The sequence below is a fragment of the Tenrec ecaudatus genome, chromosome 2, assembly GCF_050624435.1.
Source record: "Tenrec ecaudatus isolate mTenEca1 chromosome 2, mTenEca1.hap1, whole genome shotgun sequence".
Lineage (NCBI taxonomy): Eukaryota > Metazoa > Chordata > Mammalia > Afrosoricida > Tenrecidae > Tenrec > Tenrec ecaudatus.
In genome coordinates, this window is record NC_134531.1 from 232,163,339 (window position 1) to 232,451,696 (window position 288,358).

The 288,358-nt window shown below is 40.6% G+C and overlaps 3 protein-coding genes, 1 non-coding gene and 3 pseudogenes across 12 annotated transcripts; 2 read left to right on the plus strand and 5 right to left on the minus strand.

Annotated features, from left to right (window-relative positions):
* The first annotated feature begins 17,880 nt into the window (after positions 1-17,880).
* Positions 17,881-18,762, plus strand: LOC142439794 (ferritin heavy chain pseudogene; annotated as a pseudogene).
* A 29,908-nt stretch (positions 18,763-48,670) lies between these two features.
* LOC142441607 (small nucleolar RNA SNORA54) lies at positions 48,671-48,796 on the minus strand. Its single transcript, XR_012782973.1, has one exon. It is a non-coding gene; the product is annotated as a small nucleolar RNA SNORA54 (small nucleolar RNA).
* A 7,888-nt stretch (positions 48,797-56,684) lies between these two features.
* Positions 56,685-102,128, minus strand: GABPA (GA binding protein transcription factor subunit alpha). Of its 3 annotated transcripts, none has more exons than XM_075542405.1 (10): positions 101,997-102,128; positions 90,813-90,915; positions 89,471-89,615; positions 87,902-87,986; positions 85,552-85,797; positions 78,833-79,027; positions 69,738-69,791; positions 65,225-65,362; positions 64,816-65,008; positions 56,686-60,137 (listed from the first exon to the last, which is right to left on the minus strand). In XM_075542405.1, exons 2-10 carry the CDS (start codon positions 90,887-90,889, stop codon positions 59,909-59,911), a joined length of 1,362 nt encoding a protein of 453 aa, XP_075398520.1. In that variant the 5' UTR covers positions 90,890-90,915; positions 101,997-102,128; the 3' UTR covers positions 56,686-59,908. The 3 variants fall into 3 exon arrangements, with proteins under 3 accessions (XP_075398521.1, XP_075398520.1, XP_075398519.1); XM_075542404.1 differs by lacking the exon at positions 101,997-102,128 and adding an exon at positions 101,490-101,779; XM_075542406.1 differs by lacking the exon at positions 101,997-102,128 and having other exon boundaries at positions 56,685-60,137; positions 90,813-90,913.
* On the minus strand, positions 91,435-94,402 carry LOC142441387 (large ribosomal subunit protein eL32-like; annotated as a pseudogene).
* ATP5PF (ATP synthase peripheral stalk subunit F6) lies at positions 101,404-107,367 on the plus strand. Of its 6 annotated transcripts, none has more exons than XM_075542409.1 (5): positions 101,471-101,580; positions 101,678-102,078; positions 104,333-104,504; positions 106,580-106,704; positions 107,248-107,367. In XM_075542409.1, the coding sequence occupies exons 3-5, from the start codon at positions 104,344-104,346 to the stop codon at positions 107,283-107,285; spliced, it is 324 nt and encodes a 107-aa protein (XP_075398524.1). In that variant the 5' UTR covers positions 101,471-101,580; positions 101,678-102,078; positions 104,333-104,343; the 3' UTR covers positions 107,286-107,367. The 6 variants fall into 6 exon arrangements, with proteins under 6 accessions (XP_075398527.1, XP_075398524.1, XP_075398525.1 ...); XM_075542410.1 differs by having other exon boundaries at positions 101,562-101,580; positions 102,037-102,078; XM_075542412.1 differs by lacking the exon at positions 101,678-102,078 and having other exon boundaries at positions 101,404-101,580.
* A 14,621-nt stretch (positions 107,368-121,988) lies between these two features.
* On the minus strand, positions 121,989-207,923 carry JAM2 (junctional adhesion molecule 2). 2 transcript variants are annotated; one of them, XM_075542414.1, is made up of 10 exons: positions 207,609-207,923; positions 160,206-160,271; positions 143,510-143,617; positions 142,019-142,171; positions 139,275-139,477; positions 132,751-132,850; positions 131,440-131,547; positions 129,647-129,662; positions 128,182-128,221; positions 121,989-123,710 (listed from the first exon to the last, which is right to left on the minus strand). In XM_075542414.1, exons 1-10 carry the CDS (start codon positions 207,673-207,675, stop codon positions 123,678-123,680), a joined length of 894 nt encoding a protein of 297 aa, XP_075398529.1. In that variant the 5' UTR covers positions 207,676-207,923; the 3' UTR covers positions 121,989-123,677. The 2 variants fall into 2 exon arrangements, with proteins under 2 accessions (XP_075398529.1, XP_075398528.1); XM_075542413.1 differs by lacking the exons at positions 121,989-123,710; positions 128,182-128,221; positions 129,647-129,662 and adding an exon at positions 129,695-131,310.
* A 57,100-nt stretch (positions 207,924-265,023) lies between these two features.
* Positions 265,024-265,947, minus strand: LOC142440551 (glutamate-rich protein 1 pseudogene; annotated as a pseudogene).
* Positions 265,948-288,358: the final 22,411 nt, after the last annotated feature.

Genomic DNA, 288,358 nt, shown 5'->3' on the forward strand with positions numbered 1-288,358 from the left:
CTTGAATTTAGTCAAGTTCGACTTGTGTCCCAGCATATGGTGTATTTTCGAATGTGTGCCATGCAGGCTTGAAAATAATGTGAATTTATTTGCATGTGGATGGAAAGCTCTGAAAATATCTATCAAGTCAAGTCATCTAAATGTGCTATTTAGATCTGTAGCCTCCTTGTTGAGTTCCCTTCCCAATGATCTGTCTTTTTCAGAGAGTGGTGTACTAAAGTCACCGACAATAATTGTAGAGACTGGCATCTCTTTTTTCATCTTTTGGAGTGTTTCATTTATGAATTTTGCAGGTATCTCGTTAGGTGCATATATGTTTATTATGCTCACTGGTTCTTGGTTTATTGTTCCCTTTAGCATTATGTAATGCCCCTCCTTGTCTCTTGTTATGGCCTGTATATTGAGGTCAATTTGGTCAGATATTAAGAGCAATACCCCTGCTTTTTTTTAATTACCATTTGCTTGGTATATTTTTCTCCAGCCTTTAATTCTCAACCTGTTTTTTTCTGTAAGTTTGAGATGAGTGTCCTGGAGACAGCAGATCGCTGTGTTATGTTTCCTGAATCAGTCTGTTAGCCTCTGCCTTTTAATGCCTGCATTCAGGCCATTGATATTCAGTGTTATTATATCCATCTGTGGACTCTGTGATGTCATCTTGTAACATTTGTTTTGGATATTTTCCAATCTACTTATCTTATCCGCTTGTTTTGTGTGTGTGGTTTATGTTTGCCTTCTTTCCACTATTGAGTTGATGCTATCCTGGAGGCTGTTTCCTCTTTGTCTCCCTATGGGTGGAGTTGTTCTATGTGATGGTTTCTTATTTGCCCTTGGTGGATGTTGATCTTCTGTCCATACTGTATCGGCAAGGATCTTTTGTAGGGCTGGGTTTCTTTATATGTATTGTTTGAGGTTGTCCCTGCCTGGAAAGACTCTTACTTCTCCATCTATCTTAATAGATAATTTGGCTGGGTAAAGTATTCTTGGATTTGCTTTATTTTCCTTCAATTTTTGGAATATGTTACTCGATTCCCTCCTCTTTTTCATCGTTTCCGCTGATAGATCTGAACATACTCATATTGGGTTACGTTTGTATGTGACTGTTTGCTTTTCCCTAGCTGCTTTTATGATCTTCTCCTTTCCCTCATAGTTGGATAATTTGACAATTGTCTTGGTGACTTCTTCTTAGGGTTCAATCTGGCTGGTATTCTTTCAGCCTCTTGAATGGCTGCCTGTTTTTCATTTATTAAGCTGGGGAACTTTTCCTCTAAGAATTCCTTCGCTATTTTCGCTGTTGACTTCTTTGTTGCGTCTTGTTCCGGTAGTTCAATTATTCTAATATTGTTTCTTTTCATAGCGTCAGACATGGCTCTCAGGTTTTCTTCAGCTTCTTGATTGTCTCTTTTGACGGCTTTTTCCTATTTCCTGAGGTCTGTTTGGTTATCCTCTAGGGCACTGGTGCAATTCTCTGCCTCCTCAAGCCTATTGACAAGGTCTGTCAATTAGCCCTGGATTTTGTTATTTCATTCCTTAATTCTTGTATTTCCCTTTGATGCGTTGCCTTCATCTCCTCTATCATTTCTTCTTTTTCTTCATTGCTTCCCTCATATCTTTTATGACTTCAAGCAGCATTTTGAAATTTTCTTTTTTTGTGACAGGTCAATATCTGCTTCTTCTGTGCCCATCATTAGATTCATGGTTTCTTCCGGCATTGTCTTCTGTTTCTCCTGCTTTTTCGTTGAAGCTGTTAGAACTGGTTGCTATTTACATGTATTTTTAAAGGAGTCTGGAGCCATCCTCTTGAGTCGAAGGGCCCTGGGCTCTCTCGGGGGATTAGTATGAGTACTTCTATGAACTACCTGCCGGTAGCTGTACTAAGGTGTCAGGCTTTCACTATATCTTCCTGTGGTTCCACTCTTATCCTAGCCGACCATTATTACATTACTTGGTGTGTGTCTTAGATATTCCTTTCATGTGACACTGCTTGGGTTGTTGTGGGCCCACGAGGGTATTTCTTCCCTGGCCAATCTCTAAGTAGGCTTCACAGTTCTTGGAGCACCTTGGCTGGCCTGTGGTGTTTTTCTCTGCAACTATAGTACTGAGGAGGGTGTGCGAGTATACCCTCCTTGGTGTAGAGCTCTGTAGCTGGCAGGGGAATTACCGTAGACAGAGAGGTCGCCTAGGAGATTGGGTGGATGTTCCTGTAGTAGCATGGAGCCCCACAAGTGATGGTCAGGGGTTTCTCCCAGTCAGTTGTAGGTCTTTGGGATTTAGGCTGGGGATACCCCCAATTTTTGTAGGGGAGAACACCTGCTACTTGGTGTGTGGAAGAGGACCAGCATGAATTCTCCAGCTGCTTTCCAAGCCAATAAATGCGGCAGGGGCACCCCAGTTGAGCCTTCAGAGTTGCCCTAGGCAGAGGGGAGTGGCTTAGAGACTGCTAGTGCCTTGAGACAGGAAAGAGAGTGAAAGGAGAGTAAAAAAAGAGAAAAAGGAAGAAACAGACTGGATCAGTAATGCCAAGGAAACTGACACCCACTCTCACACACACAACTAAAGTGGACATAGTAAACAAAAGTGAAAACATGAAAAAAATAAAAGAATAGAAAATAACTAAAAAGGAGAACTAAGTCTGCTGAGGCTGTGGTAGGAAATAGAGAAGAGCTAGAAGAAGAGGAGAAAAGAAAAAACGTGAAAGAAGAACACAAAGAAAGCGAAAAAGAGAAGAGAAAAGGAAGGAGAAGGAGAGAGAATTTTAACAATAAAGAAATAGCTGATCCTGTGCTGTGCTGTGTGTAGCACTGACTCGTCCTGTGTGCTGCCCACTGGGAGGATGGTGTTGCCCTAGGCGGAGTGTAGGGGTCTGGGAACCAGCAGTGGCATGTGAAAGGAATGAGAGGGTGCAGAGAGAATCATACAAGCAGAGAGAGAAGCAAAGAGAAAAAAGACAGAAAGAGGAAAGAAAGAAAAAGAAAATAAAGAGAAAGAAGGGGTTAACATCCCAACTGTGTTCACTAATATTGGCTGTGATGGTAAAGAGGGAGGAGAGAGAGGAGGAAATAAAGAATAAATAGATAGGTGATCCATGGTTGCTTAAATGTGGGGCCAGAAGGGTTTAGACCCTGCCCCACAATGGCAGGTTGGTGTGCCCTTTTAATGCCGAGACCCAGTGGTGCTGGGCAGAATTTCTCTAATTGACGAGATTGCCTTAGAGGTCTAATGGAGGTTTCCTCGGCAGCACAGCGCAGTGTAGATTTTTGTCTCAGCTGCCTGTGTGGTGTACAGCATTCCCTCGGAGGGCAGGCTGGAGTCCTTCCTGCTATTTGGGTTGATTTGCCCTAAGCGGAGGGTAGTGACCTGGAACCAGTAGTGGCATATGATAAGACAGAGGGGAGAGAAGAGGAGAAAGATGGGAAAAGAAAAAAAAAGAGGGAAAAAAAGAAATAGAGAAAAAAAACCAACACGAACCTGAGCTTGTTGAGACTGACTGTGATGGGAAAGATAGAAGGGCTAGTGAACAGAGTATAAATAGAGTAGTAGGTACAGAGAAAATTGAGACTTGATCACCTGTCCATGAAGCTGGAGGAGTTCCAACTCTTCCTCAAGGTAGCGGGATGGTGTTCCCATTTCATGGAGGGTTCCACAGATGCTGTGTGGGATTACTTCAAAGGAAAGATTGCACCCGTGGCCAGGCATCAGTTGAGTGCTGGAGTTCGCTGGTGTACCTACTTTCTGTAGTACACCTACATCACTTCAGCAGAGATGGGGACAGGCAGGGCCTCCCCTGCTATTGTAGAATCACTGAGAGGGAAGCTGGGCTTATTGTCCTATCTAGGGTGCTGGTGCTTACTAGATCAGAGGATTTTATTTATTTTTATCCCCCTGTCCAGCTAGAATAAAATCAAATGAAATTGTCTCCCAAAATCTCTGTGCGGCAGCTCCATGCTGTTTAAAGCTGACCCTTGCTACAGCAGGTCTTTGCTATGCAAAAAGCCAATAGGCCCTGTAGCTGAGTTCTGGCATTCCTTAGCTAGGTTTCTTTTTATCCTAATTTACGTTAAGGTTCTCCCTCCTATGTGCTCCTTGGAGCTGAGCAACCAGAGTTGGGTTTGAGTTTTAAACCAATAATAAAATTTTCACCATTTTTATATTATGCTTGTGATGTGCTCCAGTTTGGGGGCAGTCAGGCTGACCCCCAGAGGGGGAGATCCAGCTTTTCAGGGGAGTTATTTCCTTCTCAGCCAATTGGAACTGTAAGGTCTCTCTCTCCGGGCTAGATTCCAACCTCCGTCCTTGGCTCCACACGAGATAGAATTCACCCCAAAGCCTGGCTCGTGATTCGAGTTTAATGAGAGTTAGAAGAGGTTTTGTTAGGCAGCTTAGCCTAGGGAATTGGGAAGTCCATTTACTTATGCCCAGGAGAGCCAGCATAGCACAAAGCTAGATTTTCCCGCCGGTGGGCACGGATGGGCGTTACTCCTGGAGCAGCCCACCTGGGCCAGGTGATTGCAATTCAGCCAATGGGATCGACCTGGGGTCATTCGCCACGCCTCCCCCGGGAAACCTTGAAAAGGCAGGAAGCTGGAGGGAGAGGGGGCTTGGCTTGGCTGGTCTGGTCGTCTTCCTGGGAGGCGAGACCCTTGCTTGACCCAGAGCAGTCTCTGCCAGGCCGCATGGTCAAAGGAATCCTATGGGTGCCGCATAAAATCTGAAGCTTCCTTTAACTCTCATTAAATTCACTTGGATCACAAGCCCGGCTTCGGCGTGAAATCTTTCTTGTGCGGAGTCAAGGACTGAGGTTGGAGTTTAGGCCGTAAAGAGAGACCTTACAGTTTCAGATTTTACGCCCGACCATGCAGCCTGGCAGAGACTGCTCAGGGTCATGCAAAGATCTCTCTCCCAAGTTTTCCTCCAAAAAAGACCCCCTCTCCCTCTCAGTTCCTGCCTTTTCAATGATTCCCGGGGGAGGCATGGTGAACAACCCCAGGTTGATCCCATTGGCTGAATTGCAATCACCTGGCCCAGGTGGGCTGCTCCAGGTGTAATGCCCATCCGAGCCCACCGGCGGGAAAATCCAGCTTTGTCCTTTGCTGGCTCTCCTGGGCATGCGTCAATGGATGTCCCAATCCCTAGGCTAAGCTACCTAACAGAACTAAATTGACTCCCTGCACTCTGACTATCCGCGTATCTTTTCCCACATCGCGATCTACCTGGGGTAAATATCTGCTTTTTCTTCTACTCTAAATTATGGATGGCTACCCGCCACCATCACTCCCCGGGCTGTGAGCTCAAGGCAACCAATCGCGTGAAGATCTCCAGCATGGGGTTCCCCTCATGTCTGGGATTCTGTCTCCTCTCTGGCATTGCCTGGAGAAATCGCCGCTCCCAGCAAGGGCACAGCGGCGCTGCTGCGGGCTCATCAAAGCTAGAGTGCTTTGGAGCATTCTTGGTTTGCTTTGTGAGTGGAAATCCCACACAAAATGGGGTTCAGGAGAGACCCTGGTGCCCTAGTTCTAATTTCAGGACGCCACCTCCCCATTTCCTTTGCCTTACCTCCCAATTTACTGGTCTGACAGGAGATGCTCTGGACGGGTGAGTCCTATCGGGTCACCATTTTCCCCAACTCGTATATGCTATCATTAAATCATCATTCGATACTAAGTATTCTGTAATATTCTTGTGAGAATTCTTTAGAGTGAATTTTCAGGTATACAGCCATAAGGGTTTTTTTTAATGGTTCTATCATTCATTTCTAATTTAACTAAATTTGATGAGAGCACATGATCTGTGTGTCTTTACTATTTGCTGAGATTTGAGCCCCTTCCACCAGCTGCCCTCAACGTCAACTTCTTGCATAACTACACAACTCTTTATTTTTCCTATAAGCTGAAGACAGCTGGATTTTGTTTCTTTATCCTATTTGACACTTTATGGCATTTTTGAAAGGTGTTAAATTTTAATCTATTTACCTTCGAAGTGGTTATTCATATAGCTAAAATTGTTTCAACTTTATTATTTTATTCCTTATTATTATTTTTCTTTTTTCTACTGGCTACCCTTTTAATTTTATTTTAAATATTTTCTTTCCTCCCTTTTCATTTTCACATTATTTAAAATAATACTTTTTTTCTATATTCAAGATTGCTTTCACCAAAATCGTTTATCTATTTTTATATTATGATTAGTTTGCATATCTCAGAACGTTATAGACTCTATTTCTTTTCCTGCTGAAGCATATTCTTTCTTTTCTACTCAGGAGGTATAGATACTAAACTCTTAGTCTAGATGTTTCTCATTCTCGGAGTATGAAAGTCAAGGCTAATGATAATTTGCCTTGTGGGTATCTAGGGTCTCATTTTATTCTGTGCATCTATCTTGGTGAATGAGATTCTTCAGTCATTCTTATGTAGTAATATACATTTCTCTCTGGCAATGTTTTCTTAGAAAATTTATTATACCATATCTCATCTGGGGTTATTTTTATTCCTCTTCCTGGTTCTTGGATCATTCTTTTCATTGGAAAGCTTATGCTTCACTTCAATTCAGGAAAACTTCAGCTACTTTTCTCTCCAACTGTTGCTTCTCCACCATTCCCTCTATTTTCTTTTTTCTAGATCTCCCATTAGGGATGTAAGGAGTCCTTTCAATTTAACCAAATATTAAGGACAGTCTTTCGATTTAATAATTTCATCTTTCATGATTTTCAGTTTATCCCATTTCTGAAGATATATTTATGACTACATTTTTATTTGTTTTCCCTAATTCGTTATTTATGTTTGCCCATTCTTAATTCATTTATGCCTTTTTTGCTTTATCTTTTTCCTCTCTCTTACTTTTTGTGGAGGAACTGTTTTCCTTGATTTTCTTTATTGGCCTCTAAAATGATTAATTTTGAAGTCTGCTTTTGAGATATCCTACTCTTTTTAGTTGATCTGAGCTCCATTTGCCATATGATCATTTGGCAAGTTGTCGCTCCTGGAAGCAGATTGCTTCATGGACTCCTGATATTTGGTTTGCAGATGCTTTTTGCACATCAGCTTTGTGGCTGTTACAGTCTCCTCACTCTCAGTGACTTGGACATATCATCCACCTGCTGTCTGGGTTGTCAGTGAAGATGTCACTTGGAGGTGCTCCTGGGCATATCACGGTTCCACTCGTGGAGCCACTGGATGACTCTTCGTTCCTGGTCATGAGTGTGCGTCCCACCCTGCTCTTTCTGTCCTCGGTGTCACATCATAGGAGACCAACCTGCCCACAGCGGTCAGTAGCAGACATTCTGAATTGCATTTCAGGAGCAGTGGAACCGTAGCAGTCTTTGCTTTAAAAGTAGGCAAGCAAGTCTCCTTCTTTGGGGAAGCAATTTATCCCGCCAAATCCAAACTATCTGCCTCACTCCCATGTCACATGTCTGTGTTGTTGGCCCATTCACTACTCTGCTCAATTCCTGGTTTTGCTCTCCACCAAGGTTTGATTTAGTTTGAGAATAGCTAAGATGGATTGACCCAGTGGCTGCACCAATGAGCGCAGGGTGTGAGCATGGCGCAGGACAGGGCCGTTTTGCATTCTGTGTACACAGGGTCAATATGTGTTGGGTGTGACTGGATGGCACCGAACAACACCAATATATACTTTTTATTTATCCCTTTAGTTTTTTTGTCTGCCAGCCCCATGTGTCTGAAGTACACTAATACCCCAGGAATGAATTTAGGATCCACATGACTGAGTATTCTATATTAATTGATGACCATAGGGCTAGAAGGAAAATTACAGTTTGTCTTTTTTTAGTTACAGTTTTATGGTTGAAATATTTTCTTGTAGTTTGCATAGGTGTTAATTAATATATATCTATGATGATTATGTTCTAGCATAAATATGAAGTTATTACAACCCTGTGCTCTATGTCAAATAGTTGATATTTTACATGACTCTTTTTAGAAATAACCTACTAAGTGTATTATTTCTTATGACTTTTTCCTTAGAAAATCTGGGTCTTTCCCACCCTGAATTTGTTCTAGGTGCAAGTATTTCTTGTATGTGCCATGACAAAATTTTCTTTCCTAGCTTTTTAATTATTGATGATGGTCTTTTCTTTCTTATTCATTATCTGTATTTTTATTTTTAAGTTGTTATTATTTTATCCTTACCACTTTTTTTGTTTTTTATTTTTTCTGTTGGGTTTTGCAGTTTTGAAGCACAGATGGAGTATATGCATGGAGATAATAACTGATGCAAGGGTTTATAGGGGATGTCTTTGTGGGGAGGGGGCGTTAAGGAGGGGGAGGAGATATCAGGAGCAAACAATATATTTGGGAAGAGGAAGAGAGCGCTAGAACAGATTGTGATTACATAATGTATTTAGAAGCGATTTAGCCATGGGGGTGTAGGGAGAAGAAAATGTTCTAAAATTGATTGTAGTAATGATTGTACTATTGTTGATCATATGATTGAACTATTGAATTATATGATATGTGAATTATGTGCCAATAAAACTGTCTAGAAAATAAAAACTGTGTCTTTTACCAAGTTTAATATCTAGACATTTCATCTTTTTGCTTTCTCAAGAATACCAGGAACTGGGTAAAGTTAAAACTTCAAATGGAGAATAAATTTTCCAAACTAGTGATGACAGGTGCACCCCAAAAATAGAAGATCCGAAGTCACAGATGGATTTTGTCTTTCTGAGTTTTCCCTACCTAGATGATTGTATTCCCGAGTGTTTCTGGGAGAGGGAAAGGACTTTCATTTTTGCCTACATTTCACATAGGTGGACACAAGGTTCTGTCACAAGGAGCATTTTTTCTAAAAACACAATTTTAGTTTTATGCTGTTTTTAAAAAACTATGGGCATGATGCCTTGACATGTTCTTGAAGAAAATTCATGCCAAAATGGAATCTTTTCCTGAAGTATGAATTTTTCTTCTTTCTGTAACATGGTTTAGTTTTGCTGCCTTTGTCTCTTGCACTCTTTCCTGTGCCTTCTTTCATAATCTTATGTATTTTTATGTGATATTTAATGAAACATATTTTTTGAAATAGTAGCGCACGAGAAAATTACTTAGTAATGTGAAACACAAAGTCTTACATTTGAGGACTTTTCAGATTGGAGCTCCTCATAATGATTTCTAAATTATTTGCATTTCAACAATGGCATTGGTGTATGGGTTTAATCTAACAACACTGCACAAGTTTCTAGGCAAATAACAGAGATCAGAAGTGTTGAATAAGATCATTGAGTAGCTGTTTCTCCCAACTTTCAAAGGTTATTATCACCTTAAATTATTGCATGTTCTCCTAATTGGGATATATATGAAAGAGACCAGGTGGTAAAGTGGTTTACAAGTTGGGCTGATAACCATAAGATCAGTAGTTTGAATCCACTAGTCGCTCTGATAAAGAAAGATGAAGTTTTCTGCTCCTATAAATATTTGCAGGATCTGAAATTTCTGAAATATTTACAGACTCATCACGATGAGTCTGAAATCAACTAAATATCAGTAGGTTTTATCTCTCTCTCTCTCTCTCTCTCTCTCTCTCTATATATATATATATATATATATATATATATATGTGTGTGTGTGTGTGTGTGTGTGTGTGTGTGTGTATGTGCAGAGAGAGACTTGGCTCTCTGGCACTCAACAGCTAAGCACTCAGCTCTTAACTCAAAGGTCAGTGGTTTGAACTCATCAGCCAGAGTCATTCCAATCCACTTTAAAGAAGAAAGATGCAGCAGCCTGATTTTGTAAAGATTACAGCTTTACAACACTATAGAGTTGTTCTGCTCAATTCTATAGGGTCACTATGAATTAGAATCCAGTCAACAGCATTGGATCTTCATATAAACAGCATAGTATTAGTTATAGAACTTGAATCTTAAAAGATACACTACAAATTGTAAGTAAGATGGAGTTGGAATAGGGAAATTAATCCAGAGTCCTTCTGCCTTAACCAGCAGCCCGTCCAGTCACAGAACAAAGATGTATTCCCAGTCCTTCCTGAGGGTTACATTTTGTGCCGACCTATAATACCCCTTGCTTTTGTGACTCATTTTTACACCAACACATTATTCACTGCAAAGTGCTAATAATAAATGTAATGATGAATATGTTAAAAATCACAACAGCTTCAGGGTTCAAATACTCTTGAAACCCATTTTAGAGATGAAGAAAATGAGACTTGGAGATTAACAGAATCCAGAGATCAAAGAGCAGGGGAACACTGGAGAGATGACTCCAGACTTTGTGACCTTAACCCTGCTTTTTCCAGAAGAAAACCAAGCCTCCAAACTCAAAGGTGATTCCTTGGACCATATCCATGTGAAAACAGCATTAAAATGGTTATAAATGCATATTGGCTGTATAATTATGCTCATATTATATTAGGATATAGGGGTACAAAAGGCAGATGTAGACCCTCCCTTCATGAGATTTTCATTAAGTTATTTGCACTAGGTCTTATCTGGACCCGGATACATGCTTTAGTCTAATCAGATCTGTAAAGTGGAATTGGAGTCACAATAGTAGGGGAGAGGAAGCATTAAAGAACTAGAGGAAAGTTGTATGTTATATCAGTGCTATATTACACATGACTGGCTCGTCTCTTCTTATGTCCTTTCTGTACGGGGATGTCCAATTGTCTACAGATGGGTTTTGGGTCTCCACTCTTCCCTCCCCCTCATTCACATCGATATGATTTTTTGTTCTGGGTCTTTTATCCATGTTACCTGATCCCACTGACACCTTGTGATTACATAGTCGGGTGTGCTTCATCCATGTGGACTTTGTTGCTTCTCAGCTAGATGACTGTTTGCTTATCTTCAAGCCTTTAAGACCCCAGATGCTATAGCTTTTGATAGCCAGGTACCATCAGCTTTCTGCACCACATTTGCTTATGCACCCACTTTGTCTTCAGTGATCATGTCGGGAAGCTAAGCATCACGGAATGCCAGGTTTTTAGAACAAAGTGTTCTTGTGTTGACAGAGTACTTGAGTAGAGGCTCAATGTCCATCTGCTACCTTAATACTAAACCTGTAAATAGATGTACTTAGATCTATTTCCCCATCATCATATATAAATACATTTACATATGTACATGCCTGTATTTAAATCTCTGTAAATGCCCTTTGCCTCCTAGTTCTTTCCTCTATTTCCTTTTACTTTCCTCTTGTCCTACTATCATGTTCAGCCTTCATTCAATTTCAGTAATTCCTCTCGGTTACATTACCCTTGATCAAGCCCAACCAGGCATCCTTGTCATCGATTTTAGATCTTGTTGTTCCCTTGTCCCTGGATTTGTTGACACTCCCTTGTTCCCCCCACCTCCTCCTGTTCCCCAGGAACTGTCAATCACACTGTTTTCTCCTCCAGATTGTTTATCCTGACTAACCTATCTAGATAGACATACAGAGATAAAAACATGCGCGCGCGCACACACACACAAAGACAGAGCAAAACCAAACAACGGGTATAGATAAAAGCTGGAAATAGGGAATCCAGGAAATATAAACCCCTAAGGACCAATAATGAAAGTAGTGATACCAAGAGGATAAGGGGAACATGGAAGGAGAAAGGGGGAACCAATTACAATGAGCTACATATAACCCCTCCAAGGGGATGGGCAAAGGAAAAGGGGTTGAAGGGAGACATCAGTCAGTGTAAGACCATTAAAAATAATAATAATTTATAAATCATAAAGGGTTCAAGAGGGAGGGCGGGAGGGGGAAATGTGGAACTAATACCAAGGGATCAAGTAGAAAGAAAATGTTTTGAAAATGATGATAGCAAAAAATCTACAAATGTGCTTGACACAATGGATGTATTATGGATAATGATAAGAGCTGTACGAGTCCCCAATAAATTGATTTTTAAAAGGTATTTGCTCTATTACCAAATTTAGAGTGATTTTTGAAAACAGTTTTTAATAATTTTTCACATGTAAAATATACAGGTTGATACACTTTGATGTATCTATACACTTTTGTGTTCCTTGGGTGGCTTAGACAGTTAATCACTCAAACACTAACCAAAGGATTGGCTGATCAAGCCCACTCAGAGCTACCTCAGAAGACAGGCCTAGTGGCATGGAACTCCTACTCTGCACACACCCTGCTGGTTGCTGTGAGTCAAAATCAGCTCAAGTACAACTGGCAACATCATGCTCTCTGAAACCATCACACCACTCATGAGAACGAACAGACCTATCGCCTGCAACACTCCCCTCTCTCCCGCCCTCCTCCTGGGGCAGCCACTGATCCTTCTCTCACTGGAGGTTAATTTACTATTTTTTTTGAAGAATTTTCCATAAGTCCAATTATATAGTACATTTTCTTTGGATTATTTCACTATGCATAATTATTTTTAGATTCATGCATATTGTTGGGTCTTTTTGTTATTCAATAGCACCACACTGTATAACTGCTCATAATTACTTAGCCATTCACCTTTTGATGGGCATTTAGGTTGTTTTTGTCGATGAGTTGGAATCAACTCACTAGCAGGGGGTTTGGTTTGGGGTGTTTTGTTGGCTATTCCAAATAATACTTCTGTGAATATTACGTACAAACATTCACATGAATGTATGTTGTTATGAGTTGGAATCAATTCAACGGCAGTGAGTTTTGTTGGGGTTTTTGTTTTATTTCTTTTAGGTAAATAGCCAGAAGAAAAATGACTGCATCATGTGGTAGATATGTGCTCAATTTAATTAATTAATCATTTTATCTGGGCTCTTACATGTATTATAACAATCCATTCATCCATTATATCAAGCAGGCATGGACAATTACTGGCATCAACAATTTCTAAACATCATCTTTCTTCTTGAGCCCCTGATATCAGCTTCTCTATTGTTCCCTCCCTTCCCCATCCTGCCACTGCCACAAATCATTAATATATTATGTATTATTATTATTTAAGCATGTTTTCTACTGCCCTTCACCTACTATCCTGGTATTCATTCCCCTCCAGGGAGGGGGGCATTAATTTATTTTAGGGATACATATGGAAGTCAACTAAATAGGAGGGGGAAAGAAAGGGGAGAAAAAGACATCAGTAGCAGGGGAATAGGGCACTAAACCACCCAAGGAGAGGGTATTGTATTTCTATCTCCACATGGGGGAGAGAGAGAGAGACAGAGAGAGAGAGAGAGAGAGAGAGAGAGAGAGAGAGAGAGAGAGAGAGAGAGAGAACTCCCCCCTGGTGCACCAAGACCTGAATGCAACATATCAGCATGAAGCAGCAAACCAATAGAGAAACCTATGGGGTCAGCCCCAAGCCAAGCTACATGGACACACACACACACACACACACACACACACCAAAGAATGCGCCACAGAGGACAGCACTAAAGTTACTACAGCTCAGGTAGAGGGGCGCATCTTATCGGAGCACACAGGAGCAAATGAAGAGGGAAGGAGAGAGAAAGAGAGAATAGAACACATCCTGGCCCACCAAGTCCCAAGGATGATATTCCGGCTTGGAGTAGCCAATGCACGGAGAGGATCATAGGGCCAGCCCACCAAAAGACATGATGTCCTTCACTGACCCATAGTACTACAGGGACAACCCTAGAAACACAGTGTGGGAATTGTGTCCCATCTCACCCCACCACACCAGGGTTAAACACTAAGAACATGCAGCAGAGCAGCAAGGGGAGCAGAGTAGTGAAGTCACCAAGGAATACCAAAAATAGACTTTGGGGCCAGGGCATAGCAGCCCGTCAGACTTGACTGGAAAACACTCATAAAGGTCAGCAAACAGACCTGGAACTATTTATAGGCTTTCCTTGTTTGTTGTTTTTGTTGCTGTTGTTTTGTTTTGCTGTGTTTTGGTTATGTGCTTATTATTGTTTTTGCATGTCTATATAGATAAGATAGACGGGATAAACAATGTGGAGGAGAAAACAAAGGGACTGACAGTTACTGGGGTACATGGGAGAGGAGGAGGCGGGGGGAGGGAAAGTAGGGGGTGCCAACAAACCCAGGGACAAAGGAGCAACAAATGATCTAAAATCAATGGCAAGAAGGGCATAGGATGCCCGATGGGGTTTGATCAAGTGCAATGTATCTGAAAGAAATTACTGAAAGCTAAATGAAGGTTGAACATGATAGTGGGACAAGAGGAAAATAACAGCAAATGCAGGAAAGAACTAGGAGTCAATGGACATTTATAGAGGTCTAAGAATAGGCATGTACATATGCAAATATATTTATACATGATGATGAGGAAGTAGATTTATGTACATACATTTATAGGTTTAGTATTAAGGTAGCAAATGGACATTGGGCCTCTATCAAGTACTCCCTCAACACAAGAACACTTTGTTTTAATAACCTGGCATTCCGTGATGCTCAGCTTCCCAACATGATCCCTGAAGACAAAATGGGTGCATAAGGAAATGTGGTGCAGAAAGCTGATGGTGCCTGGTTATCAAAAGATATAGCATCTGGGTTTTTAAAGGCTTGAAGATAAGCAAACGACCATCTAGCTAAGAAGCAACAAGGCCCACATGGAAGTAGCACACAAACCTGTGTGACCATGAGGTGTCGATAGGATCAGATATCAGGCATCAAAAAACAAAAAATCATACCACTGTGAATGAGGGGGATGTACACTGGTACAGAAAAGAGCTGGAAACACAGGGAATGCAGGACAGATACAACCCCTCAGGACCAATAATGAAAGTAGCGATACCAGGAGGGTAAGGGTAAGGTGGGGGGAGAAAGGAGAAATTGATCACAATGATCTACATATAACCCCCTCCCTGTGGGGACAGACAACAGAAAAGTGGGTGAAGGGAGACATCAGTCAGTGTATGTCATGAAAAGGTAATAATAATTTATAAATTATCAAGAGCTTGTGCTGGAGAGAGGGTGGGAGAGGGAGGGAAAAAATGAGTAGCTGCTACCAAGAGCTCAAGTAAGAAAATGTTTTGGAAATTATGAAGGTAACAAATGTACAAATGTGCTCGACACAATGAATGGATGTATGGATTGTCATAAGAGTTGTATGAGCCCCAATAAAATGATTTTTTAAATGTATAGGCATGTACATATGTGTATGTATTTATATGCAATGGTAGGGAAATAGATCTATATAATATATTTATATGTTAAGTATTAAGGTAGCAGATGGACATTGGGCCTCTACTCAAGTACTGCTTCCAGTGCAAGAACACTCTGTTCTAATAACCTGGCATTCCATGATGCTTAGCTTCCCAACAGGATCACTGACGATAAAGTGGGTGTGTAAGTAAATGTACTGAAGAAAGCTTATGTTGCCTCGCTATCAAAAGATACAACATCTGGCATCTTAAAGGCTAGAAGATAAGCAAGCAGCTATCTAGCTGAGAAGTAACAAAGCCCACATGGGAGAAGCACGCAAGCCTGTGTGATCATGAGGTATCCATGGGATCAGGTATCAGGCATCAAAGACCCACAACAAAGGATCGTATCAGAAAGGCTACAAGGAAGAGACGAGCCAGTCAGGGGACAGTACATCACGATGAAACATACAACTTTTCTCTCATTCTTTTTTTTTTAAATCTTTTTATTGGGGCTCATAAAGCTCTTATCACAATCTGTACATACATCAGTTGAGCAAAGCACCCTTATACATTCGTTGCACTCATCACTGTCATAATTCACCTTCCACTTGGGTTCCTGGAATCAGCTCGGTTTCCCTTTTTTCCCCCCATCCCCCTCCCTCCCTGATCCCACCCCTGGTCCCTTGATAGTTTATAAATAATTATTATATCTTATCTTACACTCCCCGGCGTCTCCCCTCACCCGCCTCCCCATTGCCCATCTCCCAGAGAGGAGGTTACACATAGATCTCCGAGATCAGTTCTCCCTTTCTACATGCCCTTCCCTCCTGGTGTCGCCATTCCCACCGCGGGTGTTGAGGGGGTCGTCCGTCCTAGATTCCTTGTGCCTCCAGATCCCCACTGCACCGCTGTACATCCTCTGGTACAACCAGGTCCGCAAGGCAAGGTAGAATTGGGGTCATGATGACTGGGAGGGGAGGAAGCGTTCAGGAACTAGAGGAAGGTTTTGAGTTTCATTGTTGCTACACTGAACCCTGAGTGGCCCATCTTCTCCTCACTACCCCTCTGGAAGGGGTGTCCAGTTAATGCTTCCTCTCCCCCACTACCGTGACCGCAATTCTACCTTACAAATGTGGCTAGACCAGAACATGTACACAGGTACAGATAAGAACTGGAAACACAAGGAATCTAGGACAGATAAACCCCTCAGGACCAATTATGAGAGTAACGATACCAGAAGGGTAGGGGGATGTTGGGGGAGAAAGGGGGAACTGATCGCAACAATCAACATATAACCCCCTCCCAGGAAGACAAACAACAGAAAAGTAAATGAAGGGAGGCAGCAGTCAGTATAAGATATGAAAAAATTTTTATAAATTATCAAGGTTTCATGAGGGAGTAAAAGGAGGCAGGAAAATGAGCTGATACCAAGGGCTCAAGTAGAAAGAATATATTTTGAAAATGATGATGGCAACATATGTACAAATGTGCTTGACACAATAGATATATGTATGGATTGTGATAAGAGCTTTACACAATAAAATGATTTAATAAATAAAAACTGTTTTAAAGTGGTTGCACTATTTTACTTCCCCACCAGCAGTGTGTGAGAATTTCCGTTGCTCCACGTCATTGCCAATACTTGATATATGGTTAATCTTTATTATTCTTGCACCTAAAATGCTGTTAGGTGCCATTGAGTTGGTACCAACCCACAGCAAAACTCTTTTGTTCGTTTCTTATTGTGGCACATTATCATGGTTTTATCATATATTTCTGTTGTGTCTAATGATGTTGAGCATCTTTTCTTTTCTGTTTTTAATCATTTTGTTGGGGGATCCTACAGCTCTCATCACATTCCATACATCAATTGTATCAAGTATATTTTTACATATGTTGTCATCATCATTTCCAAAACATTTTCTACTTAAGCCCTTGGAATCAGCTCCTCTTTTCCCCCCTCTCCCCGCCCCTCCCACCCTTGTGAATCCTTGATCAATTATATATAGTTATTCTTATTTCATATCTTACACTGTCCATTGTCTCCCTTCAACCACATTTCTGTTATTTTTCCCTTTCTGAGGTGGGGTGGAGCTTTATATCCAACTTTGTGGGTTCTCCCTTTTTTCCCCTTCCCCCTCCCTGACCATCCCCCCTACTCTCATTATATCACTGCCCCCTGATGGTTTTATCTGTCCTGAATTCCATGTGTGGAGAGCTCTTATCTGTACCAATGTGTGTTCTCCGGGCTAGCCAGATTTGTAAGATAGAAGTGGGTCATGGTAGTGGGGGGGGGGGGGGGCGGGCGGGGGGAGGAAGCATTCAGGAACTAGAGGAATCATGTGTGTTTCATCAATGCTATACTGCACCTTGGTTGAATCATCCCTTCCTTATAACCCTTCTGTGGGGAGATATCTAATTGCCTATAGGTGGACTTTGAGTGTCAACTTCAAACCTCCTCGTTTGCATCAATATAGTTGTTTGTTTGGGCTCTTTTGATACCTGATACCTGATCCAGTCGACACCTCATGGTGACACAGCTGGTGTGCTTCTTCCAAGTGGGCTTTGTTGCTTCCCTGTTGGATGGCTATTTGTTTAACTTCCAGCCTTTAAGACCCAGATGCTATCTATATCTTTCAATAGCTGGACACCATCAGCTTTCTTCACCACATTTGCTCATGCACCCATTTTATCTTCAGCAATCGTGTTGGGAAGGTGAGCATCAAAGAATGCCAGATTCGCCAGACGTTCTCCTCAGAGCCTCTGCGGTGTCCTGCTTCAACAGTGCTTGAACGGAACCCGGCGCTCGCCAGCCTCCCCCGCCCACCGGCCGCCCAGCACCTCCTCTCCGCCGCACTCTTGACGCCCCCAGGCCTCCACCGCCGCCATGACCGCGTCTCCCTCGCAGGTGCGCCAGAACTACAACCAGGACTCGGAGGCCGCCATCAACCGCCAGATCAACCTGGAGCTCTACGCCTCCTACGTCTACCTGTCCATGTCTTACTACTTTGACCGGGATGACGTGGCTCTGAAGAACTTTGCCAAATACTTTCTGCACCAGTCTCACGAGGAGAGAGAGCACGCCGAGAAACTGATGAAGCTGCAGAACCAACGAGGGGGCCGGATCTTCCTCCAGGATATCAAGAAACCAGATCGTGAAGACTGGTATAGCGGGCTCAAGGCCATGGAGTGTGCCCTGCACCTGGAAAAGAACGTCAACCAGTCTCTGCTGGATCTGCACCAACTGGCCACGGAAAAGAACGACCCCCATCTCTGTGACTTCATCGAGACACATTACCTGGATGAGCAGGTGAAATCCATCAAACAGCTGGGCGACTACGTCACCAACCTGCGCAAGATGGGGGCCCCAGATTCCGGCCTGGCCGAGTATCTCTTTGACAAGCATACCCTGGGAGACAGTGATGGAGAGAGCTAAACGGCAGCCCGGCTTTCCCCAAGTCACCAAGGCAGCGCATGCATGTTGGGTAGACCTGTCCCTTTTCTAGAAATTGTACCCAGGCATCCACCTCCATTCTTCCATTTGTACCTTTCCTTCAGATAAAGTCTAAAGTCATTTGATACCCAGCTGTTGTCTCAGAGATCTTGGCGGGGAGGAGCCAGAGAGCCGCCCTGGGCCCAGGCGGTCAAATTTTTTAAGCGCCCCAGTTCCACTGCAAAATCCTACTTAATAAAATGGAGCTTGCGCAAAAAAAAAAACAAAAGAATGCCAGATTATTAGAACAGTGTCCTGTGTTAAGGGAGACCTTGAATAGAGGTCCAAAGTCCATCTGCTATCTTAATACTTAGTGTATCAATATATGTACCTTGGTCTCTAATCCTTTCATTATAAATTAGTATATTTACATATATACATGCCTGTAGCTATAACTCTAAAATAGTTTTGCCTCCCATTTCTTTCATTTCCTTTCATCTTCCTCCTATCCCACTATCATGCTCACCTCCATTTAGCTCTCAGTGGTTCCTCCCGGATATATTGTACTTTATTAAGCCCTATCAGGCATTCTACACCTTCCTCGCCATCAATTTTAGATCTTTGTTGTTCCCTTATCCCTGAAGTTGAGCATCTTTTCATGTACAGCACTTATTTGCCAAAGTCAGGATACCCTTTGAAGTCCTTTTAAACATTAAGACGTTGTATTAATGATATAATTGTCACTGTAAAGGTATATACAATTTAGGCAGTGGGTGGAAAGAAATCACAGGTGAACTATTTCACAGAATTTGACCTTGAAGGACATATTATATTTGGTCGTGTGGAGACTTCAGAAGATCAAAACCCCAAAACTTATTGCGAGTCAGTCAGTCCCAGCTTATAGCAACCCTATTGGGTAAACTATAACTGCTCCATGGGATTTCTGACAGCGTAAATTTTGATGGCAGCAGGCACCCCCATTTCTCCCCTGTGGAGTGGCCGGTAGGTTTGAATTATCAACCTTGCTTGAGTAGTTTAACACTTAACCCACTGCATCACCAGGCCTCATTCTGAAGGACTGAGTGTGGGGTAAATACAAGGGTTTAGCTATCAACATGAATGAAAAAAAGTCTCTCAGAGATAGAAGTCAATGAGGAGCATCCAAGAAACCAAAGTTAGTTAGCAAATGCACCCTTCAACTAGGTCCAAGGTATCATGTGGCAGCTCCCAAGAGCCTTCCTGAAAAGGCAACAAACAGGCCTCATGATGGCATCACATATACCAGGAATATAGAATGCAAAGTGGATTACCATAGCCCTCCACTACCTAGACACAACATAAATTCTTGGAGCATTATATTGAGAGAGAGAGAGAGAGAGAGAGAGAACAATGTGGTTTTGTCCTTTCTTCCATTGTTCTTTCATTCTGATGTCTGGAACCCTACTGTGTAAGGAGCCTAATTGCCTGAAAGCTTTGCAGGGTAGACACTTCACACAAAACCTTCATTCTGCCTCCAAATCAAATGGTTTTCTATATTGCTTGTTGCGGTGGTTAGTAGCCATCAAGTCTGCAGCACCTCATGGTGACCTTCTCTAGCAGGATGAAATGCTGTCAAGTCCTATTCCAACTTCATGATCATTAGTATGCATATGTCTGTTGTTGTAGGCATTCCGAGTGCATTCCACCTAGAAAGCTCACCCTCCACAATGACGCTGAATAAGAATAATATTCTATTATGATCCATAAGGTTTTCATTGACTAATTTTTGGAAGTAGATCCCTAAGCCTTCCATCCTAGTCTGTCTGAGTCTGGAAGCTCCATTGAAACCTGCCCACTATGGGTGACTGTGCTGGTCTTTGTAATATCAATAGCATCACAGCAAGATACAAGCCACCACAGTGTGGCCAACCCACAGACAAGTAGTTTTAAGACCCTACTATTTGGAGTGTCCCTATGTCAGGCAGCTAAACCAGGTAATGTAATAACATTGTATGTCATCTTTTCTAAAGCTACCTTATCTAGTCTAGGTTCACATTATCTTTAAAAGAAAATTTAAATCCATCTGTTATTAACCTAAGTAGTTTGTGTAAGCCTCCAGTCATGCTGAACTTTCACTTTTTATGCTATTTCCAGCATTTCTCTCTGTCCTTGCTTTTGTATGCCTTTTTCACCTGACCTTTAAAAACTGTAAATTTACTATTACCCAACCCTATTTTGGAATGGATGAAATGTGACTGTTTAGAGATCTTAAAGAATTTCATATTCAAGGAACCCAGAGTACTTGTATGCTTTGCCTGAGACTTGACCACGTCTGATCAGAGCCATCCAAATGGGTGTGTATTAGAATGATTCCATATATTTTTGAGGAAGAAGAAGGATGTACAATTTACAAAGTAAAGAGTTTACATTCTCACAAGTAGATATTGAATTTTGAAGACATGAACTTTATTTTTTAATAGTAGTATTTTTGAGTTACAGAAGAATTATGAAGAAAAGCACTAAGAATTCCCATTTAACCCACAACAAGCTGTTTTATTATTAACATCACCATCAAAGAGCCAACGTTGATGAAGTATTATCAACTAAGGTCTTTGGGTGAGGCAAATCATTTGTGCTCCAGGATAACACTCAAGTTTGGAATTTCAAACTCACTCCAAATTTCCTTCAATGACTGGTGGATTCAAACCTCAAAACTTTGAGGCAGTAACTGGCCATTCAACAACACCAAGTCTCCTTATTAACTAAAGCCCATTGATGAGTCAGGTGTCCTTACTTTCATGTAATGTCTTTTGTTGTTGTTTCAAGATGACATTCAGGATACCACATGTCTTCCTTGGCACCTCTCAACCATAACAGTCTTTAGACGGTCCTTGTTTTTAGTGACCTTGAGGGTTTTGAGGCTGACGCAATAGCCACATATTGTGCAGATAGTCCCTGAATAGAAATTTGCATGGTATTTTTCTCATTAGTCTCTGGTTATATCTTTTGGGAGGAAGAATGGGGGTAAAGTGCTATTCTGGTCACATCTTATCAGTGGTACACTAAATCACTGACTATGTAGCTGAGGCCATGTTTGTCGGGTTTCTGAATTTAGACTTCTAGAGTCCTAAACTGTGAGAAAATATATTTCTGTTGTTAAAGCCATCCATTATGGTATTTCTGCAGCACTACAAAACTATGACACTATTCTAGAGCTAGAGCCCTAGAGCTGCTTCTCTAAGAAAACCTGATTACTTTTATTGAAAGTGTTATTAGAAACCAAGATCTGAGTGCAAAGTGTGTTCAATGCTATTGAAGTATCATTACTTCTAGGCTTCCTCAGTTGACAGAATAAGGAAATGTATGTATGTGTGTATGTATACTAACTTAGGTACGCAGATATCTATAGTTATTTCTATATGTAACTATTTATAGCTGCATGTGCCATTTACATAATCTGTCAACTTGAGAAAGGGGTGGAGTCTAGCCTGTCAATCAGGTTGAAGCTGGATGACCTCATTTGGAAGCACAAAGGAGATAAATAGCTCACTGGAGGCCAGAAACTCACTCTCCCTAGTGAGACATTCCTGATGACAAGCCTGATGGAGCTACACTGATGTAACCACTGATGCAGCCAGAGCCCTGGAGCTGGAGGAGCCACACGGAGACTTGTACCAGCACTGAGATGCTTTCACCTCCACTGGATACACAAGATCTTCCACTCACTGACCTGTGATCTTCCTGCATTCAGCATCATTGCATGTGTTGCACGAGCCTGAAGAGGAATTTATAGATTGGTATTGGACATATGGCCTAATATTGGACTTATGGACTTGATCTGAACTGGGCATGGATGTTTTCTTACTATACAATTATTCTGCATCTAAAGTTCTTTCTTATACACATATGAGTGTCTAGGAATTTGTTTCTCTAGTCTACCTGGACTAACGCACTACATTAAACTAAGCATCAGTTCATACCGATCTCTTCAACTCTAATCCCTTTTACCACATACATAATTCCAACCTCCATCCTTGCTTATCTATAAACTCCTACTCCAACACCCATTTGTTTACTTAATTTTCAATTCCAATAAGCATGTGTAACCAAAACAGCAAACTTTTGAGCTTATTTTTACTTATGGCAACCCTTTTTCATAGGTTTCCAATGGCAGTGATGGTTCCTAAGTAGAAGCCGAAACCTTCTTCCAAGATGTCATTGGGTAGACTCTAGTCACTAACTGTAGGTAGCCTAATGCTTAAAATATTTGTGCCTTTTGGTTGTTACAGGAAACTCAATACTGGAATAGAATGCTTATGTCCTGTTTCTTTTGTCTCTAGATTTACACACTCCATTTATTTACAAATTACTTAGGCCAGCACCTTCCCCCTACTGTAATACACATAGTCAGAATATACTGTCTGAAGATAATATATTCTACATTTCATTCTGGGATACCTTGACTTCCTATGGATTTTTAAATTTGTTTATTTTAGGTTTACTCCTTATGCTGTGTGAATGTTGACAGATGCACACTGCCAGGGAGCCAGAATTATAACATAAGATGGAATACTGTGGACATTTTACAATAGTCCCTGTTTTTCACCTACTCAGCCCTTTGTCTCCACTTCCAAATCCCTATTGTTGTTGTTAGGTTCATCGTGTCAGTTCCAACCCATAGCAACCCTATGCACAACAGAATAAAACACTGCCCGTCCTGCATCATCCTCACAATTGCCCCTGTGCTTGAGCCCATTGTTGCAGCCACTCTGTCCCTCCATCCCAGTGAGGGCCTTCCTCTTTATCACTACCCTGTCATTTTACTAAGCATGATGTTTTTCTCCAAGGACTGCTCTCTCCTGATAACACGTCCAAAGTATGTGAGATGAAGTCTTGCCATCCTTACCTCTCAAAGCGGTTCTCAGCCTGTGGGTTCCGACCCCTTTCACAGGGTTGCCTGGTTCATAACAGTAGCAAAATTACAGTTATGGAGTAGCAACAAAAATAATGTTATGGTTGGGGGTCATCGCAACATGAGGAAGTGTATTGAAGGGTCACAGCATTCGGAAGGTTGAGACCCACTGCTCTAAGGAGCATTTTGGCTGTATTCCTTCCGAGACAAAATCCCTGGTAGTCACCAATTTCCAAGATAGAATCCCTGGTAACTATCCAATCGCTGGTAACCACCAGTTTGTTCTGTTTGTTTGTTTTTAGCATCACTGTAGTTTTCCTTTCAGAACATCAAATAATGTGCTTCATTTTTAGAAATTCTGAATGAAGTTGCTAGAATCATTTGTGTATAAGGGTTTGTGAGAACTGAAGTTTTCAAACCAGTTGAGTAAATGCCTACGTGCTCAGTTGCTAGATTGTATGACAAGGTTATGTTAAGCTTTCTAGGAAACTGTCAAACTGCTTTCCAAAGTGACTGTACAATTTTGCATTCCCTACAGCAATGAATGACAGTTCCTATCAATCTGAACTCTTGCTGGCAATTGGTATTGTCAGCTATTGTTAGTTGTTTTTAGTTGTTGTTGTTTTTCAGTTTAGCTACTCTAATTGTTGTGCTTTGTTCTCTTAACTTACAATTCTCTAATGACATTTGATGTTGAGTATCATTTCATATGTTTCTTTGCCAACTGTTTATCTGCTTTGATGAGGTATTTATACAGATCAGTTGTTCATGCTTTAAATGGATTGTTTAATTTCTCACTGCTGAGTTTTAAGAGTTCTATGTATATTTTAAATATAAGCTCTTTATCATATATGTTTCACAATACTTTCTTCCAGGCTGTGATTTCTTTTTTAATTCTTCAACAATGTCCTTTATAGAACCGACTTTTAAAATTTTAATAAACCCAATTTATCATTTTTGTGGATTATACGTTTGTATTTGTATCAAAAAGCTCATCACCAAATTAAGTCTCCTAGATTTTCTTTTAGATAAAAGGTTCTGTTAGGTTTCTCTCTCCGGGACTAGATTTCAACCTCAGTCCTTGGCTCCACGCGAGAAAGATTTCACGCCAAAGCCGGGCTCGTGATCCAAGTGAATTTAATGAAAGTTCAAAGGAGCATCAGGTTTTACGCGGCACCCATAGGATTCCTTTGACCATGTGGCCTGGCAGAGACTGCCCCAGGTCACGCAAGGATCTCTCTCCTCCCACGAAGACGACCAGACCGCACCAGCAAGCCAAGACAAGGACCCCTCTCCCTCTCAGTTCCTGCCTTTTCACGGATTCCCGGGGGAGGCGTGGTGAATGACCCCAGGTCGATCCCATTGGCTGAGTTGCAGTCACCTGGCCCAGGTGGGCTGCTCCAGGTGTAATGCCCATCTGGGCCCACCTGCGGGAAAATCCAGCTTTTGTCCTTTGCTGGCTCTCCTGGGCATGCGTCAATGGACTTCCCAATTCCCTAGGCTAAGCTACCTAACAGTTCTGGTAAAGTTTTCTTCCTGGGAGATTAAGCTTTTGCTGTGGTGAATGCTCTGAGTAGGTTTCACAACAGTTCCTGTTTCTCTAAGAAACTCTGCTAGTGTAAGAGTGAAGTGTCTGACTGCTAACTAACGGGAGAAAAACCTAGTGAGGTGCTCCCATGGAGGATACAGCCTCGGAAACCCTAGGAGCAGTTCTCAGTCACATGGGATCACTGTGACTGCACCCCCGATGTGACGGCACCTAACAATGATGGTTCCTCCCTCCACCTACCAGAATCAACGAAGGGCCTTTCTTAGCCCTTCACTAAAAGAACCCAATGGAGATAAAACCTATGAAAGTGTGGAAATGCCGTTCAGGCTGGGACCTCAGGCATTTTTAATTCTCAGGTTAATCCCTTTCAGAATCCAGGCATTCATCACCAGTTATGCATTCCTTTCGGTTCACTTCTTCAACAGCTTCTGCTCCAGGTCATTGGAATTGGGATGTCCATTTGCCCCGAGACCCCAGTGCCCTGCTGTGTCAAATGAAGGTGTTCATTTTCGGCATATTCAGCGTTTCCTTGCTGCAATCACAGCTTGGACACCTTCCACACTTTTTGCATATCAGAGCTGAAACCTGAAGCCCCCAGATCCTTAGTATGAATGATTGCACCCGCTCGAGCTCCAGAAGTGAATGCTTTGAAAGTGGCATCAGATGCCCATCAATGGGTTCTCCCTTGTGCAGGTAAAAGTACTTTCACCTTACCGTGTCTAGAGATGAGCAGAAACACATTACATCAGCACACACTGTTTTGTTGTACATGAACTGGACAAGAACAACTCAGATTCTGGTAAAAAGCAAACAGTTTATTGGAAAGGGATAGGAAAGAAAGGGAGACCTGTGCAGGGATCAGTTCTCCGAGCAGAGAATGGCCCCATTGGCTTACAGACTTAGATTTTTATGGGGTGGGGTAGACAGAGGGGCTTTGCAGCTGTGTGAGCAAGCAGGAACAGAAGCAGAACCTGTGGTTAGCTTTAACATTCTTGAAATTTTTCTGGGATGGGGTGGGCGCCCTGCTTCTTGGACCTTATCACAGCTGTCAATCTCTGATAAATGACAGGTGGGGGAGGCTTTGGGGAATTTCCACAGCTTGGTTACAAAATGGAAGCTGCTACAAAATGGTTTCATGTAGACTAACTATAGCATTTTGAGGCTAGGAGTTTTACGCTATCCGTTATTTATTTATTTACGTGATCGTCACATTTTGACTGTTGTCCCACTCAAAACTGGAGTTATTCCTTTTGTCCTCTTTGCCTTCTTCCAAGCCAGGCCTGATGACCAGTCCTGAGAAAGCGTTCCTACAGATGTTGGCAGTTCTAGGAGCCATGTAGTATGTTTATGTGTCTTGTTGAACTTATTCCTACCGTGATATTAAACCATAATGTTTCATCTCTTATTTCATTTTCTAGGAAATTGGAGACTTAAAATTCCTTGTTTCATTTAAAACAAAAGTGTGGAATATTAGAGATGAAGAATCAGGGCTGTACAAAATTTAAGAAGGCATGCCATGTAACCTCATTGATCAAAATTAGTGTATTATAATACATTAAAACTTAATACAAAGACTCTAAGATGAACAGAATGTGCATGTTTTTTTTAAAATAAAAGCAGGATAGGTCTATTATCTTGTCTGAAGGTTGCAAGTCCTTCACACATGACCCAAACATGGAGCCAGCTCTTCTTTTGTTCACAGAACATCTAAGACAGGTTGCAGTCTCTACTTGAGGTTCAAAGGGGACAGAAAGTAGCTTCAGTGCAATACATGGGTAGCTTTATTTCAGTTGTCAAGCAATAGTGGTAGCCCTTGAGCTCGTCTCCCAACACTATGTCCCATCCTACTGTCAGAAGATGGTCACAGCAGACAGGGGCTCCATCTTCTTTCTCCCTGTCACCCCAACCTGTGGACTGCACTATTAAGCCCTAATTTCCTCCTTTAGAATGCAGTTCTCTCAGGGATAATAGATGGTGAGCCTATCCCCTTCCTGCCATAAAAATCTTTCCTATAGGTGTGGGAAACAGCTAATGGTGAAATCTATTTCCCTTGAGGCAATCAGTCACCAGACTGATGTCTCGCCCCACAACTGAGGTGGGCCTGCTCCCTGCAGCTGGGGACAATGGAGTACTTCTCCCTGAGGCTTGTGACCATTAGCTTGGTTTCTGTAGATGGGATTTATACCCTACTGATAATGGTTTCTATGGAGATCCAGAGAACAGATCAAACCGGCTCGGTGACATCCAAAGTTAGGCTGCCATCCTGAATCGAGGATCCGCCCATCTTGTCACATGGATACCCCCAATTCCTCCTCTTCCTGTTGCGTGTATAGCCCTAGATTGTCCCCCTCTCATTGCTGTATAACCTGTGACGTATGTCTTTACCTGTAATTAGTGGGCTTGCACTGCCCCCAAATATATACAGGCCTGGGTTAGCAATAAAGAGCCCTCTCTCTCGGCTCCTCTCTTGACCTCTCGTCATTGCTCCCTCTCTTCCCCTGTTCCCTTTTCCCTGTCCTCCTTCCCTCCCCCCTCTCTCCACGTGGACCACCAAGTGGGGCTGAGGTGAGCATACTGCCATGTAATGTGTCTGACTCCATTATTTCAATATCTCTTTTATCTCTCATGCTCTTGATGACTTTAATATAATATTTATATATCTCAACTATACAATTGTGCCTATCGAACCCGTGATTAGTGGTGGGGGACAAGCCCGCCCTCCAAACACATATAGGTCTTTGGCCATGCCCTCAGTAGGAAATCGCACCAGAGTGCATTAATATCATAAAACATTTCTCCTAGTATGGGTGGTTCTGTTTTAAAGGACTAGCTAGGCCAGATTGAATTCCTCCTGGAGAGTCTAGTTCCCTCTTCATGCGAGATGAAGATCTGGCTTCATAACAGTTCTAGATCTCATAGAATGTCTGGAAATTAGTTCCCAATCACTTACGAACAAGTTCTCCAGAAGCAGCAGAAACAACACAACACACACATCTCCATAAAATATAATAGCAGATCATGTCATTGTTGTTGTTATTAGGCACCGTTGAGTTAGCTACAACCCATAGCAACCCTGTGCACAACAGAACGGAGCACTGCCAGGTCCAGAGCCATCCTCACCACTGCTCCTATGCCTGTACCATTGTGGCGGCTCTGGTGTCAATCCATCTCATGGAGGGCCTCCCTCTTTTTTGGATGCACTTTTGCTAAACTTCCACTTTACCAAGCATGATGTCCTTCCTCAGGGAATCTTTCTTTTGACAATAGTCCAAAGTACACAATATGAAGTACTGCCATCCTTGCTTCTAGGAACACTCTAGCCATACTTACTCCAAGACAGATTTGTCTTACCTTCTAGCAGTCCGTGGTACTCTCCGCATTCTCCTCCAGCAACACAATTCAAATGCATCAATTCTTCTTCGGTCTTCCTTATTCAATGTCCAACTTTCACATGCATATGAGGCCATCGAGAATGTCATGGCTTGGGTCAGGTCAAGCAAGACAGCAGATCATATGTGGATTGGGAATTCAAACAGGAAAATACAATACATGCTCTACAACTGACACGTCACCTTAACTACTCTATTTCACCACTATTTTCCTGCTTCTTTTTTTACATAGAACCTCCTACTTCTTTAGGAGCTCTTCCAACTTAAAGTGTCTGCTGAGTATATTCATAACCCAATCATCCTACTTAAAGTGTCTGCTTAGTATGTTCATAACCCAATTATCCAACTTAAAGTGTCTGCTTCGTATGTTCATAACCCAATCATCCTACTTAAAGTGTCTGCCTCGTATGTTCATAACCCAATCATCTTACTTAAAGTGTCTGCTTAGTATGTTCATAACCCAATCATGTCTGCTTAGTATGTTCATAACCCAATCATCCTACTTAAAGTGTCTGCTTCGTATATTCATAACCCAACCAGCCTGTCAGGTGACACTCCTAGAGCAGAAACCTCCAGACCTACCAAATGTTCATTTCATGCAGCATTTCCACCGATCTGATTAAGATATCCCAATCCTGGAACCAAGTTTTAGCTAGGGCACCATGTTTTCATTGCAGTTTGGCAGATTAACACTCATCATAATAAAGATTCATCTGAAAAATAAGCACAAATTTGTGAGATGTTTATAAAGCCAACTGACCTTAAAGAATACCATTCCATTGCTTGAGTAGAGCCTAATTATCTCCTTCTCCTGTTACTAAATTACTTTACCAAATTTTGTTTATATCATATATTGTTTTATTAATTCCTGATTGGGTCAAATAAAAAGTTGGAAACCCTGTGTTATTCATTTGTGTCTTGTTGTTGCTTTATAATTTCTTTGTTTTTCCAACTCCACTTTTTTAATACTTTCTTATCCTTCCATGACATTCCCAAATCTGGCTAATATTATCTCATTTTATTATCGGTTAATTTTGTCTTGCAAACTGGATTAACAGAGTTCTCATGCACTTCTCTGTAACTCCTAGTACAAAAAACACATTTAACCAATATTTGCTGAAAACTGGGGATATGGGTGTGGGGATCCCAAAAAGGCCCCTGGGAAATTTCTAGATTAAAAAGGTGGTACTACATGTTTCTTCCCAATAAAAAGATTTTAAAGAGAAAGGAAGTGCTGCTCCAAGCGCCCAGGAAGCTGACCCTGACTTCGTTTTGACACTAAAACCAACTGTCAGAATGACAATCCATTGTTAGAGTATATGCTTCACGCGGACTATTTTTCTTTTGAGTGTCACATCTGTGAACAGAAATTGAGGTTTCGTCTCTCATTTTTTCCATTCTCCAATGATGCTTTGGTGCAACTTTCCCCTTCTTGGTGAGATTTCGCTTCATTTCCCAGTCAATGGGTCCCATGCACAGTCATCACGCCATTGTCAGTGGTGGGTGGCTTTTCTGTAACGCTGCGCAAGCCTCTGTGGTACTTCCAGATGGAGACAGACTAGCAGAAAGGTCTGATGACCTATGTCCAGAGTCAGCCAATGGAAACCCTATAAATCACAACCGTCGGATATACAAGCAATCATGGGGATGGCATACCACCCGGTAGTGTGTCCTCCAGTTGTGCCAGCGTGGCCAGAGCTGGGGATTCTACTTAGCAGCAGGGAGCATCGATATTTCACCCTTGTCATTATTCTTGTGCCAAAGACCTAGGAAATGTTCATCTTTGCCTCCTTCATGGGATGAAGTTGCCTCTCGGATACATCCTTCCAGGAACCAATTGTGTCACCTTTAAAAAGACACTGTGCCTTTGAAACTACATTGCTTCAGGAACTGTGGCTGAAAGCACCCATGAGAGCATTAAGGAACTCATTCCCCATCTTTATCATCTCCTGCTCTTTCTATCTTTATCTCAGGTTTGAGTACCTTCCCATAAAATCCTGCTTCTGACTTCTTTCTGCCTTGAGACTGTGCATGGTCATTAGAGAGCCCCATGCAGCTGGTGTTCTCCAGCAGAACTCCAAGTACACCTTTGTCCTCTCTGCAGCTCATTGTCATTGTTCACTGATTTGAAACAGCGATGCATCTCAAACAAAAGATCCTGCTGCCATTGAGTCAATTCTGACTCATAGTGACCCCGTGTAGGATTTCCCAGTCTCTACACTTTTTATCAGAGTGAAGAGCCTCATTTTTCTCCTGCAATGTGGTTGGTGGGTTCAGTACCTACTTCACTCAGCTTCCCTTGAATTTTCTCCAACTTTGCAGAGGTACAGGCACACAGTCAGAACCTGCATTTCAGTGAATTGGACAATGAAATAATTGCAAGCGGCCTTGAATGAGATACCTTGACTTTAGGTGGCTAAGGTGACAGACCTGGTTTCTAGAAAGTACCTGAGAGGCAACTTCATCCTATGAAGGATGCAAAGTTGAAAATATGTGGGACACCTTGTCTATCATGTGTGCCACATATTGTGTTTAAGTAGGAATACACGTACATACAGTGTCTTCTTTAGAACAAGGTAAGATGCAAATCATTGTTATTATCTTAACTGGAAAAAAATCACCTTTCACATGAAGTGCAGTAACAGAAAGCTGATGGAATAGTGTAACGTGAGCTCCTCCTGGAAAATTGTGCCCACATGGTGGCAGGTTTCATAACAGAAAACATTTGTGTAACCACAATTTGAGCTCTTTCTACTTGTGAATAACATCACAATATGCTCTGTGGGGAGTGGTAGGGACTACATCTGTTTGCCTGTCTGCACAGCTGAACAATATCTAAAATCAGGTCTGTTTTTCCCATTTCAGAAAAGTCCTCAGTAAATTCATATCAGTAATTAGTGTTTAGTTATGTAAATTTTTCTGTCCTGTCATTTAAACTAACTCTAGAGACACAAGAGTCCCTAAACAGCTGCTAAGACTCAAGGACATATTATTTACTTCAGAGGTAAAAGGTGCCCAGGCAGCCATTTTTATGCTTTGATTCCAACTTCTGTTAATTTTATGACACTATAAACCATCGCCACTCTTTTTATGAATAACGTCCTTGCTAGGGCTGTCTTCTCTTGTTTGTCCTGATTTTCTGCAGAAAAGACTGGACGTTACACCACGCCACAGCCAATAATTCAGCTTTCCTGGATCTATTTACTTCTCTCTGAAAAGCACAGAGGCAAGACTCAATGCAGCAAAAGCCGCCACGGCGATTTATCACCGTCGTCCGCAATGGGGGAAGATTTACCTCTTCTGTCATTTCAAAGAACAGCAATTTCAGCCGCTTCCAAACTCATTATGCTTTGGGGGTTTTGTGCTGATTCATAAGGTCTGATAATACACTCACTAGCCGATCTGATTCCAGGTTTTGGAATCTGATGTTTTTCCCCTGCTCCTCATCCCCTCCCTAATCTCAACCCCAAATCTGTTTTCTTTCATACAGACGCATGATTATCGGATCTCCTGTGCCACCCCCACTGTCTGGTGCCAGACACTAGAGATACCATCGCCATAGTGACATCCACCGGAAAACGTTGGAATTGGAATCTCAGGCTTCACAGAAGACCCCCAAATTCCTATTTTTCTTTATTACTTAGAAGTACCAGTCCCATAAGCTAGGTGTAAGTACCACAAAATAACCCCCAACTGGATTTGATTGAAAACAATTCTTAAAAGATGAGCATAAATATTAAAAGTATTTAGGAAGTGCACATGGCTATTACCATGAGTAAAGATTTGCCCATAAATCCTTTATCCTTTATAAATCCCCAGTTTATTTATCTTTGGGACTTGAAAAATTGCATATAAACTTAGAGATATATAGAAACACACACATCACATATGCATAAAAATAACACAAATCAGGACAATTTACTCTGGCAACGAGGAAGAGTTGGTCAACGTTGACATCAAACCCCCTTAGTGGAAGGTTGTGGATCATCTGGGTTATCACTGGAAATAGGGGTGGTGTTTCTAGTCCAAAGCTAGACTATCTGTATAGTCCTTTTCCTTTTTCTTCACATACTCATGGTAACATCTTTACTGCTTGCCAAAGCTGCTTTTGGGATTCAGCAAAACAATCAGGGATTTGGCCATCTAAGCAATTAAAGTACCTAATATCATTTAGAAAGCAAAATCTATATACATGTATATGGAACAGTAATCATAAAATTGTATATCTGTGAGTAAACTTTTGAGAATGGTAATGTCAATGTGCTAGTCCGGGTAGACTAGAGAAACAAATTCATAGACACTCACAAGTGTCTAAGAAAGAGCTTTATATCCAAGAGCAATTGAATATCGAAAAATTGTCCCAGCCCAGTCCAGATCAAGTTCATAAATCCGATATTAGTCCATATGCTCAATACCAATCTATAAAGACCTCTTTAGACACACACAACACATGCAATGATGCTGAATGAAGAAAGATCATAGGCCAGTGGGTGGGAAGTCTTGTTGATCAGAGGTGTAAGAATCTCAGTGCTGGCAGGAGTTTCCATGTGGCTTCTTAAGTTCTGAGGCACTGGTTACCATCAGCCTGTCTCCATGTGGCTTATCCACAAGAATGTCTCCCAGGAACTGAGCATGTGTGCCCCCCTCCAACAACCTGTTTATCTCCTTAGCACCTCCAAATGTGGTCATCAAACTCCAACCCAATTGACAGGCTAAATTCCACCCTTTCACTCTTCTTTCTTTCTTTCTCTCTTTTTATTAAAAGATAACTTTATTGGGGGCTCTTACAACTCTTGTTACAACAATGATTGCATCAGGCATGTTTGTACATATGTTGCTGTCATTCATTCTTAGATATTTACTTTCTATTGAGCCCTTGGTATCAGCTCCTCATTTCCCCCCTACCCCCCATCCTCATACCCCCTTGGTAGGTTATAAATTATTATTATTTTCATAACTTACACTGACCGCTGTCTCCCTTCCCCCGTGTTTTCTCTTGTTTCTCTCCCTAGAGAGGGGTGTATGGTTATGTGTCAATCATTGCAATCGGTTCCCACTTTCTCCCTCCTCTCCCCTTTATTCCTACCCTCTGGTATCACTATTCCCATTCCTGTTCCTGGATTCCATGCGTTGTGAGCTCCCCGCTCTCTTTTCTATACCTGCGTACATGCTCCAGTCTAGTCTGAATTGAGAAGCAGCACTGGGGTCATGATAGTGGGGGGTGAGAAGCCTCAAGGAACCAGAGGAATATAGTGTGTTTCACTGATGCTTTACCTGTGCCCTGGTTGACTCATCCCTTCCCTGTGGCCTCTTTGTTGGGGGATTGTTCCATTGTCTACAGATGGGCTTTGGGTCTCTGCTCCACCCACCCTCATTCTCAATCATATGATTTTGTTGTTTGTTATGTGTCTTCTGATGCCTATTACCTGGTCCCGATGACTCCTCATGATCGCACTGATGGTGTGCTTCTTCCAGGTGGTCTTGTTGCTTCTCTGCTAGATGGCTGCTTGTTTAACTTCAAGCCTTTAAGACCCCAGATGTATATCTTTTAATAGCCAGGCACCATCCATATTCTTCACCACATTTGCTTATGCACCCATTTTGTCTTTAGCAATCGTGTCGGGAGGGTGAGCATCTCAGATTGCCGATTTGTTAGAACAAAGTGTTCTTCTATTAAGGGAGGGTATGAGCAGAGGCCCGAAGTCATCCACTACCACAGTGTATCGCCATATAAATATGTATACATAGGCCAATACCTCTATTTTTGTGAATAAATATATTTAAATATGGACACATCTATGTTTATACCTCTATCCATTGCTTTGTTTCCTAGGTCCTTCCTCTGTTTCCTTTTACCTTCCTCCTACCCTACCCTCACTTCCCCCCTATTTCCACCTCTTAGAACTTTCTCTTAGCTAGTTTGCTGTTGCTCTGATGCCTTCAGGATCTCTAGCTCCTCCGTATTGTTGACTCTAATTCCCTAGTTGTTCCCCTGTCTATGGCACTGCCTGCTCACTGCACCCTTCCCCCTCAACCGTCAAGTCCCCTGGGACCATTGGTCCCATTGCATTCTCCTAGGGCTTGCTTCCCATGCCTATCTTACATAAGTAGGCAAACCAACTATGACATAGACCAAACAAAAAGAAAAACAAAAGATTTAAAAAAGAAAAGGAGAGAAAGGAGAAAAAGGAAAGAAAAGATCTTTTAAAATGGAGAAAAATATATACATAATTTCCTGTTTGTTTGCTGACCCCCATGACTATCTCCCCAATGGTTATGGGGGCTGGGGCTTCGTAACTTTGCTTTGCTTCTATTGCTGATCTGTTATGTTCCCTTCTTGGTTCGTCTCACTGTGGAGGGTTCAGACCACAAAACCTTCCCGCTGTGTGTCCCCAGAATTATCCTCTGTTGTCGCAGTCTGCTCCAATCAGGGGATACCATGGCATGAGCTGTTGTAGGCCCCACAGTCTCTGTGTCCCAGCTGCTCCCTGTAGGGACATTGTCCTCTGGGCCTGGTGTGCCAGCATGGGGTCCAGACAGACTGTCCCTCTCTCTTCTTCCTTCCTGGTCTGCTTCAGTGTGGCATGGTATGCTGACCCCACTCCTTCACTCTGAATCCTCTCAAATGGAAAACACATTATGTAACTACCACAGTCACTACATTGTATGTAGTATATATTAGTAATGATAAGATATACAAAAATAAAAGGACTGTCATAATTGCAGTTCATAACTCAAATTCATCATGTAAGTTAGGGACGACCTCTGTATCTTCTGTGTGAGTTTTTAAAGTAGAATTTCATTGTCTACTAGGTAGAGGGTTTTCCTTTCACACCATCAACTCTGCATTCAACAGCTCAACCTCATAATTTTTTATTCCTATATTGGAAGACCAGTGCTCTGGTGGCGTAGTAGTTAAGCAGTGGATTGCGATTTTCCTGGTTGGCAGTTTGAAGCCACCTGCAACTCTGCGGAAGAAAGATGGGCTTTCTCCTCAGTAAACAGTTACAGTCTCAGAAAGCAAAAGTGGCAGTTATACCGTCTTACAGATCACTCCATGGCAGTAAGTTTAAAAAAAATGAACGTGGAAAGACTTTGGCAATAAAGATATGAGAGTGACATTCACAAAGTCGGCCCTCCCATTGTTTAAAAGTAGATTTATAATCCACCAATCTTATATATTAATAGGCTGTCAGTAAATTGACAAGAAATAATATTGGATAAATGTTGAAATAATTCATTTATTAGGCAAACATGTTTTGAAAGTAGATTATGTGTAAGACCTTGGTAATGCGAAAGAGCTACAAACATGACTAAATCTTGGGTGATACTTACTGGGAATTTGCAGTCCCATTGGATTAAACCCATTTAGAGTGATAATTAGATAAAAATCACAAAAAATAGACTGTGCTAATCACAAAAGAATGTTAAAAGAATTCAGAGAAAGAAAAACAGGTTCCAGCTGAGTTCATTTTTGGGGAAAAAATGGGCAAGATTTTCTTATGGACGCATGCACACATTATGCAATGCTGTTTTTCAAATAATGCAATAGTCTTTGTTCTGGAAGTAGAACCACATTTAAGCTGTATTAGGCAAAACCAGGTAAGTTTTAGTCTCTAGTCTGTGGCTACTTATCTGTAAATAGCAAGAGGACAGGTGGAAAAATAAACTTTGGTATTTCTGTCCTTGCAGGTGGTTCTTCACAAAGCTTTGGGGAATGCCCTCATGGTGTGCACCTACCCGTGCTCAGCTATGGAGTCCCGGGCGCCCTCTGCAGAATGTAAGAGCTCTGTGTAGCTCTCATCTCTGGTACTCTCCAAGCTGTCGGTGGCTGGGGCTTCTGGGGCTCCCAGGTCTGTGTCCTCTAGTCTGGCGTCCACCATTCTCTGCTTGAGTTCCTTCTGTCTGCACTGCTGCTGGAATTTCATTCCAGGCATAAAGCTGGGACAATTGTGTGATTTACTTTGTTTGGTTTCACCGCATTCTCAGGAATAACTTGCCCTGTGCTGGCCAAACTTCAATGTCCGAGAAATGTTCCTTCATGTGCTTACCTGGTTTTTGGTTGTTTCAGGAAAGTGGGCAAGTCCTTGTTCTTTAATCTTGATCCTAAGTGGAAGTGAGACTACAGCAATATATGTATTTTTTTACAGTGGAAAATATGTAATATGAGGATAAGTCTCAAAAGTATTGCTTCTCGGTTCGTACACACTTGGGTTTATGCCAAGTGAACTTTGTTAGGCACATCTCTGTTATCAGTGAGTGGCTGCAGAGAAGTTTTCTCAGTACTGCTCTTGTTTAGTGTTTCTGGGAGGCCTTAAAAATGAAAAATCAAAACAGCGGTTAGTTCAACTCAAGGCCCAAAGGTCAGCTCCGAAGGTTGTGGGACATTTGTGAGGGCTTCCAAAGTGATTTTCTAAAGAGCACAGCACAATGGTAGGAGGAAGTTTTAAGAAAACCCAATGCTGCTTTGGTGAGGAAAAAGCCAGGGAGTTTGTGCTGAGGGTTTGTGTTTCGGTGACAACATGAGGGGAGGGGCGAGGGCTATGCTAGGAGAGTCCAGCAGCCCTGAGCTTGCCCCCTTGGGCCTCTTTTTGTTACACAAATTTCCAGAACATTTCAAAGGAACACCATTTGAATCTTTTGAGAATGACCAAACTCCCATTTTGATGCAGTGTAAATCAGAGGGCACAGAATCCTTCAGGAAGAGTTAGCGAGACAAACACCTTCAGGAATAAGGCCTGGATGGCAGATATGTTAAGAAACATTAGCTTCAGATTTTGATATATTTGTTTCGTAAAGGCTTGTGGGTTTTTCCCAATATCTCCTGACTTACCCTTGTGTGCACATTCTAAATATCAATAATAATTTTACTACCTAGATTCGCCAAAAGAAGTCCTGCCAGTGCAACAGTTAAGGGGTCAGCTTCTAACTGTAAGACTGGAGGTTCAAACCCACCTCTCAGCTCTTCAAAAGAATCAAAACCAAACTCACTGACAGGAGTTAATTTTGACTCGTAGCGACGCCACCGAAAAGAGTGGAACTTCCCTTGTGGATTCCCAAGGCTGTAATTCTTCTCTTCTTCCTTCCTTCCTTTCTTTCTTTTTTCCTTTTCTTTAATCAATCATTTTGTTGGGAGCACTTACAGATACAACAATCCACAAGTCAGTTCAATCAAGTATAATTTTACAATTGCTCCCACCATCAGTTCCAAACAAAACATTTTCTTTCTCCTTGAACTCTTTGATATCAACTCCACTTTATTACCTTTCCTTCCCCACCCTACTGGCCAGGAACCCTTAAATGCACAATAGTAAGGGGAGTAAATATGAAAGAACTAGAGGATAATTATGTGTTGCGTCAGTGCTATACCACTCCCTAGATTTATCATCCCTTCCATGGGGCCTTGCTGTGAGGGACTGTCCAATTATCTTATAGGTGGGTTTTAGGTCTCCATTTTGTCCACACTCCTTCATATCAATTTGATTGCTTGTTTGGGCACTGCTGATACCTCTCCCCACTGACCCCTCATAATCACACAGGCTGGTGTGCTTTTTCAATGTGGGTTTTGTTGCTTCCCTGCTGGATGGCCAGTTGTTTAACTTCATGCCTTTAAGACCCAAGATGCTAAATCTTATAATAGCCGGGCACCATCAGCTTTCTTCACCACATATGCGTATGCACACATTTTCCATGACTGCAATTCTTTATGGAAGAGAAAAGCCTCTTCTTTCTCTCATGGAGCCACTGATGGTTCTGAACCACTGACTCTGTGGTTAACAATCCAGTTTGTAACTTTTTTGCTGCCAGGGTTACTATCTCTTGAAAGAAAATATCTGGCAATTACAACTAGAGAGTCCCATGGGTCAGTTATACTCTGTCCCAGGGGATAACTATTAGTTGGTGTGTTAGACAGGATTCTCTAGAGAGACAAAACCAGATTGCTAATAATTTTATATATATTTATAAAGTTAGATAGATAGATAACACAAACAAAATAAATAGTTAAATTATAAAGCAGTACAAATGGTTCAGTGCAACTCACTCCCGTGATACAGTTGTGAGACACTGGCAGTCCTTCAAGTCTGAGGGCCACAAGGTAGTCCTCTGTAGAGCAATTCAGGCTATCTGGGCACCAGCAGCAAACAGCATGGCAGGTGCCAACAGTCAGCCAGACGACAGGGTCTGACAGTCCCCAGCTCAAAAGGTGTAAATTCCAATTGTGTGGCAAAGCAGATCTTGAAGGAGCCTCAAATTACAGCGACATAGTCCACGGGTTAGGTGTCCCACAGGTAGCATAGCTTGCAAATTGAGGCACAGAAAAAGCAAGGCAGCTGCACACTGGTCCGATGATCAAAGAGCGAGAGACAAGAAAGGTGAGGCTTGCTGAGCCATTTATCTCTCCACCCTTCAATTAATGCCACATGTGTTTATCGGCCAGGTTGGCACAATAAACTATCTCAGTTCGCATTGAACTCAATGGTACCTAACAGAGATAATGAAAGTTAGTATTTTTGTGAATTATTTTTATTCTTTAGAAGTCCTACTCAGATATCTCAAAAAGCTCCACTGGTTGAAGCTTTCATAGTATGCATTTTTCTTACTAGGCAAGCATTGAGCAACTCACTCTGAGTTAGTGCACTCAGTGGCGCTGGCTGGGAAGGTTCTCTTTGGTCACGATGAATTTTTTCAAGAAAGCAGTTTCACTCAAATCTCATTTTTTTTGTGATGGCTGATTTAAGAGAATAACATGCAGCTGTGAAATTTTATTTTTTGCCCAGGAAAGATGCCACTGAAACTTTTGTGATGTTGAACACAGCTTACAAGGACAGCGCTATGGGGAAAACTCAAGTGTTTTCTCATTTCAAATAAGGTGAAATGTCAATTGATTACAAACATTCTTCTGGGTGTCCAACAACTTCCAGAATGGATGATAATGTTGACAAAATCTGTGCACTTGTGCTCCAAGACCGACGATGACAGACCATGGGCAGGATGGGGAAGTTAACTGGACCGTCTTGCAGCTCGGTTCAGTGAATTTTAATGGAAGATTAGGAAATGAGAAGGTCACTGTGATAATTGTGCCTCGGGTTCTGACCAACCAGAAAAAAGGGCATAGAGTGGAAAGACCCCTGCTTTGAAAGAACAGCTCCGAAGCAACCAGACTTTCCCCCCAAGATCATTACTGGTGACGAGAGAAGGTGATATTTTTATGACCCCAAAAGTAAACATCAATCAAGCCAGTGAAAAATGCCATCATCACCTCACCCCCCAAAATTTCATCAAATAAAATCAAAGATCAAGACAATACTCACTTGTTTTTGTTTTTGATGTGAGGGGGATAGTGCATTTGGAGTTTGTTCCACCAGGTCAGATGGTTAATAAATTTTCTATTTCGAGGTCTTGAAAAGATAGTGTAACAGTGTGTGCCAAAGAAGGCCTGATTTGTGGCAGACAGAGGAATGGTTTTGCCAGCATGACAATGCACCTGCTCACGCAGCCATCTCAGTGCACCAGGTTTTGATTAAAAAGAAAAAAGAAAAGAAAAAAAGCATGCCTCTCTTACCGCACACAATTTACTTACCTTACGTCACTCCATACAACTTCTTTTTGTTTCCATGAATACAAAGTGACATGAAAGGACAGCGTTTTGACACCATAAAATAGGTGGAAAAAAACCAAAAACCGAGGGAGGTGCTGTCAGCCATCCAAACAGAGTTTGAAAAATGTTTCCAAGAATGGAATCACAGATTTGACAAATTCATTAAGTGTAATGGAGAGTACTATGAAGGTGATAAGGTTGTTTTGTAAAAATAATTTAAATACATAGCTTTGAAAAAATGCCCTTTGGGGGTTGTGTAGGGACATGCATGCACAAGCACTTAACTGCCACCTAGCAGGTTTGCTACTCATTAATTTTTAGGTAAATTTCCTAAATCTAAACCTGGGTGTACCAGAAGTTCAAGCATTTGGTTATTTGTCTCCAAAAGAATGTGTTGGTATGAGAGGCATAGGAATAGACGTAGGGGGTACAGAACTCTTGGTTGTCGTCCACATTGCACCAGTTCTGACTCCCAGTGGCCCCATATGGCAGAGGAGACTGCACCATAAGGTTCCCTGGCCTACACTATTTACAGAAATAGAGAGGCCCTTTCTCCTACAGAATGGCTGTTTGGATTTGAAACACTTAACCTTTTGGTCAGTGGCCCAGTAACCAAGCGGCCCAGCTGCCCACTAGCTATCGTGGCCAGGGCTCTTTATGGGTACTTTGTTGACATGCAAAACAACAAGAAACGAATCCGTTGCCATCAGGTCAATTCAGTCTCATCTGTGTCAGAGTAGAATTGTGCTCCATGAGCCTTCCTAGGCTGTGACCCTTCAGAAGCAATTTGCTAGGTCTTTCTTCTGAAGGTTAAACTTTAGGCTAGTAAGCAAGTACTTAACCAGGTACACCGCCCAAGGTCTCCTATTATAGCAATTCTAACAGTTTTAAATTCCCCATTTGGTATTTATATTGCTGGAAGATTATTCAGCTCAGACCTCACGTATACATTGTTTAGGTTTCTTCTCCCTTAGCTTCAAGACAATGCCCTTCCGCCCCCACCCTGTCCCCCCCCCAACATTTACTGAGTCCATCGTGACTCACAGTGCCCCTATAGGACGGAGAACTGCCCTTCTGAACTACTGAGACTGTAAATCTCTACAGGAACAGAAAGCCTCATCTTTCTTCTGAGAAAATGTCGATGGTTTCGAACCGCAGACCTTGATAATTAACAGCTGAAACTGTAATCCCCTATGCCAAACCACCTCATGGCCCAGTGCAGAAAATGCCGCTTTTCTTACTGCCTGCCTTCAAGTCTCCTCGCTGAGTCAGATTGACTTGATGGCACTGAGCTTGGTTTTGTTTGCTGCTTATTTGTTTGTTTGAAGGCGTTCCTTTGCACACCTGATAGGAAAATCCTCGAGAGTAAAAGGGCTACCAAGTAGGCCCTTTTAAGATGCATACAGCTTCAAAGTTATCTGTCAGTCTAGATAGCTATTCAAATATATACACCCAGAGTCCCAGGGTGGTGCCAATGGATAAGCCCCGAGCTACTAACCAAAAGGTTGGCTGTTTAAATCCACTCTGAAACTTCTAAAAAGGAAGTTCTATCAGCTGCTTCTGTCATTGAAAACCATATGGTGCTCTTTGACACACATGGGGGACCAGGACAGAATCAACTTGACAGCCAGCGGATTGAATACATACATACAGGTATACATACGAGGCACACGATGCACATTGGTGGCACAGTGGTTACGTGCTTAATTGTGACAGAAAGGTTAGTTGTTCAATCCCACCAGCTGCTCTGGAAGAGAAAGAGGTGGCAAGTTTACTTTCATAAAGATTATGGAAACCGTATGCCAAAAGGGCATCCTGCTGGATAGAGGGGCATCGAAAAAGAGGAAGACCTTTGACAGGATGGACTCACATAGAGGCTGTAAGTTTGGGCCCAAACAATGATTATCAGGTGGTGCAGGACTGGGAGGTGTACATAGGGTTGTACAGCTCTACTATGTCTGACACATGACTAGGAAGACACCTCATGGCAATGGCCTTGATTGGTTTTGTTTTTAAGATGCAAGACTCCCTTGTGGAGCTGTGAGCTAGGCATTAGGATGCTAACCACAAACCTCAAACCCACAAGCTGCTCTCCTGGAGAAAGCTGAGGCTCCTGACTTCCCTAAAGGTGTGTAGTTTGAGTGACACAGGGTTTGAGCTTCCCTACTAATCAAGAGGTGGGTGGTTCGAATGCCTCCAGCAGTGCTATGGCAGAAAGGCCTAATAAACGCGTGTAAAAGTATTATCATTGTGTATCCTATGGAGTTCAGTTCTCCTTGGACATAGATGCGATCAACGAGGGGTATAATCAACTCAACAGCAAAAAATTTTTTTATTTACTTTTTTGTTTTTTTTCCAACATAGACAAAACTTTGCTAGCATTTCCTCATCAAATTCCATCAGATTCTTAGTGTAAAACATTCAAAGCAGTACATACTAAAATATCTGAGAGAAATGAACAGATTTAAACTTTGTGTCTATAATTCAGACATCATCTTCAGAGCCCACATGGCTGCCACAGGACGAACTAGGAAGAAAAAAGAGTGTGAGTGTGTGTGTGTGTGTGTTCCAAAGGGCACCACATCTCTGCATTTGGCCAATTGTAGTTATATATTTTAGTCCCCATTTCAGAAATTTATAAAACATCTACACCAGAAAAAATAGTCACTCATGATCCAGAAGATCTGAGTAGCACAGTCAACTACTGTGACCTAATGAAGGGCTATAGGCTACAAGGGCTACTGTGACCTAATGAAGGGCTATAGGCTATGAGGGCTACTGTGACATAATGAAGAGCTATAGGCTACAAGGGCTACTGTGACCTAATGAAGGGCTATAGGCTACGAGGGCTACTGTGTCCTAATAAGGGCTATAGGCTACGAGGGCTACTGTGACCTAATGAAGGGCTATAGGCTATAAGGGCTACTGTGACCTAATGAAGGGCTATAGGCTACAAGGGCTACTGTGACCTAATGAAGGGCTATAGGCTATGACGGTTACTGTGACCTAATGAAGGGCTATAGGCACTACAGTCAATACCAGCAGGATGCACAAATTCTTCAAGTGCCCTGGCAGTGCTCACCAAGGTAACGTGGGCCATCAAACAAAACTACATACATTTCAGAAGAAAGACATGGAGAATGTACCCTCCACAGCAGAACCAAATTAGAAATCAATAAAAATAAGATAACTTGAAACACTTCACGTATTTTAAATTAAACAGCACTTTGACAGAATCTGATGGGGCAAAAGAGGAAATCATGAAGAAAGAGGGTCTATTTGAATTAAAATGAAAATATACATTCTAAACTATGTGTGATGCAGCTGAAGCAGTCCTTACTGTACAAGCAGAAAATGGGAAGAGAGTGTATACCGATGAATCCTTTATTCTCATATATTAAGAAGCCTGGCAGGCAGAGTTTCTGGGGTAGGAGAGGCCTTCACCCTTGTAAGACGGAGGTGAGTCCCAATCACATTTTCATGATTAATATTGTTCTCCACTATATCTTCCCATAATAGTGCTACCTTAAAGTTTCCTCTTACAAGCACAAGAATGATTGTTATGCTTTAACTTTAGAGACAGGCGTGTGCTATTGCTCTCCAGGCTAAGAAGACAGCCACTCCCCCTGACCTGCCCAGGGCCTTGGTGTTAGGTTACTCCTATGTACTCAGGGACCTTTAGGATTAGGGTACAGCCCACTTTGTTACCTATGTGGTTACCTACCTGTAATTAGGGTAACCCTGACCCTGAGTGTATATAAGCCTTGGTTGGATATATATTCTTTCTCTGAGAGGACCTGACTCCTGAAGTCATGGCAGTCCTGGAGGTGAGCATGTGCATACTTTATCTTGTCTGATGTCTCTTTAATTTTACCCCTAATTTACACAACTGCCCCCTTGGTACCCTACAGTTTAGGAGAATTATGTTGCTTTATTTAGAGTCATTTATTTTTTACTTTTTGTTGCTAATTGGGTGAAGGCTTACAGAGGAAATCAGTTTGACATTTAACAATTGACACATTTTGGTTCATCTCATTGATTGTAAGTCCCACATGTAAGAGCCCTCATCCCCCCTCCTCCCTGTGCTCCAGGTTCATTTTTCCTTCTTTCCATAACCTTCAGGGCTTTGTCCTTGGGCAGATAGATGCTGCCTTTTGGATCTCGAATGGGTGATGACTCTAAGGCACGTGTTCCTCCTCGTGGTATCGTTCACCTCCTCGTGGAATTGTCTATAATTTGGTTGAAAATTCAGTCAACGGGTTCGGTCCCAGACCTGACCAGTCGTTAAGGACCAGTGTCTTGAGGATTCACCAGTCTCTATCAGATCACACAGCCTACGTTTGCTTTGGGTTCTTTATTGATTTTTCATTTCATTCCAGTGTTTGTCTTTCCCAGGCAGGATCTTCTACTGTGATCCCTTTAGGAGCTATCTGCACTAGTCGCTGGGCATCGCCTACTTCTTCTGGTTCTGGAGTCGTGCAGGCTGAGGCTCAAGTAGTCCATTTGCCCTTCAGCTCATTGTGTCTATGCATCTCTCATTAGACTTTAAATGTTTATTTTTAAAAAGAAGACATATAAAATCTATCATGTAAGCTTTCATTAGAGGAGCCAGAAAAATGTAAGCATTAAACACAAAGAAGTATAAGAAAGGCAATATTAAAGATAAGAGCAGAAATCAACAAATTAGGGAAAAACCTAGAAATTTTACCAAGTCAAATACGGGTTCTTTAAAATACTATTAAATTTATAATTTCTCAGCAAGACAAATCATGGCAAAATTAATAATAAATGCACATATAGATCCCATAGACATTAAAAGGTTAATAAATTTTTTATTCTAGAAAATTTGACAACTTTGATGAAATAGCAAATTTCTTGGGGATTAAAAACATAAAGCTATGAAAACCTACCCAAGATAATATACAAACTTTTTATAGCTCTATATTTATCAAAGAACTTGAGTTTATTATTTTTAAATGTCTTCTCACAAAGAAAATTTCAGTCTTGTTGTCATTGATAAATTTCACTCAAATGATATTTATTTCATAGAAAAATTTTCAGAAAGAAGGAAACAGCTTCTAACTTATTGAGATAGTTAAGGTTTATTGTGCCAACCTGGCCAATAAACACATGTGGGATTAATTGAAGGGCAGAGCGATAAAAGGCCTCACTTTTCTAGTACTTGGGTCTCTTTCTCTCTGATGGTCGGACCAGGGTGCAGCTGCCTTAGTCAGTCCCATTTCAGCTGGCAAGGCTCACTTCCTGTGAAATATGTCTGAGGAGAAGCCACATGGCTCGATTCAGCCCTGGCTGCTGGAGAAGCTGTATTGAAACCCCTGTCAGTGCTGAGATATTTACACATTCAGATTTGACTTTCCTCCTGCAGTCGGCGTCATTGAGTGTGTTTTATGACACTGAGGAGGACTTGTAAATTGGTGTAGGACATATGGGCCAATGTTGGATTTATTAGCTTGGACAGCACTGGGGTGGGATGCTTTCTTAATGTACACTTACCCTATATATAAAACTATTTCTTATATACATATTATTTTCTGTGGATTTGTTTCTCTAATGTACCCAGACTAACACACTCATAGCCAGTGCTATGGATTAAGCGTTGGGCTGCCTACCACAAGCTCAGTAGTTCAAACTCACCAACTCCTCCGTGGGAGAAAGATGAAGCTGTCTGCTCCTATACAGATTTAGTCTTGGAAATCCTGTGGAGCAGCTCTGCTTTGTCCAATCGTGTCACTATGAGTCAGACTCAGTGGCAGTTGGTTTGGTATTGCATTTAGATTCTTCATAAACAGACAAAAAATCATCAAATCACTACTAAACTAAACCCCATAATATACACAAATGATTACACATTAGGAGTAAATAGGGTTAATTCTGAGAACGCAATGTTGGTTCAGCATTTAAAACTCAATCAGTTGAATTGAGTATAAAGTATAAATGTATTAAAAGTTGTTGTGGAAATCCAGGTGAGCCAGTGGTAGAGATGGGGAAGAAGGGATAGGTTTGTTGTATGTATTGGAGATAGAATATTTACTGATACCTGGGATAGAAGGATGGATTAAGTCAATGAAAGTAATTGTTCTGTTTGTGGGATACTGCTGACATTAGCAGTGCTTAGATAAAAGTTTTCTATTACTCAATGCTTATAGAGATAGAAAGTGTGGAGGGGAAGACATTATTCTTGGATTCTGGGAGAGGTCCTGGCTGTATATTTAGATCTGTGAGTCACATAGATGGTTTGCAAAGATGTACTCCTCCAATGTCAGCTCTGAACCCATGAGTGGTGCAAACAGGTAACCAAAAAGTTAGCAGTTCGAGTCCACCCACAGTCATCTCCGAAGAACTTCTAGTGAGCTTTCACAAAAACCAGTTACTAAAAACACCATGGTGCCCAGTTTTATTATGACACGAATGGGGTCACTATGAGTTGACGTGACTCAATGACAACTGGTTAAAGTGGGAGGAAGGAAGAGAACCCAGAACTGAGGAAGTAAAGATTAATAAAGTGAGAAGATCAGAAGAGTATTGTTTCAAAACGTGTGCTCAAGAAGAACGTCTTGTCAACTCAGACAATAAAATATGATAAGGTTTTTAAGAAGTGGAAGGCCAACGGAAAACCAGAGAACAAACATTCCATTGAGAGTCAACAGCAGAAGAACTCTAACTCCTGTTCATGCTCTGCCCCAAAGAGAAACTAATCTTTTTGCTACCAGCTTGTGTGTGAGTATGCATGCCTAGGTGCACACATTGTGTGAAGCTTTACAGAGTAGACCATTGGTGTTACATTCAACAATTTAGCAATTAGCATTTAAAGAATGGAAAAAATATAAAAAGTAGTTTCAGGTAACCAATATTTCTTATAATTCTGCTTTTTGCATCAGAAGTCAAGATTGTCATAGCACAACATGAACTCCTTCAGATTTTGGAATACTAGTGACTTGGGAGCCCCGGCAGCCCAGCGGGCTATGCTTTGGTTATGCCTCCGAGACATATGCAAGATCAGCTATTCAAAACCCCCAGCAGCTTCCTTGGAGAAAGATGAGGTTTGCTATTCCCATCAAAGGCTACAATCTCAGAAGCCCACAGAGGCAGGTCTACCCTGTTCCATAGGGTCACGTGGACTTGGACTCCATTCAATGGCAGAGTTGTTGTTGTGTGTGCATGTGAGAATGATGAGTCTTTGGCTTGCTCACCTTGGACCACACTAGAAAAGACCACTTGAAAGAAAAGAATATCATATTCCGTGTAGTAGGGGCACAGTGGAAATGGGGTAACTCTAAAGAGATGGAATGCCAAAATAAGCTCACAACGATTATACTAATGATCGTGCACTTGCGTCAGGACTGGGCAATGTAGTGTGTTGTTAAACATCAGGTTATTACATAAGATGCCGCTGATTTTCACAGCATCTATGAGTCAGAATTCATTCTGCGGCAGTGAGTTTGGGTATTTTTGGAATAATCCCTTAGTAAATTGTGATATCATTGACCTTCAGAAAGAGTATATCCAGCCTCCAAAACATAATTTGATTTATTCTCCATGGATCCTGCTTGTTGTTTCAAGTTCAACTATTTCTCATTTGAAATAAAGCATAAAAAATCCTTCTGTTTCAAAGGTATTCCCATGACTTGAACCAAATAGTCACAGGAAATATTGCTACCTTCAAACATCAGTGGAAGCAGAGAAAACCATCTTACTTTCTCGTCACAAGAGCACACTTACACTCATTCCCTGCCATCAAGTTGACTCCCATTCAGAGGTAAGTGGCATTATTTATTTCTTAATAGGGATAAAGAGAGCTCATGTTTAACACAACACATAGGTGAGAAAACATTTAGAATCCTAAATAAATATGAAGGCGGTTTGTGTGTGTGTGTGTGTGTGTGTGTGTGTTTGCTCCAACAGCAGGAAAGCCTCTCATGAATAATTTTCATGGAACAGCCAAGCCCTGAACCTACCCAGGTGAATGATTTCACTTCTGAAAGCTTTCTGGCTTCCTATTTGCTAAATTCTTCAGAAGCGTACTGCTTGCAAATATTTCAATTGATTCACTTCAGTGCAGAGCCTTTGACAAGAACTCTTCATGAGAATTCTGCCTGGTAGCTGTTTTTTCTCCACTGCCTCCCTCCTAAATTTATGGAACAAGAAAAATTAATACAAATTTTGAGGCTCTGAATAATATTTTAGCTGGAGGATAGTCTTGACGTTTCTAAACCTCTGCACCAAAAGCCCTGACTTTAAAAATAAACTACTACAGATGATCTGATCCTTTTAATTTTTTCAGATCCAAATCATCGGGATAACACTCCGAAGAATGGGAATTCCAGAGCACTAAGTCACGCTCATGCAAAACCTGTACACAGGCCAAGAGGAAGTTGTTCGAACAGAACCAAGAGAAGCTGCGGGTTAGAATCAGGAAAGGTGAGTGTTTCTTTTCACCACACTTAGTCTATATGCTCAGCAAGTAATCCAAGAAGCTGCACTATGAAGAAGCTGTCATCAGCATTGAAGGGAGAATCATTAACAACCAGCCATATGAAGATAACACAACCTACCTGGCTGACAGCAATAAGGGCCAGAAGCACTCAGACCGATAAGCAATGCCATGATAAACTGAGAACATATTGAAGTTATCAAGGATTTTATTTTACTTGCATCCACAGTCAACGCCCATAAAAGCAGCAGTCAAAAAAACCAAATGGTGCAGTGCATTGGTCCAATCTGCTGCAAAAGACTTTTTAAAAGTTTTTTTCCCCTTGTCTTCCAAATATAAAATCAGACAGACAAGTTTTGTCAGTCTTATATTATTCTGGGAATTTCTGTAGCACTGGAATGGAACCCATCAGCAGTAAATCTGATAACAGGTCATGAACAGTGCATTGTTTAAAGTTTTAAAAGACAATATGTCACACTTTGAAAAATTGGGTGTGCCTGACCATGGTATTGTCAGTTTCTTCAAATACATGCTAAAGCTAAATAATGAATAAGGAAGAATGAAGAATTGGTGTCTTTGAATTATGGTGCTGATGAAGAACATTCAAAGTGCTATGGATGTACAGAAAAATGAACAGGTCTATGTTGGAGGAATTACAACCAGATGTTTCTTAGAAGCAACCAGCAAGGCTTTGTGTCACATAATTTGGACATGTTATTGAGAAAGACCAGGGCAATATACTCAGCAAAATGAGGAAGACAGTCAGGGGATGGATGGGCACCATGGCTGCAGCAATGGGCTCAAACACAGTAACAATTGAGAGGATGGCCCACTACTGGGCAGTATTTTATTTTACTGAACACAGAGGGGCTCTATGAGCTAAAACAGACCCAATGGCACCTACTGCCGCAACATTTCTCTTTAGGAAACAATACATGAGCACAGAATACTTGCTATCAAGTTATTCCCAGTTTGATTCTAAAAGGCATCTAAAATCAAATATATGGCAGAGACTTAAGTTTTAAAATGGGTTTGTTTGTACAACGAGGAACCACCTTACATCAACAATGGCATTCAAGTTTGAAAAACAAAAACAGAAAATAACACATGCTGAAGAGGGTATCGAGATACTGGAACCCTCTCACACTGCTGGTGGGATTGTAAATATGCACAACTATTGTGGAAAGCAATATGGTGTTGCTTTAAACTGCCGGGAACAGAAATTCAACGAGATACAGCAATTCTGCTGCTGTGTATATACCCTACAGAAGCAAGTCATCTGACACACAGACATATGCACATCCATGTTCACTGCAGTACTGTCCACAAAAGCAAGATGGAACCAACCTAAATGCTCATCAGTAGAAACACGTGTAAAGAAATTCTGGTGCCTACACAACAAAATACTATGCAGCCCTAAAAAATCAATGGTGAAACCAGGAAGCACCTCATGGCATGCATGGACCTGGAGAACATTATGCTGAGAGAAGCTAACCAGTCACAAAGCGGCAATATTCTAAGAGGCCACTGATATATTGGAGAAAAATAAATACTCATACCCAAGGACATAGATTTTGGAGATTGCCAATGGGGAAAACCAGGGAGGATCACACAATGGGCCAGACCGTGTTGACAGTGTTAACTCAGGCAGATTAGAAAATAATAGTGCGTAAGAGGGAGAAGAGAAATCAAGGAGCAGGAAAACTATTGGAGAGTTGGATTAGCAGCTTTACCTGTTGAATAAAAGGTTGAGTATCTCAAATGTAATCCACCTGATTTCCAATAAGAAATCGTCTAAAAAACAAAAGAGAGAACCAAAGACAGGATAGGAAACACTTGAATAGGTAGGATGGGTGTTTTTACATGAAAAATATTTCATTGAAGGAAATGAAACAGAGTTATCAACCGTTATATGTAAAACCAAAGACCCATTCTTTAAACCTTCACCCAATTCACAATAAAACGTTAAAAATATTGATTCATAATAAAATAAATTAAAAAGTGGGTTTGTATGTCTATATCTTTTGTCATTTAATTTTCCTAGTAGTGTTTTTATTAACCCTATTTGGACATAATTTATAAAATCCCATTGTAAGTGTACATTGAGATGTGTTTGGAAAATCTATCCACTCATGTAATCATCAACAAAACATAACATAGGACATGTCAATTATTAATTCCTTTTGTTCATTCCAGAAAATAACCCTCCAGTCCTAGTCCTTTGTGACCACTAACCCACATTTGGTTCTTAAAGATTAAATGTACTTTCTATACTTGTATCAAGGAGCTCTGGCATGCAATGGTAAGCAAAAGGTCAGGGGTTCAAACCCACCGAAGAAAGATCAAGTGATATGCTTCCATAAAGATTATAGCCTTGGAAACTCTATGGTGCAGTTTTACTCCATCCTTCCTAAGAGTTGGCATCAACTTAACAGCACATGACCACAGCAGAGTTTCCTATAAACAGAGTTACCCTTAATGTTTTGGTTTAGGGATCTGGCTTCTTTTGTTCAGAACATAATTAGAAAAGTCTCCTATGTTGTGTGTCTGTTTTTGCTCCTTTTTATTGTTGACTGGTATTTCCATGTGCATTTACTTAGTCATCTGACTTATGGACATTTGGGTTGTTTACAGGTGTGGTAGTTACATAATCTCATGGCAATTTGTGTATTTTTAAGTGAAGGGGTGGAGTTTAACCTGTCGATCAGGTCACAAGGTAACACCCACCAGGCGGTTTCTGGGAACTCCTTTTTCTTCTGGGACAAGGATCACACTCTCTCTCTGCTTCACATTCCTGTTAACAAGCCACATGGAGTTATGCTGATGCAGCCGGAGCCCTGGAGCTGGAGGAGCCAAATGGAGACCCTGCCAGCACTGAGATGCTTTTACTGACACTGGATCCTCTTTCCACCCACCGGCCTCATTCAGCATCATTGCATGTGTTGGTGAGTATGACGAGGAACTTATAGACTATTATCAGACCTGATAGGCTAATATTGGACTTATGGACTTGATCTGACCTGGGCTGGGAGGTTTTCTTAATAAACTACTTTTTGATATAAAGTTCACTCTGGCACACAAATGAGTGTCCCTGGATTTGTTTCTCTTGTCAACCTGGACTAACCCAACAGGTTTGGGACAATATAAAGTTGGTATAATTGTGCAAATTATCAAATGAACATGTTTTATTTCTTTTAAACACTTATGATTCGAATTGGTGTGTTGTAAAGGAAGTATACATCTGTTAGCAACAACTGGCAAAATTTTGTGAAGCTTTTGTGTCATTTTATGTTTCCACCAGCAGTATGTGTCTCATTGCCTCCACATCATCAGCATTGTCTTTTAACTTTGTTTTAATGGGCACTGGGAAAACTTTGTTCTGTTATACATATGATCAACATGAATTAGAGCCACAAATGACAACAATGGGTTTTTAGTAGCCTTGAATTGTAATTTTTATGTAATTATAATTTTGATGTTTCTCTGATAACTATTTTGAGTAACTTTTCATTATTGGCCATTTATATACCATTTTTTGTGAAGTGTCTCTTAAAAATCTTTTGATCATATATAGTTGAATTAGCTTATTAAGATTTCTTTGTATTTTTTCCAAACAATTCCTGTTAGATATATGTATTTAGAATATTTCTCCATCTGTGATTTGACTTCACTATCTTAAAAACCTACAACAAAGCAGGTTGATACACAGATGGAGTCCAATTTACTTTTTCCCCTTTGGTTTTGCTGTTTGCCTAGTCTGAGATCTTTACATGTGTCAGTCATGGAAATCTTGTTTGGAAGGTAGAAACTGTAACGCACCCATCAGTCATCGAGGAAGCGCGTGGCTGCTAACAGATGGGAGATTTGAATCCAGCAACCACTCCAAGGCAGAAAGATGTGGCTATCTGTTTCTCAGGGTTATTGTTTGGTGCTACTTAGTTCTGACTTTTAATCAAACACTTCCCAGGTGTGCTTCATCCTCACCAATGTTGGCTGAGCCCATTGCTGCAAGCCACTGGGTCAATCTATCTTGCCGAGGTCTTCCTCTTTTTCACTGACACTCTACCAAACATAAAGTCCTTCTCCAGGACTGGTCCCTTCGGATAACACGCCTCTCACTCTCCGTGCTGCTGAGCAGCATTCTAGCTCTACATCCTCCAGATGTGCTTTCAGCTGGCAGTCCATGTTCAGAACTCTCTGCTAACATCCATTAGTTCTTTAGTCTTCCTTAGCTATTGGTGGAGCTTTTGCAAGCATGAGGCAAATGAAAATACCATGGCCTGGCAAGGTGTGTCTTAGTCTTCAAAGTGACATATTTGAACACTTTAAAGATATATTTTTTGCAGATTTCCTGTAATCTTAATGCTCAAACAAGATTATTTGTTGACTGCTGATCCCATGAATGTTGATTATGGCTCCAAGAAAAATGAAATGCTTCTCACCTTCAGTATTTTCTCTACTTATCATGATGTTGACAAGTTCAGTTGCGGGTTTGTATTGTGGCATAATCCATTCTGTAAAGACTGACAAGATTATAAACCTTAGGAGACAATTCTTCATCACTGATTTGAGGGCAATGGGTTTTGAGTCGGAATCAACTTGATAGCACCTACAACGATCCATTTCAAATTTTACATGTGACGGAAGGATTGAGGTTCATATACAAGTGTTTACACTTTTGTTAGATTGTTTTACCCTTTCATCTTGTTGGAAAACCACTGGCCATACATAGGTAGGTCTATTAAGTTTGGTGTGTTCTTATCCCAATACTACCTTTGGGGACTGGCAGCTCTAGGTCAGGTGCAGGATCTTCGGTGCGTGCACTAGAAAGGGCAAGGACAAGTTATCCTCGCCTTCTCCCAACTCTCACAGAAGAAAAACCAAAGCATGCTTCAAAAACTCTGTGGACAAATGGAGTTAAAAAGATCATAGATTTCCCCACACCTTTTGAAGCTCCCCCTTAGGTTACATATTTATCATAGGTGATCTTTTTATCAGGTTAAGGAAGTTTACTTCTGATACTATTATAAATGTTGGTTTTTCTCACATATCAAATCAAGAATTACAGGGATCATTTAAATTCTTATAGTAAGAATTTTTCTTACAAATTAGAAAATTAAAAAGTAGTCCACTTCAGATAGTTTGAAAAGCAATGTTTTAGTTATTAGTAAAAAGCTTCTTTAACATGTTGACTTGAACACATACACAGTGTCTTGGGAGAAGACCTCGCCTGTTTGTTAATAAAGTGAGATGTAGCTAGTATTATGTTTTCCAAGAAATTATTTTTACAGATAGCCTTCGTAGCAGTAGAACACTCCACCAACTGGAAGGTCTCAGCCGTTCATACCCAACTCAGCCCTCCAAAATTATGGCTGAAAAATTTTCAGCTTTGGAAACTGCGTATTGGGCACTTACCCTTTTGTGATGGGTCCCCTGCTCAGTAGGATCACGCTCAAGGCAACTGGGGTGGTTTGCTGATTTCACACAAGATACAATGTTTACTTATAAACAGTTCACACAATGCATTCTTTACTTACCTTGATGGATGAAGTGGTTTTTTTCTGTCCCCCTAATTCTATACTCTGGACCAGGGGTCCTCAAACTTTTAAAACAGGGGCCAGGTCACTGTCACTCAGAACATTTGGAGGGCTGGATTATAGTTTTTTAAAAAACTATGAACAAATTCCTATGCACATATCTTATTCTGAAGTAAAAAACAGAACTGGGTAAAAACACCAGTTAAATGTCCTCGGCGGGCCGGCATGTGGCCCCTGGGGGCCGTAGTTTGAGGACCCCTGCTAGTCTGGACTGTGATATTCACCCAAAGTGGACCAGTAATTTAAAGAAAAGGCTGAAAGGCTTTACTAAATCTTAGTTTTACAGTAACTAGCTTTTAAAAAACTTTGTTGTGAATTGTTAGATATCAATATCATTTTCTCTTCAATATTTACTATCTTTTTTTAAAAAACAATTTATTAGGGGCTCATACAGCTCTTATCACAGTCCATACATATATCAATTGTATAAAGCACATCTGTACATTCTTTGCCCTAATCATTTTTTTTCTCTTTTCTTTTTTTTTACATTAGGGACTCATACAACTCTTATCACAATCCATACATATACATACATCAATTGTATAAAGCACATCCATACATTCCCTGCCCCAATCATTCTCAAAGCATTTGCTCTCCACTTAAGCCCTTTGCATTAGGTCCTTTTTTTTCCCCTCCCTCCACTCACCCCCCTCCCTCATGTGCCCTTGGTAATTTATACATCGTTATTTTGTCATATCTTGCCCTATCCGGAGTCTCCCTTCCTTTCTCTGCTGTCCCTCTCCCAGGGAAGAGGTCACATGTGGATCCTTGTAATCAGTTCCCCCTTTCCAACCCACTCAACCTACACTCTCCCAGCATCGCCCCTCACACCCTTGGTCCTGAAGGTATCATCCACCCTGGATTCCCTGTGCCTCCAGCCCTCATATGTACCAGTGTACAGCCTCTGCCCTATCCAGCCCTGCAAGGTAGAATTCCGATCATGGTAGTTGGGGGGAGGAAGCATCCAGGATCTGGGGGAAAGCTGTGTACTTCATTGGTACTATCTCGCACCCTAATTAACCCATCTCCTCTCCTAAATCCCTCTGAGGGGATCTCCATTGGCCGACACTTGGGCCTTGGGTCTCCACTCTGCACTTCCCCCTTCATTTAATATGGTACATATATATATACACACATATTTTTACATATACACATATACACACACACACATATAATACATACACACACACACACACATATATATACATACACACACATACCTTTTTTTTTTGCATGATGCCTTATACCTGGTCCCTTGGCACCTCATGATCACACTGGCCGGTGTGCTTCTTCCATGTGGGCTTTATTGCTTCTGAGCTAGATGACGGCTTGTTCACCTTCAAGCCTTTAAGACCCCAGACACTATCTCTTTTGATAGCCGGGCACCATCAGCTTTCTTCGCCACATTTGCTTATGCACCCATTTGTCTTCAGCGATCCTATCATGGAGGTGTGCAGTCAATGATATGATTTTTTGTTCTTTGATGCCTGGTAACTGATCCCTTCGGGACCACTCAGTCACACAGGCTGGTGTGATCTTCCATGTGGACTTTGTTGCTTCTGAGCTAGATGGCCGCTTGTTTATTTTCAAGCCATTAAGACCCCAGACACTATCTCTTTTGATAGCCGGGCACCATCAGCTTTCTTCACCACATTTACTTGTTCACCCCCTTTGGCTCCAGCAGTTGTGTCGGGAGAGTGAGCATCATAGAGTTCCAATTTAATAAAAGAAAGTATTCATGCATTGAGGGAGTGTTTGAGTAGAGGCCCAAGGTCCTTCCGCCACCTTAATACTTAACCTATAAATACAGACACATGGATCTATTTCCCCAACCTCCTATATATATTTGCATGTACATGTCTTTGTCTAGACCTCCATAAATGCCCCTTGACTCCTAGCTCTTTCCTCCCTCTCCCTTGACTTTCCTCCTGCCCTACTACCATGCTTCGTCGCCACCTGGGCTAGAGTATACCTCTTCTCTAAGCAACCTTACCCTTGATCATTCCCCACCAGGCCTGCCACTCCCCCCTCTCTACCATTTTGGGTCCCATGTTTTTCCCTTGTCCCTGTGTTTGTTAACACCACTTCCTTACCCCCACTACCCCAAGTCCCCCCGGAACTGTCAGTCCCGTTGTTTTTCCTCCAGATAGTTCATCCAGCCTGTCCTATTCAGACAGACTTGTGGAGACACTAAGATGCACGAAAACAAGACAGAGGAAAACAAAGCAACAGTATACAACCAGACAACAAAACAACAAAAACAATATCATTTTCTCTTCAATATTTACTATCTTAACCATATCACTTACCACTATTCAAAAATAAAATCTGGCTTTGTGGATTTTATTTCTCTTAAAAAGACTAAACTTTACCACCTGACTGTACTTCAGTGAAACCTGTAAGTGCCACTGGTTCTGACTCACACTCATCTCTATTTACAACAAACACTATCCAGTTCTGAATCATCCTCACAATCGTCACGTTTGATTCCGTTACTGTGGCCAGTGTCAACTCATCTCATTAGGCTCATTTATTTGCTGACCCCATAGTTTGCCAGCATAATGTCCTTTTCCAGACAAGTCCCTCCTGATAACATGCCCAAAGTACATGATGACTCACTATCAGATCTGGATTCTAAAATTTTTCACTCAAACTGGTTAGCGTGTAGGAAACAAAAACAAACAAAAAGATTCACATGTCACAGAAACAATGTATAATAGCTTTATTTTTCTCATTTTACTATTTTGACATTTTATGCACAAATATTTTTATCTGAGTAAAAATAGAAAATAACTGTTTTATGTAAAATTACAAAAAAATTTTTTAACCACAAAGAAATACATAATTATTATTGTGACAGCATAAGTGTCTTTATTTAAAGAGTAAAAATGTATGCAAAAGTTCTTTTCCCTTTTACAAAAAACTGAGAATATTTTCCTCCTGGCAGCAAGTGAAATATCATTGAAATATCAGTTATTTTTTATACCTTCTAGATATGAAGACATTAATTTACTCATAGGTTTGGCTTTGCAATTATGAATTTTAAAACATTTTGTGCTACTTCAAATATATACGAGCTATATTTTAAAGGCAGTAACATAAAGTAATGAATATGAATATCAGCAAGACTACCCCAAAGAGTTTGGAGGCATATAACCCTTTAAAGAAATATGTTGCTTCAGTTTTCCTCTTAAAGGATAAAAACAACCATCTTTAACTGACAGTGTGATACATAAATGAATGTGGCCAGTTGATTCTTGAAAAGATAACTAACTACCCACAGCGGTTCTGCCAAGTTTGCTTGATTTTATGAGTCGAACACAGCTTCAAGCTTTCGGCTAGAGATATATAAAAGTTGGCTCAATGAAAACTTCACACAGAAAGCAAGTTTTAAAATATAAGTAAACATTTCATTATTCTTGTACACATAAAGTACAAAAAGGTGAGACTGATAATTTGATCTTTCTTCTTTTGTATATATTTGTAAATTCTCCTGTTGTGAACAATGTTCATAAAAACGTAACAAAAATGATCAACAAGAATTATACTTTGTTCTTTATCACATGAAAATCGTTTAACTTTCTGACAGTTATAACCTGAACAAGAGCAAAGGAAATAGCTGATATATGTTGGAACTAGAATGCAACACAAATTTCTTAACTCAACTGGGAACTCAATCTCCCAAGTCATGGTATATAAAATGATAGTGAGAGAAACAATGAAGAAAGAAGACAGCAATTATCATGTACGAAACTGTCTCTTTTCAAATTACAAGCAAGAACTAAAATCTGCCCATGGGGGAAGAGGGTTTATGATGAGTGCTAGTGCTCTTAAGAAAGGTTTACGAGGAATGCCCGAAGGAGAAAACAAATAGCTCAGTTAGAGGTCTCGAAAGCAATATGGGAATTCCTTGTATTTAAAAAGGAAAAAATTAATTGAGGTGTAATCCTGGCTAAAACAATATAATGTCTACCTCAAAGCATTCTAAAATCTAAGGAAAGGTCAATCTTCTTACCCTCTTGATAATATATCAGAACAGCACTTTTTTTTTAACCATCAGCGACTTACTTGTCAACTACTTAAGCCACAAGAAGACAATGTAAAATCTTTTTACTCAGATGTTACTTGAAGCTTTAGCTTCTATATATTATTTCATACTGCTATCCTGCTCAGGTATTCTTTCAATATTGTAACAAAGTTTTAAGATTACCAGTCTATTTTATTTTTAACGAGACAAAAACAGAAATGACAACGTTTACTTTTTTAAGGTTAAATCTACTACAGAGTCTTAAAGACCTCTATGCAATAATATAAACTACTATATGTTATAGGCCTCTAGCAGAGTGTTTGAAATTATGATCAAAGATTACCAGAGAGATCACAGATTCCTTGACTCTTTGTTCCCAAGATATGTGCCTTGTGGTTCCTTCCCAGCTGCTCATCAGTACTGGTAACAGACACTGCTTACCAGGCACCGCACCCATACTAGCTTGGTTCTTTTGCTTTTCAGTCAAAAGTATTAACTGGCCTTTTATAGTTGCTTTAGGAAGGATTTATGGGAAATAATATGTGGAAAGTAAATAAAGCAACATTTAAGAATGAATCTTTTGCTGTCAAAGGACTGAAAAGCTATGTACTTGTCTCTCATATCATGATTCATGCACACCTTAAATAACAAAAAGGAAAGGAAGATAGACACCTATCTAGTCACTTTTGATTAGTGTTAGCGAATGTTAAGTAAAGATATCTATACACACGTGAACTAAATTTTAATGAATTACTTAATATTTTTCCTTTTGAATGCCTAACGCCTTCTGTATATATGGGCAATGATAAATGTATAGATATTTGTATACACACATATAATACTCAAAAGGAAGATAATTAAATAAAGGGCAAATTCCAAAGCAGAAAAAGAATGCCTCATGTACTGAAGGCAATTTTTCCTTAAGACGATTTCAAAGTAACTTACTACTAATAGTTTGAAAGGCAAAGTACTGGTGACTGATTTAAAGTCTTCATTCCATCAGAAATACAATGAATACATAGACTACCTTGCATAATAAATCAGCACTTCAAGGTAATAAAAGGAAACAAAGAAAGAAAGCCATACCAAACCAAACTTTTCTTTTCCGGCTGAGGTATACTTTTTCAGTTTTTTAAATCTCTGACAGGGAAAACAGAGATCACTTCAGACTTTTTTTTTTTTTTTTGTAAAGCTGGTTTATTAGAATTAAATGCCTCTCAAAATAATTTAACTTCTTGGCCGCACATTATGTATAATCTATACAGCAAATCCGTAGAGTTGGCTTGAGTTAAGCCATATTTAAATCTGGATCTCTTTCTTTAGCACTGCTCTCTGACAGCGGATTTTTATTGTCTTTGCTTGCAAATATATAAATTACTTTAATAACTTGATACTCTTAGTTTAGTGATCTATTAATATCATTATAATTTTATTTGATATGAGTATTTCAGCTCTGCTTGATTAGCTGGAACAGGCACACATGCTTTAGTTAAGAGAAATTCCATGTTCTGGTTCCACGTAAAGGTGCGTCCAGAGCAGCAGAGAGGGGAAACAGCTATGTTTTAAAGAATAGTATGCCAGACTGTTTCCTGGAGATACTTAGGCTACTTTCATCTTCAAATGCTACTGGTTATTTTGGTAAGGTTAGATATTAATACTGACCAGTTTAGCTTTCCTGACTTAACAAACTATCCCACAATGAATATGTTGCCTTCATGTTGGAAACATTGTGGAGATTCTTTAACATACATATATTCTAAAATATATGCTCAAAGTAAAAAGATCCAAATTCACAAGAGTATGAAATATTTATAAAAAAACATGCATCAGATTTTACAGTCTAGAAATAAGATTCAAATTCAGTAATAAAGGTTAAGAGCAATATTTGCTCTAATTATTTAAGAAAAACTGCAGACTCCAGAAGGATCTGAGACTCAATTATCCTTTTCTGTCTGCAGCGATGCTGTAGCCAGGGTCACTGCTGTGACTGGCTGGGCGATTCCGTGAAGATGCATTTTGGCAAGTTTCTTCTGTTCACATTCAGTGACCAAACGGTTCAACTCTGCTGCACTGTATCCAATAAGAGTCTTTAAGTCACAAACAAATTTGTATACAAATCTCTTGCCTTGAACTTTACAAATCATGTCCCCATCATAATAATACCTTTAAAAAGAGAAAAACACATCTTACAAATAGAGAACTCATACATCTTAAAATATTTCATAGACTTTTCCATAAGTATTACTTCCCTTATGAACTATTACAATAGCAATTAATGTTGATGTTATATAAAAATTACTTAACATTAACTATGTGTAATGTCCAAACATTACTGAAAACTGAGTACAGAACTCTACAGTACTGTATGATACAAATGAACTTCCACAGCGTATTTTATCATTATGCTAAAATACTGATTTTAAAATAAAATTATTAAGCATGACAAAGCCAAAACAAAATTTTTTTAAAACCTGGTTCAGATCTGCAAAAGAGAGGGTCAGGAGTCATGCTAATGAGCAAAATTCAAAACTTAGCAGTAGTAGCTTCACAGTGTTGTGACCACAGGTTAAGGCAGATGTTCTGTATGGTTTCATTCCTCAACTATGAAGTGAGAAAATAGTACTTACACTCACAGAATGGAGGCCTAAATAGAACCGTCCTATTTAATGCCTGCACATAGCTCTCTACAGAGCACAAGCTATATTAATTTATGAATCTATGAAGAAAAAGTTCACATATATACAGTCAATGGACTTATTGGTATTGCCTACTTCTTTACTGTCTTGTACAAACTTCTATATGATGCGGTCATATTTATTATCAATATGTAAAAACTTTCGGGGTGTTCTTCGGACCCAATAGGAAGTCACAAAATTTTAAGTGAAAGGGTTAAAAGAGGACAAGAATAAAGAAAAACAGGAAACCAGTTATTATAAGGAAAAAACTTCTACAATTTAAATAGGCGTATTTGAGGAAATCTGCTGCCACTTACTATGAAGCAAGGAGGAAGAAATCTAAGTCTTCTGTAGACTTGGGTGGGGAGAGGGCAGAGAACCAATTGTACTACCCAATGGCACCTACTTGAAAAAGAGCTGTTCCCTAGCAACTGGTAAACGTGCTGTGGTGGCACGCACTGCCAAGGCACGCCTCATCAGGAGTCAACCATGAGGGAACCGTCCTAATTACAGGACAGCAAATACGATCAGTGGTTAGCTTTTCGTAGTAGATAGAAAACTGGATTTCAGCCCACATCAATTGCTTGTCTTCCCATTTAAAATGTAAGCATTCAAATCTCTTAGGAAATTTTCTATGAAATGTATAAGACTGTAACAGATATTTGGGGGAAATGACAATTTAAAAGTAGTTTTATATATCTAGGAGAAGAATAGAACTGATATATCGTTGTATTTCTTGATGTAATATTTTATGAAAAATACACATATTAATTTCATCTTCAATCTAGTAAGTGTAACAAACTGTACAAAACAGCACGTTGTTGTTTCCTTCTTCAAATGAATAAAAGTACAAAAGTATGTAATATATGTACTTTCATGAATACGGTTTCTTCCCGTTTTTCTATCCTTAAATTTGTATACATATTTAAAACCTTTTAAAATTGTGAAATCCTTTTAAAATTGTGAAATATAACATACAAAGGGAAAGGACACAAAACTGAAGAGCTGAGTGATTTACTACAAAGTGAGTCCCTGCACGAACCATCACTTGGGTCAAGAAACAGGACCCGATATTTACCCCTTGTACCAACTCCTGATCTTTTATCTCATCCTTCCCTATAAGAAAGCTGGAAGTTAGCTACACAGTAATTTCCTTGTTTCTTTTTGTATCTTTACCAACTAAACATGTATTGTGAAAGCTGCAATTTTGCTTTTTTTTTTTTGTTATATGAAAATCTTTTAGGTTTCATTGAATGGTTTGGGAGAATTTTATTACTTTTAACAATAGTGCTGCTTCCTAAGTATAAAACATTCAACACATCTTTAATAAATATACAATTTATTAGTCTATTACTCATAGCTATTTTGGTGGTTTCTAGTTATTACAATGCTGATGTAAGTAGATGTATGGAAATATGCATATCTCTCTATGATATAATCTTAGAAGACAACCTGGTTGTAGTATATGTATACTCCATGTCCTTGCCAACGCTTGGTACTGATAATCTTTTTAGCTTTACACATTTTGAGAAAGAGGGGCTGCTATGTCATTTTACTCAGTTTTAAATATAGTGCAATTGATGGATAATTTTTAAAACATGGCTATAGTTTTGTTTTATATGTCTCCTCACCAGCAAAGTCATGAAGAATGCCTTAAGTGTTTTCCTCTTTTACGTTTTACATCGAAGGCCACAAGCTCATAGAAATGAAGTTACTCTTTCTGCTTATAGTCAATTATTCCAGTATCACTACTTGAAAGACCATTACTTGTTTTCTCCTCATTGTCATGTCTTTAAACAAAGTGCTCAAATAATCTTGGTTCTATTTGGGCTATTTTGTTTTGGGGACTGTTTGCCCTTTGGGAAATGCCACCAAGTGTTGTTATAGTAAGATTCTGTAGAACACCATAAATAGTCAACCATTTAAGATCAAAAGGGGAGTATTTACCCAGAGCAATGTTCAGAGGGCTTAGAAGAGAAAGGAGTGTAGACAGGAATGACTGAGAGGAGGTGGGAGAAGTAAGTGATGGTACAAGGTACGATCACAATGAATGAGTGAAAACAAAATTCTGATGTTCTTTTATCTAATTCGAAATAAAAAGTTCAAAATAAAAAAGGAATTAACAAGACTAAAAGTTCTCTGAAAGGGTGAATAAAATTAACCCCAAAATATAAAGAAAAAAAATAGAAAACAAAAATACCCAAAAGATCCTATAAAGCAAATCCTCCTATTTTGCTAACTTTTGGACAGCCTCTAAGAACAACTTACTGTCAGCGAGTCCATTCCGACTCAGCAACCCTCGGAGACAAAGTAGAACTGCACTCCTTGGGCTTTTAAGCCGTGAAGTATCCTAACTCTTGTGAGACTTACATTCCCAAACTTTAGCATTATCTTCTCAGATTCTATGATAAACTTATGATTTTAAAGGTCACTGAATAGAACTTTGAATTAAGATGGGAAAAACAGACACCTTAATTATTAATATTAATAATTTATCTGTAATTTTTTGGAAATTTATATATTCACATACCAACTGTGAAAAAAGACAAGTTTTATTCTGCTTATATGGCAAGAACCCTTTAAAAACTGGCAAAGTTAAAAGTGATTAAGTGACAAATGCATTGAAAACTAAGTATCTTAAAGGGCTTAAGTGGAGAGCAAATGCCTTGAGAATGATTGGGGCAGGGAATGTATGGATGTGCTTTATACAATTGATGTATGTACATGTATGGATGGTGATAAGAGTTGTATGAGTCCCTAATAAAATGTAAAAAAAGCAAAGAGGAGAAAAAAAATGATTAGGGCAAAGACTGTACAGATGTGCTTTATACAATTGATGTATGTATATGTATGAACTGTGATAAGAGTTGTATGAGCCCCTAATAAATTGTTTAAAAAAAAAAAGAAAACTAAGTATCTTAATTGTGAATTCTGAGGATGAAAGAAAAGATAATCAAGGAAATGGATCATGGCATACAGCATTTAGTCATAACCCTATTCAAAATTATATCACGATATCAGAAAAATGAAAGTAAAATGTCTGTGTGTTGATGTGAGTAATGAACAAAATTCTATTCTCTTTTAGTAATGAAAGCCATAGGCAATACCCAAGTGTGAAACATGAAGTAGCAACATCAGTACCTTACTGCGCCCTGATTGACTCATCCCCCCTTCCCTGTGATGCTTCTGTGAGGGGAAGTCCCATGGTCGACAGACGGGCTTTGGGTCTCTGCTCTGCTTCCCCCACCCCCGACTCAGTCTCAACAATTAAAAAAAAAAGCCAAATTTTAGGTTGTTTGCACACACATGGTCACTAACTATACACTTGGAGGTCAACTGCTTGAAAGTTATCTGCCTGAAGGTTCCCAGCTTTCTGAGGCAATCAGACCCTATTGTCTGTCCCTCCCCTAAGTAGGGCCCACTCCCTTCTGTTAAGAATCACAGAATGTTCCCCTGGAGAAGAGCTCAAAGACAATTCAGAAGACCAAGATTAGGCTTCCATCTTGACTCTAAAGCCCGCCCATCTTGTTATATGTACCTTTCTGCCTCAGGTATGCCTCTAGTGAAACCCCTTCCTAATGCTTGCATACCTCTAGCTTGTCCCTCTCATGTTATGTGTATACCTTTATATAACCCCTTCCTGTTAGGTACGTGCTTACCGTGGCTTGCATGCCCAAGATTATAAAAACTGCTGAGATTAGATTACAGCTTCTCTGCTCAGACCTGCTTCTGAGGTCATGACTGAGAGGTAAGCCCCTGCATACTTTCTATTGCCTGAAGTCTCTTTAATTTACCCCTGAATGACACAAGCTTCTGTTAGATCCATTCAGTTGTGACGAGGCTAGTCCCTGACACAGAGTGACCCCACTAAGAGTAGAACGGCCCCTGTGGGGTTCCCAAGATTGTCAATCTTTACAGGAGAAGAGAGCCTCATCTTTCTCCCACACAGCAGCTGGAAGGTTTCAAATTGCTGGCCTTGTAAGTAGGTGCCCAACATAACTGGTATGAAAACTCAAACAATTTTTAATACCTCAAAAAAATGCAAAAGTCAAAAAGAAACAAGTTAAATTTTAAGCTCAGTTTCTTACATTAAGAACTCCTACACCCGCAATTGGAAGCCGATCTCTAGAAAGCCTTGTCATTAAAAAAAGGAATGAATTGCTTACCTTAATGCACGACTGAGTTTTTCATAGTTCATTGTAGGTTTATTTTTCCGCTGTCCCCATTTTTGTGCAACCAGTTCAGGTTGATTTAACTTAAACTCGCCTTCATCACCAACCCATGAAATGCAGTCCCGAGCATCCTTGTCAGTAAGGAGTTCTAGCAGAAACTGCCACAGCTGGATTTGACCATTATTTCCTAAAATGACACGAGGGACAACACAGTGCAAAAGGAAACACTAGTTGCTCTTTATCTGGTTCAGATTTCAGAAATGTTAGTAATATAAATGCTTTTTACAAGTGTGTAAAGTAGTGTCAGAGAAATAATTCAACTTTATATTTTCTTACAGTGAAACACAACAACTATAACTAATTTGGAAATTTTTACTAATACCATTTGATAATTGGAAAATACCTGTTCGGTTTCCCGGTGAGCTTCTATCTTCTCCTGAGATCCTGGGGGCTCTGGGCACTTTAGCTGCCTTTGCACTGGTCAGAGCTTTCATGCTAGCTGGGGTTGCAGGTTGTACAGATGCTGGAATGATTTGCACAGCTTCAGAGAAAGACAAATGAAAACACTTTAATCCACAACATCTCAGGAAATTCATTACATGGTTAATGAATCTTGTTTTTAAAAAAAGTTTTTTAAATGATTGAGTGACGCATATATTAGACATAGTTATAAAAACATTTATAAAACATACATATAAAAATATTACTGTTCATGGTAGTATTATTCAAAATAACAAAAAGAAGGAAACAACAAAGATAGACAAACACAATTAACAACAAGCTGGAAACAAGATGTGCCCATCTTGCTGCAGACACACAAACCACAACTACATAAGCTAAAGAATAACAAAGAATTCATGAAACATCTCACAACATGTGTAAACCTGAAAGACATTAAATGGCGTGAAACTGGGAATTTCAATTACACCACAAAAAAAACAAATATTGAATGACATTATTATGATAAAAAGTTTAGCACAAAAATTACACATTCTTTGATGGTTACCAATGCTGGGAGGAAAAGAAAGCAAACGCCACATCTAAATAACAGGTATGTATTAACTGAGCAAAGAGAAAAAAGATAAACAATATGGGGAAAGTTAGCACAAGAGCCAAGCAAACGAAGACACTAGAAGGTACACAAAAGTAAAAGGCCACATCAGTGAACACTGCTATATATACAACCCTATAATAACAATAATTTATGAGAAGATACATCTCTCTCCCAAAAACAAAACAAAAAAACCACTCACTGCCACGGAGTCAATGCTGACTCCTAATGCCCCCCTGTGGAATCCCAAGACTATAACTGCTTATGGGAGTAGAAACCAGTCTTTCTCCTGCAAAGCTAATGGTGGTTTTGAACTGCTGATCATACAGATTGTAGTCCAATGCATAACCACATCACCACCAAGGCTCCTGAGAAGATATATAGGTAATAAATAAACTAAACAAGTAGGTGTGGGGAAGCATATGGGAGTACACCCATGACCATATAATAGTTTAGTACAGGATTGTATGTACATACATGCATGTACTGCAAATATATCCATGACTGTAGTGGAGCGTATGGGGAAAAGATATGCAAACTTCTTTGGCATAACACCAAACACATCTAGGGACGGAATCACTGGGTTTGAGGGCTTAGGACTATAGTTTCGGGCGGCATTTCAGTTTTGATCCACAGTGACCCTGTGTACAACAAGACTGTCCCTTCCTGTGCCATCCTCACTAATGTTCTGATGATTGATCTCACTGTTGCAACCACTGTTGTCAGTTCATCTGGTTGAGGGTCGTCTTCTCCACTGCTCCTTTACTATACTATACCAAGCATGATGCCTTTTCCAGGGAATTAACTCTCCTGATAGCATATCCCAAATAGTTGAGATGGAAGTCTCACCAGCTTCTCTTAGGAGAATTCTGGCTGTACTTCTTTTAAGAAATATCTCTTTGTTCTTTTGTCAGCCCAGGGGTATTTTTAATATTCTTCACCAGCACCATAATTTAAATGCATCAATTCTTCGATCTTCCATAGTCACTGTCCAACTTTTATTTGCATAAGAGGTGACTGAAAATACCACAGTTAGGTCAGGCACACAGTCCTCAAAGTAATCTGCTTCCAAAACTTGGAATTAGTCTTGTGCCACAGATTGATCCAACGCAGTGCAATCCCTGTTTGACTTCTTCACGGCTGTTCCATAAGCATGTGTATAAATCCAAGCAAGACATCCTTGACATTTCAATTTTCTCTCCTTGCATCACGATGTTACCTACAGATCTGGTTGTGAGGCTTTTGGTCTTCCTTTCTTTGAGTTGTCATCCACACTGAAGGCTGCAATCCTTGACCTCCATCAGCAAGTGCTTCAAGTCCTCACTTTCAGCAAGCCAAGTTTGTGTGAGTTCCACACTGAGGGTTAACAAGCCTTCCTCTAACCCTGATGCTGCATTATTCTTCATCGAGTCCAGTGTCTCTGATTATTTTATCAGTACGCAGACTGAGTAAGTATGGTGAGAGGTTACAACACTGAAATACACTTTTCAGGTCTTTAAACCATGCAGTATTCCCTTGTTCAACGCACAAAAATGCTTCTTGAACCACATACAGGGTCTGTAAGAGCACAGTAAAGTATTTTGGAATTCCTATTCTTCTCAAGGCTATCCATGATTTACAAAGTTGGATGCTTTGGTATGCTTTACAAAAAACCCCAATAAAAATAAAACAGCACAAGTAAACATCTTTCTTATATTTTCTTCTTTGAGACCAGATCCATCTGACATCAGCAATGTCAGCCCCCCTGCTACCCCTCCCCCAAATTACACTACTTCCTCTTCTGAATCTGGTCTGAATCTTTGGTAATTCCTTAAAAATGCACAGCAGCAACGGTTTTTGGGTGATTTTCAGCAAAATTTTACTTGCATATGGTATTATTATATAATTTGAGTAGCTGTCTTCCAAATTTCCTGGAATAGAAAAAAGTCAGTGCTTCCAGAGCTTCTTAAGCTTGTGGGAACACTTCAATTAGTATGCCATCAATTCCTAAAGTCTTGTTTGTCTTTAACACTTCTGTGAATCTTGAACTTTTTACAAACGCCTCTTGCCATTTCTTGAAATGGCTAAATGTCAAGTGGTTCTTTTTGGAACTGTGACTGTGTATTCTTTACATCCTCTGTTGATGCTTCCTGCACCATTCCACATGTTACCCCTAACATCTTTCAATCTTGCCATTTCCTGTTTGAATTTTTTCTTCAGTTCTTTCCATTTAAGAGAAGCTGAGCATGTCCTTATTGTTTTTGATTTTTAACTCTAGGTCACAGCACATTTCATTATAATAGGTCTCTTCTGATATTCTCCTAGATCTTTTTCCCTCACATCTTTTAAATGATCTTTGAGTTCTTCATGTATGATGTTCTTGAAAACACCACAAAAACAAGGCAAAGAATAAAAACCACATGATCATATCAAAAGATGCACAAAACACTAAAATAAAGCAAATGAAGGGAAATTATTCAACATAATAAAAGCTATAAATGAAATACCAACAGTCAACATCACACTCAAAGGAGAAAAACTAGAAACATGTCCAATGAAAATAGGGACCAAACAAGGAGGCCCCCTCAACCACACCCCTGATTCAACATCATGCTGGGAGTTTTAGTTGAGCCATCATACAACAAAATGAAATCAAGGGAATACAAACAGGCAAAGAAGTGAAACTCTTGCTATTTGCATATGATAGGATGCTACATGTAAGAAAATCCAAACGTCTCCACAAAAAAGCCTACTGGAAACAATTAAGGGATTCAGCAAGGTAGCAGGATACATAATTCATAACTAAAAATCAATCAGATTTCTGTATACCAGCAAAGAGAGCTATGGAAAAGATATTAACAATACCATTTTGCAGTGGTTCTCAACCTTCCTAATGCCGTGACCCTTTAATACAGTTCTTCATGTTGTGGTGACCCCCAAACCATAAAATTATTTTTGTTGCTACTTCATAACTATAATTTTGCTACTGTTATGAATTAGGCAACCCCAATGAAAAGGGTCATTTGACCCCCAATGGGGTTGCGACCCACAGGTTGAGAACCACTGATTTACAGTAACCAACAAAAAAATAAAATACTGAGGAATAAACCTAACTAAGAAACAAAAAACCTATACAGAGAAAACCACAGAACATTACTACAGGAAACCAAAAAGGTCTATATAAATGGAAGAATATCCCATGTTCATGACTAGTCAGACTTGATATTATAAAAATTTCATTACTACCTAAACAATCTACAGGTAGAAAACAATCACAATCCCAAATACATTCTCTAAAGAAATGGAATAACTCGTAAAGAATTTCTTAAAAAGAAGAGCCATGTAGGTCTAGCACCACCTGACCTAAAAAATGCAGTAAAAAAGCCTGGTACTGGTACAACGAGAGATATATAGACCAAAAGATAAGAACAGAAAACCCAGCCATCATCCTACAGGCAACTAATCTTCAACAAAGGGCTTAGAAATATCGAACAGGACAAAAATAGCCTCTTCAACAAATAGTGTTGGATAAACTGGATTTCCATCTCTCCCAACGTACAAAAATAAATTCAAGACGGATTAAAGACCAATGTGAATAGAATATTTAGTTATTAATGATAATAGGATATATATATTACCATATTACTTCAAACATTAAGTACATGCAGGTTACACTGTATGGAAAAATAAAGAAAAAATGGGATCTATACCCTGAAAGTCAATATGAGAATTTTTGTATTTTATGGTGTACATGGGTGTAGATCGGTATTGGTTATGTTTTCTCTGTATATCTAAATAGTTCATTAATTTTTTTAAGTCTTACATTTTGCAGTACCAAAAAACAAAAAATTCTTATTAATAAAGTCATAGATGCATGGATACTTACGCTGATCAATTGTAACTATCTCATTCATCTGTTGTTCTTGGCTTGCCAACACATCTGAATGATATGAAAAAAATTGTTTTCATTAAAAATCAGAAATGCAAACCCATGTAGTAAAATTGAATTCAAAAGTTAGTTCATTTTAAACCACTCAATTCACTGCCTTGGCGACAATCGCTACTCATAATGACCCTATAGGACAGGGTAGAACTGCCCCGGTGGATTTCAAATATTAACTCTTCCCAGGAGTAGAAAATGTCTTGTTTTTTTCCCATGGAGTGGTGGTGGTCTAGAATTGCTGACCTTAAGGTTAGCAGACCAACTTGTAACCACTACTCCACCAAGGCTCCTTCATTTTAAACAGAAATGAACAAATAAACAATCCATTAAATAATAACCTAAAGCTTTTTTTACAGTCTTATTACTTATAAGGAAAACATACTTACAAGAAGGAAACAACAAAAAGAGGTCCTTTAAGTGGGTCAAGAAATCTATTCAGAATATATAGTGTTTTTCAAAGTGTATAATCTAAATCTATCTAAAACGATGTAAAAATAGGGAGCGCTCAGAAGTCAAATCAAAAAAGAAACTGTATACCACTCTCAAGAGTATTTAGATATAGATCTTTCACAAAAGGGCTCCCTGTCCTTGGATAAGAATCCAAGAGACTCTCTCTCATCATATACTAAACTGTTGACATTCACTTTTGATTAACGGACTTTAATTTATATAGCGCCACTACTTAAAGATAACCAAGTTAAAAAAAACCTGTCAGAAATGCCGTATTTGAATGAAATGATTTAACAGGTATACAAATACAATTCTCAGCACGTTACACATTAGAAATCCTCACATGTGGATGTATCAAAAACTCTGTGGGAAACAAAATTTTAAAACAATGGAACTCTTCCACCAATTTTTGGCAGCCCCCTTTATAACAGGACTCATTAGTCCTCTGTCCCTGTTCCCTACTCAAATACCATGTTGCTACTGTTATTAGGTGCTATCCTCTCTCTCTCACAGAAGGTGTACTGACCACTCTCTATTACTTCAGCTTATTTAATTACTGTAATAAGCTGCACCCTTCTTTATTTAAATGGAAATTATACCGACCAGTGGCTTAACATTCTATGATGACTCTTAGGGCCTGTGTCCCTAAGGTATATCTAGTTAGGGTGTCATGCCAAGATCTACTTCAGGACAGTGTTGGAGGGGGGTAACAAAAAGCGGTTTAAAATCTTTCTATTAAGTGCCAGATTGCTTCAGAGGTGCTGAGTTTGGGAATTTAATAATTACATGCGACTGAAGGTTCAATGAAAAGGACACAGATCGTCACCAAGACGTGTTACCACAGTGGTTGCAAAAATAAGCTCTAATGAAACAACAGTGATGTATTTCATTCTGCTACGAGCCAGGTCTCACTGAATGGCACCTAGCTGCAATAAGTCTCATATATATCTAGATTCCAATCTGCTCTCAGTTACGCGCTGGCTATGTTGCTTGGAAAGTTAATCAAATTCAGTGAACATACCCTTTCAGCTCATGGGTTATAAAGATTAAAAAAAACATTTCTGAGTAGCACAGTAGTTGAAGCTCACTTCTCAAAAAATGCTGTCTGTTGTCCCCAGAATGGTTGTCTCTCTTGAAGGAAACTTGGTGCCTTATGTCTGTGGCAGAATTCACCCATAACTTAATAATAATTTGTCAGCTTTTCATTCTGTGGTGGCTTGTTATGTTGCTGGAAGCTATGTTACTGATGATGTCAAATATTAGCAAACATCACCCAAAGTGAAAAGGTTTCAGTAGAGTTTAAAATAGATTACAAAGAAGGAACAGACTGTCCACTTCCTAGAAAATAGCCACTGAAAACCTTTTGGATCACATTGAAACACTGTCAGATACTGAAGGTCCAATTCTCCAGAAGCAGAATCCTTTTAGAGATAGTGTCAGAAAAATAAGTTCCTCAGATCAAAAGGCCCTCAACATTATTGAGTAAGAGCTGTCTTCTCAAAGCACAATGAGACATAATCAAGTAAATCCAGTAGGAGTGAAGCCTTTGGGATCTTCATTTGCTGATGGGGCAAGACTCAAACTTAAAAGACACAGATGTAAAACATCAGTTAATAATCGGGACTTTGCCCAAAATGAAATGGAACACAAAGATCAATATCCTAGGCACTGGTGAGTTGAAATGCACTGGTACTGGCCATTCTGAATCAGAAAGTCTTATGGTTTACTATGTTGGATAGAATAAACAGAAATACAACATCTGTGGGAAGAGACAATGGAGAAGCTCAGTACCTACAGCTAAAACTAGGCCAGGGACCAAATGGAAGAGATCATCAATTACTCCTAAGTTCAGGTTAAAGCTGCAGGAAATTAAAAGGCCACAAGAGCCTAAATAAGGCCTTAAGTCTATCCCACCTGAATTTTGAAAACATCACAAAAGCAGACTGCACATTAATAGCAAAACACTTGGTGAGCTGTGGGAAGCCATCAAGAACATCACACATGAAGAAAGAAAAAGGTCATTAAGAAGACAGAAAGAACGAAAAGATCAAAGTGATTATCAGAAGAGACTGAAATTTGCTTAGAGAAGCTAGGGCAAATGAAGGAAATGGTTGGCATCAAAGAACTAAACAGAACATTTCAAAGAGCAGCTCCAGAAGACCAAGTAAAATATTTTAATGAAGTGCAAAGACCTAGAATTAGAAAACCAAAACAGAAGAATATTCATAATAATGTCTTAAACTATAAGAACTCAAGAAAATATTCAAGTCTCAGGTTGCAATACTGAAAGATTCTATGGGCAAAATATTGGATGGAAAGAATACACAGTCTTAAAGAACTAGTCGACACCCAATCATTTCAAGAGGTAGCATTTAAGTAAGAACCAATGGCTCTGAAGGAAGTTGTTTAAGCTGTACTGAAAGCATTAGCTAATAACAAGGCTCTAGGAATTGATAGAATAAAACCAATGTGAAATGTTTCCACAAGCTGATAAAATATTGGAAGCACTCATTTGTTTATGTCAGGAAATTTAGAAGAAAGCTACTTGGCCAACTGATTGGAAGAAATCCATATATGTACCTATTTCAAAGAAAGGTGACCCTACAGAATGCTCAGTCTTAGAATAATATCATTAGTACCACACGCAAATGTCATTTTGGTGATGATCATCCAGTAATGGTTGCAGGAGTACATTGACAGGGAACTGCCAGAGATTCCGGTCAGATTCAGAAAAGGACATGCAACAGGGTTATCACTGTTGATGTCAAGCAGATTTTGGCTGAAAGCAGAGAATACTAGAAAGATGTTTACTTGTGTTTTATTGACTATGCAAAGGGCACTTCATTGTGTGTACCTTAAAAAAACTTAAGGTTAGCCTTAAGAAAAATTAAAATCCCCAAACCCTCCATTGTGCTCATTTGGAATCCGTACATGGATCAAGAGGCAGCAAGGGCATAGCATGTGTTTTAAGGTCAGGAAAAGTGTACGTCAGGGTTGTACCATCTCACCATACTTATTCAATATGTATGCTCAGCAATTCACTAGAGATGCTGGATTATATGAAGAAAAAGGTGACGGCAGGATTAGGAGAAGGCTTACTAGCAACCTATGGTATGCAGATGACACACAACCTTGCTTGCTAAAAGCGAGCAGGACTGGAAACACGATGAAAATCACGACTGTAGCATTCAGTAAGGATTACATATATCAATGTAAGGGATATCCAAATCCACACAACTGGACCAAGAGGTACCATCATGATAAACGAAGAAGAGATTGCATCTGTCAAGGATTTGGTCTTACATGATCCACAATCAATGGTCACGGAAGCAGCAGTCAAGAAATCAAATGACACACTGCAATGGGTAAATCTGCTGCACAAGACCTTCAAGTGCTGCAGAGCAAGATTACTTAGCAGACTATTGTGTGCATGACTCAAGCCATGGTGTATTTAATTGCCTTAGATGCAAGCCAAAGTTGGACACTGAATAAGGAAGTTTGAACTGATGGGTTTCCATGATTCTACTAGTCCAGAATACTGAAAAGTATTACAGACTCACAAAAAAACCCTAACAAATGTGTCTTGGAAGAAGTACAGCCAAAATGCTCCTGAGGGGCAAGGATGGTGAGATATGATCTCAAGTAGTGTGGACATATCAGGAGAGAACTGTTCGTGGAGATGGTCATCATGTTTTGGGGTGGGGCATGGTAAAAGAGGAAGGCCTTTGCCAAGATTGACACAATGACTGCAATGGACTCAAACATAAGGGATGGCGAAACACCGGATAGTGTTTCCGTCTTTCTTCATGGGGTTACCAGGGATCACAGCCAACTCTATGTCACCTAGGAAGAACATCTTGAAAAGGCAAAATGCTACCAAAATTATGTTGTTTGTGCTAAATGGGCAGGCGTGCCCTAATCTTAAAAGAGCAATGAATGTTAGTATTACAGCACAACAGCACAGGCACATCCTACTTTCAGGAAGGACCATTTCCTGGAGAAAGAAATTATGTTTTATAAAATACAACCAAAACCAAATCCAATGCCATTGAGTCAATTCTGACTCATAGCAAGAACAGAATAAAGGAAGCTCTTCAATGAGAAAATTTAAGACAATAGCTATAACAATACACAAAAAACATAAGAACAATTTTGAGTATGGCACGTGTTTCTTTATAGGGCTACTCTGAGTCAGAACCAACTTCACAGCATAAAACATCAATAAAACCCAATTTTTAGAAAGGAGTTTGGTCTGTACCTTGGAAGTATCCAGAACAGGAGACAAAACGCAGAAAAAAGAAGTATTTTTGAAAGGCTAGTCTAAGACCACAGAAGTATTCAGAATTATCCTTCACCCTCTAAGAACCTAAAACCTGGTTGTGGATGAAGAAAGCAGAATTGCAGAGGGGATAAGGAGCACTACAACTGTTAGTGATGATGTGTATACAACTCTTCTTCAAAACAATTTAATTATGGAAATATGATATGTGAATATTATATCAAGAAAACTACTACAAAGAAAAGGAAAAAAAAAACACCCAACTTTGATCAATGGTTATCATGGGTGACGAAGTAAGAGTTTTAGCTAGGTGGCATTTAGTTTATGTTAATGGTGATGAAATAATTTGGAAAAGGATATCAATAATTGTACAACACAGAGGATAATAATAAATGGCACTGTTTTTAAACATGTAGTTGTTGAAATAGAGAATGTTTACTTTGTATGCTTTTGTCACAATTAAAAAAAGAATTACCAAGAAAAAATTATACAAATAACAGTGAGTACAAAGAAGAAAATGTTCTAAAATTGATTGTGGTAATGATTATACAACTCTTTTTGATATGACTGAACCATTGAAATGCATTTTATGGATGAAGTGCCAATAAAACCTAAAAAAAAGAAAAAAGAAAGCAGAGTTCTAAGAAGCAGTTCTCAATGGGCATGTTGTCATTTTATGAACAAACAATAGATACTAAAGGTTCAGATTCTCCCCACACCCACCCTCTTTTAAAATATCATCTCAAAAAAATACTTTGAAAATCCTCTGTAAACTGGGAGCTTTGTCTTTGGTGACAGCAGGCGGATATTCCCAGTAAGAAGTGTACTGTAGTTCTGGCAGTACTAGAACATTTTCTGATGAAGCTCAACATAGGTAAACAGCAGAGAGGTGGTGGCTTTGGTGGTAATCTAATAAATATTTAAGAAAGGAGCTCAACCTATCCAGTACAGCTCCTTCAAGGGAGACCATTGAGGAAGAATAGGAAACAGACACTGGGTTAATAAGTTCTGCACCAGAAATCACTTCCTTTTAGAAACATGCTGCAGCCTTCATTTTACATGGTATTAGGTTATATTAAAAGGGCTAAATTTTGAGAAGTGGAGCTTGAGAAGTATTGTTAGACTTAGCCTGATAAATCCAAATTTCTGAGGTAAGCATAAAATTTCCAAGTGAGATGGCTGTAAAAGCAAGGAATTCCCTGGTATATTCATCTAAGCTGTGGGATTTCATTTTTGGAAAAAAAGTAATAGTTCCAGAAAAGAGCTCTTCTGAGGAAAACCCATTCCTCTACCTGGAAATGAAAAGATTCGTAAGTTTTGTTCTAGAAAAAGACGGTGTGAATGACTCAGCCAATTTGAACCTCCAACAGCTACATCAGAATGCCTGGGAGACAACAGGCAACCTTAAGACACACAAAAAACCAAGAAAGGATGGTACAAATAAGTGACAAATACAAGGAGTCAAATATTCTTTTGAAGAAGAAAAGTTAATGGAACTACTAGAAAAGGCAATCAGAAGAGTAATTATCAGGAACTTTCAGTGGATACAGAAAAAGAATGAGAGTTACAGAATAAAACAACAATGGAAACTATAAAAACTATAGAAGAACTCAGGAAGACACTACAAGAAAAATCTGACAAAATAAATGAAAATTAAAAAACCATACAAAAACTCCAATAAATGCCTACAAGATTAATATTATGATATTAAAATTAAACAACACATTGAAAGAACAAAGCAGAATTAAAGCAACAGGTCATATTAGTGAGTTTGAAGACAATCTCTTGATAGCAATCTGGGAGGAAAGCTATCCTTATGGGGGACATTACCAAGAGGAGTAACTTATGCCTCATAGGCATCGGAAGAGACAAAAAAAATCCCACAGAGAAAATACTCCAAAATACTCCCAAGAACTGCTGGAACACTCTTCTACCACCATAAAAGAGAAAATAACCATTCCATAAACTGAAAGAACCTCCAAGAGGATAAACTACAAAAGAAAATCTAATCTTTATCAAGGACAAGGAAAAAATTCTGAGAAAAGCTTAGATGAAAAGGAAAATCTCTTACAAAGGAGAACCAGAAAGAATAAGCTTGGAGTTTTCCAGCAGAAACCATGCAGGCAAGGCAGCAATGGGATGTCATATACAAAACTCTGAAAGAAAATAATGCCAACCAAGCATCTTCTATCCATCCAGAAGAATCATCCATCAAATATAAAGGGAAAAAAAGGTATTTCCAGGTAAAGGGAATAATTAATGGGATCTGCAAAAACTTTTTTTTTAAAAGGTCAATGCTACAAAAAAATACTCGGGAGTTCTTTGGACAAAGAACCAACAACAGTAGCAGGTATCAATGTGAAATCAACATATAACATACCACCACCCAGAAATCAAACCACTTAACTAGTACTCAAAATTAAACTTTTAAGACTGAAAATAGGGAGCCAAAAAAGACAACACAAACATAAAATATTCAAATGGAGGGAAGTCAAATAGTTCTCAAAACAGAACAGTTTTAAAAATTGGGAATTAAATTATAACAAAGTAACCTCAAAGAAAATGGGAAAATCTCAAAAATTAAAAAATGAGAAATCACAAAAATCTAATAAACAGTAAAATAATAGTAAGTAAAATGAAAACTCACAAACAAAAGGAACTTAGGACAGAAATGTGAGGTACAAAGGCATCAGCACCACAAAAAAGATTCTGTGAAAGCACAAGGATCAGAAAAGGCCAAACACAACAAAATGTCAACAAAAACAGCAAATAGTGAGAACTTGAGAAAAATGACTAAGCCCTACCTATTTTTAATTTCTAAGAGTTCCTACAAGACAATGTTACAATAGCTCACATGTTAAGAATCTGAAACAATTCAGGAATCACTTTGTCTGCAGAGAAGCAAACCTATGAAACCAAGAACAAGTCTTCAATCAGGAACACTAAGAATTGAAACAAGAAATAAGTGCTATAAACTGAATCAACCTAAGAAGTATTAAAAACAAAAACCTAAAAGGAACAACACAGAAAAACAAAGACTCTGCAAAGCTCATTTTTTATCCAACAGCAAAGAGTGTATGGATAGATGGAAGCAGTAAGAATGAAATTTACAATGGGAATCACTCCTGGAAACATTTCTCCTTTCTGGGACACGCCATGTTACTGAGTTGATTCTGACTCGCAGTCAGCCTTTATAGGATTTCCACGGGGCTCAATCTTTACACAAGTGGATAGTGCCATCTTTCCCAGCAGTGTCTGGTTATCGCACTGCTACTGTGAGATTAGCAGTTCAGTGCTTACCCAACGGCACCACCAGGGCCAGGCACCAAGTAGTACACAACGCTACCAAATACTATTACCAAAACCAAGTCAGAATTAGTTTGTCTTTTTAACTCAGTCCTGAAAAACATGTGGTTCTGTTAACACTTCTGACATACTAAACAGTATTAGGGCATGGCTGCTTCTAAGATGTCTTAACAGTTTCTGAACTAAGTTGGATTAAAATTCAAATCAAACAATTTACATTGATTTGAATTTTTGTTGGATAGTCAAATCGATGCTATATTTTTATTAATATTCACTCAGCTGTCATGATGGCTGTGGAGCAAAACAAATCCTAATAAACCAGAGACTTCCAAATTCAAGATACAGCATACTCAGACTTCTAAGACCTCATCCTATTAATAGTAAAGAAATCATCAAAGATTTAATTCCACTAGTGACAAAGAAAATGAGCATGATGCTACCTATGAATAATCTTTCATTTCAGAGCAAGGAATAAAATAACTGGCTGATGAGATAAGTAGAAGTCAAAGACTATAATAATTGAAGGGGGCTAAGTGCAGACCACAAGATCTCATTTAAGAAACTGGACACGTTTAGCCAGCCTGGACATTAAATTGGGTTCTGACACCCCCTAGTCGTATGACTTTGGGCAAGTTACTTAAAACAGCCACCATCTGTTTGTCACTGGGGTTTAGCAGAGCTCCAGATTAAGATAAGGAAAAGACACTTGGTAATCTGTGTTTTTTTTTAAAATAAACCAATAAAAACTTTATGGATCACAAGGACTCTGTTGTACAATGAGGGGAATGACTAGACAGCAGAGATAAACAACAACAAACCCCAATACTGATTTATAGAGTTATTATGGAGATTAAATGAGAACAGTACACACTTTTCAGCACACCTTTTCAGAGTTAATAAATATAACATTGCTATTATCAATGAGAAACTGAAAAAAAAGTTAAAAAGAAATAAAACTTAGTTTAAGTTACAATGTAAGTAGATAGTAAGTCTGATTCCATACATTTTCGAAGAAGTTCCAGATGGCTCCAGAGAATTTCTCCCCTAGGAACACGCTGAAAAAAATCTTCTTGATTGAGACTACATAATTCTCTCCCTGAAATGTTGAGTGTAGTGAGGTCTATATCAGTCATGCTGAATTCTTTCATTACCCAGACCACCCAATGCAAGACTTGGTCTGTAGACCACTGTATAGGATCTGCAAAGAAAGAAAAAAAAATGTCGTTAGTTATTATTTTACCAGTGGTTCTCAAACTGTGGGTCATGACCCCTTTGGGGGTCAAATGACCCTTTCATAGGGATCACCCAAGACCATCAGAAAACACACATTTCTGATGGTCTTAGAAACCAAGACACCGCTCCTCTTATTCATTTCCAGGCAGGTCCACCCACATGCAGATATGCCCACATACAAGAACCTAGTGTGAAGACTGTTACCCATGCTACGCCATGCTTCAAGACAAAATTTCATTTATTTGTAATTAGAAATAAATATCTCACTATGCTTTAATGATGTTTAATTTGTAACAATGAAAATACATCCTGCATATCAGATATTTACATTATGATTCATAACAGTAGCAAAATTATAGTTATGAAGTAGCAAAATTATTTATTTTATGGTTGGAGGTTACCACAACATGATGAACGATATTAAAGGGTCGTGGCATATAGGAAGGTTGAGAGAACCACTGTATAATATACTAAATATGTTCGCTATTATAAACACTTAGATTTGTAAATAAAAACAAATTCGTGAGCACACATATTAATTCAGATAGCACATTTTCCTCTCATGTAAACTCAGTATACAAAATGAAAACAATTTTTATGTCTCAGTTCTTTTAAAATTTCTTAAATTTCTGCTGGAAAGCCTTTATACAAAGTAAAACAAAATTCAAAATTGCTTTTCAGTGTAAAATCTGTGATCACCTGGAGAGAATGGATGAATCACTTGAGTTTTAAAGATCATTTTGTAGCAGCATGTAGACTGTTAAAACAGTCTGAGAAGCAAGGTTTATTTTCCCTTGTTCTTTTTCTTGCAAAGAGTTAGTTGGGTCTGCATTTATCTTATAGTGGCAGATACAGCTCGCTAATTGTTTTTAATACTCAGTTACTTCCTCCCTCATAAGACTTCACTGTCTTAAGCGCCTACTGGAGTTGCATCTTGTAACCATTCTGTCTTCAGAGCCTACAACATTGCCTTGCTCATAAATAGGTAGAATGTCTAGATGGCAAATCCACAAAGTTTCATTTTCTGAATCACTCTTAATTATCTTAGTGAATTCACAAATCTGGCTCACACGTGTAAATATTTTATCACTGGCACCTAAAGAACATTCCAGTCACTGAAGTCCAATAAATAATTGTTGAATTAACTTTGGTACTGATTTTCCATCTTGGAGAAAATTATCTGTTCAAATATTATTGGTTACATATCAATTAACTGCATGATAAGAAAGTGGGGAAGATAAAGCTTGAGTGCTTATTAAAAGCCTATCAATAAGAAAAATAAATTGAATATAATAATGATTGGGCATCACAGACTTTATTTTGTATTTATTCCCACAATGAAAATAAGGGCAGAGGACAATGGGAAGATGATAGCAACCTTTAAAATTTTTTCTCAAGCCATACATGACAACAGAAAAGCAGCTAGAAGTAACTGAAAACTCATGAACATTTATTTACTCAGTAAAGAAAGTCAAAATATACCAATAAACAAACCAGTAAAGTCATATCTATGGTACTGCCATCTACGTAGAAGAAATCATTTTGAAGAAGATAATGTGAAGATAGTCAAGAAGTCTTCCCTGAAAGCAAAAGACAAGCAAAGACGGAGCAGCTCAAAGTAAAAGCGCTCCATGCTAATAGCACTAAGCACTAGTGCCCACCCGTGAGGTTTAAAGTGTACTCCCTAAGTACTGCTTATAAGGGTACTTCCCACAACGAACCGAGAAAGAGACACTGTTAAGGGTGAAAATGAGCAGAACAGGGTATCAAGGAAAAAGAAAGAGCATGCTCATGTGAAAGTGAAGAGAACAAACGGGAACTAAGAAAGCAAGCTGTCCCGTTTTTTTTAATACTTCTTGAAAGCAAGAGACAAGGGAGCTATCCGAAAGCACACCCTTCTTTCTAAGTTCAGGTTAGCTCCTACAGAAAGTATTCAGATCTGAAATGTAGAAGAATGGGAAGATTCATCTAACACCCAACCCTCCCCTATTTTCCCAAATAACATCAAGATATCTAGTCTAGCTAAACGAATTGGTCCTTTATATGTAATGCTTTTTCTTTTCAAGACCCTAGTGAAATGATAGTGAAAGCAGGTTTTAAAAGATCTAAACAACATAGAAATACAGATGGGACTATGATAAAAGCAGATGGAATATGTCAATGATACATTAGGAAATAAGCAACATGAGGAAAGCTCTGCTGATGAAGTTGTTGGAATAAGAGCTGCCTGCTAACTGTGGGTCAGAGGTTCAAAAGTCACCAACTGCTCCTCAGAGATAAAATGAGGCTATCTGCTCATGTAAAGATTTATAGTCTCAGAAGTTCTATCAGTGGTTCTCAACCTTTCTAAGTGCCACGACCCTTTAATACAGTTCCTCATGGGGTGGTGACCCCCAACCATAAAATTATTGTTGCTGCTACTCATAACTGTAATTTTGCTACTGTTATGAATCATAATGTAAATATCTGACATACAGGATGTATTTCTATTGTTATAAATTGAACATTATAGCACAGTGATTAATCACAAAAACAATAAGTAATTCTATATCGTGAAATATTTATTTCGAATTACAAATAAATGAAATTTTGTCTTGAAGCATGGTGTAGCATGGGTAATAGTATTCATGCTGCATACTTGTACGTTGGCGTATCTGCATGTGGGTGGGCCTGCCTGGAGATGGATAAGAGGAGTGGTGTCTCACTTCCTAGGACCATTGGAAATATGTGTATTCTAATGGTCTGAGGCCACCCCAGTGAAAGGGTTGTTTGACTCCCCAAAGGGGTTGCGACCCACAGGTTAAGAACTGCTGTTCGATATAGTCACTATGAGTCATAATCAACTCAATGGCAGGGGTTTACTATTATTTTTGTTGGGGCCTGGGGGAGTGGGTAAAGCAATAGCCTCACAAGTCTGCTGAAAAGGAATTAAAAAAAAAAAAAAAGGGAACATGCCTGATTGGAAGAAAGGTTTACGAATGTAAGTGAGGGGATTTGATTGAAATTAGATGGCATAGCCCTCTGAGATGCAACTATTAGTCTCTTTCAGTTTGGAGCAAAGGAGAGTAAAGGTAACCACAGACTTCAAGGAAGCAACTTGTCCACTGGACGAAGGACTCCCATTAAAAATAGCCTCATCTAGCAACGATGCAACTTACAACATTCTGCTAGTTCTTACATGCTTCCTACCCCCCACTATCATGATCCCAATTCTACCTTAAAAATCTGGCTAGACAAGAGGATGCACACTGGTACAGATAGGAACTGGAAACACAGGGAATCCAGGGAGGATGATCCCTTCAGGACCAGTGGGGAGAGTGGTGATACCGAGAGGGTGGTGGGAAGATGGGGTATAAAAGGGGAACCAATTACAAGGATCTACATATAACCTCTTTGCTGGGGGATGGACAGCAGAAAAGTGGCGAAGGAAGACGTCGGACAGTGTAAGATATGACAAAACAGTAATAATTTATAAGTTATCAAGGGTTCATGAGGGAGAGGGGAGCAGGGAGGGAGGGGAGAAATGAGGAGCTGATATCAAGGGCTCAAGTAGAAAGCAAGTTTTGAGAATGATGATGGCAACAAATGTACAAATGTGTGTGACAAAATGGATGTATGTATGGAGTGTGATGAGTTATGTGCCCCCAATAAAATGATTTAAAAAAAAAAGCCTCCTCTAGCCTCAGACCAGAAGTAGCAGATGGTACCTGGATATCACTACTAACAGTCTGACTAAGGACACAAGAAAAAATAAGTGGACAGAGTGTGAGAAAACCACTGGAGGAACCCTGAGACTCTCTCTGTTATTAGATTAAGAGTAACACCTGTTAAAGAACACCTTCTTCAGAACAGATCAACGATAATGAAAGCAAACACACAACACTTGCTCAAAAGCAAAGATGAGATAGCAAGGAGAGACGGGAAACTGGAGGGATGGAAATGAGGAAAGTGCCACATTTTTAAAGGAAAATTATGGGATATCTCTTTTAAACAAAATCAAGCAATTAGCAAAACACTCTTTAGGGCAGAAATAGAAACCTGAAACAATTACTTCCCAAGAAAATAATAATTGTTCCTAAACTGCCTAATATTTCAAGCAAAATATCAATGGTTTTCTTTGAAGTCTGCTGCAACTAAATAAATACCAAGTTTTGTTTTATAAATTTTTATTCTAAGTTATTAACATTATTGGTAGAACTTTTGAATCAAGAGTTTTTTTATCTCACTTTCCATAAATGAGTTTTGATGATGGTCTGGTAAACTTTGAATGCAATACCATTGCTCAAAATTTGTATGCTCCCTTCTTTCCCCCCCAACAGTTCCCCACTCAAGAGAAAATTACCAACTTACTGACGCTAAGGCTAAGTACATCATCCACTAGTTTCCACTAAATAACTTCATGGTTACTCTCCTACCTCGTCGTTCAAATTGGGCCCAAGCATCTTGTTATGGTCTAACAGCTTCTCTCCTCAACTTTGTTAATGGATCCTTCTAATAGCTTCATACCATTTTATCCACCAATATTCAGGTCACCCCTAACTCTTAAACTTCAATTATTAATGTCTCCAATATTCTTTCACACTTTTCACTCCCCAATTAATATACTACTTTCTCCACTGCCTATTAATTTCTTATAACTCAGCTTCATTTCTTCAGCGCTCCAATTACATTTGTCAAATTCACCAAGTTTAATCCATGAGCATTCTTTTGACATTCTTAGCAATATTGGAGACTTCTGACCATCTGAAACATCAAGCTTAAGGATGTCAGTCTTCGGTATAGATTACAACTCAATGTAATGACCAATATCTTCATACCTGATCCATTAGGTAGCAAGATGATAAATAAGGAAAAGACTGACATTGTCAAGGATTTAATTTTGGTAGGATCATAATCAATTGCATAAAACCTCTCTGGAGTGTTGAAGAGCAAGGATGTTACTTTGAGGACTAGGGAGCTCCTGAGCAAGCCCATGGTTACTTTTGATAGGTTCATGCACATGGTGAAGGCTGAAGAAGAATCAATGCATTTGATTCTTTTGAAGACTACTGAAAGTATTATGGACTGCCAAAAGGACAAACAAATGTCTTGGAAGCAGAATGGTTCCTTACACGCAAGGATGGTGAGACTGTCTCACATACTTTGGGCATGTCAGGAGAAACAAGTCCTTGGAGAAGGACATCATGATTGGTGAAGTACAGGGACCGTGAGAAAGAGGAAGGCTCTCTACAAGATGTACCGACAGTAACTGCAAAAACAGGCTCAAACATACGAACAATTGTGACGATCGGGTGGGACTGAGAACTGTTTCATTCTGATGTACATACGGTCGTTATGCATCAGAACTAACGTGGTGGCAGCTAACAACATGTAAATTTCTTATTTTTCTTCTATTTTTTTCTTAAACTGTAAGTATTGACAGGGTTCAAGGACTAGTTTTTAATATTGCATTTTTATTTATCCACATCTACTTTTAAGGCTTTGAGTACCTATTTACTGTGAATGAGTTCCATAAAATATATCTTTAACCTATGTAAATCTTATACATGTGACACTAGTCTTTGGCTCCCTCTAGTTGAACAGCCAGTATCATTTCAAAATCAAGGGTTAACAACACTTTTCTTGAAGCACCCTTCCGTACCAAGCTTCCCCCAAAGCCAGTGGACTTTCTTGTCTATCATTATAACTCTGGCATATGGTGTTCACAAAAAACAGTGAAGATGTAACTAATTTGTATTAATTTTGTACAGTAAGTTCAGCTTGAGAAGTTAGACCATTCTTGAAATCTCTCTTGGATCTTCCCTTTCTACCCTAAGTCAGATGCTCAGTCCAATCACCTTTTTCATTCACCTCACCTCCCTCCAGGTTCAGAAATCACCTACTGTCGTTTCATCACGTCACATACAAAACCACAATAGCATGTTCTTGTTGTACCTTCATCCAGTCTCTACTTGCCCCAATGCATGCAGCGTACCATCGTCTCATTCAATTTTAAACTCTCTTTTCCACGAACCAAAAACAGTTGTATACTGTAGCAGAATGACACTATCATCAAGTCTCATTACTCATACATATTCCACTTTTAACCTTTGCACATGACATTTCTTGTCTGGAATGTTCTTCTTTGTACAATTTTGCTGCAGGTCGTTATGACCCCTTTAGCATTCTAATCGCATGTTTATTTTGAGTTAGCAGTTTAAAAACACGCACCCTTATATGGCAGTTATCTCTTTCTATCTAACTCTCTAATTACAATGTGAGCACCCTTAGGTTACAATCTTTTATACTTCTTTGTACTCATAGCATCGACGACAGTATTTGTCTGTCACATATGCGTAAATGTCTGTTGTAGCCCAAGAAAAAAACCTTTAAAAAATGAATATTCTTACTAAAACTTGTAGATTTAAAATAGACAACGTACCCTAGTGTCTTCTAAGTCAATTTTAATAGCTAATGTTCTATCTAAAATGTAATTATCTATGTTATTACCATAGGGTATCCCAAGGCGTTCTTGCTCTTTCCTGTATCCCTCCAGTGCAGCTGCCCATCTTGTCACTTGCTCTGAGGTCTCATCGGAAATCGTGGTGATGTGCTTTGTGCCATCAAGGGTTATCACTTGCGCTTCCTCAACAAGATGCGCTTCAGCTTCGGCATGATGGGCATCGGGATCAATAACCACTTCAACAGTTTCCGCAGGCTTAACAATTTCAAGGATGTTGAGCTTTGGCTCAATTCCTTAACCAGGAAAAAGGAAAACACTATAAATCTAGATGAAAACAAAAAGCTACCAAAGAATACAATTTTCAGTTTAACTTTTATGTTCCCAGTCACAGGAAAATTTGGATGAAAAAAAAAACACACTTTAAATATTTTATCAATGTCCAGAGAATTTTAGATTCCTGTTAATAATCACAACAATGATTACTAGAACTTTTATTGATAATAGACCACGCCAGCACCATATTTTGATCATAGTATGTTAATCATGTAAGAGATTTTCCTATTTTTTAAAAAGAAAATATTTACTGATGTACAAGAGGATTTCACAAATTCATGAATATTTTCAATTACCTTTTAATTCCATCATCCTACACTTTTTGAGGCAAGAGTCCTGGTGGCAAAATGGTTCAGAAATAGGATGCTACCTACAAGGCTAGCATTTTAAAACCACCAGCAGTTCCTTGGGAGAAAGATTAGGTTTTCTACTCCAGTAAATAACTACAGTCTCAGAAAACCAAAGAGGGGTCAATATGAATCAGCAGTGACATAATGGCAGTGACTTTTATATACTTTTCTATGGAGTCCTGGTGGTGCTGGTGGTTATATATAAACCATTTCTAAATAGGTATTGATCTAGCCCAGACAATAAGCCCTTTATGAAAAAAATTCTCAGACATTTCTGTTAAAATGACAGCTCTAAGAAACTGTATGTTACTTAATAGGTACTGTGAGTTCTTTATGGAGTACTGGTGGCCCTGTCAGCTCGGTATTGGACTGCTAACCAAAGGGTTTTGGTTCAAAGCCACCAGCCACCCTGTGGGAGAAAGTTCTCGCTCCTCCAGATACACAGCCTTGGTAGTTTTGAGTCAAGATCAACTTGATGGCAGTGGACAGATCTGCTCATCTGAAGGAAGCCTGGTGTGCATGCAAACTCACTGCCAGAGCCGATTCCGACTCATAGTGGCCCTCCTAGAACACAGTAGGACTGTCTAGAACTGTCTATAGGAGTAGAAAGCCCCATCTTTTTCCTGTCAACTTGGCAGTTAGGAGCCCAGCACATGACCACTATCAAAAGGTTAGCAGTTCAAACACAAATGCTGCTCCACTGGGAAAAGATGAAGCTTTGTATATTTAGAGTTAGTTTCAGAGACCCTATGGGTAGGTCACTGTTAGAATCCACTCGATGAGTTTGGTTTGGTGTGCATATTTGAGTTGGCTATAATCAAAATGTAATAGATCAAAGCATTTTGAAAGAAAAATAAACAACCTCAATGGCTGTGAAAACCAGTATTAACAAAAAGAAAAAAGAAAGCACTGGTGTCATTTGGTGGTACAGAGAGAAGTCATTTCATTCAAATGTACTTGATACAAATATTTACTATTAAAAACCTTTCCTAAGTGCATATCCTGACTCTCTTTTAAATTACATCAAGTCAACTTTTCTTGAACATATTTGCATTGGGATTCCCCCCGCCCCCCACTCTCCCAGATTCAAACAATGAACTTCCTTATTTCTAGCAACATTCAATCTGAGGGGAATAGGAACAGAAATAGATAACTATAATTTTCATAAGCCGAGGAAAACTTTTTTGTGTGAAATCCAGTTGTAAGCAATGTAAACTGCAAAGATAGCATTTCCCTGGAGCTAGTGTTCTAGATGTGATTGAAGTTTCAGAAACACTACCACAAAGGTTTCTGTTTGGAAACAAGCTAAAAGGTAACAAACAGACACAGAGTATTTATTTTGTTTGGCTAGTGTGGACCACTGTAGAGGTGTAGCAAGGTGCTTGGTTAAAGGCTGTAACTGTAGTGTGGCTTCAGATTTGGCAGCAGTTATCTTGTGATAGTCCAGTAAAACTACACTAGAGACAGTCCTTGTAAACTCAGCTAACGCCTATTTCCCCAGCAATTTCTTAATAATTTTTAATTGTTTTTAATAATTAAACTATATAATTTTGTAATACCAATTGTTTCACTTGATAAATATAACTGAATCAAAAGCATAAATATCTGGTTGTAACATCACACTGACTCATACAACCTTCTCATATACCTAAAGTTTACAAATGATGTAACTCTGAGTCAAAATTTTAAATAACTGTTGCTAAGAAGGACTTACCTTGATAAGAAATTACCTGTACACTAAGCTGTACAGTTCCATCTGTCTTTACTCCTTGGTCAAACAAACTTCGTTCTGGATCCAGCTAAATATGGTAAAATAAGTAAGATTTCACTATAATCATTTAAATTAAGAACTCTGCCTTTGGTTTATGATGTAAGTCAAAAAGTATCACTAAAAAGCCTTAACAGCCCTTATTGTTTAACAAACATATTAAAATGTGAAACCCCAATAAAATGATTTTTTTTAACTAAAATTTTTTTTAAAAAGTTAAACATTTCTGAGAATCTAGGTCTATGATACATTTCATCTTCCTAAACCTTTTCTAAAGAATTCTGTGCTTTCCCCCTAACCCAAGCACAACTAGTTCTGCTTACATGACCCTACTGGATACCTGCCCTCATGAAGAGACCACTGAAGATATGAGGTGTAAAACAAAGTGTAGGGATGAAATCAGATGGTGCCTGGCTGTTAGAATGAAGAGTACCTGGGGTCTTAAAGGCTTGTCTTAAAAGAAAAGCCATCTGAAGTATCAATTAAGTCCATATGAACGAAGCACACTAGCCTGTGTGATCCCAGGATTGTACATAATAAGATCCAAGACTGGAGGATGGAATAGAATTAGAGCTTAAATACTGAGCTCCTGGTTTACAGAAGGCTATTGCAGTGAAAGTTCAAAATGCACAACTCTGTGGATAGAAGAATTCACTTCAGAGGATAGCACTGAGGCTACAGCTCAGGGAGAGGGCCATGTTTGATCAGAGCACACAGGAGCAAATGAAGGGGGAGGAAGAGAGAGTGGAGCACATCCTGTCCCATCAAGCCCGAGGACAATAGGATCAAGTATCAGGCATCAAAGAACACTGTGAATGAGGCAGAATGGGGAGTGGAGACCCAAAGCCCCTCTGTAGGCATTTGGACATCTCCTTACAGAAGAGTGGCAGGGAGGAGACAAGCCAGTCAGGGTGCAGTATAACACTGATGAAACATACAACTTTCTTCTAGTTCTTTAATGTTTCTCCGCCCCCTCACCCCCACTATCATGATCCCAATTCTATCTTACAAATCTGGCTAGACCAGAGGATATACACTGGTACAGACAGATAAGAGCTGGAAACACAGGATAGATAAACCACTCAGGATTAATAATGAGACTAGCGATACCAGGAGGTTAAGGGGAAAGTGGGGTTGAAAGAGGGAAGTGATCACAATGATCTACATATAACCCCCTCCCTGGGGGATGGACAACAAAAAAGTGGGGAATGGAGACATCAGTCAGTGTCAGACATGACAAAATAATAGTAATTTGTAAATTATCAATGGTTCGTGAGGGAGGGGAAAATGAGGAGCTGAAAATGTTTAGAAAACGATGATGGCAACAAATGCACAAATGTGCTTGACAAAATGGATGGATAGAGTGCGATAAGAGTTGTACGAGCCCCCAATACAATTATTAAAAAAATTTATAGGTAAAATTTAATTGTGGAGATAAATGCTAAAACTTAGCTAAAAAAATAGTTCTGTGCAGGCCTAAATGTTAACTTATACATCTAAAAATAATAAAATTACCTGGATATCTTGTAGACAAATTTCATGAGCATCCAATGAACACTGCAGTCTTGGTTCAAGTAGTTTCTTTAAGTTGCCTATTGGCTCGTTAATGTCTATGGCCTGGCTTACACATTCAGCTGGAGTGTAGGTTTGTTCTACAATGCTAAATATTAAAGAACACAATGGTCAACTGTTAGCATGGATATAAAAGTAGGAATACGCTAAAAACAAAAACTGGAAGTCAAAATACACTTCTGGCCTTTGGAAACTCATTTTTCAGTGAACGCTGTTCTGAGTGGTAAGCTTTATCAAGCAACTAGTTTTGACAAACTCTATAGAACTGCACTAAGGATTGCTGGCCTAAAGTAGAAAGTACACTTGAAAATGTGCCTTGTTTGGTTTACACATGTATGCATATACACTTACAACTATGTATGTAACACCTAAAGAAAAATATTGGTATATATATTAATATACTACGTCTTCCTTCTGCAAATTAGCTGGTGGGTTCAGACCACTAACCTATGGTCTAGCAGCCAAGCAATAACCACTGCTGCACCAGGGCTCCTTCCTTGAATTTTACTGAGCCATAAATTCCATGATGCTGTGGCAATTCTCTATCACCTCAGATTCTTACCCGGTGTCAAAGACAGGTATAAATAAATAGTTGCTAAATTAGAAAACTTGGAATTCAATCAAATTTCAGATTTAAATTTCATTTGATGTTGTCAAAATCAGTACTTATTAAAAATTTTGTCGTTTCATTTTCACAAAAATTCTCAGTATGATAAACAAGATATAATAGTTAATGAATCATATAGTCCAAATTCCTTCTTAAAAATTTAAAACTAATTTATGAATAACAATACAAGATAATTAACATCTTTCAATGCACTGTAATCAGATGGAACACATAATTACCCACTCATAAATTTGTATGCCTCCTCACATACAATGTGGACTCTACAAGGGCAGCTATTAACTCATTTATTCATGTTCCAGGAAATAACTAATAATATTTGAGGGGCTTCAAAAAGTTGACAAAAAATTACCATCTAACTCTATCCACCAACTTTTAAAGTTCCTACATACATATTTATTGAATTAAATAGGGTTGTATTAAATTGTTATTTCTAAAATGAAAGTAACCAGCATTAAGGAATAAAAAGCCAAAAACTGCCAGGGAGGGAGATAAACAATAGCCTGATTAGTACCAACTATCTTTATTAATTGTTTTAGCTTAAAACTGACTTTCCAAGAGCTACAAACCTATTAAGGCAGAGTTAAAAAACAAACAAAAACTTATAGCTTGATTCTTTAATTAGGTAATTGATAAGAAATAGTTTTAGAAAACACTAACCTTTCTTCTGTACACTCTGGTTTCTCTGTTCCATCTATCTCAATTTCTATCAGCTCCTCTGCTTCTCTTTTAGTCATGTTTGAAGAATTTCAAAAAAGCAGTCCTGGAAGGATAAAATTTTTAAACATCTGAAATTATCTACATAAACAGAAATTCTAAATAAGCAGAAATTCAATTCAAATAAAAGCAGAGGCTAAGTTGAAAAGGGAGATACAATCTTCCCATAAAGTACCAGGAGTCAGTGCCGACTCATAGTGACCCTATAGGGCAGGGTAGTTCTGTACCTGTGAGTTTCAGAGACTGTAACTCTTTATGGGAGAAAGCCCAGTTTGTCTTCACAGGAACAGATGGTGGTTTTGAACTGCTAACCTTTCAGATCCCAGCACAAAAGAGTAACCACTTTAACACCAGGGCTTCTACCTTATAAATCCAAGTACAATATTCTAAAATAGGAATCTAAGGTAACTAGTGTCTTTAAGTATGTACATCATTGTTTTGATTATAAATAGGATATATGTACTTTTTTCAGATGTGGTTTCATAAATTTCCAAGAAACCACTACTTCAATTTCACAAGGAGTCCAAATTCCACTGTATTCTAATACATCTTTGACTTCTGATAGACTTGCTATTTTTGGCAAAGTCTGTGTGCAATATGACAAAATCTTAGATTCAAATATTCATTCCTATTAAAATAACAAAAATAAAAATCACCACCATTGAGACAATTCTAACGCAGAATGACCCCATAGGACAGAGCAGAATTGCCCCCTAGGATTTCCAAGGTTGTAATCATTATTTTCAACAATGATCTTTATGGAAGCAGCCGCCGGCCATATTTTTCTTCGAGGGAGCAGTTGGTGGGGTCAAACCACAGACCTTTTCTTTAGCAGCCAAGTGCTTTAGCCATTTTGCCACCTTTCTATTATTACAGTGCTGGGCACTGTATCAAACGCTTTACATGTTACTAGCCTATTATGAAAGTACCTTGGTGGTGAAGTGCTCAACTGTTACCCAAAAGGTCATTGGCTTGAAAGGCTCTGCATGAAAGAAAATGAAGTGATGTGTTTTCATAAGATTAGTCTCCAGGGCAGTTCTACGTAAGTCTGGTAAGACTGCTATGAGTTGGAATTGACTGGCCTACACAATCTTATTGAAGTCCACCTTAATATTTGACTATGAAGAGGTTAAAGTGCCTATGGCTCCATGTCACTCAACAAAAGTACACATTATTTATTATAGGTGGGGCTGAACTAAGGTTTGTTGGAAGATAGAATCAATATTTTGATCAGTACCAGTTGTAATAAAATACAAAGATTCACAAAGGTCAGCAAAGCCCTTCATATTTATAGCCCCACCACCTTGACATGGGACTTTTTCCCTCTGGCCTCCCTGTATATGCCTGTCTTAAGACTTTTGCTCTCATTGTTCAGTGCACCTGAAATGTATGTCCCTGTTTCTCATCCTCTCAATGAGACCCACAGCACCTCATTTAATTCTGTAATCAGTCTCCTTTTACTACTTTGGAACCTTAGTGATGCAGTGGGTTAAATGTTGGACAGCTAACCATAGGTAGGTGGTTCAAACCTACCAGCAGCTCTGTAGGAGAATGATGGCGCTATCTATTCCAGCAGAATTAGTCTCAGAAACGCAATTGTTTTTCCTTTTCACCATAGCACTTTTCTAACATATGGTACCAAACAAACACCAAACCTACTGCTATCACGTGCATTCCAACTCTTATCAACTCTTTATATATTTACAAGGCTGCAAATCTTTATGGAGCAGAGAGCCTCAACTTTCTCCATCAGAGTCCTTGGTGGATTTGAAGTGCTAACCTTATTATAGTCAGCCAAGTGCTTAACCCTAATGTACCATCAAATCTCTTAACTTATGAGAGAAATTCAAAAGCTTGTGGAAAAATAACATGATCTTTCAGGTAATAGTTTACTATAAAATTTTAAAACCCCCCTTGTATAATTACTTTTATATTTATCTTTCCCTTGTATTATCATCAAAGTGCAAACATTAAAATTGCCTCATTGTTGTTGTTAGGTGCCAGTCAGTTCCACCTCATGACAATCCTAAGGTACAATTATAAGTAAACACTGCCCAATCCTGCACCATCCTCACAATTGTTCTTATGTCTGAGCCCTTCAAGACAGTCACTGTTGTCAATCCATCTTATCACAAGTCTTCCTCTTTTTCACTACCCCTCTAGTGGACCAAGCATGATGCCCTTCTCCAGGGACTGATCTCCACTGACAGGTCCAAAGTACATGAGATGAAGTATTCCCATCCTTGCCTCTAAGGAGCATTTTGGATGTACTTCTCCAAGACAGATTTGTTTCATGGTATTTTAGCACCAAAAATTTTTTTCATTTAGAACAAATAAAACTTGCAAATGGGCCATCTACTCATTTTCTTCGCTGCGCAGCCTGCCGTTGGGATTGGTGACTCTGATGGCCAGCTGGGCTGATCTTTCTACAATGGCTTTGTGATTCTTGGAGGAAATGTTGTGAGCAATCTCTGCACTTGCTGCACATCACCAGCACTTCCAGCTCCTTGACGTTGTGGACCACAAAGTTGCGGAAGCAACTGGGCAGCATGTGTTTGGTTTTCTTGTTGCTCCCATAACCAATGTTGGGCATCAAGATCTGGCCCTGGAATCTTCTCCGAACCCTGTTGTCTATGCCTCTGGGCTTGCGCCAGTTGCGCTTAATCTTGACATAGCGGTCGGACTGGTGCCGGATGAACTTCTTGGTCCTCTTTTTTACAATTTTAGGTTTCACTAAGGGTCTAAGGGCAGCCATGATGCCGGTGGGAGACAGGCAGCCACCAGCACACCATAATTTAAGCCCAACCTTCACATGCATGAGGCAACTAAAAATACCAAGCTTTGGGTCAGGCACACCCTAGTCCTCAAAGTAACATCCTGGCTTTTCAACATTTAAAGAAGTCTTATGCAGATTTACCCAATGCAATGAGTTGTTTGATCTTTTGACTGTTGCTTCTATTAGTACTAATAGTGGATCCAAGCAAGATGAAATTCTTGACCTCTTATCTCCATGAGGTTTTTCCGCTGAGTTATAATTAATACTGAATGCTGCAGTCCTTGATCGTCTTGAGCCAGTGCCTCAAGTCCTCCTCACTTTCAGCAAAGCAAGGTAAGCAATGTGTATCACCTACATATTGCAGGTTAGTATGTCTTCCTCTAATCTTGATTCTGTAGTTATCTTTATATAATCCAGCTTCTGATGATTTGCTCAGCATACAGATTGAGGAAGTATAGTGAGAGGATGCAACTGTCCCAAACTAACCCCAAATACTTAAATACATTTGTTTGAACTAAAAACTTCTCGCTTTTTTTGGGAGGTGGGGGGTAGTGGGGGGTGCATTACCAACTTCAGCCTCCCAAGAAACAAAAGCTTTTGTGGTAGGAAGAAAAATGGCTTGGAAATGGAATGTGTTGGATTATAGTGTATGTCAAAAAGAAAATTATGGGAGATGGGATTAAGGTTACTGTTCAGCTAATCTTAAGAGACGGTGATTGTTTTGGATCTAATAAACCCTGTGTAATAAAAAGGATTAACAAATTAGATTAGGGAATCGAGCGAGAATGATTTGATGTGAAAACTCTTGTTACACAGATATGAATGGTTTTAAAGATGAAAGAATGTAGGGTTACTATGAACCACACAAATGTAGGCAAGTGGAAAATTCAAAGAGTATATTCTCTCCTACAGAGTATATTTGGAAAGAAACAAAAGCTCTGTCATCACTAGATTTTAGTGAGACTCATTTCAGACTTCTAAATTCCAGAACTGTAAAATAAATCAGAGGTATTTTAAGCCAATAAATTGTGATTAGTCAATAGGAAATGAATAGTCCCATTTGCTAAGGAACTGTAAGATTTTCAGGTTCAACATCTTCAACTGCTAAGTAGATGATTTTCTGACATTCTGGTCTATAAGCGGATGACACCCAAATCTAGAGCACCCAGGGCAAACATGATCTGCTCTTTGACACATCATTAAGGTTGTTTTTACACTTGTCCTATAAAAAGAACAGGTAAAGGGTGGGTTCTCCCTTCGGACACATAAGATGTGTAGTAGATTGCCTAAATGCCATCAAATTTATCTTTAGGATGACAAATTATTCTTGTGGACTTTGGCCTAATAACTTTTCACTTCTCCCCAGTAAAGCCCATTCTTAATGGATGTTACATATAAAATTGTCAAATCCATCCCTGGGGTGGAGTCAAAAAAGGATACTTCTACCTAAGTCTCTCTGTAACTCCCACCAAATGACTGGGTGGACTCTGCCAATAGGGTGTATATAACAACACTGTGACTGGGCAGTTTTCATTACCACCCCCACTGGCCATAAGTATTAGCCACTCTCTAAAGCAGCCACAAAGAGGAAAACCCCAAGGACCTGGGAATAGCAAATTGAAGATCCTTCTAAAGTGGGGGTGCCACCAAGACCAGGTGCATCAGACAGGCCAGCACAAGGACTCAGAGAAGCAATGCTAAAACTAAGGGGTATCTTCTAAGTTGGCTCAAAACTATGGAAGTATGGGACAGTGACAGGCAGGCTGGTTTCCTGGCCCGTGGAGGCTAAGGCCAAGGGGCCACATAGCCGAGAGCCTTATGTCTGGAGAGAAACCTGTCTAACAAATAAATGACCGAGAAGCTGTGAACCCGAGAGGGATTTGGCTGCTAGCTGAGAGACCACTGACCATATCCTTACTGGTTGCTGACCCTGATTTGCTCTAACCTAATGTCTTCCCTAATAAATCCCCTTAGCTGTATAATCTGTTGAGTTCCGTGTGGTCCTTGCAATGAATTAGTGAATCCAGCATACATATAGAGTGGCAAAGAAGGAACTGTGGTATCAGAACAGGTAAGAAGGATTAAACATGGAGTGGCATGCCTGACTCTTGCCTCTTGACTAAAGGGAAGCCAAGGTCACATAAGTCCACCTACACTGCAATCCCAAATGCTACTGAAAAACAGGTGATAACTTAGTAAGGATCTAACTTGTAGGTCACAATGTAAGACATACAGATTAGAACCAAAAACAAACTGTAATCAAGCTGATTGCAACTCAGTGACCCTGTAGAACAGAGTAGAAGTGTTCCTTATGATTTTCAGTCTTTTTAAAATAAACATTTCATTAGGGGGTTCATAAACTCTTATCACAATCCATACATACATTAATTGTGTAAAGCACATCTGTACATTCATTGGCCTCATCATTTTCAAAGCATTTGCTCTCCACTTAAGCCCTGGATATCAGGTCCTCTTTTTTCCCCCTTCCCTCCCCGCTACCCCATCCCTCATGAGCCCTTGATAATTTATAATTATTTTGTCTATCTTGCCCTGTCCGATGTCTTCCTTCACCCACTTTTCTGTTGTCCGTCCCCCAGGGAGGAGGTCACATGGAGATCCTTGTCATCGGTTCCCTCTTTCCAACCCACTCTCCCACTACCCTTCTAGTATTGCCACTCACACCCCTGTTTCTGAAGGGATCATCCGCCCTGGATTCTCTGTGCCTCCAGTTCCTATATGCACCACTGTACATCCTCTGGTCTAGCCAGACTTGCAAGGTAGAATTCGGATCGTGATAGTGGGGGGAGGAGGGGAGAAAGCATTTAGGAACTAGAATAAAGCTGTATTCTTCATCAGTGCTACATCGCACCCTGACTTGACTCATCTCCTCCCCTAGACCCCTCTGCAAGGGGATCTCCAGTGGTCGACAAATGGGCTTTGGGTCTCCACTCTGCATTTCCCTCTTCATTCACTATGGTAAGATTTTTTTTCTGATGATGCCTATACCTGTTCCCTTCGACACCTCAAGATCGCACAGGCTGGTGTGCTTATTCCATGTGGGCTTTGTTGCTTCTGAGCTAGATGGCTGCTTGTTTACCTTCAAGCCTTTAAGACCCCAGACGCTATACCTTTTGATAGCCGGGTACCATCAGCTTCCTTCGCCACATTTGCTTAAGCACCCGTTTGTCCTCAGATTTTTTGTTCTTTGATGCCTGATAGCTGATCCCTTCAGAACCTCGTGATCACACAGGCTGGTGTGTTCTTCCATGTGGGCTTTGTTGCTTCTGAGCTAGATGGCTGCTTATTATCTTCAAGCCTTTAAGACCCCAAATGCTATCTCTTTTGATAGCTAGGCACCATCAGCTTTCTTCACATTTGCTTATTCACCTGCTTTGTCTTCAGTGGTTGTGTGTGTGTGTGGGGGGGTGAGAATCATAGAATGACAATTTAATAGAAGAAAGTATTCTTGCATTGAGGGAGTACTTGAGTGGATGCCCAATGTCTTTCTGCTACCTTAATACTAAACCTATACATATAGGCACATAGATCTATTTTTTCCCCATCCTCATATATATTTGCATATGTATGTCTTTGTATAGGCCTCTATAGGTGCCCTTTGCCTCCCAGCTCTTTCCTCTATTTCCCTTGACTTTCCTCCTGTCCCACTATCATGCTTCATCCCCACCCGGGTTTCAGCAATACCTCTTAGTTACATTACCCTTGATCATTTCCTACCAGGCCTCCCACACCCTCCTTACCACCAATTTGGATCACTTGTTGTTCCCTTTTCCCTGGGTTTGTTAACACCACTTCCTTACCCCCCCCCCACCTCCTCCTATCCCATTCCTCCCCCCTCCCCTGACACCGAACTGTCAGTCCCGTTGTTTTTCCTCCAGATTGTCCATCCAGCTGTCCTATTTAGACAATCTGCAGAGACAATAACATGTACAAAAACAAGACAGAGCAAAACAAAGCAACAGTATACAACAAAACAACAGCAAACCACCGACAAAGTACAAAACAAGAAAAGCTTGTAGTCAGTTAAAGGATTGTTTGTTGGCCTTTAGGATTGTTTTCCAGTCCAATCTGTTGGGGCACCACGCCCTGGGCCCCAAAGCCACCTTCAGCAGTCCCTGGGGACCTTGCCACTCCATTCCCTTGCTTTTCAGCTGCACTTCCCCAGTGCTTTGCCTCGGTGTGGTGGGATCAGATCAGGTGCAATTCCCACACTGTGTCTCTGATGCTGTCCCCCACAGGGCCATGGGTCAGTGAGGGATATGTCTCAAAGTGGGGCTGGCCATGTGGTCCTCTCTGTGGACTGGCTGCTCTAATTGGGGTCATCGTCCTTAAGGCCTGGTGGGCCGGGAGGGTTTTCAGTTTTTAAAGGAACACACAGCCTCATTTTTCTCTATGCAGCTGGTGGGTTTACACTTCTAATCCTGTGGTTAAACAGCCTAACACTTAATCCACAGTGCCACTAGTGCTCCTTATGTGATCTACAGAGAGAGACAATTGTTAAATTGCAGATGTATAAAACAACCGAGATAAGATGTATAAAACAATCGATCAGTAGCTTGCATGTAGTGGGCACTTAATGATGTATTGAATAGATGGTATAAAATTATAAAGACTAAGTCACATGTTTAACAATGAATCCATTCACTGCATAACCTAAATGTGAAAGATAAAACTGTAAATTTATCAGAAAAAATGGTTGAGATTTTTGCACAGCCTACTACGCCACCAGGGATTAAAAACTCACTGCTTCTATTGATCATGACCCAGGAAGCCTGATGGCAACGTGGACTACACTATGAGCTGCTAACCTCAGTAGTTCAAGAAAACTAGCTGTTCATTCTAGTGAAAGATGACGTTTTCCAGTAAAGATGTATAGTCTCAGGAATCCACATGGATATTCTATTCTATCCTATACAGATGCTATGAGTCAGAATGGGCTATTTCGCAGGGAGTTTCTGAAGGCTGTGTTTTTTTTGGGGGGGGGGGGAATTGGAATCGATGGATACTAAGAAATCTATTCTGGAGGAAAACCTAGCAGCACCTGCCCAACTCAAATATGCTTATGCCTATGCAGTGGCAACCTTGCCCCTAAATAAACACCCTAGAAAGAAATCCTCACATGAAAAATAACAAGACATTCAGGACATTTGGTCGTGACAGCTTAAAGCTGGAAGAGACAATTCACCCGAAACCAAGTGTCCAAGTAAGCAAATATAAAAAGCACATACTATGGAATTCTAGTAGCAACCAAGAATGAGAAAATAATGCACAAATAGATCAGAAAATAATTTTTGTATAGAAAAAAAGAAAAAATACCCAGTTTATAGCAAAACTGCTCTTAAAAAGATCACTGATGCGCTACTTCCAGGGCTTGCAAAGAAGCCCACTCCCACCTCCATAATCAAGTTAATTTCCCACCCTCTAAGAACTTTGAAAAGTAGGGGGAAAGCACATCAGTAAACAAACAAAGATCCAGAAATTATCCTAATGGCTTATTACCAGGGATTCCCATGGTTTCCTATAACAAAAGTGCTAAACCAGAGAGGGGCTGAGAATGAATTTGGCCGATGGTCTTCCAAAACATGTCAGTGCCCAAAAGGTGCCAAACAGAGGGAAAAAATAGCCCTATGTTCTCGTGGGAAAATGTTATTCATAACCCATTACAAATCCAATAAATTGATCATTTTCTCTCAGTTCTTAAACTAAGTCCAAAGCAGCATTAAACCAGTTAGGAAACTATCCAAATCTCTTATACCACTGCTTGAGAAAGTTTCAGCTATTTTTTCTAGTTTCAATTCATCAGGATTCTAGATCAATATTTTAGAAAATATTGTAAAAACTAGTCTACTTGAGGGTTGTATCATTATTAACCAAAAACTTTTTTCACATATTTTCACTGACACCATGGTTTCTTATGATTGACATAGGGTTGAGAACATTCCTCAAAATAGACACAAATAACCAATCATAATAATTGACACATAACCACCACCACCCTATCCCCACCCCCCACACCCAGGGGGATTAAAAACAGAAACCATGAGGGAAGGTAGTGGTTAGTGTAAGATATGAAAATAATAATTTATCAAAGGGATCACAAGGGTGGGGGTAGGGAGGGAAAATGAGGAGCTGATACTAAGGGATCAATAGAAAGTAAATGTTTAGAAAATAATGATGGCAACATATGTACAAATATGCATGATGCAATTGATGTATGAATTGTTATGAGCTGTAAGAGCCCTAATAAAATGATCTTTTAACTAATAAAGACACAACTTGAATTTAACTAAAATTTCCAGGAAAAGCTAATTATTGATTGGTAAAACGTTAAAACTGATGTTTTACATTCCTTTTCAGAACCAAAGATAAAGTTGAGGATTGTCTTTCTTCACTGGAAAGCAGTGTTAAGAATTTGTGGAGATTAGAACAATCTTCACAATACAGGACAAGTTAATATAAATGTGGTGTGGGAGTCCCTGCATGATCAATTAAACTTTATTTTTAAAATGAAGTCAGCAGTTAGGTTTTACTAATAGTTGGGGGAGAGACTAAAATCATCAGTTTAAGAACCTGTCCACAGCATCCAAAATTTCTGGACACTTGCTTCAATTTAACATCAATTAAACCAAACCGAATCTACTACCATTGAGTTAATTCGGATCATGTAGACCCCACAGTGCTTTTGGAGGCCACACATTTTTACAAGTGCTGGCCAACCTCCTTTCTCCCCAGCAGCTGCTGGGGGTTCGAACCACTAGCGTTGCACACAGCGGTCCAATGCTTAGAGCCACCAAGGCTCCTTCCTTAAAATCTAGCTGATCATCTCAATCCAGGTACTGTGGTTCAAGTCCATGCAGCGTCAAAATGACTAAAACTAAGCTTGGAAAGCCTCAGTAAAACCCTAGACACCTGTAGTTGTTTAAGGGGTGGGCAGCTGCTTCTAAGTTTAAAACAACACAGTCCTTGTTCCCGAATCTCATGATTACCCAGCTTCCTCACACTTAGCTCGCGTGAACCCTTAAAAATCTTTGTTCCTTCACGGAGCCAGATATCCTGCCCTCGTAAGGGGTTACAACTGTACTAGATGTCGTTCCTAAACTATTACCCATCACCTCGCAACCCTATTATTGGTGGAACCAATTTATTAGATTTCATTCCTAAATGACCATTTCAATGCAACATTCCTTTGCCCTCCTTGCCTTTAACCTAATCAAGCTAAAATCCCCAAAACTGGAAGAAGCTTCAAAAAATGCATGGAAAAACTGGAACTGAAAGATACTGGAATTTCCTCCCGAACTTTCTAAACCACTACCGCACAAACACACGGTAGACTCCATTAACCCATTGCTATCCTGACTCCTCCTTTCCTAAAAGAAGCTCAAAGAACGCCGCACAAATCAATAAACGACGTTAGCGCAACTACGGGCCAATTCTGGAAGGTGAATTTGAGTGCCGTCAGGAAAAGGGACTACAGAGCCCCCAGACGCCCGGAAACCACTGGCAGCCAAGCGGAGACCAGGAGACACGGACAGCGAGGCAGCCAACAGCGGCATCCACAGCCCGGTCCCAGCGCGGCGGGGCGGCGGGGCGCGTGGTCTCCCGGGCCCGGCGCCGCGCGCCCCTCCCTTCCGCGCGCAGCCTCTCCCGCCCCTCCCCACCCGGCTCCCTCAAGTCTCACGAACGGAAATGGGAGTCACAGAGCCGGGGACCAGCGGAAACAAAACACACAGGCGGGCGCGGGGGGGCCGCTGTGGGGGAGAAGGCCCCGGAACGAGGGCAGCCCGCGCGGGCCCGCGCTCCCTTCCTCCTCCGCCGCCGCAACTCACCCGCTCCGAATCCGCCCTATCGCCCCCGCCCGCGCTCCAGAGCCGGCTGGGAACGGCTGCGGCCTCGACTCCGCGTGCAGTGTCTCTCCCGGTAAGACTTGCACCTCTCAAGACTCGAGTGTGAGGCCCACGGGCCCTTCCCGCGGAATCGGCGCTCAGAAACCCTAACCCCCCCGCTCGGTTCCCAGGCACCCCCGGTCCAGGACTACAACTCCCGGCAGGGAGCGCGAAAGGAACGCCCGAAGCAACGGAGGCTCACGAGGCCCAAAACAAGACAACGCTCCAATCTTTCTATTTATACTCTTTCGTTTTCCCCATACCTTCGTACTTCTCAACAAACTTAAAAAAAAAAAAAAGGGCTGCCGACTCCCGGTGGGGGTTGAACCGGGAGTAAAGCCCATAAAATGCGCATGCGTATAGAATAAGCTTTCCAAGAGGGAAAAAGAGCGTCAAATTAGGGATAGGGAAGATGGCGGAGACTTCGCTAAGAGACCCGGAAGCACTTACCCTCCACTTCCTCCTCCTGTTTGGCTTCTGTCTCACCTAGAGCCGTCCGGTCGCTGACTGTCTTCGAGACGCTTCCTGTCCGGTGAGTACCGACCGATTGCTGCGACGTCCCATAATGCACTGCGATGGCGGGAGGGAGGGAGGGGAGGGGCTAGAGCCGGAAGTAGGACCCCGGCGGCGGCGGCGGCGGCTCTCTGGCAGCTCGGGACTGAAGTGCAAGGTGACTGGGAGGGTAGTTGAACCAGCTTGGTCTCTTGGGACTTTGATTCTGGGTTTCTTCACGGGATCTGGGCTGCCTATGACCCCTGCCCTACAGGAGGAGAGAGCAGCCCTACGTCGTGCGCACCTTTTCGGCTTGGTCCGAGGTCACGATGACCTCGGCGCTTTTAGGCCCTGACGCTTCTCTGGCTGAGTAGATAATCCTGTTAGTGCCTACCCAGAGGGCGTTTCAGAGATGAGGGGGTCTCGAGCCTGTAGCCTGGCCCTACCAGTGCTCGGGACAGGTCTGCAGCTGGGTCCTTCCAGTCGACCCACGGGGCACATTTCACTTCGGCACCCTTGACTCAGGACAGGCACCCTAAGAGGGAGGGAGAAGGGTGAACTTGCAAAAGTTATGCATCCCTGTTAAAAGTGTTGAATGTGCGAATAGTGAGGCAGCTCTGTGAATTAGTCTCAGTGAACACGTGTATAAAAGGCAGTAAAGGCACTACTGTTTGCCTTCAATCGTCTTTGAAAATGCCAGAACCTTACTCTCCAACAAGGCCCCTGCACATGGTGTGCACTTTGTAGTCCTTTCGTGATGACCCGCTCATACTTAAAGTAGTAGAGAAACCTTTCTCAGTGTGCTCCTCATGACTTACATCGCTTGCTATCAAGTCGATTTTAGTCCTGGTGACCCTACAAGACACAGGAGAATCCGCCTTGGGGTTTTGTAGACTGTAAGCCTTCCAGAGCAGAGGTGACTTCAAGAGATAGAAATAATTAAAACATTGTAAATGGATTTCCCCCTGTTATTGTGGAGATGGCTGGCCTTTGCAGTTATTACCTTAGGGGATACAGGCAAATTAACCTTTTTCAAACTGTTTTGTCATTGGTAAATGAAGGATAACATTGCTAAGAGTGTGACTGTAAGGGTACTTTGCAGAACCACTGCCATTGAGAACTTTATAGCTCATAGTGACCTCATAGTTCAGGTAGAACTGATTCTGTGGGTTTCCAAGACTTAACTATTTGCGGAGTAGAAAACCTGTTTTTTTTTTCCTTCGAAGTGGCTCCTAGTTTTGAACTGCTGACCTTGTGCTTAGCAGCCTAACATGTAACCCACTTTGGGCTAAACAAAGGTTGCCTTACTGCTGAGTGTCAAGTCTATTTTTAGGTTGCCAAAAGGGAGGGTAAGTATAAATTGACTTGCACAATATTTTGTTTTTCTATTCATATTTGAATCAGAGCCAATATTAAGGGACTATGGACCAATTAATTAACTTCTGAACCTTAGTTTCTGTATGAATACAATAATAAGAGTGACTATCTAAATTAATTTGTTTCAAATTTTTCCCCAGGAATACTCTGGCAGGGTATAAGAAAAGTACTACGATTTTTTTTTTTGGTGTTCACCCTTGCTAGGTGAAAAATACCGTGTTGTTTGGAGTGTTTCTTTTGGTATCTATGATTTTGGCATTTTGTACTGGATACTTGGAGACTACCCAGCACCATTCTTGGCCTGAATCTACTAGAAGTCAATAGCACTCATCCCAGTAACAACTAAAAATGTTATCAGACATTGACAAACAGCTCTTTAAAGCTTAAGGCAGAATCGCTGCCACTCTACCGTCTTCCTTTGCCTCCCAGTCTTTTTAATCCCCAACTCCCATGGGAGGATACACTGCAATAGAAAATGAATTCCTAGGAAAATGTACAAAAAGAATATATTAAATACAAGCCCTAATTCCTTACCAATATTAAATTTAGTAGACAAAAGTTCATGGGAAAATGGAATTAAACAACCTAGTGCTATGATTTCCTGTAGTTCCAAATGAAGTTTATGGGTGAAGAAACAACACATCAGCATTGGTGCTTGCTTTTGACCTTTACACCATTGAAGTGTGTGCCCAAGTTCTTTCCTTAGGCAGGGCCTTTTGGCTAAGAAGCAAAACAGCAGTGATTGAGAAAGCCAGTGGGGGCTGTGTGCCGTCACTGTCGCCAGCACGCCACTCTGTAGTCTGAGTTCTGATATGACGTGCTCTTTAACAGTTAGAATTAGATTTCCATCATGTAACAGGTCCGAAGGACGTTACAAGAGGCATTTAAAGCATACTCACACTCGTGCTTGCTTTCAGTGACCGTCGCCATGATTCTCCAGAGGCTCTTCAGGTTTTCCTCTCTCGTCCGGTCAGCCGTCTCGGTCCATATGCGGAGGAACATTGGTGTCACAGCAGTGGCACTTAAGGAACTTGATCCTATACAGAAACTTTTTGTGGACAAAATAAGAGAATACAAATCTAAGCGACAGTAAGTGACCCAATAAATCAACCCTGGTGTGATATAAAAATTGTTTAGTGTTTGCAAGTGTCCAGGAGCTTCCAGACCTGATTATGATGGCATTGATCACAATCTGCAGTCAAGTCATAGACATAGGACAAGATCTTAGAAATCACCGAACTATAGCAATGAACTATATTTGAGAAAACTAAATACCAAAGCTAGACATTGACTAGCCTGAAGTCATAAAATGATAGGGGAAGTATATATATAAAATCAAAGTACTTGAACTCTCAATTTTAGTGTCCTTTCTATGATATCGTGATTTGGTGAAATGTGTAAATGCAGCATTTTTTTCCTTTTCATGCTGTGTATCTGTAGAGGGTACATTTTATGGACCAAAAAACATAGAACATCGAATCACTGTACCCCCAAAAATAAGGCGGATGATATTTGGACACATGACACTTTTTCACTTGGACACTTTTTCATCACATGAGTGTGTACTAAAGGTAAACTAGCTACTCTGTGGGAATAATCAATGAATTGTTGCGACTGGTGGGATCTAAAGCTTTGTAGTTCCCAGAGCTGGAAGAGTAATGAAGGCTATCTAGACTGCACTATACTATTCCTTTCAGTATCCACTACCTACATAAGACTCTTTAAATTAGTTAACAGGCAGATAAAATCCAGTTCCTTAGTGGGTTCTGACTTGTGGCAACCCCACCTTTGCAGAGGTAAACTATACACGGTGTTCAGCATTGGAAACAGACCACCAAGCCTGTCTCTGAAGGGCCCACTGGCTGGCTTCAAATGCTAATACTCAGTGGATCACTTAACTTTACAGCACCCAAAAACGCTGATATGACTAGTGGCTACCATATTGGCCAGCACAGCATTTCTGTCACCACAGAAATTCCTGTTGAACAATATTGATCTAGAAGAAAATTGGATCCATCATAGGACACATCATTAACGTCTTCTTAAATGGAAATTTCTGTTGTTAAAAAGAAGTTAGTTAACTATGCTTTGATCATAGGCTTGTGTTAGGATAGATAATGCCATTGGTAGAATTCTCACTTTGAATAATTCTTTAAAGTTATGATGCAGTGAGAGGCAGTAACCAGGAAGATCTATGAAATGAATCTGTTAATTCTAATTGACCCTGGTCCATGATTCTGTATCTCCCCCAAACATAATTCTAATGTTGTCATTTGATTACATCCAGACTTAGCATTTAGGCCTCCATGATCTGGGTCCTGCTTTAATCAGCACTATGTAATTTCCCCCCTCAAAGTATCATGACTCCCTTGCACTGAATAGTCTTAAGCATTATTTATACTTTTAACCAAATTGCAAATTCCTGTCGATAGGAAATATTTTGCTTCTTTTGATGGGCCTGTCTAATAAGACCCAGAAAACCACATTGCCATTGAGTTAATTCCAACTCATAGCAATCCAGTAAGACAGAGATTGATTGTCCCCTCTGGTTTTGAAGGCTATAAAACTTCACAGGACCTGAAAGCCTCATCTTTCTCCCAAGGAGAGGCTGATGGGTTTGAACTGCCAGGCTTCTTGCCCGCTTCTAGAAATACGAATTTACTAAGATTCATGAAAGACTTCTGTAGCATATAGGCACTCAGTGGTGACTGACCTAGAAGTCCCTGGTTCTTTAATAAGGGATGGGCTTTGAGTGTCAGGTTCTGTGCTGATGCGCATCATCACGGATTCTTTTAAACCCTGGTTAGGAAGGACTTTGATGCTTAGATATAGAAATTAAAAGTTTAGAGCTTTTTTTATTATTTGCTCCTGTTGATACAGTTACTACGTGACAGAGCTAACAATTAAATGGAAGCCATCTTTGACAGCTCAGGCCAAGGACTTATGAAAGAGACCCTTAAGTATCCTTGACCCACAAAAAGCTTGAGTTCCAGAGATTTATTTGGTTCATTTATGTGAAGCCTAGTTATACTGAAATAGTATGTTTTAAAATTCAACTGGAAATACCTGTTTTATGTTTGAAAAGCTGTTTTGTCTGTTTTACGTTTAAAAGGTCTATTGAAATGTGGTAAGCAGTAGTTTTAATTTATTCACTTACACAACAGGGCATCTGGAGGACCTGTTGATGCTGGCCCAGAATATCAGCAGGAGATGGAGAAGGAGCTTTTTAAGCTCAAGCAAATGTTTGGTAAAGCAGACATGAATACGTTCCCTAGCTTCACGTTTGAAGGCAAGTCTCTAATCACAGATTTCATTTCTGGTGGGGATTATTTTAAGTTGAGAATTATTTTCCTTAAAGATTAGTTTGAGTTGTTCAATGCATTAAATGACAAATACAGATACAGAGTACTGTATTAGGATTGGCATATGTACATAGGGAGCTCTTGGATTGCCATTAATATAGGAAACCATATAACATAGAGACGAAATTAAACAGTGCAGATCTGGAGTCAAACTCCTCCCTCACCTTGAATTCTGACAGTCATTTATGAACTGTGTGAACTTGGATGATTAGCCTGGTACCTGTTTGCTCATCTGACATTAGAGAGAACTCTGTCTTCTTCATATGGTTATGGTTATATATTGTAACATGTAAAGTCAGTTAATAACGAGCCTGGCATACTAAGTGCAGAATAAATTTTTAGCTGTTATATTTCTATAGAGATGCAGTTAAAAAGGTAGTTACTTAAAAAATAAGATTAATTAAATCTTGAAGCATTTGAAGTATATTATTGCAGTATAATTAAGCATGAACTTCTTTTTCCTCTCTTAGATCCCAAATTTGAAGCCGTTGAAAAACCTCAATCCTGAAGCAATATGTAAAATCAATCTGGTAATTTGTCATGGGTTAGTTGCAGAATTAAGCAGTAATCAATAAACATGTTTAACAGTTGTCCAAAGTGTTCTTTTGTTAATTCATTTTTCACAAAATATTTAGTGAAGCTAGGTGTATTCTCTAGTATTGAGTTTTATTTTAGGGATTTTCGATCTTTTTATGCGGTTAGAGTGAGTCAGGTGGAAACTTTGAATAAATTGGACAGAACTTGCTCAGACTTTTCTTAATGTGGAAGAGTACCCTATGTATCCTTCATATCCATTTAGAAAGTACCCTTCCAATGGAGTCCTGGGTGCTGTGGTGATCCTGTGGTGGATTGACATTAAACCTCCCAAAATACGAAGGAATGAGATGCTGTTACTGAAGAGAACTGTTGCCTGAATTCTCCGCATATTTTCCACCTTTGCCACATCAAGCGCCTTGTTTTTAGGAACGTTTTCTGTGGCAGTTCTCCAGAGGAAGAGACCAGTTAGATATTATATATAAATATTTAGAGAGAGCGAGATCTTTGAGTAATTGGCTCGCTTGTGGGGCAGGCAAGTTTAAAACGTTTAGTTCAGGCAACAGGCTAGAAAGTCCAGCGGTTTTTTTGTCCAGAAAGCAGGTCAGCCAATGTGGGGACAGCAAGGGGACTTCTGTCAGGCTATCTGTAGTCCAGAGGGAATGTGGTCTCTTCAGAAGCTACCTTTAAAGAGGATCAACTAATTTTTAGAGGGTAATTTGCCATTTGATTTAATTAGGTGTAAATATTTGGTTTTAACATCTAGCCTGGAGTTTGACTAAACAACTGAACACCGAAACCTAGCCAAGTTGACAGAATTGATCATACCTGTCATTTCGCCTAAGGTTTTGTTCCCACGACTCCCAAGCTGGAGCCCGGCATCTGCTCCCTGGGATTGACTTCAACTTATCCTTAGTCCCATCCCACGTCCACACACCAGGGAGTCTCCGATTTAGCAACTCCCCATCCCACAGAAACTTCTGTCAACTCTGTCTTTGACTCAGGTTCCTCATAATGTAAATACAGTGCTCATTAACAGCGTTGAGGGTAAAATGAGTTCACGTGACATTGCTTAGGTGCTTCATTATTGTCTTTGCAGACTTAGAAATACTCCATGCTTATGAATAACTGTTGAATCGTTTTTTAAATATCCTTAGGGAAAGGGGAAATAAAAACGTATAAAGTAACATTTTGTGGATGTATTTTAGGACAACCACGTGTACTTTTGTGTAGCTTCTCACTTTTTCACCTGCGTCACCAATACTTCACATTTCTGAGGTCATTACTTCTTGCTTTCCCTTCATTGTATGTTCACGCTGGCTCCTGGCGTCTCAAGAACAGAAGCCGAAGTCTTTGGTAAGTAGTGCAGCTGGAAAAGTTACCTCATTTGGATTGGTGGTGTAAGGTGGGGAATGAAGTAGAGAAGGAACATAGGCGGTCTTCGGTTAAACTGTCTTCACGTTCTGCGTGACAGACAGGAACTGCTCGGAAATCTCAGCCTGATACTCCCATACTGCCTACTCAAGTATATTTCCCACTAAAGTAATTCCCCTTCCCTGCACTTCTCGAGATAGGCCTTCCTCCCCAAATGATAGACGGAGACCGTTCTTTAATGATGTCATATGTTTTAGGTACAAAAGAGACCACGAATCTCTAAGAAGATTTAGTAAGTCTTGAAACAGGAAAAATGCAAGATAAAGGACACATTTGGATAGGAGGGACTACTAGCACGAAGTCAATGGTGTCTAAGGGTTTATAGAGAACTGATGACTTAAATAGAATGCCAGAGGACAAAGAAAACCAAGAACCATAATCAGTAAATCACCGTTGTAGGTGGGATTACTGAAATGGGAATGGGGCCATTATCGGGACATGTATATTATACTAGACGGGAGCTTAGAAGATAGGTCCAAGGCCCTCTGACAAGGCAAAGCATGACTCAAGACTACCCCAATACCCATCAAAGACATATCCAGGTAAGCCCTTAAGGGCTGCTGCCTCTGCCTAGACTGGTTAGGAGCATGGTATTAATTCACTAAGGAGCCCAGATGGAATAATGGGTTACGAATTGGACTGCTCACCACACGATCAAAACCACCAGCTCCTCTGGGAGAAAGATGAGGCGTTCTCCCTGAAGAGGTTTACAACGTTGGAAACCCACAGGGGCAGCTCTACTATGCCCTCCAGGGTCTATGAATGAGAGCTGACTGCGTGGCAGTCACTGTAATCCTCCTAATGCACTGTGAGGACAACACTCCACCTTCCTGATTATGGTCGGACAGAATTCAGTGGCTGCCCAATCCACGTGGAGACTGGGTTTTCACTGGTTAGCGGTACCTTTTGCAACCCTCGTGCTCACATTGTGAGCTCGAATACACAGGGAAAGTAAGCAGCATCTAGTTCATAGTCTTGCTGAGGCAGAGAAAAGAAGGGAAAGCCCCTCAGTTCCAAACATCCTTCCAGTGTTTCTACTGCCTCCACCTGTATCTGAATCGCTGACTCATAAAGAGAAGGAAATAGTAGATTAATTTCCGGGAACCTCTTAATGGAAGCAGGCCAGGTTGTTAAAATGTACATGTGGACCAATTTGCAAGATGGTCAACTATCTGAACTTTTCAAATTTAACAGAAGTTATGAGTACTCCATTTGCAGGAACCCATGGAGGATAGTGAAAACCCAAAATGCACTTGCAGAATTCCTACACAGATTAAGCTTCCATTGAATTATTTTTAATAATTAACCAAAGATGCAGATGGTCTTGCTCTCAGGCAGAGTGCATTATAAAGTTGACTACCTTCTCCCCTCTTCAGCCAGCCTCTTAGTTTAGGGGTCCTCCTGGGTCTGCCCTTGATGGACAGCACTGGGGGTTGCATAGCCAGGAGTCATCCCATCTTAGTCATGCCTGATTGCCATGGTCAGAAGGCCCTGGGCAAATCTTGTAAACCCTTCTATCTAACATAAGTGTCCCAGTCATGACCCTCCTCCCGATTCTGTGGTCCCACCTGTAATCTGCTATCAGTCATGAATTTGTGTCAGTTCTTTTGTTCCATGCCTATTGAACTAATATTTTGACACTAAATCCTTGAAAACTGTCATGACCTTGTGCCAATGACCTCCCTCATTTGAATAATGTGCCTGTGTCTTTATGTTGTTTTTGTCCCTTTTAAGACTTAATGTTCTCCTTAAATTATATTTGAGATTGGGATCTCTTTTGTACCCTAAAATACCAGAAATATATTTTAAAGAGTATTCATGTAGTATCCTTCATTGTCATCATGGGCATATTCCCATTTACTATATATGTACATATAGTTGTGATTCTTGTTAGCATTTTCATTATCTTAATAGCAAGCAAACTAAGGGAAATTTTTGTCTTTAGGAAAATATTTTTATCACCCAAATCTTTAGTGTGTCAAGTGAGATTTTATACTTTACACTAGTTTTTTGATCACCATTTTAACTCTGTTAAAGCCTTGTAGCTAATTTCACTGAGCATTCAATTTGCCAACATCACCAAATGTATTAGTTTGCTTCAAACATGTTTATTATTATTTGGACTGTGAGGCCATATCCACTTTGGGACGTTTCTATTTTGACTATTTTGTCAGCATACATAACAGCATTTTCATGTCTGTGCCTTCCATGTGAAAGACCTAGATTTGCTATCCAGACAACACACCTTATATGCTGATGGTGTGTGACTGATGGCTGTCACCATTGGTCTGTTGGGAAAGGTTTACTTGTTGCTTTGATGATGTGCAAGTTTCAGGGTGCTTCGAATTTAAGATGGTCTAAGAAGAAAGGCCAGACTGCTTCTGAAATTAGCCTGTGAAAGAAAGCCTTATGAATCACAACGGTCAGATTCCCAATAGTTGGTAGGAGTTTGGACGGCATTTGGATCTGTTGGGCATAGAGTGGCCATGAGTCCAGGTGCAACTAGCTAACTTTGGCATGATGTCTTACCTCAGCTGTGGCTGCAACTGGGGATTATTGGGGGAGAAGAAAGGTCTCTATGGGGAAAGATTGAAGAGAGTTTGCATTCTGGACTATAGCATTCAACAGTCTTGCCTCTAAAATTTGCAGGACCCAGAATGAGGGTATACTGTATATCTAAATAGTTAAGTGTTTTAAAGTAAGCTACTTAATTATGTTCTTTCTTGCTACTTTGACAATTGTGCCTGAAAGGCCAGGTTCAAATGCCAGATACTTGGATTCTCTAAGTTATTGTGTGCTGTTAAATTGATCACAACTCATAGCAACCCTAAAGGACAGAGGAGAACCGTAGTGACAGAAGACTTCATGAACTGTGGGGATAATATCAAGAACATCATACATGGAGAAAGCAAATAATCATTAAGACAAAAAACAAAAGTGGATGTCAGAAAAGAATCTGAAACTTGACATTGAACATAGAGTAGCTAAAGAAAATGGAAAAAATGATGGAACAAAATTTCAGAGAGCAGAAAAATAAAAGTATAGATTATTATAATGAAATGTGCAAAGACCTGGAGGAATCCCATAGAGCTTCCCAGGCTGGGATCTTTTATGGAAGCAGATTGCTACATCCTACACAGAGCAATTTGAGTTTCAAACCCATCCTTTCTGTTAGCAACCAAGCACTGAAGGCACTAAATGAAAAGCATGTGAGAATGACTGTACTTTGCATTTCCTCCCACAGTGTCTCCATCCCAATTCACACTCCGCAAGTTTTAAGAATTGTACTTCAGCAGAATGCCAGAGTCTCAGCTTTCTACTTAGGACATGGGCCTCAATGTCAGCCAATAAACGAAGGGAGTGGTGGTGGTAGGGTGAGAAGGGGAAGTGGAGGAGGAAGAGAAGGAGAAAATTGCCATCAAGTTGATTTCTATACCATATAGAGCGGGGTAAAACTTCCCCAGTGGGTTTCAGAGACTGCACCTCTTTGTGGAAGTAGGAAGCCTCATCTACAGAGCAGCTGGTGGTTTTGAACTGCGATCCTTGCAGTCAGCAGCCCAATTCATAACCACTATGCCACCAGGGCTCCTCATTGTCAGCTAAGTAATTCCCTTTCAGAGTCCTTGTGACATCAGCTTCTGGCTCCATTCTGGTACCAACGTCCTGTCAGGTTGCCTAGGAAACACCTTGAAGCAGGGCTTTGTTTGGGAAGTGCTCTGGAATCAAGAGATCAGTATCTGGAATCAAGGAATTAGACCAGTGGGATTGAATCTCTCAACCTCCATATTGTTCACATTTTGGGCCAGATAATTCTTTATTGGGGGCGGGAGGGTTCATGTGCAGTGTATTTGACCTCTAACAAGTAACATCCTCCACCCCCTCCCTTCAGTTGTGAAAACCATCAATGTCTCCAGCTACTGATAAATGTTGGCAACAGAAGCCTCCTCAGGTGTGTGGAGACTCCAGAAGTTTCAAAAATTAGGCAAGGGGTCAAGGCTTCATCTCACTGTTGACCAATGGCTGAATGCCATCAGTCCTGGAGCCTGAGGAAATCCTAGTGCAAAGCGATTCCCTTAGGGCAATTCCTGGGGAGGGACAGAGTGTAATCTGTCAGCAACCCTGCAGCTGGAGAAACAAACCTGTGCTTGGGTTTGAAGGGGAGCCTTGTACCACAGCGCCCCCTACACGTAGAATCTAATTGTGTTGTCAATGGAAGAGGCCTTCCCATCTCATCTGCCACAAGTGCCCAGGTTTCCCTTTTTCATCTGTTAAATGACAAAGCTGTAACAAGTATGCATTTAAAGCATTTGCTACTTAATAACAAGTCACTGCTGTTGAGTCCGATAGGACAGAGTTATACTGTCCTGAAAGGCTTCTAAGGCTAGGGTTTCAGTTGTCATAATTTTCATGGGTTCTAACCACTGACTTTTTGGTTAACTGCTAGAGGACATAGCCAGTACATGACTAGGGATTCGTTTGCCACTTAGTATCCCAAATCCATTGCCATTGAGTTCTTGAGTTCTTGACTTTATATCTGGGAGCAGACAGCCTCATCTTTCTTTTGTGGAACAGCTGGTACGTTTGAACTTCCAATCTTAAGGGTAACAGCCCAACACTTAACTCACAGCACTACCATTTAGTAGAGGCCTCCCCCAAAGGTAATTAATTTAAATGTTAATTTTAAGAAGGGGGTACTAATGTGTTTAACTACTACCTGTCACTGTCACACTGCAGTGGCTTGTGTGTGCCTGTGATGCTGGAAGCTATGTCATTGATATTTCAAGTGCTGGAGGGTCACCCTTGGTAGATGGGTTTCACGGGAGGGTACAGATTAATTTACAGACTAGGAAGAAAAATCTGGCGATCTAATTGTGCATGTTACCCAATGAAATTCTTATGGCTTCGTTGTCTAGTTTGCTTCCTGTGGACACAGCAGCAGGAAGGATCAGTCCGTAGGAATGGATATCATGCCTGCTGAAGCGGAGCATTAATGGCGGTGAGGGAGCTTTAAGGTGATGTGGATTAGCACAGTTATTACAGTGACCGATTCAAACAAGCCCACAGTTGTGAGGAAGCTGGGAATTGTGAGGATGTTGCCAAGCCACGCAAAGCCTCCCTCCTCCCCCGCCCCCAAACCTGGTGTGCTGCAGAGCACTGAATTTGATACGCCCCTTCTAGTCAAAGTCTTTGTTGCTCCCACCAGAGGACTTTTTCCTGTATCAGAGAGAGTAGCGGAAGCCGTGAGAGGATTCGGTTGTGAGCTATTTTCGTTAGGGTTAATTGCATTGCTGTCTGGCTGGGTATGACATGAGCCATCTCAGAAACTGAAGGGGAGAATCTCACTGCCACTAAAATACATGAGCTAGGAGTGGAGGGTGTCATCTGAACTCCTGAGCATTAGACCTCCTCTTTTTCACTGCCCCTTCTCTACCATGTGTGATGTGCTCCAGGAACTGGCCTTGCCTGACAACATGTCCAATGTAAATCCCCAAGGAACTATTGATCTAGTTACTTTATAGATTTACCTAGCCTGGATTTCATTTGAAGAAAAATATACAAAATTAAAAAAAAATAAAACCCAACCATTGCAAAATGAAACAGAAAAATCCCAAGTGAAAAGAAAACAGAAGTAAAAATAAATAACAGAAAATAATAAAAATTGGAACAAATTTTAAGTGGGTGAAAACGGCAAAGGACTGATAAGGTGCTAAATTTTAACCTAACTACCTTTGCGTTGGTTCACTTTCCAATGCACTGTGTCTGGAGAATCACTCATGTGGAGACCCTGCAAGTGGATTCTGGTCTTCAATGTTACCCATGGTCTTCTGCAGGCCAGGTGTCAGAATGCAAGGTCTAATACCATTTCCTAGTTTTCTCTTGCAGTCCTTGAATCACACAGTCTGGCGTGTTCTTCCAAGCAGACTTAAATAATGCCTCACTTGGCTGGCTGATTATTTTAAGACAAGCCATTAAGACCCTCAGTCACGATTCTTTTTGATATCTGGGAGCATCTAATTTCTTCACCACACTTTGTTATCACGCTGATCTCTTCATTAGGGCAGAAATCAAGTCGGTCTGCATTTTAAGAACTAATTGTTCTTAGATTATGGCTACAATAAGTGTGAGTTCAAAATCCATTCATGTATCTATGTGGCCCTGGTCTACTTTAAGAGATATGATTATCCTTTTATTGAGGAACATTGAAAATCATCCCCATGGGACATACAGTAATTCTGTTGATAATATCGTTAACTTAGCCAATGTTATAATTTCAAATACTATTTACAAGAGGAAGCTATACATGTATAGGAAAGTTTTTTAGACCGATATGGATTAAAACCTCAAGTGATCAGACACTGTTTATGCAAATAATGAAGGTTGGGTGTGAGTAAAACTTTCAGTAATGCTCGTTCACTAGGGCAGAATCATGCCTGCTCAACTAAGACATGCCATAAGAAAGCAAAGAAGGACCATGAGTTTTTATGTGAGCAGAGAGCCGCATCTTTCTCCCGAGAAGGCACTGGTAGATTTGGACCACAGTAGTCTATAAAGATTCAGTAAAATGTCCCATAGAGGAAGTTTTCTTCTACTACTTAAATGAGGCAACAAGGAGTGCCAGACCTTGACATGTATTGCTGGATAATTCTTTAAGGCTTTCACCTATTGGTCTCCCTTAAATTAGTCAGTGTCAATTTAAATTATATACTAATCTATAATATTTGTACAAACCACAGTTGACTGAACAATCTGAGCTTGGTGGGGGGAAAATGGACCAATTAGTTTTTCCCCCTCTCACTGTCTTTAATCATGCTCGATCAAGGTCTGCTTTCCCTAATGTACTGCCAGCTAAGACAGATATCAAACTTTCCAGTCACTTGCAATTATTAAGAAGTCCAGTTCAGCCTGAATTAATACAATTTAAATTTTCTGCCCCCACCCCGCTAAATTTAATACCCATAGCTTAAATCTCTTTCCCTAGACAAGCTTGAGGAGACGGGAGTTTTTTTCTTCTCTTTCATGTTTTCTCTTTCAAATCTGTTTTATTTGAATTGAGGCAGGAAAGTAAGAAATAGAAAAGGGGCATGTATTTGTTATTTATCTAGTGTTCCCTTAGTGATAATAACAGTCACCAAAGGCTTGCTATGTGTTAGGTTTTTTCCTGTCCTGGGAAATTTGTCCTTAATCCATTTAGTGTACTATGAGTTTTGGGTTCTAATTATTACAGTTTCTCTGGCTGGTGTGGCCCTCTCAATGCCATAGCTGGCCTGTAGTGCTGGCTCTCTGATAGGATGCAGCTGTGAGTTCTTGGGCTGTCCCGTTAGCAAGCAACCCCCATTGCGCATATAATTTTTTTTTCATTTTTCTTTAAAAAATTTTTTAAAAACATTTTATTAGGGGCTCATACAACTCCTATCACAATCCATGCATATACATACATCAATTGTATAAAGCACATCTGTACATTCTTTGCCCTAATCATTTTCTTTCTTTTTTTTCCTTTTCTTTTTTTACATTTTATTAGGGGCTCACACAACTCTTATCTCAATCCACACATATACATACATCAATTGTATAAAGCACACCTGTACATTCTTTGCCCTGATCACTCTCAAAGCATTTGCTCTCCACTTAAGCCCTCTGCATCAGGTCCTCTTTTTTCCCCCCTCCCTCCCTGATCCCCCCTCCCTCATGAGCCCTTGATAATCCACAAATTGTTATTTTGTCATATCTTGCCCTATCCGGCCCATATAATCTTAAATGGAAGGTCCACTCCAACTTCATCTCTTCCCATCTTCCTTTGGTTGCCATCCCAGGGGTGCCATCCACCGCCTCATGCTTCAGATGTTTTCACTCTTGATGGGACACTGGCAAGACACCTGCTGCTTTCAGTGGTGCCCACATGTCACAAAGAAACCTCATACATTCTCACCCTAAAGTAACCAGGGGAAACCAGGTATTTTCCTGACTGTGCGTGTCCTCCTGGATACCTTTTCCACCCCTCTTCTCCTTGGTCAAGTGGCTAGTTCTCACTGCCATTAAGTCAATGCCAACTCACAGCAACCCTAAAGGACAGGTGGGTTGTTCCAGTTTCTCACACTGTAACTCTATGGGAGCAGAAAGCCCTGTCTTTCTTTTGTGGAACGGCTTTGTGTACCTTGGGAGAGAGTCGACAGACTCCTTCCCTCACACAATTTGTGCAACTCTTTCTCTGTTGTTCCTGTCTGTCTCCAATCTACCCAACCACACTTAAAACTGACTGTGTGGCATGGGCTGGGGTAAAGATTTCTGGACAACACTGTCTCTTCATAAACTCTGGAGGGGGTATCAGGACCCAGTGGACGCTTCTTTACAAAATGTGGTACTTGTCTTCAGTGTGTGGAGAAAGAGGGAATGCCCCTGGAGAGCTGTGTGCATCGATGCTCTTTCACTGGCTGTATGTTAGTTAACCTCTTAGAATTGCTTCAAGATAGATAGATGTCTTTGTCCTAAAGCAAATTCAGTATAATTCACTAGTAATTCAGTATTTGGAAGGGCAGTAAGTTTGGCAAGGGCAATTGTAAGAATGTCAGGGTAGCTCTTAGAACACCTTCTTTCTTTCCTCAGTCATTCATTCGTTAAAGCATCACCAATCTCCAGCCCTACTTCGAGTAGCACAGTCAAGGTTGACAGCAAACAGGCCGTGAAGGGGCTTCAAGACAGTCTGCTCTGCTCTTGGAGCAGTTAGAGAGGGCTTTTGTCAACATGCCGTCCCGCGTTTCCAGAGCATTTCCTGAACAGAGCTGAGCATCACGACATTTGCCCTTCTAGTTTGTCTTAGCACACGTTGCCCAATGTGAAAACATGGCACACGTTAGAAAGGAGTAAACACAGACGAGTAGAAAGTAACGGCAATACAAGTGTGCAGGGCACCTTACTTTTTAATCAGCTATTACTACTAAAGTTATCCCACCTCCAAAAATGACCAAAAAATGGAAAATTAAATTTTAGAATTGAAAAGATGTTTTGGGATTAAAAAAATTTGTGGAAATAGATACTAAATAGAGTAAGATGAGAGAAAAGCTATTCCTGCCCAGCTTTAATTCATTGTAAAATACAAATGACCTGGTGGGCTGCTAACTTTGAGCTCAGCAGCCTGAAACCACCAGCTGCTCTGAGGAAGAAAGATGAGGCTTTTTACGCTCATAGGAATTAGTCTTTATGACACCCAGAGGGGCCGTTCTACCCTGCCCGATAGGGTTGCCATTGAGTCAAAATTTAGCTTCATTTTTGTTTGGACCCAATAAAGATTACAATAACACATGACTGAATACAGTATTTTCTTAAAGTTCTACTAATCTATGGAGATATTTGATCAGTAAATATTCTTTCAAAATGTTCTTTTAAAAAATGAATTTGGTACTTAATAGCTTCTCCTCTTTGTTGCCTGCTGCCCTTGTATCAGTTTCAACTCATTCAACTCTAACTCTGTTAGAACAGCACTGCTGCACAGGGTCTCCTGGGCTGTAGCCTCTAGGGAAGTAGATCTCGAGGCCTTGCCTCCATGGTACCACTGGCTGGGTTCAAACTGCCAACCATTCGGTTAGGAGTAGGACGAATTGATGGTGCCACCTACACCTAACGTGTAGAAGATATTAGGAGGTAGTACAAAGCAGTCCCATAAGAGCATCCACAAAGTGCTGTGAAAACTCAGACTTCTAGCAGGGGGGATGAGGACAGGTTTCACAAAAGTAGAATTTGGATAAAAGTTACATATGTAATGACCAGCAGAATTAGCATTCCAAGGAGAGGGATTATATATGGGATTATTATAAGTAAAAGTATCTGATGGTGGAGCCTTGAAGTAGTTGTTACTAGTTGAGCCACTAAAAGCAAGGTAGGCAGATGGAGACCACCAGTGACTTCTTGGCGGAAAGGTGAGGCTTTTTACTCGTCTAAAGAGTCAGCCCTGGAAACCCAAAGGGGCAGTTCTGCCCTGAGCTCTAGGGCTGCCATGAGTCAGCAGGGACTTGATGGCAGTGAGTTTAATTTTGGTTGTGGTTACATGTTGTCAACACCATTTCTACTCATTGCCACCACGCAGCACAGTAAACCCGCCCCGTAGGGTGGAAGCTCTGAGGTTACATGCTGGACTATTTAACAGCACGGTTAGCAGTTTGAACCCACCAGCGGCTCTTCGGGGGAAAGAGGAGACTTTATGCTCTTGTACAGATTTAGTGTTGGGAACGCTAGGGGGTGATTCTACTCCATTCTTATGGGTTGCTATGAGTCGGAATCCACACACGGCAGTAGTTCGGGTGATCTCCATAGGGGCAGATTACCAGGTCTTTCTGCTCACAGCCAATAGAGAGGGCCTTCTAAATCTTCCGTCTTCTGGCTGGCGACCCAAATGTTTAACATTTGTGTCCCCGAGGCTCCTAAGCAAATATACAGTGGAGTGAAAGAATGGAATGATCATAGCTAGTTTGACAGAAGGATTTATTCCTCCAAAGAGGAATCAGAAGGTGGCCAGAAAGCTAGGTGTTGCCATAGGTCTGTGTGTTTGAGGAGGGACAGGCACTGGGGAGAGGTCCTGACTTCTAGGCTAGGGAATTTAGACCTTGGAAATAGACACTTCCAGGATGATTCCAGGAGGATATCATGTCTGGTTAAATAGAGGGGCAGTGAAGAAGAGGAAGGCCCTGAACAAGATGGGTTGACACAGTGGCTGCACCAATGGTCTCCAATACAGCATTGACTGTGAGGCTGGTGCAGGACAGGCAGTGTTTTGTTCTGTTGTGCAGGGGGGTCGCAGTGAGTTGAAGCTCATAACTCTATGGCACCTACCAATAGGCCATGGTCAGGGAAAGAGCAAACCGTTTTTAGCAAGGGAAGGGAGCAAAGGGAGAGGTGAGTTGACACTGTTGGGACCATCACTCCAGGATGAGGTGGGCGCCGTTACGTGTGGAAGATGATTGGCTTTGTAGCTTAGACTCTTGAGGGAGCAGACTTCCAGAAGTCAAGTGCAATAGCTACAAAAGATGCAACAAGAGGGCTGAACTAGTAACAGAATAACCCAAAGAGTTCATGAATAAATGGGAATTTAAAATAAGATTGAGGAAGGGTGGTGAATGTGTTTAAATGTGTTAGCTTTAACGAAAAATAGAGATCTGGTAAGATAGGAGTGGAAGAGAATGGAATGGCCCATCATGCTGTTTACACTGGGTGGCCAGTGCTAGGAAGAAGCGCTGTAGACTGATACTAGGGGTTAACCGCTAGAAGTTACTGACACAGGCCGGGGAGTACTGAGGCTGAAAGGCAAGCGTGGATGTCAGAATTTAAAGGAAAAAGTGTTGATGGACTAGAAAAAGCAGTGTGTTCTAGGTCAGACACGTGCACCCATACCCAATGAGTCTTCATTTGATTAGCACCATGACCTTGACCAGTGTACTAGAGCCTAAATTCTGAGTACTAGGTTTTTGGAAGGCTATAGTTTAAAGTAAGATCCCCAAATCCATTTTGAGTCACCACATCAGCATCCATTACATTGTATTAACCAGAAATGAAAAAAAAAATTGGCTCTTGATCAGTGTTTGTTGTGATCCCTGTGGGCCAGTCCAGGGAGAAGTAATCTGGCCCTCGGGGACATGCATGGGCATGCCTGTGATGGAAATAAGGGTACTAAATCCCCCTGGGCAAAGTAATATGCCGTCTCAGGCCCTGAGCCACCAATCTTGTAAACTTTTCTAATCTGCAATAGTGTGTGAATTCCAATCACCCAACCACAGCCCCTTTCCCATACCGTCATGCTGGCTGCCTACAACTATAATGAATTGATCTGCCTCCAATCATGCTTTTGTGAGTTTCCTTTGTGCTCTGGGTCTTATTAAAGTAGCCGTGTGGATTGTGAATTCCTGAAGACCCTTTTTGGATGGCCTCATGCTGACAGACACCCTTATCCAGATGATGTTTTTTTTGACTTAGAATCTCTCTATAAATCTATTGCATTTGGGTTCTTTCCCCTAGAGCACAAGTCAGCACCTGCATCCTAAGTTAAAGACTAGAGCACCCACATGAAATTATCCTCCAGCTCTAAGAAATGTTGGCATGGCTACCCGCCTCTCATTGGAACACAGAGAGTTATTTCTGAGTCTCACTTTCCTCATCTGTAAAGTGATCCTACCCACTTGATAACACTGCTGAAATAGAAGAGGCTTTACACACCTCCACATACTTTAGACATGTTATCAACAGAGACTAAACTCTGGGAAAGAACACGATGCTGAGTGGAAGAGAAAATCACAGTCACTGCCGTCAAGTTGATGCTGACTCACAGTGACCATATAGGACAGGGTAGAACTGCCTCTGCCATTGTAACTCTTAACAGGAGGAGGAGAACGACCATTCTCCTGAGGAGCAGCTGGAGAATTTGAACTGCTGATGTAGTAGTTAGCAGCCCACCCTGTAGCCACTATCGCCACCAGGGCTCCTTTGGTAAAGTATCCTTTGGCATTGAAAAAGATGACCCTCAAGGAGATGGATTCTCACAGGGGCTGCAGTAGTGAACTCAAACATCTCCGGAGGAGGAGGACACAGGAGGCGAGGCAGGGTTTTGTCATGCGTAGGTTCGTGAGGAGTCAGCACGGACTGGACACCAAAGATCCACCGTGCACATCACACACTCTGACATTTGTAACTTGTTCAATTGATAGTTTTTGCCTTTAATTTTTAAAGATTTTTCTCAATTTCAGAGGCTGGCAGGCTTCCAGATTGGAAGATGATGAGATTCTAATCTTCAGCCAATCACGAAGGAGCCTTGTAGTGACTGATGGCAAGAGGGTGGAGTTTCCTGGGGTTTGTTTCACAACAATAGGTGGATGACATGTCCCGTGCATTATTGAATGGGGTTGAAACTTTAACAAGTTCAGCTATATTTAATCAATTAATCAAATAGAACCACCTGTGCGAGAAAGGAAGTTCTTTGAGAAGCTGTACTGAGAAACAATCATCCATTCCAGATTTGGGTAGCTTAAACTCTCAGCTAAAAATAAGTGAACGCCAGTTGCAATAGCAACCAGAATGTTTTTTTTAAACTTGCTATTAATGATTCTCGATGCCTAATCCCTATACAAAATCATTTCCTTGCAGACAAATAAAATGAAAATGCATTTGAGAATTACAAAATGCCTTGTATCCATTGTTAGTTTTCAAGTTCCTTGAACAGAGCAAAGGAAAGAAAAATCCAGACATTGGTGACCCACAGGTGCATATACTTTTAATAATTAGAAAAACCAGTGCTTAATACTACATACTTTGTGTGAGAAAAAGAGGTTTTTATACAGTGCTTTTCAAATATCTTCAGGAAATATTTTAACATATGTATATATTTGACACAAAAAAGTGTTAGATGTCAACACCATAAGAAGAACCCTTTGAACTCTGATGTATTAAAAAGTACATTTTTCCGTTTAGAAGAGATAAGGCACTACACATCCCTCACTCCTACAGTATGGCTACCCACTGCCACTGAGTGAATTACAGATCACAGTGATCCTCTGAGTCAGAGCAGAGGGCCTCGCCTTTCTCCCTCAGACCAATGGGTGGGTTCAAACTGCTGACCTTGGGATTAGTAGCCCAAGCTGCAACACACTCTGCCACCAGGGATCTGTCCTGCAGTGTAGATTTTCTGTAATTGAAGTTTGAATAAGTTGATCTTGGATACTGCACAAGGAATACCACAAGAGGCCTCTTTGAGACCCATCTATTTCCTTGGCACTTGGCAATACAGGAAGGTCTTCTTCATAGTGTAGTGAACACGTCATTCAAAACCACGGGCAACACTTCACTGATTTCTTACTAAAACATATAGGTGTCTCGTGATGGTTCCTTGCTAGGTCATTGGAAACGATATTTGCAGGCCAAATCCTATCTGCTGCCTAATTCTGTCAGTTTTATTGGGCCCCTCTTACCCCCATTTGTTTATTATTTTCGAGGGTGCCTCTCATGCTACAGTGGCCGAGTTGACCCAGTCTGAGACCTGACGGCCTACAAAACTGTACTCACTTTCTGGCCCCTAGTGTATATCAGAGGCCGACCTCTGACTAATGTGATCATTTGACCTTGGGGCACAATGTCACGAGAGACCGAGAGAGACGTCATCACGGCTCACACAGGAAGGCTACCCTCAGGGTGCGGTGTCTGTTGGCTTCAGTCACGTGAGTTCTGAAGTCAGGCTGCAGGTCAGAGCCTACCTCAGCGGCCACTGATCCTCCTCCAAGGGTGAGAGGGGAAGGAAACAGCAATAGGCAGCCCCGGGAGGGAAAGAAGCCACTCAAGCTTTGTTTAACTCTCAGAATTATGTTTAATGAAGACATGACGGACAAACCCCAGATGAGGCCTACAGCCATTAGGTGTTTTTCTTCATGTTTTTGGCTCACAGAAATGAAAGTAAACACAGAGCACAGAACTTTGGTTATAAGAGTTGACCTTGCTACCTCCCTCCCCTTTCTGTGGATGCTAGTGATAAACAAACAGCAGAATAATGATTATATGATGGGAGAAGAGAGGACTCTAGGAGAAATTAGACCAAAGGTTTTTCTGCATCTGTCAGTATTTTTTTGAATCCCTTCAATTCACTTCACAGGTGAGGAAACTTAGCAACTTTTTCTGGAAGTTAGAACAGTTGTTAATAGTTCACAAGCCTGGGGATATTACAGAGTATTTTGATTTGTTTAACATTGTCCCGCCATAAGACAATAGACTGTATTTCAAGTGTACCAGAATTCTTTGTTCCAAATGACAATTTCAGGTGGCTTAGATGTCATCGAAATCATAAGATACCAATTTTATTTCCTCGTGTACCTCTATGCAAATGTAAGACAAAGCAAAGTTTTATAATCTTTTAATAAGTCATGTAGCCATTGTAGTTTTGTTGTATCTGAGAGATGCAATTCTTTTAAATTATAAATGACTTCGTGTGCTTGAAATCCTAGGAGGAAAAAAGAAAACTAAGTTTAACTATTACACATTAATTTATACATCCAGAAGTATATAAAGATGAGAATAAAGTTATATTTACTATGAGAATGTTACTGGAAGACACCATTGATCTAATGAAATCTATTTCACTAAGAATTAAGTGCCAGGAGTCAAACTACTTTCAAAAATTAGCACAGAGAATAAAAGGCTAGACTGAAATTGAAGCAGGAGAAATCTTAGTTATCTAAGTCTAAGTTCCAGTTGTTTTCATTTGTAGTATTAGTGAGCAATCAAGATGTAGATAAACGAGATAATACATGACAGCTGGAAGTCATTTGTGATTGAAATTATAGGCTGGCTCATCAACATCTCAATTCCAATAATGCAAACTCACTCCAACTCATAGCAGACCAGGATTTCCCTCCTTAGATTTCATGCTACCCATTGAAAAGGGCATTTCTGTTGAAGCCACCACTGTAGGGTTTCCAGTTGCCCATGGTCAAAGGCACCCCTGCACCGTGTGCTAACACTGAAGACAGCTACTTGGTTGTCCCCAAGTGTGTACTGAAATAAGGTTCCCAGCAAAACAAAGGACAAGTCAATTATTTTTACATATATAAAAATATTGAGAGCCAGAAAGGCAAGACGACTAGTTGATGTCACAGAGTGCAGTGCTAGCTGAACTGGGTGACAATTCCGACCACTTGCAGCGTTCCTTCTGCGAACATACTGCTTCCTTCTCTGCTCAACTATATTTTTTGCTTCTTTTCACAGATTAGATAAGGACCAATTTTCTTAGAGTTTTTCTTATGCCTCTGTGAACTGCCTTCTTGTCCAGCTGTGTGTACTTAACATTTTGATTTGGGAAGAGTCTTTGGTCAAAATTAGGTATTTCTCACCCTGCCTAAAATCTAAAGCCTTTGTGGCAGGAACCAGAGAATACTAAACAATATTACATTCAAAATATCTGCAGAAAGGGAGTGAGTAATTTCATTGCATCCTGAGCAGGTGATGTCATCAGGCAGAGTGTTCTATGCGGCTTTCAAAATTTACTTACCTCCCTGGTGGGTTATAATCAAAAGAGGAAATTCTTAAATGGTTTGCTGTAATTATATTGTTGGTGTTAGTGTTGATAATGTTTCTTTGAGACTGTTATAGTGTTTTGTGGATATGACAAACGATAACTGTGGAGCTGAAAATACCTCTGAGAACACTAGGGATTCAATTCCTTATTCTGAAAACAGAAATAGACATCAAACATTTACTCTTTCTTTTTATAAGAATGATACCTCAGGGTAAACAACCGTGGATGAAGCCAAGTCTCTCCTTACAGAAGTATTCCAACTGGAATGAACCAAAGAATGAAATAGTGGCACCAGCGGCAACAGCGGCAACAGCGGCGGTGGTTGTCGGTGGCTGCTAACATCTCAAAACTAGACCGGTCCTGTTGCCATTGAGTTGATTCTGACTCACAGCAACCCCACAGACAGGACAGACTGACCCCATGGGGTCTCCAAAGCTGCAATCTATATGAGAGTGAATTGCCACCTCTCTCTCCCGTGGAGCAATTGGTGGGTTCAACTGCCAGCCTTCCACCTAGCAGCCCAGTGTTGAATCACGGTGCCAGCAGCCATCCGACATCACAAAGGCCACAGCTCTTGTAAGGAGGCACACAACATCAGCGATGAAGTTTTACTGGCCACAGGGGTGGGGAGGAAGCCTTGAGCTCTAACTACATTCAATTACTTTACCGGCGGGAATAAACAGGTAATGAAAAATTTCTATGATTTTTTTCAATCCCCCTCATATTAATGACAAGAGGAGATAAAATCAGCTACATGTAAGGAACATCTTCAACATCTGTAATTTTTACAGGAAAGCAACTCATAATCTTCAAGAAAGTATATGGTAAGATAAAGAGAGGGAAACGGAGAATCTATAGATAAAAACAAGAAGCTTTAACAAAGAAAACAAACCAGTTTGAATCAACTGAGAAGTTAGAAGACTGACAATTAATATTGAAGTATTAACTTTGTTTTAAGTACAATGGTAATGTGGCTATATTTTTAAATCTCTTTATTTTTTTAGAGGAACAGAAATATTTATGAGTAAAATAATGTGATGTCTGCGATTTGCTCCTAATCCTGCATTAGGAGTGGAGAGAGTAAAATGAGATGCAAATGAAACAATATTGGCTTTAATCTCCTACTTGTTGAAGCTGGGAGGATGAATGCAGCTCATTATACCACACTATCAATATTTACAAATGTTGGAGATTTCCGACTACAAAGATTAGTTATGAACTGGAGAGAATATCACTCAGGGGAAAAGTATCCCTTGTGAGTCACAAGTCACCTACCAAAAGAATAGTAAGATAAAATGGCCTGTAGGCAAAGTGGAGAAACTGACCTCTTTCTTATAGATAATGCTTTTTAAATACCTTGTCCCTCACAGGGAAAGGACAGTGATGGAATTCTTTGGAACTCCAGAACACGAAGGAGAAAGAACCTGTGTTTTCTTAAGCTACCAAGTTTATGGTCATTTGTTAATGTAGTCTAGGAAATTAACACACCACCCCAAAAGCCAAAAATCCTGAGCAATGATATTACTTAAGGCATGTTTACAAATACAAAATACGTAAGTATTTAAGTGTCTAAACTGTATACCCTGCACAATCTGCAGTGCGGTGCATCACTTGATTAGGTTCTTGTAATCAGTCTTTTTTAACTCTCACAGAACTATTTTTTCCTGGTGGGACTGGGTAAGAAGAGGTAGGGGAAGATACTGCTAGGGGTTAATGATTCAATTGTAAGTGATTGTAACCAGGCTAATTGTGATTGCAAAAACTCGGAAGTAGGATTGGCTGATTTTGCTGATGAGTGGAGTGCACCTTTTGAACCCTGAATCCTCTACAATGAATATCCTTGGTCCAGGGCCAGAGAGCTGTGATGTCCAAGAAGTACCAGAGGAATGGCAGCAGCGGTGCCAGAGCACAAGATGGAGTAGTGGTGGGCATCCTGACCCACGGAGCAAGACAAGCGGAGTGTCTGCGGGCAAATGTGCTTGCTTTCTGAGTGGGGTTCCTTCATGCACTTAATTCAGGGAGCTAAGTCTCCTGACCTACAGAGCTAGAAAGGAGCACCTTTAGGCTGAGGTGTATGGTGGAGTGGCCTTTAGGAATTACTAAGCAGAGCTAAAGAATATTTGTAACATCAACAGAGAATGACAGAGGCCAAAGGGGCCACGTGGCTGAGGAGCCAAGGACAAGAGAGAGGCCTTCTTAGGGGCGTGGCTGAGAAGAGTCACTCCTGGCCAAGAGAAAATATATTGATTTTTTTTCATATTTTTAAAAGAATAAATTATTGGATGGAAGGTGGGGGCTTACATTTCAGGGAATCAATGATGTATTCAACAGTTTAAACTATGTATCACACAACCCAATAATTTACCCATTACCCACTCTAACATCCATCAATAATTTAGCCCAGGGAGTGGCAAACTTTTGAGATGGAAGAGCCAATTTTGTCCCTCACAACAATGAAAAAATTTAAAAATAATTCAAGAGCTATAAACACATCTTTACAAAGAAATTAAATCACCATTACCTGAATAATATCCTTTATATATTTTTCAATTTCACTTCAGAGACACCTGTACATACTGCAGGAGCCACATATGGCTCTCAAGTTGCAGTCTGCTGACCACTGGTCTAGCCATTGCTTTTCATGTCATGAATTAATTTCTCTAATCAACTCTTGAGCACAGTCTGTGAGCTCTGTGGGGCCATTGCAAGTGGCTAGTGAACCAGCTGAAAAGCAGCGTGTGCTGTGGCAGGGTGAATGATGTCAGGATTGGCAAGGAAGGTTGGACGTATGTCTGACCGTAGCCTTACAGGAATCGGCTTTGAGTCGATGACAGCGGTAATTCTTCCCCCTTGTGGTCTGATGCCTCTCCCACACTCTGCTTTTTACGGCGTGAGATAATCATTGCATCTTTCCCTGGACTCTTGAAATGATCCTTTCACCACGAGTAGAGAATATTCAAACCCCTAAATTTGTGCAGATGTTTTTGATTAACCAAAGGACAAACTTAAACCAGAGAGCGGTGAGAAATGATTCGTGGTCAAGCTTCCAGGAAGCAAGATCACTGGACCCCAGCTCTACCACCATTGTGGAAATGACTCTCCTTTCCTCCCTAAATAAAAGGGAGCCACTAATGTAAGACTTTGCAATTAAAGAAGTCAAATAATAGAAAAAGCAACAGGAATGAAAGTAATAGGGCAAAGATCAATTTCTATAACTGCTCTATACATACTGAGCATTTTAATCATGTCACACCAGATAGGGGAAAGAAACTAACATTTATTTCACTTCTTCTAACCACCAGGGTTAGAGATCAGTACAAAGGGAAAATAGTTACTTCACTTCCTGGCCCACTTCCCTAAACACACTTATTCTATAAATATACTTAAAAGCACTCACATTTTCACTTATTTCCGTGACTTTAGATGAACTACTCTTCCTGTTTGAAAAACATAAAAGATTAGGTTTACTAGATGGCCACTTTCATTTCTGAAACACATCCTCTGTTCATGTTACCCTTATCCATTTCAGCAAGAAGGCCAACATTTCTCTTGCCCAGGTAGAAAAGAAGGCCAGCAACACTTCTTAAGTTGATTGTATTTGTAGATTAAAATTGACACAGAAAGTCATGCATGAAACCCCGATGCATCTAGAGATTTCTTTTATGAAAACATTTTATACGAAATCCAGACATTTTCTACTTACTAACATTTTGCATGCTTGATCTTAAGTTATTTATTGTCATCTCTCTAGGAGATGGGGTGACACAGTGGCTGCCACAGTGGACTTCGTGGAATGCCCATGAAGGTGGTAGAGGAATGGGCAGTGTTTGGTTCTGCTGTACAGAGGGCCAATATGAACCAGAACCAACCGGATGGCACGTAACAGCAACATCGCATCTCTAACACCACTGCTGACATGCAAGGCCCCTCTCTTTTGGCCGAGGTTATTGCTTCCTATCGGGTCTCCTTGTTTCTTCCTTTTGCCACCTCACGGTCTGTTCTCAACACAATGGTCGGTGTGAGCCTTCGATTTAGTGTTACGTAAGATGGTGGCTACACCTGTGCTCAAATCCCTCTAATGACTGACTTCCCATCTAACTCAGAACCAAAGTCAAAGTCTTCACAGTGGCTGCGAGGGGCCCTACACGAGCTGGCTCTCTGGCTCAGCTAACTCCTATTAGCTCCCTTCTCTCACTCTCCTCTGATGACACCAGTCTCCTGTTCCTCACATACTCCGTGCACCCTGGTCTCCTCGTCGTCCCATTTGTTCCTTCCCCTCTTCTTGAATGGTCATAGATATTTTTGTGACTTATCAGTGAGGTCTTCCCTGACCACCCTATTTAAAATGACAATCTCTACTCCCACTTTTTATATTCCCTATCCCCCAAGTGAATAGATTCTCCATAAAACCTATCACCAACTGATGCTAGTGCTTGTTTAGTGTTTACTCTCCGCCTTTCTCTACTAGAACATAAGCTCCATGAGATGGAAATTTATTCTGAGTTTTGTTCCCAGCCACATCCCTAGCTCTTAAAACACAGAATAGGTATGCAATACATACCTGTTGATGAAAAAAAATGACTAAGTAAAATGTAAGGGACAATTTTCTATCTAGTACAGTACACTGAATATATATTTTAAATACTACAGAAGTGCCTATTAATAGAAATGATTGAACTTATTTCCACTAAAAGTATTCAAACAGAGGTATAAGAAGTGAATTTTAGTGTATTTCTAAATGAACTTGAATAACTTCCCAATTGGATTAAACTACACAAATAACCCAACATCCCACATTTTATATTAAAACAATGATCAACAGAAAATAAGTTGTTATAGGCATGCATTTTACGTATACTTACTGAAAGGCAGGTTCTTCTACAAAAGAATAAGTACACATCATTAATACAAAAGTTAATATGGTATGTTAACAGATTTATATAAAATGAGCTATAGCTAATTTTCTTTTGATCACTCCCAATCCTCATTTCCTATTTTTACCTTCTAAATCAGGGGTGGCAAAATTTTCTGGGACAGTTCAGATAGTAAATATTTTCCATTTTATAGGCCAACCGCCAAATTGAAATATTATGTAGGTTGTTATAAGATCCAAATTTCTATGACTTTTTTTATTGGTGAAACAAAGTTTAATAATAAAAATGGAAATTTTGTAGTACTGGCTGCTAATGAAAACAATGCAACTCTTTTGTGGGGAAAACATTACTCTTTAATGGGGTCAAAGTTAATATACCTTATCATCAAATAGATTGCAAATATCCATTTGGGAAAATCGCCCTTTGCTTATGGTCACAGGCATTTGGTCAGATTTGGCTCATAGACCATAGTTTCTACTCTTGTTGACTATAAATTCAGGAAAATGGCTCCTTTTGAACACGAATTCAGCCCACTTAAAACAGCAGTGGCATGGTTAGCTAGTGACTTTCTAATACCTCAGGCTTCTCTTTAATTAATTCAATATTTTAAGGAAAGTCTTTATCAGAGCCTCATTAAAATGCCCTGACAGATAGCCCTTGAAAGTATAAAGATGACAAGGATTTTCAGTCATCTCTTCTGTATGTACTTCCACTGACGACCAGCAGGCGACGCAATAGCATTCCACTGGTACAATCAGCTCACCTTTGACTAGATTGGAGCACTACTACCCACTAGAACCGTTAGTCTATAGAGAGTCCGTTTTCATTATAAATTAAGTAGAGGTTTACATTTATGAATTATTCTCAAGTATAGTAAATCCCCTTGAAATATGTATATTTGACACATATATGTATCATAAAATGCTTCTATGCACACATTTTTTAAGTTTTATTTTAAAATACACTTAAACAAATTAAAAAACTAATGTTCACTATGGATCTTAACTTTATTCCTACAATGAATTTATTACGCCAAAAAATTCCACTCGATACACTAGTTCCCTGGAGTTAATAAAGGTTTTGCAGCTTTTGAGCTCTCAGATAGTTTTCAAAGGGGGAGTTCAGAGATTCAAGAGAATAAAACACCTATTTTTACGACTCACCCACTGACAGAAAACCTACTTCACACATCACTAAATAGAGGTTTGAAGGTAAAAGAGCTCTAAATATGGGGGGATGGTGGAGCATAGGGGGATCCTTTCTCAGAAGTAATTCTAATACAATAGCTCTGAGAGCTTGCTTTTGGAACAATTCTCTTCTAAAAAACAGTTGTGCTAATTTTGCAGTAAAGATTTCATTATTCTACACTGGTAAAATTTTTCATTGGTTTATTTTGATGAAATGTCTTACCATAAAATTGGAAATGGATTTTTACACTGAAATAGACAAGTCCTAAAAATATCCCAACGATCTTAACATGTATACCCACGAATAAGCAGCCATGCCCATAGAGTTCCTCTCACGGTGTTGCTGCACTCTGGGCTTTCCTCTCATCTAGTCTCTGCTGTTCCCTGACAGCTGGCACTGAGGCAACGCTGCCTTTTCTCCCTGTGCCTTATAACCCACCTGTATGTCATCTTGGACATTTTCTACTGCCAAAAAAGAGAGAGAAATCAATACAAAGTATTCTCCACAATGTGTTAAGATTCCTTAGGAAAATCGTGTCTACTAAGAAAAGTCTATTCTAGGGTGCCTGTCAAAGAAATAAGAAATCCTCTTACTTGAAAAGTAGCCTTTTCTCTGAGCATAGCACACACCAAGGCCACAAAGAGCAATCACTAAGGCCACGACGACCACAGCTGCTATGACGCCACTTAAGTTAAGATCATCTGGAGCAGGAGACAAAGCACATCAATGAGCCCCAAGGAGATGGACCCAGACAGTTATCAAAAAGGTTATTTAAAAGCCCCCTTCCTCGGCTATTCCGTGTATATACTTTTGAAGCCTGTTCAATAAACCCACTTGTAGACATGTACTAAAGTTAATTGAAAAATATTAACAAAGCTTTGCAAGAATATTAATATATTGTTAATAAAAATATTAACAAAGATTTGCAAGAATCTTCCATTGAGAAAAAGTACGATGGTCCAAAGATAAAATTTATGCTGTTTACTCATATTCATTGGAGCATGCAATAATAATTGTGCTCATAGTATTCACAGGATTGAATATCAAGCAGTGATTCATAGGACTGAAGCAATCTTGGGAATTGAGTAATTTCCAAGAAATTGTGGTAATTTATTACCACAACTCCTAAAATTTACTCTATGTTCCTCTATACCATCTGCTACTGCAATTCCTTTAGTAATGGAAACTCACTCAACCCCAAAGCCTGAGCAGCGGTTAATCTATGAAGACCAGTGTCAGAAGCATCTTGTTTAAATCTGTATGTGTTTGTACCCATGTGTACTCCATGACATTCAAATGCCATCCCCTGGAGGAAAAGAAATGAAATCCCTTGAGGTTTCATGTTGTAATAAAGCCTTATCTCCTCTATCCTAAAACAATAGGATATTTTCGGCCCAAATTTGAAATCACGATTATGTTCCTAATCTTGGAATTTTTCCGATGCTAACTCATTTGCTTACAAATTGGATTATCAACGCTCTAAGATTAGGATTTTTCCAAATGGGGACCTATGCTGAAAATCATTCAAGTCATTGGTAAAATGATTAACGTAAGGAAGAAATGGACAATAAGATACCTCCTGTCACATGAGGAATTTATTAGCAGGCTCTGGGTATAGGACTCAAGGAAGTGTGAGTGGATCTAAGCATTTCAAATGTTAGCAGGGGAGACCAGTCCATGGAGGACAGCATCCTGGTTAGGAAAGTAGCAGGACAGCAAAAGCAGGCAGATCTTTGACAAGAAGACGGACACAGCTGCCGCATGGATGGGCTCAACCGTAAGAACAAGTGTGAGGACGGGGAAGGATTGGCATCGGCTCCTTCTGTTGTACAAAGGGCCCTTGTGAGTAGAGAGCACTGGCAACAATAACTGCTGACCCTTTGACCCCAATATTTTATGCTTACCTACTTGCATTCGTTTCCCAGGACACCTGCGATATCCAATGGAATTACGGGCCTCACAGGAATATTCTCCGCTGTCCAGTTTTGAAACAGTGTTAAATTGCTATTTGTGGAAGGAAAGAATAAAAACATGTTTTTAACATAAAATATACTACAGGTAGATTCAAAAAACAACCATGTCCCCTTAATTACAGTATAAGGTTCATATTTTCTTTTAACAACTGAAGACTTCGAATCTCTACTATGAAGTCAAAAATTCATCACAACCTGGAGGATTCAATGGGCTTCCAGTTTAAGTTGCTAGAGAAAGACTTAAGTGTGTATTTGTAATATCTCTTTTGTGATTCTAAAATGATAGTACAGTTAGGCTCTTGTGGGCCACGGAGTGGATTCTGACTCATAGTGACCTTCTTGATAAGACTAGAATTGCAGCATGGACTTTCCAAGGCTCCAGTCACAGGAAAGGCCGGCCACTTCTTTTCCCACAGAGCATCTGGTGGTTTAAATCCACTGACCTTTACATCAGCAGCCAAGCAATTTAACAACAGTGCCATCGGGACTGCTTAATGGTTAAGTACTTAGTCTATATTTAAAAGAAAATTAGAGCCCATTGTCGTGAGGTGCCATCGAGTCCGTTTTAACTCAATGTGACCCCATGGACAGCAACAAGGAAACACACTGCCTGCCTCCACACCATGATCACAAGCGTTGCTAGGTTTGAGCCACTGTTGCAATCCACCTTGTGGAGACACTTCCTCTCTTCTGCTGACCCCTCTACTTTACCAGACACACTGCCCCTTCCGGAGGACTGGTCCCCTCAAGAATATGCCCTTAGTCTGGACATCCTCGCTTCCAAGGTGCATTGTTCCAAGACAGATTTGTTCAATTTACTGGCAGTCCGCAGTATATTTAATATTCTTCACCAACACCATAATTCCAAGGCATCCATTATTCTTCAGACCAGTCTCTCTGATTCATTATCTACTTTTCACAAGCATATGAATCAATAAAATTCCCACGGCGGGGGTCAGGCATACCTTAAACTTATTGTGGTAAACTGAGGGACTGGGTGAGAATGTGATGCAGCTAAATCATCGATGCCCGTAAGTTATGAGATATAAATAAGTCTTAATATGTGTTCTCATGACTGGCCACAGCCCCTCCAATACCCCCCCAAATGGAAACTGTCATAAAAGAGCTACCATATATGATAAATCATTTCTGTGCCTGGCTATCTCACAATGCTTAATGGTTATCAGTAGATAAAAGCAATCAGGGTCTATAGCCAACCCACTGAAAATGTAGCAAACTGTTTTGACATCTCTTGCTGATACTGATCAGAGATAGCTACCCCTGGGGAGGGCTCAGAGGTGGTCAAAGTCAACTAGCACCAGGTCAAGACAATGACTCACCTCATTGCTGGTTTATTATGTTACCCACTTATGGTATTACCCAGTAACTATGTCATATGCTAGCTGTATGACGTGCATGCTTTATGAAAGCTCTGTAAGCCCCATTAAATATACCCATTGGAAAATACATTCATGCTCTCAGTCCTGACATAGGATGAGGAGCCCCTGTGCCTTGCACACAGGTGCAAATTTCCCACAGGTCCAAAGTTGCTCCTGAGGACCTGTGTGAGTGTTGGGGGTGCCCCTCAACCTGATACCCTTTAAGTGACATTTTTGTCCTTTATACTTTAAAAGAAGCCATTTGCAGCATATTTGTTCAATGCAATATGTCATTTAATTTCTAAACTAGTGCGCCTATGGGCAGTGATTGCGGATCCAAGTAAAACAAAATGCTTGACAATGTCAGTCTTTTCCCCATTTATCATGATGCTGCTTTTTGGTCCAGCTTGTGAGGATGTTTGCTTTCTTTATGTTAAGGTGTAATCCACACTGAAGGCTGTAGTCTTTGAACTTCATCAGTGAGTGCTTCAAACTCTCTCACTTCTAGCAAGCAAGGTTGCTTTATGTGCATATAATATTTGTTATCGAGTCGTCTTCCAATCTTAATGGCACATTCACCTTCATCTTATTCAGTATACAGATGGAATTAGTCTGCTGGAGCATTTGGTCTTGACACACACCTTTTATGATTTTCAGTCAAGCACTGTCCCTGTATTTTGTTCAAATGACTGCCTCCTGGCCTGTGGGCAAATTCCTCTGCAACACATTAAAATATTCTGGACTAAATATTGTTAATCTTCAAAATGTGATCTACAATTTGTTATGATTCACACAGTTATATGCCTTTGCATAGTCAATGAAGCACAGGTAAACAGCTTTCTGGTATTCTTGCTCCCTCAGTATTGGATTTCTTCGTTGAAACATCTACATTGATATTCCATCATTCCGAGTTTTATTTTTGTCAGTGCCTTCAGTGCAGTTTTGACTTCAAAGTGATAGGTTATTGATCGTATGTTACCTCCTGAGATGTTTTTGATACAGTACTCTGTGTACTCCTTCTGGTTTCTTTTAATGCTTTTTGCATTAATCAATATTTTGCCATCCCCAGTTCTTTCAGCTTGCGAAATGCTAACCATTTCCTTTTTGCTTTTCTGATTCTAGGTCGCTATTCACTTCATTTTTATTCTCTACTTTGTTTTCCTAAGCCATCCTTTGAAAGTTTCTGTTCAGTCTTTTACTTCATTATATTTTCTGTTTGCTTGGGCTATTCCATGCTCAAATTTCAGAGTCTCTTCTGACATTCACTTGGGCCTTTTCCTTATTCCTGTTTTAAAATGACCTTTTGCTTTCTGTGCATATGATGTCCTTGCTGCCATCCCACCACGTGTTTAATCTTTAGTCATTAGTGTTTGATGTGCAAATCTAATCTTAAGGTTGTCTCCAATTCAGATGGAATATAATTAAGGTAATATTTTTATTTTCATAAACGTATTGATTTTTTTATTAAATACTTTTATTGGGGGCTCTTACCCTCTTATCACAATCCATACATTCATCCATTGTGTCAAGCACATTTGTACGTATGTTGACATCATCATTTTCAAAGCATTCTCCTTTTACTTGAGCCCTTGATATCAGCTCATTTTTCCCTCCCTCCCCCACTACCAATAAATTATAAATTATTATTTTCATATCTTACATCTTCTGCTGTCTCCTCTCACCCACTTTTCTGTTGTTCATCTACCAGGGAAAGGGTTATATCCTTGTAATTGATTCTCCCTTTCTCCCCCCTGCCTTTCCCCTTCCCCTCCTGGTATCTCTACTCTCATTATTGGTCCTGAGGGGTTTCTCTGTGCTGGATTCCGTGTGTTGCGGGCTCTTATCAGTAGCAGTGTACATTTTCTGGTCTAGTCAGATTTGTAAGGCAGAAGTGAGGTCATGATAGTGGGGAGGGCATTAAAGCACTAGAGGAAAGTTGTAGGTTTCATCATCATAGACCCATTTAATTTTCTTCAGCTTCACCTAGAACATAGGAACAATTGATAGACTCTTCTGAAGTTGGGTTCCTGGACTTGTTCTGACTGATGATACTATTTCACATCATCTCTTTGCACATCTCAGTCCAATAAGGTCCACTTGTTTTGTTGCCATTTATGTCATTGAAAATGGTATTTTCAATGATTAAGTTGTTTGTTTTGAAATTTCGTATTGCACAATCTCCAGCTACATGCTTTGTTTCCAGTTTCCACATTCTAATCACCAATGATCATTAACGCCATTAATCTTGAAAACACATTGGATCACTTTTAGATTATAGAAGTTGGTAACAATTTTCACTTTCTTCATCTTTGACATTAGTGCATAAATTTGGACAACAATCACTTTAAATTGTCCTCCTTTATTTAGGCATAATGATATTATCATATCACTACCAGTGTTGTGCATCAGTATAGATGTCAAAATGTTCTTTTTGACTGTGAATGTGACATAATTCTGCTTGATTTTGTCATCCCAAGCAAAGCAAACTTTATGATGGTTTGACTCAAAATGGCCAATATCAGTCCATTTCAGCAAATGAATGCCTAGAATATCAATCTTCAATTTTTCCATTTCACTTTAGATGACTTCAAATGCTCCAAGATTCATACATTACACATGCCCTATTTATTGAATGGCTATTTATAGATGATTCTTATTTGCATAATTCCACACCAGCAAATGAAGGTCCAGAACGCTTTAGTCCATCCATGTCACTAATGCGGCTCTGCTTTGAGAAGCAGCACTCCCCAGCTCTCTTCTGAGTGCCTTTCCGCTGCAGTCTGCTAGTTTGTTAGGCTGGGGCTGCTCGTATGGTCCGGTGCCGCCGGAAGCCATGGCATACTATTGCAAGTACCACTAGAGGAGTTTTAGTGGAGCTTCTAGACTTGGACAGATCTGGCCCTGCTGATACGTGTCCGGAAAAATTGGATAGTGGGAACATTATGAAAAGCCTCAGAACATTGTTAAACAGAGTAAATATTTCTGTCTCCGGATGTTCTAATTCCTAGGAATTAAGGTGTTTATGACTGATGGTGACCTCATGGGCTTAAAAGGAAGTTTCCAAATATTTTCCAAAACTTGCCAATGTTATAATTGAGTTAATTGAAGCAGCAAACAATCACTACTTCAAATAGCCAGAGTTGCCACTAGGAAGTCATTTAGCACTTAAGGTAATCTTGCAAACGAGAAAATAAAACCATTTGCCATCAAACTAATTTCAAATCATGGTGATGGATTGTGTTTTATCATAGAGCTGTGCTCCGTAGGGATTTAAAGGCTATGATTTTTAAGAGTCAAAAGTATATGATCAGATCCTTCTGAGTAACCAAGGTAACCATTCAAGAAAGAGTGTGATCCAATTCGCACCCTCTACTAAGTACAGACTTTGGTCTCATCCGACTCCTGTTCTTTAGCAGAGAGAGAATATACCCTCCAAGCAGGACTGCAGTCACAGGTGCAGGAACCCTAGAATCATAACAGAGCACAGCAGGAAGGGCCATATTACCGGTAAGTAAGTCTAACTCAAGCAGATTCACCAGGAGCTCAGGGCTAAAATTATGTATAACCAGTAAGTTAGATTAATCAAAAAAATGATCTAATAGCACATTATAATTGGAAATTAAGTACATTCCAATCAGAAATTAAAAGGAAGTCAGCATAACTCATACACTGGAGTTTCTGCTGTTCATTTCTCACAACAGGACCCATCCTCATTCTACCCTGGTGCATCCCTTTGCCATCACAAGCTATTTCAAGGGCTGAGGCCAGCTGAGGAAAGTGAATCTATATCATTTCAGACTTGCTTTGGAGCTTTTAGCACCTGCTCTGAGAAAAAAATAAATTCAAAAAGTAAATATAGCCAAGTGTGACAGCAAGTTTTCTGCCCAATTTCTCAGTGTCAGACCAGCTTGACCTGCTGACTGTGCCTGCTCACCGCCCCAAGAGCCCAAGCCAGGGCCATGCTCAGGGGACTGCCAGCTGGGGGCTTCTGCTCTATCAGTCAGCTGAGTTACAGGATGCTTTACTCTTGATCAGAGGCTCTCACTTCTGAATGTTAGTGTGTGCTCTCAGACGGAAAGAATGGAAAGAAACATCATACGTTCCTTTTAAAACAGTAAAATATTCTTATCATGACTTTAAAGTTTTGGGATAATGGCTGTGATGGTGACTCTGCATTGCTGAAAGTCAGACTTTCTAAATGACATGATATTGCTTTGATTGGAAAAAAAGATTTAAGCTTAATGATGTTTTAAACTCCCATCTCTATCCCCAAAAGTTATATATAAAAAAATAAAAATACTTTTTAATAAAATGCCCTTAACTTGAAAGAGCACATTCATAGATTCCAATCAATATTCTTAGAACAGCTTTTCAATTACAATAGCTTAAAGAGGAACCAATTAGAATGTCCATGTTAAATCTAAGCCTAGGTGGCCCAAACAATTTTATTTCAGTACAAACCTCAAGGCAAGTGATTTGAACCCACTAAATGACATTGTGGGAGAGAGGCCTGGTGACATGCATCTGTAACAATTACAGCAAGATATAAAATGGTTTTGAGGGAAAAAAATCACAGCAAGAAAAACCTATGAAGCAGTAGTAGTCTTTAACATATGGGGCTGCAATGAGTCAAAATCACCCTGATACCAGGAGGCTACATCTACAGTAGAAAGCTACCCAAGTCACAGAATCAACTGTTAATGTTCCAGTGTCATGGCAGAATTTAATGATACAAACATCATCCCACTGGCATCTCCAAGAGCACTTTCACATTTTATGATTTGCCTTTGTATTATAAATAGACTGCATTCGATAGCTCTGTAACCAGCAAGATAGCTGTATCATAGTGTAAACCAAGCTCTAATGTCCCTGCTTTCGGTCACTAGTGCAGACTGTGTGCTCAGGTCCCCAGCATGTGTCATGCTCTTTATTGGAAGCTACAAACCTCCTGTCCCCTGCTAACACATCCGTGCCCCCACCGAGTCAAATAATATACCAATTCTTTATTCATTGTCATTTTACTTCTGGTATAATTTTTAAAATTCAAGTGCACGATATGCTTTGAAATGACCTTACCAGAGTTCCAGACTTTGCATTCATTGTGTATGAGCTGTTCGTGCTTTGGGGGCCATGCTTTAGTTTCTCTGGCAAGCGGACACCATCCTTAAACCAGGTGTATTCAGGAGCTGGATTCCCTTCTTTGTCTTGACACCGTAGTTCTACCACTGTCCCACTCAGAGCAGAATTGGGTACTTCACATGATGGAACGGCTGGGGCCACTGAACATTGGAAGTCAAATGGCATTGGTTAGTTTATGTTAAATATGGTTGTAACAGCCAGGTAAAGATATCTTCATTGGACACTTGTGGTTATTATTAGTTTTTTCAACAAATGCATGTCATTTTCTACCTAGGTAGCAACCTCCTGGCCTGACTCAGACAAACCTCCTGCATGATTCTCCAATCTTACACTCTTTGCCTCCTTGTACTACTTTATGATCTCATAAGTCATATATTGAAGATATCAAAATCTGTATTATCTTGAGTCTCTAATGATTTATAAAAATAGAATAATACAATTCCACTTCCTCATCCCATGCTACCTCTAATTATTAGACTTAAGTGAGAAGGAAACGTGTTATTTTAAGCCACTGTATATGCAGGACCTATTTGTTATAACCGCAAGCATTACCTTAGTTTATTGTACATGTTATTTATAATATATAATAAACAATTATATAGCAACAATCTCTACTTGTTTTATCTTTCAAGTATTTTACTATTTTTATCAACTATATCCAATAGACATCAAGCCTGTGTATGCTTTTCAGGCCTGGACTCAAACTGAAATCCCATTCCATCTAGAGCTGGCCAACTTAGGATACCCGCTCCATTATTCATGGTTATTTTGGTCCTAGGGATTTTTAAAGTTAACCAGACTTTACTACGTGAGCTAATACCCAGGAAAACCCTAAAGTGATGGAAGAAGGCAACATTTTAGGTTCTAAAAGATTCCTAGTATATATATGCCAACTCTCAGCTATTCAATCAAATAATATAGTTATGACTTTGAAAAAATGTATATATATAATTAAGATCCCAAATCAACTGATCTGAATGGAAGGACATTATACAGATAGGTCTGATCTAATCACATAAGTTATTGGAAAAAAAACTGTTTTCTCTAGCTGTTCACAAATGGTAAAATCAGAGATTCTAGTTGTATGAAGGATTCTCCTGCCTTTGCTGGTCTGAAGATGGTGGGGTCAACTGGTAAGCAACTGGGGAACTTCATAGAGTTAGAGGGGTCCCCATGCTGACAACCAGCATGGAAATGGGACCTCAGTCCTACAGCCACTTGAGAAGAAACTCTGCTAATAGCAAGGATACGCTTAGAAAGGAAATTTCCCTCAGAGGCGCCAGAAGAGATTTTAGCCTGATCTACATATTGTTATACCTTGTGAGAACTCTCAGCCTGATAATACTCTCTGCAGAAAACCTAGCTATGACTCACAGAATTATGAGCTAACACATGGGTGCTGTTTTAAGTCACCAGGATTGTGATAACTGGTTAGCAGCAATAGCAAACGATACCACACTTGATCTTACACAAAAGGTAGAGGGAAGTGGATAGTTAATGACTACAGCTTATCTGTCAGTTTGCTGCATTGTGGTGGCTTGGGTGTTGCTGTGAGCTGAAGTCTGTTATGTGTCACTGGTATTTCAAATAACAGCAATGCATCCAAACTGAACCGGTTTCAGCAGAGCCTCTGGGCTAAGCACGGAGTAAGAAGAAGGAATGGGCTGCCTACTTTTGAGGAATTAGCCCTAGAAAACCCTACTGATAGCATCAAAACATGAGAAAGTGCTAGGCTATTGAAAAAATGGAAGGCCTTCAACAAGATGATCAACATAGGTTGTACTGATGGGCTCAAACATGAGATCAAAGCAGGAGGGAGAGCACTGACCGGGACTGGGCAGTGTTTCCTTGAGCTGTACACAGAATCACTGTGAGCTGGGACAGCCTCAATGTCACCTAACAACAACAGCAACAACAACAAAGTGCCTGGAGGACATTTCTTTGTAAAGGAAGAGAAATCATTTCCTTCTCTTACATTAACATCAATGAAAGAGAAAGCATTCATTTGTTCCCACTAGGTTGTTGCCTTTCATATGTATGTATCAGGGACTCATAAAAACTAATGTGGGACAGTAGCTGTATAGGGAGTACAGACTTTGGCATAAACTCCATCTGGATCGAAACACTGGTGCAGAACTTACTAGCTGTGCAAATGTGGGGGGAAAATCATTGAGAATCTAGTTCCTTATCTCTACGAGTCAAGTTAGCTGTGAAGATCAAGTAAAATCACAAAGGAGAAAGGAGCAGATACACATTAGCTGTACAATAAATCCTAATTCCCTATCTGATCAAAAGCTCTCCCTGGCCTCAGAGACCATTTTGTTATGATTTTCTGCTCTTCTATCATCTTGTGTTATCCCAATTTAGGAAAAAGACTACATATGATAGAAGCTTTTGAAAAGGACTTCTTGGGGTAATGGTCCTGGGTGCAGTGATGAACCACTAGGAAATACCTCAACCTCAGAAGAGAGAATTTGTGGTTATGCATTTTTCCCCAGGGAAGTTCCCATAGCCTATGTTGAGATGGGGAGAAATAGCCAGGGACTAGCACGAAGGTGGCACTGTGGTTTCTGTGAGCTGCATTCGCCATCGCTGGTCAAGGCCACAGTGCCTCATTGGCCCCCAAGGACCAAGGGTGGGGACAGGTGGAGGGCGCAGAGACAGATCCACATGAACGTCACCTAAGACTTCCAGAGTGACAGTATCTTCTTCCAGGTTCTGCCCTTGCTCCGTCGGCGCGCTGATTTCACAACGGTATCTCCCGGCATCATTTCTTGTAACATTTTTGATCCGTATACTAAAATCTATCATTTCAGCTCGGTCTTTGAAATCACCTTTTAGAAAAAGCAAAACCCAAAAATAAATGTGGTACTAAAGCAAGCGGCTTTCCATGCAATCGTTCTCTCAAGTTACTTCATTCAGTGAAGAAAATTATTTTTGTTAATAAACTTAAATGGAAAAATAATAAGTACATGCTATTTTTAGTTTAACTCTTCCTTCTTGGGAATAGCTTACTATTAAAAAACAAGAATTCTTTTTCCCATTTCCATATTTTATTCATTAAAAGTGTTTGCTCTTCATTCTTGTCTTGTCCCCTTGGAAAAATAGTCTCATCTTCAGAAGACACGAGAAACTGGTTAAATTGGGAGGAGCAGTAACTTAGTGTGTGGTTGTTCAGATAATATTGCTAGAGAAGAAAAGATGAGGGAGCCTTAAAAATATTACTTCATTATTTTTATAGAGCTAGAGTAAGGTACACTGAATTAAAATAGTGTTTTATAAAGTGCAGCTGCCAAATTTGGTAACAGTAGATAAGTCAGATGAGATTGCTAAAATTTTAGCACCTAGAAACCCATTACCTTGTTCTGACTGATAAATACCAGGGTGATATATAAATTTTTCTATGCTTCTTTCGTGTTTTATTTCTTTAATTCTTTAAAATTAGCACCGCATTTTAAAACAAAGCTTATAATAATTTAAACTACTATTTTCAACTTTTTATGTGGATAATTTTAAGTATGCACAAAATTAGAGAGTACAGGAAAGTATACCCATGTACCCCGTGTACTATGGCAACATCCATCAAACGTCGTAAAACTAGTCAACCAATGGCTTGTCTTATTTTGTCTCCACTCCTAACAACTGAATCACTTGAAAGTAAATCTAAGACATTAGAGTATTTAATACATTGTTGTCAACATCTTCAATGAAAAGTTCATGACAAATTCACCATTTAAGCGTTTGGTAATATGGCACTTGTAATTACCTTCCCATAATCTTAACTCGGAAAGCTTCTCAGCGGTGGTCATGCTTTCTCAATGGAAGGATGGCGGTGGGAAATCAGCTACGTTATTATTACTGAGCACTCTTTCTCCACACCACATTTTCTTCCTTCCTCCCAAGAATTGAATCCATGGGCAGAAAGAACGATTATATCTCTCATCCTTTGGAACTGAAGTAAGAAGCAAAGGGTCGAGGAACTCAATGGGATTCACCTATATTTGACCTTTGTCCTGTTTCTGTGGCTACGGTGTATAGGTCTTAGTTGCTGATGGTTCATTTCACACTTATAAAAACACATTTTTGCTAATCAGCCATGTTCTGTTCTCGTTTGTAAATTAAAGAATTTGCTGTATTCGCGTTCTCTCCTCATTGAGTGCCTGAATTCTTACCTTGCAGAGCCTGCTGATAGTAGACAAAGGAGACACTCCGCCCAAGTTTCTTCCATTCTAACCGGGATGAAAGTGTCTTCTTTGGGTATTTGCAGGCTAAAATTACCTCTGGAAAGAGAAACAAACATAATACATTTCTTCACATGTCCCTATAAGTTAATCTTATATTTAACTAGGCAACAAATTTCTTAAACATCCTAACGTCACCCTCCATTTTATGTTCATTCACAGCTTATCTTAACAAGTATGTTGCTGGCTAAACCCCAAGGTGAATTAGAAATATTGCAGCTCTTTCACACAATAACCATGTGACTCTCTACTGTATCCCCTCATTTTCTGTCTGTAAGAGGGGGTAACATATCACAGAATTGTGAATCTGCAAACACAATAATGCAAACAAAGCACCTATGCCTGTACATTGTAAGTCCTTCGCAAATGGCAGATAAATGTAGTTAGTTATCTTATTATTTCCCGTCTTAGTTTACAAGGAGTCCACTGTTTTGCAGAAGAGGCAGAGAAGATAGTTAATTTCAGTCCCATATCATAAGTGTCAGACGTGGAGGGGCTTCACATCTCACTCCCAAGCAAGGTGTTTAGTCCAGCACAGGCCACGCTGTGACATGCAGAGAAGCCCCACCATGCTGCCCTCACTCTTAGAGCCCTTCCTTGTCCGTACTCTCTGTTGTCGTTTTTAGGATCCGTTGTAGGTTGGACAATTGTGAGCCACAGGATTTTGTTGCTTGCAAATTTTCAGAAATAGCTTTTTAATCCTTTCTTGTTCTTTAAACCCTGCTGACACCCATCCAACATTAGAGCAACCTGCAAAATGCCCCTGGGTGGTAGCTGCACGTGAAATGTATTGGCCAGGAACTGAATCTGGGCCTCCCTATGGAAGCTGGGCATTCTACCCAAGCCACCAATGCCCCTTCAGTGCGCTCTATGGATACATTCATTCAAACCTGGATGAGCTCCTAATGAATGGTTGAGGCCAACAGAAACAACTTTGTACAACTTTACCCCAATCTAAATAAATGATCAAGAGATTTAATCATGTGATCAAGATTCGGTGAAAAAGTATAGCTAGTTCTGAAAGGTTACTTTATCACAAGAATTTTACTGTAGTTATGATATTAAAAAATTCCTTGAACCTTTGATGGAAACCCTGATTTTGACTATCCAAGCAAAATGGCTGAGGGGGGAATACAGTGCTGCTTCAAGTTGCCAAATAGACACTTTCAGTTATAAATATATAAGTATATGTCAGACTGTCTATCTAGATTGTCACTTCCTATTTTTGAACTTCCCCACCCCCACCCTACCAATACAAATAATTGGATCTAAAAAGAAAACTGTTAAGTGGTTGCTTAATTTCCTTCTACAGCAAAGAGATTTTTTTTAACATGTAAGGAAATTTTCTTTAAAAATCCTGCAATAATTCAATTGGAATACAGAAGCTTTGACTAAAAGATAAACTGTATTAAAACCCATTATATGCCCTCTAGTTTTAATAAGTAAATTGAAATTGAATGCCATTAAAAAAAGAATATAGCTGTCATATGATGAGAGAATATAATGCTATCTCAGGTTTTCTTTAAAAGAACAAACAAACCACACATCCTTGCACAAAAACCCTGGGAGAATATTTAAGAAAATATTAACCAAGATTATTATAGTGTAATAGAATTGATGACTTTTTCTCTTTTTCAATATATAGTTTCTAGTATTCTTTAAGTTCTACATGCATTGCCAGATATATAGCAATAGACTAAAAGCTATTGTTAAAATAGAAAAATGGGGGGGGATGGGAAGGAAAGGGAAAAAAAGAATTTAAATTTTGACAAGAATGCCTAAAAGACAGATTTTACATAAGAAAAGAGACATCATTTTACAGACGTGTTTACAACTAAGCCTAAAAGACAAATGTGTGCTGAAGGATTTGTCTGAGGAAATACAGTTCTGTTGTGTTTATGAAGGAGACTGGGTGGTGGCCTTCCGGAGTCTTGAGTTTCAGATAGGTTTCCTTCCCGTATTTTGTTGAGTTTCCAACAATTAGACACACGCCCACACCCTAATTCACTTTTAGCATGTCTTGCTCTTAGGTCTGAGGAATGATTTTAGACTCAAGGAATCGCATTATTTATGCATTTAACTACACATGCACACACTTACCCCTACCTCTCTGGGAATCTTCCTGATTCCGACCCTCACTGTTCTACAGGAATAAACCTCTGCAGGAATTACATTAGACAATGTAAGCAGTAGTCTCCTTCATCAAGTGACACAACTACAGGCTCACTCGCTTGATCACGTGAATTGCGGAGAAACGGTCTCTCCTAGTCCTCTACATGCACTGCATGCTTTCCCTGTGCCAGATGCAGTTCTTGGGAAATATCAGTGGGGAAAAAACAAAGCTCCCTTCCCTTTTGGCTCTGAAAACCTGGTAGGGGGAGGAGGACAGGAAGATAGGTAAACGAGTAACATAATTAAAGTAAATTATGCCATATCTTAGAAGGTAGAAAGTGCCATGAAAGTAAAGAAAGTCGGAATACAAGGAGCAAGGATATTGAAGAGAACTAGAATGAAAGGGGTCCAATTTTCTTTTAGGATCACTTTATTGGAGGCGCTTTTTATTTTAATAAATCATTTGGGGGGAAGCTTTTACAGCTCTTATAACAACCCATACATCAATTGTATCAAACATTATTTGTATACACATTGCCTTCATTATTTTAGAAACATTTACTTTCTATTTGAGTCCTGGTATCAGTTCCTTTTTTCCCTCCCAACTCCCTTGATAAATTAAAAATTATTATTTTCATATCTTATACCAACTACTGTATCTTTCCCCCCATGCATTCTTTTGTTCATGGCCCCGAGGGTGGTGGTGGTGGTTATGTGTCCATCATCGCAATAGGCTCCCCTTTCCTCTCCTCCTCTTCCCAACCTTACCTCTACCCTCCTGGAATCGCTACATTTCTGTTCCTGAGGGTTTATCTCAACTGGATTCCGTGTGTCGTGAACTCTTATCTGTGCCTGTGTACAGGCTCTAACCTAGCCCAAAGTGGAAAGCAGGATGTGGGCTTTTGCTTCTCTGCTAGATGGCCACTTGTTTAACTTCTTGTTTAACTTCAAGCCTTTAAACACTTGTTTAACTTCAAGTCTTTAAGATTCCAGGCACTAGATCTTGTGATAGCCAGGCACCATTGGCTTTATTCACTGCATTTGCTTGTGCACCCATTTTGTCTTCAGCAATTGTGCCAGGAGGGTGGGCGTCACAGAATGTCAGGTTATTAGAACAAAGTGTTCTTGCATTAAGGGAGCGCTTGAGCAGAGGCCCAAAGTCCATTTACTACCTCAATGTATTGCCATATAAATATATCTACATAGGCCAATACCTCTATTTCTATGACTATATTTACATATGTACACACTTAAGTTTATACCTCTATTCATACCTCTGCTTCCTAGATCTTTCCTTTGTTTCCTTTTACCTTTCTCCTGGTCCACCATCATGCTTGCGCTTCTTCTGCCTCTTAGTAATTCCTCTCAGCTAGACTGCTGTTGCTCCAACACCCCCAGGATCTCTATGTCTCCCCCATTATTAATTTTAATTCCCTAGTTGTTCCCTGGTCTATGGCACTGTTTGCTCACTGCTCCCTTCCCCTGCTTCCTCCTACTCACAAGTCATTTAGAAGGTTACATTTGAACAAAAATTTAGGAGAGGGAACATATTTGCCAACTAGTTCTTGGGGAAAAGTGTTCCAAGAAGAAAAAGAGATATGCCTAAGACTGGGAAAGGAAGGGGCTCATGGAGACGGACTCAATATCTGCAATAAGAGGCAGCAAAGAAAAAAAAGAAGAGGTTGCAAGTTTGAGCATACATCCCAGGAGGGAAGAGCAACAAAAGTTGGGCATTTGAAGGACTTTGATTTGGGTTTTTCCTAATAGCTGGGAAGTGGTGTGATTTGATAGTTGTTTTAAAAGATCACTCTTATAGTAACAATAAATTATGCAGAGTAAAGAAGACCTCCTAGGAGGTTACTGTAGTAACCTGGGCAAGAGATAATGGGGACACCCCCCAAAGTGGTGGCAGTAGAGAATGTGGTCCGATTCTGTATATCATTTCAAGTTTAAACATGGTCAGCAGGATTTACTGAAAGATTTGATGTGACGTGGGGAGGAAGATTAGATATACATTGGTAAATGAAAGGATATGTATATGTATATGAACGGGTGTGTACATGTAATTTCTTACTTTCATATTTTTAGCAATATGTGCAGAACTTAGATAGGTATATATAGGAAGTACATATAACAAAAGGAAAAAATCCTAATAGTATTATACAGATGTCACTACCGAGTTAACATTTTCATAGATATACACTAAAGCTTTTTTCCACACTTACATGTTTTTAATAAAATCTGAGACATAGTAAATTGTACACACACTATGTGTATATGCATGCGCACACACTTTTTTAAGGTGAGCGAAATTACGCGGTGCCTACATGCTGATAGAACACGTCCAGTAGGATGTACATAACTGATGGCAAAGGAGAGAGAATTGCGGAAGCCATATCATCATATAGAAATCAAAGGACGAGCTCTATGCAAAAAAGGCTGACTTGAAATGCAAGCATGGGGATTTCATCTGTAGGAAGAGGCATAAAAAAGAGGTAGCAAGTTTGAGTACACATCACAGATTGCGTAGGCAAAGACCCAGTGGGGAATCTTTGGACTTTCACTTCTTACGTGTGCCAGTCTTCTCAGAAAAGCAAACTCATCAGTGTAACAAGAACGGGGGGCGGGGGGGGGTGTTCGTGGGTTTTTTAAAGGATTTAAAAAAGTTAAAAAAGGTGGGCTATTTGTCTCGGTGAGTTGGAAAGTGAATGGACAAAGACTGCATGTTATAGTTGTGGGGCAAAATTATGGGTCCCATTGAGATTTGTGGTTATGAATTTAAAGTGGGTGAAAAGTTTCCTTTTGGTTTGCTAAGCGAGCAAACAGTAAGAGAATTGGGATATATGCAAAAGAATGATTCGAACAAATGACCAGAGAATTTATGCTAAATAAAAAGTGAGAGAGGATGTGAGGGAATGGGGAGATGGAAAGTTGTTCGGAGCAAAGGTTTAAAGTCTGTTGAACAGTTTCTGCAGTCAGACGAGTGAGACTGAATAAGGAGGTAGTAAGCAGTGTGAAATCGAAATGTATAGGGCATTTGAAGTCAGTAAATTCAAGCTCTAAGATTTGACTCATTGCCATTAAATTGAGCCTGACTCAGTGACCCAATAGGTCAAGGTAGACCTGCCCCTTTGAGTTTCTGAGACTGTAACTCGGTATGGGAGTAGAAACCTTATCTTCCTTCTGAGGAGATGACTGGTGGTTTTGAACTGCTGACATTGAGGTTAGCAGCCCAGGAACCAAGGTTCATGCTGAGGGTGACATTGAGAGAAAATGACTGAGGTTGCGAAGACTAGCTCACTGGAGAAGCGTGTCACCTTTGCATTTGGAAACCCTGACTTTTGACCTTAGATAAACGATCACTCTTTGTTCTTATTCCTTTTCAGATACTATCAGTCTTTATCGAGGACCAATTGCTTCTCAAGCTTAGCAACATGAACATCCTCAGAAGGATCCTGCCCCAGAGTTTCTAATTCAGTATGTCTGGGATGATTGCTGAGAATTTGCATCTCTAACAAGTTCCCAGTTGATGTTCAGGCTGCTGATCTGGAAAACATGCTTTGATAACCATTGGTATAGGATTTCCTGGCCCACCTGTGTTCTTCAAAACACCTGTGTTAGGGGACCTTCGAAATGCAGCATAGTCAGATGCCTCGTAAAATCCCGCTTACAGAAAAGACTTCAGAAAACCAATGGATTCGATATAGAGGGTAACATCAAACCCTTGAGTGAGGGTTGTTGGTGTATAGAACCATATCACTTATCAAAGACAAAGCTGAAGAATTGCATTGAGAGCTAAGTAGAAGAGACTGCACAAAAAAAGAGCCAACACAGAAAATTACAAATTGGAGGTGCCCTGCCAGCTGAAACTGCATAGAGCAGCCGTGTTGAGGCAAATAAAGCAGCGTTCCCAGGTGAAGTATCTATCACCTGGTGTGGCCAGATAGGAATGATTCTGTCCTTGTGTACATGTGTTGAAGTTTTCTATGAATTTTAGAGATTCGACCCTGTCTGATATGCCATAGTCAGATGGTTCTCTTTGAACTCTTTTGGGGGAGCCTTTGGAAAAGAATAGATACTTTATTTATTTATATAGTTCATCTTCTGTGGCTTTACATTTAGTTACGTTTGCTAGTCCATTTATACCATAGGTTATATGCCCCTAGTGCTGTCCTTGTTTTTTCATTCAGGTTATTTATAGTTTTAGGTTTTATATTTAGGCCTGTGAGCCATTTTTAGTTAGGTTTGGTATATGGTGTGACATATGTGTCCTGTTGCATTTTTCTGCAGAGACATCCACTTTTTTCCAGCACCACGTATTAAAGTAACTGTCCTACATAATTCTTAGGCTTTAATGGTCTTCCTTCTTTTTTCTGTGAACAAATTAATCCAAAGGATTTGTCCTCTAATTTCCTGATGATTCATTTCTGTTCCTGTGTCCTATAAAAACCCCAAATCAAATTCACTGCCAATGAGTTAATTCCAGCTCAAAGACCTTCCACAGGGTTTCTAAGGCTGTAAAGCTTTACAGAAACAGACTTCCTTCACTTTCTCCCATGGAGGGGCTGATGAGTTCTAAGCACAACCCCTAACCTGCAGAGCCACCAGGACACATTCCTTTTACAGTGTTGTCAGTTTCTGAAATTTTATTGTTATTTTTTTATGTGGACGACTAGCAAGAGGAAAAATTTATGCATGACCCAAATTCCAGACCAGGATGAAGCCAAACAAACTACCCACACGTACACACACAATTGTCAAAGATTTGCCTTTTCTGCATCAATTGGGATGATCATGTGATTATTTTCATTTATTTATGTGGTAATAATGGTATTTAATAAAGGCTAACACACATCTCAGCAAAATTGAACTAGAAATAAATAGACAATAGAAAAATCTTTCAGTAAAATAGAAGTGAAATCCCACTGAGGATGGGAACCAGAGGAGGATGCCCTCTATCACCATTCTTATTGAACATCATCATGGCAGTCCTAACGTGTGCAGCAAGTCAAGGAAATGAGGAAATAAAGGGCATACATAATCAAGTGACATTTCTAAAACTCTTAAAAGAGAAAAAAAAGCCAACCGCAAAGCTTATATTCAGCAAACTATCCCTCTAATATGAGCGAGAAACAAGGGAATTCCCAGGTAAGAAGAAACTCAAGGAATTTATATAAACAAGACCAGTGATACAAAAAATACAAATGGGAATACTTCAGACAGAAAATTAACGTCAACAGCAGACACACCCGAGAGCAACATACAAAACAACACTACCCAGAAATCAACACACCGATAATATTACTCAAAAAAGAAAACACACACATATATAAAATATATATACATATATAAACATGTATATATATTACACATATATAAACCAAGGAAACAATTAACTCAGCAGGGTATGAGGAGGAACTTACACAGCAAAATGACAGCAACAAACCCAAAAATATCAATAATGACACTGAATGTTAATGAATTAAAAGCCTCAATCAAGAGACAGAGAGTATTAAACTAGATTAGAAAACAAGTCCCATCAATCTGCTGCATGCAAGAAACATACCTCAGACACAAAGACAAAAATAGACTAAATTTAGGACAGAGAGAAAAATTTCTAATTTAATAGTAACCCCAAAAAAGTAAGAATGGCAACATTGACCTCTGATAAAACAGACTTTAAGACAAGATAGATCATGAGAGACTTAAATGAACATTACGTAATGATTAAAGGAAAATAAACTAGAAGACATAAGCATAATAAACATATACACACCCAATGCACATTAATATATTAATGCACATTAATATATTAATAATGTACAAAATACATTAATCAGACTCATGCAGATTTGAAGAGAAAAATAGATAGTACAGCAATAATAGTAGGCAACTTCAAACTAATCTGAAGGTAAGACAGATCATCAAGAAAGTCAGTCAACTCATGAGGGAGAGGGGAGGGGGGAGGGAGGGGAAGAAAAGAGGACTTGATGCAAAGGGCTTAAGTGGAGAGCAAATGCTTTGAAAATGATGAGGGCAAAGAATGTACATATGTGCTTTATACAACTGATGTATGTATGGATTGTGATAAGAGTTGTATGAGTCCCTAATAAAATGTTTTTTAAAAAAAGTCAGTCAATAAAGACACAGAAGAACTAAATAGCACTTTCTGTGTCCCTTCATTTCTTGGTTGCTGGGCTGCCTATTTCCAGGGATGGCACTTGACCCTGAGAGCTGTTGGCACCCTGTCATGTTTCCACTAACCCAGGAGCCATGCGCCTGTACCAGTGGGCCTGTGATCTTCCTTCACTCTGTTTCACTTTTCTGTGTCATCAGACTACTGCTATGTAAGTCTGAAAATGGCTTGCAGAGGACTTGTAGACTTCAGATGGACTGGATGCCTTCTTCAGATAAATTATTTCTTTATATAAAGCTTCTTACATATCTGAATGTCACTGGATTTTTTCTCTAGACAAACTAGCCTATACTAATATACAATTATATATATACATACATATAGATATATACATACACAAATATATAAATTAACAGAATACTATAAAGCTATAAAGGATAATGATGAGTCCACAAAACATTAAACGAGTGAATTTGGAAGAAGTTATGCTGAGTGAAACAAGTCAAACACAAAAGGACAAATTTTATATGCTATTACTATTACAAAAAAAACCCCACCAAAATAGGCATATGAATAGAAATCAAAAGTTCTTTGGTAGTTACCAGAGTTCAAAAGATGAAGAAGAGACAGTAGTAGATACTTGCAATTTTGGGTAGTGGGAAAGGCAATAGTGAATGTGGGTGAAGTGGGTATAAGTGAACAATGACAATAAAAGGCGCATGCTAAAAGATTTAATTAGTATATACGCAATGTGACACCAACAGCAGTAACAAATTAAAAAATAACTGAATAGTTGTTGTTAGGTGCCATTGAGTCAGTTCAAATTCTAATGATTTTATGAAAACAGAACGTGGGGTGCTGTGCCATCCTCACAATTATGGATATATTTGCATTCATTGTGTCAACCATGTTGTGGATGGTCTTCCTCTTTTTAGCTTACATTCTACTTTTCCACCATAGGGTATTTCTCCAGAGGTTGATCCTTCTTCCTAACTTATACAAAGGATGTGAGACAAAGTCTTGCCATCCTTTCTTCCAACGAACATTATGACCATTTTGGCTATAGTTCTTTCAAAATAGATTTAGTCATTCTTATGGCAGGCAATGATATATTCAGTATTGTGTACCAATACCATACTTCAATGGTATCAATTCTTCAGTCGTCCTTACTTGTTATCCAATGTTCATATTCATATGCGGTGATCGAAAAAACAATGGCTTGGGTCAGGCACACTTTAGTCTACAAAATGTCATCTTTACTTTCAACACTTTAAAGAGGTCTTTTGCAGCAGATTTGTCCATTCAATATGTTATTTCATTTCGTGACTGTTGCTTCCATGGATATTCATCATGGACCCAAGTAAAATGAAATCTCGGACAACTCCAAATGTTCTCTGCTTACCATGACATTACTTATTAATCCACTTGTGAGGATTTTTTATTTCCTTTTTTTTGGTTGAAGCATAACCCATATATGTGGTCTTTGATTTTTCTCATTAAATGCTTCCAGTTTTCTTTACTTTTTGTAAGCGAGGTTGTACCATGTGAATATTGCAGGTTGTTAAGGAGTCCTCCTCCAGTTCTGATGCTGCGGTTCTTCAAATAGTCCATGTTCTCAGATTACTTGATAAGCATGTAGATTAAATATGTCTGGTGGCATATATACCCCGGACACAGCTTTTCTCATTTTAAACCATGTAGGATACCCTTGTTCTGTTTGAATGACTGATTCTTTGATCATTTAGATTTTGCATGAGTACAATTAAGTTTTCTGGAATTCTCATTCTTCATAATTCTATCCATAATTTTTTATGATATAACACAGTTGAATATCTTTATTTAATGAATAAAACTCAGATCATTATCTGTCTGGTATTTTTTGCTTTCAGCCAAGATCCATATCACACCAGCAGTGAAATCCCTCCTACATCCTCTTCTGAATCCAGTTTGAACTTTTAACAGTTATCTCTCAATAAATTTGCTGCAACCATAGTTGAATAATCATCAGCAAAATTTCACATGCATGCAATATTAATGGTATTGTTAGGTAGCTTCCACATTTTGTTGCATTCCCTTTATTTGGAATGAGTACAAAAATGGAGCTCTTGCACTTAGTCTTCCACCTTTCTTGGCAAAGATGAGAAAGCGCTTGTAGCATTGCCTCCATTTGTTGAAACATCTCAATTGATAAGTAATTCCTGAATCTTTGCTGGTCAACAGTGCTTTTTGTTCTGCTTGGACTTCTTCTTTTAGTGCCTCAGGTTTGTGATCATATTCTGTTCCTTAAATGGTGGAATGTTGACCAATGTTTTCAATACGACAACTCTGTTTTTTCAGTCCTTTTTCCTTAATGGTTTTATTGACATAAAATTCATGTCTTTCTATTGTTTTTTGATGCTTCCTGAGTCATTTGATAATTTGGCCAAAGAATCTTTCAATATTACAACCCACAGCATGAATTTTTCTTCCACCTTTCTTTAGAAATGTCAAGTGTGTTCTTCCCTTTTTGTTTTCTAACTCCAAGTCTTTGAACATTTCATCATGAGATCTTATTTGTCTTTTCTAGCTGTCTTTGGCAATCTGTTTGGATCTTTCACTTCATAACTTCTTACTTTCACTTTAGCTACTCTAAGTTCAAGTGCAAGTGTTAGCAGGTCTCTGAACAGGAGAGGTTACTTAGGTAGATATGATATGCGTATAGTAAACTTATGTGTTTCAAGTGCATATATAGATGAATTGACAGGCATTATATATATATTTTCAGGTTGCTTATTTATCACTATTTCCCAAATAAATATTTTTCAGGTTTGGTTTACTGGGTGAAAGGTTTAGAACTATAGTCTCATGAAAAATCTTAGTCATTTGGTATAACATAGTCTATATGTCATGAAGTTTATGTTCTACATCCTAGTAGTAGTGTCTGGGCATTAAAAGCTTGAGCAGCCACGTAAGGCAACTTTTGTCTGTAGAAAAATGAAAAGAACGAACCCACAGACTAAAAGAAGAATCTAGCCTATAGGACTAATTGCCTTCATGAACCATGGCTTTATCTATCTAGAGAAAGTACGAGATGATGCCCTACTGCCATTTCTAAGCACTCTGACCAGTTACACAAAAGATCATACTGGATAGAAGGGTACAAAATTGTCTAACAAAATGCTAATACTTACAAAAAATTTTTTAAAGAATAAGTCAGAATTCCTGGGCTGGTAAATCCTAAGGTAAACTTCTAGACTGAGACACTCTTTAAAAATATCTATCTGCTAAATGATAGAGGCAGATTAGCACATAAAATAAATGACATCACCTATGAAAATGTGCTCTTTTAAAAATAACAACAATTCTGAGAGGAATTACTGAAACCCAAATGAAGGCTGAACATATGATAGTGGGACAAGAGGAAAGTAAAAGGAAATAGAGGAAAGAGCTAGGAGACAAAGGGCATTTATACAGGACTAAATAAAGGCATGCACATATGTATATATATATTTATATATGAGAAGTAGAAATAGATCTCTGCATAAATGTATAGGTTTAGTAGTAAGGTAGCAGATGGACATTGGGCCTCTACTCAAGTACTCCCTCAATGCAAGAATACTTTGTTCTATATATTAAACTGGCATTCCATGATGCTCACCTTCCTGACACAATCGCTGAAGACAAAGTGGATGCATAAGCAAATGTAGTGAAGAAAGTTGATGGTACCTGGTAATCAAAAGATATAGTGTCTGGGGTCTTAAATGCTTGAAGGTAAACTAGCGGCCATCTAGCTCAGAAGAAACAAAGCTCACATGGAAGAACACACCAGTCTGTGCAATCATGGGGTGCCGAAGGGATCAGGTATCAGACATCATCACAGAAAAAAAAACATATCACTGTGAATGAGGGGGAGTACGGAGTGGAGACCCAAAGTCCATCTGTAGGCAATTGCACATCCCCTTACAGAAGGGTTATAGGGAGTTAATGAGCTCGTGAGGGTGCAGTATAGCAACGATGAAACATACAACTTTCCTCTAGTTCTTAAATGCTTCCTCCACCACTGTGCCGGCCCCCCCCGCCCCCGCCAACTCTCATGATCCCAATTCTACCTTACAAATCTGGCTATACCAGAGGATGTACACTGGGACACATAGGAAATGGAAACACAGAGAATCCAGGGAGGATGATCTCTTCAGGATCAATGGTGAGAGTGGTAATACCGGGAGGGTGGAGGGAGGGTGGGTTGGAAAGGGGGAAATAATTACAAGGATCTACATATAACCTCCTCCCTGGGGGACACACAACAGAAAAGGCAGTGAAGGGAGATGTAGGACAGAGTAAGATATAACAAAATAATAATTTATCAATTATCAAGGGTTCATGAGGGAGGGGGAGTGGGGACGGAGGGGGAAAATGAGGAGCTGATGCCAGGGGCTTAAGTGGAGAGCAAATGTTTTGAGAATGATGAGGACAATGAATGTACAGATGTGCTTTACACAATTGATGTATGTAGGGATTGTGATAAGAGTTGTATGAGCCCCCAATAAAATGATTTTAAAAACAATAACAATAACATATCTATTAGACAAAGTGGGCAACACTTACCCGAAGACATGGATGTGATGGTCAGGGTTGACAGAGAAGCTAATTAATAGAAATGGAGCGACCAAAATGAAAATGGAGAATGTTGACAATGTGAAAAATGTAATTAATGTCACTGAACAATATGTAAATAAATTGTGAAATTGAAACTTAATTTGCTGTGTAAACTCTAATCAAAACCTCAATTTAAAAACAAAAAAAGACAAAACCTTTGGCAGCTAAAATAAAATAATCGAAACAAAACAGATAAATGAATTTAAAAATGAGATACATAAATTGGAATATTACACAGATTGAAAGACAAATGAGACCTTGATATATGCCACAACATGGATGAACTTGAAAATTTTATGCTGAGCAGAATAAGTCAATCACAAAAGGGCAAGTACTGTATGACCCTACTTCTAAAATAGGCAAATGTAGAAAGACCAAAACTTATTAGTGGCTACCAGTGGTGGGACAGAGAGGGGACTTGAGGGCCAGTGCTTAGATGGCACTGAGTCTCTGTTTATGGTAGTCGAATGATTAAGAAGGAATAGTGGTAATGGTCAACATGGCCAATGTCACTGAACCATCATGTGAAAATTAACGGATCAGCAAATTCTTATACATGAATATACTTTTACCACACTCCCTCCCCACACATAAAGTAAGGTACATAGGTAGGCAACATGATTAAAAAGTAATGAGGTTAAAAAATTTCATTTAGACAAAGTGTGATTTCATGGCATAGCGCCTAGGGAGAAGGGTCAGGAATGTTTATACATAGAATTTAACTGGGAATAAAAATTAAAACCTCCAGGAAACTGAGAAGCAGGCATAATTAACTTCATTTCCTTTGTGTGTTTTCCATCTTTACGTAAATCCCATCTTTTATCTTCACTCCAGTGGTTCTCAACCTGTGAGTCATTAACCCTTTAGGGGTCGAACAACCCTTTCACAGGGATCCCTAAGACCTTCGGAAAACACACATTTCCAATGGTATTAGGAACCCAGACACCGCTCCTCTCTCTGTCTCCAGGCAGGCCTACCCACATGCAGATTCGCCCACATAGGAGTACCCAGCGTGAAGACTGTTACCCATGCTATACCATGCTTCCAGGCAAAATTTCATTTATTTGTAATTAGAAATAAATATTTCACAATATATAATTACATATTGTTTTGTGATTAATCACTGTGCTTTAATTATGTTCAATTTGTAACAATGAAAACACATCTTGCATATCAGATATTTACATTATGATTCATAACAGTGGCAAAATTACAGTTATGAAGTAGCAACTAAAATATTTTTATGGTTGGAGTCACCACAAAATGAGAAACTGTTTCTTCTCCTTGTAAAAATTCCAATGTTGTTATTAAGGTGCCATCATTTAAGTTTCAACTTTCAGTGACCCTGTGTACAGCTGAATAAAACGCTGCTGGGACCTGGGCCATCCTTACAATGTTGTTATGTTGAAGTTCAGTGTTGCTCCCAGTGCATAAATCCATCTACTTGAGAGTCTTCCTCTTTAGGGCTTCCCTTTTTTTAAAAAAATGGGGGCTCATATAACCATATATCCATTCATTATGTCAAGCACATTTGTGCATTTGTTGCTCTCATCATTCCCAAAACATTTGCTTTCTACTTGAGCCCTTGGTATCAGCTCCTCATTTTTCCCCTCCCTCCCTGTCGCCCATCCCTCATGAACCCTTGATAATTTATAAATTATTATTATTTTTTCATGTCTTACACTGTCCAACATCTCCCTTCACCCATTTTTCTATTATCTGTCCCCCTGGGAGGGGGTTATATGTAGATCCTTGTGATCAGTTCCCCCTTTCTAACCCACCTTCCCCTTCTCATCTGTACCAGTGTACATCCTCTGGTCTAGCCAGACTTGTAAGGTAGAATTGGGACCATGCTAGGGGGCGGGGAGAAGGAAGCATTAAAGAACTAGAGGAAAGTTGTATGTTTCATCATTGCTATACTGCACCCTGACTGGCTCGTCTCCTCTCCATGACCCTTCTGTAAGGGAATATCCAGTTGCCTACAGATAGGTTTGGGGTCTCCACTTCGCACTTTCCCTCATTCACAATATGCTTTTTTTGTTTTTTGATGCCTGATACTTGATCCCATCAACATCTCATGATGACACAGGCTGGTATGCTTCTTCCATGTGGGCTTTGTTGCTTCTCCACTAGATGGCCGCTTGTTTATCTTCAGCCTTTAAGACCCTAGATGCTATATCTTTTTATAGCCAGGCACCATAAACTTTCTTCACCACATTTGCTTATGCACCCACAATCGTGTCGGGAAGGTGAGCATCATGGAATGCCAGTTTAATAGAACAAACGTGTTCTTGCAATTGGGCCCCCCTTCTATTTCACCAAGCATATCCCTTTTCAGGGCCTCGTCTCTCCTGACAATATGTCTAAAATACATGGAACAAATTCTTCTTCAGTCTTCCTATTCAGTGTTCAGCTTTCACATACAATTGAAAACACCATGTTTTGAGTCAGAAGAACTTTAGTCCTCAAAGTGGCATCCTTGTTGTTCAACCAGAGAGCCTGTGCAGCACATATGCTCACGACAGTATGACTGTCAAGTTGTAAAAATTCGGTAGTCCCCCAAAATCCCTAATAATTCGTTCCCTTTTCTTCCCTTTTGGTTATTCAATTGTGTCTCTCCCCAAATGTACTGAAACTCTAACACCTGTACCTGTAACTGTGAGAAAGACAAGACTTTTTACTTGCGCAAAGAATTAAATCTTGGCAACCCACGGAGGTAATTCTACTCTGTCTAAAAGGGTCACTATGAGTCGGGAATTGACTATAGCAGTGAGTTTTTGAGTTTCAGTCCCTCTGACCCTAGGTGGAAATGAGATCTTTCTTTTGTTCTGTTAATGAGCGTATGCTAGAGTTGGGTGAGTCCCAACCTAGTCGATTCTGTGTTGAAAAAAATAGCCTAATAAATACAAAGACAAAACAGGGCAAAATATAGAGATTAAAGAATATCAGGGAATCTCCAGGAATACTTTGAAAAAACTATATCTCTAAGCACACCATGAATTTTAAACTTGTAGCCTGCAGAACTGTGAGACAAGACAGCTTTGTTTCTTAAAAACCACCTACTACAATAAGTAAGTAAGTAAATAAACAAATAAAAACACCCCACCTACTTTTGGTCCTTGAGTTATTACACTAGGTAAATCAGATACTATCTTCTGATTTAAACATAATTCACCATGAGAAGTGAGTGTCTTATTATATTCATTCTGTCAAATATTGCAATTTAGGATTAGAATCTGATGTATCTTAATAGTTATTTAAATTATATATTTAGGACCTAGAGTTCTGAATGGTACATTGATTCTTATTATAACCCCATAACCACTTCCATCAAGTCAACTCTAACTCAAATCAACTCTATAGGACAGAGTAAAGCTACCCCATTGGGTTTCTGAGACGATAAATCTTTACGGGAGCAGCTAGCCTCATCGTTCTCCAGAAAAGTAGCTTGTAGATTTGAACTAACTCAACTTGTCATTAGAAGGCCAACATGTAACCCACTGCATTACCATGGTAGAGGGTTCACAGTTAATTAACACACCCATACAACACTTCCTATGTGCCAGGAGCTATTGCATGAACTGTATAGATATTACAGAAATAACTCCAATCCAACAGTGCCACCAGGGCTCTTGCAACTAGTAGAAAAATCAACAAATAGAGAAATTCAGGAAAGAGAATATCATGTGTCACCCTTGTGCGTTATTTGAGCAATAGTCAGTGAAATCCAGAGAGCTACTATACCTTCGTATTCTATTGCTGTCACTACTTGATTGTCTTTTGTGGAAGAAAATCCATAGGCCTTATGATCTGAAAAAATAAATCAGATATGAGGAATTAAAATAGCATAAATGTTCATTTTCAAATATTTAAATGAGGCACATTAATTGGCCTAATTAACTTAATGATAATGTTTGGTGATAGCTTTATGCAATCATATATAGAACATTCATTTTAAAGCACCAAAAAAACAAAGGAAAGTCAAACCATACATGTCTATTCTATATCATAGATTTGGCCTTTGGCATCTCCAAAAGTAGAAACAATCAAACTATTTGATTCCACTACTGACAATACGAGAGTGCCTGGATTGTACATCTAGTTAAGCACTCCACTACCAGCCAAACACTGGCAGTTTAAACCCATCCAGAAGCACATACAATTCCAGACACATGGGATACATCACAATCTACATTGTCACTCAGACCAAGTCTCTTTGGGTCAGGGGAATGGTGCTTAAATAAATTCCATTTGAACACAACTGTTCTATAGTTAATCTGGTTTCAAAAATCTGAAATGAGAATGAATCAATAGACCATGGGTTTGAGGATTTTGAAACCTCCTTTGAAAGTAGAGTCCTTAATTAACAATGTGACATCTTTTCTTTGCATTATTCCTCTATGTGCATATCTATATAGTAAATTAATGTTCCACTGGGCTAGAATTTATTGTTCCTAAAGAACCCAAACTATTCTGAACATTTTCCTTCTTTTCTCTTAGGAACCTACAGAGAAAATTTGATTCGGGAATTAAAATCTTCAACAATCTATTGTCCTCAAATGTTCTCTATTCTACACTGTTCAACCATCAGGCTCTTTGTTTCTAAGTTGCAGATACCTCTATTGTGGAAATTGGAAAACCTGCTGTCTGTGTGAAGAATGAGGAGACCCCATGGTGCTCTCGGGTTAGCACTGGACTGCCAGCCATAGTCAGTGGTACAAACCCACTAGTCACCCTAAGGAGAAAGATGAGGCTACCTGCTCCTGTCGATTTACAGCCTCAGAAACCCTACTGAAGGTCACTATGAGTTGCAACCAGTTCATTGAAAGTAGGGTTCATTTGGGTTTAGTCTTATGTGAAGAATGGTCAATAAATAAATAAATAACAGTCGATAAATCAAATGATGTATTGCCTGGGGCAGATCTGCTACCAAAGACCTCTTTAAAAAGCAACGATGTCACTTTGAGGACTAAAGTGTGCCTGGCCCAAGCCATGATACTTTGAATTGCCTCATTACTTATGAAAGCTGGCAAATCATCAGGAAGAAGTAATGACTTTAAATTACGATGGTAGCTGAGTATAAACAGTGGCCTGCCTAAAGAATGAACAAAGCGGCTTCAGAGAAACGAGCCAGAATGTTCCTTAGACACAAGGCTGGCAATACTTTCTACATGTGATCAGGAGGGACCACTCTCCAAAAAAGGACATGATGCTTGGCAGAGGGTCAGTGAAAAAGAGGATGCCTTTCAATGACATGACTGACCAAGGCTGCAACAATGGGCTCACATTCTGCACTGGTTGTGAGGACAGTGTGGGATCAGGGGTCATTTTGTCCCAGTTTCCACAGGGTTGCCATGAGTAGGCACAGACTCTACAACACCATGTGAAGACATTGATTTTGAATTGAACCATATAAAGTAATGACCCACGTTGCTCAGCCATAAAAGTGCCAGGCCCACCAAAAGTAATTATAAAAGAAACTGTTACTTTTTTGTAAATGACCTAAAATGACATTTATTCTCACAGGTTTACAGGCTAAAAAAGCCCAAATTCAAGGTGTCAGTGAAAGCCTCCTGGGAGGAAACTATATTTTTAAGCTTTTGGAATCACTGGGTCTTTCTTTCTCTTTTTTGTATGTTCCATCATTTCTTACTTTATTTAATTTATAAAGTCATTTTACTGGGAGCGTGTACAACTCTTATCATTATCCATCCATCCATCCATTGTGTCAAGCGCATATGTACATTTGTTGCCATCATCATTCTCAAAACATTTGACTTCCACTTGAGCCCTTAATATCAGCTGCTCATTTCCCCCCTCCCTACTACCTCATAATTCATAAATTGTTATTATTTCGTCATATGTTACACTGTTTGACGTCTCCCCCTGACCTTTTCTCTGCTGTCCATCCCCCAGGGAGGAGGCTATACGTAGATTCTTATAATCAGTTCTCCCTTTCTATTCCATGTTCCCTCCACCCTCCAGGCATTGCCACTCTCACCACTGATCCTGGAGGAGTCATCTGTCCTGAATTCCCTGTGTTTCCAGTTGCTATCTCTACCAATGTACATCCTCTGGTCTAGCCAGATGCAAAGTAGAATTGGGATCATGATAGTGGGGTGGGGGAGTAGGAAGTATTTAAGAACTAGAGGAAAGTCATATGTTTCTTCATTGCTACCCTGCACTCTGATTGGCTCATCTTCTCCCACTGAGTATTTCTTGGCTTTTGGAAAGGTAAATCTAATCTTCGTGTAGGTCCACTAGGTTGGCTTCCCTCAGTGTCTCTTATGTATTTTCTTCAACTCTTCTATAAGGACAAATCGGAAGTGATTTGGATTATAATTCAGTGTAAAGAAGACCACAGTTCTCACAACTGCATTAACAGGTAACATCATGATAAAAGGAGAAAAGACTGAAGTTGTCAAGGATTGTCTTGATTCACAGTCAATGATCATGGTAGCAAAAGTCAGATCAGCGATGCATTGCATTGGATAAATTTGCTGCACAAGACCCCTTCCCGGTATTGAAAAGCAAGGGATATTACTTTGAGGACTAAGTTGCACCTGACCGAAGCCATGGTATTTTCAATCACCTCATATGCAAGTGAAAGCTGGACATGGGAGAAGAAAGGCCAAGGAAGAGTCAGTGCACATGAATTATGGTGCTGTGCTGGCAGTGTAAAGTACCGTGTACGACAAGAAGAACCAAGAGATCGATCCTGGAAGAAGTTCAGACAGAATGCTCCTTAGAGGCAAGCATGGTGAGGCTTCCTCACACATATTTTGGACACACTGTGTGAAGAGATTAGTCCCTGGGGAATGACATGACGCTTGGGAAAGCATAGGGGCAGTGAAGAAAAGGAAGGCCTTCAAAGAGCTGGATTGACACACTGGCTGCCACAATGAGCTCATACATAAGACCAATTGAGAGGACACAAGAGCGAGCAGCATTTCGTTCTGTAGTACATAGGTTCACTATGAGTCAGGACCAACTCGATGGCATCTAACCACCATACTGTGATAGGTAGGTTTATTGTGTCAACCTGGCCAATAAGAACATGAGGGATTAATAAGGTTGCAGCTTGATTACAGGGCAAAGAGACAAATGGCCTGGTGAGCCCTGCCTCTCTCTTGCTCTCTGGTGATTGGACCAGTGTGCAGTTGCCTTAGCTAGTTTCTGCCTCAACTTGCAAGCTACACTACTTGTGGGCCACCCACCCTGTGGACCATGTCGCTAGAGCTTGAGGTTTCTTTGAGACCTGCTTCGCCACACTGCTGGTGCATACATTGCTTGAACTGGGGACAGTTGGAACCTGTCATCTGGCTGACTGTTGGTGACCCACCCTGCTGTTTGCTGCTTGTGGCCGAACTGCCAGCATTGCTCTACAGAAGACTCAGCTGTCTGCTTCCTTGACCTTAGACCCAGAAGCCCTTGTGAGTTAATATACTTCCAGTATATTAACTGTTTCACAGAAGGGAGTTGAACTGAGCCCTCTGTACTTCTGTGTGGGCTAACTAACTGCTATATTCCTCTGTCCCTATCTAATACACATAGCAACAACTATCTGATAGCATTAGAAGCTGGCACTCTTACTAACCTCAACAATATAAATAATAATGTCTTTAAATACCTCATTTTCAAATAAGGTAACATTTCTAATGACTGAGATCTCAATTTGTTTCCAGGGCGATACAATCCAACACCTACCAGCATCCAAAGAACATTTTAAAATCTCCTTTTCTTAAACTTCTGTTGTATAGCATTTTCTCCCCATTTTCTTCTGAAAACTCAACTCCAGAGCATACCTTTCTTTGCCAATTTACCTTTTACTCCAAAACACAACTCACTGCCTTGAGGCGATGCTGACTCATAGTGAACTCCCTGAGGATGTCCAACACTGTAACCTTTCACAGGAGTAGAAAGCCCAGTCTTTCTCCAGCAGATTTGTCGTGGTTTCAAACTGCCAACCACACGGATTGCAGTCCAATGCATAACCATTGTACCACCGGGGCTCCCTTTCCCTTCTATGAGCCAGTATTAGTTTACAGAGACCAGAGATAGAGTCAGATCTTCAGTGAACAGAGGAAGGAAAGAAATTGAGAGAGTCAAGCCAGAATCCTCTGAAGAGAGGTGAAGAAAAAGCAGTACCTTCAATGTTCTTGTTGCATAGCAACTGCATTTAATGCGATGATCTTCAAACGTTTTGCCAATGATTCCAATGCAAAAAAAAAAAAACCATTATTCTGTGGAACTTCTTTGTAGTATATTTTGAAAACGTCTTCTCTTTGCTTAGTAATGTGTAAGTCAGTGCCCTCTCGGAGAAGCGCTAATTACGACGGGGCATCCTTATGGTTTTGAACTATTTTGGTATTCTTTCTTGCACAAAAGAATGAAGAATCACATTCCCTGGGAACCAGTAGAGAGAAAAACCTGGGCAAAATAGGAAAAGATGATCTTTGTTCTCTCCACATCATCACATCTTTGAACTTTTCAAATAATTCATTGTCTACTGAGAATTTTGTTTTCCTTAGTAGGCTCAGCCTTTCTTTTATGTTACACAAACTTTAGCATAATCCGAGGTTAGAAGGTTTAGTCACTGGGTTAGATCATCTATCCTCTTTTCTCCATTTTGACTTTTCTCCTTGACTTTGAGTAAGAGTTTAAAACTTTTCAAAAGTCACTTTAAAAGTTCAATGAAATGTAACAGCAGCTAACTTTAAAAGTTTAATTCCTTCATAAATTATACATTGCTGTGTTTGTGGATATATCTGCATATATATGCAAGGATGGTTATATATGTTAACCATACTTATATATTCCTTTTTGGTGAACTGACAAGATGTCTTAAATCTGTAAGAGGAAATTATTGAATTAGCAATATTATAGAGGAAACAATAATAAAGAAAAGATGTTATTTGTAATAAATTAATAAATAAGTAGCATTTCTTGGTAGCTGGATATTTTTTTGATCATGTTAAAACTTCTCCCTTTCTAGCTCCCTTGCTTTCTCCAAGTCTATTTATTTATCTCAAGGTTTATTTTAAAATATTTAATATGTGTGATCATTTGACCTTATTTAAACAGGAATCTATGGTTCCAAAGATCTGAATCTTCAGGAAGATTTTTATTAATATTTCTACCTTGCTTCCATCTTCTAGTTTTAGAATTCTATTTTTTAACTTGTACTTAATAGCTTATTTTATTAAAACTAAATATTAAATTTGATGTCACTATTTTGGTAACAGATGTTAGTAACAGTATCCAAGTGCACTGATTTCTGGAACTGATTTCTATTGTTTCTTCATAGATACATAACAAATTAAATAGTAGAATACACACAAAAATTGCCCTGTTGGCCTGCTGGGCAAAGTTCACACCGGCTACAAGACATCTCTAATAGCTATGGATGTGCTCCAAAATCTCTGACAGAAGTTCATAAAATGAGGTTAAGAGACGATTACTTCCAGAATTTCTAACAGCTTTATGTCAAGGAATTCTGGTCAAATCAACCTTTTGTGGTTTCCTTTCTGAATGCCATATACCAATGTTAAGAATAGGAGTTCTTTTATTTCTTAGTACACAGCTAAAACAATCTGATTTAACAGAGAATACTTTATACTATCATCATTTAAAAAATTACTGTAAAATCAACACTTTAGTTGAAAACATCTGGAAAAATTGAAGTGCTATGTTTTTTATTTATCTACCTCAAACCTACAGAATAGACTATACCATATATAAGTTATAAAACTTAAAAAGAGGACCTGATGCCAAGGGCTTAAGTGGAGAGCAAAAACTTTGAAAATGATGAGGGCAACCAATGTACAGATGTGCTTTACACAATTGATATATGTATGGATTGTGATAAGAGTTATGAGCCCCTAATAAAACGTTTTGAAAAAAGTTATAAAACTTATAGATATAAATACCATTTGTCATTGTTGTAGGTGACATCATATCAGTAGGGATGCAAAGTGACCCTTGGTACAGCAGAGCAAATATTTCCCAGCCTTGTGCCATCCTCACAAACAATCCTCTAAGTGTTGAGGCTGTTCTTGGAGCCATGAAATCAGTTCCTCTCATTGAGGATCGTTCTCTTTCTCGCTGACTTTCTCCCAAGCAGCCTGCATTACTCCTGATCACGTGTTCAAAATATATGAGAGGAAGTCTCTACAACCTCCCTCTAAGAAGCATCTGGTTGTACTTCTTTCAAGACATATTTATTCACTCTTCTGGCAGTTCATGGTATGCTTGCTCAGTAAACTTCACCAACACCACAATTATTGGGTCAGGATAAGCTTATGCCTCAAAGTGATTCCAATTTTAGGATATGTGCTGCTGAAGCGATTTAAAAAAATAGTATGTCATGATTTTATTATTTAAATTTTCAACTTAATCACAACTTACATTAAAAAAGCTTAAAACTATTTTATTGGCACTTCAACCACACATTGTATGATTCAATGGTTCAACCATATCAAAAAGAGTTATACAATGTTTACCACTATCAATTTCAGAACATTTCCTTTTTCCTTTAAAATTTTAAAAAAATCATTTTATTGGGGGCTCATACAATTCCTATCACAATCCATCCATCCATCCATGGTGTCAAGCACATTTGTCCATTTGTTGCCCTCAGCATTCTCAAAATGATTTCTTGAGGTCTTTTGCAGGATATTTAGCCAATAACATCATTTGATTTCTTGACTGCTGTTTTGAAGGGGGCTGATTGTGGAATGAAAATCTTTGTAAAATGAAAAAAATGCAAATAAAATTAAATCCTTGAAAACTTCGGACTTTGGGTTAAAATGCTATTGGCCTTTTAAAATGAAAAAAAAAATCCAAGTAAAATGAAATTCCTGACAACTTCAACCTTTTCCCTGTTAAACTTCAACCTGTTAAAATGCTATTGGCTATTGTTCAAATTGTGAGGGGCTTATTATTTTTATTTTGACTTGTAATGTGCACTCTCAACTCTAGCCTTTTATCTTCATCAGTAAGTACTTCGAGTCCATTTTATATGTCATCTGCATATGGCTAGTTGCTAATGAGTCTCCCTCTAATTTTGATGCCCTGTTCTTCTTCATATAGCTGAGCTTGTTACATTATTTGCTCAGCATACGGATTATATAAGTATAAGGAAAGGACAAATAAAACCCTGATAAACACCTTTCCTATTATTCATGAATACAAATAAATGTTCTTGAGTACAAATTCTTAGCAATATGGCCCATAATTTGTTATGATCCATACAATTGACCCCCTTTGCATAGTTAATAGAACACAGTTAAACCTCTTTCTGGTGTTTATTCTTCCTACCAAGATCCATCTGATATCAGGAATGATATCCTCTAATCCATCTCCTCTCCTCAGTCATACTTAAATTTCTGGCAGTCCCCTGTCAATATACTACTGCAAAAATTTTATAATTATATTCAGCATAAATTTTAGTTGTGTGTTATTCCTGGAGTAGCTTTGGTGGATTAGTGGTTATTCATTGAGCTGCTAAAGCAAGTCAGCAGTTCAAAACCACCAGCTACTCCACAGGAGAAAGATGAGGCTTTCTACTCCTGTAAAGAGGTATAATTTCAGAAATTTGCAAAGACAGTTCTATACCACATCTTCAATATGAATTAGCATCAATTTGATAGTTTGGGTTTGGTAATAATTTGGTTTTGCTTTGGCTCAATAATTTCTGCCATCTCTGGAACAGATGTAAATCTAAATCTCATCTTGTCGGGTGGTCTGGTAGCTGTTTTCCGATTGTCTTGGGATAGATGAGTTATCCCTTCTAGCATTGCATTCATTTGTTAAAACAACCCAGTTGCTTTTCCATCCATTAATTCCTTTCTTTCCTTTTTCTCGTGCTTTCTTTCAGTGTCTCTTGGACTCCGTCTTCACTGTTGTTGATGCCTGATCCTTCCTTCCTGAGTGGGTGAATGTTGAACCATGATTTCTGGTACCGTGACTGTGCTCCTCCCCTCCATCTTCTTTTGATACTTTCCAGGTCACGGAACATTTTACTCATAAGTCCTGTAACTCACAGAACATGCAGTTCAAGGCTTAAATCTTTCCTTCCGTTTTTTTCAGCATGAGAAATGCTGCGCACGTTCTTCCACTTTGGTTTTCTAACTTGCTCTTTGCTCATTTCATACTACTTCATTTTGTCTTCTTGAGTTGCTATTTGAAATCTGTTCAGCTCTTTAACTTCATCATTTCCTTTGTGTTAACAATTTTGTGCACTTACTAGTTTCAGCGTTCTTCTGACATCGTTTTGATTTCGCATTCTTTCCAGGCTCTTTAAGGATGCTTGACTTTATTCACGTAGCGCATCCTTGAGGCCACCACACACTTTGTCTGGTCTTGGTCATTAGTGTTCAATACATCAACTCTATTGTTGAGACGAGCGCTGAATTCAGGGGGGATATACTCAAAGTTGTGCTACAGCTCTTTGTAGACCTGATTTCATTTTCATCAGCTTTTACTTGAACTTGAAATAGGTCCTTGGATTTGTTCTGATCGATAACATTGGGATTCTTTATAATTTGTTCTCACAGATGTAATCAATTCTCCTGTGTGTTCCATCTGACAACATGTACAAACGCAGGCACTAAAAAAGGTATTTACATAAGTAATTTTCTTCCAAATTTTTTCACTCATTTGTTTCTATTATCAAAGGCATATTTTCCAACTATGGAGAGCTTACCTCTTTGTTGAAATTTTTCATAATACAAACACTGGTGATTATCAAAGCACCTTTTGGAGCATGTCTAATCAATTTCAGGCTGTAGAAGTTGATAACAAATCTTCAATGTCCTCATCTTTGCCATTAGTGGTTGATATGTTAATTCAAATAACAGTCACATTAACTAGTTTTCCATTTAGATGTATGGATATTATCCCATCATTAACAGTACTGCACCATAGGATAGATCCTGAAATGTTCTTTCGGATGATTAACACAATGCCATTCCTCTTCAATGTCATTTCTAGCATATCAGACCACATGACTGTTTGATTCATAAGGACCAATACCAGTCGATTTCAGCTCACTAATGCTGAGGATATCAATCTTTATGCAATCATTTCAATTTTTATGACTTCCAGTTTTCTAAATTCATACTTTGTACATTCCATGTTCTAATTGTTAATGGATATTTGTAGCTGTTTATTTTCCTTTTGAGTCATATCAAATCAGCAAATACAGGTCTGGAAAGCCTTGCTCCATGCATGTGATTAAAGTTGCTGCTCCCTGATGGCGTGGTGCCTCCCGGCTGTATCTTGAGTACTTTTCAATGTGTCACTCTATCAGGGAAGGCTGCTCCGCTTTTCATAAGGTTTCCACAAGCCGGTGTTTATAGTTCCAAATATCACATGAATAATAGTGGAGTTTGACTATCACAATTATTAGACTAACAACATATTTTTAACTTTTTATTGTGATAAGTGGGCGTTTACATTGCAGATCACCATTCTTGTATTTAACAATTGCAATAACTGACCAAACTTCCAATAGCTTGCCTGGTCCCCTACCTCCTTTCCCCCTCTTCTCCCTCTTCTAGAATTATTGCCTTTCCTTTCACACAGGTTAATACTTGTCTACCCTTACTCTATTACTTCCCCTTAGACTAACAACATTTTAAAATTACACTGGGCTAGCAACAACAAATAGAGTATCTAGTGTTAATTTTAAATAGGTATTTCTAATACCTATTTATATAGATAGAAAATAACCCATGAAGCTAAGAAACAGAGATTAAATATATTATAGACTCATCTGTCACAGATTCAACTAGATCTAGTGGATGGAGGAGAGAGATCTTTCTAGTTCCTTAAACTAGACATCCTGGCCCTTCCTCTTAATGAGACATGTATAGCTATGTTTCAGGGAAAGAAAAGCCATATAAAAGGACAGGGAGAAATCAAAGATGTGCTTGACTTCTGAGGTGCCTGTGGCTGATGTCCTGGCAAGTTCACACTGACCTAAAGAAGTTAAGGGTGATTTGACTCTGAACACATTTGCTCCTTAAGGAGCTAATAGCTAAGTAAATGTGACTCTGTTGTGTTAATAGTCTCCTTGGATAGATGCGACAATGCAGAGTAAGTAAGAGGTTTCAGGTCACAGTGCTAGAAATCAAGGAAGTCCAGATGTATATAGTATACATATATACAGATGTATATCTAGTTGGCGAGGATTCACCATTTTCTCTCTCTCAACTCAAAATAAGTGCCTACGAGAAAGTAGCATCAAACACAACACTCTAGAATACTCTGCGAGGGGCCTCACATGCAGTTTCAAGTGTTCGATCATTCAGAGAGTATATTACAAATTGCCATCATTAGAAATAGTGTTAAAGGGACACATGATAATGATGAGTGAACTACCGTAAGTGGTGTTTTACAGGAATGAGCATGGCAAAATGTCACAGAGATTTCCTATCAATCTGTTATCTTTATGATCTAAAACTGAGATTATTTTTGTCTCTCTCAAACAAAGCTAGCACAGCTGTTTTCAATCTTTTTATCAATTAGAAAATAGAATAAGGCACATAAAGGGAGGCAGATGAATGGCCACAAATTTAATAAGGTCCAAACTGTGGGACTCTCGTTTGCATGGGTGCTAGTGCCTACTGCAAATGTGAAAGTATGAGGCTTATTTTGTATTATTTTCCTTAGAAGGTCATAGTCTAGATCCATGCTTGCACACATCTATGGGCTTGTCCTTATTAATGAGTTTACTTGACTTTCTATATTTGACCACCCATATGTTTGATATAAAGCATGTGGTCCCTGGAATTATTGTCTGATGACAAGTTTTCCTTGAAAAATACTAAAATGTTTACGTGACCAGCTGCTAATGTTGGAGACACAGCTCATTTTCTATATCCAATTCTTAAAATATGAAACCAGACGTGTCCTTCTGAATGATCACACATAAAAACTTTAGCCCCTACGTTCAATACATGATATTAATTATCCTCTATTACTACAGATGCTTACAGAAGAGATTTGAAAACGAAGGGAACCCTCCCAACTGATTGTTCCTTCTTGTTTCCTTTGATTAGCCTTCAGGAAGCCAAAACAAAAGGGAAAGATTTAGTTTGATGTGCAGAACATGGAAACAATGGTTTGGCATTGCTCTGCTGTCCTATTTTAACTGTCAGGGAATAAATGAGTTACTCTGATTTCTTGGGGGCTCTAAATTAAAAATTATAATTTCTCTTCTCTTTTGGTAAACATAGTTCTCTGATTCACTATTCTATTTAACAATGGACTCCCCATATTCAACTGATTATAATAATAAATATGCTTACCAAGTTCATTGGAGTAGACCAGTACAAGGCACAGTTTAATTAATGGCTGGATACATTCAAAAGGTCCCTGAGTTTCTCAAATGGTTCAGCTTGGTCTGCTACTAACAGAAAGGTTGATGGTGCAAAGCAACTCAATGGCTCTGCAGAAGCAAGACCTGGGGATTTATTTCTGTACAAATGACCACCGAGAAAATCCTGTGGGGGCAGGTTACCCTGTGACATGTGGGGTAGCCATGAGCTCGAAGTAGGCTAATGGAAATGGGTTCGACTTGGGTACATTCAAATTACCGGGGCCTTTGGACTTTATCCTGGACTAATTAAGAAATGAACATGTGATTTTTGGAGATCCACTGGCTCTTAAGTTTTGAAGCTCATTCAGAGCAAATATTGAAAAGAAGGTGAGGGTATTTGGACCCAAATACTGCATGTGAAAGTTTAATGCTCATAAATTAATTTAGATGAAATAGCTGATTGAGATCATGCATAGAATAGGGATGGCTGGATTTGTGACAGATCAAGCAGATATTTGGACATTATACAGCAGCAGTCTCAGCACATCCGTTTTCATGACTGTGGTATGAGAGCTGACTTCATGTCTAGTGGGACACAGAGCTACATTGTTTCCTGCCACCATCATTTCCAACAGCCAAACGTTCCCCTGCCCATTCCTGATTCCAGTTGATTTTTCTTTTTTTCACACTACCTATCATCTTCTAATGGAGCTCTAGTGACTCCCCTGAATGTTAACAAACCCCCTCTTCACCACAAGGATAAAGGACACATTCATTGAGCCTTATCTCTGTCACAGTTCCAGTTGTAGGGGAGGTATAAGCAAGCCTGGGAGCAGTTGAAAACATTTAAAGTATGAGAAAATTAAAATGTTTTCTAACTTTCAAGGTCCCTCTCAAGTCTCACCACCTCTAAGAAGTCTTGGTAAAACTCTTTTCAGACTATGCATAAAGCTTTCTTCTCCGAACCCCTTTGATAAAATTATATAGAATCCTATGACAAATTTTATGATATATTTGATGGCTTTTTTGAGAACATTCTCTCTTAGTTTACATCTTGATGGTCCTTTCCTGTGGCCTTTCCCACCTTGCTCCACAACCTCTTCTGAATCCAGCCTAAACCTCTGGCAGTTCTAGGTCAATGCAACCATTGTTAGACATCTTCAGCAAGTGACTGGCTAGTGAATATTATTATTCCCTAGAGCTCCTTGTCCATGTGGTAAAAATGGAAAGGTGGGTGGTTCAAACCTACTGAGTGGCTTTGTTGGAGAAAAATCTGGTGATGTGCTCCTGTACAGACCACAATCTACAAGATCCTCTAGGGTAGCTCCTCCCTGACACCTAGGGTCACCATGAGTTCCAATAGGCACCATGGCATACAACAATAGCACTCCTTAGCATTTGCTTTTCCTATTCTCTAGCCATTCCCTGGGGTTCATAAGGTCAAGTTCAATGCTAATGATTTCTATATATGCATGGTCGGTATAATATTTTAAGAAATCCAAGGAATAAAAATACCCCCAAACCTTCCTATTCTGAAGTCAATTGTGATTCATAGTGACCCTACAGCACAGAGCAGACCTGCCCCTGTGGGTCTCCGAGGCTGTACATTTTCACAATCGTCGTCAACCTAATCTTTCTCCCAAGGAGCAGCTGGGGATTTCAAATTGCCGAGCTTTCAGCTAGGGGCCCACCTGTAAGCACTAAGCTAACTGGCCCGTACTTAAAATGTGGAATTCATGGATGCGCTACTAACACTGTCACCACAACCAAGATAGGGCATTTCCAGAAGGTTTCTTATGCCTCTCTACCAATCATTCCTTCACCCACTCCTCTTGCCACTATAGATAAACTTGCTTTTTCTAGATTTTCTTTTTTATTATTATTAATCATTTTATTGGGGGCCCATACAGCTCTTTCTCAAAATACATCCATCCATCCATTGTGTCAAACACATTTGTACATTTGTTGCCATCATCATTTTCAAAAAAATTTCTTTCTACTTGAGCCCTTGGTATCAGCCCATCATTCCCCCACCCTCCCTCCCTCCCTCCCTCATGAACCCTTGACAACTTATAAATTTTTTTTTTTCTCATCTTACACTGGACGATGCCTCTCTTCACCCACTTTTCTGTCTTCCAGTCCCCAGGGATGATCACAGTGATCAGTTTCCCTTTTCATATAAATATAGTATATACTCTTTGGTATTCACATCCATAGTTTGAACTTTTCTTCCCTTCTAGAGTTCTCAAAAAGTAGTTGTTGTTGTTAGGTGCCATCAAATCTATCCTGATAATAGTACATCTGCACATTAAGTTAATAAATACATCTGCACTTATTAAGTTTCCTCATAAGCCTTCCTCCCTTCCTGATAACTGCATTCTTCATCTAATCAAACTTCTCTGATTATTGGCTCATCATATGGATTCCCATTCTTCTCAAGGCTAACCGTGGTTTGTTGTGATCCACACATGTGAATGACTTTGTATAGTCAATGAAACACACATAAAACCTTTCTGGTATTCTCTGCTTTCTGGTGTTCTCACACACCAGCAATGATATCCCTTGTTCCACAACCTTTTCTGAATCTAGTCTGAATCTCCGGCACCTCTCTGTCATGTATTGCTGGCAAGCATTGTTAGATGATCTTCAACAAAATTTTAATTGCATGTGATATCAATGATAATGTTCTATCATTTAAGTATTCTGTTGGGTCACCTTCCTTTGGAATGGGTACTAATATGGATCTTTTGCGGTCAGTTGGTCAAGTAGCTCTCTTCCAAATTTCCCAGCATACATGAGTAGGTCCAGTGCTGCTCCCACTTGTTGCAACATTTCAATTTTCCATCATTTGCTGGAGCCTTGTTTTGACTAATGTTTTCAACCAACTTGGATTTCTTCCTTCAGTACCATTGATTCCTTCTCAGATGCTACATCTTGAAATGGTTGGTGCAGTGACTCTGAGTATTCTTTCTATCTTCTTTGGATGCTTCCTGCATCACTCAATGTTTTGCCCATAGAATCTTTCAATCTGGCAACTTGAGGTGTGAATTTTTCTTTTTCATTTAAGATATGCCTAGCGTGGCCTTCCATTTTTGTTTTCTAACACTTGGCCTTTGCACTTTGCATTATAACATTTTACTCTGTTTTCTGGAGCTGTCTTTTGAAATTTTCTATTGAGCTCCCTGAGACCATCACGTCTTCTATTTGCCTTACGTACTTAAGATTAAGAACAAGTTTAAAGTCTTTTCTGATCTCCAGATTGATATTTTCTTTTCCCTATCTTTTTAATGGCCTTTGATTTCTTCCTGAATGATGTGCTTGATGTCATCCCAGGGCTCATAAAGCCATCTGTCATTAGAGTTTAATGCATCAAATTTGTTCTTGAGAGGGTCTCCAAATTTGGTGGTATATCTTCAAGGTTGTCTTTTGGCTCCATGGACTTGTTTGACAAAAATGGATAAATATTGTTATGACCTACATTTATAGAAAATAAACAGTATACAGAGACCAAACTTATGAGTGATCACTAGGGATGAAAGGGTGGGGGAGAGGCTGATGGTGGTGGTCAAATACTTTGGAAAAGGATAATGGTGATAGTTGTATTACAAGATGAACATACGCACTATCACTGAACTGCACATTTAAAATAGTTAAACTGTACAATAATCTGCCATATTTTTTACTACAATTATAAAACTACAATCCGGTCATTCTCAGCTTTCTTTCAGAGGCTTTCCGTAACCTTCCAGTTGAATTCCTCCAAATATCCTTTTAGAACTGACTCTGATTTTCCAGTATCCCTTGGGACCAATGCTCTCTCTCCACAATGTGCAAGTCACTAAATAGGGGGTTCCCAGGTTTTTATCACCCAACAGATCTGTGCCTTCCCTCCAGCCCACCCTTGTCGAGTGGGAAAGGCCTATCGGTTATTCCTGGCTCATAGGCCAAGAAACGTGACGGCTTCTTCTGCCTTTTACACAGTCATCCCCTGCTCCACCTGGAGATTTTTACAAGTGTTTATTAACATTTATTAGGAGCTCTGGTGGCACAGGGCATTTCAACTTGTGCTGCTTACTTCAAGATCATCCGTTCAAACCCACCAGCTGTTCCATGGGGGAACGATGAGGCTTTCCACCCTAGTAATGATTTACAGTCTCTGACGCCCATGAAACAGTTCTACTCTGATCTATAAGGTCACCATGAGTTATAATGGACTTGCTGGCAGTGAATTTGGTGGTAGTTTTAAAAAGCCATTTTAATGACATATAATTCACACTGTTTTTGTTGTTGTTACTAGTGTTTACTACTATCTTTTGCATGTCTGATTCTTTCATTGGATAGATTAGAAACTATTTGAGAAAAAAAGAGGAAATATTTGACTTATGTACATCATACATAACACACAATAGGGGATTAAAATCCCACTGTAAACAGAATTGAACATATTTTCCCCTTCAAACCAGATGCTTAAATTTCTTTTTTGATTTTATATATCTGACCATAAACTGACCATATTTATCCAATCTGAATGGATTGAGTAGGTAATAAGCTAGCTTCAAAATTGGAGGAAGACTCATTAACAACCAAGGATGTACAAGTGATTTAACTTTGCTTGTAGAAAACAAGAAGAGGACTTAAATAATTTACTGATGAAGATCAAAGATTACAGTCTTCAGTATGGATTAAACCTTCATATAAAGAACACAAAAATGCTCACAATTGAACCAATAAACAACATCAAGTTAAAAGCAAAAAAGATTAAAATTATCACAGATTTCATTTTACCTAAATCCACAATGAACAGTCATGGAAGCAGCAGTCAGGAAATCAAAGAACATACTACATTGGGCAAATCTGCTGCAAAAAGGATCCTTTAAAGTATTAAAAGCAAAAATGTCACTTTGACAAGTAAAGTGCACTTGATACAAATCACAGAATTTTCATGCAAAAGTTTGTACATCAGTGATAGCTAAGAATTGATGCCTTTGAATTATGATGTGGGAGCAAACAATTGAGTATTTCCTGTGCCGCCAGAAAAATGAACAAAAAGAACTGGAATATACCACTTGGAGGCAAGGGCGGAGGGTCTCGCTCATTACTTTGGACGTGTGGTCACAATGGAGACCCTGAAAAAGGACATCATGCTTGGTAAAGTTGCACCAGTGACAAAAGAAGTCCGATTGACACAGTGGCTGCAACAATAGGCTCAAACATAAGACGAATTTTGAGAATGGCACAGGACTGGGTGGCGTTTCCTTCTTCTGTATGTAGGGTCGCTGTAAGTCTGAACTGACTCCATGGGGCACCTAACGACAACTTGGTAAAGTAGAGGGTTGATGAAAAAGAGAAAGAGCGTCTATGAGACAGATTGATTGACCCCCTGGATTCAACAATGAGTTCAAATCTAGCAATGTTGATGAGCAGCATTTTGTTCTGTTGTAATTGGGTCATTACCAGTCAGTACCCACTCTGTGGCACAAGCACATTCTGTGCAGTCCTTAATCTCACCATGTCTCTTCCATTAAATTTACCCCAGACATATCAACTGAAAATGAACCTTGAAAAAGATAAATTGCCCTCACTGACCCATGGCCCTGCAGGGGTCAGTACCAGAGACACAGTGTGGGAATTGCGCCTGACCTGATCCCACCACACCGAGGCAAAGCACTGGGGAGTACAGTGGAACAGCAAGGGAATGGAGCGGCAAAGTCCCCAGGGAATGCTGAAGGTGGACTTTGGGGCCAGGGCGTGGTGCCACAACAGACTGAACTGGAAAACACTCCTAAAGGTCAACAAACAATCCTTGAACTAATTACAAGCTTTTCTTTCTTGATGTGTTTTGTTTGGTTCTTTGTCAGTGGTTTGTTGTTGCTGTTTTGTTGTATACTGTTGCTTTGTTTTGTTCTGTCTTGTTTTTGTGCATGTTATTATCTCCACAGGTTTGTCTAAATTAGATAGGCTGGATGAACTATCTGGAGGAAAAACAACGGGACAGACAGTTCTGGGGGGACATGGGACAGGGAGAGGTGGGGGGGGGGTAGGGAAGTGGTGTTAACAAACCCAGGGCCAAGGGAACAACAAGGAATCCAAATTAGTGGTGAGGTGGGAGTTCCAGGCCTGGTAGGGAATGATCAAGGGTAAGGTAACGAAGAGGTATAGCTGTAACCCAGGTGGGGACGGAGCATGATAGTGGGACAGGAGGAAAGTCAAGGGAGATGGAGGAAAGAGCTAGGAGTCAAAGGGCATTTATAGAGGTCTAGACAAAGACATGTACATATGCAAATATGTGAGGATGGGGAAATAGATCTATGTGCCTATATTTATAGGTTTAGTATTAAGGTGGCAGAAGGACCTTGGATCTCTACTCAAGCACTTCCTCAATGCATGAATACTTTCTTCTATTAAATTGGCATTCTATGATGCTCACCCTCCAGACACAACCACTGAAGCCAAAGCGGGTGAATGAGCAAATGTGGTGAAGAAAGCTGAGGTTGCCCGGCTATCAAAAGAGATTGTGACTGGGGTCTTAAAGGCTTAAAGATAAACAAGCGGCCATCTAGCTCAGAAGCAACAAAGCCCACATGGAAGAACACACCAGCCTGTGTGATCACGTGGTTCTGAAGGGATCCATTATCAGGCATCAAAGAACAAAAAAATCATATCATTGGGTGCACACTTCCATGATATGATCACTGAGGACAAACGGGTACATAAGCAAATGTGGCGAAGAAAGCTGATGGTGCCCGGCTATCAAAAGAGATAGTGTCTGTGGTCTTAAAAGCTTGAAGGTAAACAAGTGGCCATCTAGCTCAGAAGCAACAAAGCCCACATGGAAGAAGTACACCAACATGTGTGATCATAAGGTGTCGAAGGGATCAGGTATAAGGCATCATCAGAAAAAAAAATCTTACCATAGTGAATGAAGGAGGAAGTGCTGAGTGGAGACCCAAAGCCCATTTGTCGGCCACTGGAGATCCCCTTGCAGAGGGGTCTAGGGGAGGAGATGAGTCAGTCAGGGTGCGATGTAGCACTGATAAAGAATACAGCTTTCCTCCAGTTCCTAAATGCTTTCTCCCCCCCCCCACCCCACCCTCGCCGCCAACTACCATGATCTGAATTCTACCTTACAAGGTTGGATAGAGCAGAGGATGTACACTGGTTCAGCTAGGAACTGTAGGCACAGGGAATCCAGGGTGGATGATCCCTTCAGGACCAGGGGTGTGAGGGGCAATACTGGGAGGGTAGAGGGTGAGTGGGTTGGAAAGAGGGAACTGATGACAAGGATCTACATGTGACCTCCTCCCTGGGGGACAGACAACAGGAAAGGGAGACATCTGACAGGGAAAGATATGACAAAATAATAATTTATAAATTATCAAGGACTCATGAGGGAGTGGGGAGGGCGGTGGGAGGGGGAAAAAAAGAGGACCTGATTCAAAGGGCTTAAGTGGAGAGCAAATGCTTTGAAAATGATAGGGCAAAGAATGTACAGATGTGCTTTACACAATTGATGTATGTATGGATTGTGATAAGAGTTGTATGAGTCCCTAATAAAATGTTTTTTTAAAAAAGAAAATGATAAACTGGTTCTCTAGAAATACACCATCTGATAAATTTCCTGTCTTCAACTGGCAAAATCTAAGAACTTGGTATAGTCATAAAATGCATGAAACATGTATTCATTTTTATCCAGTAGTTCTTAACACTATCAGAACTTGCTTTTATAAGATTATTATGTTTCCTTCACTATCCTGATACAAATGTATACACACTAGAATATGACATTGGGTCTATGCAGAGAGGGGCATACATATTTGACTTGTTGGCATAATCACTAAGCACACCGTTGCTCATGAGAACATTCTCGGTTTAAGTTTACCTAGCGGCCCCGTGAGACAGCAACCACGTGGTCTGGAAATATTATAACCAAGAAAACCCTCCGGAATAATGATACTCGGCCACATGGGGTCACCATTAGTCAGAACTGCCTGGATGGTACTAAATAAAACCACCATCACAGACAGACAGACAGACAGACAGACACACACACACACACACACACACACACTCAGACACACACACACACATATGTACATAAATAGCAAACAGAAATGTGAAAGCTTTGTTTTATAAACTGAGAATACTTAACCAACGTATACAGCTAATGTAATATAAAATATAAGGCTTTATATATGTTTTAAAGTCACAACCATGCTACAATATGTCCCTCTGGTGACGCATGTTCTTACAAAATACAACTACGTAAGATGCATTGGGGAGAACACAGTTTATTAGAGAGGTTTTTTGGGTACAGTTGGAGCCTTTCAGGTCTACTGTTTTCAATCTTAGCTCTCCAGACTTTTAATTACACACTGCTCTGAATCTACGCATGCATGCTGACTGACTCTCAATGAAAATCATCTTCAGTCAGAAAGATTTAACAAATTTTGAAGAGTTTAGCAGGGATAAACCCTTAAGTGCCTTTATTTCTTAATAAAATATGCTCAATGATATATAAAGATATTTTCTTTTCTTCTCAAGCATGTACTAATATAATTTTTAGTTATCTTAAAGCTCCCTGATCCAAATATTCAATAAAAATCTTTGAAAAGGCAAATGTATAATGAAATCATAACCCCGATTTCTCTACTATCAAAGATACAACCCAAAGAATCATATGAATTAAGCAAGAAGTGCCAGAAGCCTAATTAAAAATCTTAGACTCAGTGTCTTCAGAGTGCCAAATACTTTCTGACTGATCCTGTTGCCATAGAAACTAAAGTTGCAAAGCAGTAAAAGACAAAAGAAATAACAAAATGCTACAAAATAAATTAGCTAAATGAGTTATTCTCTATTTCAAAATAAAGAAAAAAACCCTTTGTGACCTAGATAACAAATTAAAAACAATACATACACAAAATTTAAATCAAAGAGGTGTATGATAAATGAATACAAAAGGGTTTATCTTTAAGATAATATTAGTGCTTCTCTTTCAATTCAACAATTAGAATAAAGGTCAGAAAACTAAAGGGAATATTTTTTGCTTATTTCCTTTTAAACCATCTACAACACTTTCAGGAAAGCTAACTTGGATATCAAATCCCTCACACTGTTGGATGTGCTCATGTCTGGGTATTTCCACTTGTGAACAGGCAGTAATATTTTTTAGATCATAAAATATTCATTACAGGCTAATATTGCTTTAAATTAGATCTGTACATGTTGAAGACGTTTTAAGAGACAGACATTTTAAAATATACTAAATGTCTAAAAGTACTTCAAAGATACATTAAAGTGCTTAACACTGCTAACCATATTCTAAACCAACTGTTCAAATTATTATGATAGGAATAATCCGTTCTGATGGTGGGATACCATGTGTTGATTCTAAACCTGTACGTCACAAAACAGAAATCCTCCCACTTGCCCCTTTCTGCTTGTGTACCGAATAAGAGAACCCCAGTGAGGACCTTCATTTCCCTCGGACTCTCCTCCACTCTTACACCATTCCTCATACTCCACCCGGGGCATTACTCGTGTCTTCATGTGCCACATTACTGCGTGGCATCTGGACTCAGTAGCTTTCACTTTCACTCCTGCCTCTGTAAAGCCCTATAAACATTCTAAGCATGTTTCTCAACTACAAAACTGTGGCAAAAATAGTCCTATGTGCATCACTAACAGGAGGAACCAATTCCTGGAGAAGAACATACACTTGGCAGGGCAATAAATTCAAAACCAAACTCACTGCCCTTCAGTATGGATTACAACTCAGTGTAAAGAAAAGAAAACTCCTCACAACTGGGCCAATAGAAAATATCGTGATCAAAGGCGAAAAGACCAAAGTGGTGAAAGATTTCATTTCACTTGGACCCACAATCAATGCTCATGGAAAGAGCAAACAAGAGTCCAAATCTGCTCCACGAGATGCTGAAGAGCAGAGATGTCACTTTGAGGACTAACAAGTGTCTGACGCCAAACATGGTATTTTCAATTGCCTCCTATGCATGTGAAAGCTGGATCACGAATATGGAAGACACAAAAACCTGGTGCCCTCGCATTACGGAGCTGGTGAAGAATGGTGAAAACACCATCAACTGCCAACGGAACAAACCAATTCTGTCCGGGAGGAAGTGCAGCCTGGGTGTTCCTTACATGTCAGGACAGTGAGAATCCATCTCACTTACTTCAGACACATTAGTCAGAAGGGACCAGACGTAGGAAAGGGTACTGTGGTTGGTAAAGCAGGTCAGGTCCAAAGAAAAAGATTCTCGACAAGATGGACTGATTGATAACAATGGCTACAGTAATGCTCTCAGACACAACTCTTGTGAGGGTGGTGCAGGACCTGCAGTGTTTTGTTCTCTTGTACAGAGAGTTGTCATTAAAACTACGTCGATAGCAACTAACAATACAATGAATCTCACCCCTTTCTATTTTCAATGCCTCCTCCTAAATTCAATGCCGCCTGAGAGATGCTACACAAATCAGTTTCTGTTTCTTTCCTATTTGCACCATATAGATAAACCCACTTTTTTTCCTTTTAATACTTCTTTATTGTGATTTGAAATTATGCTTTCAATATATATGTATACATATCAATCATTTTATTGGAGGCTCATACAGCTCTTATCACAATCCATACATTGTGTCAAGCACATTTGTATATACTTTGCCATCATTACTTTCAAAACATTTTCTATTTGAGTCCTTGGTATCAGCTCCCTTTTCCCCCTCCCTCCCTGCTCTCCCTTTCCCCATGAATCCTTGATAATTATAGATTATTATTATTTTGTCATGTCTTACACCATCTGACTTCTCCTTTTACCTACTTCTCTGCTGTCCATCTCCCAGGGAGGAGGTTATATGTAGATCCTTGTAATCTGTTCCCCCTTTCTCCCTCACCTTCCCCTTACCTCCCTGGTATTACCAATCTCATTATTGGTCCTGTGGGGTTTATCTGTCCTGGATTCCCTGTGTTTCCAACTCTTATCTGTACCAGCATACACGCTCTGATCTAGCTGATTTTGTAAGGTAGAATTTAGGTCGTGATAGTGGGGGGAGGGGAGGAAGCATGAAAGAGCGAGAGGAAAGTTATATGTTTCCTCAGTGCTATACTGCAACTTGACTGCCTCGTCTCTTCCTTGTGACCCTTCTGTGAGGCGGATGTCTAATTGTCTACAGGTGGGCTTTAAGTCCCCACTCAGCCCTCCCCCTCATTCACAGTGATAAGATTTTTTGTTCTGAGTCTTTGATGCCTGATACCTGATCCCATTGACACTTCATGATCACACAGGCTGGTGTGCTTCTTCCATGTGGGCTTTGTTGCTTCCCAGCTAGATGACCACTTGTTATCTTCAAGCCTTTAAGACCCCACACGCTATATACTTTTTTAATAGCACCATCATATTTCTTTACCACATTTGCTTATGAACCCAGTTTGTCTCCAGTGATCATGTCAGGAAGGTGAGCATCACAGAATGCCAGATTATTTGAACAAAGTGTTCTTGTGTTGAGGGAGTACTTGCATAGAGGCCCAATGTCCGTCTGCTACCTTAATACTTAACATATAAATATATATACATAGATACATATGTACATGCTTGTATTTAGACCTCTGCTGTGTAGCGCTTCCTCTATTTCCTTTTACTTTCTTCTTGTCCCACTATCATGTTCAGTCTTCGTTCAGGTTTCAGTAATTCCTCAGTTACATTGCCCTGATCAAGCCCCACCAGGCATCCTATACCCTCCTTGCCATTGATTTTAGAACACTTGTTCCCTTGTCCATGGGTTGGTTGACACCCCGTTCCTTTCCCCTATCTCCCCCTCTCCCGTGTCCTCCCAGAACCATCAGTCCCACTGTTTTCTCCTCCAGATTGTTTTCCCCACCTATCTATCTAGATCAGTGATTCTCAACCTTCCTAATGCTGTGGCCTTTTAATACAGTTCTCATGTCATGTTGACCCCAACCATAAAGTTATTTTCATTGCTACTTCATAACTGTAATTTTGCTAGTGTTATGAATCACAGTGTAAATATCTGATTTGCAGGATATATTTTCATTTTATAAATTGAACATAATTAATCATAATTAAAGCATGGTGATTAATCATAAACAATATGTAATTATATATTATGAAATATGTATGTGTTTTCCTATGGTCTTAAGTGACCCCTGTGAAAGGGTCATTCAACCCCCAAAGGCATCACGACCCACATGTTAAGAATGGCTGGTCTAGGTAGACATGAAGAGACAATAATAAGCACAAAAACAAGACACAGCAAAACAAAGCAACAAAAGAAAACCAAAAAACCCAAACAACAGCAGCAACAACAACAAAACAATGACAATTTTTTAAAAAGCCTATAAATAGTTCCAGGTCTGTTCGTTGACATTTAGAATTGTTTTTCGGTTGAGTCTGATGGGGTTCCACATGCTGACTGCCTCATCTATTTTTGGTATTCCTCGGGAACTTCATTGCTCTGCTCCCTTGGTGCTCTGTTGCACACCCTTAGCGTTTTGCCCCAGTGTGGTGGAGTCAGATCGGGCACAATTCCAGCACTGTGTCTCCAGGGTTGTCCCTCATGGTGCTATGGGTCAGTGAGAGATATTATATTTCATGGTGGGGGTCGGCCCGATGGTCCTCTCTGTTCTTTGGCTGCTCTGATCAGGAACATTGTCCTCGGATCTTGGTAGGCCAGGCTGTGTTCCACTCTCTCTTCCTCCCCCTTCATTTGTTCCCGTGTGCTCTGATCTGCCATGCCCCTCTCCCTGAGCTGTAGCTTCAGTGCTGTTCTCTGAGGTGAGTAATTTTGGGGGGAGGGGGGTTCTCCCATAGTTGGGATTGGGGCCAGCCCCGTAGACCTTTCTGTTGGATAAAATCACTTCTATAGGGTTGGCTGGGCTCACAGTAGTCCTCTATAAGGTTTCAGAGAATGAAAATCTTTATGGGAGCAAACAGTCTCATCTTTCTCTCACAAAGTTGCTGGTGGTTTTGAACTTACAACCTTGTGGTTGGCAGTCCTAAGTCTAAAGCTGCAGTGTCACTAGCACCTATACCACATAGGCCAGCATCCCATATTTGGCATGCTGCTTCACTTTTCAAAACTACCAGAAATGTTCTGTTGTTACTGCACCAAAAAGAAACTCTCTGGTATAAGACACAATCAACCCCATAAACAGCAAGCCATTCAGAGCCCATTCCTTATTCCTTTCTCAAACAAGTTCTGGGTTCTAAGCAATAAACTCTGAAAGAAGCAGTATAGAATTAAAACATGTTCTCAGCTAAATATAAAATAGTAAAAACATTTTCTAGTCAAAATGTTAAGGTATAAAAGAGAATCACTAAATCATTCTGTCAGTTTATGAAGAAGACAAGACCCAAGTAAAATTTAAAGCTTTTCTAAAGCCATGCATTTAAAAGCAAAATTTACTCAGTCTAAGTCTTGATCCTATTTTCTATATTATTTGTCATATTTTTGCTTCTTTGTGAGTAAATATAATTTAACATTGAGGAGTTAATATATAAGGAGATGTTTTGCACATCCAGTGCAGATATTTTACATGGTCATTCATCTTACAAATTTAACAGAGTTACAACTGATAGTACTATTAAAAATATAATAAAACTGATCAATTAAAGTAGAGTTCAGTCATAAAAAAATGAAGTCTCTGGTCCATGCTAACCCTTGGATGGCCCAACCTTGAAAACATTACCATAAGAAATAAGATAGTCACAAAAGGACAAACATCATCTGATCCCACACACATGAAACAGACAACTATATAAAAGCCAAAGTTCACAATTGCTATGTGGGTGGGAAGGGAAGAGGTAACAAGGAGATTGCTGTTTAGTGAACGTGGAGCTTCTGGTCATGGAAGAGGAATACTTTGGTCAAGGACAGGAGTGAAGTCTGGGGAAATGGTGGCTTAGAGGTTGGAAACTGGGCTGTGATCCGGAAGATCAGCAGACTGAAACCACCAGATGCTCATCTGGAGAAAGACGGGGCTTTCTGCTCCTGTAAAGAGTTACAGTGTTGGAGACGCACCAAGGCCAGTTGTACCCTGGCCTGTCCTACAGGGCCACCATGAGTTGGCATTGACTCGATGGCAGTGAGTGGTGAAGTTATACAGCATAATGAATGCAATCAAAGTCGCATCTAAAAATTATATGGATAAAAACTGTTGAACTGGCATGTTTTGTTGTATGCATTTCAATCATAATAATAAAAATCATAAAAAGTGAAGGTCATTTATTCCACCATCTTACTCTCTGTTTCTGAGCTACCATGGGAAGATGACTCTGACATTCTTTCAGGAAGATGGTGAAATTCCATTGTCCTTTTGGAAGACACATTTACAGTGAACACACATATTGATGCAATAACTTTACTGAAGAAAGAAGTGTTTCTGTAGTCCATGTCCCAAATTACTTGTCTTCTTTCGTCCTAGTAATTACAAATGCCCACTCACCATTCCGGTTTTGACTTATCTCATCATTACTCACTAGACTTTAGTGTCTCTGTTAAAAGTAGTAACGCTTTGGGTTCCTGACTGCATGGTCAGCCGTTTGAACATATTAGTCACTCTTCAGGAGGAATAAAGGCAGAGCTTCAGAAACCCTGGGAAATTTCTAATCTGTGCTATTGCCTTGTGAGGAGACAGAATTGACTTACTATCTCACCACTAAAGATATATAGCTAAATTTATAACATGATACACATAAAGAAAACAGAACTGTTCAAATGATTTGAACTCTGAATCTATGTAATTCAATTAGAGGGTTATGATGCTATCTTATTCTACACCCAACGAAGAGATTATGAAGTAGGAGGTGAAGTGAAACGTCTTCATTTATTACATCTACGTTCTCTTGCTTAGGAATTTATAGTGTACGTGGGGCGTGTTATGTGGCACAGAAACAGCTCTGACATAAAAGTACCACAGTGCGAGTGCATATGTGCTGTTAACACACTGTAGGTTGCATCTGAATTGGCAGCTAAACGGCTCCACTTCTTCTATTCTTTCCCCACGGCTAGTGACTTCTCCAGAGACTCCTCTGAGCTTTGGAGTCTTTAAAGAAACTGGGAAATTGAATCATGTGGGATTTAAAATGGAATGAGCAATTGTAAAATGTCCTTGAGGTAACAAGGTGAATGCTTATACCTTTCCAATAGAAGCCAAAAGTATTCCTGTGTGTTTTTTGGAAAAGCAAGAAGGTTGATGAGAAATACTTGAATTGTCAGTCTCTTAAACAACTGCAAGAGGATCTTTTATAATTTTTTAGGAGTTTAGTCAATTTTCTCTCTCTTTTATATTCATTTTTTCTTCCCATCCATCTGTGAATGTGACATGCGCTCATACAGTAGATATTTTTACATTTTAGGGAATAAAATATTCAAGTCCCTTTCACAAGAAATGAACTGAAAGGTCCGTGATACATCATGGGGTGGGGGAGGGAAATTTAACTTTATATGTTGAATTTACTAATAGACTTTGGTGTATAACCTAGAGTCTTGCAGCTATCATTAATGGCAGATTTTTAAAGTCACATTCATTTTTTCAGCTAGTGTAGAACAAATAGAATTTGTGCTTATTATACTGTCTACTTTGGTTAAGGTACAGAGCTTAAGAGTGGAGATATTTTTGATGTTTTGTAGATTCACCTTGGTCAATCTATTTTCTCTCCAATCTAGTCAACTCTAAGGTGGAAGTTTCAAAACCCAGAGAGGTGCAGAAAATAGATGATAGAATTTCTATATGTTTATCACATTCTTCTCTCTTTTCCTATCATTTGTCTTATGACTTCTAACAGTTTTTATTATGTAAAATTGAAATATACATAAAAGATAGACAAAATAGTACAATAAATCCCATATGCTCATCACCCATATTCAATAGTTATAATGATTTTGCCACATTTACTTCATCTGCTTTGGGTTTTTTTTTTAAGTCATTTGTATTCACCTAAACCTTAAGAGTCAAGCAAAAGGTCAGAAAACCATCTGCACTGGGTAAATCTGTTTAAAGTGTTAAAGAGAAAATATACCACTCTGAGGAATAAGATTTGCCTGACTCAACCACGCTAGGCATGCCAGAGCTGGGGAGTTAATTAAGATGACGAGAGGCATTGATGCCTTTGAATTATGATGTGGCAAAGCATATACTGCCAGAGGAGCAACAAATCAATCTTAGAATAAATACAACTGGAATATTTCTTAAAAGTGAGTTGGGCAAGACCAACTCATGTACATAGGTCACACTGAACAATACAACTGAAAGACCACTTGCTAGAAAGAGACACCACGTCCGGTAAAGTGGAAAGCTCAGCAAAATGACAGAAACTTTTAATGAGAGGAGTCCACCTAATCGCCCTGAAACAACGGAATCCTAAGTTCAGGATGAGGTTGCAGGAGAGGGCGGTCGTCCGTTCTAGTATAGGTAAGGCCACGACCGAGGAGCAGCCGAGTCACCCAGAGCAAAAGCAATTCTTCATTGTATTCATGAACTTTAACACAACTCACAAATGTTAAATAATGTTCTTTACTTGAGTAATTATCACTGAATAACCAAGATCTATAGCTACACCCCCATAAAACAGTGGCCAAAAGTATAAATACTAATTTGGTACAATCTAGCATTCAAGCCACTGTCAAATTTCTGACATACATTTAGGGTTAATTTGTTTAATCAGGAGCCAAACCACACCTCAGCATTATATTTGCATCTTAAGTTTCTGTTTGTTTGTTTTCAATCTAGAACTATTTTCCCCATTTCCCCTCTTTATTTTTTTTCTTCCCATCCAGTGGATGAGGCACTGAATGTATCCATGTGCTTCTATCTAACTTAGCTATCCACCCTCTGGTAAAGGGAAGTACGCTTGCCTATGGGCTTGATTCCATTCGAGGCTTTTTTCTAAAGGGGTGGGAAGAACAGGACTGCCATATGCTTTCTCTTACATCACTGCGTTTGCCCAGCTTGTCGTGACGCTGATATTAATCAGTGGTTTCAGGTGCTAACAACGAACGTTCCTACTTAAAGTTTCCATCAACACTTTGTCTAACGTTTTTACCCATTAAAAATCATATCCTGATTCAATTACATGCTGACAGATTATAGTCATTGGACTCATATATCTTCTATTGCTAACCTTTGCACATTTACTAGTTGCAATTTTGTAAAGAAAAATTTTCATCATATAAGGCTATGCGTTTACAGACAAAAACTGGTAAAAGAAAAACTGCTCTGTGTTGTGATGGCTAAATGTCAGAGTAAGGAATAAGTGACCTTGCAGGTGGTGGCGGTGTTAGAGGTCACTGAGTCTGCTCCAACCCAGAGCTACCCTGTTTATAAGAAAAAGGAACAGTGCCCGCCCTGAGCCCATTGTTGTCAATCCACCTGGCTGAGGGTCTGCCTCTTCTCTGCTGACTCAGTTACTTCCAATGTCATCAAACAGTGGTGATTATTTTTATTTCACTGACTTTCCTTTTCCCTGTAGTATTTTCATAATTGATGCACTTCTGAAGCAAGTCAACACCTTTCATTCAATGATATTCATGGTTTTTGATTTTCAAGTCCATCCATTTCGGCAAAAGAAAACCTTTCAATGTCAATACCTATGTTTTTTGGCCATAAACCTATTAGTCTGTAAGAGCTAATTTGCTTCTGGTACAAAAAAATGGCCTAAGTGTATTCATTCTCTTTTTTCTCTCTCTGTGCATATGTGTGTATATGTGTACATATATATAATTTTATATACAGGGGGCTTAACATACAGAAAATCAAGTATATATATGAATTGTTATATATAAGGAGATTCACAAAGTTCAAGGAAAAATTCCATTATTTTTACATGTTTTATGGTGAATTGGGTGGTTTACAGAGCAGATCAGTTTTCCTTTTAATAATTCATACATCCCTTGTTACATGTCATTGATTTCAATCCTCACAATATAGCATCATTAATCCCATTGCCTCCATGTTTCTTTCAAGTGGATTTGTCCATTCTCTTTTTGAAGCCTGCCCCTTTATGTGCATCTGTAGCCTTCAATAGAGAATCAACTGTCCCTCCAAAGAGTCTCAATCTGCTTTAGTGTGGAATGGTGTTAGAGATCACCACCTCTGTATGCTCGCTGTTGTGAGGTGGTAGGATGGATCACATTCTTACTGCCACCTACTCACTCCCTTCTCACTTGGTAGCATATGATTTACAGGGACCTCCTGGCAGGCAGAGCGCACAGCCCCGCCCCTTTTCTACTGGCCATGTGATGTGCTCTCAGTAATAGCCATGAAAAGTAGTAAGCAGAAGCAGAGCCATTGCGTGATTTAGCAACAGCAATTTCCGTTCGTTTCCTTTGGCCACAAAGACTGCCTGCGCTAAGCAGGCAGGGAATGGGCTGACAAGACCTGGCGCAGACTCAGCAGCTACCTGGCAGCTACCAAAGGGAATGCAAACAAACTCAGAGCTTGAGATTATTTTTCACTTCAACAAAGCTGTCAAAACTTGCCATTTCTTTTTTTATTGGGAAAAGAGAAGAACCATGTTGTTTAAAAAGGAAAAAAATGCATAATGAGTTTACAATGTTTCTAACACAAATATGACATTATAGAATTTTCACTTCACTTTTTTGAGTTTATGTTTACATGCATTTTCCCCAATACTGAAAACCTTATTTTCTAACTATATTAATCACCGATTTGCATTATCCTACAATGTACAGTTTCAAATATAATAAAAACATTATTTCAGGCTTCTAAAATTTATAATGTGTTTGTAGCAATTATTCCTTAAAATACATGCTACATGCTACTGTTCAGTGAAATACTATGTTCTAACCTCAGATGAGGATGAGTTATTTCTGTACTTATATCACTGACTTGATGTAAAGGTTGGCTCATTTTTTAACATTTGTTTTCAAGAAATATAACTTGCTATCTTATGCTGCTTTTTTAAACAATATCCTAAATATCTCTTAATTCCTGTTTATAACTATACTGAATATTTCTACATTACTATATTCAGTCAATCTGTGTTAGTAGGTATTTGATAGTTTTGATTACTTTCTTAATAATTTTTAAATGAATAATACGATATGTACATTACACTGTAGATAAATTTTGTATAGGCTCCTAGTAGTGGGGGTGGTGGGTAAAAAGGCTGATAGGTAGCTACACTGCAAAATTGTCTTTCGATGTGGTCACACCGCTGCACAGCCCCATTGGCAGCTTTTGAGAGCACGTGCCTCCACGCTGCTTCACGGACTGCACAGAGAGGAAGCAAAGGGGTTTGCTGCTGCGGTGCTGGAGAGATGCTCTTGGGGACGTTCTAATTTGCATTTTAAATTTGTGTTGAGCCAAACTTCATATTTAAGAACCATTTCTATTTTTTCTTCTGGGAGTCCTATCCTTTTTGGGGCCATTTTTTCTATTTTTTGGTTTGTATTGTATTTCCTTTCATATCTCAAGGCCTTTTGTATGTCACCGGCAATCACTGTCTAAATTGCTTTTCTTTCTAATTGTAAGAAATTAATACTGGGAGGTCAGAATAGACTTTAAATGGCACATTTATTTTGCCTAAAGTTTATAGTGTCTTGTTTTGTTTTCCATGTAATGTTTCCAGTTTTAGTCAAAGCATCCATCTTTTCCTTTTGTTTATGAATTAAGAAGACGTTCCCCTATCTCCAATAGCCAGCTTATAGTAGGATGCACTCATCCTTTTTATGTTGTCCTTTGTGGGATATTGGTTATAGTTCATTCATATGGCCCTTCTACCCATGATTCCTTGTGTGATGTATTATGATCCTGGACTATGGACATGAATCAAACCATAGCCTTTGCTTCCTGTGTTCATAGAAGGTGTGATTTAAGACACCATCCTTTGTTTTCCTTGTATATATACTGGTACCACCATGTAGACTGAGAATTGGTAGAAGTAAGATCTGCTGTGACTTTCCGACATTTTTTGGCTTGTCTCTGGACCCTGAATTTGGCTCTCCTCTTCCTAATCTGGGACTTCCCAATCTGTGACTGAACAGCACCCACCACCATGTAAAATATGTTCTCCAAGCTTTGTGAGTGCTTGTGAAATGTTTCCATGAGTAGCAGAACCTAGGTACAGGAGGGGAACATGGAGCAGAATAGCATCTTGGTGTAGTTGAATATCTTTAAATTCCAACTTCTTAGCAATAGTCTGGTATTATTACTTCCAAAAGAAATTACTACCACAGGTGTATAGTTTTATCCATCCATCCATCCATCCTTGTAGGAGCTCTGGTGGTGTAGGGGTTACACATTAGACTGCTAACTGAAAGGTCAGCAGTTTGAACTCACCAGCCATCCATAGAAGAAAGATGAGATTTTCTTCGGTAAAGATTTATAGCCTCAGAAACACAGAGAAACAGTTGTATTGGGTCATTTTGAGTGGATCGACTTGAAAGCAGTGAGTATGGTGCTTTAAAAAAAAAGAGCTTACAGAGCCCTGGCTCCAGGGGGTGGGTTAATTAAGTGCTACACAGGAGAAAGAACTGGTGTTCTGCTCCCATAAATATAATAGCCTAAAAAATCCTAAATGGGATTTGTGGTAGTTACAAAAATTTGTGTCAACTTGAAGTGTAAGGTGAAGTCTAGCCTGTCGATCAGGTCATAGCCTGGTGGTACCTCCTGGCCTTGACCTCTTGAGAACCTCCTCTCTCTCTCTGCCTTCATCTTCCTGCCACTGAGTCACTCGGAGACCTTCCAGAGCCCTGGAGATGCGTCTACCACCACTGGATCCACAAGACTTTGCACCCACCAGTTCATGATGATCCAGTAGTTTGCGTCATTGCATTTGGCTTCGGGAATCTTACAAGGGGTTTATGGACTAGTATCATACATATACTAATCTGGACTGGGCTGGCATGCTTTCTCAATATACAATTGCTTCTTGATATGAAGCTCTTTCTTAAACCTGAGTGTCATTGGATTTGTTTCTCTAGTCAACACGGCCTAACACAGGGTTGCTATGAGTTGAAATAGAGTTGATTGTAACTTATCACAACATTATCTATCTACCTATCTATCTTTACATTTAGACATCAGGTTCATTTGGAATTTAACCTCATGTGCACAGAGTGAATAGAGGGAGATGTTCTCCCAAATGATTATCCAGTTATTATAACATATTTTATAATCTGACTGCAATACTGCCCTGATGTCATTAAATTTTCAAATGCACTTGGGTCAATATTTAGACTTGATATTCTCTTCCATTCACCTGTCTGTCTCATGTACCAATGCTACTGCATTGCTCTTAATGACAGAGGCCTAATAAAATGTTTTAATGTCAGACAAGCCTAACACCAAGGGTTTTCCTGGGAATTATTGCTGGTTAATTTTTCTACTATCTCATTCATTTTCTTATACATTTTATGTATTTTATAATGAATACAATATATTGATACAAAATAAAAGCATTTTTGATAAAAGTTTTATATTGAGGCAAGTGCTCTTCAAAAAAAGGATATACACAAAGTTGTGCACTTGGAAAATACTGGGGAAAAAAAGAAGAAGACATAATCCAAACCTGTGAGGAAGTCTTCTCCAAACAATGCATTTCCAGCATGCCAACATTCTCATGCAACGTTGATGGAGAAGCAGTACACCGAAAGTGAGATTCTTATGACCCCGAGTAATTGTGGCATTGGCATAATGCTAGACTCTGACCCAGAAGATGAATCACTGGGATTCAGGAAGGTTTATTTCAGGCTTAATGGACAGGTGCTATAAATCACAGGTTATGGGATACTATGATTACTGCACAAGAATGCAGAGAAAAACCATGTTTGGGCTGGAACTAAACATCATATCCTATGCTTTTATTTCCTTTTATAAACTATTATTTGTTGTGGGACTTAGAATATTATGGTCCCAAGTGACTGACAATGAAATTGGACCATAGGGGAAAGTTTGCCATGTGCTGCTCCGTAGGGTGATTTCACAACTCTCTACATCCTTTATGTGTGATCATCACAGGCAAGTTTTGAGCGGTATGGCTTAACTGATCTGCATTTTAAATCAATGCTTACCACTTCAAGAGCAGCTAATCTGTTTCTGTGATGAAAGAAGGCATCAGGCAATTTGGAAATTTCCTGAAACTCTCTAAGGCAGGCTAGCCACTGTATTTTTTAACCCTAGAAAGGTCACAGTTAATAAAGGGGAAAAACGTATCCAGGAAGAATAAATGGTGTGCTTGTTCTCTTTGTCATGACCCTGCAGAACAAAGTCAAACGGGCCGGTATGTCTCCCAAGGCAGTCATCTTACAGAGGCAGTCAGTTACATCTTTCTCCCCCACACACCTACTAGAGGTGATTAACTTTACATGATCCTGCCCTCTTTATCATTTAAAATGCACGCAAGCTTATGAAGCTAACAAACAAATCACCATTAAACTCTAGGTTACTCATTTCTACGTATCGAGTGATCAGAGAACTACCATACGGCACACACTATGCAAAATGTGAGGATACACAGAGCTGAGCTACCGTGACCCTCAAAATCTAGAAGGTGGCAGTGGACAACTCCTGAAAGGACCATTGAGCAAGTGCTACAGAGAACGCGAAATATACTGAGTGCTTCGGGAAGGGAGCATGAGATAGAGTTCAGTGTTGACAAGTGGGTAAACCGAAGGGTTCAAGAGAAGAGGTAAGGGCATCTACAGGTAGGCATTCAGGGAGGAATAACAGCGGGTCACACGGCGAAGATGACAACAATAGGAACAACAGAGAAGAACAGAAGTTGGAAAATGAAGCAATCGGTGTAGGTAAAATGACACACATGTTCCCTGTGTGCTCGCTCGCTCTCTTCTCTCTCTCTCTCCCTCTCTCTCTCTCTCTCTCTCTCTCTCTCTCTCTCTCACACACACACACACACACACACACACACACACACACACACGGGCACAAAGGATCCTGCCTTATTCCGTGATCAAGAGTCTTAGAGAAAGCCAATCACAAGAAAACTGCGGCTTCAACCTGTTTATCTGGATTTTTCATCCTAATTTATATAGCTGGCTATATATTTAGATTATTGGACACATAAACATGAGTTATTCTTCATTCCTTTGTGTCAGTTGTGCTTCTGAATAGACTCGATTCCTATTTCTAAGTTCCTCTAGAGCACTTTAGAAAACATAAACACTTTCAATGTTCGGCATGTCCCCTTTGTATCTGTGGTCATTCCGTCTTCCTGGGCTTCCTTTAAAAACAGCATCAGTTTGCGCTTATCTGTAAACCTTAGCTGGTGCCGACGTCACTTCTCTTTAGGCCCTGGCCCCTGTGCTCTTTTCCTTTGGTCATTTTAATTGGATTTCGGCTGAGATGGTTCCCTTCCTAGACTGGGAAGGTTATTTTACTGTTTTCTTATGTCACTTTTTTCACTATTTTTGGTGTGTGTGATTTTCGAATAGAAGGTAAAATCTTTGTTTTGAAATATCACTTTAAAATCCCCCGTGGATGTGAGGGTGATAGCTTTAGGTTGGGGCTTCATTACTAATAACAAATAGCTTATTTTAAAACATTTCTAGGCAAATGTAGAACATTGTGTATAATACAAGTGAAGTTCACAAAGTTTCATGGAAAAAATCCATTATCTTTTACTTCCAGTGTTTTAAAAATCATTTTATTGGGGGCTTGTACAACTCTTATCACAATCCATACATCAACTGAATCAGGCATGTTTGTACATATGTTGTCCTCATTCTTTCTAGACATTTACTTCCTATTGAGCCCTTAACCCCGATAGATTGTACATTGTGATTATTTTCATCTCTCACACCACTCCCTTCCCCCATGGTTTCTGTTGTTCTTCCCCCTGTCGAGGAGTGTATGGCTATGTGTCAACCATTGCGTTTGGTTTGCCCTTCTCCCGTCCTCTCCCTCTCTTCCCCCTACCCTTCTGGTATCACTATTCCCACTCCTGTTCTAGATTCTGTGTGTCGTGCACTCCCTTCTCTTATCTATCCCTGTGTACATGTTCTGGTCTAGTCTGAATTGAGAAGCAGCACTTGGGTCATGGTCGTGGGGGATGAGGAAGCCTCAAGGAACCAGAGGAATATAGTGTGTTTCCTCAATGCTTACTGCACCCATGTGACTCATCCCTTCCTTTTAGCCCCTCTGTGGGGAGATTGTTCCACTGTTTACAGACGGACTTCAAACTCAGCAGTTGTTTTGTGAAGATGAAGCTTTTTGCACCTATTAGGAGCCCTGGGGGGATAGTGGTCACGACTTTCACTATTTACTAACTGTAAGATCAGCAGTTCAAAAGCACCAGCTTCTCCAGGAGAGAAAGATGGGCTTTTTCCTCTCATCAAGAGTTAGTCTCAGAAACTCATAGGGGTAGTTCTACCCTGTCCTGTAAGGGTGCTACAAATCAGAATCGACTTGATGGCAATGTGTTTGGTTGGGCTGGTTTAAAGATGTACAGGGGCGCTATGGGTGGGGTCAACTTGATAGCAGAAGGATGCAGGCAAGTTCATATATCCAGGTATAGGCATTCCATTTTTCTGAATCTCTACGTACAAAATTTAAGCCTCGGTTACTTGTGACGAGTGCAGTAGGACTCAGGAGATCTAGAAAGGAGATTTATTATTTATTCATGACATTTTGGGCTACAAGGGGGTGAGATAGTTAATGCTTATTGTGCCAACATGACCAATGAACACATGTGGGATTAATTGAAGAGCAGAGAGATAAATGGCTCGGTCAGCCTCGCCTTTCGAGTTCTCGGGTCTCTTGCTTTGTGACGGTTGGACCAGAGTGCAGCTGTCTTAGCCAGTTCCCTGATTTAGCTGGCAAGGCTCACTTCCTGCAAGATATCCCTGAGGAGAAGCCACATGGACCTACCACGATGCAGCCCTGCGTGCTGGAGCAGCCATGTGGAGACCCCTGCCAGTGCTGAGATGCTTACACATTCACCGACTCAGCTTTCCTTCTGCAGTCAGCATCATAGTGTGAGTTTTGTGAGATGGAGGAGGACTTTGTGAATTGGTGTCAGACATATGGGTTAATGTTGGACTTGTAGGCTTGGGTAGCACTGGGTTGGGATGTTTTCTTGATGTGCACTTAACCTTTATATAAAACTCTCTCTTACCCATGAGTTTCTGTGGATTTGTTTCTCTAAAGTACCCAGACTAACACAGGGGGATTCAAAAAGTTCATGGAAAATTCACATTATCTTTTAATTCCTTTTTTCCCTCCAGAAAACACTTAAAAGCCTCTTTGTATTTGAATTTATAATGTGTATGCATTGTTTCAGGTAATATAGACAACTGAAAAACACACTGCACATTTGCAATACTCCAACCCAAATCACACTCAGCCATTCCCTCAAAGTGACACTGTATGTGTTTACAGCAATAGAAAGCCTAGTCTTTCTCCCATGGAGCTGCTGGTGGCTTTGAACTGCCTGCCATTTCAATTGTAGCCCAACCTTTAACCACCACAGCACCAGGGCCACTGTATATAACAAATATTTGCATCAAACAAATATTACGGTGCAAGGGAAACTTAGTCTAAAAATAGGAGGTGAGATCACTTGACAAAATGGGGGCAAGAATCCCTCAAAAAGTCTACCATGAAAGAGAAAGATTGGCTATTGTCAGCTAGTCAGACAGTGACAGGGTAGAAGAGGTGACAAGTGGAAGGAAACTGGCCGGAATATGAAACACAAAAGAGGGTGGGGAGACAGGCTTCCTCACACACTTCTCGAGCACAAGGAAAGGTGAAGGGCAGGATAGCAAACATGTCCTCATCGATATTGGGAGATAATTAAATGGTCAGAGGAAGAAAGGCAGGATATTCACACAACCCTCCTCCCCCCCCCCCCCAAATCAGTGACTATCTTCTTAACTTCTAGGTCTGAGGGGAGAGCACGGCATGAAGTCTGGGGTCCTGGGTGGATAGAGGGCCAGACCGTGCATACCTGAATGGACAAGGGACACTGCAGAGGACTAGCCATTAGCAGAAAGCCAGCCTGTGGTGGAAGTCCTCTGCCATTAGCCCATGAGTGTAAGGCTGACCAGAATCTGCTGAAACCCAAAGCTCCTCCATGTTGGCCCAGAGCTGCCCCAAGGGTGACCCTGCGGAACATTCTGCACAGACCGGAGGGAATGTGCTTTTATCAGAAACCAGTGAGTCAACAGGACAGTGATGGCCACAAGGGAATCAGCAAACCACGAAGGGTGACAACTGAAAAGATTCCCTGGAGCTTTTGCGACGCCAATGGATCAACAAAGCCTGGGCCTCTATTTCCTACCCCCAGCGGGAGGGGCAAACCCATTCCTCATCCTTGAAAAAGATCTCAGGACACTGGTCCCTGAGCTCGGGGCTGATGCGCTGTTCTGCCTCCGCCCAACTGCACCCAGGGGAGAAGTAAACTTGGCTGTTTGCAACCCAACAGGCCATGACTGCAATGAGTCTCTCGACCTTACAATAAGGTCTATCCAGCATTATGTCTTCTGGGCCTGTCACACTACCTAAGGGCCCTTTAGACGTTTCCAAAGTGTTCCCCTCCAAAAAAACCCTACTCTTTCTGTTCAGACCTTATCTCTGACTCTTGTCTGAGTTTTTTGTCCCTCGCCTGAAATCTTTCTTACGAGCATCACAAGAACCAAGGAGTGGAGAGACTTAAAAGTCTGAGTCTCCTCCCTATAACATTGTGTGTCTTACTCTTTACAAAAAACAACAACCAACATCCTCTAATTGTTCTGCTGAAAAAACTGGGAAACAGAAAATCCAATAAAATTTCATTTTAAAATTACACCCCTGGCATAAGAAAGAGGAGCAAGATCCCCCAGTAAAGAACTAAATATGCGTATCTGGCAAACTCACAGGATTTTTCTTCCGAACTTTTGTGCCAGCACAGTGTGCAGCAGTGTAGTTCTTGAAATACTCTCACAGGCTTAGGTCCACTGCGCGCCTTCGTTTCTCTGCTCCCAGAGTGCGGTGAGGAACAAGTCAACAAGTGAAAATGTTTCCTACCCATCGCTGCGGTAAACAGCTAGACAATAAAGCTTTGTCAACAGAGACTTCTTCGAGCATGCTCATATACTCTTTCTTCTCTTTTGTCTCTCTGTTCACCCGCTCTTACCCTCACTCTCTCACTCTGCCTCCACCCCCCGCCCCTGCCCCTCCATTCCTTCCTCTCCTTACCCACTTCCCCCACTCGGCATGAAATGACCCTCCTGAGGGTAATTCTGGCAACACTAGAGAGAATACTGAGGGAGACCAGCCCAGGGGTGTGGAAGAAAATAATATTGAAAGAAGATAACCAGTGAGCAAAGGAACTACTGTTACATGTTTATAACTTGGAAACAGAACAGAATGTTGCAAACACTTGCCAGCACACATGATTTTAAAATTAATAATAATAACCCTTATACCTTAAAGAGTTAATTTTTCATAAATCCCAGATTAAACCAAATTAAGTGTATTTCAAATGTAAAATAATTATCTGTGGTTGCATGAACATGTGTACAATCATATGGATGTGGGTGTGTTTCAATAAAATGTATAAAAAATAGTTAACTGGAGTCAATGCTTGGACCCTCCAAGAACAGTCTAACTGGCCTGTTTGTCAGCTCCTACTCCACCCCCATTTTATCCCTTCTCCCTACTCAGACCTTTGTGTTTTCTTTTAAATGCAAATCTAAGTGTGATGTTCTGTGTTTGAAACCACCAATGGCTTCTCCTTGCCTTCAGGATAAATTCAAAACCTCCAATCTGCCCCACAAGGCCCTCTGCCATCTGGCCTCTGCTCCCAGCTCTGTTCCCTCCCACCTTCCCCCTCCACAGTCTTCCCAGCTCTTGGCATGCTGAGCTTTATTCAGTCCCTTACTGCTCAGGTCTAAAACCTCTGTGTATGCAGTTTTGAAAAAGGGTACCCTACTCTCTTCTCCTAGCTGGCATATTTGTTCAACATATAGAGCAACTAAATTCGATTCAACATTTAAAAATAAACTTCTAAAATACTGCAAGTCGATCTAGGCTTTTAAACAGGTATTACAGAAATAATCCTATTGTTTGTTTTTGGATATTATAACCCACTCCCTGTTTGTAGTTAGCCCGACTCCCAACATTTTTGCCTTGTTACTCACCCCAACCTCTGTGAAATGTTTGTAACTTTGTGTACTGCTCAAAATGGATATATGATGTGCAAACACCGCGGATTTGCCCTGGACTGCCGACATCTGGACAGCTCCACTTGAAAGGTCATGGAGACACTGAAGGATGTTTCGTGCATCATGAACGTTACTCTTTGTGTTTTATCTGATTGTTATGGTGGACATTTCGATCTTGTGACCTCAGTAATGGAGAATACCTGGAAAGGTACACAAGTCCTGGAAAAATGCATTTCACATTCCGATGTGAAAGCATATCAACTCTGGTAACTGATCCCCACTGGGACTGCGTCACGATGGCATATGCAGTTTTCAATTTCTTCGAGGTCACCCTCTAATAAAATCGCATTCTCTAACTTGGAGCGAGTAAATTGGACGTGACTCTGTATTAGAGCGGATGTCCTGAGCATTGGTTTGTGGAAGGGTCTGGTTGATTTAGAGTTTATATTCTGGTCGCCCAGTTTACAAAAAGCTATGGGTGGCAGTGACAGGCCAACATCCATTTGCAGGGTCCTCACAAAGATTAAGTTTCCACTGATTTTTTTTTTTATCATTAGCCAAGGCTGTAGATATTCTTGCCCTCAGGCAGCCCTCTCCAGTGGACCCTTTGGGATCACTTGCTGATGAGGCACAACGCAAGGTAAAGACAAAGAAACAGCTGTGAAAATCTAATGACTGAAACTTGCAATGTGCAGTATGAACTTAGTCTTCTGCAGCAGATTTGTCCAATGCAATATGTCTTTTGATTTCTTGACTTTTGCTTCCGTGACCACTAACTGAGAAGGATGCAAACTAAATGAAATCCTGGACAACCTCAATCATTTTTCCATTTATTATGATGTTGTCTACTGTTGCAGCTGTGAGGAGTTTTATTTTCTTTACAGTGAGTTGCAATCCACACTGAAGGTTGCCATCCTTGCTCATCATCAGCACGTGCTTCAAATCGTTCTTGCTTTCGGAAGTCAACGTTGTATCATCTGCACATTGAAGGTTTTTACAAAGACTTCTGATCCTGACGCTGCACTCTTCTTCATAGAGGCCAGCTTTTGGATCACCATGAATTAGAACTGAATGGTAAATGTTATAGTTGCTCCATTGGATCTAGAATATTCTTCGTCACTAACATGATATATACTTCTGCTGTCCAAGTCTTGATTTTGGTTGAGTGCTAGAAAGAGTGATTAATCCCCAAATATGAGTGACTACATTCTAACCCCAGGAGCCTGTGATAATGTAGGTGACATGGAAAACAGGAATGAAGGTTGCAGGTTATCATTAAAGTCGCTAATTAACTGACACTGAGATGGGAACTATTCTAGATTATGTGAGCTGTCCCAATGTAATTTCAAAGGCCCTTATGAGTAGGAGGCCATCCCAGTGAGGAGCACTCTAGTCCTCAGGAACTCCTTGATGGAAATTTCCTCCTTAGAGGAAATTGGGGTAATAAGGCCTCATGGTCATGACCCATGCCCCAACTAAGGCGGTCAGAGTACCCCGAACCAATCTTGTAAACTTTAACATCACAATAGTGATTATGTTTGTCCAAATCCCGATCGTGATACTTTGGTCGCTTCTATTATTCCTCCCCGGGATGGCCAGGCAACTGAACACACTCTGCCAAAAGACAACGTGTTTGACTTTGGTGGTCATGGGCACAAATGACTGAAAGAGCCTGAATCTCTGTGGAGATTCAAATGGGACTAAGGGCCCCCACTGCATATTGCAGTCTTCCACAAACCCAGGGCTGAGAATTTAAGCTGTATGGATTTTTGGTGGTATAACTCCAACCAAGACAATCATTTTTACCTGTGTACTACAATTCATATTCTACCCAAATAGTCCATAAGAGGAACCTATGCATAGAGCAGACATCTGTCAATTTTGTCTCATTAAACTGCTTACACAGCAGGATAAATAAGTGTCTGCAGCTCTGGGTAGCGATAACCCACTGCTCTGTTTATGCTGACATTTTCATTTTTCACTTCTTCATGTCTCATGTCACTTGTTTCACACCCTCTAAAGGGTTGATAGGTCCACCCACAAGCTCATCTAGATTCTTTGTGCATCAGATAGCTGAGACCATGCCAGGACAGAAGGTCGGCTTTCCCTGGCCTTGCTTCCCTGGCGTGCTGTCTGAGGGTAGTTGTGCCACAAAGGCATGGGGTTTTCTGCCCCACCAAAGCCTTGAGAGGATTTCAGGCACAGCCCAAATTGCCTGGTCCTAGTTCCAGTCTGGACCTATGAATAGGCTGCTGGTCAATGATAGCACACAATCAGGAGACGTGCATTGCTCTCTTTCACACTCAACTCCTTGGCTTTGAGAGATCCCAAAAGCATAATGCCTCCCCCCACCCCCAAAACACGGAATACGCACAACTGTTGTTTTATAAGGTATCTGCTTAAATGTCTCTTTAAAAAAAGTGAAATACCACCAACATATGACCAACTAAGAGTAAGGTAGCTGATTGGTCCCAACTATTAATTCTATCCCCTCTGTTCTTCCACCAGGTCGTACACCTCCCATCTAATCAACAGGTACGTACTTTATAGCTACTCATAGCAACAGAAATATAGCAGCGAGCAAACATTTAAAAAACAAAACCTCTTCCCTTATGGAGCTTCCATTTCAGTGGGAAAGAAAAATATAAATCAACTAAAATATAAACGAACGCTCACATAGCAATACCAGAACCAAAATAACCAAGCCCACTTCCACTGAACCAATTAGAACTTACAGCAACCCTAGATAGGATGGCTGAGGCTGTGAATCATTATGGGAGCAGACAGACGCATTGTTCTTGCTCAAGGCGGCTAGTGGGTTTGAACTGCCAGTCTTGCAGCTAGCAGTCCAACACGTTTCTGATGGCACCATATTTGTCAATCCAAACCAAACCAAACTCACTGCCATTGATTCGATGCTGAGCCACAGAGACCTCATAGGACAGGGTAGACCTGCCGTAAGAGTTTCCAAACCTATAACTGTTCACAGGAGTGGAAAAGCCCCATCTTTATAAAGCAGCTCAGTGGGTGGTTTCAAACTTTTGGACTGCAGCCCAACTCATAACCACTAGGCCACCAGAACTTCCTTTATCAAGAGGTATGTGAAATCTCAGTTTAAACAGCACAAAACAACACTCAAGATAACTAATACATACAGAATGCTCACAAACAAAACCTGAAAGGAAAGAAGAGAATGGGGTAAGTTCAATGATATTCTTATATTGGGGAGGCATATTTAAATGTGAGTATGTAATTAATTAAATTTAAACTCAAACTCACTTCCATCAGGTGGATTCTGACCCATAGCAACCCTAAAGGGCAGAGCAGAACCTCCCTGGTGCATTTCTGAGGCTGCAGATCTTTACGGGAGCAACAAGTCGCATCTTACTCTTGCGGATCGACAGTGAATGGAACGTCATTCCTCTGAATTGTTTCACTGCTGGCAGTTTACAGCCCAGTGCGTGACCACTACGCCACCAGGCTTCCTCTACACAGGCTGAAAAACATTAGACGGGGTAGGCATGGTCTCTTCAACCAATGTTGTTGACAAAATTGGATTTCTATCTGCAGAAGAATGAAACAGGACTCATACTTCACTCCATGGACAAAAATAAGCTCAAGGTGGATCAAACACCTAAATGTAAATCTCAGAACAGTAAAGATCGTCAGTGAGAAAATAGAGACTAACTTAAGGGCCCTCGTGCAGGCCACAGACACACTATCAAATATAGTAATGGACACACACAACACAGTGGACAAAATAGGTGGCTGCGATCTCAAAAAATAAGCCCCCTCTGTGTATCAAAAGACTTCATCAAGAGTAAAAGAACCCATAGAGTGAGGGGGAAAAATCTAACGATTGACAAAAGACATATCTAAAATCTATTAAAATTGCAACAGATCGATAAGAAAAAGGTTAATAACTCAAGGAAAATGAGCACAGAGCATGAACAGACAGTTCATCAAAGATGACGCTCAAATTGCTAACAAACACACAAAGAAATGCTTATGATCACTAGCTATCTGAGAGATGTAAATCAAAGTAAAAATAGCTATAAACGTACACTGACAATAACAGCCAAGTTGAAAAAAAGAAAGAAAACAGTAAATGCTGGAAAGCAAGACTGCATAGTGACTGGTGCCCTCACACACAGCTGCTGCGACTGAAATTACGCATAACCACTGTGGAAAGCCAGCCACTGGGAACAGAAATTCCATAAGATCCAGCAATTTCCTTGATGGTCTGTTTCTGAAAGAAGCTAGAGTCACAACAGGAACAGACATATGAACACCCATGTTCATCACAACACGGTTCATAATAGCAAGAAGATGGAAACAACCCAAATGCCCGTCCGGAGAAAAATGGATAAGGAATTGTTGGCAAGTGCCCACAACGGAATCCAATGCATCACTAAGCACAATGTTGACCACCATGAACATCATGAGGCACGGTGGATCTGGAGACCATCCCAAAAGGACACACATTATAAGAGACCACTGTGACAAGGCACGGGGCATAATAAAAACTTGTATACCCAGAAAACGAACTTTAGAGAATGCCAAAAGTGGTGAAGGGGAAGGCAAACAAGAGAAGATGAAGCAATAGGCTTGAGCATCCAGAGGTTGGCAGACTGTGGCTCTTGACCCATATGTACTCTTTCAGTCCATGTATCTAAAGTAAAATTGAAAATGAAAATAAAACTATCATAGCTTCATTTATTAAAATTTTAAAGGATGCTATTCAGATTATGATGATTTCATTTATTTCTAAAAATATATTTATAACCCTCAAATATTTTTTAAATTGGCTCTTCCATCTCAAAAGTTGGCTGCATGAGCCCTGGGGTCATCGTTTTAGAGGGGTTAACTCAGGTGAAGTAGAATACAAGCATCCACAGGAGAAAATAAATCAAACAGGAGAAGGGTAAACTATGAGGGGGGTGTTGATTAGCAATTTAAACTGCTGAATTCAAAACTGATGATCTGAAATGTAAACCCCCACCTAATTAGCAATAAAAAACTTTAAGTACTTGTTTACAAACCAAAGATAAAATAAATATTTCTGACTTCATATTGATGAAAATAAATAAATTTTGGAAGAGCAAATCCCTTGTTCAGAAGAATTTCTTAAGTAGATAACCCACCCTCATGGAGTTGAGATATCTTAAGGGCGGGGGGAGGGCCGTCCGTAGTGATTTTCTTTCAAAAAGCACAGTAAGGAGAGGGGTAGAAATTAGTAGCGCTAGAGTGGGAAAAGCTGAAAGCACCATCGCAGCCAGGTGAGCAAGTTTAGCATCAACAATGAGGAGTCTTGTTGTTACCATGTACTCTGGAGAGACGAGGAAAATGGTACTTCATTTCTATAGCCCTCCTTCGAAGAAACCATAACCACAAGGAAAGCATCAGGCATCCCAAACGAGAGATTCAAAATACGTGACAATAAAAAAGCAAAACACACCCAGTGCCACTGAGTCCATTTGGACCCTACCTAGGCCAGAGCAGAACTGTCCCTCTTCAGTTTGCTGAGGCTTTGTAAATCTCCATGGGAACAGACAGCCTAAGCGGACACCCAGGGAGCAGTTGCTGGGTTGGAGTCCAGGACCTTGCGGCTCAATGCTCAGTGCACAGCACCCTCAGGGCTCCTGAAAACTGTCAGGGTCATCAAACACAGGGGCCATCTGAGGACCTACCAAAGTCCAGGGGTGTCCATGGAAACAGGACAACTAAATGTCATCGTCCTGGGATAGATAAAGAACATTAGGTAAAAAAAAAAGTGAAGAAAATGTTAATAAAAGGTGGGTTTTAGTTAATATTATCACAATACCTTCTCATTAGTTGTGATTAATGTACCATACCAATATATTAATATTAATAAACTAAGTATGCAGAATTTAATGAACTGTTTTGTCATTTTTTTCTGTTCATCTAAAATGGTCCTGAAGTTTAAAATAGTTTAAAGAGAACACGTTGGTAAAAACCGACCTATTGGCGTCCAGAAACAATACAGAAATGAGTCCTACAACACTTCCAAATTAAACCACGAAAGGCATCAGAGGTAAAAGAGTGTTCTATTTACCCAAAGCTTAAAGAAGACTTTATTCTATCCACTCACTTAATTTTTTGTTTGCCTCTTGGCTTTTTCTAAGTAACAGAATAAGACAATTTTGTCTGGTCTTAATTAGTGGCAATTCTAAAGTCTGAGGCTTTTCTTTTTAAGTTTAGGGATTTCAATGTAGTACCTAACTTTCACAGCTTTTCTTTTTACAATGCCACCACTTGCCTTTTTGTTATTTCAACTGCCCCCACCACCATGGTGTGCTCAGCAGGGTATCGATTGATCGTTCAAAATCACTTAACGGTTTTGTCTGAGCGCTTGCCTGCCTGGTTTGGTTTTCTACAATATAGGTCAGCGCAGGGCCTTCCACGGGAACAACTTGCACCTTCCTCTCGCACTGAGGGCCACAGCGCACATCACGTTGCGGGGAGCAAGAATCACCTCAGCAATGAGAACATGAAGACCAGTCATTGCATTAGACTAACGTGAATCCGCAGCCTTGCCTCGGTGGCACTGAGTTTGGTTTGGATCATGCCACTAGCGAAGTCGATTCTTGACAGTAAGTTATTTTAAGTATTACAACGTACGGCAACAATAATATCCCATTGTGATAGAGACAGAGACAGAGAGAACGAGAACTGGATAACACCCATTGTAGTTTCCTTCACTTTTCCTGAAAAGTTAACGCAAAGCGAAGACGAAACATTCCCAGGACTTTTAAATCTCGTGAGATCAGGATCCATGAAAATCCTGTTCATAACCATCCTGTGGAATTGGTTTTGGTTAGTCCCTCCCTCTGTTCGATCATTCAGTTTCAGCGTCTTCCTAAAAACCACCCGGTGGATGTCTCCGTGAGACAAGGCAGCTGGGCTTCCCTAAGTGAATGTGAAAGTGCAGGTACAGAGAAGCAGAAGCATTTGGACTCTGTAGCTCAGAACTCTCCCAAGCCCCCCTCAGTGCCAGGAGGGTTAGCAGCACCCCTGGGCGCTCTGAGGGCAGAAAAGGACACCGATCATTAGAGTGCGGCAGGCGCCGCCCAGCGATGCCATTGTAGAATCTTATCCCCAGGTCCCCGGGGGTGTAGTGGGCTGCTAATCACCAGGGCAGCAGTTTGAAACCACCAGCCGCTGTGCAGGAGAAAGAAGCAGCTTTCCACTCCTGTAAAGAGTTCGTCTCCGAACTCCAGAGGGGCAGTTCTACCCTGTCCTCCCGGGCTGCTGTGAGTCGGAATCAACTCGATGGCATCTGATTCTTTCCATCCTGTGAGTAGTTAGTGAGTTTTGCGTTCTGATCACATACATCACTGGGTCTTTGAAAACTTCTCCAACTTTCTAAGAGCCTGCTGCTGGGACCCTTTATCTTCTCGAACTAGTTTGGTAAAAGCGAAGCCATTTACGAGAAACGAGACAACCTGGGACACTGGCCTCTCGGGTCCCCGCTGCCCGATGTCCCACCCGCACCCCGGATTCCCCAAGCTGGCCCGGGGCGGCCAGATGCGGTGCCCTGCGCTCGGAGCCTGGGGAGCACGGCGGAGAGGGGCGCGCAGGGCTGGGGGGCCGCGGGCCGGGCTTCCCGGCAGGAGGGGTGCAGGCGCGGAGGGCGCCCAGCAACTTACAGCCCAGGGCGACCACCAGGTAGCGCAGCAGCAGCAGCAGGAGGCGGTGGCGGCTCCCCCTCGCCATCTTCTCAGGGACCGGAGCGGGCTGCTCGTCCGAGGCCGAGGGTCCAGGCTGCAGGGGCGCTGCCGACCCGCCCGGAGCCCCGGTACTCCGGGGGGCAGGAGAAGGAGTGACGGCGGGAGAAGACGGACGCCGTGGGCTCCTGCTGCCTGCCCCGAGCGCCTTCGCAGCGGGTTGGTAGGCTGCAAGTCTCCCTGAGCCTGGGATTAGGGGTCCGCGGCTGTCCTTTATAGCCGGCGACGGTGGTAAAAGAAGGAGGGCCGTGCCTGCGGACTAGGTGTCCGCGGGGTCCTAGCGAGGGCGCACGGGAGCGCGGAGCGGAAGAGAAAGCCCCGCGCGTGGTCCCCGCGGTCCGCGCCGCCGGATGGCTCGGCTTTGTGTCGGGCGGGCGCGGGGCTGCCAGCTGTCCCGGGGCGCGGGCTGCGAGCGCGGCACTGCGCCTGCCCCGCCGGCACCCCCTGGCCTCCTGCGCTCCTTGGCACAGAACTTCTTAAACTGGGTCCTCAACCTGGGCGTGGAGATTTGGGGGAATGGTCGGGAAGCTGCTGGCGAGAGCCCCCCAGAAGATGGGGGTGTGTGGGTCCCTCCGCCGACACAGAGAGAAAAAAATCGCCCCAGACGGCCGCCGCGGGACAGCGGTCTCAGATTTGAGCAGCAGCAGCAGCCTGTAGCTTTCTCGACCTCAGCTCTTTACTCCTTGGAGAAGGAAGGTGTGCCTTGGTCTTTGCGTTTCCAGCTGTCAGAGATAGAAGTTCTGCTGACAGTGGTGAAATATTTATCGTGCGTCTGAACAGTTACATAACTCCTGCCTGTGGAGTTTTCTACATGTTAAAAGTCTACAGCTGCCCTTTGTCAGGGTTATTTTTGGTATTCTGTGCTTGTAAAAGGGAAGCCTATTATGAACGCTCTGTTTCATGCTTTAAAATGGACCCTAGGTCTACTGGCACTTTTTATACTTGTTCCTTTAGGACTAATAACAATGGTACCGTTAAGATCTTCTACATGGACAGGTCTGAGAAAGGGCCATGCCCAGGAGAACAACTTGTTAAGTGTCTTGTTGTTATGGTTTTAAAGGTTACAAAAGTAAGAAAGAAAAGGTTAGGGTAGAACGGCCCCCTGTGCGCTGCCAAGACTGGCGGTGAGAGGAGAAAGCCCCATCTTTCTCTTACTGGACCTTGTAAACTGCAGGTCTCACAGTTACCGGCAGAACTACTATGCCCTCAGAGTCCCTTAGGTAAACGCATGGATAAAGTTAGAGATGCAAGACAGTTGGTTTAGTGGCGCACACACAAAAGCGTCAGCTACTTCAGGAGACAAAGGCGACTGGAGTTTAGCCATGCAGAGCTTGTGAGAACTGAGGCATCCTTACTGTTGCCTTGGTGACAGTGATGGAGCTTAGCAACTAAGGGAGAGTGTGGGGGAGGAGGGACAGAGGACCCAGAGGCCCAAAAAGGAAAGGCAGAAAGACACAAATGTTAGAACACTCAGCTCCTGTTAGACAAGAAGAGCAAAAAGGCATATGCTAGTTTTTCAGGGCAGTAACAGGAAAGCGTTAATACTTCAGAAGTTATGGCATTCCCCACTTCCCACCCACCGCCGGCTTTTTTGGGTCTTCTCCCCCCCCCCAGTGTTGTTACAACTATACAAAGTAAGTCAAAAAGTACTGCTACTGGGCTCCAGTTTAGACATGTATTGCTTTAATGTAAACAAGATGTGTTTCAACATGCTTCTGCAGTCAGTGGATGGCTGCAGAGAGGTTTCCTAGTTAGTTCACTTATTTCCTTAGCAATACACTTCCTTGTCTTCGGCTTGCTAACTTACCTTCCAAAACGAACCAATAAAGCCCAATCAAAACATTGGCTTCGGAGTGCATCTGCTGGGGCAATTGAATTCAAGGCAGAGAGGGCAGCTCCAGAAGGTTATGTTTGCTGTGCACACAGGATGATCATAGGAGCATATTATGAAGAAGTTTAGGAAAATCGAAAACTCGATTAATGAGATAAGGGCTGGGAAAAAGTTTCCTTCATGACAATGCAGTTGTTCATTCTTCTTGGGTAGCAAGGGCTGCTTTTTATTTCATTGGTAAACCTTACATTATCCACCCGACAGCCCTGATCTTGCCTCTTCAGACTTCTTGTTGTCCGCCAAACTCAAAGAACCTTAAATTCTTTAATGAAGAGATAGACGGATGAAAACACGACCCTTCAATAGGATTAGGTATCAGGCATCAAAGAACGGACAACAGAAAAATGGGGAAAGGGAGACATCGGACAGTGTAGGACATGAAAAAATAATTTATAAATTATCAAGGGTTCAGGAGGGAGGGTGGGGGAGGCAGAGGGGGAAATGAGGAGCTGATTGATACCAAGGGCTCAAGTAGAAAGCAAATGTTTTGAGAATGATGATGGCAACAAATATACTAATGTGCTTGACACAGTGGATGCATGTATGGATTGTGATAAGAGTTGTATGAGCCCACAATAAAATGATTAAGGAGAGAAAGAAAAGAAAAAAGAAAGCTCTTCCATACATTAAACATTATAATTGCTACCATCCAGGGGGAAAAAAGAAAACATGGCCTTTAAAAGTGTATAGACCTACATATGTAAATATATTTATATATGAGGATGGGGAAATAGATCTATGTGCATATATTTATAGGCTAAGTATTAAGGCAGCAGATGGACATTGGGCCTCCATTCAAGTACTCCCTCAATGCAAAAATACTTTGTTCTATTAAACTGGCATTCCATGATGCTCACCTTCCCGACACTATCGCTGAAAACTAAGTGGGTACATAAGCAGGTGTGGTGAAGAAAGCTGATGGTGCCTGGCTATCAAAAGATATAGCATCTGGGGTCTTTAAGGCTTGAAGGTAAATAAGTGGCCATCTAGCTCAGAAGAAACAAAGCCCACATGGAAGAAGCACACCAGCCTGTGTGATCACGAGGTGTTGAGGGATAAGGTATCAGACATAAAAAAAAATCATATTGCAAATGAAGGGGAGTGTGGGGTGGGGACCCAAAGCCCATCTGTAGGCAACTGAATATCCTCTTACAGAAGGGTCATGAGGAGGAGACGACCCAGTCAGTGTGCAGTGTAGCAATGATGAAACATACCAATTTCCTCTAGTTCCTAAATGCTTCCTCCCCCCACCCCCACTATCATGATCCCAATCTACCTTATAAATCTGGCTAGACTAGAGGATGTACACTGGTACAGATAGGAACTGGAAACACGGGGAATCGAGGAGAGATGATCCTTTCAGGACCGGTGGTGAGAGTGACAATACTGGGAGGGTGGAGGGAAGGTGGGGTTTAGAGAGGAGGAACCGATTACAGGGATCTACATATAACCTCCACCTTGGGGGAAGGACAACAGAAAAGTGGGTGAAGAGAGACGTCAGACAGTGTAAGATATGACAAAATAATAAATTATAAATTATCAAGGGTTCTTGAGGGAGAGGAAGCAGGGAGGGAGGGGGGGAAATGAGTTGTTGATGCCAGGGGCTTAGGTGGAGAGCAAATGTTTTGAGAATGATGAGGGTAATGAATATACAAATGTGTTTTATATAATTGATGTATTGTGGATTGTGATATGAGTTGTATGAGCCCCCAATAAAATGATTTTGAAAATGTGGATAGATCTAATATGTCAAAAAACAACAGCTTTACATTTTAATATATTTGTTTAATAAAGGGTTCCATGATTTTATAGCAATACTTCCTGATTTACCCTCATACATCTTTTATCTTTCCCTAAAGACACATACAAAAAACATACTTTCTCTTTTAATTTCTATGACATCCTATGTGAGTACTTGATTCACTCAGTTATTTGTCCCCTAGCCAAGCCATGTATCAAATGGCCACATTGTGCCTGGTGTTGGGGGACAATAATACACAAGATCAAGTCTTTGCTGCTAACAAATTCAAAGTCCTGAGGAAAGAGCTTTCCATCTGGATGCACTTCTAATGGAGTAATGATAAATGCTAGTGAGGGACTGGAAATAATACTAGCTGCTTCTTATTGAATGCTTTCTCAAAGGGTTAAGCGGGATGATGCAGTAGCTTATCCCCCAACAACTCCATAAGGGAGGTAATTTTATTATTCCTATTTTATAGAAGGAAAGTCTGTTATGAGAGACTAAATGGCTTCCCCAAAACAAGGATAAGAGGAGATTGGGGGAGAGAAGATTGACTTGAGCTATTTACTTATATCATTTTATTCGGTGCTCTTACAGATATCATAACATTCCATCGTTCAATCACATCAACTAGTATTGTATAATTGCTACCACAGTCAGTTTCAAAACATTTTCTTTCTTCTTGAACTCCTTGATATCAACTCCACTTTATCCCCTCCCTCCCAGGAACCTTATTAACTAATTCATTAATTTGCCACATCTTACACCATCCAATATATCCATTTACATACAATTCTGTTGTTCGCTCTCCTTGAGTGAGTTCACACACACGTGGGGGTACCCAAATAAAAAGCAGATTTTTTTTCTTTCCCCAAGGTGTATTTAACTTTAACTTTCTTTACAAAACATATCACCTTCAAAGTACTTTCTTTTTTCTTTTTTTCACAAGAGAAAAGCTTGTAGTTAGTTCAGGGATCGTTTGCTGGCCCTTAGGAGCGTTTTCCAGTCCAGTCTGTTGGGGCACCACGCCCTGGCCCCAAAGTCCACTTTCAGCATTCCCTGGGGACCTTGCCACTCCATTCCCTTGCTGTTCCGCTGCACTCCCCCAGTGATTTGCCTCGGTGTGGTGGGATCAGGTCAGGTGCAATTCCCACACTGTGTCCCCGGTGCTGTCCCCTGTATCGCCCTTAGTCACTGAGGGGCATCATGTCTCATAGTAGGGCCAGCCATGTTGTTCTCTCTGTGGACTGGCTGCTCTACTCAGGAACATCATCATCATGGCCTGGTGTGCCAGGCTGTGCTCCACTCTCTCCTCCTGCCCCTTCGTCTGCTCCCGTGTGCTCTGATCAGATATGTCCATCTCCCGGAGCTGCAGAGTCAATGTCGTCCTTTGGAACAAATTCTTTTCGGGGGAGGGGTCAAAGTACTTTCTACGACAGTTAATATGTTTGTCAAATCTGCGCTTCCATTCTTGGAAACACTTTTCAAATTCATCTGTTTGGATGGTCGACAGTACCGCTCTCATTTTTTCCCCTCACTTTCTTTTTTAAAAAAAATTATTCCAATTCAGAGTTAGAGGTTTATTTGATATTCCCTCAGAGCCACCGATTCAAGTTAGGAAATCCCTGTTGGAGCTGTAAAGCTGTCTGTGTCAGTCTGGGTGGACTAGAGAAACAAGTCCATGGGCACACATGTGTGTATAAGAAAGAGGTTTATATACAAGAGTAATTGAACATGGAGAAAACATCCCAGCCCAGTCCAGATCAAGTCCATAAGTCTGAATATTAGCCCATATGTCTGATACCAATCTATAAAGTCCTCTTCAGACTCACGAAACACATGCAATGAAGTCTAATGCAGGACTATCACAAGCCAGTAGGTAGAAAGTCTTTGGATCCAGTGGTGTTGTAAGCATCTCATCGCTGGCAGGGGTCTCTCTGTGGCTTCTTTGGCTTCAGTGGTCTGGTTGCATCCAAGTGGCTTGTCTTCTGCAATGTCTCTCTCACCTCTTCTATCTCATCAAATCACTGTTTTTTCATGTCCCTCTTCATTCAAGGAAACAAAAAGAAGTTGCATGGAGCAAGGTCAGGTGAGTAAGGTAAGGAAGAGAGACATGCTGGGTTTGGTTTTTTTTTTTATTTAATCAAAAACTGGTGCACTGATATGGCTGCGTGCACAGGTGCTTTGTTGTGGGGTCAAAACCAGTCCTGCATTTGCCACAAATCAGGCCTGTTTTGTCACACACTGTTATGCTATGTTATACTATCTTTTCATAACCTCTAAATAGAAAGCTTAATTAACAGTCTGACCTGGTAAAATGTACTCCAAATGCACTATGAATTGACATCTTCATCTGTTCAGGAAGTTGATGGAGGTCCAGAATGAGGTTTGTTGTCCATGGACATTTCACCTCTTTTGAAACGAGAAAACCACATGTACACTTGAGATTTTCCCATAGTGCTGCCCTCGTAAGCTGTGTTCAACATTAAAACAATTTCAGAAGCATTTTTCCAGAGCAGGAAACAAAATTTCACAGTCTCGCACTGTTCACTTAAATCAGCCATCACACACCCACACACACACACACATACACACACACACACACACACAAAACGAGGTTTGAGAAAAACTGCTTTTACCAAAAAATTCACTGTGACCAGAAAGAACCTTCCCAGGTAATGTCACTGGGAGCACTAACTCAGAGTGAGTTGCTTCATGCTCAGCTAGCAGTGAAAATTCATACTATGAAATTCATCTTTACCCGGTGCAATTCTGGGGTTTGGGGAGTTCCATATATATATACATATATAATTTGTTTATATATGTATATACATTCAAGTGCAACAAGGAAGCAGATGGACTTTGGGCCTCTACTTAAATCTTACCTCAGGGCAAGAGCAAATATTTTTATTAAAAAAACATTAACTGTGAAGTCATTTCTGACTGATGGAGATTCCCATGTGTCAAACTGTGTTCCATAGGATTTTTAATACCTGTTTCTTCAGAAGTAGATCAACAGGGTTTTCCTGCTGAGTTGCCATTGGGTAGACATGAACTTTCAACCTTGTGTTTAGCAGATGAACCTGTTAATCGTTAGCACTACCCAGCAACTCTTTATTAAGCCTTGAAGAATGTGGTAAATTTGGAAGGATGGGCATTAGAGCAAAGCACAGGATCAACATTTGGGAAATCTGCAAAGATACCGTTTGTTTTAGGAAAACAAGGCTGTGAAGCCCTAACATCATCCCAAACAAACACTGCCATCGAATTGGTAGAGAAGGACAGAACAGCGCTTGTGGGTTTCCAAGACCATTTACAGGCAGCATTAAAGAACCGGAGAAGCTGGAGCAGAGGCGGTAATGGCAGCTGCAGAAGGAGGTATGTTATGAAGATCACTCACCATCACATCACAGACTCTGGACCTCATCCTGTAGGTGGTGACTTGATTTATGTTTTTAAATTGGGTAGGAAATACGAAGATCGATGTTTAAGAACTGTACTGTTCCATATGGTAACCACTTGCCCCCTGTGGCTATTTAAATTTGTATTTAATAAAAATTCAGTTCTCCAATTGTAGTACTTTACTGCATGTAGTAATATTTATTGGCCAACACAGAGATAGTGCCTTCTCATTGTGGCAGAATGTCCTCTAGGATAGTGTTCTCCTGGAGTGAGGACTCTAGGAGAACGACAGAGGATGGAGAGAAAGAAGAGAATAAGGCTGCTGGACAAGTGTGAAAATGATCGCAACATTTCAGTAAAGAGGTGATGAATGGCTGAATGGTCATAAAGGATGAGCAAACAGCAAGTGGATTCAAATGGTATTCTACAAACCCTTCTATGCCATCAATTAGATGTAAAAAGGAGAAAGTAGAGAAAGGCACGGGAATAGGTGGACTAAAGAATGTTGACTCAAGAATCTTGTTGAGGTGATCTACAAACTATTAGCTTGGTCTCCAGCTCAGAAAACCCTCAGGATTGTCAACAGAATCAAAGGCAATACTCTATCACCAGTTCCTAGAACATCAATCCACCAAACCGTGGTGATGCCTCTCAGAATCCTCTGGAGATGCTTAAATAACGATTCCCAACGTCAAGCTGGGTTCAATTGCTGAGGCCCAGGGACTACATGGGAGGTTCAAATTTGGTGCAGCTGAGAAGCAGTATTTCTAACAAGCATCTGGGCGACTCTGAAGTTGAGTCTTAGAATATTCAGAAACCTTTCTAGAAACCAAAAGAATGAATGGGTTCAACCAAGCAAAAAAAATGTGGACATTTATCTAGTGGTAATTCTATGGTAATAATGGCAATAACAGGCAGGAGGAAGACCTAGAGGAAGAAAATGAGAAAGAATAAAACACTAGAGGGAATTAGAAGCTAAAAATGGAGATGTTCAGAATTGTTTCCAAGATTTGGTCATGACCGCAGGCAGCCTCCAAAATACTTGTAGAAAAAAAAAGTAGAGAGTTACAGTCTAACTTGAAAAAGCGAAAGCACAAGGTAACAACAAATATTGAAATAGTTAAAACAGCAGAATGAAGGTGGAAGACAGAGCAACAGCCAATGCTACTTCATTAATGAGTGGTTGGGAATGTGCTTCATTATTGCTTCCCTTCTCAGAATCCTGAGGCAAAAAGCCTAGGACACTTTGTAAGGAGGGATGGTGGGGAAATTCTGTAAGAGTCTCATTCCACATCACCCTACTGGTCCCACCCTCCTGCTCACTCCTTGCCTGTCATGTTCACTTCCACTCTGATACTATAAACAGTACTGTCAGGTAACCATAAATAGAAACTTGGGACAACTTACCATTTTTTATTCTTTCCACCCACTCTAATTCAGAATTCAAAGCAGTGTTGGGAGGTGTCGGGCACATTTCCTAAACAAGCAGCAAGGAAAATGGCTGAGTTTAAATTGAGTGCCTTCTCACAACAGCTCGGATTGGGTGTTTCTGTGTTGGATGGGTTATTTTTCCGCATGGGTGTGGAGAGGTGCTGGAAAGTGTGCCCACACTCTGCAATTTAGAGAAAATAGGAAGGGGGGTGGGGAGCCTTCCACTTCCAGAACCATATAAATACTTGTGTTTCTTATGGACTTTAAATTCCTATGAGTATAATCCAAGGTCCTTAACTTATGTAACTTACACATATCCCTCACCTTTATCTCCTTAGACAGTTTTCTGGGACAAACAGATGTGAGCATCCTATGCTGACATGACCACAAGCGCATTTATGCCTCTTCTCACCCCTAACTCCCATTTCATCCCAAAGACCCTATTTAGAAAAGCCTACATCTCCCGCATGTAGCCCACAGCACTCTCTCAAAGTGACAGCTTACTCCACATGTAGTAAAACAACTCAGTGCTCAAAATTCACTACCAAGAAAAAACAAAACAAAAAACTCACACCTGTCATCTGGCCCTCATTACTAAAAGCAGGCACATTCTCTTTCACTTTCTTTGCTCTTAAATTCCTTAACATCGCTTGGTTAGTTCTACCTGCCAATTAAGCCAAGCTCTTCAGCAGCCATTACATTTGTTGATAGAATTTCCCTTCCTCCCACTCTCCATCCCTTTTTCATTCCCTTCGTTCGTCCTTGCTTGCCTTCCAGCCTTTGTTTCACACGTTTATTACCAGTTCCTTGGTTCAGTTATTAAGTGATACTTAGATACAATGCATGTGATTTTTAATGGAATTTTCTTGGGGGAGAGGATTAGCTTTTAACAATAATTTCCTATGGTTAAACAAAGGCTGGATAGACTCAAAACTTAATGAACCTATGCCAACCCATAGCAACCCTATAGGACAGGGTAGAACTGCTCCTGAGATTTTAAGATGGTAACTCTTTATGGGAGTAGAAAACCCTATCTTTCTCCCACAGAATGGCTGGCAGTTTTGAACTGCTGGCCTCTTGGGTTCCAGCTGAATTCATAACCACTATGCCACAAGGGATATAAGCATAGAATCCTAAAATCTACAGCTTGGATTTACCTTAGAGACCAGTCCTACGGCCTTCTCATTGTTTCCCGCTCCCTCATTTCATAGTTAAGATGAAGCCCAGCATGGTTAAATGACTTTTCTGAGACTACACTATTCCCAAACAAAGAGGTAAAAAGTCTGCTTACTGGCCATGAAGCATACCTCACCTCTCTTATGTGCACTTCATAAGAACTACCTTGTAAGAAGAGACCTCACATTGGTGGGGGTCAATCCTTCAAGAAGGGGGCAAAGGGAGAAGACCATCCCCTTGATGCTATACAATATGGAGACAAGGCTGTGACAATTCACCAGGCTGCCCCTGAGGAATAAGAAGAGAACCTTTCTGGAAAATCAACTTAAGACCAAGGGAGAGGGGCATCTATATTTCAGAGGAGGCTCTTTTATTTTGGTTGGTGAGGATGGTAGGTTAATGGGGAGGAGCAACCTCACATTGGGAGCATAAGGGATGCTACACAAAATCATAGGGAACCTAAGAGGAGAAAAACCCTTTTGTGTTCCTGGGTAGACTCTTTTGAGAAAGTTCCTACCCAACCTTCAGTGACTCATGCCGTGGACTAAGCACTATGATGACCTTGGTCGCCGCCCTTACAGGCAACATAGCCGCCGCCCCCCTCCCCCCCAAAGTCCATGTCAGAAGGACTCAACATGGAAGGCCGCCTGAATGCACTGGGCCCTACCTCAAAGCTGCTTGTATCCTTGGACTTATGCCTGAAATACTCTGATGGGAGAGGAAGTAAAGGATAGCCACCCCAAGACTGTGGAAATGGTGGTCATCGGATCTCGGGTGGGACCTTTGGCTTAGTGGGTGTCCAATGAAAGGGAATGCAGATATTTAGTACTTCAATGCTCCCCTTGCATTAATATGACAAGTTTTAATCTGATTGGCAAGGATCTGCACTTATAAGAAATGAAACAGAAAAATTGCCCCTAGCACCAACCCCCCTGCTCAGTGTAAACACAGTTCAATCAATTCAGAAGTCCGTCTGTACAAAGCAACAACTCATAGATTGCAGCTTGAAGTTGGACTATAGTTGCATAAACTCCTCATATCAAAAATATCTTAAATTCTGTCATTGGAAAAGTGCTTGATGTTCTCAATGTAATCTCCTTATACCATAGGAGGATGATTGACAATGTTTTGTTTTTGTTTTCTTTTTTTTCTGCTTTTCATTTTGTTGTTGTCATAATATGGCCACCAAAGTAAGTCAGATTATTTCATAACCAGTAGACAGCAGATGGATTCTGGGTTCCCATGTGTTTCTAGCCCCAGTCAAAGAACAGTTAGCTCTTATAAAATGGCCCTGCTCAAAACTCACCTTCACAAGACAATTGAAGAGTGCTACAACAATGTGGTGAAGAGAGTAGATGGTACCTTCGTATGTTTGGGTCCATTTTTATGGCGGTTCCCTTGTTTTCATTGACCTATGACTTTACAAAACAGAATGTTCTTTTTGAGTTATTGATCTTTTCTGAAGACGTACCCAAAGGACGCCATCCTACCAAGGAGTGCCCTGGTTATATTTCTTCCAAGACTGATTTATCCATTCTCTGGACAGTCTACAGCATATTCTTTGCCAACACCACAGTTCTAATGTGATTGCCATCTTCTAGACTGGTAAACAAAGGTTAGGAAAGTGAAGACCTTGGCAAGGACCAGGCAACTAGGAAATAATTAAGACAGATTTAAATCCAGTTTACTTGACTCCAAAGCCTGTGCTCTTAACCACTAAGAAGTCTGAAACGACGAATTCTAATGCAATGTATGTCCCCCTTTTTCAAGATCTTCTCCTTTGATTCAATCATTGAGCTTCATCTTCTGGATAAGAATGCCAAGGTAAGGGAGAAGTGGGGAGGGGAAGAAGGGGAAACCAATCATAATGAGCAACACACAACCACACAAACTGCTCCAGGGGGAAGAACAATGGAAACCATGGGGGAAGGGAGACTGGTTGGTGTGAAATATGAAAATAATAATAATTTATAATCGATCGAGGGTCACGAGGTTGTGGGGGCAGGGGGAGAAATAGGAGTTGATACCAAGGGCTCAATAGAAAGTAACTACCTTGGCATTCCATTATGCTCACCTTTCCGACACATTGCTGAAGACAGACAAAGTGGATGCATAAACAAATGTGGTGAAGAAAGTTGATGGTGCCCGGATATCAAAATATATAGCACTTAGGGTCTTAAAGACTTGAAGACAAACAAGACTTGAAGCAACAAAGCTCACATGGAAGAAGCAACAAAGCTCACATGGAAGAAGCACACCAGCCTGTGTGATTAAAAGGTGCCGAAGGGATCAGTTATCAGGCATCAAAGAACAAAAGATCATATCGTTGTGTGCTCACCTCCCCGATAGGATCGCTGAAGACAAGTGGTGAAGAAAGTTGATGGTGCCCAGCTATCAAAAGATATAGCGTCTGGGGTCTTAAAAGCTTGAAGGTAAACAAGTGGCCATCTAGCCTGGAAGCAACAAAGTTCACATTGAAGAAGCACACTGCCTGTGTGACCACGAGGTGTTGAAGGGATGAGGTATCAGGCATCAAAGAACAAAAAAATCTTATTGTGAATGAGGGGGAGTGCGGAGTGGGGACACAAAGCCCACCTGTAGGCAACTTAACATACCCTTACAGAGGGGTCCTGGGGAGATGAGCCAGTTAGGGGGCTGTGTAGCAACAATGAAACATACAACTTTCCTCGAGTTACTAAGTGCTTCCTCCCCCTGATCCCCACTATCATGACCCAATTCTACCTGACAAATCTGGCTAGACCAGAGCATGTACACTGGTACAGATAAGAACTGGAAACATAGGGAATCCAGGATGGATGATTCCTTCAGGACCAGTGGTGAGGGTGGCGATATTGGGAGGGTGGAGTAGAAAGGGGGAACCGATTACAGGGATCTACATATAACCTTCTCCCTGGGGGATGGACTACAGAAAAGTGGGTGAAGGGAGACGTTGGACAGTGTAAGGTATGACAAAATAATAATTTATAAATTATCAAGGGTTCATGAGGGCGGGGGGAGCAGGGATGGAGGGTGGGGAGAAAGGAGCTGATGCCAGGGGCTTAGGTAGAGAGCAAATGTTTGAGAATGATGAGGGCAACGAATATACTAATGTGCTTGACACATGTATGTATGTATGGATTGTGATAAGAGTTGTACGAGACCCCAATAAAATGACTTTTTAAAAAAAGTAACTGCCTTGAAAAGAACGATGACAACATATGTACAAATATGCCCAATACAATTGAAGTATGGATTATAATAAGCATTGTATGACCCTTCAGTAAAATGATTTTTTTTAAAAAGAAGACAAAAGAGTGAAGGGGTGGAGTCTAGCCTGTCCATCAGGTGATAGCCAGTGCGGCCTATGTCTGGGCATGGCCTTCCCCTAAGGATTCTGGGAACCCCTGTATTCCTCCCTGGAGGCAGGAGATTCTCTCTCTCTCTCTCTCTCTCTCTCTCTCACAATCGACTCACTCCTTGGGAGACATTTCTGAGGGAAACCACATGAAGCTACCCTGAGGCAGTCAGAGTTTCATAGTTGAAGGAGCCACATGGACACCCCTGCTAGCTGAGATGCTTCCACCACCACTGGATCCAACAGGACTTCCAACCCACTGGCCTGTGATCTTCCTGCATTCGGCGTCAGTGCAAGTATTCTGTGTGTCTGTAGAGGACTTTCTAGATTGGTATCGGACATATGGGCTAAAATTGGACATATGGACTTGATATGGACTGGGCTGGGAAGTTTTCTCAATCTTCAATTGCTCTTGTATATAAAACCCTGTCCTACACACACACACACACACACACACACACACACACACACAATGCCAAGGTAGTCTCTCTTCATAAAATAAAGTTACAATTTGAGGGCGTTTCATGTTCGCCTCATTACCAGCACCAAGTCTGCCTCATCTGAGCCTTTCCATTTCAAGAGAAGCATCAGTTCCCCACTGCTGTCTGTCTGTGGTCCCAATTACTCGTTCAGGGTCAAGACCTCTGGCAGAGCCCAGCAGCATCTCTTCTCTTCTTTGATTTGCTGTCATCAGATTCACTGTCAGATAAAGACCTTTTTTTGTTGTTTTTGTTATTCCATCTTTTTCTTTACCAGCTTTATAAGAATTAAAGCTTCAATTAATTTCAGACAATCTAAGTTTTCTTCCGGTTCCTAAGTATCATTAGCATCTACAAATTCATTCCATTTTAAGAAATAGTCCACCTTCCCATTCATAACACATTGGCCTACTACTTTTTCTACCACAAATTCTTCAAATTCAGCCGCTTCAACTTTTTTCCACCTCACACTTTCCCTTCTGTTTCTTTCTCATTTTTTTCAATGTAGTTTTAGTGGAGGCCATACCTATTGCATACTTGAAGAGCTTGTATTCACTGTCCCTGAGCTGCTCCAGGTCGCAGGTCGCAGTGTCTTGGGCCTTGCCTCTATCCTCCATCCATCTTTACATATTCTGATACCAACCATTCCTCCTGCAACACCCTATTTAAAGGCTGGTTCAATAATTAATTGTAATGTCCAGAAAGAACTGACAGATAATACTTAGAATCAAGGGGAAGTTATTAGGGAAGTTAAGAGGTTTTCACAAGCTCAGATCAGAAAACATTAAGGATACATTGTCCCACCACAGTGCTTCTACTTAGTCAACAGCCATGTCTCCTCTAGTCTGCAGCCTTCTCTTAGCCTCTGCCTCATGGTCTCTGGGTTATGCTTGGTTGACTAGAGAAACAAATGTAGTGAGACTCATATACGAGGGGTACCCCCCAAAGTGGAATTATGCTGGGGAGAGTGGAGCTTTTATAGTATGCATGTTTCCTCCTTAGGCCAGCATCGAGCAACTTACTCTGAGTAAGTGCACCCAGTGGTGTCGCCTGGGAAGGTTCTCTCTGGTCACAGTGAAATTTTTCAAACAAGTTTTGCTTGAACCTCATGTTTTGTGATGGTGATTTAAAAGAATAGAGTGAGGCTATGAAATTTTGTTTCCTGTTTTGGAAAAATGCACAAGAAACTGTTATGATATTGAACACAGTTTACAAGGACAGCACTGTGGGAAAAATGTACCAGTGGTTTTCTCATTTCAAAAAAGGTGAAATGTTGATTGATGATAAACCTTGTTCTGGACATCTGGTAAATTCCCGAATGCACAAAAATGTTCACTCAGGATGCGTTTGGAGTTCATACCACCAGGTCAGACTGTTAATCAAACTTTCTATTTAGAGGTTCTGAAAAGATTATGTAACAGTGTGCAATAAAAATGACTTATTTTTTAAACATTTTATTAGGGGCTCATACAACTCTTATCACAAACCATACATATACATACATCAATTGTATAAAGCACATCCGCACATTCCCTGCCCCAATCATTCTCAAAGCATTTGCTCTCCACTTAAGCCCTTTGCATCATGTCCTCTTTTAAAAAGAAAATGATTAGGGCAAAGAATGTACAGATGTGCTTTATACAATTGATATATGTATATGTATGGATTGTGATAAGAGTTGTATTAGCCCCTAATAAAATGTTTTTTTTTAAAAAGGACTTATTTGTGGCAGACGAGGAACTTTTTTTCCCCCATGATAATGCACCTGCTCATACAGCCTTCTCAGTGTGCCAGTTTTTGATAAAAAAAAAACCCCAGCATGCCGCTCACCTCACCTGATAAAAAACAGCCTTCCTCTCCCCAGACCTGATAAAAAATGCACCTTACTCACCTGCCCTTTCTGTGTGTGACATTTTTTTGTTTCCGCAAATGAAGAGGGACATGAAAGGACAGCGATTTGATCGTAGAAAAGGTGAAGAAAAAAATGAGGGAGGTGCTGTCAGCCATCCAAACAGATGAATGTAAAAAATGTTTCTAAGAATGGAATAAAGATTTGACAAATGTATTAAGTGTAATGGACAGATGAATTTGAAAAAAAAATGTTTCCAAGAATGGAATATAAGATTTGGTAAATGTATTAAGTGTAATGGAGAGTACATTGAAGGTGATATATGGTTGTTTTGTAAAAAACAAATAAACAACAAAACCTTAAATATGGCACATAGCTTTGAAACAAAAAATTCTGGGGTTTTTTGGTACCCCCTCATATTTGTCTAAGACAGAGCTTTGTGTTAAGAAGTAATTATATATCAAGTAAACAGTCCAGCCCAGTCCAGGTCAAGTCCATAAGTCCAATGCTAGTCCCTGAGTCTGACACTAGTTCATAAGGCCCTCTTCAGGCTCACACAGCCACATGCAATGATGCAGAACATCACCTGTAGGTGGGTGCAATGTGCTGTGGATCCCATGGTGGTGGAAGTATTGAAGGGCTCTTGAAGTTCTCAGCGTAGCTCCAACAGCTCTCTGTGTGGCTTGTCAACAGGAAGGTGAAGCAAAGTGAGAGAAGATGTTCCCAGAATCCTCCTTGTGATAAGGCCACACCCAGCAGGAGTTGCTGTCAGGCTGTGATCTGAATGACAGGCTGAGCACCACCTTTCACTTCAATATGTTCAAGTTGACATGACATTATGTAACCACCATAGTCGCAAACTCTCTGTGCTGCTCCTCTGCTCTCTCTCATGGTCATATAACCTCATCCTCTGAATTTGGGCCTAAATTCTTGTCTCAAGCCCTCTGGGCCCCAGCCTTTGGGGCCTCTGCTCTCAGCCTCCATCACTTTAAACAGAGATCTGGAATGTCCTCCATTGGTGATCCTGCTTCCTTTATGGCCCTGGGATTCCTGTGTGTTCCTTTCAGCAGGCTCTATCCTTAAGAGAACAAAAAATGGTGACTTGAGTCACACTCTCTACTAAGGTAAACTCAGAATATATCCCACCTTCATCCTCTAACAGAGAACACCCTCCAAAGGAGAATTACAACTACAGGCATAGAGGCTAGAATTTATAATGCTTTATTTGGGGGGGGGGTCATATTAAGAAACTATGGATAACCAAGAGCTAAACTCAACTGACATCAAGTGTATTTTGACTCTTAGTGGCCCTGTAGAATAGGGTGAAATTTTCTCTGTGTGTCAGGGGAAGCCAGCCCCTAACACATCATTATGGGTCCGGCAGGCGCAATTGTACAGCGATAATAAGTAAAGATCATAGTAAAGTTATAGAGAGTATGAGAGATAGAAGTGAAATATTGAAATAAATGGGAGTCAGTCACAATTCATGGTAGCATGCTCACCTCAGCTCCATTTGATGGTTCACGTGGAGGGAGAGAGTTTTTTCTTTAATGTTAGGCCAAGCTTGTTATATTCTCTGGGGACATTCAAGCCCCCTAATTACAGGTGAGTACATACGTCACAGGGAGGGGTTGTGCCATAGGTAATACAGTAATGAGAGACGGTGGTCTAGGGACATACATGCAATAGTAAGAGGAGGAATTGGGGGTATTCATTTGATAAGATGGGCGGATAACTTAACTTTGGATGTCACAGAGTCAGTTTGGCTTATTCCCTGACTCAGTTGATAGAGATCATTATTGGTAGGGTGAAAACGCTTGGTCACAGGCTTCAAGGAGGAATAGTTTATTGTCCCCAGTAGCAGGGAGTGAGGCCTGCCATATAGTCTGGTTGACTCACTGCCCTAGAGGCTTACCCTGTAGTCTGGTGACTACCCTGGGAGGATGTCTGTAAGCGTTTGACCTCTCCCCACATCTGTGGGTTTCTTAGACTAATTTTTTATGGGAGTTGAAAGCCTTGAAGAACCATATTAAGGAGATTCACTTCACCACAATTCCCCATTCACTTGTGTCACTTATTGTTCAAATTTTAATTTTATTGTCCCAAATATTAATGGCCTCTCAGGCTCTTTGGTTCAGATCTTTCTCTCAAACTTTAGATCTATTTTCCTAAATTTTTACTCAAAATCAGCATGTCTAAAATTGAACAGACCACATCAGCTTCCAACCAAAACCTCTTTTTATCAACTACTTTCCCCCTCCCTTTTTTAAAATTTAAAGATCATTTTATTGGGGGTTCTTACAGCTCTTGTAACAATCCATACATTAAGTGTATCAAGCATATTTTTACACATGTTGCCATCATTATTTTCTAGATATTTACTTTCTCTTGAGCCCTTGGTATCAGCTTTTCATTTTTCCCATCTCTCCCATCCCCACCCTTGTGACCCCCTTGATCAATTATAAGTATTTTCATATCTTACACTGACTGTTGTCTCCTTTCCCCCATGGATTCTGTTGTACATTCCCCTGGAGGGGTGTGCAGTTATGTGTTAATCACTGTGATAGGTTCCCCCTTCTCCCTTGCTCTCCCCTCCTTCCCCTTACTCTTCTGTTATCGGTACACCCATTCCTGAGTCTGGATTCTGTGTGTCGTGGGCCCTTATCTCTTAGCTGTACCTGTGTACAAACTCTGGTCTAGCCCGCAGTGAAAGGCAGTACTGGGGTCATGACAGTGGGAAGCCTCAAGGAAGCAGAGGAGTATTGTGTATTCCATTGGTGCTTTACTGCACCCTGATCAACTCATCCCTTCCCTGTACCCCCTCTGTGAGGGGATGTCCCATTGTCTACAGATGGGCTTTGGGTCTCTGTTCCAACCTCATTCTTTCTCAACAATATGGTTTTTTGTTTGTTTTTTTATTTGGGGTCTTCTGATATCCATTACCGGGTCCCGGTGACACCTCATGATCACACAGGTTGGTGTGATTTTTCCATGTGGGCTTATTTGCTTCCCTAGATGGCCACTTGTTTGACTTCAAGCCTTTGAAACTCCAGATGCTATATCTTTTGATAACTGAGCACCATCCTCTTTCTTCACCACATTTGCTTGTGCACCCTTTTTGTCTTGAGCGATCCTGTCGGGAGAGTGAGCATCACAGAATGTCAGGGTGTTAGAACAAAGTGTTCTTGCATTGAGGCAGGGCTTGAGCAGAGGCCCAAAGTCCATCCACTATCTCAGTGTATTGCCATATAAATATATATGCATAGGCCAATACCTCTATTTTTATCAACTAATGTATTTACATGTGTGCACACCTATGCTTATACCTCTATTCATAGCCTTGCTTCTTAGATTGTTCCTCTGTTTTCTTGTACATTCCTCCTCCCCACGATCATAATCCCCCTACTTCCGCTTCTTAGTAATTCCTCTCAGCTAGACTGCTGTTGCTCCAATACCCCCAGGATCTCTACATCCTCCTTGTTGTTGATTTTAATTTCCTAGTTGTTCCCCTGTCTATGGAGTTGTTTGATTACGGCTCCCTTCCCCTGTCTCCTTCTCTTCTGAGTCCTCCTGGGACCATCAGTCCCATTGCTTTCTCCTCAAGCTTGCTTCTGTGCCTATCTTATACAAGTAAGCAAACCAACAATAACAGGGACCAAGCAGAAAAAAAAATACATAATTCCAGGTCTGTCTGCTGACCTTTATGACTGTCTCCCCACAGGTCCTGGGGAAATTCTGGGAGCTTCTCTTCCTAGCCTGAAGTCTAGTTTTGGGAGTGTTCAGTGGCTTTGCTTTGCTTCTGTTGCTGATCTGCTGTGTGTCCCCAGTGTCGTCTTCTGTTGTGGTATGATCCAGTGAACAAACTAGATCCTGTTTCAAGCTGTTGTTGGTTCTACGGTTCTCTCTGTGCCTTAGCAGCTCTGGGCAGAGAAGTTGTCCTCCGGGCTTGATGTGTCATTATGGGGTCTAGACTGTCCCTTTCTCTTTTTCCTCCTTGGTTTGGTTCTGTGTGGGCATGGCAGTCCAGCTCCTTTTCCCAACCTGTAGGTTTAGTGTTATTCTTTGTAGCACATGCTTCTAAGAAGGGGTTCCCCTTCTTCTTAGATATTGTTTCTATTTTCTATTTTACGTAATGATACCTAATGTATACCAGCCTCTGTTTCAAAAGCCAGAAATGTAATTAGGTGCAATAGAAATGAAATTTTCTGCCTCATGAGATCTAGGCACAAAAGATAGATAGAAATAGATTAGGCAAAGTTATCATGACCATAAGGGAACTATTAATAAGGGTCTTCCTAGTTAGGTTAGTGGAGGCTTCCTGAGGGAGGTAAACCTGAGTCAGTCAAACCTGGGGTTAAATGTGGAGAGGGAAATACAACAAGGGATTCAAGTCTGTGGTCTTAACATGTGGTCATCACCCAGAAACAGTTGATGGTGGCATGGCTGAAAGGTATTTGTGAAATCCGTTGGGAGACAACACCCTGTGAGTTAGATGCTCTCTCCTCCTCGGTTACAATGCATGGGTTCAAAATATGGGTTGAAGGTACAAGTGACTCCTTTAACCAGTGCACAAATATCCATGACAAAAAATTTTGTTTTCCTCTCAGTGACCTTGACTCTAGTGGAGTCTTACCGATCATGGGAGAAAAGTTTCCACTAAGAGACACATTCATGATTCTGTTATTTTGGAATCTGAGACTGACCCCTGGAAAATTTTAGTTCTTACCCTGCTGAAATAACAAGCAGTCGAATGAGTTACTGTTTTAGTGGTAGGGAGGTGGTTGATTGTTATGTTTGTAGGAGAGTGGAATTGCTGTACCTCCATGGCGACAATGGGAACCCAGAGATTCTGTTGTCTCTTTTTGCTCAGTATTTCTGGTTAAGGAAAATGCAACAATCCAATACAGGATGGACCAGGATTCGATTCCTGAAGGAATAAGTTTTAGATTATCCCATGAGGTAAAGGATCCCTTTCCAGTAGAGGGATAGAGTACAGGAAGGAAAATATGGGGTGAGTGACAATGAAGGAAACTATGATGATCAATTCAGGCCTCGGGACCAGCTATAGAACTTAAAACCATTGTCTGTGCTTTATGATAATTGTTTTTCCTCATCCTTTCCTTGTTCTCTTAAGCACTGCTGGTGTCTAGTATTCCAGATTCCAAGTGAGAGTATGCCCAAGTTGATAACATCTACTTATGATGTGTGGACTGATGGCATTTTGTGTGCAGGGCAAATAACATGGATTATATTTTCTGTTTGTTACTTCAGAGTCAGCCTTCACCCTTCTCCATCCTGCTCTGTGCTCTGGGGGTTTGACTTTTAGGAACTGTCTTCCCCTTGCCTGTACCTTCTAGTTGGAGGCCATCAATGAGATCCACCAGAGAAAGACTTAAGGGTTAGAGAGGAGCGAGGATTACTATGGGCTGTCTTTGATGTTCTACCCAAGGCAGCAGCTCCTGCAGTTCCCACGTGCTCTGGCGATGTTGCTTATCCTTTCTCGTTCAAGATAGTCATTGCTGTTGTTAGTTGCTTTTAAGTTGGCCCTAGCTTATTGTGACCTACCTACACAATAGAAGAAAATGTTGCCTAGTCCTCTGCTATCACTTTGATGGGTTGAGAATATGATCATTATGATCCATAGAGTTTTCATTAGCTGGTTTTCAGAAATAGATCAGGCCTCTGACATAAGTTTGTTTTATTTCTAGAAGCACTGCTAAAACTTGTTCATATCATAGTAACCCTCAAGCCTCCACTGACAGGATGGTGGCAGTGTACCTCTAAAATAGGGGTTGTACCATGCTCAGTGCAAGCAGAGCTCAATCAAGAAATCTGTGTGCACAAAGCAACAACTCATGGATCGCAGCTCTCAGTTGAACTATATTCACATAAGCTCATCATATCAATAGCATCTTAAATTAAATATCACTTATGCCCCAGGGGGATGATTACCAATGTCTTTCTTTCCTTTTTTCCCTGCCTTTTGTTTGTTTGTGTTGTTGTTTTGCTTTTTTTTTTAGTTTAATTTTAACAATTTATTAGGGGCTCGTAATTCTTATCACAGTTCATACATATACATACATCAATTGTATAAAGCACATCTGTACAGTCTTTGCCCTAATCATTTTTTTCTCCTCTTTTCTTTTTTTACATTTTTTTAGGGACTCATACAACTCTTACCACAATCCATACATATACATACATCAATTGTATAAAGCACATCCATACATTCCCTGCCCCAATCATTCTCAAGGCATTTGCTCTCCACTTAAGCCCCTTGCATCAGGTCCTCTTTTTTTTCCCCTCCCTCCCCGCTCCCCCCTCCCTCATGTGCCCTTGGTAATTTATACATAGTTATTTTGTCATATCTTGCCCTATCCGGAGTCTCCCTTCCCCCCTTCTCTGCTGTCCCTCTCCCAGGGAAGAGGTCACATGTGGATCCTTGTAATCAGTTCCCCCTTTCCAACCCACTCTCCCAGCATCGTCCCTCACACCCTTGGTCCTGAAGGTATCATCCACCCTGGATTCCCTGTACCTCCAGCCCTCATATGTACCAGTGTACAGCCTCTGTCCTATCCAGGCCTGCAAGGTAGAATTCGGGTCATGGTAGTTGGGGGGAGGAAGCATCCAGGATCTGGGGGAAAGCTGTGTTCTTCATCGGTACTACCTCGCACCCTAATTAACCCATCTCCTCTCCTAAACGCCTCTATGAGGGGATCTCCATTGGCCGACACTTGGGCCTTGGGTCTCGACTCTGCACTTCCCCCTTCATTTAATATGGTATATATATATATACATATACACATACATACACACACTTATATGGTTTTTTTTTTTTTTTTTGCATGATGCCTTATACCTGGTCCTTTGGCACCTTGTGATCGCACTGGCCTGGCCGGTGTGCTTCTTCCATGTGGGCTTTTTTGCTTCTGAGCTTGATGGCCGCTTGTTCACCTTCAAGCCTTTAAGACCCCAGACACTATCTCTTTTGATAGCCGAGCACCATCAGCTTTCTTCACCACATTTGCTTATGCACCCATTTGTCTTCAGCGGTCCTATCATGGAGGTGTGCAGTCAATGATATGAATTTTTGTTCTTTGATGCCTGGTAACTGATCCCTTTGGGACCACTCGATCACACAGGCTGGTGTGTTCTTCCATGTGGACTTTGTTGCTTCTGAGCTAGATGGCCGCTTGTTTATCTTCAAGCCTTTAAGACCCCAGTCACTATCTCTTTTGATAGCCGGGCACCATCAGCTTTCTTCACCACATTTACTTGTTCACCCACTTTGGCTCCAGCCGTTGTGTCGGGAGAGTGAGCATCATGGAGTTCCAATTTAATAAAAGAAGGTATTCATGCATTGAGGGAGTGTTTGAGTAGAGGCCCAAGGTCCTTCCGCCACCTTAATACTTGACCTATAAATATAGACACATAGATCTATTTCCCCATGCTCCTATATATATTTGCATGTACATGTCGTTGTCTAGACCTCCATGAATGCCCTTTGACTCCTAGCTCTTTCCTCCATCTCCCTTGACTTTCCTCCTGCCCTACTACCATGCTTCGTCGCCACCTGGGCTAGAGTATACCTCTTCTCTAAGCAACCTTACCCTTGATCATTTCCCACCATGCCTGCCACTCCCCCTTCTCTACCATTTGGGGTCCCATGTTTTTCCCTTGTCCCTGGGTTTGTTAACACCACTTTCTTACCCCCCCCACCCCCCCACCCCAAGTCCCCCCGGAACTGTCGGTCCCGTTGTTTTTCCTCCAGATAGTTCATCCAGCCTGTCCTATTCAGACAGACCTGTGGAGTCACTAACATGCAGGAAAACAAGACAGAGGAAAACAAAGCAACAGTATACAACCAGACAACAAAACAACAAAAACAAACCACTGACAAAGAACAGAACAAAACAGTTCACAAGAGAAAAGCTTGTAGTTAGTTCAGGGATCGTTTGCTGGCCCTTAGGAGCGTTTTCCAGTCCAGTCTGTTGGGGCACCACGCCCTGGCCCCAAAGTCCACTTTCAGCATTCCCTGCCTGGGGACCTTGCCACTCCATTCCCTTGCTGTTCCGCTGCACTCCCCCAGTGATTTGCCTCGGTGTGGTGGGATCAGGTCAGGTGCAATTCCCACACTGTGTCTCCGGTGCTGTCCCCTGTATCACCCTTAGTCACTGAGGGGCATCATGTCTCATAGTAGGGCCAGCCATGTTGTTCTCTCTGTGGACTGGCTGCTCTACTCAGGAACATCATCATCACGGCCTGGTGGGCCATGCTGTGCTCCACTCTCTCCTCCTGCCCCTTCATCTGCTCCCGTGTGCTCTGATCAGTTATGTCCATCTCCCGGAGCTGCAGAGTCAATGTCGTCCTTTGGAACAAATTCTTTTTGGGGGAGGGGCAGGAATCCACTTAATTTATGGTGCTGGGGCCAGCCTCCCAGACCTCTCCACTGGTTCCCTCCTCCACGCCGGGATATTGCATTCACACCTTGCGACACTGGGTTGAAGTCTGGTCCCACCTTCCCTGTGGAGATATAAACAATACCCTCCCCTTGGGTGGATTAATGCCCCATGACCCCACTACCCTTTTCTTCCTTATATTCATCCTTTTGTTTTCCTTTCCCCACCTCCTCCACCGTTGTCTACCATGTGCATCCCTGGTTTTGGTCTGGTCTCTTCCATACTTCACCATCTTCACCCCTAAAATATTTGTATACAGTAGCTTTTTTCCCTATGCCACTTTTGCTTTAAAAAATTTTTTTTTTAATTCTTACCTCAGCGGACTCATGTTGTACTTGTCCTTTTGTGCCTGACTTACTTCGCTTAGCATGATTTCCTCCAGTTCTTCCCATGCCGCTATGTGCCTCATACGTTCATCACTGCTTTTTAGTGATGCGTAGTATTCCATTGTATGTATATACCACATTTTTTAAATCCAATCGTCAGTTGATGGATATTTGGGATGCTTCAAATTCCTTGCAATTGTGAACTGTGCCGCAATGAACATTGGAGCACAGATGTCTGGTCTTGGTTTGTTTCTTACCTCTTCTGGGTATATGCCCAGTAGGGGGATTGCTGGGTCATATGGTAACTCTATTTCCATCTGTTTTAGGTATTGCCAGATTGATTTCCATAGTGGCTGTATGTACTTACAGTCCCACCAGCAGTGGATGAGAGTTCCTGTCTCCCCACATCCCCTCCAACACTTGTTGCTTTCTGATTTTTTGAATTGGGCTACCTTTGAGGGTGTCAGGTGGTACCTCATTGTTGTTTTAATTAGCATTTCTCTTATGGCTAAAGATCGGGAACATTTTCTCATATGTTTGTTGGCCATTCGGATTTCTGCCCCTGTGAAACTTCTGTTCAAGTCCTTTGCCCACCTTTCAAGTGGGCTATTGGTTTTTTTTCTTTTTGGAAGCTAGCAGAGTACTGTAGATTTTAGTAATAAGGCCTTTGTCTGATGTGTCATTGCTAAAGATGTTTTCCAAGTCTGTGGACTCTCTTATTACTCTCTTGGTGAATTCTTTAGATGTACACAAGTGTTTTATCTTCAGTATATCCCATTTGTCGATTTGTGCCTCCTCTGTGTTTGTGTCCTTCCCTATTTCTGATAGCCTGTGTATTCCCTGCGCCAAAGTTCTCAAGTTGGTCCCAATTCCCTCATTGATGGCCCTAATAGTTTGGGGTTTAACTTCAAGGTCTGTGATCCACCTTGAGTTTATTCTTGTGCATGGAGTGAGATAAGGGTCTTGCTTCATTTTTCTGCATGTGGATATCCATTTTTTCCAGCACCACTTGTTAAAGAGGGCATCTGCTTCCCATTTGATATTTTTGGGGCCCTTGTCAAAGATCAGCTGTGTGTATGCTGATGCTTTTATTTCTGGGTTTTCAGTTCTTTTCCATTGGTCTGAGTATCTGTCATTGTACCAATACCATGCAGTTTTGAGAACTGTGGCTGCATAGTATGTGCCAAAGTCAGGTAAAGCAAGCCCTCCCACGGTGTCCTTCTTCTTGAGGAGTTCTCTGCTAATTCTGGGCTTCTTCCCTCTCCATATGAAGTTGGTAATAAGTTTTTCCATTTCTTTGAAGAAAGATGATGGTAATTGTATCGGGATAGCGTTAAACTTATATAGTGCCTTTGGCAGAACTGACATCTTAACTATATTAAGTCTCCCAATCCAAGAGCATGGAATATTCTTCCATTTTTTGAGGTCGCTCTTGGTTTCTTGTAATAGTGTTCTATAGTTTTCCCTATATAGATCTTTTGTTTTTTCAGTCAGGTGTATCCCTAGATATTTCAGTTTGTGTTTGGCTATTGTGAAGGGTACCACCTTTTTGATCTCTTCTTCTGTGGTCTTATCTGATATGTATAACAGTCCGATGGACTTCTGTTTGTTGATCTTGTATCCTGCCACTCTGCCAAACTCCTCTATTGCTTCCAGTACCCCCCTTGTGGAACTTTTGGGATTTTCCATATATAAAATCATATCATCTGCAAATAACGATAGTTTCACCTCTTCCTTCCCCAGACGAATACCTTTGATGTCACTTCTTTGCCTTATGCTGTTAGCTAAAACCTCCAGCACGATATTAAATAGGAGTGGAGACAAGGGGCATCCTTGTCTGGTTCCCTTTTTCAGTGGGATTGTGTTAGTCTTTTCTCCATTGACTACCACTTTGGCTGTTGGTTTTTCATATATAGCTTGTATTGTCTTGAGGAACTTTCCTTCCATTCCTATCTTCGCTAGTGTCTTAAACAGGAATTGGTGTTGAATGTTGTCGAATGCTTTTTCTGCGTCTATTGATATTATCATGTGATTCTTATACTTTTTCATGTCAATGTGACGAATAATACTAATGGTCTTTCGTATGTTGAACCATCCCTGCATCCCTGGTATGAATCCACTTGGTCATGGTGAATTATTTGTTTTATATACTTTTGTATTCTGTTGGCTAGTATTTTGTTAAGGATTTTTGCATCAATGTTCATTAGGGATATTGGTCTGTAGTTCTCGATTCTTGTGGGATCCTTGCCCGGTTTGGGTATCAGAGTTATACTAGCTTCATAGAAGGAGTTTGGGAGTTTGCCATCTTTTTCTATGTTCTGGAAAAGTTTGTGTAGGACTGGTATTAGTTCTTCCCTGAATGCTTGATAGAATTCTCCAGTGTATCCATCTGGTGCAGGGGATTTTTTTGTTGGTAATCCCTTGATAACCTTTTCTTTCTTCTATTGCGATGGGTCTGTTGAGATTCTTGATGTCCACCGAGGATAGTCTAGGGAGGGATTGTTTTTCCAGGAATTTGTCCATGTCTTCCAAATTGTTGAATTCATTGGAGTACAATCCTTCATAGTATTGTGTAACTATCCTTTTGATTTCATTAGGGTCTGTTGTAATGACCCTCTTTCATCCCTTATTCTTGCTATTGAGATGTGTTCCCTCCTTTCTTTGGTTAGGTTTGCCAATGGTCTATCGATCCTGTTTATCTTTTCAAAGAACCAACTTTTAGCGATATTAATTTTTTCCATAGTTTTTTTATTTTCCCTCTCCTGAATCTCAGCCCTGATTTTTATAATTTCTTTTCTTTTGCTATTAGTAGGGTTGTCCTGCTGACTCAGCTCTAGTTTTTGTAAATTTTGTGTCAGCGTATCCGTCATGAGTCTCTCTTCCTTTCTCAGGTGTGCTTGTATTGCTGTGAACCTTCCTCTGATGACTGCCTTTGCTGTGTCCCATAAGTTTTGGTACGTCATGTGCTCATTTTTGTTGATTTCGAGAAATTTCCTGATTTTGTTTCGGATCTGCACCAGTATGCACTCCTTTTGCAGTAGAGAGTTATTCATCCTCCAATTATTTGCTCTTATTTTCTTTGTCTTCCTTTTGTTGATTTCCAGTCTTATGGCACAGTGGTCAGAGAGAGAGGTCTGTATTATTTCAATGTGCTTAAATTTATGTAGATTTGCCTTATGCCCCAGCATGTGGTCTATCTTCGAATATGTGCCATGGGGACTTGAAAAGAATGTGAAATTTTTTGTATTTGGATGAAAAGCTCTGTAAATATCTATTAGGTCAAATTGTCTAATTGTGGAGTTTAGCTCTCTAGTCTCCTTGTTGAGTTTCTTTCCCTGTGATCTATCTTTCTCAGTGAGTGGTGTGTTGAAGTCACCCACTATAATTGTTGAGTCTGTGGTTTCTTTCTTAATCTTTTGGAGTGTTTGGTTCACATATTGAGCTGGTCTCTCATTCGGGGAATATATGTTTACAATGCTTAGTGGTTCATTGTCTATCATTCCCGTGAGCATTATATAGTGTCCCTCCTTATGTCTTTTTATGGTTTGCACTTTGAGGTCAATTTTATCCGAGATAAGGATTACAACCCCTGCTTTTTTTGTATTGCTGTTTGCTTGGTAGGTCCTTCTCCAGCCTTTGATTCTCAGCCTATTTTTGTCTGTAGCCTTGAGATGTGTCTCCTGTAGGCAGCAAATTGATGGGTTGTGTTTTCTAAGCCATTCTGCTAGTCTCAGTCTTTTAATGCCTGAGTTCAGGCCATTGATATTCAGGGTTATTATATCCATGTGCGGACTCTGTGATGCCATTTTATACTTTTTGTGTTGGGAGTTTTCCTACTTTCCTTTCTCATTAGTGTGTGTTTTGTGTGTGTATCATTCTTGACTTCTTTCCATCCTTAAGCCATTGCTATCTTGGGGTCTGTTTTCTCTTTGTTGTGCTCTGGGTGAGGTTGTTCTATGTGCTGGTCTCTTATTTGGCTTGGTGAGTGTTGTTCTTCTGCCCATACTGAGTCGGCGAGGATCTTTTGTAAGGCTGGGTTTGTTGTAACGTATTTTTTGAGTTTTTCCTTGTCTGGGAAGACTTTTCCTTCTCCATCGATCTTGATCGATAATTTGGCTGGGTAGAGTATTCTTGGATTTGCGTTGTTTTCTTTCAATTTTTGGAATATGTTACTCCACTCTCTCCTTTTTTTCATAGTTTGTGCTGATAGGTCTGAGCATATCCTTATGTGGGAACCTTTATATGTGATTGCTTGCTTTTCCCTAGCTGCTCTCATGATTTTCTCCTTTTCCTCAAAGTTTGAAAGTTTAACTATTATGTGCCTTGGTGATTTCTTCTTGGGGTCCCGTCGTGCTGGTGTTCTTTCAGCCTCCTGGATGGTTGCTTGGTTTTCATTCATTAGGCTGGGGAAGTTTTCCTCCAAGAATTCTCTCGTTATTGTTGCAGATGACTTCTTTGTTGTGTCTTCCTCCGGTAGGCCAATAATTCTAATGTTGTTCCACTTCATAGCATCAGACATAGCTCTTAGGTTTTCTTCGGCTTCTCTGATGCTCTTATTAGATTTTTGTTCACGTTTATTAAAGTCTGCTTGGCTGTCCTCCAAGACACTGATGCGGTTCTCTGATTCCTCCAATCGATTCTCAAGGAACATGATTCTGCTATTGTTTTTCGTTACCTGCTCCTCAAGCTCCTGTATTTTCCTTTGGTATATGTCTTTTATCTCCTCTATCATTTCATCCTTTTTCTGTAGTGTTTCCCTCATATTCTGCATCACTCCAAGCACCATTCTGAGAGCTTCTTTGTATGGCATCTCAATGTCTGCTTCTTCTATGTATGTTGTTATGTTCAGGACATCTTCTTCCTTTGCCTTTTGTTTCTCCTGTTTTTTCGTTGACATCGTTGGGGGTGATGGCTGTTTGCGTTGAGTTGTTTTTGAGGGACCAGGTTCCATTTTCTAGTCTCTCTCTGGAAGACTTATAGGAATTCTTCTTCCATCTGCCTACAGTTGATTTTGCTATGGGATTAACCTACCACTTTATCTTCCTGTGGCTTCCCTATCAGGGGAGTGCCCCAGATGGCAGATCGACTGCCTGCACCAGTGTTGCAGAGGCTGGGCTGAAGTTCCCGCTATTGGTTTGAATATTGATAAGTGTTGGCTGAGCTGCCTTATGTCCCCAGGTACACAGGCAGTAACTCCCTGGTGAGAAGTCTGAGGAGTATTCCCTGGAGAGCAAGCAGGCCTTACCCTAGCCTTGGGCTATCTATGCAGGGTGGAGCTCACCTAGCTGGGTGTGACCCAGGCGCAAATGCCCTAGGGCAATGGGAGTGCCCCGTAAGTCCGCAATGGAGTGTGACAGAGCAGGGCAGGAACAAGGGGGGTGAGAAAAATCAAAAAGTGAGACTAGACTGTGCAGGGGTACAGGGAAGCGAGGGAAGCAAAAGAAACTATGTAGCTGAGTCCCACTACCTGCCTGTGGATCTACAAGGGCTTACTCCCTGCCCCAAGCCCCAGCGGTAGTTCGCAGCTGAGCCCCAAGAAGGGTCGCAAGAAAACTGCTGAGCCGCCCCCAGAGAAATGGGGGGACAGAGAGCAGAGATGTTAACAGACACCGCCGTGTAGCTGAAGCTTGATCCCTGCCTATGTAGCTGTGGGGGTTTGGGTTTATTCCTTGCTCAGACCACGCGGCGCGGCTGCGGCTGCGGCTGTGCCTTGAAAAAGCCCCTGCGCAGCCCTCCAAGGCTGTGTGGGAATATAAAGCAGAGATGCAAACAGAAGCAACAATGTAGATGAACCCCGATCCCTGCCGGTGGAGCCGCAAGCGTCCTGTTCCTGCCCTGAGGCAGATAGGGAAAAACTGTGGCTGTGCTGAGACCAAGCCCTGCTACAGGCTCCAAATGGTCCCGGCTTGTGCAGATCTGGCAACTGGACTAGGGTCGAGCCCCAGCTGGCTTCCACTGAGGTAAGCCAAAAGCCCCTAGCCCCTCGAAACCCCGTGGATCTGTGCCTACTTATCTTTATGATGCACCTCCTGCGATCCAGTGGCGTTGAATTTCACTCTGAGCAACTCTCCTGGGCTGGATTCTGCGGAGTCCCTCTGGTGTGTGTCACTCCGTCGCCATCTTCCCGGAAGTCCGCGTTGTTTTGCTTTTGTCATACTGTGACTGCCAAAGTAAAGCAGAGTCATTCATAACCAGTGGACAAGCAGATGGATTCTGGGCTCCCACTTAACTCTAGCCCCAATCCAAGAACATTTCATTCCTATTACATGCCCGTGCTCTATACTAACCTTCATGAAATGATCACTGAAGATAAGGGTGTTACAGTAAAGCATGGGGAAGAAAGCAGATGATGCCTGACTACCAATTGGAATAATGTCTGGGGATTTATATTCTAACAAACAGCCATCTAAGTTAGGCGCAAGCTAAATCCGCACGGAAGAAGCGCACCAACTTGTGTGATCCAAAGATGACAATAACGAAGTCCAAATATGAAGAAGCGAAAATTATCAAAGCTTAAATTGTGAACACCCAATTTGTAGAAGGGTATGGAGAACAGTGGGAGCCACAAGCCTATCTGCAGACTATCTAGCCAGATTAAGCCTCAAGCAGATTCCTTCTAGCTTTACTATCAGACAGAGATTATTATAAACTTGATCCCGGTGGATTGCATCATGGTATAATATGATACTTGTTCAGTTGAACTCCCTCTTCACCCAAACTGAATTTTCTCTAGGCCGAAGTATTTCTTACTTGTTCCATGACAGAAATTTCTTGTCTAGCCTTTACAATATCTATGGTAATCTTTTCTTACTTACCCTTTATTTGTATTTTTGTTTTTATATTATTATTTTATTCTTGCTATACTGTCTTGTTTTGTTTGTTACTGTTTCTCCTGGGTTTCTCAGTTTGTGAGACACAGAAGATATGAATGCGTAGACAATACCTGATACAATGGTTTTTTGGTGGTTGTGGTGGTGGGGTGAGTAAGGGGATTTGAGGAGCAAAGAATGAATGCAGGAAGGGTGAGAGAGCCCTAGAACTGATTGTGCTGATGTATATACAACTCTTTTTAAAAACAATTTATTAGGGGTTCATACAACTCCCATCACAATCCATATATATACATACATCAATTGTATAAAGCACATTTGCACATTCTTTTCCCTAATAATTTTCTTTTTTTCTCCTCTTTTCTTTTTTTACATTTTAATAGGGGCTCACACAACTCCTATCACAATCCATACATATACATACATCAATTGTATAAAGCACATCTGTACATTCCCTGCCCCAATCATTCTCAAAGCATTTGCTCTCCACTTAAGCCCTCTGCATCAGGTCCTCTTTTTTTCCCCCTCCCTCCCCGCTCCCCCCTCCCCCATGTGCCCCTGGTAATTTATACATTGTTATTTTGTCATATCCCGCCCCATCCGGAGTCTCCCTTCCTTCCGCACCCCCCCCCCCCGCCATCCATGTATATACAACTCTTTTAAAAACAAACTATGAAAATGTATGATATGTGAATACTAAATCAAGAACACTAAAAAAGGCATCAAACAAGAGTTACCATAGGTGAAGGAAAAAAACTGTTACTTAAGGAGCATTGAGTTTATGCAAATGGTTTAGGAATAATTTGGAAAAGGATATCGAATGCACAATGTGAAGAGTATAATCAATAGCGCTGAATTATACTTACAGAAGTTGTGAAAGTGGAGAATGTTATGTTTTGTATATTTTTGCCATAATTAGAAATATATATATGAAAAACTACATGAATAGCAATGAATATAAGGAAGAAGAATACATACTAGAATTGACTATGGAGATAATTATACAACTCTTCCTGATATGATTGAATTATTGAATTGTTTGACATGTGAATGAAGTACTAATAAAACTGTTAAATAAATAAATAGGGGATATTTTATTTGGCTACTTCATTAGCTTAGGTGCACTAAACAAAGAAGGAGGATTAAAAAATTTTTGTGAAAAATAGACTTGACCATGATGCTCACCTTCACTGAAGACAAAGCGGGTACATAAGCAAATGTGGTGAAGAAAGCTGATGGTGTCGGGCTATCAAAAGATATAGCATCTGGGGTCTTAAAGGCTTGAAGGTAAACAAGCAGTCATCTAGCAACAAAGCTCACATGGAAGAAGCACACCATCCTGTGCGATCATGAGGTGTTGAAGGAATCAGATATCAGGCATCATCAGAATAAAAAAATCATATCATTGTGAATCAGAGGGAGTGCGGAGTGGGGACCCTAAAGCCCATCTGTAGACAACTGTACATCCCCTTATGGAAGGGTCACAGGGAGGAGATGAGCCAGACACGGTGTAGTGCAACAACAATGAAACATACAACTTTCCTCTAGTTCCAAAATGCTTCCTCCCCACCCACTATCATGATCCCAATTCTACCTTACAAATCTGGCTAAGTCAGAGGATGTACACTGGTACAGATAGGAAATGGAAACACAGGGAATCCAGGACAGATGATCCCTTCAGGACCAGTGGTAAAAGTGGCGATACTGGGAGGGTGGAGTGAGGGTGGGGTAGAAAGGGGGAACAGATTACAAGGATCTACATATAATCTCCTCCCTAGGGGACAGACAACAGAAAAGCAGGTGAAGGGAGACATTGGACAGTACAAGATGTGACAACATAATAATTTATAAATTATCAAGGGTTCCTGAGGGAGTGGTGAGTGGGGAGGGAGGGGAAAAGTGAGGAGCTGATGCCAGGGGCTTACGTGGAGAGCAAATATTTTGAGAATGATGAGGGCAAGGAATGTACAAATGTGCTTTATGAAATTGATGTATGTATGGATTGTGATAAGAGTTGTATGAGCCCCTAATAAAATGATTTTTTTAAACATAAGGAAAAAATAAAATAGGGAAAAATGGAATTGAAAGCTGATGACATTTTTCCATAAACTTTTTCCTTGTACCTCCCTGTTTTTCTTTAATTCAGTCCAAACCTTTTAAAAACAGTTCCTGTATTGTTAGCATTTCCTTTCTTTGACCAATTTGTCATCAGATAAGAAATCCTTCACTGAAAACCGGAGACTTGTAACATCCACCTACAGGCATCTGATTTTTTTTAAAGTCATTTTATTAGGGGCTCTTTTTTCCCCAACTTCCTGCTGACCCCCCCACCTCCCATTTAATTTGTAATAGTAGCAAAAACTGGCTCTCAATCATGGGAATTTACATCCTCTAGTCATACATGTCTGAGTGGCACCATGGTTATGCGTTAGGCTGCTAACCTCAAGGTCAGCAGTTCCAAACCACCAGCTGCTCCCTGACAGAAAGATGAGGCTTTATACACCTGTAAAGATGTATAGCCTCGGAAATCTACAGCGGCAGCTCTACCCTGCCCTCGTGGGTTGCAGTGACTCAGAATGGATCCAATGACAGCGAGAGTCACAGGGGTTCCTAGCACATGTGTAATTGTGCTTCTGTGTTTCTCATCCTTCCAGGCAGAAGCCGAGGTCGGGCAACTTTGGACAAATGACTGAAGCCCATAGTCAAATGGGAAAGTCACGGTGGTACCTGCCCCAGAGTGTAAGGCCTAGTGGAAATGCTGCAGGGTCAGCGTTTGGCACTGAGCCCAGCTCCTTGTAAGTACCTATTAGGGGCTCTTACAACATTCCATACATCAATTGTTTCTAGCATATTTGTACATATGTTGCCATCATCATTTCCAAAACATTTTCTACTTGAGCCATTGGTATAAGCTTCTCTTTTTACTCCCTCCCTCCCCCACCCTCATGAATCCTTGACTAATTATATATTGTTATTATTTCATATCTTATACTGTCCATTGTTTCCCTCCACCCACATTTCTGTTATCCATCCCCTTGTGGGGGGCGCCATATATCCAGTCTTGTGATGGGTTTCCCCTCTCACCCTCCACCCTCCCTGACCATGCCCCTACCCTCATGGTATTGTTATTCCCACTACTTTTCCTGAGGGATTTATCTGTCCTGAATGCCTTGTGTCAAGAGCTCTTATCTGTACCAATGTGTGTTCTCTGGTCTAGCTAGATTTGTAAGGTAGAACTGGGTCATGGTAGTGGGGGGTGGGGGGAAGGAAGCATTCAGGAACTAGAGGAATCCTGTGTGTTTCCTCATTGCTATACTGCACCTTGATGGAACCATCCCTTCTTTATAACCCTTGTGTGAGGGAATATCCAACTGTCTACAGATGGGATTTGGGTCTCCACTCCAATCCCTCTCATTCACTTCAATATAGTTGTTTGTTTTGGATCTTTTGATACCTGATCCTGTTGACACCTCATGATCACACAGGCTGGTGTGCTTCTTCCAGGTGGGCTTATTTGCTTCCCTGCAAGATGGCCACTTGTTTGACTTCAAGCCTGTAAGACCCCAGGTGTTATATCTTTTGATAGCCGGGCACAATTATCTCTCCTCACATTTGCTTATGCACCCGTTTTGTCTTTAGTGATCATGTTGGGAAGGTGAGTATCAAAGAGTACCAGGTTAACAGAACAAAGTGGTTTTGTGTTAAGGGAGGCCTTGAGTAGAGGCCCAAAGCCATTCTGCTATTTTAATAATTAGCATATAAATATATGTACATTGGCCTCTATCCTTGTCATTGTAAATGAATATATTTACATATATACATGCTTATAGCTATACCTTTATAAATGACTTTTGTGTATTTCTTTCCTCCATTTCCTTTCACCCTCCTGCTATCCCACTATCATACTCACTCTCCATTTGGCTCTCAGAATTTCCTTTAGGATACATTACTTTTAATCAAACCCACCCGGCATTATACGCTCTCCCCACCATCCATTTTAGATCTCTTGTTATTCCCTTATCTCTGAGTTTGCTGGCTCCCCACTCCCCCTGCCCGCTCCCTCTTCTCTCATGTCCCTCTGGAACCACCGATCCCGTTGTTTTCTCTTCGGGATTGTTCAACCTGCCTATCTTATATAGATAGACATAGGATGAAAGACAAGGAAAAACAAAAACAAAAGACAAAACAATAAAACAAGCAAAACAAAACAGAAAAGAAGGGGACAAAAACCCAAAACAACCAATAGCTAGCTCCAGGTCTGTGTTCTGACCCTTATGTATGCTTTCTGATCGAGTCTGATGAGGTGCCAAGCCATGTCCCCCAACTTATAAGTCTATTTTCAGGATTCCCTGGGGACTTGGTTACTTTGCCCCCTTGCTGCACAGTTACATTCCGTTCACGTTTCACCCCACTGTGCATGGGGAAGACCAGGTATACTTTCCACACAATGTCTTCAGTGTTTACCCCCATAGCACTATGGGTCAGTGAGGGAATATCATGTCTCATGGTTGGGCAGGCCCTATGGTCCTCCCTATGCATCTGGCTGCTCAGAGTAGGGATATTTTCCCTGGGGTTTGGTGGGCCATGATGAGGTTCTCTCTCTCCCTCTTAGTTTGCTCCTGTGTGGTCTGGACAGACTCATGTCTCTCCTTGGGTTATATTTTCGGTGCTGTCCTCTCTATTATATTCTTCTGGGAAATGGGGGGGGGGTCAACATAGCTCAGCTTGGGCCTGGCCCTGTCTCAATGTTAGTTTACTGCTCCATGCCAGTATATTACCCTCAAGGCTTGGCATTCAGGGATAGGGGTCTGGTACCTCTTTCCCTTTCCTGTGGAGACATAAACAATACCCTCCCTGTGGGTGTATTAGTACCTGTTCCCCCATCCCCATCATTTTCTTTTTTCATTTCTTTCTTCCCCTCTTTTTTAGTTGGCTGCCCTGAGTTGGGTCAGATGCCTGGACCTTAACCTGGGATTTATGCATCAAGTAGTTTTTCCTCTATGCCCATTTTGGGGTTACCTCAGTGGACTCATGTTGTAGTTGTCCCTTTGTGCTGGACTAACTTTGCTTGGCATAAATTGCTCTTCCCATGAGGCAATGTGCTTCAAGCTTTCATCGCTGTTTTTTAGGGATGCATTGTACTCCATTGTATGCATATACCAGAGTTTTCTAATCATGCGTCTGTTGATGGAAATTTAGATTGTTTCCAGGTCTTCTCAATTGTGAACTATGCCATGATGAACACTGGAGCACAGATGTCTGGTTTTTGTCTGCTTTTTACTTCTTCTGGGTATATGCTCAGTAGGGGGATTGCTGGATCATATGGTAGGTCAATTTCCATTTGCTTTAGGTATTGCCAGATAGATTTCCAATGTGGCTGCATGTATCACAGGCCCACCAGCAGTGGATGAGAGTTACTCTCACACCATACCCTCTTCAGCACTTGTTGCTTCCTGATTTTTGAATTGGGCTGTTTGAGGATGTTAGGTGGTATCGCCTAGTTGTTTTAATTTGTATTTCTCAGATGAATAATGATTTGGAACCTGTTCTCATGTGTTCATTGGCCATTTGGATTTCTACCCTTGTGAAACTTCTATTCAGCTCTTTTGCCCTCTTTCTCTGTGGGCTCTTTGTTTTTTCTTATTGTAGACTAGCAGAGTATTGGTTATTTTAGTAGTAAGTCCTTTGTCTGATGTGTCATTACTAAAGATGTTTTCCCAGTCTGTGGGCTCTCTTATTACTCTCTTGGCAAAGTCTTTCAATGTGTACAGGTGTGCTATCTTCAGTATATCCTACTTGTCAATTTGTGTCTCCTCTGTGTTCGTATCCTTCCCTATTTCTGATAGTCTGTGTATTCCCTGCGCTAGAGTTCTTAGGTTGGTACCAATTCCCTAGGTGATGGCCCTAATAGTTTGGGGGTTTACTCGAGGTCTGTGATCCACCTCCACTTTATTCTTGTGCATGGAGTGAGGGGAGGGTCTTGCTTCATTTTTGTGTAGGCAGATATCCATTTTGTCCAACACCATTTGTTGAAGACAACATCTGATTCCCATTTGATATTTTGGAGGCCTTATCAGAGATCAGTCAGACAACTGATTCTTGACAAAGGACTAAACAACATTAAATAGGAAAGGGGTGCCCTCTTCAACAAAGGGTGCTGGAAAAACTGGATATCCATCTGGAAAAGAATGGAGCAGGACCTCACCGCATGCACTAAAATAAACTCAAGATGGGTCAGAAACCATCAGAATCATCAGTGAGAGAATTGAGGCAAACTTAAAGGTTATACAGCACAGCCTACTACATATAATAAAGGAAGCACACAAGATAGATGATCAAGATTTATTAAAAGTAAAACATGTATGCACATCAAAAGATGCATCAAAAGAGTAAAACAAGAGCTCAAGGATTGGGGAAAATTCTGTAGCAATGACACAACAAAGGACTAATTATTAAAATCTACAGGATTCTGAAGCACCTCAATAAGAAAAAAAAACTCACTTAAAAGGTGGACAAAGGACATGAATACACAATTCACAAAGGATGACACTCAAATATTAAACAAGCACATGAGGAAATGCTCACACTCACTAGCCATCAGGAAATGCAAATTGAAACAACACGGAGATTACATCTTACACCCACAACCATAGCCCAATTTAAAAAACAAGCAAACAAAAAAACCCCAAAAACCAGATAACAAGAAATGTTGGAGAGGATGTGGAGAGGTTGGAACTCTCATACACTGCCAATGGGCTTTTAAATATGTGCAACCATTGTGGAAAGTGATATGACAATACTCAAAGCAACTGGGTACAGAAATACCATATGTTCCAGCAACACCTTTGCTGGGCATATAACCCAAAGAAATAAGAAACAAAACACAAACAGAAGTATATTCTCCCTTGTTCATTGCTGCACAGTTCACAATAGCAAGAATCTGGAAACCACCCAAATTCCCATCAGTAAAAGAATGCGTTAAAAACAAACAAAAATCCTCTGGTACATACACACAATGGAGCACCATGCATGCATCCCTGGAAATCACTGATGAAACCCTCATGACATGGAGGGACCTAGAAATCATTATGCTGAATGAAGTTAGTCAATCCCAACAGGACAAAGATTGTGTGAATCCACTACTATAAAGATAGACAACAAAATGAAGGAAGGCTTCTGCTTGCAGTTCAAGTAATGCACTAACCCGCTCTGCCAAGCAACTTAGTGGAGCACTGCCTAACACCCTCTCTACAGGTACATGCTAAAACCCCATTGACTGAGGAGACCTCCCTTCAGCTGCAGTTAGCTCTTCAAGATCAAAGGTGAGGGAGAGTACAGTTAGTTACTGCATAGAAAATTGTGTAGAGCTCACCCCAAATCAACCGTCCTCTTGGAATTTATTGGACATTCCAATCAAGATGGCAGACGGGGAGCATGCAGGTCCCAGAGAAGGCAAAAGCATTTCTATTGGTAGGAAAATGGGGAGATCAACTTCCCATTGGAAAAAAAAAAACCACTTAGCACTACTTATACAGAACCCAAGGAGAGGGGTTAATAACAAAGAATACAAGAAAGAAGAAATTCTAAAAATTGATTATGATAATGATTGTACAACTTTTCTCGATATGACTAAACTATGGAATTGCATTATATATGGATTATATCCAAATAAGACTATTAAAAAAAAAGAACCCAAGGGGAGACTATACCTGGCACTCTGTTCCTAAATAGACATTTTGGACCTGGTATCTTTCCTGTCCTTGATGACACAGACCATGTGCTACTTAGAGAGTACTGGGAGTTTAGACCCTGTTCTTTTGAGATGCACAATATCCCTCATAAGCTTCATCAGAAAGATGCAATGTGGAAACCCACGGACTGAACGGGGCTTTGCTTCAAACCTCCTTGTAGACCTTGGAATGAAGGCTGAAACTTCACAGTGTGTGAAGAAGCAGATCCCTGCTATACCAAGGGTATAGAATGGGCGGTCTTCAGATTTTGGCTGGAATCTCCTGTCTTGAGGGTGCCCAATGAATGGTGACCCGTGGATACTGTATACTTACAATGATAATGCCAACCTTGCTTTAAGATATGTATTAATCTAGTAGTCCTGGTTCTGCCACTGTCAATGAATATGATTATTGACAATCCCCTTTGTGTAAATAGTGTGCAGTCACTTAAGAGTTTAATCTGACCTGCCCCTCCCCCGAAAAGAATTTGTTTCAAAGGATGACATTGATTCTGCAGCTCCGGGAGATGGACATATCTGATCAGAGCACACGGGAGCAGATGAAGGGGCAGGAGGAGACAGTGGAACACAGCCTGGCCCACCAGGCCGTGAGGATGATGTTCCTGAGTAGAGCAGCCAGTCCACAGAGAGAACAACATGGCTGGCCCTACTATGAGACATGATGCCCCTCAGTGACTAAGGGCGATACAGGGGACAGCACCGGAGACACAGTGTGGGAATTGCACCTGACCTGATCCCACCACGCCGAGGCAAATCACTGGGGGAGTGCAGTGGAACAGCAAGGAATGGAGTGGCAAGGTCCCCAGGGAATGCTGAAAGTGGACTTTGGGGCCAGGGCGTGGTGCCCCAACAGACTGGACTGGAAAATGCTCCTAAGGGCCAGCAAACGATCCTTGAAGAAATTACAAGCTTTTCTTTCTTGATGTGTTTTGTTTTGTTCTTTGTCAGTGGTTTGTTTTTGTTGTTTTGTTGTCTGGTTGTATACTGTTGCTTTGTTTACCTCTGTCTTGTTTTCATGCATGTTCATGTCTCCACAGGTCTGTCTGAATAGGACAGGCTGGATGAACTATCTGGAGGAAAAACAATGGGACAGACAGTTCCGGGGGGACAGACAGTTCCGGGTGGGGGTGGGGGAGGAGGGTAAGGAAGTGGTGTTAATAAACACAGGGACAAGGGAACAACATGGGACCCAAAATGGTAGTGAGGGGGAGTGGCAGGCCTGATGGGGAACGATCAAGGATAAGGTTGCGTAGAGAAGAGGTATAGCTATAGCCCAGGTGGGGACGGAGCACGGTAGTGGGGCAGGAGGAAAGTCAAGGGAGAGGGAGGAAGGAGCTGGGAGTCAAGGGGCATTTATGGAGGTCTAGACAAAGACATGTACATGCAAACATATATATAAGGATGGGGAAATAGATCTAAGTGTCTACATTTATAGGTTTAATATTAAGGTGGCTGAAGGACCTTGGGCCTCTACTCAAGCACTCCCTCAATGCATGAATACTTTCGTTTATTAAATTGGCACTCTATGATGCTCACTTTCCCGACACAACTGCTGAAGCCAAAGTGGGTGAACAAGTAAATGTGGTGAAGAAAGCTGATGGTGCCCGGCTATCAAAAGAGATAGTGACTGGGGTCTTAAAGGCTAAACAAGCGGCCATCTAGATAAACAAGCGGCTATCTAGCTCAGAAGCAACAAAGCCCACATGGAAGAACATACCAGCCTGGGTGATCGAGTGGTCCCAAAGGGATCAGTTATCAGGCATCAAAGAACAAAAAATCATCATATCATTGGCTGCACACCTCCATGATAGGATCGCTGAAGACAAATGGGTGCATAAGCAAATGTGGCGAAGAAAGCGGATGGTGCCCGGCTATCAAAAGAGATAGTGTCTGGGGTCCTAAAGGCTTGAAGGTGAACAGCAGCCATCTAGCTCAGAAGCAAAAAAGCCCACATGGAAGAAGCACACCAGCCAGTGCGATCACGAGGTGCCCAAGGGACCAGGTATAAGGCATCATGCAAAAAAAAAAAAAAAGAATATATGTATGTGTATATATATATGTGTGTGTGTGTGTGTGTGTGTGTATATACATACCATATTGAATGAAGGGGGAAGTGCAGAGTGTAGACCCAAGGCCCAAGTGTCGACCACTGGAGATCCCCTCATAGAGGGGTTTAGGAGAGGAGATGGGTCAGTCAGGGTGCGAGGTAGTACCGATGAAGAACACAGCTTTCCCCCAGATCCTGGATGCTTCCTACCCCCAACTACCATGATCCGAATTCTACCTTGCAAGGCTGGATTGGGCAGAAGTTGTACACTGGTACATATGAGGGCTAGAGGCACAGGGAATCCAGGGTGGATGATACCTTCAGGACCAAGGGTGTGAGGGGCGATGCTGGGAGAGTGGAGGGTGAGTGGGTTGGAAAGGGGGAACTGATTACAAGGATCCACATGTGACCTCCTCCCTGGAGAGGGACGGCAGAGAAGGGAGACTCCAGATAGGGCAAGATATGACAAAATAACTATGTATAAATTACCAAGGGCACATGAGGGAGGGGGGAGCGGGGAGGGAGGGGGGAAAAAAAGAGGACCTGATGAAGAGGGCTTAAGTGGAGAGCAAATGCTTTGAGAATGAGTGGGGCAGAGAATGTATGGATGTGCTTTATACAATTGATGTATGTATATGTATGGATTGTGATAAGAGTTGTATGAGTCCCTAATAAAATGTAAAAAAATAAAAGGAAAAAAAGACAAGAAAAGAAAATGATTAGGGCAAAGAATGTACAGATGTACTTTATATAATTGATGTATGTATATGTATGGATTGTGATAAGAGTTGTATGAGCCCCTAATAAAACGTTTTTTTAAAAAAAGAGTTTAATCTGCATAAATCAATAATTCATATATTGCAGCTCATAGTCAGCCTATACTTGTACAATCTCCTTTTTGTGTTTTAAACTTGATACCATTGGCTAAATTAAGAACACTATCAATGGAATTACCTAATGTCCCAGGAAGATAATTTCTGTTTTCTAACATAAAATGACAATGATGTCTCTAAGGTGAACCAGAGACAAATATAAACCATAGATATGTGAATGGATTTTTGGCTCACACTTACTTTTAATCCCAATGTAAGAAGAATTAATTCTTATGACATGGCCCTGTTTGATATTTGCCCTCATGAAGAGATCACTGAAGACATGAGCGCTGTAGCTGGGTGTGGTGATGAAATTGGACAGAACTCGGCTAGCAGAAAGAATAGTGTCTGGGGTCTAAAAGACTTGTCCTCAAACCAGCAGCCATCTAAGTGAGGCATCAACTAAGTCAACATGGAATAAGCACACCAATCTGTGTGATCCAAGGATTGTACATATTATGATTGAAATTTGAAAGAGCGAATAGTTTCAGAGCTTAAATTGTGAACACTAGGTTTGAAAAGACTATGGAGAAGAGCCCTGGTACTGTAGTGGTTACGTGTTGGCCTGTGATCCACATGGTCAGCAGTCCAAAACCACTATCAGCTGCTTGTGAGAAAGACTGGGCTTTCTACTGCCATAAACAGTTACAGTCTCAGAAACCCACAGGGAATGACTATGAGTCAGCATTGACTTGAGGGCTGTGAGTGAGTGTGGAAGAGGAAGACAGTGGAAGGCCAAAATCCACTGGCAAGGTCCACACAGAGATTAAGTCCCAGGTGAATCCCCTCTGTTCATAGTGCAGGAAGTGAGCAGCCTCATTCTCAGACAGTGAGTGTTGCAGAGATGAGTATAGTACATAGAGTTAGGTTAAAATATAATACTTGATCTTCCTTTTGACCCATGTAGAAGTTGTTTTAGTTAAAAATTTTAAATGATGGAGGAAATTTACGTGGAAAAAGCCTCTGGTTTATCCTCTGGCCATAGATGAGCATTGGGAATAACCCTGCTAACACGCAGAGTGCATTGGAAAGTGAATTATAGCAGATGTTGTTACAAAAAAATTAATACCTTATCACTTTAGCTCCATTTTAACCCATTTTAAAGTTGTTCTAGTTTTCAATATTTTCTCTTTTCTTTTTCATTGAAGTTTTTCTCTATTTTGTTCTGCTATTGTTGTTAACTTTTTTGTTTCTTTGTTTTTGTAAATTTTTTTGGTATATGAAGTCCAAAATGGGTGGGTCTATAGAGATAGTAACTAGATTAGTGGTTTCTAGTGTCTCTATTTTTAAAACTAGGGTTTTTTTCCTTTTCTTTTCCTCTGAGGGCATATAGCTACCCACATTCCCATGGCCATAGCCACAGAACACTAACACCCACACCTAACTATGTCTCCATCTTTTACCATTCTCTGCACATTCGGACTTCTTCATTCTTCTTTTTCTCTTTGTCTATTCTTTTGTTAGGTAAACTGAGACACAGAGTGGGAAGAGAGGGACCAAACTCGCCGAGGACTGATTAAAAAGCAGACTTTATTGGAGACCAGCGGACGGGTTCAACAGCCTACAGTAAAGTGAAGCTATGGAAGCCATGCCAGGGGAGCGCGTGAGGGTTCTTTTTATACCCCCCCTTGTTGAAGCTTCTGGAGAGTTAGGCACTTTCCATTGACATAAGGTGCGGTTTTGTTCAGTGGGGCGTACATGACTGCTCGTTGTACAAGGTTAGCCTGTTCTGGTTCTAGTGGCAATGAAATGGGCGGTCTGTGCTTTTAGAGGGTGCGGCTGTTCGCAGAACTAGCCCGTTTCTGGGAAACTCAGTCTGGGGGAAGGGTGTCCATGCTTTTACCAGACATCCCTGACTCTGTCTGATAGGGAAAGGGGGTATGAGCTGGTTGGCGACTACTTCCTGCTGTACGGGGTGTAATGGGGAAGTTTATCAGAATGCAGGGACTCCAGGTTTGGCACGGACAGCAGAGGTTGGTACTGCTGACTCGCTGATGTACTAACAGCATTCTTCTTGGAGGTAAAGGCAAGTGCCTCCTTTTACAGCAGTTATGAGGTCTAAGCTCATTGATTCTGTAAGGCAACATGGGCGACAGAGGTTATTTGCTTTTGCAATGAAGCTAGGGATTCAGCGGAGCATTTATGGCCAGTTGGAATTGCATGGCTAGCTTGTCCGTGGTTAGAACTGAATGTGCCAGGGCCCCTCCGCTAAGTCCCAAGGCTACGGCTGAGGAGGCGAGCGATAGTCCTGTGACCAACAGAAGAAAAATGGCTCTTTTTGTTCTTCCTGTTGGGGCATGGTGGTCTTGGGTGTATATGCTTTGGAATTCTGCCGGTGTGTAAATAGTTAGTTGTGGAATTAGGTTGACCAGAAGGCAAAGGTGGTGAGTTGTCATGTTGGGGTACAATACTTTGGACAAAGTGTGGTTGCACCAAAAACAAGTCCTGATAGAATTTCTCTAAGCACAAACAATTCCTTGGGACTAATCTTATCTTAACAAGGGCAGCTGTGCTTTTACTTTACTCATTGCATCTTGGAACTTGGGAAAACATAAAGACACAGTGTCTTAAGAGAGTCACCAATACACTTCATTTAAAACTCAGTGATTCTCTATAATCCTCCCTTTTTTATTTTATAGCTAACACTGAAGAGTTAAAAGGCAGCTATTTGCTGAAGCTGTGGTTTTGCTAAAATGCTGCAGGGTACAGAAGTGGAACATTTGGTTAAGCTGAACTTTATGCAAGGTTGGGATCATCCCGCCTTCTTCTGTGCTTATTGCAAACCCAGAACAGTTTCACCCAGAACAATCACAACTTCCTTACTACCTAGAACAATTTCAATTTCGTTATCACTCAGATACTACACTTGATCTTAGCCAAAAGGCCGAGCAGTGATTCGTTATCACTCACAACAATTTCAACTTCTTTTTCACTTTCTCCATCACATCATCACATCCTTATTACATTTCTTATCACACTACTAGTCACATTCCTCTCAATATCCTTGCCACATCCTCATCGCGTTTCTTATCACATTCCTTATCATTCTACTGGGATTTAGGGGCATACTCAGTTTTCTGACTCAGTTTGACTTGATCTTGCACAAACTTTAACTCCTTCCTTACTTCTGCTTGGGTCTCTCTAACAATTTCAGTTTTGTTTGCAATAAAAGTAACCCTAGGCCTAGTTGGTGGGTTTTTGAAATTGGAAACGGGGCGGTTAGGTATTTTTAGCTTAATTAGGACGGGCTCATAGTGACTTGCCAATGTGGGTGTACTAATATCCCAGACTTCAGGAGACACCTCAGGTAACAACTGGCTGATTGGGGGCGGGGATGAAGTTGTGGAGGTGACCTGGCTTAAGAGGGCGATAAAGGAGAAAGCGTTGCTGAAGAAGGAGATAGTAGCATGTAATTTGGTTAAAATATCCTTTCCCAGCAACAGAACAGGGCACGAGGGAATAACTAAAAAGGAGTGAGAAAATGGGAGTTGGTTAAATTGGCAAAAGAGAGGTTCTGTCTTCTGCGGAGTGGAGGGGGGCCTGTCTATTCCCATAACCAAGACCTGGGAAGGGGAAGCAGGGCCTGAGTGAGAGGGCAAAATGGAGAAGGTAGCCCCCGTATCCACCAAGAAAGAGATGGATTTACCCGCTACCTGGAGCACGACCCTGGGTTCGCCGAGGGTGACCGGAGTTGAGGAGACAGGGCCACTTCAGTCGTCTGCCAATCCCCAGAGCTCAAGTACTGGGGCCCTGCTCCTCCGCATGGAGATGCCAAGAGTGGGACTGAAGTCAGGCAATCTCATTTTCAGTGACCCGACTGCTTACATTGGGGTCAAGGTCGCGTTGGAGGTCTGGGGTTATGGCAGGAATTGGCCCAGTGGCCACTTTTTCCGCACTTGAAGCAGGCACCTGGTGGTGTCGCTGTGGTGGAGCCGAGCCACCTGCCAGCCTCGGGGCAGCCACCAAGGTTTGGGTCTGGAGGCTGACCTTTTGCTGGAGTCTGGCCTGGTGGGCCGCCTCAGCTGTCTCCTCTCTAGCAGTAAAAACTTTAAAAGCCATTTTTACCAGGTCTTGGATGGGAGTTTCAGGGCTGTCCTCTAAGTTTTTTTAAAACTTTTTTCTGATGTCAGGTGCTGATTGGGAAATTAAATGGGAACCTAGGACTGTGGCCCCATTTTGGGATCCTGGGTCTAGCCTGGTAAAATGAACCAGGGCTTCCTGCAACCCATTCAGGAAGAGAGCAGGGTTTTCATCTGCCTGTTGGGTCACTTCCCTGAGTTTATCATGGTTAACCACCTTATTAGAAACTGCTTCCAATCCTTAGAGATACTGGAGCATGAGGTTCCTGTGGGGAATGTTGGTGCCCTGCGCTATTTGATAGTTCCAGTTGGGGTCTTCCCTGAGGATGGCATGCTCTCCCAAGGGGACGGTATTGTCTATAGCATGGTCCCGGTCGGCCTGTTGCCTGCCTTTGTCCGTTACTCTGGCACATTCATCCAGGGTTAGTGTGGAAGCTAAAATGACCTGTACGTCATGCCAGGTTAAATCGTAGGTCTGGGTTAAGTATTGAAATTCTTTTATAAAGTGGGAGGGGTCAGCGGAGAAGGACCCCATGCGGGCTTCGATTTGAGACAGGTCTTGGAGTGAAAAAGGCACATGGACCAGGACTAGACCTTCGGCTCCTGCTAATTCCCAAAGGGGGAACAGGGTACCTGGCGGGCGGTGGGGGTTGGGGGTTGGGGTGGGGGGCGAAGTTACTTGCCAGGACCGTGTGTGGGAGGATATAGGTGAGGGCTCTGGCAGAGGAGTGGGGGGAGGCTGCGCAGGTGCTGGGGAAAGCGGGGGTGGCTTTACAGCAGGAGACAAAGCTGGAGGAGAATGATGTGGGGGTGGAGGAGGCGCACTGAGGAGTTTGGGCGGCTCTTCCAGAGAGGGGGTGGGGGGGTGAGGGGTGGGGGTGGTTTGGTACTGCTCTGGAGGTCTTCGCTAAGAGGATTGATGGGTGGAACAGTGGCTACAGAGCTCGGGGTGAGAACGCAAGCCCCAAAAAGCCTGCACATAGGGGATCTCAGAATTCTTACCAGTACACCGGCAAAAATTGTCCGGGTCCTGAAGATTGGTGAAATCGAAAGTGCCAGTCGGGGGCCAATGTGACTGGTTGTTTAATTTGTACTGAGGCCAAATGGTATGGGAAAAAATAGGAGTTTTTTCTTTCGTAAGGTCTGAGAATATCCCAATTTGGAAAAGTTTGTTAACAGGCAGCCTAGGGGAGAATCTGGGTCAATTTTGGATTGGTTTGTTCCCATGGTGAGTGGAAACGCAGTGTTTTGGCTCTAGGTAGAGAAGTGAAATGGAGTCGGTAGGGGACTCGGTGAGCATCCTCAAGTAGCACCCTCTGGTAAATCTGATAGGTAAATGGAGAGAGAGAGAGAGACTGGGAAAAACATCTTTTTACCTGACCTTTCTCCCTATGACTCCCGGAGTCGGGATAATGGGAAGCGATTCTGGCAAGGCTGTGACTTTGGTGGAACACCTCGGATGTGACTTAACGAGCTAGAGCCGTTGCAATTAAAGAAATCTCACCACAGGAGTCAGGCTGCTATAAGGAACGAAATAGCAGTTGGCAGTCAATGGTCCCTGGTTGGGGAGAGGGGGACTCGGGGCCCCCGTTAAAGGGGGAGCCACACTCCTCTCCCGGGTTTTTGGCACCATAATTGTTAGGTAAACTGAGGCACAAAACGAGAAAAAACAGACCAAACTCGCCGAGGACTGATTAAAAAGCAGGCTTTATTGGAGACAAGCGGACGGGTTCAACAGCCTACAGTAAAGTGAAGCTGTGGAAGCTGCGCCAGCGGAGCGCTTGAGGGTTTTTTATACCCCCCCTTGTTGAAGCTTCTGGAGAGTTAGGCATTTTCCACTGACGTAAGGTGCGGTTTTGTTCAGTGGGGCATACATGACTGTTTGCTCATTATACCAGGTCAGCCTGCTCTGGTTCTAGGGGCAATGAAATGGGCGGACTGTGCTTTTAGAGGGTGCGGCTGTTCGCAGAACTAGCCCGTTTCTGGGAAACTCAGTCTGGGGGAAGTGTGTCCATGCTTTTACCGGACACTTTTATTTTATCCCTCTTCCCTTTGCCCATTCCTTCTCTCTTTTCTTCTTTAATTCCACTTCTTCTATAAGATACTAACCCACCCAGTATCTCTCTTAGCTCTTACTTTCTCTTCTTTCCTCATAAAATATATTTTCACAGTACCTATTCTTTTTTTGATCTTATAATTCCATTTCCATGAACTTTTATTGATTAAAATTTTGTCTAGTTGATTCATTTATTGTCTGTAATATGCTAATACCTAATATTAACATATTTAATTATATTGACCAGAGTGTGAGAAAAAAATTAATTTGAATTAAACATTAAAAGAATCTTAATGTATTAATACAAAACACTAAGGACTACCAGGTGGAAAAAAGGTTTGTATGAAAATTTTTATACCATTTACTACCATTCTTAAACTACATTTTCCCATTTGTTTTTATAAATCATTTTGTCAATTCAGATGGCTTCTTACTAGTAATATTATTACTTTTATTTTATGCTCTCTTCTACCTCACCTTCTGCACTTACCCACACGTTTTCATTTTTCTCCGTTTCCCTACAGTATACTTTCTGTATCCTAGTAGACCTCCTCCCATGTCCCTATGCCAAATACCCCTACAGAACCAAATACCCCTACACAAGCTAGCAGACAACAAATTACTAATAACTACATTAAAGTGCTGCAGTTAACCATTGTATATCCCCTCCCAGACCCCTGCTGCCCCCCAAATCAAGAAGCAACCAGAAATCGCCTAAACACGACAAAGTATGCTGTAAAAGAGATCCTGGAATGACCAGATAAAGAATTCAGAATAATGGTGTTTATAGCGCTTCAAGCAATGTGAGGTATTCTCTCATGAAAACAATGGAAGGAATTGAAAACTAGAAACCTTACACCAAAAGGAATCCCATAGGATAAACAACAAGATAACAGAATTAGGCAACACAGTAAATAGACCAGAGGAATAAAAGGGAAATAGAACCAGTGAACTTAAAGAAAATCATTCTGACTACAAGAGACTGTAAAAACAGTTAGCAACAACAATAAAACACCAACAAAGGAACCTAAAGAAAACCTGAGAATGTTTTGGAAAAAGAAAAAACAAAACATGCTTCATTGGAATCTCAGAACAAGCAGGACCCCCCCCCCCCAAAAAAAAATCTAAAGAGAAAATAGCATAAGAAATCATGGAAGAAAATTTCCCCAATATCACAAAGGAGGAGAAAAGTAACTATTAAATAAGTTGAGAGAACTCTAAACAGAATAGATCTTCAAAAGAAAAAAAACCTGTGACATAACATAGTCCAACTTTCTGATTTCAAGAAAAGGAAGAGAATCATGGGGACAGGTAGGGAAAAATGAACAGTCACCTATTAAGAAAAAAACAATATGTATAACCTCATGTCTTAGCAGAAACTATGTAGGCAAGAAGATAATAGAATGATATATTTATATGATTATGAAATTAAAAAAAACTGTCAACAATTCTATATCCAGAAAAATTATCCTTCAAATATGAGGGGAAAATAAGGGTATTTCCAGATATGGAAAAACTAAATGAGTTTATTAAAACAAGACTAGTATTACAAAAAATATTAACAAGTCTACTATAGACAGAGAATCAACAACAGCAAATAAACCTGAGAGTATCATACAGGATAACTTCACCTAGAAACCAGTACAATGAAAGCCACAATCCAAACAACACATAATTAGAAGAGAAAGAAAAAAAACCCCAGTAACATCTCCTCCTGTCCCACAAAACAAAAGCAAACACAGCAAACTGACAGCAATGAACATGAATATATCAAATATAGCACTGACTCTCAATGGACTAAAAGCATCAATCAAGAGACAAAGGGTAGCAGAGTGGATGGGAAAGTAAGACCCATCTATACACTACCTACAAGAGATATATTTTATACTTGCCCTCTTAAAGTGAACACAGAAGGTAGTATGTGCAAGGGAACTCAGAACACAGAAGGTAAAAGGATTCCGGGAAGTTCTTCCTCCCTGGAGGTGGGACACACTCTTCCTGTGAGACATGCTTATTCACAAGCCACATGGAAATATGCTAATGGAGCCAGAGCCCTGGAGATGGAGGAGCTATGTAGAGACCCACATCAGTGCTGAGATGCTTCTTCCACCACTAGATACACAACTTTCAACCCACTGGCCTGTGATCTTCCTGCATTTGGCATCATTGCATGTGTTGTGTGAGTCCAAAGGGGAATTTATAGACTGATATTGGAGATATATGTTAATATCAGACTTATGGACTTGATCTGGACTGGGCTGGAATGTTTTCTTAATATACAATTACTCTTCGATATAAAATTCTCCCTTACACATATATAAGTTGCTGAATTTGGTTCTCTAGTCAACCCAGACTAACACATTTTCTTAATATACAATTACTCTTTATATAAAGCTCTTTATTATACACATATGAGTGTCTATGAATTTGTTTCCCTAATCAACCCAGACTAACACATGCATTTTCAAGGATAGGAAAACTTAACAATTTGAAAATGTCAATATTACCCAAAGCAATCTATAAATACAAATCAATTCTGATCCCAAATGCAACTTAATCCTTTAAAACAGTGGTTCTGAGCCTTCCTAATGCCGCAATCCTTTAATACAGTTCCTTATGCTGTGGTGACCCCCAACCAAAAAGTGATTTTCGTTAGATACTTCATAACTGTAGTTTTGCTACTGTTATGAATTGGGCAACCCTTGTGAAATGGTCATTTGACCCCCAAAGGGGTCACGATCCACAGGTTGAGGACCACCGCTTTAAAGAAATAGAAAAATTGATTACCAGCTTCATTTGGAGAGGGACAATACCTAGGATAAGCAAAAAACTCCTAAAAAAACCTAACTGTTCAAAAAAGCTAGTCAACTGTCACACTAGGCAAAACTGCCTGGTTCTGGTATAATGGCAGAAACATAGACCAATGGAACAGAACAGAAAACCCAGAAATAAAAGTATCCAAGTAGAGGTAATTGATTTTTAACAAAGGACCAAAAAACATTAAGGGGGAAAAGGAGAGTTTTTTTTGACAACTGTCCTGGAAAAACTAGATGTCTATCTGTGTAAGAATGAAACAGGACCCATACTTCACCCCATGCACAAAAATGAACTCAAGATGGGTTAGAGATCTAAATGTAAATCCCAGAGCTGTCAGGTTCATCAAAGAGAAAATTGGGACAAACTTAAGGGCCCTTTTGCAGGGCATAAACAACTACAAAATATTATGCCCTTTTGCAGGGCATAAACAACTACAAAATATAATATAATAAAGGAAGCATGCTCAATGGAAAACAAGATAGGTGACTTGGATTTATTAAAAATAAAGCATTTAAGCACATCAAAAGATTTCTTTGAATGAATGAAAATAGAAACCAAGATTGGGGTGGGAGGAATTAGCAACGACACAATGGATAAGAGAGTAGACATTAGAATATATGGAATTCTACAACATCACTAGAAGAAGAAAACAAATAACCAAATTAAAAAGTGGCCAATGAACATGAACAAAGAATTTAAAGAAGATACTTGAATGCCTTCCAAACACATGAAGAAATGCTCAACCATCACTAGCCATCAAGCGTCGAGGAGATACAAATCACAACAATGATGGGATTTTACCTTACACTCACAATGATAGCCTAATAGAAAAACACAGAATAACAAATGCTAGAGAGAATATGGAGAGATTGGAACACTGAAACACTTCTGGTAGGATTGTATTTATGTACAACAAATATGGGAAACAATATGGCACTTTTTGAAACAAGTGGGAATAGATATACCATATCATTTAGCAATACTTCTGCTCAGCATATACCAAAAAGAAGTAAGAAAAAGAACATAAACCGATATATGCTCTCACATTTTCATAGGAGCACAGTTCACAATGGCAAGAGGCTTAAAACAGCTCAGATGCTCATCAGTTGAAGACTGGATAAAGAAACTGTTAAAGACATACTCTAGATGGATTACTATGCATCTCTAAACAATTGTGATAGAGCATGAAACACCACATGATTGGATGGACCTGGGAACCATTATGCTGAGTGAAATTAGTTACTTACAAAGTACAAATATTGTATGGCTCCACTACTCTAAGAATAAGTACCAAATCTAAAATTGAGAGTGAGGAGGAAGTAGTGTCCCTGGGGGTGTTTGATCAGTTGAAATGGATCTGAGAAGAATTACTGAGAGGTGAATGAGGGGGATGCATGATAGAGGGACAGGAGGAAAGGAAAAAGAAATTGAGCAAACAACTAGGGAGAAAAAATTATATATATAGGTATAAATATAGCTATGTATATATGTTAAGATATAAATATATAAACATGGGTGTAATTATATATATATAATAGGGTAGCAGACAGATTTGGGGCCTCTACTTAAATCCTACCTCAGTACAAGAATGTTTTTTTTCTAAGAATGTGGCAATGTAGGATACTCATCTTCCTGATGCGAACGCTGAAGACAAAAAGGGAACATGAGCAAATGTGAAGAAAGTTAATGGTGTCCGGCTATTAAAAGTTACAGTGCCTGGGATCTTAAAGCTTTGAAGTCAAACAAGTAGGTATCTAGCAAGGAAGAAATAAAGTTTACATGGAAGAAGCATGCCAGCCTGTGTGATCATGAGGTGTCAGCGAGAAAAGGTATCAGAAGTTCAAAATCAAGCAATCAAACTGACGTGAAGGAACCTAGGCATGGTGGAAACCAAAAACTCAAATGTAATACAATTGGACAGTCTTCCCAGAAGGGTCATGTGGAAGGGATGATATAGCCAGAGTGCAGTATAACACTGATGAAACACACAAAGATCATCTATTTATTTTAAATTTCCTCCTCACACTATTTAAAAAAAATCATTTTATGAAGTGCTCATACAACTCTTATCACAATCCATACAGGCATCAATTGTGTAAGGCACTTTTGTACATTCATTGCCCTCATCATTCTCAAAACATTTGCTCTCCACCCAAGCCCCTGGCATCAGGTCCTCATTTTTTCACCTCCCTCCCCGCTGACCCCTCCCTCATGAATCCTTGATAATTTATAAATTATTATTTTGTCATATCTTGTTCTGTCCCACGTCTCCCTTCACCCACTTTTCTGTTGTCTGTCCCCCAGGGAGGAGGTCACATGTAGATCCTTGAAATCGGTTCCCCCTTTCCAACCCACCTTCCCTAACCCCTCCCATAATTCTACTCACACCACTGGTCCTGAGGGGATCATCCGCCCTGGATTCCCTGTGTTTCCAGTTCCCATATGTACCAGTGTACATCCTCTGGTCTAGCCAGACTTTCAAGTTAGGATTCAGATCATGAGAGTGGGGGAGGGCCTCCTCCCACTATTATGGCCTGAGTTTTACCTGACTTATCTTGCTGGTCTTGCATTATGTACATAAGTACAACCAAAATCTCTTGATGCATGAAATTCAAGATAGAGTATCAGAAGCAGTAAGGGGAGTATAGACTTTCTGAGGATACAGGGAGAGATGGAGGGAACAGGAAAAGGGGGAACATATAGCTATGATGACTGTGTAATCCCACTTGAAGAGAACAAACATCAGAATTTAAGGAGAATAGCTAGCTCCATGGGATGGTGTAAGTTAAGACAAATGATAATAATATATATATACTAAGGGCCCAGGGAGGTGGTAGGGTGGGGGAAGAAGGGGATTTAGGTAAGCTGTTATCAAGGATTTCAAGAAGAAAAGAACATGTGTTGAGAATGATGAGGGCAGTAATTGTGAAATTATGCTTGATCTAATGGAACTATGGATTGTAGTAATATCTGGAAGGGTTCCTAATAAAATGCTTAAAAAGAGAGAGAGCATAAAGACCAAGACAAATAGAGACTCTAGTTTCTGGGCCACGTAGGTCTTTAACTGTTTTATGTGGCTATTGGGTCCATGTTTGCTGTTTGCCATTGTTTTGTCTGTACAGGGAAACTGGGCTGGGCAGAATCTTGAAGACTGTAGGTGGATTCATGATTGCTTGAGCACAGAGGAGAGGTTAACAGAAATGAGGAGTCAGCATCAATGAGTACAAGAAGGAAGAAAAGATTCCAAATTTGATTGTGGATGATCACACAATACTTCTTGATATAACTGAACTGCTGAATTGTATGACATGTTAATTATAACTCAATAAAATTTAAACCAAATTCTCACAGAGTTTAAAACAAAAATAATCTGCTTTACAATAAGGTTGGAGACCTACACAAATGGAGGAATATCCCGTGTTGATGCGTAGGAAGATTTAAATTTGTGTGCAAATGTCAATACTACCCAAAGCAATCTATTAATACAACTGAATTCTGATCCCAATCCCAACTTTACTCTTTAAAGAAATGGAGAGACTAATTACCAACTTCCTATGGAGCAAGAAAGCCCCAGGATAAGCAAAGAAGCCCCAGGATAAGCAAAGAACTCCTTACAAAGAAGAACAAAGTAAGGACCTGACCTCAAAACACATTACTTGTTACAGCAGTCAAACAGCCTGGTAATGGTAGATTGACAGACCACAGGCCAGTGAAACAACAGAAGGCCCACCTACATGCCACTGATTTTTTGACAATGCTCCAAGCCCATTAAATAGGAAAGAGATGACCTTTTCAACAAATGGTGCTGGCAAAATTGGATTGCCTTCTGCAGAAGAATGAAACAAGATCCATATCTTTCCCCAAGCACACAAATAAACTCAAGTTTTATCATAAACCTAGATGTGAATCTCAGACCTTTAAAGATCATCAATAAGAAAATCAGGACAAACTTAATGGTCCTATTGCAGGGCATAGACATACTATAAAATATAATCAAAGAATCACACAGTTAAAGACAAAATAGATGACTGAGAATTACTAAAAATAAGACACGTATGCACATCAAAATACTTTTTCAAAGAAGTAGAAAACTAGTCCATGGGCTGGGTGGGGGGTGGAAATCTTCAACGATGGACAAGGGAATAAATCTCTAAAATCTATAGAATTCTGCAACACCGCAATAAGAAAAAACACCAAGTAGTCCGATTTAAAAAGTGGGTAAAAGACATGAATAGACAGTTCACCAAAAATGACACTAAGTGGTTAATAATCACATGAAAAAATACTTATAATTACTAGCCATATGGGAGATGCAAATCAAAACAATGGTGAGATATCACACCCACAACAATAACCCAATTTAAAAATACAGAAAAACAATGGTGGAGAGGATGTGGAGAGATTGGACCTCACTTATGGTGGACTTATAAACATGTACAACTGTGTTAGTCTGGGTACATTAGAGAAACAAATCCACAGAAACTCATATTTATCAGAGAGAGTTTTATATAAAGCTTAAGTACACATCAAGAACACATCCGAACCCAGTGCTGTCCAAGCCCACAAGCCCAACATTGACCCATATATCCGATACCAATCCACAAAGTCCTCCTCCATCTCACAAAACACACATAATGATGCTGACTGCAGGAGGAAAGCCGAATCAGTGAGTAGGTAAGCATCTCAGCATTGGCAGGGGCCTCCACATGGCTGCCCCAGCACCCATGACTGCATTGGGGTAGGTCCATGAGGTTTCTCCTCAGGGATATCTTGCAGGAAGTGAGTCTTGCCAGCTGACACAAGTAACAGGCTAAGGCAGCTGCACCCTGGGTACTATCTTAAACTCACCTGTAGCATATTTAGGGAACTGAAACAATCCTTTGGGTTTAAGACTGAAATGCCCTTTTATGAGAAGAAGCAGCTGACTACTAGCCCAAGATTACGGATTCGGGGATCATTGGACTTCGGTTTGGATCTCTTGCTTTGAGAGTGCCCATGAAATAGCAGCTCAGGCCTACCATGTATTTGCTATTTTCACATTCTCTTTACTTTTTAAACGACATGTCTTAGCAGGCATGATTCTGGTTTTAAGAATGAGCATTATTGAAAGTTTTGCCCTATCTCCCCCCATATTGTTTGTGTAGTGGTGTCCAATCACTTGAGTTTTGATCTGTACAGGTAAACAATCCATATATTTTCATCTAAAAATATGTCCTCTGTAAGCATACTTTCCTTTTCTAGAAAGTATTTGAAATTAAGCAAATTAATTATACTAAAAATAGAATTACCATATGTCCATGGGGATGATTTATAATGTTTCCCAATACCAGTTCAATGATGTCTCTAAAGTGGACCAGGTATATACATAAACCACAGATGAATGGATTTTCAGCTTGCATTTAATCATAGACCCAATGTAAGAACAATTAGTTCTTATGACGTGGCCCCACTCAATAGTTGCCCTCACGAAGAGTCACTGAAGATATGAGTGTTATATTAAAGCATGATGAAGAAAGAAGATGGTGCCAGACTGATGTCTGAAACCTTAAAGGCTTGTCTTAAAAAAAAAAGCGGCCATCCAAGTGAAGTGTTCACTAAGTCCACACAGAGGAAGCACACCAGCCTGTGTGATTCAAGAATTGTAAGTAATACAATCCAAGACCTGAGGAGGGAATTATATTACAGCTTAAATTCTGAGCGCCTTTTGCCAAAGGACATGGCTAACAGTACAATGCTGATTTGCAGTGTCCCCACGTGGGGACCCTATTGTCATTGACCACTCTATCAGACAGAGTGCATTTAAAATTAAGTTATTCAAGTGTAGTTAGGTTAAAATATATTAACTTATCATTTGCTCTCTCTTTGATCCATTTTAAATTTGTTCTAGTTTGTATTATTTTCTTATCTTTTAAATTGAAGTTTTCTTTCCTTGTTTTATTTTGTTACTGTTGTTTGTTTTTTACTTAAACCAGAATATTTTACTTTCTTTAAATCATCCTTAAAATGTAGACTTTCAAGTACAAGGTGATTTAAACACTTTACAAAAGTATTAGTCTCACCAGCGGTGGGAGTGGTGACACCGGGAGGGAAGGGGGTGTAGAAAGGGATAACTGATCTTGAGGATCTATGTGTAACCTCCTCTCTGGGAGATGGGCAATGGGGAGGTGGGTGAGGGGAGACGCCGGGCAGTGTAAGATAAGATAAAATAATCATTTATAAACTATTAAGGGTGCAGGGGGAAGGGGAAGTGGGGAGGGAGGGGTGAGAAAAAAAGGAAAATGAGCTGATTCAAGGAACCCAAGTGGAAGGCGAATTTTGAGAATGACGAGGGCAATGAATGTATAAGGGTGCTTTACTCACTTGATGTATGGATGGATTGTGATCATAGTTGTATGGGCCCCAATAAAAATATTTATTAAATTATTAAAAATATTAGTCTCTAACTATAGTTTATTCAATTTAACAGAATGTTCATTTTCTATTTTTATAGGAGTTAGATCAACAAAATCTCCATGTAGTAATTCAAGACAGACAATTGCAAATAAGTAAAAATGTTTGACTTTACCCAATTTTTCATTTACATATCAAATGACCTCTGACAACACATGAAATCATAATACAGGACACATGTTCAAGGGTACAATACTGTCACAGTTCATGCAGGGGAAGCAGGAAATGCCATCAGCTGTATTTTAGATTTAAGTCTCTGCCCAAGTCATATTTTCCTTTGTAATTTTTTGGTTTCACTTTAACTCTTCTAAAATAGAGACACAGATTTTAGTCTCTGTTTTTCTCAGGAAGAATGTGCATAATCCAGTGATTAAGGAATGCCGAGATTACTCTGGATATGATCAAGAGTATCATGCAATGTGCTGGGAACTTTTCCAGAGCACTCTTCAATTTCTCTGTATCTTGCAAACATAACAGCATTTTCATGTGATCCCGAATGAACACATCTGAAGGAGCCATGCTGTGAAATTTAAGACATCTAAAGCGCTCCAGTTGTTTCCGTGAAGAGAGTTGAATCTGGATCTTTGGAGGCGCCATCATAAAAAGACATTTCTTGAGTCAATTTTTAAAAACTCAGGATTCCATCTGCCTTTTTAGCGATACTTTCAGCATCTTCCTCATTGACATCTTCCTCCACGGGGTCTCCCTTGGTGGTGTCTCCACCATGGTCCTCCTCCATGTTTCTTAATTCTTCTGTTCACCGCTATTCCTTGGGCTGGTACCTGAAACCGATGCCAGAGGCTTCTGTTAGTAAGCCAGCTGCGTTTTCTTTTTCATTTGCTGCTTCTTTTTCAGGTTCCCTTTTAAATTTTTGCTTATTGTGGGGCCATCTGTGTGCTGTGGTGGTAATTTTTCTTGTGAAAGATTCTGCTGTTTTTCTACTTCTGCTGATTCTACATGGACGCTTTTGGAATCTTTAAATTTTTTCTGGGATTTAGGTCTTCTAATTCTTTTTCTCTTTGGTTGATCGTGAGGATCCTCATCATCTATGCCACCACTGCTGGAGGAATTCTCAGCAGTCACACAAACACTGAGCCCTGACAAGCATGGGATCTACCCAACAGGAGGCAGGCTTACTGCAGAGAGCTGTCTTTCAGCCTGCATCGCAGTGGCATCATCTGCCAATGGTTGGACCCTCTTGCATTTCACTTCTTCTGGCGTTGCCTTTTCTGGTGTTTTCTCTGAGGCCATCTCTCTTCTCTATCACAGTTTCTACACACATTGTTTCCATGTCCTTTCCCTCATCCATGCCTCAGTCCATATTTTCCGGCATCCTAGCAACATGAAAGCATCTTCAGCACGACCAACTCTCACATTTAATAAAAGGAGCCCTGGTGGCATCATGGTGAAAGGACTGAAGTTGTCAAGATCCACAATCAATGCTCAGAGAAGCAACAGTCAAGAGATCAAAAGACACACTTTATTGGGTAAATCTGCTGCACAAGACCTCTGAAGGGTATTGAAAAGCAAAGAGGTTACTTTGAGGATTAAAATGTGTCTGACCCAAGCCATAGTATTTTCAGTCATCTCATATGCATGTGCAAGTTGGACATTGAATAAGGAAGAGCAAAGAATCAATGTGTTTGAATTGTGGTGCTGGAGAAGAATATTGAAAGTACCATGGACTGCCAAAAGCACAAACCAATCTCTTGGAAGAAGTATGGCCAGAGTGTTCCTAGAGGCAAGGAAGGTTAAACTTTATCTTTCATACTTTGGACATGCCAGGAGAGACCAGTCCTGGGTAAAGCAGAGGGGCAGCCAAAAAGAAGAAGGCCTTCGGCCAGATGAATTGACACGACTGTGAGAAAGGGCTCAAGCGTAGGAACAACTGTGAACATGGTGCAGAACCAGGCAGCATTTGGTTCATGGAACATAGGATTGCTATGGGCCAAAACCAACTTGATGGCAACTAACAACAACAGTGGTACCGTAGTCAAGCATTTAGTACTATGAGACAAGATCTGGTACTGGTTCTGTAAACATTACAGCCTAGGAAACCGGATGCAAGATTCTACTCTGTCATACAGTATTGATGTGCGTCAGAACCAAATCAACAGTGTAACCTAGGCTTATTCCCTGTAGTTAGCCTAACTCCTGTCATTTTCCCCTAGTTCCTGACTCCAACCTCTATGGAATTCTTATGACTCTATGGTTCAGAGACTATATGGTGCAAGATCATTTGGATAACTTGGCCTCTGAGTTAATGTGTCAGTCTGGGTAGACTAGAGAAACAAATCCATGGACACACATGTGTGTATAAGAGAGAGCTTCATATACAAGAGCAATTGAACATTGAGAAAACATCCCAGCCCAGTCCAGATCAAGTCCATAAGTCTGATATTAGCCCCTATGTCCGATACCAATTTATAAAGTCCTCTTTAGACTCACGAAACACATGTGGTGATGCTGAATGCAGGACCATCACAGGCCAGTGAGTAGAAAGTCATTGGATCCAGTGGCATTGTAAACATCTGAGTGCTGGCAGGGGTCTGTACATGGCTTCTCCAGCTTCCGAGGTCTGGTTGCATCAGGGTAGGTCCATTTGTAAGGTGACCAGATGTCCCGCTTTTGGCGGGATAGTTCCAATTTTTAGCAATTTTCCCCGCGACCCACGGTGTTTTTAAAAAGTCCTGATTTTTGGAAAGAATGCACGACAAGCTGGGGTATACGGTTTTCGGCAGCCATGTGGCTATTTCGCCAGGAAATGAGCTTTATCAATTGTGTCCCGCTGGTGTCCCACTTTACCAATGTTAAAATCTGGTCCAGCTCTGGGCACTAGCATAGTTCCATGTGTCTAGTCAGCTGCAATGTCTCCCAGGGAGTGTCAGAGAGAGAATTGTCTCCCGCCTCCAAGGAAGAAGTACCGGATTTCCCAGAATTCTCAGGAGAAGGCCATGCCCACACAGAGGCCTCATTGGCTATGACCTGATTGACAAGCTGGACTCCACCCCTACATTCTTAATCCCCAAATTGACAAAGGATGATATATCTACCACAGTTAGTGAATGAGCTCTGCTATTCCAGGCCACGAACTGTTGACAGAGGTGAGATCAGCATCAGCAATAGCGTTTAATGAAGGAATCTTGGTGGCGCACTGTTTAAACACTCAGCTGCTTAATGAAAGGTTGGAACCCAGTTAGCAGCTCGATGGGAGGAAAACCTTCTTCAAAGATTACAGCCAAGAAAGCTCTGTTGAACAGTTGCCTCTGTCACATGGGTCCTTCGGAGTAAGAATCGAGTGAAGGCATTGATCTCATTCTTCTTGGATCAACACAAACAGTATTTAATGAATATTTGATGTGTGGTAAGTACTGTTAAACTTCTTTAATATTATCTAATTTAAAAAATCACTTTATTGGGGGCTCATACAACTCATCACAATGCATACATACATCAATTATGTCAAGCACATTTGTACCTGCGTTGCTCTCATCATTCTCAAAACACTTAAGCCCCTGGCACCAGCTCCTCATTTTCCCCTCACTCCCCGCTGCTCCCTCCCCCTGAACCCTTGATAATTTATAAATTATTATTTTGTCATATCTTACACTGTCCGACGTCTCCCTTCACCCACTTTTCTCTTGTCCATTCCCCAGGGAGGAAGTTATATGTAGATGCTTGTAATCGGTTCTCCCTGTCCACCCCACCTCCCTCCACTCTCCCGGTATCACCACTCTCAGCACTGATCCTGAAGGGTTCATCTCTCCTGGATTCCCTGTATTTCCCGTTCCTGTCTGCACCAGTGTACATCCTCTGGTCTAGCCAGACATGTAAGGGAGAATTTAATCCTCAAAAGCAATCTAAATAGGTAAAGCTACTCTTTCTTGTTTTACAGGTAAAGTAATTGAAGTAGAGAGGTTGAGGAAGAGGCGAGTTACATGGCTTGTGGACAGCGGAGGAAGCTTGAGGACCTCAGCTGTCTGACTCCCAGACTCCGTGTTCTTCACCATTGTGCACACTGCTCCCCAAGCACTTTTCTCCTCACCTGGTTACCTCTGACTCCTCTGCCTCTTCTACACGACTATGCTTGTAGACCTCCCTGATCTTCCTGCTTGGATTCACTCCTCATGCACAAAGCTCTCCTAGGTCTTTCTTGCATTTTACTTGATTAAAATCATCTAACTGATTACAACCAGCTACCAGGAGGAGGCTGTGGATTCCATGAGGACAGAAAGGTTGTGCCATTTTTTCTAATTATCATAATATCATTGCCTATTAGTAAATAGTCCCTGCCTATTAGTAAATGCTTAATACATATTTAACTGTAGGGTGAATATATATGACTATATGGATAGATATATCCATAAATATTTTATATGAGTGGAATTGTATTGCAAAACTTTTTAGAAAAACAGGTGTCTTTTCTAAGCCAACAATAATTTTAAGCATTATAATCTCTGTATGCCAACTTCAGAAATTGAAAGTTCAAGACCCAGTTAATTTCCCCAGATCACCCAGCTGACTAGTGGTAGAATGAGGACATTGCTTAGGTCTGTGTCTATCTAAAAGCCTTGCTCTACAACTCTGCCAGGTTGCCTCCATGCTGTTTCATGCTATTGTGTATATGTGGTAAAAATGACAAAACTTTGGCCAATTCAACATTTTTTACACATAAATCAGTGCCATCAACTAAGCTCATAAAGTGAAATCATCATTACTACCCTTTCCCCAAACGATTCCACTACCACTAACGCCTTTCCTAAACTATTCCACCACCACTAACAGAATCTTGGCACCCCGAGCACTGGCTCCTTTTTCCCCTTCCATAGTTGGTGTTGTTGTTAGGTTCTGACTCATAATGACCTTATGCACAACAGAGCAAGAACCACCACCCAGTCCTGCATCATCCTCACAATCGTTTTCATGTTTGCGCCCATTGTTGCAGCCACTAGCTTAATCCATCATTTTGACAGACTTCTTTTTGTGACTATTGACTTTCCATTTTACCAAAGCATAATGTCCTTTTCCAGGGGCTGATACTTTTGATAATATGTTCAAAGTACATGCAACAAAGTCTTGCCATCCTCTATTCGAATGAGTATTGTGGTTGTACTTCTTCCCACACACATGTATTTGCTCTTCTGGTAGTCCACAGTGCCTTCAATATTCTTCACCGACACCATAATCTCAATGCACACATTCTTCCATGGTTTTCCTTTTTCATTGTCCAACTTTCACATGCATATGAAGTGATGGAAAATACCATGGCTTGGGCCAAGAACACCTTAGTCTTTAAAGTGGCATGCTCGTTCTTCGACACTTAAAAGAGATCTTGTGCAACAGATTTGCCCAATGCAATGCATCCTCTGATTTCTGCTTCGGGGAGCATTGACTGTGAATTCAAGCCGAACAAAAGCCTTAACAGCATACAGCTTTTCTCTGTTTATTATGATGTTGTCTAAAAGTAGGGGGAAAGCTACAGAGAGAATTTCCTTAGCTATGAGGATGGTGAGGCATTCTTTCATTTGCTTTGGGCAAGTCTCAGGGGGGACCTATTTCAGGAGGAGACTTCATGTCTGATGAAGATGATCAGCAAAGAGAGAGACCTTCTGGCGTAAAGCAACGGGGGTCTTAGAAGCTCGCCAGTAGCCATTTAAGGGGAAACCATTGGTCCCCTCGTGTGGAGCAAAGAAGAGTGAAGAAAATCAAAGACACAGGCAACGACTAGTCCAAAGGAATAAGGGACCATCGGAGCCCCTGAGTCGAGAAAAACTAGATGATGCCTGCTCTGAGTGGGGTTACAATAAAGTCAGAGATAAAATGGGAGCAAAGTGAAGCGAAATTCAAAATAATAAAAAAGACCAGTCTTACTGGTCAGACAGAAATTGGTATAACCTCAGAGACTGTGGCCCTTAGACATCCTTCAGTCTGAAACGGAGGTCCGTCCCATTACTCAGCTTTTAGCCAAACAATCGATGAGCCGAACAATAACACCTGGGAGGTATGCGCTCCGTAGAAGAATCTATCATAGAAGATCTAAAGGGAGGGCCAGGAGGCGGGCAAGGGTAGGAAAGAAGGACGAGAAAACAGAGAACCCAAGGAAGATGTGGGAAAGTGCTGTTACATTGTGGGGATTGGGATCAATGTCAAAAATCAAGATTCATATGAATTGTTGAATGGGAAACCAATGTGTTCTGGAAGCCTTCACCAAATCACAATGTTTCAAAAAAACAAAAAACAGAAACAGAGAGAGACGGCCCCTCACTGAGGCAGGATAGCAATTATTGGGAGCGTGACACAAGACTAGACAACCTGACAATGTTTTGAGTCAGTGGCAACTACCATGTGCCTGTTTCATGATTTTGGGATCACATATTATTTATACCTTTTTGACTGACTCATTTCACTCAGCAAATGTTCAAGGTTCATGTGTATTCAGCATGTTCCATTTGCCTTTATGGCTTAATAATATTCCATTGTGTGTATGTGTATGTGTGTGCATATATATATGTGTGTGTGCCATATTTGTATTATCCATTCATCTGCTGATGGATGTTTAGGTTGTTTCCACCTTCTGTCTATTGTGAGTTGTCCTGCAATCATTTACTTGTGTCTGTTTATTTCTGTTTTCCATTCTTTTCAGTATAAACCTAGCCTCCACCCTTATAATCATCTTTTCAATTTAATCAACTCTAGCTTCTGTCCTGGTGATAGCATTTTTTGTTGTGTGGATGTAATAAATCATATAATATATTCCATATATACCTCATGCTGTTTGGATTTTGTTAACAGTATAAAGTTATGATGAACATGATTATTGCTTTGTACCCTTGTCTGATGAATTCCACAGGAGAGTTGATAAATAAAAAAGTAACTAGGCATCTTGTATTCATATGGCCAAATTGGCTCAGTAATGTTTGTGAATTCACTAGTAAGCATCAATGCCCTGCCTAAATGACAAGAGAGTATCTCAGCCATCATGCCCAGAAAGTAAAACATGACTTCCAGATTATCCTTTGTACTTTTGTTAGTTTGTCTGGGGAAATGGTGGTGGTAGTGGCTGGGGAGAACCCACCACAATTTTTTTCTTTGAGCCTTGTCTTTCAGGCATAGTTTTAATGTATAGAGTTTAGCACACACTCTACCTTGAGATAAGCAGTTGCTTATGATTCATTTGGTTTTTAATATGGCTCTAGGATGCATTTCCCTTTAATATATTTATGTAATTATTTATTTATTATTTTTGCATAGGCAAACTGGTAATGCTGATGTAATTCTATACCCAGGATAACATATCCTTTCTAGCATCTCAACTATAGTTTTTCATTTATAGAGGCTCTTGGGAAGAGACCTGAGACTGTAGGTAAACTTGGTCTACTCTGTTACAGCAAAATTTGAATGTTATGGGCAAGGAACAGAATAATGCCTTTAGATTCCCAAACACAGGAATTCTACTGTGTTCTTGGATTTGTCTCCTTTCAGCCAGGTGAACTCTTATAGTCTCCTCGGAATCCTTTTTTTTTTTTTTGTTAAAGCCTTCATGAAAAGTAGCAGCATTTGGAAGAACAGCAAGTTAACATTTAGTTCCATGATCAGCATGCTGTGACAACATTTTGGCTTATACAAGCCACGATTCATTTTCCTCTGGAAAAGTTAAGGGAGGTGTTTTTTCTCACACCATAGCTTTAAATCACTCGTTTTTTCTATTTCCCTGAATTTTAAGTCTATCTGTGTAGTCTTACAGATGTGAGTGCTCCTGGAATTGGATCTGGGATCTAGTTTCAAAATAGATTCCACCACCACCCCCACCCACCCAGGAAACATGACACTATAAAGAAGGCGTTTCTGTTTATTCCTTGAACTTCTGGGAATCATCATAGAGGTAGTATGAGGAGGTTTCAAAAAGTTGTTGGAAAAATTTCAATATCTTTTGATTCTATTTTCTAAAATCTTTAAGTGTCCCCTGGTAATTCAAACGCTTGTTGACTGGCTTGAAAATGTTGAACACAAAGGCAAGGAAGAGTGGAGACTGAATACCCTTTTGGGTTGCTCCTGTTTAACAAACAAATGTGGGTAGGAGTGTCAGTAGTGGAATTGGTCACCTTTGTCATTCCTTCTTAGGACAGGGACTAGCCCCCTTGGAGTACTAACATCTGAGGTGAAGAGATACTGGCCCTTCCAGCAGCAGGACTTGTTTGCCCCGACATATTCCAGGTGTGGCACAGTTGCACCATGGCCGTAGCACTCAGGTTGGATTTAGAGAACCTTTGAGGATGGTATGAGGCATTTGAATCATGGTGTGGTACGGAATGTTGAAAACCAAAAGACAAGACTGCCTAAAGAATAAACAAATCCACCTCAGAAGAGGTACAGCCAGAATGTCCCTTGGAAGCTAGGGTATTGAGACTTCGTCGCCCATACATTGGACACATTTTCAGAAAGTTGCAGTTCTTAGAAAACACATTATGTTTGATTAAGAAGGTCAACAAAGGAGAGAAAGAGTTTTAACTACGTAGAATAAGATAGTGGCTGCAACAATAGGCTCAAACATAACACTTGTGAGGCTGGCAAAGGGCTTAGCAGTGTTTTGTTCTGTTGTAGTCAGAGTCACTCTGTGTGACTCTGACCACAGGAATTGACTTGATGGAACCAAACAACAATCTAACACCTCTGGAGCTTCAGTTCTACATATATGCAATTGGACTGATATATATGATTTTTTTAAAACATTTTATTAGGGGCTCATACAACTCTTATCACAATCCATACATATACATGCATTAATTGTATAAAGCACATCTGTACATTGCCTGTCCCAATCTTTCTCAAAGCATTTGCTCTCCACTTAAGCCCTTTGCATCAGGTCCTGACATATATGATTTTAAAGGCATTTTCTAACTATGAAAATCAATTACTCTTAATTTGCATTTTTAGCTTCAGAGATGAAGGGTAAACAAGTCTTCTGATAACAATACTGTATCTGCTACAGCTATACAGTCTTAGGTTTGATAAGCAACCTGGTAACTAAGTGGTAGAATTGTTTTCTTCCATGCAGGAAACCTAGATTCAATTCCCAGCCAATGCACCTTGTGTGCAACAATCACGCATCTATCAGTTGGGCTCGTATGATAGGATGACGCCCAATAGATGTTAGCAGAGCTTCTAGATGACATTAGTTACCATCCAGTGAATTCCCACTCAGAGTGTTCTCATGTCTGAATAAGAGAACTTGCTCTATAGAGGCTTTCGGAAGCCTGGCAGTGTTGTGTTTACATGTTGTGCTACTAACCACAAGGGCAGCAATTTGAAAGCACTAGCCACTCTGTGGGAGAAAGACAGAGCTTTCTACGCCCCAGAAGAGATAAAGGCTGGGAAGCCCATGGGACAACGTCATCCTGTGCTATAGGTTTCCTAGGTATGGGAAAGAACTCAGTGGCAGTGAGTTTGTTTATTTCTGGTTTGTTTTTGTAACTTTTAAAGCTGTGACCTTTTAGAAGCAAATTGCCAGGCCTGTCTTCCACCGTGTCTCTAGATAGCTCAGACGACCAGCTTTTCAGCTAGAAGAAGAACACTTAACTGTTTGTACCCCCAAGGATTCTTCAAAGCTAAACGAGACTAGGGGAAAAAAGACTTGACGGCCTACTTCTGAGAGTCAGCCAGTGAAAAGTCAGGCCCACAACAGTCTGAAGCCAATCATGGGAATAGTGCGTGTTTGGATCAGGTCTTCTCCATTGTGCATAGGCCGTCATGAGTTGGGACTAACTCAATGCAGATAAGAGAAGCACATCAGTGATTACAACTCTTCCTTTCCTCCCATCCCCGGTCACACCACACACACACGCACACGCACACACACACAACATGGAACACCTCGGGAAGCTTCAGTTCGCCATATATGCAATGGGACTGACACATAAGATCTTGCTAAGGTGTCATGCAGTTTGCTCTTCTTTTTTTTCAATCTTGTGGCTCTGTTAGGATTCATGATAAATTGACAAATCTTTGCTGTTTCCCTTTAGAAATTAGAAATGAATCCACTTCCTTTGAAGGACTGAACCCATTGACAACACTTGCAGTCAAAATGTGGACAAGCCTTTGAAAGCAAAGAGAACAAGCTTAAAACCAGACAGTGTGCTCAAGGCCAAACATTACTGATGGCTCCAGAGATCCCTGCCTCTGAGGGTACCAGCTGTTTCATTAACTTTGTGCCTTTCTTGAAACCCCCTTTTCTTGTCTATAAACTCCCCTTAACCTGTTGCTTGGAGAGACAAGACTCACTGTCTGCTGAGATACTAGCATTCAACAAGCACTGCCATTCTTCCCTCCCCCCCAGTCTTGAGAAATGACTTACCTGAGGCAGGCTGCCTGAATCACCCATGCTGCGTGAACATGCGCTCGCACACCCCCCTCTCACACTTGCACTCACTGTTGAAAATACACTTAATTTCCCCTAAGAAGTCAAAAGTGCTCAAACGGAAAGGAATTTCGGGAGGTAGGAGAAAGAACTGCCTTGGTGCTTATCACCATCTATTTCTTTACCTCTCTGGTCAGTCCTTCCTCTTATCAGCCCTTTTCTCTGTCCTACACTCCCTTCCCTGCTGTCTGAATTCAAAAGTTCCAACAGCCTTCACTAAGAAAACATTGTTGGTATTTAGCCAAATCTTTGCACAACATTTTCCAATGAACTTTGGCGTTTGGTCTAGCTTGAATAAGTCTTCAAAAATACGAAACTACTGAAAAGACCATAGCTTGAGTCAGACGCACTTTAGGGCCCAAAGTAACATCCTTGATTTTCAATACTTTAAAGAAATCTTTGCAGCATATTTACCCAATGTAATGCATTGTTTGAGCCCCTGACTGCTGCTTCCCTGAGAATTAATTGCGGAGCCAAGCAAGACAAAATTCTTGACTATAATATAGTCTCTGTTTATTATGATGTTACCTATTTGTCCAGTTGTGGGGAGCTGGGATTTGGTTTTCATGGCATTGTCATCCACACTGAAGGCTGCAGTCCTTGGTCTTCACCAGCAAGTGCTTCAAGTCCTTCTCACTTTCAGCAAGCAAGACTGTGCCCCTGCACATTGCAAGTTGTCCCTACAAGTTGCAAGGTTGTGTTCCCTGCATATTGCAAGTTGTCTCTACAAGTTGCAAGGTTGTGTTCCCTGCATATTGCAAGTTGTCCCTACAACTTGAGCCCCCTGCATATTGCAAGTTGTCTCTACAAGTTGCAAGGTTGTGTTCCCTGCATATTGCAAGTTGTCTCTACAAGTTGCAAGGTTGTGCCCCCTGCATATTGCAAGTTGTCCCTACAAGTTGAGTCCCCTGCATATTGCAAGCCTTCCTACCATCTGGATTCGGTGTTTTTATTTATATATTCTAGCTTATATGATTATTTGCTCTGCATAAGATTGAATAAGTATGGATGAGACGCTACAATCCTGACACACACCTTTCCTAATTTTAAACCATGCAGTATTCACTTGTTCTCATTTCACAGTGGCTTCTTGATCCATATATAGGTTCCACATGGGCACAGTGTAATATTCTGGAATTCCCATTCTTCTTAAAGCTATCCATTATTGGTTATGACTCACATTCAAATACCTCTGCATAGTCAATGAAACACAAGGAAATATATTTCTGGTATTTTCTGCTTTCAGGCAAGATCCATTCAACTCAGCAATAATATCCTTTGTTCAATGTTCTCTTCTAAATTTGCCCTGAATTTCTGGCAGCGTTTTGTCAATGTGTTACTGCAACCATTGCTGAAGGATCCTGAGCAAGATTTTATTTGCATGTGATATCAATGACATTGTTCTATTATTGTGCATTCTGTTGGGTCATCTATCTTAGGAATGGGTACAAATATGGATGGATCTCTTCCAGTTGGTTGGCCAAGGAATTTCTTGGCATAGCTGCATGAGTGCTTCATAACCTTGCTGAAACATTTCAGTGGATAGTCTGTCAATTCCAGAAGCCTGTTTTTCCTAATGCTTTTGGTGTAGCTTGGACTTTGACCTTCAGCACCACTGGTTTTTGCTCACACGCTACCTCTTGAAATGGTTGAATGTAAGTTAGTTCTTTTTTGATAGAGTGATTTTATGTGTGTTTTTTCATCTTTTGGTGCTTCCTGTGTCATTCAATATTTTGCTCATGGTACCTCAGTATTGCAACTTGAGGCTTCAGTTTTTATTCAGTTCTTTCCATTTCAGATAGGCTGAGTATGCTCTTTGCTTCTGCTTTTCTAATTCTAGGTCTTTGTGCACCACATTATAATATTCTACCTTATCTTCTCAAGCTGCTCTTTGGAATTGTCTGTTCAGCTCTCCTACTTTATCATTTCTTCCATTTTCTTTAGCTATTCCATAATTAATAAGTTTCCGAATGTTTTATAAAATCCACTCTGATCTTTTCTTTCTTTCTTATCTTTTAAATGACCTTTGCTTTCTTCATGTAATGTTATCCCATAGTTCAAAGAGTCTCTGTCATGGTTTAATGTCTTTTTTTATATGTATTTATATAGGTTTAATGTCTTTTGTCGTTAGTGTTTTGTGTAACAAATCTGTTCTTGAGCTGTTTTCAAAATTCAGGTGAGATAGACTCCAGGTCACATTTTGGTTCTTGTGGACTTATTTTAATTTTCTTCAGCTTCCACCTGAACTTACATAAGGGCACTTGATGATTTGCTCCACAGTTGGCCCCTGGTCTGGTTTTAGTTGCTGGTATCAAGCTTTTCTAAGATGTAGTCAATTTGACTGCTGTGTATTCCTTCTGGAGAAGTCCACATGTATAGTTGCTGTTTGTGCTGTTGGGCGGGGGCCAGGGGTGGGGGAAGCATTTGCTACAATGAAGAAGTTGTTGATGTTGAAAAATTCTATCACACTATCTCCAGGTTTATTTTTACCAGCAAGGCCATATTTTCCTACTACTGCCCTTCCTTTTTTCGTTTCCAAGCTTTGCATTCCAATAATTACCCATACATCTTGATTGTGTTATTTAATTGGTTGTCAGGATTTCAAATCCACCAGCCATTTCATAGGAAAAAAAGGTTTTCTACTCCCATGAATAATTAGCCTCAGAAACCCATAGGGAAGTTCTACCCTGTCCTATAGGGTTGCTATGAGTCAGTATCAACCCAATGGCAGTGAATTTTTGTTTTGTTTTGCTTGTTTCATTCTTTCCCCTCAGTTTCTAACTGTTGGCTTCCAATTGGCAGTAATTATTACTGCATCTCGACTGTCTGTTTGATCAATTTTTACCTGGAGACCTTGGTAACATTCTTCAATGTCTTCATGCCTAGCTTTAGTGGTGGGTGCAGATTTGAATAATCGTATTGACTGTATTTCCATCTGTGGATATGTATGGAAATGATCATATCACACAGCATTGTACTCAAGATTTTTTGATGAAGGTGATGCCATTCATTTTGAATTTTTCAACCCTGGCATAGGAGATCATAGGACTGCGATTCAGAATGATCAGTACCAGTCCATGGACGAATGCAGCTGTTTTTTCTCATTTTGAGTTGCGCCCTATCATCAGCAAATGAAGGTCCTGCCGACATTACTCTCACAGGCTTTACTCTGTCCATGCCGTTACGGTTGGCTCTACTTCGAGAAGGCAGTTCTTCCTCAGCCATGGTTTGAGCACCTTCTGCAGCGGGAGGTTCATCTTCTGGCACTCTCTCTGACACCGCTCTGCTGCTGCTCGTGAGGTTTTTAGTATCTGACAACGCCCCCCTGCTAGCCATCAGGTTTCGGTGGCTAATCCCTCAGAATGCACAGCCTATTTTCTCTTCATTGTCTGTTTAAGCAGTGGACACACTGCTTAAAGCTGCTCATGTTGGCTTACCACGCTGGTATCTGAAAAACCGGTGACATCGCTTCCAGCATCACAGCAATGTGCCCAAATAGACAGGATTCAGCCGAGTTCACAGACGAAATGAGACTAGGAAGAAAGGCCTGCTGCAACCTGTTAACCAATCTTGAAAGTGAACCAATGAAAACGTGATGAACCTGCAATGCAGCGAATTATTTGATATGGCTCTTCTAATCACAGTTTGTTACTTCATTTGTTACTTCCACCAAATGACTTTTCCTGATAGGCCTGGTCAAGATCAGGGGGAAGAAGACACTGATAAGATTCAGTTGTGAGTGATTCTTGACAGGGTTCATTGTGACAGCTTTCCTGATGGGTATAAAATGAGCCTTCTCAGAAGCAGCAATTGGAGGGTAGAGATTCCACTACCAGTAAGAGAGAAGAGCCAGTCGTGGAGCATATCTTTTGAATCCCTAGATCCCTGCACATTAAATCTACTTGATCCAGGAGACAACCTTAACTCTAGAGCAGCAGAAGAAGAATAAAGAGCCAGAGCTTGAGACAGAGCAGTGGACTTCTCAGCCCATAGAGCAAATAAAGTTGAGTGCCTTCAGGCTGGCTGCTTGTGGATTTGAAGTGTCTGCAGGCACTTAATTGAGGGAGCTAAATTTTCTGGCCCATAGTGCTAGAGCTGAGTGTCTGTGTTGAGGTTTATGGTGGAGTGGTGCACCCTTTGGGCATTTATTGACTGAGATAAAAAGCGTTGTAACATTGTGGGCAGGACAGAGGCCAATGGGCTTTGTAGCTGAGATGCCAAAGATCAGGGGAAGGCCCTCCTGTGACATGGCTGAGAAGAGGCTGTCCTCTCTGAAAATTTGTATCCTAAGTATTTGTAACATTAACTTTCTTAATATACTCCACAATAAACTTAATAAACTCCATGTGATTGTCTTTGAGTTCTGTGTAGCCATTACAATGAATGATCAAACTCAGCTGCAAAGCAGAGCACATAGTGGGAGCTGTTGTCAGCATTGAAAGGAAGTTTAGAGGCTGGAGGCATGTCTGATCTCAGACTTTCTTACTCTGCTATTTTATTTGCAATGCAGAAGTTAAATCTCTAAACCATACCAAAACATTCATTTTAGAAATAACAATAATCCAGATGGTTGATGTAACTCTTAATATTATAGAGCTATTAATTTGGTTACAATTGTGAAACATTCCCAAATCTGTCACATGATACAATTCTGCAGTCTGAGACTTGTCACTTGCATTTGCAAGCATATAAAAAACTGAAGTAACTGTCGCCAAATCACTTGCTTGTTGGAATGCCAAGCTTTCTTTCCCAACGTCACATGCAATGTCCTGTCGCCAACACTTATCTCAATACTCCCACAGTTGTCACAGAGAGAACTGTTCAGTTACTTTTCTTTCTTTTTGTCCCTATGTGTCATTGTCTTCCTTCCCACTTCTGCTCAGAGATTTATTGGAGGAACTTGAATAACAGCATCATGGACCAGTTAGCTGTTGAATAATGTATTGAGACAATTAGACTAGCTGAGATACAGCTATAAATATGTAGTTATAAACAACAAAACCCATTGCGTTTGAGCCAATTCTGTTTCATGGTGACCTTATAGGACAGAGTACAACAGCCCCACAGGCGTCCAAAGGTGTAATTTTTTTGTCGAAGTGGCCTTTTTGCTGTGGAGTGGTTGGTAGGTTTGAATGGCCAGCCTTTGTGATTAACAGCTAAGTGCTTAACTGCCAGTCACCACTGCTTCAGTTTATATGATCTTTCAATTCAATTTTTCCATGAGCCTTTGGAAGTCCCCATAGAAACAGGTATAAGCCCAAACCCACAGCCATCGAATCTGTTGTGGCCCATAGTAACCCCATTTAGGACAGAACAGAACTGCTCCTTAGGATTTCTGAGACTGTAATTCTTTATGGGAGCAGACAGCCTCATCTTCCTCCCACAGGAATATTTGAATTTCTATAGAGGGACTGCATTGTCTGTATAATTTAAAACAATACCCACCAAATAATGCCATCAAGTCAATTTAGAATCAAAATGACCTCATAAAGGTTTTCAGACAGTGTGACACTTCACGAGAGCAAGGGTGGGATCATGGACAAGACTATATATAGATTTAACAGAAGATGTTTGTATACATCTCTTTATGTTTTCTGCAAAAGGAGCCCTGGTGGCAGAGTGGCTACGGTAACAGTTACAGTCTTGGAAACCCACGGGGGCAGCTTTAGCCTGTCCTATGAGTAGCTATGAGTAGGCCTTGACTTGATGCCATAAGTCAATTGACTTGATTGGCATAAATACAGGGAGTAGTTAGGTTTGCAGCAAATATACCTATGGATGTGGGAAAAGATAAAGGAGGCAAAGTTGTGACTACTTCTTAGACATAACCACATTTCATAAGAGAATGGGTCACTGGGCCAGGAGGATCAGAACCACCATCTCAGGGGACTCCGAGGTCTTTTGCCAGAGCAGAATTCACAAAGACAGTGTTCTATACCCAACTGGGTGAGGATCGGCTAAAGCTCGGGAGCAGCCACCATTGATCACTCCCTATTTGGAGGAAAGAATAGTGATGAAAATCAAAAGACAAATGGAAACAATTAGGAAATGGACTAATGAATGACACAAACACACATGTCCTTATGCTGGAGACCAGAAGAACTAAACAGTTCCTGACCATCAGCACCCACTGCTCCAAAATGGTCCTGGATAGAGTGGGAGAAAAATGTGGAACATGACAAAAGAAACCAGGTTTACTGGTCAGATTGAGATAAGAGTGTCTGAGACCATGGCCCTTAATCATTTTTCAGGTATGAAACTGAACCACCTCTGTGGTAGAATAATCAAGCATTTAAGATCGGAGCACAGCATTACCCAAACCCAGAGCTCACAGGGCTAGAAAAGAAGGCAGAAGCAGACAGGAAACACAGGGAGGAAGCAGAAAGAGATGATCCACTGTGGGGCTTGCCATGGATGAGTTGAAACAAAATGTGCATTAATTGATAAATGTAAAACTGGTGACCTTTATACCTAAGCCCAATTCACAATTAAAAGTTTAAGAAGTAAATAAATGAACTTAAAAAAAACACAAAATAGTAAAAAGGGGAAAAAATCATTATTCATCTTCCTGACACAATCAATGAAGACAAAATGGATGCAAAGCAAATGTCGTAAAGAAAGCTGATGTTGCCCGCCTATTAAACAATGTAGCTATCTGGGGTCTTAAAGGCTTGAAGTTAAACAAGTGGCCATCAAGCCACATGGAAGAAGCACACCAGCCTGTGTGATCATAAGGTGTCAATGGGAATAGGTATCAGAAGTTCAAAAACAAGCAATCAAATTGATGTGAAGGAGCATGGACAAAGTAGAAACCCTAAACCTACCTGCAAGATAATTGTACAGTCTCTCACAGTAGGCCACATGAAAGGGATGATGTATCCAAGGTGCAGTATAGCACTGATGAAACACAACTATCCTCTTTTCCTTTAATATTTCCTTCCCTTACTATTTTGGTTTTTGTTTCACCTGATTGATCTTGTTAGATCTGCCTATGTTTATTCGTATAATTAAGATTGTTTGTTTTTATGAAAGCCAAGATAGATAACCCTTCAGAAACAGTAATAGGAGTAATGGTTCCCTGAGAGGATGGGAAGGGGGGGAGGAGAGGAAGGAGAGCTGATAGCAATGAGAGTATAACCCCACACAAGGAAGCAGAATTGTAGTTGAATAGATCCACTAGTTGTATAAGATACAGACAAATATATAACATAAAATAATAAGGGGTCATGGGGAGTAGAGTAGGAGAGGGAGGGGATAAAGAGGAGCTGATATCAAGGAACTCAAGAAGAAAGAAAATGTGTTGTAGCTGATGGCGGCAGGAATTGTACAATTACCATATATACTTGAGTATCAGCTGCCCTGAATATCAATCAAGGCACCTAATTTAGCCACAAAAACTGTATTAAAATATGCTGAGAGACCTCAACCTATACTCGAGTATATACTGTATACTTGATCTATTGAATTATGGATTGTTATAATGTCTGTAAGAGATTGTAATAAAATGATAAAACAAAAAAAAACCATTACAGGAACAGACAGCTTCATTTCTTCCCCCAGTAATGACTGGTAGGATTAAACTATCAAACCTGTGGTTGACAGGTCAACACCTAACCCACAGTGCCACCAGGAGGAATGGAGAGAGAAGTACTAAGAAAAATTCAGAGTGGACCATATGGCTGACCACACTATGAGACACGACATCCCTCGCTTACTCAGGGCCCTACAGGGGACAACACTGGAAACTCAGTGTCGGGACTGGCCCAGACTGACCCCGCGACGCCGAGGCACCACTAAAGGCAAGCAGCAGAGCAACTGTGGGAGCAGAGCAGGGAGCCCCCAAGGAAGTACAAAGGACAGACTCTGGGGCCAGAGTGTCACCCCCATCGGATCTGACTGGAGGACAAGCCTAGAGTTAAAAAATCAGACCTTGATCTATTTACAGGTTTTTATTTCTCTTTAAATTTTTTTCTCTTCTTTTAAAAAATAATTTATTATTTTATGGGTCATTGGTTTTCTTTATTGTTGTCATTGCTCTGTTCTCATTCATCATCTTGTCTTGCTATGCCTTGGTTTTTTGGGTGCATATTATTTTCTCTGCAGATCTATCTAGATAAGATAGGCTGGATGAACAGTCTGGAGGAGAAAACAACAGGACTGATTTTTCTGGGGTAATATGGGAGAGGGGGAGGTGGGAGTAAGGAGGTGGTGTTGACCAACTCAGAGACAAGGGAGCAACAAGTCATCCAAAATAAGTGGCAAGGAGAGTGTGAGAGTCCTTGTAGGAATTCAGCAAGGGAAATGGAACCGAGAGAAAACACTGAAACCCAAATGAAGGCTGAGCATGATAGTGGTACAAGAGGAAAGTAAAAGGAAATAGAGGAAAGAACTAGGAGACAAAGGGTATTTATAGAGGTCTAAATGCAGGCATGTACATAGGTAAATATATTCATATAGGATGGTGGGGAAATAGATCTACGTGCATATATTTATAGGTTTAGTATTTAGGCAGCAGGTGGACATTGGACCTCCACTCAAGTACTTACTCAATGCAAGAACATGTTGTTCTATTAAATTGGCATTCCGTGATGCACACCTTCCTGACACGATCGCTGAAGACAAATGTGTGAATAAGTAAATGTGGTGAAGAAAGCTGATGGTGCTCAGCTATCAAAAGATATAGAGTCTGGGGTCTTAAAAGCTTGAAGATAAACAAGCAGCCATCTAGCTCAGAAGCAATAAAGCACACATGGAAGAAGCACACCAGTCTGCGTGACCAAGAGGTGTCGAAGGGATCGGGTATCAGGCATCAAAGAACAAAATATCATACCATTGTTAATGAGGGGGAGTGCAGAGTGAAGACCCAAAGCCCATCTGTAGACAACTGGACACCCCCTTACTGAAGGGTTGTGTGGAGATGAGCCATTCAGGGTGCAGGGTAGCAATGATGAAACATACAACTTTCCTCTAGTTCTTAAATGCTTCCTCCCCCCACTATCATGATACCAATTCTACCGTACAAATCTGGCTAGACCTGAGGATGTACATTGGTACAGATAGGAACTGGAACCACAGGGAATCCATGCCAGATGACCCCTTCAGGACCAGTGGTGAGATTGGCAATATTCCTGGAGGGTAGAGGGAAGGTGGGGTAGAAAGGGGGAACCAATTACAAGGATCTACATATAACCGCCTCCCTGGGAGCTTGACAACAGACAAATGGGTGAAGGGAGACATCGGACAGGGTAAGATATGACAAAATAATAATAATTTAGGAATTATGAAGGGTTCATGAGGGAGGGGACAAAATGAGGAGCTGATACCAAGGTCTCAAGGTCTCAAGTAGAAGGCAAATGTTTTGAGAATGATGATGCCAACAAATGTACAAATGTGCTTGACACAATGGATGGATGGATGAATGGCTTGTGATAAGAATTGTATGAGCCACCAATAAAATTATTGAAAAAACAGAATATAAAACATCAGACCAACTACTCAAAAAAAAAGTCAAGCTCAAAGATTTCAATGACAGATAGACATTATGTGGTTACAAGCCCCTGTACTTAGAGATACAAGCCAGCGGTAGGAACTGTAGATTGACTAGAACTTGGAATTAGCAGCTTTCAATGAGCATTTTATTTGATGATCCCAATAGGTAAATGTCAAAATGAAGCCAAACCCATTGATTCTGACTCATAACAACCTTATATCAGAGCTGCTCCCTAGTGTTTTCAAGGCTAAATTTTTATGGGAGCAGGCAACCTCATTGCCCTACTGACAAGTGGTTAGTGGGTTAGAACTGGTTACCTTGCTGGTAACAGCCCAATGCATAAACCACTGTGCCATTAACATTTTCATATGAAGCAGAAAAGTAATGGTCAGAGGTATTCCTATTAGACCCTGGACAGAGTGGTAGAACATTCAAAGATTTATGGAAACGTAACTTTGATCACTATGAAAATATTCACTACTACCATCTGGAAGGTTTTTAGTGGCTATTTTCTCTGAAATGGGAAGCCAATTCCTTCTTGATAGTCTATTCACAGTCTGTGAGCTCTACTGTTCACTTTGGGTGATGCTGCTGACGTATGAGATACCAATGACATGGCTTCCGGTATCACAGCAACACACACAAGCCACCACAGTATGACAAATCGACACTGAAGCTGACGGACCAGAATGAGAAGGCCAGCACACTTCATTGTGCTCACGCAGAACTCTCACATAAGTCCAGAGGCAGTTGTGTAAACAGAACAGGAGCATACTACCTTGTTTCAAATCAGGAAAGGTGTGCTTCAGGGGTGTGTTTTCTCACCATATTCTTAAAGGTGACTTTACTATGCAAGTGTATGATGTGTGAATTTTATATCACTAAGACTATTTTTTAATAATTTTATTGGGAATTCACACAACTCTTATCACAATCCATACATACATCCATTGTGTCAAGTACATTTGTGCATTTGTTGCCATCATCATTCTCAAAACATTTGCTTTCTACTTAAGCCCTTTATATCGGCTCCTCATTTTCTCCCTCCCTCCCTTAGGAACCATTGATAATTTATAAATTATTATTATTTTGTCATATCTTACCATGTCTGACGTCTCCCTTCACCCATTTGTCTGTTGTCTGTCCCCCAGGGAGGCGGTTATATGTAGATCCTGGTAATTAGTTCCCCCTTTCCACCCCACCTTCTCTCCACCCTCCAGGAATATCGCCACTCTCACTACTGCTCCTAAAGGGGTCATTTATCCTGGATTTCCTGCGTTTCCAGTTCCTATCTGTATCACTGTACATCCTCTGGTCTAGCCGGATTTGTAAGGTAGAATTGGGATCATGATAGTGGTGGTGGGGGAAGCATTTAAGAACTAGAGGAAAGTTGTATGTTTCATCATTGCTACCCTGCACCCTGGCTGGCTCGTCTCCTAAAACTCTTTTTTTTAAAGTTGGTGAAATATGACGGGGCACTGACAGCTCTCCAGGTTGACAGCCCACCTGGGGACACCTCGAGGTAGACACAGTCCAAATTGGGAGGAAGGTGAAGGGTCAGAGAGAGGAAGAGACTTTCTTCCTATCTTCTTTTTAAAAAGGCCAGACCCCAAGGAGGTATCATCTTACCCAGACCAGATGAAACAGAAAACATTATTTTCAAGAAAGTCTAAATCTAGTGATCTGAATTCCTAGTTCTCTTAGTATTAGGAAAGAACTGGTGTGATGTGCTTACTGTTGAAGGAAACCAGAGATGGTTAAGAAGGAGTGATAGTTGAAGGAGTGGACCATGTGTACATTTTTGTACTCAACTATATTTATCCTTCTAGGTCTTACCTAACACACACACACACACACACACACACACACACACACACACACACACACACACACACACACACACACACCCTGCCACCTGTGCCTATGAAAGAGTAGGCAAGGGATGATTTTGAAGTAAAGATACCATTTGGTAGGGGTTTAGGAGAGGAGACGGGTCAGTCAGGGTGCGAGGTAGCACAGATGAAGAACACAGCTTTCCCCCAGATCCTGGATGCTTCCTCCCCCCAACTACCATGATCCGAATTCTACCTTGCAGAGCTGGATAGGGCAGAGGTTGTACACTGGTACATATGAGGGCTGGAGGCACAGGGAATCCAGGGTGGATGATACCTTCAGGACCAAGGGTGTGAGGGGCGATGCTGGGAGAGTGGCGGGTGAGTGGGTTGGAAAGGGGGAACTGATTACAGGGGTCCACGTGTGACCTCCTCCCTGGGAGATGAACGGCAGAGAAGGGGGGGAAGGGAGACTCCGGATAGGGCAAGATATGACAAAATAACAATGTATAAATTACCAAGGGCACGTGAGGGAGGGGGGAGCGGGGAGGGAGGGGGAAAAAAAGAGGACCTGATGCAAAGGGCTTAAGTGGAGAGCAAATGCTTTGAGAATGATTGGGGCAGGGAATGTATGGATGTGCTTTATACAATTGATGTATGTATATGTATAGATTGTGATGAGTTGTATGAGCCCCTAATAAAATGTAAAAAAAGAAAAGGAAAAAAAAAAGGTACCATTTGCCTTATAGTCTCACATAGTAACAGAAAAGCCACGGATTACACCTGCTTCCCCCCCCCTTTTTTTTCTTCACGGTTCACATATGTATATATCAGGCCAAGAGAAAGGAGAGAGTGTTGAGCACCAACATGAGAACTTGATGCAAATATGTGTTTTTATTTGATAGGCTATGCATTTAACTTGTATTTCAAACAAACTCTTGAGCTGATTCCGACTCTTGGGGACTCTGTGTATGTAAGTAGCATTGTGCTCCATAGGGGTTTCTTTTCCTTTTTAATCAATCATTCTATTGGGGGCTCTTATCACAATCCATACATTACAACCATTGTGTCAAGCACATTTGTACATATGTTGCTGTCATCGTTTTCAAAACATTTTTTTCTACTTGAGCCCTTCATATCAGCTCCTCATTTTTCCCCTGCCACACCCTCCCACCCTCATAAACCCTTGATAATTTATTATTTTTTTCATGTCTTACACTGACCACTGTCTCCTTTCAACCACTTTTCTGTTGTCCATACCCCTGGGAAGGGGTTATATGTAGGTCATTGTAATAGGTTCTGCCTTTCTCTCCCTACCTTCCCTGGTATCTATTATTATTGGTCCTGGGGGTTTATCTGTCTTGTATTCCCTGTGTTGCAAGCTCTTATCTGTACCTGTGTACATGCTCTAGTCTAGCTGGATTTGTAAGGTAGAATTGGGGTCACGATAGTGTGGGGAGAGGAAGCATTAAAGAACAAGAGAAGGAAAAAAAGAACCAAAGGAAAAGTGTATGGTTCATCGGTGCTATATTGCATTCTGACTGGCTTGTCTCCCCCTTGTGACCCTTCTATAAGGGGATGTCCAATTGTCTAAAGATGGACTTTGAGTCTCCACTCTGTGCTTCCCCTCATTCACATTGATATGATTTTTTGTTCTGGGTCTTTGATGCCTGATACCTGATACCTGATTCCATCGACACCTCATGATCACACAGGCTGGTGTGCTTCTTCCATGTGGGCTTTGTTGCTTCTTAGATAGATGGCTGCTTGTTTATCTTCAAGCTTTTAAGACCCCAGACTCTATATCTTTTGATAGCTGGGCACCATCAGCTTTCTTCACTACATTTGCTTGTGCACACATTTTGTCTACAGCAATCGTGACAGGAAGGTGAGCAACACAGAATGCCAGGTTATTAGAACAAAGTG

What these genes read in the sequence shown, in the direction of transcription:
- GABPA (XM_075542406.1), bottom strand. Translation starts at nt 90,889, where the DNA reads ATGACTAAAAGAGAAGCAGAGGAGCTGATAGAAATTGAGATAGATGGA. An exon ending in ACAGGTAATTTCTTATCAAG is followed by an intron (nt 85,798 to 87,901) that starts GTAAGTCCTTCT and finishes TTCCTGGTTAAG; the next exon opens with GAATTGAGCCAAAGCTCAAC. An exon ending in ACGCCTTGGGATACCCTATG is followed by an intron (nt 79,028 to 85,551) that starts GTAATAACATAG and finishes CTTTCTTTGCAG; the next exon opens with ATCCTATACAGTGGTCTACA.
- ATP5PF (XM_075542412.1), top strand. Translation starts at nt 104,344, where the DNA reads ATGATTCTCCAGAGGCTCTTCAGGTTTTCCTCTCTCGTCCGGTCAGCC. An exon ending in GAATACAAATCTAAGCGACA is followed by an intron (nt 104,505 to 106,579) that starts GTAAGTGACCCA and finishes CTTACACAACAG; the next exon opens with GGCATCTGGAGGACCTGTTG. An exon ending in CCCTAGCTTCACGTTTGAAG is followed by an intron (nt 106,705 to 107,247) that starts GCAAGTCTCTAA and finishes TTCCTCTCTTAG; the next exon opens with ATCCCAAATTTGAAGCCGTT.
- JAM2 (XM_075542413.1), bottom strand. Translation starts at nt 207,675, where the DNA reads ATGGCGAGGGGGAGCCGCCACCGCCTCCTGCTGCTGCTGCTGCGCTAC. An exon ending in TGTCACTCTGGAAGTCTTAG is followed by an intron (nt 139,478 to 142,018) that starts GTGACGTTCATG and finishes TCCAATGTTCAG; the next exon opens with TGGCCCCAGCCGTTCCATCA. An exon ending in ATGCAAAGTCTGGAACTCTG is followed by an intron (nt 132,851 to 139,274) that starts GTAAGGTCATTT and finishes TTCCACAAATAG; the next exon opens with CAATTTAACACTGTTTCAAA.